A 288,358-nucleotide genomic window follows, 5' to 3' on the forward strand; every position below is an offset into this window, starting at 1 on the left:
TACCGCTCTTGCCATTTATACCATTCTGTCTTACACTACAGCCACATGTCTATAATACATACAGAATATTTCTTCTACTAATATGTCAACGTATTGAATTCTTACCTCTGTGCTGAATGATGCAGGAGCTGTAGAGATAACTGAGCTACAAGTCCTGCCCTTAAAGAATTTTAAATTAATAGGAGAAATAGGATAGAGCCATGATGACATAAGATGGAAACAGAAGATCATAAAAGGGGCTGGGAGGCATTAAAACAGAGGAGGAATCCTACACAATAAGGAAGGCAATCTAAAGAGTAACCCAAGAGGAATCGTATTATATTAACCTTTATAATATTCACCGGAGATGCCGACATCTAAAAACACCAAAACTGTAGCATCAAGTCTTCTAGGAAAACTTGCTCCATTAATCAAACCCTCCACCAAATCTCCCAGAATGTAAGACTTTCGAAACTCATCCCAAAGGCTGGGCTAGTTACTTAAATGCTATTATCCTGAGCTTCCTATTTTCCACATTCTTGGCAAACCAGAAAAAAAATTCATTTTTCAATAAAAAAACAGTTATATTCATGTCAATGTATGGCAAAACCAATACAGTATTGTAAAGTAAAATAAAGTAAAAATAAAAATTAAAAAAAAACAGTTATACATGCTATTTTGTTTTGGAAGTATTTTCCCCATTGTTTGTAGGTTTAGGGTATCTCTTCTACATTCTAAAAGTCTTCAGTAACATCCCCTGTGAGTGGAAGTTAGCAGTACCATGTAGAGATATTTTGCCCTGTTATAACTGTTTCTAATAAAAATGACTAGGGACTTTGCTGGTGGTCCAGCAGTTAAGACTTCACCTTCCAGTGCAGGGGGTGTGGGTTCCATCCTTGGTCAAGGAACTAAGACCCCTCATGCTTCATGCCAAAAAGCCGAAACATAAGAACAGAAGCAATCTTGTAACAAATTCAATAGAGACTTTGAAAATGGTCCATATCAAAAAAACATTTTTTAAAAGTTTCTTTAAAAAGAAAAATTAATTTAAATGACTAGTCTCCTAACAGCCCACGTGCAGCTAACTGGGGAACTGTCATGCTTGTCCTCACATCTAACTCACCAGAGAATCAGAAACAGGTTGGGAAGAACCTGATCATTTGTGGGCACCCCTTCTTCCAGCCAGATTTTGGTCAAGCAATCCTGGAAAATGGTGCCTGAAGCAGGTGCAGCTGACATGCCTTTCTGCGCCTTCCTCATGGGTCTCAGCGGAATCTGTGACGCAGGGGACTGCTGCTGCTGCTGAGTCACATCAGTCATGTCTGACTCTGTGTGACCCCATAGACAGCAGCCCACCAGGCTCCCCCGTCCCTGGGATTTTCCAGGCAAGAGTACTGGAGTGGGTTGCCATTTCCTTCTCCGATTCATGAAAGTAAAAAGTGAAAGTGAAGTCGCTCAGTCGTGTCTGACTCTGTGCTACCCCATGGACTGCAGCCCATCAGGGTCCTCCATCCATGGGATTTTCCAGGCAAGAGTACTGGAGTGGGGTGCCATTGCCTTCTCTGACCCAGGGGACTAATACTTGAAAATGTGACCAGTTCTTCCACAGCTCTCGGGCTGCAAGCAACTGTGGAATGGGAATCTGTTCCACAACTTGATTGAGAAAAGGCCAAACAACAGTAGATGGATTGACATGCTTTTGAGGGTCTGGCATCCCTCACCCAAAGGGCAGCAAGCAGCACCTGCTCACCTTCTAGTCAGACAGTATCTTCTACTCCCAGATGGTCATGACAGTCTCCCCTAGTAAGGTCCCCTCCAGAAATTTCTGTCTGTGATATATTCCAGGCAAGAATATTGGAATGAGTTGCCGTCTCCTCCAGATCTTCCTGACCCAGGGATGGAGCCAGCATCTCCGGTTCAATCTGAGCCACTGAGCCGCTGGACAGGTCCCCTCCAGAGACAAAAGGGCAGTAAACAGAGTCTCCCAAAAGTCAAGGGTCTGCTAGGCTGTGTCTCCACAGAGAAGTCTGGATATCCAAGAGCTTCGCGGGAAATCATTCATCAACTGAAAAAAAAAAGGCACAACTTAAAAAGTGAGAATTTTGTTTTATTCAGCAGACTTACAGAAGACTTAAGCTCCAGAGACAGCATCTCAGGTAGCTCTGAGGGATTCTTCCAAAGAGATAGGGAGCAGTCAGGAATATAGGTGTTTTTTTTTGCAAAACAAACAACAAACAAACAAAAAAACCCAGGTAGTCAGAACATCAAAAGATTACTGCTAATTAAAGAAAACCAGACATCTCAAGTTAATGAATTTAGTGGTAAGAGTCTAGGGCTGGTATTCTGTTTTTCCCTCTGCTGAAGCCCCTCAGGGTACACCATGAGGGTGGCTGCAGAGGCTGGTAGCTTGGTGGCAAGCCACCTGTCCCCCCACCCCCTGCATCTCGAATTCCCCTCAAGGTGCACCATTAGGGACCACGATAGTGGCTGATGATTTGATGGCTTCCATATCCTTTTACTTGTTGAAATGGCAGGTGACATTCTTTGTCAGTGCATTCATTCACAAATACTCCTCACCGCCCACTAGGTCAGACTTGTACTGCTAAGCCTGCAGGGACTGAGGTAAATAAGGTTTGGTCCCTGACATCAGGGGTCTCTTCCGACCCACAGGGTAGACAGATAAAGGAAGTCAGCACGAGGGCTAAGAGCTACAGTAGCTCCAGGCTCAGTCCCAGGGTGGTGCTGCAGAAGGAACAGCTTTTGAGCTGTTTTCTTAAACTTAGGTAGAATTGCAACGAGGAAGGGGGCCTTCTTGGTAGAGTAAAGAACATGAAGGGGATGGCATGGCATGGCGCTTTTGAAGAAAGAAGTTTAGCATGATAGGAACATGATGGGGGAAAGAGGAACAGATTTGCTCCTGCCTTCTACAAAGACCTATTAAAAACTTGGGGGACTTCCCCAGAGGTCCAATGATTGAGTCCGTGCTTCCAATGCTGGGAACTTGGGTTCGACCCCCTAGTTGGGGAAGTAAGATCCCACATGCCGAGCGGCAGGGCCAAAAAGTAATGATAATAAACAGTTTTTAAAATAAAAAAGGGAATTGTAGTTTAAAAAAAAAAAAGAATTTTCAACTTGGCCTTGGGGATACAACAGAGAAGAAGACAAGTTTAGGCTCATGATCTCACCTTCTCACGCAGGAAGAGAGGAAACAAGCCAACAAATGAAAACTGTAAAAGAATTTCAGATAAGGGCTAGCAAGAGAACAAAACAGGATGAAGTGATGGGGAGGGAAATGGACTTTGTTTAGAGAGGTGGTCAGACAGCCCTAAAGTGGGGAGAGGACGTTAGGAACCGAATGTGATGGAGACAGGCCCAAGGAGAGAGGTTCCAAGAGAGGATGCAAAAGCAAATTTGGAGATGGTGAGGGGACCACTTAACCTCACCCACCAAGATGATGGCTAAGACATCAAGTTTTTATTCACCACTGATTTTGAAGTTCTGTTCAGGGGGTGATATTGCAACATACCTAAAACGTAAGTACATAATCCCTGACAGAGTTAAAGATCAACTCTTTACACCAATGTTCTAAGGTGTTTATATTAAGATTTTCTGAAGAAAGTTGATTTACACCACCACCTGTCTAGGTCCCCATGAAAGGGTGTTACCGTGTCCAAGCTCGCTCTACTCACCGAACAAAAGGCCAATGAATCTGAGAGATGTGGGGTTGAGGCAAGGGAGACTTTAATCAGGCTGACCCAGAAGACGACAGGCTAGCGCCTCAAAATAACCGTCCAGTCAGGGCCTGGTTGCCAGTTTCTTTTATAGATCAGAGATGGGTGGGGGGGAGGTGAGGAAACAAAGTAAAAATACTATTCAGTCCTTGCCAATCCTTGCAAATGTGCCCTAGAATGGCCAGCCTCCGGCAGGGGGGAAAGTGTTCATTTCACTTCCTTATAGCCCTTTGCAGGTGGGCAGCTTGGGTGATCTCCTAAAGTCACAGGGTTAAAAGGGTTAAAGTGATCAGTGCAAAGAAATAGATAAAAATAATAGAATGGGAAAGACTAGAGACGTCTTCAAGAAAATTAGAGATACCAAGGAAACATTTCATGCAAAGATAGGCTCAATAAAGGACAGAAATGGTATGGACCTAACAGAAGCAGAAGATATTAAGAAGAGGTGCCAAGAATACACAGGAGAACTGTACAAAAAAGATCTTACAACCCAGATAATAACAGTGGTATGATCACTCACTAGAGCCAGACATCCTGGAATGTGAAGTCAAGTGGGCCTTAAGAAGCTTCACTATAAACAAAGCTAGTGGAGGTGATGGAATTCCAGTTGAGCTGTTTCAAATCCTGAAAGATGATGCTGTGAAAGTGCTGCACTCAATATGCCAGCAAATTTGAAAAACTCAGCAGTGGCCACAGGACTGGAAAAGGTCAGTTTTCATTCCAATCCCAAAGAAAGGCAATGCCAAAGAATATTCAACCTACTGCACAATTGCACTCATCTCACACGCTAGCAAAGTAACGCTCAAAATTCTCCAAGCCAGGCTTCAGCAATACATGAACCGTGAACTTCCTGATGTTCAAGCTGGTTTTAGAAAAGGCAGAGGAACCAGAGATCAAATTGCCAACATCCGCTGGATCATGGAAAAAGCAAGAGAGTTCCAGACAAACATCTATTTCTGCTTTATTGACTATGCCAAAGCTTTTGACTGTGTGGATCACAATAAACTGTGGAAATTTCTGAAAGAGATGGGAATACCAGACCACCTGACCTGCCTCTTGAGAAATCTGTATGCAGGTCAGGAAGCAGCAGTTAGAACTGGACGTGGAACAACAGACTGGTTTCAAATAGGAAAAGGAGTACGTCAAGGCTGTCTATTGTCACCCTGCTTATTTAACTTCTATGCAGAGTACATCATGTGAAATGCTGGGCTGGATGAGGCACAAGCTGGAATCAAGATTGGCGGGAGAAATATCAATAACCTCAGATATGCAGATGACACCACGCTTATGGCAGAAAGTGAAGAACTAAAGAGCTTCCTGATGAAAGTGAAACAGGAGAGTGAAAAGTTGGCTTAAAGCTCAACATTCAGAAAATGAAGATCATGGCATCCGGTCCCATCACTTCATGGCAAATAGATGGAGAAACAGTGGAAACAGTGGCAGAATTTATTTTGGGGGGCTCCAAAATCACTGCAGATGGTGATTGCAGCCATGAAATTAAAAGATGCTTACTCCTTGGAAGGAAAGTTATGACCAACCTAGACAGCATATTGAAAAGCAGAGACATTACTTTGCCAACAAAGGTCCATCTAGTCAAGGCTATGATTTTTCCAGTGGTCATGTATGGATGTGAGAGTTGGACTATAAAGAAAGCTGAGAGCCAAAGAATTGATGTTTTGAACTGTGGTGTTGGAGAAGACTCTTGAGAGTCCTTTGGACAGCAGGGAGATCCAACCAGTCCATCCTAAAGGAGATCAGTCCTGAATATTCATTGGAAGGACTGATGTTGAAGCTGAAACTCCAATAATTTGGCCACCTGACATGAAGAACTGACTCATTGGAAAATACCCTAATGCTGGGAACGATTGAAGGCAGGAGGAGAAAGGGACGACAGAGGATGAGATGGCTGGATGGCATCACCAACTTAATGGACATGAGTTTGGGTAAACTCTGGGAGTTGGTGATGGACAGGGAGGTCTGGCATGCTATAGTCCATGGGGTTGCAAAGAGTCAGAAACAACTGGGCAACTGAACTGATCTGAACTGAAAGCCGCAGAAACAGATCCAGTGTAAATTTAAAATTAACCCTTCCCAGTTACAAGGAGGTCAGGATTGATCATTTATAATCCAAAGAGGACTAAAGGAGAAAAAGATAGCTTCATATCCAGAGTGGAAAGGATCTTAAAAGTGGTCTATTCTAACCCTCCTCCTTCATCCCATTTCACAGAAGGAGAAGACAAGAATCATATCGGGTCATAAACTAAATCAATGGCAAAGCTGGAGCCAGAGAGAAGCCAGGCCTTCTGACTTCCAGGTTTAACGCTTTTGCTAATTTTGGGGTTTTGTTTCTAAAAGGAAAGCTCAGGCTTTTAGCCAATATTAGTCTACACAACTGGACTAAAAAAGGGTATTCACCATTCTCTTCTATTTCACCTTAAACAGAATCACACACAAGAGAGGGACAGTTATACAAGTGAGCAGTGAAGAGTCTTGGTGTCTATTAAACACACTTGTAACTGTCTTTTCTCGGCCCCAATTCCACCTATCGGCTCAGAAATAGCCCTTGCTGTCGAGGCCGTTTCCTGTATACACAACTTCAGACTTGGAAAAATCAAACCTAAGGTAAATAATTATTGTGCAATGGAACCGGAGGCCTTACTGTGGAAGTACCTCTTACTCTTGGCCAAGGAGTCTGCCCATTTTTCTTCATCAGAGCACAGTAGCCATTAGAATGTATTATATTTGCCTTGAAGGAGTTGAAAAACCTTTCCCACCCCCTTTCCATATGGACAATGAACAAAACATTTTGCCTTGAGAAGCTTCTGGCATTTTCCTATTCCCGGTTGTGGTCCACAGAGCCTGAGAAAAGCTAGTGTCAGGGAGACTATTTTGGTACCTCTAATCCCAGAGCTGAAAAAGGCACAGTTACATCAAGTCAAAGGAGAGAGACCGAACCACAAATTGTATTCCAAGTGGGTTCCATTGAATTTTGTGGTGGAAAGTGAGTCCCGCCTCTTACACAGGCTTTGTGGGTTAATTCATAAACGCTACCCTTCCAAGCCCTGGAGCTTTCTCCGTGTGATTAAAGTCACCAAGAAGTTTCATGATTGAAAACTCCACTTTGCCCAGGATTTATTTAGATATTCCTCTGACACAGTCTCGCTGACTCTGCAGCTCCGGTGGGAATTGTACGAGGAAATTTACCCATAAGTCACAAAGCCAAGCTGATATGCCAAGCGGAGGAGAGCCATCTGGCAAATTGTTTGTAAGACACTTTCCTTGTGTGTGTTAAATCCTGTTTCCTTTTAAGTCACTTACCAGGAGACCTAACACACATGGTCTAACCAATTCTGAAAGTCCCCCAAAGCTTTCTGAGTGGGTATAAAATGTAGACTTAGGAAGGAAAACCTAGATTCTTTCAAATGTTAGGATTCTTGATTGTGATGTTATGCAAAAGACCCAGGCATTATGAAATGGACTCAGAAGTTTCCATTACTTTGTACACACACAAAAACAAACAGCTTTTTTTTTTTTTTTTTTGAGCCAAACTGCTTTCCTTAAAGCTTACAAGAGGTTGAGAAGAAGGGGAAAGAGAAAGATACACACACATACAAACACACACACACACACACACACACAGCTTTATGAGGGCAGAACCAGACTTCTAAGATGGTCATCCTACAGTACATCAGTTCACCTGGGATGATTTTTGTTTGTGAAAATTGAAAGGCCTCAGGCTTCCATTCCAGCTGATAGGGGGTAGGGAGCAAAAACTATTAGGCAAAAATCTAACCAAGTTCAGAAGCATCTTTAATTAGTACTCCATTTCATTTCATAGCACAGTTTACATCACTCTGGTTGTTCTCTTTGGGCCCTGGCACTATAAAATGCTAAAGGACTTTATCTAACTAGGTCATCTGAGATTTCCCAATCCTTCTATCTGACTTGGGTAGGTCTCACGATGACTTCATTAGCGAAGGTCGGTCGTGTTGACTCTTTGGGTTTGGAAGAGCATAACTGAGCTTCACACCCCACTCTACAGCCAGCTCGCCACCCCCCAGGGCCTGCCCCTTTCTTTCCCTGTGGCTGGTCCCCTCCCCACACCAGGACTGCAGCTGGGGCCCCTCCCAGGCTTAGCTGCTACTACTGACTGCTCAGCTGCTGGTGGGGAGCTGGGGTGTTGACAGCTGTGGTTGCCCAGAGTTCCTACAGAGAGATAGAGATGCCAGGAGTAGAGACCTACAAAGCAGATGAAATGTGTTTTAGCAAACTGAGGTGGTGTCAGATGAAGAATTTACAAAACAGGAGTCCCCGGCCCGAGGTGAATGAAGGGTTTTAGTAGCGTCTCCAGCATCCATCTGTCCCCCGTGTGCAGGAGGCTCCACTACCTCGCTGCTCACTCTGACTCTTCATAAATCTCCCCCACTCCAGGCTGATCCTCATGAGTCCTTTAGCATTGGGAAAACAATAAGAAAAGATGCTGGTTATATCTTCAAATACCTACTGGCCAGGATCTCAGGGGGGAAGTCTGGTCTCAAATCAGGGACTGTACATTTTCTTGGACTTCCCTTGTAGCTTAGTCGGTAAACAATCTGCCTGCAGTGCAGGAGACCAGAGTTCGATCCCTGGGTCAGGAAGATCCCCTGGAGAAAGAAATGGCAACCCACTCCAGTATTCTTGTCTGAAGAATCCCATGGACAGAGGAGTCTAGGGGGCTACAGGCCATGAGTCCAAAAGTCTCGGACACGACTGAGTGACTAAATCACCAGCACCACATTTTCTTACTTCACTTGCTCTATCTTTTCAATGAGAGTAGAGCCCGCCCACATCTCCTGCCTGCATTTTTACTACATCTGCAACCTTAACTTTAGAGAAAAAGAATTTACTTTTAAAGAAAGATATCAATAAATATGATAAATTAGATGAATTGGGGCTTTTAAAAATAGAATCAGTTTTGTTTCAAATAAAATAACCAAGACCTAGATTTTTTTTAATGTTAGTGTTTGTTTTTCTGTTATTTTATTTTATTTTTTTTTAATTTATTTATTTAGACCACTCTAGGCAGCTTGTTGGAGAAGGCAATAGCAACCCACTCCAGTACTCTTGCCTGGAAAATCCCATGGACAGAGGAGCCTGGTAGGCTGCAGTCCATGGGGTCGCACAGAGTCGGACACAACTGAAGCGACTTAGCAGCAGCAGCAGCAGCAGGCAGCTTGTGGGATTGAACCCACATCTCCTGCATTGGAAGTGCAGAGTCTTAACCACTGGACCACCAAGGAAATTCTAAGACCTAGACGTTTTTATGCAGGCCCCTCAAGACAGCTTGGGTTTCCCTGGTGGCTTATATGGTAAAGAATCTGCCTGCAAGGCTGGAGACCTGGGTTCGATCTCTAGTTTAGGAAGATTCCCTGGAGAAGGAACTGGCAACCCACTCCATTATGCTTTGCCTGGAAAATTTCAGGGACAGAGGAGCCTTGCTGGCTACAGTCAATGGGGTCCCAAAGAGTTGGATGTGACTGAGCAACTAACACTTTCACTTTCAAGATAACTTGGTGCCTACAATGCATGGTGAAAAGTTATTTTTCTAGCAGCTGTGTGCCCTTGTATAGTTAATTTTTTAGTAATCTATGTTGGTAAGGGCTAGAAATAGTCTGATGACCTAAATCCTGAATTTATTGTATTCGACTGGTGCTCTCACTTATTTTCAAAGCAAATAAATGTCATCCCATTTGCTCCTCTCATCAGTACTCTGAGATCAAAAGACTAAACTGAAACCCAGGTGTGGTCTGTCTCACAGGAGTGGTGTGGACTCCAGTTTTCTGTTTATTTAATGTTTACAGTTTCATTGGCCTCCCACGGAGATGCTCCAGGCCACTTTCCCAGCCACAAAATCAAATCCCAACTACATCCATTCACAGGAGATGCAGAGTGACCTCAAGGTCGGAAGTTTTTTCTCCCTTGTGCTCCCTCTCAACCCCCTGGTCAGGTCGAAAGAGTGAGTCAGTAGAAGAGAGAAACAGGAAAAAGAAGAAACCAGCGTCTCTCTGCTGGATTTTCCCCTGGTTCCGATTATGCCTGTCCCTCCCAGCCCTCCCCTGCTCCACCGTGTCCAACCCAAAATGATCAGTTCTCAACAGATCAGGTTTTAAGAGGTAGAACAGAACGCTGACTCCCAGAGTAGTGGGGCGACGAGACCAGACAGTTTACCAACGTGGTGGTCACAGTTGAGAAATCACAAGAGCACCAATACACGGTGCTTCTTTATTCTTGGAATTCAGAGAAAAAAAATTTACATCACAGAGAGTTCCACACACAAAGCCGTGATGTTACATGTCCTGGTAAGTGATATGCACGTTGAGAGAGGAGGGTTAACACGGGAAAAGGAAGCAGAGCTTGCATCCCTCGCATCCGAGGGCTGGTCCCATCTGCCGGCAGTCCCCCTGCCCCCACCTCACACACTGGGACCTAGCTGCTTGGTGACCTTGAAGGGGTCTTTAGGAAGACAAGTATTTAAACTTGGACGGTGGGATAAAGAAACATCGCTGTTTATCCAAGGCATTTGTTTCTTTTTCCTTTACCTTACACACAATTTAACAGGCCCCTGAATTAGTTGGGAAATTTATACAAAGTGTCCAAAAACAGGTGAAATTCATGATAAGTGTTGGGATGGAAGGGTAACTTGGAGAATGATGGTACGCCCAGCAATCACACGTCTAGAGATTCATCCTAAGACATAACTGGACAAAGATGTATCTGTACCTTTGTGTGATTTATTTATAACAGCAAAACTAACAAACAACAAAACTATGAATAAGACAGAAGTTAAATAAATTGTGGTATATCCACAGAACAGATTACTGTGGAGCCATTTAAAAACATCAGTGTTATCGTTATTTTTTTTAATAAGAGACTTCCCTGGTGGTCCAGTGGTTAAGACTTAGCCTTCCAAGGCATGGGATGTGGGTTCAATCCCTGGTCAAGCAGCTAAGATCCCACATGCTTCACAGCCAAAAAACCAAAATGTAAAATAGAAGCAATATTGTAAAAGAAAAGTTTTAATAAAAATAAAAACAATAGTATGAAAATGACATTGCAAATTTACCTAGTGACAAGGTTAGATTCTACAACATGTGCTTTTTAAAAGTAATAGCATTTATAGTATGACACCATGGCCAGAAAAATAGGCACGTATGTGTGATGCTTTTGAACTGTGGTGTTGGAGAAGACTCTTGAGAGTCCCTTGGACTGCAAGGAGATCCAACCAGTCCATTCTGAAGGACATCAGCCCTGGGATTTCTTTGGAAGGAATGATGCTAAAGCTAAAACTCCAGTACTGTGGCCACCTCATGCGAAGAGTTGACTCATTGGAAAAGACTCTGAGGCTGGGAGGGACTGGGGGCAGGAGGAGAAGGGGACGACAGAAGATGAGATGGCTGGATGGCATCACTGACTCGATGGACGTGAGTCTGAGTGAACTCCAGGAGTTGGTGATGGACAGGGAGGCCTGGCGTGCTGCAGTTCATGGAGTCTTAAAGAGTCGGACATGACTGAGCAACTGAACTGAACTGAACTGTGTGTGGTTTAATTTTTTCCTCCCCCAAATGTACCCATTATATTTATATTGAAAAGATTAGAAGAACACACACTGAAATGGTAATGCCAATTACGGGTGAGGGTGGGATTCTTCTTTATATGCCGAATGTCTTTATTGTCAACTTTTTGTAATGAAGCGTATGCACGGGCACACACAAAACCGATTTTCACTGGTAAGAGAGTGAGACCTGGGCAGTCTGAGCAGTCAGTGGCATCTGTGCTCCAGGGCACATGTGCTGTGCAAACCTGCTCACGGGGTGACACGTGCTGGTCCTCTCTGAGCAGCATGCGCTGACTCCTTGATGCCTGGGAAGAAGGAGGTGCCCAGCATTTGCTACTGTCCCCAGCTGCTTTATGGGACAGATGTCAAGATTTGTGATTCTGGTCACTCCTCAGAGGAAAATAAAAAACAGCAAATGGGTCAGAGACACTGCTACCCACCAGGACAAAGGAAATAAGTCCCCAACCTCAAATACACTCCTCTGAACTTGGATGCTGTATCATTTTTCCCTGGGGTCAAGTTCAAAGTGATGAAAGAGATTCTGAAGACTACCCCTGGTTTCCGAGGTACAAAGATCAGATAAGCATGGCAGTATGTGAATAAGAACAACAGAAAAAGAGAAAATGTTGTCTTGTGACACTTTAAGAGGACACGGCCTTCCTTTTCCTTCTGTCTGGACGCCCCCACCTCCACCAAGTAGTTTAAATTAAGACCATCCTGTTTCTGTTATTTCTTCAGGCAAGGACCAGACAGGCAAATAAAACCTCTCCAAGGGGGTAAAGGACGTTGAGGGTGGCTAGGTGAGGGAGACACAGAAAAGAAAGAGAAACAGGAACAAGAGGAAAGGCAGACCCTAGTATCCAAGCTAGGTTGGGAGCGTTTATTGTATTCAGCTGAAAAGTGAAGACACAGTGCTAGGCTTCGGTTCTGAAAGCCTGGGGCATACAAGGGCTTCCCCGGTGGCTCAGTGGTAAAGAACCTGCCTGCCAATGCAGGAGACGCAGGAGACGTGGGTTCCATCCCTGGTTCGGGAAGATCTCCTGAAGAAGGGAATGGCAACCCACTCCAATATTCTTCCCTGGGGAATCCCAAGGACAGAGGAGCCTTGCAGGCTACCATCCATAGGAGTCAGACACGACTGAAACCACTGTCCACGCATGCGCTATGCCTGGTGCATCTAGAACCCACAGCTTAATAAGCAAGAGGGGAACTTCCCTGGAGGTCCAACAATTAGGACTCTGCGCTTCCACCGCAAGGGGCGCAGGTTTGGTCCACGGTTGGGGAATTCAGATCCCACATGTCACGCGGCACAGCCAAATAAATCCATAAAGCTTTTTAAAAATAAGGAAGAGGGAAGGAGAGAGGGGACAGAAAATCAGTGTGTGTCTCTGGGGGAGTGTAAAGCAATGAACTCCATCGGTTTAATGGGATGTGAAAGAGACTTGAAGAATCGTCCAGACTCCACGGGGGAGGGAGTGAAAGATGGAAACAGAACTGCCCCCCAGACCCTCTGCAACAGAGGAGATGCTCTTTCTGGAAGCCAGGCAAGGGATGAGGATGCTGCAGGTGAGGCCAGGTCAGGCTCTGGGGAGGGCGTGGTCTACCTGGCTGGCTGGTGGCGGGAAGGGGGGCAGGAAATGGATATTCCGACATCAAAGGCTGTAATGTGCTCAGGGAGAGGACTGCATAAAGGCCTTTACCTCTCAAAAGTCAGAGAGAGGGGATGGAGGGGGAGGAAGGTTGGGGTGGGGTGGAGGGGGATTTGGGGGCGGTAGTGGAGATAGTTCAGGAAAGGAAGGAGGCTAGTAGTCACTCATCACTCTCAGTTTCCTTTCCTGCTCCCATGCGCATACACCACTCTAAGAAACAACTTCCTCTCTAAATGACTCTTTTGACCAGGGGCCTTATCCAGCTCACTGACATGATTTTATCAACATTTAAAAAATCAGTTTCTTTGAAAAAAAAAAAAAAAAAGAGTGCTTGGACAAACTCCAACTAGAAGTTTATGAAGTCACACATTTTCCCCCACCACGTGCTACCATCCTGCAAAGTATGTTTTATTCGCCCTAATTTTGACCGGAAGACTTTAAGGCTCAGAGAAGTTAAGGAGCTTAAGCAGGTCACAGAGCATAATAAGGGGTAGAGCTGAGTTGTGAATCCAGGTAGTCACATGCTCTGACATCCTTGGTGAAGTCATAGGGTCTTAAGGTTAAAATCCGAAAGGTGTGAAGAAGTGGAGATCACCAGTATACAGGTCATAATGGTCGGAAAGTCTTTTGAAACCACCTCAGTGTAACCTAGCCATAGTCACTTGGGTGGCCAATATGGAAAAGTGGAGTCTGTTCTGTTAGGTCCTTCCCTACAAACAAGTTTTGCCATATGAATGCACAGAAGGTCTTCTATTTTTCTGATTGTGAAATGAACATATGACACATTATTTCAATTGAGAAAGCAGAATCTTTTTAAAATGTAAAGTAATAATTTAAAAAAGCATTTTAAAGCAGCACTTTGTTTCATTTATGAAATGCTTCTAATAAAGTGTCTGCTTCTTAGTTGAATTAACATTATTATATACTCAACCCCGCAAGGTTTTGTTGCAGGAAGGCTGACCCCTTCCAGGGCCTGAAACTGGGCTCTTGTCTAACACTCGGAAATGAATTGCCCGAGGAGACACATGTGCTGACACAGCAAGAGATTTTATTGGGAAAGGGCACCCGGGTGGAGAGCAGGAGGGTAAGGGAACCTAGGAGAACTGCTCTGCCTCGTGGCTCGAAGTCTCAGGTTTTATGGTGATGGGATTAGGTTCCGGGTGGTCCTGGCCAATCATTCTAATTCAGTGTCTTTCCTGGTGGCGTAGGCATCACTCAGCCAAGATGGATGCTAGTGAGAGGGATTCTGGGTAGTGGACGGACACGCGGTGTCTCCTTTAGACCTTTCCCGAACTCTTCCGGTTGGTGGTGGCTTATTAGTTCCGTATTCCTTATCAGGATCTCCTGTCATAAAACAACTCATGCAAATGGTTACTATGGTGCCTGGCCAGGGTGGGCGGTTTCAATCAGTGTGCTTCCCCTAACAGTTTGATGATCACAAATTTGTTGCTGAGGAAACTGACCAGTCTGGAGAGGCCACTGGGCACCTTTCAGGAAGAGGGCCCTAGAGATGATATCCCCTGTGTTCTTTCAGGTCCCCGCTGACCTCTGAGAAGGCACACCCCACACCTCTGAGCAAACTTTCCAGGCAAGGTCGTACCAGAGCCCTGCGAAACAGGCTGGCTGGAGAGGTTCTATTAATACAACTGAGTTGTGCCAATGTGCTAATAATCCTTTGGCTGCTTGGCAGGATTTAGCCTAAGACTGGCTTTCCTTGTCACTGGGACACCACCACTGTGAGGGCCCAATCCACTTATCTCTGCTCCCCAGATTCTCAGCATCCTTCGAGGTCATCCTGCCATTTGCCCCAGTGGTCAGCCTGGCTTCAGTGTGTCACCAATAGTCCCCTGACATGGGGGTGGGGGGCAAAGTCTGAATCTGGGGCCAGATCCGTCTTCTCCAAGCCCTCAACCTCTAGAAAGAAAGGATGAAGGCCAAAGTGAACGAACAGACCAACAGTTCTGTCAGTCAACAAGTAGGGAAAAAGCCCTTTTTATCGACTGAACTATCTTTAATCTTCAGGATCTTCCATAAAGTGAATCCTTAGAAATCCTCCTCTTGCCGTGAGTTCTTTAAAGGTCAGGCTGAATATGTATGCCACTGTAAGTCCGAACAGGAAATAAAGGATGTTCAGTTTAGAGTATGTACTTATGTAAAACTCAGTGCTTGGCCCACAGAATGGGGGTGGGGAACGGATGGAAACCACAGACACAAGTTTCTCAGTGTTCCTCTTCAAAAGGTCAACTTTATTTTAACTCTGTGTCCCTGGGTCCAGCCAGGGAAAGGCACCCTCCTCTTTCACATGGTGTAGGACTCCAGGCTGCTGCCATTTCAAGCAGTCAGATTGTCCCGATCATCTTTGTTGATTTTTGGCCCTTTGCTTATTTTTAGCCCTGAAAGGATGAGAATTTCCTATGCCTCCACCATCCTCTCAAGGCGGTGGGGCCTTGTTTGGATTATCAACAAAGATAGAAAGCAGAAAATCTTTCAGAGTTTTTTTTTTTTTTTTCCCCCATCTACACTGACAGTTGACTAAAAGCATTTCCGAATTGGACCCTAAAAAAGAAACCTCACAAGCAGGAAAATCGCCTTGATAGGAACGTTGCTGTCTTTAAAACATGCGTATGAGCCTTCGAAACACGTGAACTTGATGCTAGAGATGGCTGTGACTATTTCCCCTCCATGCATTTATAGGGATGAGACTGGTGGGTAAAATGGATAGCTAGTGGGAAGCTGCTGTTTAGCACAGGGAGCTGAGCTCGGTGCTCTGTGATGACCTAGATGGGCAGAAAGGCACAGAAGGCAGGGTAGTGAGGGAGATGGGGCGAAAATTCAGGAGGGAGAGAACATATGTGTACTTATAGCTGATTCAAGTTGTTGTACATCGGAAACTAACACAGTATTGTAAAGCAATGTTATGCCAACAAAAATAAATAAATAAATATCGCGATGAGAACCAGTGGGATCAAGGTTTTGAATCTGTGATGCTAGAAGCATAGGTTTTGGAGCTGGAAAGGTGGTGCTTAGAGATTGTCTAATCCAGCATTCTCATTGCACAGGTGAGGAAACAGGCTCATCAGAGGCCCTATAAATAGCTAGGTGCAGAACCAGAAGGATTCAAGAGTTTGGAATCCTACATCATTTTTCCACTATGACTTCCTGGAAACTAAAGTGCCTGTGGGATCCAGGACAAGTGAAAGAGTTGGGTCATCACAGGCCCAACTCTAGATCTTTAGATACTAATCCTCCTGTGAGTCACAGTAGAGTCAGAGGATCCAGGAAACATCTTCTTCCCCAGCCTTCCCTTGAAACCTTTTGTCCCTGCCTGAAAGAACTTGAAGTTATGAAGACTTGTCATTTAAGGGAACATATTTATCCCTGCCTTGGGACAGACCCACTGAACTGAGAACGCAGTTTCTATCCCTTGTAAAATCAACTTTCCATCAACGGGCACGTGTTTGGTTTCCTGAAGAGCTGAACTGTTGGAACCCATGCTGGGGGAGAGGAAAAGTTCTCCTCTTGGCTTTGCTGGATACCTTGAAGGACGTGTGAGCCTGAAGCAGCCATGAAAAGGGAGGGGGCAGGGCATTCTAGAGGCGGTGGGTCCCTGGGGATCTCCAGGCAAATTTCTCAATTGTAAATGGGTGGATTCCTGTGCTTGGGTCTACCAGGGATGAATATGAAAGAGCTAATGTATAGGGCCTGGGGGCAAGAGCTAGGAACCAGCTTATTTTAACTTTCTTCTGGAAACTCTTAACCTCCTCATCCTTATCTCCAGGCCTTCCCAGTGGACCTTTCTCTGCGTTTTACACTGACTCTTTGTCCCCGTACCCTGGTGTGTCTTCCAGGAAGCAAGTTTACTGTGGAAGCCAGGATGGTCCAAAAGGAAGAGAACCTAGTGATTGTCACTCCACAGTGTGTTTACTTCATTTATTCGACATATATATTCTGAACACTTACCCTGTACTAGGAGCTGAGCTTAGCACTGAGGCTCTCGGATGAACAACCTCCATGTTTTCCCTGCTCACATTCTGTCTTTTGCCCGGTGGAGCCGATCAGGGGTGAGCATTACCCCTCATCTCTTAAACTAGGCTCAGAGACTAGGTTGCACATTTCTCCACCTTCCACCCACTCAACAAAGACTTCCCGATTCTCTCCTATGTTCAAACCACTGCAGTGGTCCCTGGAAGAATCAGGGGGGCATCCTGTCCTCACTGTCTTTGAGGAAAGATGATCGCATCAAAATAGAACACTCATCTGGGTTGTTTCCAGTTTGAGCCTATTATGAGAAAAGCTGCTATGAATATACTTGTGGGATTCTTTTTATGGACATACATCTTCATTTATCTTGGACAAATATGTAATGGGAAGGTCCTTTATTGAGTGAACAGATACATTGTGGTATCTGCATCTCATGGAATATTACTCAGAAATAAAAAGGGATGAACTACTTACAGTGTCATGGAAGAATCCAAAAAATACATAATGATGAGCAAAAGAGGCCAGCCACAAAAGAGTTCATTCTGTATGATTCTATTTATAGAAAGTTCTAGATCAGGCACAATGAATCTATGGTGAGAGAAATCAGGACAGTGGTTGCCTCTGGCAGGGGAGGATGGACCGGAAAAGATACATAGGAGAAAATTCTCTAATTTGTCTGGGGTGGTAGTTCCACCTATGTATACAGTTGTCAAAGCTTAGCACACTGTACACTCAAAATCTGTGTACTCTGTATATGTAAATTATACCTCAATAAATATTTAATTTAAAGAAAGACCCCACAAATCTGCAGAGGGAATTCATTTGTATCCAGAATAAACAGGGCAAGAGGCTAAATTTGACAGTTGGTGCTGGTTACATATATGTTTGTCAGTTACTATATTACTTGTGTACTTTTCTGCATGCTTGAAAAATTCTCAGTAAAAATATTTTTTTAATTAAAAAACAAAAAAATAGCTATAGAATAATCAAACCCACAAGTGAGAAGGAATCCCACAGGTCATTTAACCCAACTTCCCACCTTGAACTTGGAAGTGAAAAAAAAAAATTGAAGTCGTTCAGTCGTGTCCAACTCTTTGTGACCCGTAGACTGTAGCCCACCAAGCTCCTCCATCCATGGGATTCTCCAGGCAAGAATACTGGAGTGGGTTGCCATTTCCTTCTCCAGGGGATCTTCCCGACCCAGGGATCGAACCCAGGCCTCCCACATTGCAGGCAGATGCTTCAACCTATCCCTGTTGGATGGTCTCCCAGACTCAGCTGGACCACACCGATGGAGGGAGCGTGCGTACTGCCTCCTGGGGCAGCTTGTTCCAAAACTGCAATGATGGGTGCAGCAGCCAAGGAGGCAGAGAGACGAGGTGTCTTGGACATTGAGAGGGGAGAGGGAGGGCCCCCAGGAGAGCCCACCCTCCCTAGGAGCCGGGCCATTCAAGAATGGCCATCCATTGAGCCCTTCCTCGGAGCCTCTGTTGCAGATGCAACAGTGAGCAAAACTGGCCATACCCTTGCAGGTTGCAGAGCTGCAGCCTACAGCTCGGTCAGACTCGAGTTCTTTCCTCTCTGCCATACACTCTCCTTGTCTGCTAGTACTGACCCAGCTCCAGGGCTTCTTGGGTGAGGTGATTTGGAAGAAAGGGGCAGGGCAAGGAAGGAGACAGAAGACTTGGAGCCTGGCCTGGAGTCAGAGCTGAGAGGCCAGGCTGGATGCTGGCCACCTAATGAGAGAACCTCCCTCCACTCCACCCAGGACACAGGAAAGGTGGAAAGAATCTTCTGGAAACCGCTGTTCAAAATACGAAGCTGTTTTCTTCATGCCACCTAGAGCATGCGGCAGAGGGGCGGGAGCTGTTGTGGACGGAGCTCGCAGTGCAGCTGAGCGCCTCTGCTAGCAGCACCCTCCTCTCCCGGCTATCACTGGGGAAGGCAGTGTTCTAGGGACCCTACGAGCCTGACCGGTTCTGTGTCAACCTCTCCCTGCCCAGAATCAGGTCAAGGGACAGCCGCCGGCTACCTTTGCCATCACTTAGAGTTCTAAGGTTGCCAGCAATGGAAGACAACTCCAGATAATCTAGGCAAGAAAACCAATGTATTGGAGAATACAGAGTGGTTCCCAGCATAGGAGAAAGAACTGATCGTACATTCCCCCAAACCCACCAGCCAAATGATGCTCACAAATGTGAGTTTCCCAGGCCCCCCACCAGCCAAATGATGCTCACAAATGTGAGTTTCCCAGGCCCCCCAGTTTGGATGAACCTAAATTCAAGTTGATGAGGGGTTGTCCTTGAGGAACAGGAACAGGAAAAGGACAGGAACCAGGGCCACTTGGGATGTGAGTAGCAGAATCCTATTCACAGGCCCACTGGGACAAATCCACACGGCTGATCTCACGTGTACTCAAGAGAAAGGCACTCTTAGAAGCCACCTTGATGTGTCCATCACAGGCAGGCAGCTGGATTGACAACCCCACCACGACTGAGGGAAATCTCATTTCTCCAGGTGAAAATCATGGTACTGTGGCTGAAAGAAGAAACACGGGGCTGATGAGATGCCTGGCCTTGTTCCACCATCATCTGCCGCAGGGCAACTTCCAAGTGACTGCACATTACGGAGCATCATCGTCCGCTGTGCCCGAAGGCAGCTGCCAGCCCTCAGCTTCCCCCATGTCCCCTCCCCTGCAGTCTCCCAGCTTGGGCCTCAGATAGTAAGCACAGGTATTAGACAGTGTGGATTCCAGAGCGTACCTTTCCCCAAACCCACCAGCTAAATGATGCTCACAAATGTGAGTTTCCCAGGCCCCCCAGTTTGGATGAACCTAGATTCAAGTTGACGAGGGGTTGTCCCTGAGGAATCACCGGAATGAGCTTCCTAAGTCACCTCTGTCTGGCATGGCTGGGCCCCCAACAGGCCTTAGGGAGGTCTTCTGCACCTCCAGGAGGCCGTGATGGGGGCTTAGAGGGTCGAAGAGGCCCACGTTCTGCATCCAGGCTGACTCCCAAGATGAGTGGGATCAGAAGAGACGAGCAGGTCGGGGGACGAGGCAGCAGAAGGGACTGCAGGACACGGATGACGGGGGGTCTGGTGGGGCCAGATCAGCTTAGGGCTGGAGTTCTCCAGCAGCTGGTTAAGCCCATTCATTCACCTGCTAAAATGTGAACCCCTGAAGGGCAGCATCTCTAGCTGGCTTTGTTAACTGCTCGGCTTTCACCACCTAGAGCAGCACCCAGCCCATCTGGGAGACAGAAGTGCTTATGCTTCAAGGGGTAACACTGTGTCACCTCCTTTGCTTGGGATCCTCTCCCTCCAAGGCCTGTGAAGAGCGGCTGGAAAGGCCATCAGAGGCGGCCCAGGGACGGGCCCAGGCAGCCGGCCAGCTGCTCCGCAGGCTCAGGGCTGGATGAGTCAGGCGCTCGGCCTTCAGCACTGAGCCCAAGAGGCTGTGACGTGGCCCGCCGGCCCCTCTGGGCATCAGCTCGCAGTAGAAACACGCACACAGACGCACATGGGAGCCCGGGGCTGAAGCCTGCAGGCCGGAAGGAGAGCAGGAGACTTATGTAAGAGGTGAGGGAGGGGGTTTGAGGCCGGCTGTCCCTGGCCACCACGCCTGGGCTGCCTTTCTTCCTGCCACTCCAGAGGGTGAGATGAAAAGGAGGGGGAAAAAAACGCTGTGGCTGAAAAAGCTTCACGCACTGAGCTTGAGAGACAAATGTTCATTTAACTCAAGCCCCCCTCCACCAGGGCTTCCCAGGTGGCATCAGTGCTAAAGAACCCACGTGACAGACAATACAGGAGAGGTAAGAGATGTGGCTTCGATCCCTGGGAAGATCTCTTGGAGGAGGAAATAGCAACTCACTCCAGTATGCTTGCCTGGAGAATCCCATGGACAGAGGAGCCTGGTGGGCTGCAGTCCACAGGGTCACAAAAAGTCGGACTGAAGAGACTTGCCAGGCACACCCCTCCCCTAGACACTAAAAGGGACCTCCCACTGCACCCAGCCGGGCTGATGGGCCTTAAAGCCACCGAGTCTCCTTGGAGACGCCCTTTGCAGGGGCTGATTCCATCCTGGTGTCCTGTGCAGCCCTGTTTGCCAGCCCACCCCCACAGGTGTTTGGGGTCTGGCGATGCGGTCCCTAATGCAGCCCCCTCTTGGCTTTCTTCCTGTTGTTTCTCTTCTCCCACTCCCCTCCCCAACTTCTGTGCTCAGAAAGTGCCTCCCCTTGGCAATCAACTGTCCAGAGCCAGGAGAGCGGCCATCAAGACTATACTCAACAGCCTGGAAAACTCCCCTACTTGGCCCAGCATGGTTCCTCTGAGCCAGGCAAGGGGGCTCACTGAACCCCAGACTCCCTCCTGAGCCCCACTCAGCTGCTCATTTGTCCCCCTCCACCTGTGTGCACCAGGGTCAGGAAGGAGGAGGGGCTAGCGTAGGACTCTGGGGCCAGCCACAGGGGTCACAATCGTGGCTCTGTGAGATCCCCCTGCCCCAGGGAACCTCCAGAAGCGCTCCAAGTTCTGCGGGCCTCAATGTCCTCATCTGTAAATTGGGCATAGTCACAGTACCCACCACGAAGGCCCCAAACAGCTCCTGGCAGGACAGCTCCTGGCACCAGCTGCAGCTTGATAAATATTTAAATTATTATCACCCCTGTCCTAATCCCACCTACCTAACCCTCTGGGCCAACTGGACATCTCGGGGTGGGGTGGGGGTTCTTTTTCTTCTCCAAACTACCACAGAACATCTCACCTGAATCACACGATATAAAGCTTATTTCACAATATATTGTCAATAGGTTTTACTTGGGTTACTCATCCACATGGTTCTCTCTGCCTCTTGGGGAAATGGTGAGCACCCAGCTCAGTGAAAGGCCTCTCGTGGGTGTCAGTTACATCTAAAACGTATCCATGGTCTTTAGGAACTTCTATGTGTGGGTTGCGGGAGTGTGTCCTGATTTCCTACAAATTGATTTTAAAACTCTCCTTTAGGTTTTTCGTATTTAAGTTCAATAACCAAGACGGATTTTTCAGGCATCTACGATAAAAGAGCTTCATCAACCACCGTTTGAGGCACTGTTTGTGCCCCCGTTTGAGGCACAAACTTGGAGTGATGCCTCCCTCCCCCAAGTCTCCATCGCAGGCCATCACTCCTTCAGTGATGTTCACTGCAGAGATCCCCTCCTGCACCTCCTCACAGCATCGCCCTAATCTGCTCTTTCTTGCCTTTGTTATTGTTGATTAGGCCCTCAGTCATGTCCAACTCTTGTGAACTCTAGCTCACCAGGCTCCTTGGTCCATGGAATTTGGTCCAGGCAAGAGTACTGGAGTAGGTTGCCATTTCCTTCCCTTGTTTTTTTCTTAATCTCAAATTTTTTTAAAAAAACTGAAGAATACTCTTGATGGGAATGCAAATTGATAAAACCACTGGAGAACAGTATGGAGATTCCTTTAGAAACTAGACATAAAACTACCATGCTACCCAGCAATCTCACTCCTGGGCATATAACCCTGAGGAAACCATAACTGAAAAAGACACATGTACCCAAACGCTCACTGCAGCACTATTTACAACAGCAGGGACATGGCAGTAACCTAGATATCCAGCAACAGCTGAATGGAGAAGGAAGTGGTGGTATATAAACACAATGGAATATCACTCAGCTATAAAAAGGAATGCATTTGAGTCAGTTCTAAGGAGGCTATTATACAGAGTAAAGTAGGTCAGAAAGAGAAAGATAAATATCATATTATTTAACCATACATATGGAATCTAAAAAGATGGTACCAATGATCCTACAGGCAGAGCAGCAGAGGAGCTGCAGACATAAAGAACAGACTTCTGGACACAGTGGCGGAAGGAGAGAGTGGGATGATGTGAGAAAATAGCATTGAAACATACACCCTGCATAGCCAAGAATAATTAATTTTAAAATAATTTTAAATATTCATATTTATTTGGTCATGCTGGGTCTTTGTTGCGGCAAGAGGAATCTTTAGTTGCGGCAAGAGGAATCTTTAGTTGCAGCATGCAAACTCTTAGCTGTGGCATGTGGGAAATAGTTATCTGACCAGGAATGGAACCTGGGCTCCCTGCATTGGGAGCTTGGAATTTTAGCCACTGGACCACCAGGAAAGATTCTAAAAAAAATTAAAAAAAAAAAAAAAAAAGAATCCACAGTCCAGGAATACTCAGCTGGCATTCTCCCAGAAAAGGCCTCACTCCCAGGATATTATTTCAAGAATTTATGTTACCCCCGTCTCAAATCTCCTGCCCACAATGTAGAAGGCCTGGGTTCGATCCCCGGGTCAGGAAGATCCCCTCAAGAAGGAAATGGCAACCCACTCCCGTATTCTGGCCTGGAGAATCCCATGGATGGAGGAGCCTGGTGGGCTACAGTACGCAGGGTCACAAACAGTCCGATAGGCTTGAGCAACTAACACTTCCACTTTTCTCAAGTCACAACCAACACTTTGCTGATGAGTTCATTAAATTCAAAAGGTAAGTTTTTGTTGGTGAAGCTAGCCACGTATGAAGAAGCAAAGCAATAGTGCTTCTATTGGTAAAATTAAAATTTTATTTAGGGGGATTGGTTTGATAATTGGCTGCAATCATTTAGGGACTTGGGCTTCCCAGGTGGCTCAGATGGTAAAGAATCCACCTGCAATGTGGGAGACCTGGGTTTGATCCCTGGCTTGGGAAAAGCCCCTGGAGGAGGGCATGGCAACCCACTCCAGTACTCTTGCCTGGAGAATCTCTATGGACAGAGGAGCCTGGTGTGCTACAGTGCATGGGGTCACAAAGAGTTGGAGTTCCTGCTCTGAGCCATTCCCAGAGGTTGGTTTAGAGGGATTTGTGGACCAAGATCCTGACAGGAAGGCACAGACCTGGGAAATAACGAAAAGTCGATGGGAATTCAGTATAGGTTGTATGAACAATTTCAGATCTGCTTTGTGAACAAAGTATTTGATTAATAATCGTCATAAGCAGAGTCTAGTATGAGCTGTACTTTGATTATTTCCTGACAGTGACATTACAGGGGAACAGCTAACCTCCACCTACCTCATATTTCTCAGCAGCTGCCGCCATCTACCAAAAAACCCCCTAAGAACTGAGCATATCCAAAATGGGTTAGGTTAAGTTCATAAAATGTCTTATTTAAAATTTTTAGCATCCTCCAACGTTCTGTATCTCTATCCTTGCTTTATTTTTCTCCATGACCTATCAATATGTAACACATTATACAAATTACTTCTGTGTTTTTATTGTCTTTCTCTGTACATGATGTAAGTTCCATGAGATCAGGTTTTTTAATCCTTGTCTGTTTTGTTCACTACCATAGCTCAGGGCAAACAACAGTGTCTGATATAATAATAATGCCTGGGTATCTGGTAAATGAATGAATAAAAGAAAATAGGGGCCTGCTTTACAGAACAGACAAAATATTAAAGGAGCTAGAGAGACAAGAAGATTACTTTTGGCTGAAAAATTAAGAAAACACTGAGTAGGTCTTGTCATGGAACAAAGACAAAGTGGCCTAAATGTACAGAATGTATTGTTTGCCAGGCAAAGAGCCACATCCTTGAAGGAAGCTCAGTGAGCCTCCCCGAACTGAAAGTGAAAGGGACAGACATCATGCTGTCCAAATTTCCAAGTGATTAATAAGTAAAGTTCAAAGTCTCTCTTGAGGGGGTTATGACTCTGGTTTTGCATCATTTAGGCATGGGGCAATTCTCAGACAGACCGGAGGTAGCTTGCATAAGTCTCTGGTGAGAGTGGGCTGGGGATCACATGGATGGCAGATTCGGATGTGTGTGCTTAAAGCTCAGAGGCAGGATCTTTCTTAAACTGTCTTAAGAGTCCCAGGAGGAGGGCGTTCGGGGCACAGAGAACAGGGCGAGCCCAGTCACTCGGGAAAGAAAATACAGAGCACATCCAGGAATGACTTGGGGCAAAGGGAGTTTCCAGACAAAGGGTGGACATTGGGAAAGGAGGTGGAGGGTCCACTGCAGACTCCATGAAGGTGGCCGGAAACATAAACATTTGTAATGAGGATATATGATCAGAGCAGCCTCGTGCGTAGGGTTCATAGAAGCAGGAAGAGACAGGGCAGAGGCCTGGGATGGGGCAGGTGGATGGACAAGTAAGGAGGCCGGGGCAGTAACCCAGGTGGGAGGTCATCCAAGTCAAAAGATTCAGAGACAGTGAGCCAGATGAGCCAGCTGCCAGGGAAGTGCTCAGAGAAGAGAGTGAGAGAGAGATGGCTCTGGGAGGGCCCGCAGGGTGTCCACAGCCCACTGCCACATGTACCTCCCACGTGGACACTCCCACAGATCCCGGGGCTTGCGGGCTCAGCCAGGAGGCACGCTTGACCCCACAGTGGCAGCCAGCGGCCAAGAGAGATTAACCCTGGTTGGTTTCGCTGCTCACTGGGTGTGGGAGGAGGGGAGGACAGGAAATGTAAATCCCCGTGGTCAGCGGGGCAGCTCCAGCTCGCCGCAGCTGGCGCCAACATGCCAAGGGGGTCACTCACGGGGTGCAGGGCCTTTCAGTCCAACCAGATAGAGCACACCCTGCTCCCATCTAGGGAGTGGGGCTTCAACAGACAGCATCTAGCCCCAGGTGGGAAAGGCCTGACTGTCAGACCCAGGCAGCAACAGCCCAGGCCCAGGACAGATGTGGAGCCAAGACCAGGGGATCGTGCGGAAAGGCCAGGCCTGGGCTACACAGCCAGCCCCCGGGGCTGCCAGCCGGTGGGGAATGGGCTCCCAATACCCAGCTAGACTTGGGGGAGGGACTTCAGGGCTGAGAGGCGTCTGTGTCTTTGTGGATAAGCTGGGGAGCCCGGGAAGCCCTGTGCCCATCTGATCTCTCCTCCCCTACCCTCAGCAGAGCTGCAGGAAGACACTGGGACTAGGGTGCTGACTTAAACTCTTGTCTGTTTTCTGTTGCTCTGGGAAGAAAGGGGGTGCCTCCAAGCACACAATACCCACGAACCCTAACTCAGCTCCCCTCCACGCCAAGCACAACAGACCTGCTTCTCTGTGACCTCTCCCCGCCTCTGCACCATCTGGAGAGATGCGAGCCAGCCACGGAGGGCAGGAGAAGGCAACAGGCAGAGAACGGGGCCACCAGCGGGCCAGCCTGTCCCTGTGCAAAGCCTTAGCGGGGCTGGCCTCCCAGCCTCTCGTCATTTCTTTGCCAGAGGCTGCCATGCCCCTGGCCCAGAGCCCCCTGCCTCAGCAGAGCCCGCTGGTCAGGGTGGGAGGGGTGGATATGGGGGTGGCACTTGGATGGGGCTGATGCCAGCTGCCCTGTGACACTCTTGATTGAGAAACTTCTTCCCTGAATTCAGGGCCATCCTCCACGCACTGCTTTCTCTCCCAGGGAGTCTGGTCCTCTCCCTGCCTCCTCTCTCTCCCCTAGTGCCCTGAGCCATTGCTTCCCACCCTCCTGGACAAGCGACAGGTCCCCTTCCCCAGTCTGGAAAACTGCTAATCACTGGAATCTGACAACTGGTATGAGTGGCTTTTGCGTGGGCCCTGATCCAAGCCTGGAGCCTTCTGATTTCAGTCTGCGTCCCCTCTGGAGTCTAAACCCCGCCCCCTGCCTGTTTAGGAACAGGTGGCCTTGGAGGTGAGACTCCCTAGTCTGCCCCTACCCCCAAGCCAGACCAGGGGCCCCGAGCAGGTTCAGCTGAGCCTGGGGGACCCAGGAAGAGACAAGGCCCCAGGAGATGGACCTCCTTCCGTGGAGGTTCCGAGGTCATAGTGATGGGCCCAGCTGGTACCTGCTGACATATCACAAATAAATGCATCTGTCATCCCTGTGGATGGGATGTCCTTGGGGACCTCAAGAAGGGAGAGGGTCTGGGTACGGAGACCAGTACCAAGTCAGGCCTGTATGTATTTTGCCCCCGTTTCCCAGCAGAGGAAACCTGAGCTCAGAGATATCAAGTAACCAACCTAAGGTGACACAGCTAGAAAGGCTCCAACTGGAGTCCGAGTCTGACTCCAGAACCTACAGGAAGCTACCTCCTGGGGAGACACGGTCAGGAAGAATACATTGAGGGGATCAGATCTGCTCCTGGGAAAAGTTCACAGCAGTTCCATTGCTGCTGCTGCTGCTGCTAAGTCGCTTCAGTCGTGTCCGACTCTGTGCGACCCCATGGATGGCAGCCCACTAGGCTCCGCCGTCCCTGGGATTCTCCAGGCAAGAACACTGGAGTGGGTTGCCATTTCCTTCTCCAATGCATGAAAGTGAAAAGTGAAAGTGAAGCCGCTCAGTCATGCCCGACTCTTAGCGACCCCACGGACTGCAGCCGACCAGGCTCCTCCATCCATGGGATTTTCCAGGCAAGAGTACTGGAGTGTGGTGCCATTGCCTTCTCCGCAGATGTAATCACCAGAATTAGTAAGTTAACGTCCTAACTCCCAGGACCTCAGAATGAGATATAGTTGGAGGCGAGGACTTTAATGAGGTACTTAAGTTAAAATGAGGACCTTAGAGTGGGTCCTAATCCAATACGACTGGTGCCTTATAAGAAGAGGCCACGGGGACACAGACTCACAGAGGAAAGGCCATGTGAGGGCACGGTGAGGAGACCACCATCCATCCATCCATCCCCAAGGAGAGAGGCCTCGGAAGAAGCCACCCCTGCTCTCGACTTCTGGCCTCCAAAACTGTGTAGAAACAAATATCTGCTATGTAAGCCACTCAGTCTGCAGTCCTTCATCACGGCAGCCCTAGGGCACAGGCCCCCGGTTCCCAGTATTGGTTTCCTGGCCCCTAAGCAGGGTATTTTATACTGCGTTATCTTCAGGGTGGAGTCCCACCCATCCAGGGGGTAGGCAGGAGATGGGAGAATCACAGGTGTCCACAGGCTCCCTGAGCTAATGGGGTACCTTGGCTACAAACTGGTGCCTCTTGTCAACCACCTTTCCATTTTAATTATCCTGGCAGCGACTACCTCTGCCTCCTCTCAGAACAGGACTTGAAGGGGCTCAGGAGGGAGGCAGGTACACAGACACAAGGGGACCCCGAGGTGCTGACTGGGGGTGTGAGCAACTACTCTCCTGCTCTGCCAAGATGCTGACTCCAGAGGAGCGGGTGGGTGGGGAGGGGGGCGACCCCTCCCCCAACCCTCGCCTGTCAATCACCACCCAGTGAGGGCTGCTGACCTTCTAAAGTGAAAACTAACTACAAGTCGAGTCAGAAAACGCACACTGGGGGTGGAAGAAAAACCGGTCTCTGAATTTTGTGAGCACTGAATTTGAATACATCCTGTCACGAGTGCATATGAGTTAATAGCAACACAGAGTGGGAAGGAGAAAACCCCCTTTGCGTTGCAAGGGGTGGGGAAGGGATAAGGGGATTTTACGAAAATGAGGGGGAAGTTGGAAATGGGTGTTTCAAGAAGAAAAAAAATAAATGTTATATACACCTATGTGTATATGTACACACGCCTATGCATACATACATATATGTATGTGTATACACACACACACACACACACACACACACACACTCTTCACCTCTGCCATGCAAGGTCATGGGGAATTTAATACAGGAAAAGACCTTTGCCAGGGTTGCCCTTCAGAGAAAGTTCAAGCAAAGCATTTTCCTTAATTCTTCAGTCAACTGGAGAGCAGGCACAGAGACAGGAGTCCTCATAAGATTCAAAAAAGAATCTATATTTACAGCACTCTTCAATTTGATATACTTCAGACTTGATAACTTCCAAGTGGAAAACTTAATCATGTTTAGATAACTATTTAAATATTATATAATATTTAGATATTTCCGTGTTTTTCCCAACCCATAGATGGAAGCTACTGCAAGAGGCTCACACAGTCTAATCCCTTGCCTTTCCCTTTAAATCACCACTCTAGAACCGCCTCTCTGACACGTGTGTACAGGATTCAATGACAGGCTTTGCTGACTTCCGTTTTCATTCACAGGAATAAAGAAGACGGAAAAACCTCTGACTGACCTAATATGCTAGAAGAGAATATGTTCTGACCACACTTCATTACAAGCATGAGAAGCATGCCTTCTGAAAGGAAAGAATACATACGTGGTGTTTATGCCTGGGGCCAGGAAGTGCGTATGTACCCTCCAGCGCGGGTTCAGCTCTGAACAGCCATCCACACACATAAGCGCATTTCAGTGTGACTGGGTTTGTGAGCCCCTGGTGAGCGGAAGCAGTCTGTCTGCTCAGAAGTTGCTGCAGAGAACTCGAGAGGATTAAATCTGCCTTTTCTAGGGAAGACTGGAAAGGCCCTCGGGCTGTTGGTGGCGCTGAGGGGGGCCAGGGCCAGTTGGTTGGGTGGACTAGCCAAGAAGTGGAGGCTCCCTCTCCAGGGGAGCGAGCTGTGGCCCTGGGCACCCACCCACTCCCACCTCCACCCCCTACCCCCACTTTCACCCCCTTCCCCCCAGGCAGCAAACATCTGAACTACATAAAAGGAGCAGGAAGTGGAGGTTAGAGAAGGCAGCCACAGGGGACGGTGTGGAGAGCAGGTGAATGAATCCTACAGCGTTTGAAAGAATGTAAATAGCACGGATGGTGCAGAGAGGCTGGTGGCAGTGCAGGACAGAGGCATGGAGGACTCAGGGCTTTTTTCTGAGCACAGCCCTAGCAATTAATAAATTAATACATCTCGGATCCAGGCATTCTGTGCTTAGGTCTGGCCTGAGGACTGTAGCAGTTTTGTCAAGGTCCATGATCAGATCTGAACCATGTTGCTTGGCAGGGGTTGTAATGAGAATCGGCTGCAATACCTAAGATGACTCAGTTCTGCTACAGAAAATGAGGAAAACTAAGTGGAGAAGTGTGCTGCAGACTGAAGGTTTGTGTCCTCTCAAAACTCATGTGTTGGAGCCCTACCCCCCAAGGTGATGGTATTAGATGTGGGGTCTTCAGGAGGTGATTAGCTCATGAAGGCAAAGCCCTCAGGAATGGGGTTCATGCTCTTATAAAAGGGACCCCAGGGAACTTCCTTGTCCTTTCTGCCATGTGAAGTCACAATGAGAAGTTAAAACCAGACGGCAGATCTGCTGAAATCTTGGTCTTAGACTTCCTGGCCTCCAGAACTGCGAGGAACAAATGTTTGTTGTTTAACTTGCGAGGCATGTGAGCTATAGAAAAGTAAATAAAGCATATGAGTATAAAACAGATGAAAAAAGATGAACCTCAAAGAGTTAAACAGAGAATTACTAGGTGAGCTAGCAATTCCACTTGTAGGTGGAAACCTGAGAGATCTGAAAGGTGGGACTTAGCAGATATTGTACACCAATGTGCACAGCATTATTCACAATAGCTAAAAATAACCCATATGTTCATCAAGAGATGAATGGATAAAGAAAACGTGGTCTATACATACAATGGAATACTATTCAGTCTTTAAAAAGAAATGAAATCCTGATACATGGTACAATATAGACCAGTCTTGAAAGCACAATGCTGAGATAGATAATTCAGATATAAAAGGATAAATATTAGGACTTCCCTGGTGGTCCAATGGCTGAGACTCAGAGCTCCCATTGCAGGGGGCCCAGGTTTGATCCCTGGTCTAGAAAGTAGATCCCACATGCCACAGCTAAGAGTTTGGATCCCACAACTAAGAACAGGCACAGCCAAATAAATAAATATTAAAAAACAAAACTATGCTGCCTCATAGACATCTCTTAGCTTCTTTCTAAAAAGTTTTTTAAGAAAAGGGAATAAGATTTGTTGAATAACATTCCCAATAATTAGTTTACATGTTAGTAACATTCCCATTGAAAACATGAGGAAAAGGGAATCAGGACTTACCTAAAGTTCCCCAGCCGCTAATATGGCTGAGCCAACAACCCACATTTGCCTGGCTCCAAAGCCTGGGTCTGTTCTCATTGCATCAGATGAGATCTAGGGCTAGAGAGGATACAGCTCAGGCAGGGGCAGCAGGGTGGGCCTTGCTAAAGGGGCCTGGGTCACCTAGAAGAGAGGACAGGCTTACCTGGTTTAGGACTACGTGACCCAGACCACTCAGGACACTGGGAGTCTGTGGGGGGGAGGGGGAAGAGGAACATGCTAGATTAAAAATGGAGTTGGCTGGGTGCTAATTAGTTAACCTCTAATAAATGGGATAAATAGCAGGATGTAATTAACCACTGCTTAAAGAGGGCCTTGGGTGTTTCCCTCAGTGAGTAAACCTCTGTGGATGGTTATGCTAATTCCAACAGAAAAGGTAGACAGAGACTACAGCTCTTACCTGGCCAAGAATGGAGCACATTTAGCTGTATTCCTTTGGCATGTTGACTCTGGGTGGCCCAAATAATATTTTTTTTTTTTTTAAGAGACAGAAACTGGATATCCTGGACAATTAGATCACACAGAGGAAATGTACACAGTCTGAGGACGGCTTCACGGTGCAGGATGATGGAAGCAAAGGTGGGTCTAGGGCCCCTGAGCAGGTGGGCTGTCCTGCCGGAGTCCTGGCAGCTCACTGAGAAGCCTGAGGTGGCCAGTGGAGCCCCTTTGCCCCGCCTCCCTCTGCTTCTTTTGTTCCTTCCCAGGGTTGTTGATCTGAGTATCCATCCAGCTAGGAGAGGCTGGTCCGATTTCAGATGATTTCAACCAAGGTGAGCTGAACCAATGATTTGTGAACTGATCATGGAGTATCCATGGCATTTTGCTTTTTGTTAAAATAGTTCATCGAATGTGGATATTTTTCCTTTAGGAATTGTTGCTTCTTGGCCCCTTCCTTCCATCTGCCTGAAAACTCAGAAGTAAGGACTTGAGCTTCTAAAGGGTTTCTAAAACCATTAATGGGCTGAATCATTCAATGATTCACTGATGGGCGATGTACTCACCATTCAAGCAAGCCTCAAGCTGAGACTCTGGCATCTCTCTTTGCCCTGCCCAGCCCAGCATTTGGTCAAGCTTCAAGATGGTTCTGAAGGGGATCACAATGTGCCATCCCCTGGAGAAGGGACAGGCTACCCACTCCAGTATTTTGGGGCTTCACTGGTGACTCAGCTGGTAAAGAGTCCGCCTGCAATGAGGGAGACCTGGGTTGGATCCCTGGGTTGGGAAGATCCCCTGGAGAAGGGATAGGCTACCCACTCCAGTATTCTGGCCTGGAGAATTCCATGGACTGGAATTCCATGGGGTCACAAAGAGTCGGACACAACTGAGCAACTGTTGCTTTCGTAACTTATTGCTCTTTGTTAAAATGGCATATAAGCCTTCAAGTCTAACCACTTCTTTGAGTTCCTTTTCTAGGAATCCCCTGTACATGTTAAATAAAAAATATATATGTACATATTAACATCAACATATAAAGCATACAAATTGTATGCTTTTTCTCCTGTTAGTCTGTGTTTGGGGTGGGAGGGGGGAGGGGGGGCGGGGCTGGTTCCCAGGTGGCGCTAGTGTCAAAGAACCCACCTGCCAAGGCAGAAGACATAAGAGACTCAGGTTTGATCCCTGGGTCGGGAAGATTCCCCTGGATGAGGGCATGGGAACCTGCTCCAGTATTCTTGTCTAGAGAATCCCATGGACAGAGGAGCCTAAAGGGGTACAGTCCATAGAGTCACGAAGAGTCAGATATGACTGAAGCGACTGAGCGCGCACACATGCACAACCTGTCTTTGTCAGTTTCATTTGCTCCAGGTACAAAGCTAAGAGAGTTGAAGGAAGATATTTGGTCTCTCCTATACAGTTAAGAAGAGAATTAACCAACCGTTAGGCAAAAAGACTTCACTTAGGCCAAAATGTGGAAGCAAAGTATAGCTAAACCATCTGAAAGGCAGGACACACACTCCCTTTGTTACATTATTGGGCAGGAAGGATTGCGTCCGGAACCCTGTGCAGAACGATTATGGAGACTTCAGTGGATAAGGATGACAAGGGGCTGTGATAGCAAACAGGTGGCATGACAGGGGTCTTCTATAAACTTTGTTTCCTCTACTGTTTCACCAATGGGGCTTTCTAGGTGGCTTGATGGTGAAGAACCTGCCTGCCAGTACAGGAGCCTTCAGAAGATGCAGGTTCGATCCCTGGATTGGGAAGATCTCCTGCTGGAGGAATGGCAACCTGCTCCAGCATTCTTGCTTGGAAAATCCCATGGACAGATGAGTCTGGTAGACTACAGTCCATGGGGCAGCAAAGAGTCAGACATGACTGAAGTGACTGAGCACATACTGTTTCACCAGTGAGGAAAAAATGCCACAAAGTCTCAGGTTTCCTGTGATAGTCTTAACTTAGGGTTGTTTTATTGCTTTCAAAAAAAATTTAGAAAATACATAAATGTGATTTAATGCTTAATTCTTGGTAAGAATTTATATATATATATAATATATATATATAATATATATATAAAATATATATATAATATATATATATATATAAATATATATATATATATATAAAATCTCACAATTCCAAAAATCTTTTCTGACCACTTATGCCAATATTTTGGAGAAGGCAATGGCAACCCACTCCAGTACTCTTGCCTGGAGAATCCCATGAACGGAGGAGCCTGGTAGCCTATAGCCCATGGGGTTGCTAAGAATCAGACACGACTGAGCGACTTCTCTTTCACTTTTCACTTTCATGCATTGGAGAAGGAAATGGCAACCCACTCCAGTATTCTTGCCTGGAGAATCCCAGGGACAGAGGAGCCTGGTGGGCTGCCGTCTATGGGGTCGCACAGAGTCGGACACAACTGACGTGACTTAGCAGCAGCAGTAGCAGCATGCCAGTATCTGGTTTGGGAAAGAAGTTCACAGCAGGATTCCTGGGAAAGTGATTTAGATACTTTGCTGTCCTAAGAAAAGTAAATAAGTGCATTATTTTCCCTACTTCTACAGGTGGTGAAATTAAGATGCAGAAAATTGATTTGCTGAAGATGACAGTGCAACCTAGAGTCGGGCCCACACCTGGATCACCTTACATCTGGGTCAGCTCACTGTCCATGGAAGAGATTTTCTACAGAACCTTTGCATCATCTTGGCTCCCTTGCAGCTTCAGACCAAGAGCTCATCTATTTTCAGCAGGCAAACCCACTGGGGAAGAGAGAAGTTAACAGATGAAAGGAAAAGACACAAGTCACAAGGACAGAATAGATGTCAGAGGTGGAATGAAAGCTTAAAAAAAAAAAAAGAATAGGCACCAACCAAGAGAAATCAAGGATAACATCTAAATAGATGAAATTCATTTTATTCACGATGACCTTTTTCTTCCATTTCCCTATGGATCTCACAAAACTTTTCAAAGCCTTTCTTGTCTGAATCCCGTTGGCACTGTGTTTGTCCCTCCCTAAAGATATTTGATTCTCCCCTGCAGGAACAAACAGTAACAATCACACCCTGACTAAACCAAATAGATCATAAACTTTTTGAAGGGACAGTGTTTGAGACGTTTGTTTCCCCCACTGAATGTAACATGGGTGTCAAATAAATGAATATGAAAATATTCACAGCTGGAGTGAACCCCCCCAAAAATCTGAGCCCACTTTTTATCTCCTATGCGGAGTACTTGCTTTCAAAATTTGATTTTCTAAACTTGAAGTTTTAATAAGAAGCTTGGGACATTAGCACTTAACATATAAATTAAAATTACCAACGTTAAGCAAATGAGGGACAGGAGGAAGGCAGAGACTGTGCTGTGACTTGTGGATTTCAGAGTGCCTGGCTTTGAGAGAAAGAAGGTGGTTATTTCAGGCTGGCAGAGAACTCTCCAACTCAGAATCACACAGGGTTGGAAATGAACTGGCTCTGACAAATCAATCATGCCCAAACTCTTCATTTTGCAGATGAAGAAACTGAGCTCCAGGGAGATTATCTTGCCCAAGATCACTAAGCTAGATGCTGGCATAGCCTAGATCAAATTGTTTTTAAAATAAAGTATGGGGGGAAGCGATATATTAAAACCTTTCTGCAGAGACCCTGGATTAGAAACCTAGCTCTTTAAATCATCAGCAAGTGTTACAGTACTGTGGCTAGAAAAATAAATGGAGGTTACTGAACAAATCTATGACAAAGTCAGGACTAAAAAAAAGCCTTCAGGCTGTTTTTGAGGTTGTTTGGTGATGTTCATTCTCAACACTGAAGACTTTCCATTGCTTTTGAGTCCTGACTTGATGAGCAGAGGTGGGCAGGAAAGGACAAGACATTCTTCAATTCATCTATACCTGTTACCTAAGAACACACAGTATATATAGACTTCTTCCCTTGAGGAGCATGAGACAGCCTCTCAGTTCTTTTGAGCACTCTCATTACTAGGGTAGAAGCTCCCCAATCAGCTGATCTAAGAAACCTAGCCAACAGCTCAATGCCAAAAGGACCACTCCTGTTCCACTTGAGAGTAATAAGCAAGGTGAGAGGGATCCACTTAGGAAAGAGGAATCCACAGAACTCTTCTTTTCATCACTTAAATTCATTAGTGATTTTTCAGGCAAGTTTTATTCAGGCACTTGGACACAGCACAGTGAGTCAGAGGTTGCCATCAAAACCAGAATAGAAGCCATAGATAGTCCTCTCAGGGGATCCTGCTCTGGGCTTTAAATTCCCAGATCACACAACTTCCTATTTCCAATTGGAAAGAAATGTTTTTAAACAAGAACAAGGGTTTTGCCAGGCCTAACAGTGACTAATAAGGTCGGTCTGAGGACTATCTGATGAAAGAGAAGTTGGATTTACATGTCACAGTGAATGTTTAAAGTATTTTCACCCCGAGGTTTCCTGCTGAGTAAAAACAAAATCTCTCTCTGTGGGCAATCCCATTCCAGCTCCCGCAGAAATGCCTTCCTTAATCAAATTAACTTTGAAATGACATTCATTGTCTTCCTTCCAAATGCCTTTGTTTGCTCCAAGATCTTGGAGACAAGCTGTTTCACGCGGTTCTCGTGTAAACTGATTAAGGTTACCCTCCACCCAACCCCTCCGCCCCCGCCTGCATACTCACTGGAGACAAATTTTATCACCTCTATAGCCAGGATCGAGGACCCCTTACATTGTATTTATTTGTGTAGCAAATGGCCCACACACTTATAATACCAAAAATTTAAAAAATTATCTAGGGTGCTTACAGAGAACCCGGATAAAAACAAAATTTAAATCTTGCTTGCTGAAATTCACATAACCGAGAGCTAATTCCTGACTTGAAGGGAGAGGATTTTTTTTTTCCCCAGTCTTTTTTCAAATATCAGGCATTCGCGTTGGTAATGCAAAAGGATCTTGGCTTAAATACTTGAATTGGATGCTGCGGCTCGCCTCCAGGTTGCGGGCGCGCAGGCGCGGGCGGGCACACGTGGACACAGACACACTCACACGCGCCCGCCCACGCCCCCTTCCGTGTGAATTGCCTGCGGGATTTACGGGCTTTGCTACCGCGGATTACCGTCAGGTGCAGAAAGCAAGTCTTTGTTCGGTGGGCATTTTCCTCCCTCCGGACCTGTTATTTACTGGCCACGTGAAGGCCGGGCAGGGGGTCAGGCGGACGCGGAGGCGCCCCCGGCTTATGCCAGACAAAGGCTAGCGGAGCCCGGCCGTGCCGCCGAGGGACGTCCTCCAGCTCCTGCGACACGTGTGCAATTCGCCTGGACCTGTCTCCGACTGAGAGGCTCTTCCAAGAGATGTCCAGCTGAAGTCCTTGCAAAGGCATCGGCGTTTTTCTGGAAGCGGATTCCAGTTCTGCCCAAGAGCGTCCCGGGAAAGCCGGGGAAGGTGGGCGGGCTGGGGGCTCCTTGGAAAGGGCGCGCTCCTGGTGTGCCAGGGAGAGCGAGTCTTTACACAGAGCCTCACGACCACCTCAGCACGCGAAAAACCGGACAAAAAAGCCTTGGAAGGGACTACAGTCTCCTTCCCAGCGGAGAAGCCAAGCAGCAAACGTTTGACCGGTGACCTCCCCTCCAGAGCGCCCCGCGGCCTCACTGGGTCCTCAGTGGTGGCCGCTCCTCGTGAGCCAAATGTCAAGGGGAACCCGAAACTGAGTAGTCAAAGTAGTGGCTTAAACAATTAAAATCAGTGCCGCCTCCCCCCAAGTCCACGATGAATAAAATAGTAAATTCTAAATAGACACAGGATCAGTACATCGCAGAGCTATTTTGGCGCACTCGGCTTAGGCCTGGGGTCCGGGAGCCCTGACGCAGCGGGAGGGTATCGAGGCTGTAGATTTCGGAGGTGGAGGCCGCCGCTGAAGCCGGGCTGGGGAGAGAAGGGGTGGCCCTGGGGGCCGGAGTCGACTGCCCTGGAGAGCCGCTCCGCGGGGAACAAAGGCGGAGAGGAAGGCCGAGTCGGGGGAGGGAGCGGGTTCACCGACCCTTGTCGCCTCCGCCAGCCGGGAGCAGAAGACTCGACCCCACAGCCACCGGGGGCCTCGAGCGAGACTCGTAATTCCCTGCTCGGTGGTTAATTCCTCACTAACAAGACTTGGCAAGATGTCGGACGCATCATTTTTGGCTTCTGTCGTGTCCCCCACCGCTGCGCGCACGCACCTCCTGCCAAAAGTGGCCTCTGGGAAATTAAATGCATAAGTAAAAGCGGGGTCGGGGAAAATGAGACCGGACCGGGAAAGACGGACGCAAAGAAACTCGAATCGGCCCTGGGATGTATTAAATTCTTTACGCGTCAATTTCTCGGGGTCTAGTTTCGCACCAAATGTGGACCCTAATTGTCATTTCCTGAGAGACAATTTACACGAGTACCAGAGGCGTGAGGACTTTTCCAAAAGCCGAAAATGTCTGTCCCCCACCCCCTATCAGGGTTAAATAAACATCTTTAGGAAGCGTGGAAGGGAGTGGCACTCCGCCTTCCTCCTTGGGAACAACATTCCGGATCCAATTAATGTCTCCCTCTGGGTCATAAAGCAACAAACTCAACACTTCACTCCTATTACCGGGCTTCGGGGCGCGAGGGCTTTCTCTTTCATCTTCTGGATTCGGGTTTGCCCACGTTCCTCGGGAAGCTATAAAACTGATTTAATACCTTAAGATGAAAATCGATCACGCTTAGGCAGAAGCTAAAGTCTGAGGAACTGCAATTGAAAAAAAAAAAAAAAAAGCCAAAATCGCCTGGCGGGCTGAATGCGCTCCGAAAGGCTGGGGCGAGGAGGGCCTGGCTGGGCCGGCTGCGAAGCGGCATTTCCTAGTCCCCTTGGGTACTAGGGGGCCACCTGCGAGGCGGGCAAGCGGGAAGCGCGGAGGTAAACCGGAATGAAAGCTCAAAACCGAGTCCGGCCCTCCGCTAGGCCAGCTTCTCGGCTGGCGATTTTTTCCCGCGGATCATCGCCGCCACCACCGAGGCGGGGGTGCAGTGGCTGCAAGGCAACTCGGGTCGGGCTGGACGCGCGCGGAGGCAGGGGAGAGGCGCCGCCACGCTCCATTCACAAAGTCCCGGCGCAGCCGCTCGCCAGCGGGTCGGAGGCCTCCTCCCTCTTCCTCTAGGTCTCGGTTTTATGAATGGGCCTGGCGGCGACCGCCGCGCGCCCTGTTTACTCCGCTCTTTGTGACGTCGCGTCCCCGTGACCAGGAGCGAGCGGCCGGCACTCCATTCACTCGCTGGGGCGCGCGGAGGAGGTGGGGCCGGAGGGGCGGGGGGAGCCGCCAGGGGGCGGGGCGCGGGCGCGGGGGGCGGGGCAGGGCTCGCGGCCGAGAATGGAAAGAGGCGGAGCCTCGCGAGGTAGTAATGCATCTGCCCCCTCCCGCGCGAGAGCCGAGGAACATTAATAAATCTATACGCGGAGGAGAGGAAACTCTGGCTGGGGCAGAGCGCGGAGCTCCGGCAGTTCTTGGGGAACCGCGGCCGGAACGGCAGCGCAACGGGCAAAATACAATAGAGGCGACAACAGGAGGGAGCCCTCGTACCTCTCCCGTAAACACACTACTCCACTGCCACCTCCCCCTTGGCATCGTGCTGCCCGGCGCCCGAGGCCGCCCGGACTGCTATGTAACTGAGAAGCTGCGGGAGAAAGGGGAAGCCGGGAGAAGAGGTTCGCCAGTGAGAGCCCCTAGGGGCCAAGTTTGAGGCCGCTTCTGCCCGCGCGCGCCCTTTCGCAGCCCCCCGCTCACCCCTTCCTGGAGCCCAACTCTCCCGGGCGTCCTTCGCCTCCTCGCGTGTCCAACAGACGCGGTTCCCGGCGACCATGGTGACCGTGGACGAGCTGCGGGAGATGGACTGCAGCGTGCTCAAAAGGCTGATGAACCGGGACGAGAACGGCGGCGGCGCGGGCGGCAGCGGCAGCCACGGCGCCCTGGGGCTGCTGAGCGGCGGCAAGTGCCTGCTGCTGGACTGCAGACCGTTCCTGGCGCACAGCGCGGGCTACATCCGAGGCTCGGTCAACGTGCGCTGCAACACCATTGTGCGGCGGCGGGCTAAGGGCTCCGTGAGCCTGGAGCAGATCCTGCCCGCCGAGGAAGAGGTGCGCGCCCGCCTGCGCTCCGGCCTCTACTCCGCCGTCATCGTCTACGACGAGCGCAGCCCGCGCGCCGAGAGCCTCCGCGAGGACAGCACCGTGTCGCTGGTGGTGCAGGCGCTGCGTCGCAACGCCGAGCGCACCGACATCTGCCTACTGAAAGGTAAACGCGGGCGCTGGGCGCGAGCTGGAGGGTCGGTGCGGCGGGGCTGGGCGGCCTGCGCGTTAGGGGGCAGGAGAAGAGGTGCCTGGCGGGGGGACTCGTGGCTGCGGGATGCCCCCCAAACGCTTTGTGCGTGTTGGTGTGCGCGCTGGTGTGCAAGGGTTCTGTGCGTTTGTGTGCAAGCGCGAGCTCCTGAAGTCCTCAGAGACGGTGAGGGCTCAGTCACCTGCAATTCCGGACCCTTCCCGGCGATTCTGCATTTGTTTACATCCACTAACGGTCTGGCCTTGCGGGAGAAGCGACTCAGCAGCTTTTCCACCTTCGAGTCCAGGGAAGTGCTCTCAAGTGCCACTACGCGGGAGGTGGGGGATAGGTTAGGCCTGTTGGTTTGGCATGGCCGGGTCCCGCACCGAATCCGATTACGAGATTCCGAGACGTGGGGAAGAGAGGGAAGGCGGGGGGGAGGGGGTGAGCGCTGGGGTGTGATCGGTTCTGCGGCTCCTGCTGGAAACCAACCGTTCATAAATGCAAAATCGAGGATCAGCTTGCGGGCTTGGTGTGGAGCAAATCCATATCTCCTCTCCTGCCGCCCAATTCCGAGCTCCACCAGGAAGGGTGTCCAAACCCTCCCGCCTCGGGCTAGACCTAGGCTCCGGAGACGGAGGCGGGAGGTCCGAGTATTTGCGGGTGTCGCCAGGCGGGATGGGGCCTCTTAAATGAAGGTAGCTGAGAAGTAACGACCTTTTGTTCAGACTCAAGACTGTCAGATGGCGGCGCGTGCTTAAGTGCGAAACTCTAGGGAAGGGGAGATCTTATCAAATCTGCAAGTCGAAAACTCCAAAAGGGCCGAAGGCTACCCAAGCACCTGGAAGGACCCGGGCGCAGGCCGCACCTGCCCGGCCAGGCCGGGAGCGGGCGAGTCGCTGGGGCCCTGCGGCGCTGCGCCCCTTCCACCCGCGCCGCATTCCGTGCATTCCTTAGCCCGCTGCGGGTCCTGGCCGCCCCAGGACCCGAGGGAGGCGTTTCGTACCCCCGCCATCAAAGGGCCGCCCCTTTCCCTGCTGGCGTCCCCAGCCCCCTCCCTCCTGCCCTTCCTCTCCGGACCCGCTCACCGGAGAGGAAGGGAGATGGGGCGGGAGGTGCGGCGGCGGAAACCTCTCCCCACCGCTCCTTCCAAAAGGCACGACCACACCGCTCGGTGCCGGCGGGTCGGGCTGGCCCCTGTGAACAGCGGGGGGCTTTGTTCTCGGCAGTTGTTTCCTGGCCATTTGACCTGTCAGCTGCTGGGGAAATGCTGCTGTTGACCTTTGGTTGAACCACTAAGGCGATTTTGCTGATTTTTCTTTCTTCGCGAGGGCGGCCTCTGGCACCTCTGATTGGGCCCAGCGCTTTAAGGGAAAGTGCCAGGAAGGGCCTTGCACCGGAAGGACCAGGCGCTAAGCGAGGCGACCTGGGCGCAGGGGCCTAGGGGCCCCGGGCGCCGAGGTGTGCCGGGAGCCCGGCGGCCCTGGACCGAGTGGAGCGCGGGGATGGGGTCCCCGCGGTTGAGCACGCCGCTCGTCCTCCTCTGCGTGGTGCTGGCGCACGTAAGGACAGTGAGAGAAATTTCTCTAGGACGAAAGCCCCTTTGAGTGGCAAGGGCTGGCCGCGGTGTTCTCCGAGCTGTGCTCACCTCGATCACTCTGGATTTGGACCCCGATCGCACGCCTGCCTACTCGGCCTCGGAACCTGGGACCCTTCTCTAGGCAGAGCGGACGCACGTGGCGTCTGGGTTCGTTTTGTTTTCTTTTTTTCCTGGAAGAAATCCAGAGAGGACCGCCCTAGGGTTTCCGGGCGCGCACTGAGGCCCGGCTCCCGGCGAGAGAAGCAGATTTTTAAGGTTCCCTCCTCGGGCTCACGGCACCTGCCTGGTTCCCCCGAATCCCGCCGGGAGAGCCCGTAGCCAGATCTGTACCGAGAGCCGCCCCGCGGGCCGACCGCCGGGCGCGAGGCAAATGCTGGTCTATAGGGTCGGCAGTCCCCTGGCGGTTGGCGAGGTGCCTGGCCGAAGGAAAAGGAGTGCTTTAAGGGCTCTTTCCTCCCGAGGCCTGCACTGCCTCCTGTTGTCTGACCCGGCGTGCGCAGGGGCGGACCGCTCGCTGCCTCTCCAAGACCGCATCCTCTGAGCTGGGGAGGGCATGGCCTGGGCTTGGGGTGGAACTTTTCTTTACAGGCCCTCCCGGGAGGGGCCAGGAGAGGTTCAGCTGGGTCTTTCTAAGCAAAGGGAGCCTGGCTTTGGACGCAACCGCCGCCTAAAGAGGGAGGGTATCTCCTTCCAGCTTGTTCTGCAGTGGTGATAGAACATCTTTGAGGTTAACTGGTTCAAATACTATTCAGCTCAGGTTATTTTCATTTAGGTGCTAAACAGAGGCGGTCTTCACACAGTTCCTCTTCCTTCTCCTAGCCTTCCCCTAGCCTTCCCCTGCAAAGGAATCCCCCAGTGAGGGCAGAAGGAAATGGGCTCCCTTGGCGCTGCGGGGAGATGCGCCTGGGGGCGGACAGTGCAGAGAACAGCAGGAAACGTGGGTTCCTCGCAGGAGGCCCTGGGGGCAGGAAACTAAAGGGAAACGGGAGGAGACAAGCCCCTTAGATTTATCTTTAGTAAATACCTGAATTGATTAGGTGCTGGGTAATTTGGATGATTCTCCTCCCTCCCCAATTTGTTCCTTTCATTTTGCAGCCAGTGGGGCCTTCTGTGCAACCATTCATGTGTGGTGGTGGATGTGCAGTTAAAGTGGTCAGACATTAAGCTGTGGAAAACTGTTGATATCTGCCATCCTGGGGGGACAGGAAATACAGCCGGATATTTTCAGAGGTTCTATTACTCTTCCTGGTCACAAGCTATGACTTTTACCAATTAATTGGGTTTAAACAGCAGATTTTTCTATTTCTGCCACTTTGAAGGGCAGTTGGTTATATATTACAGGTAGTTAATAACTAATACCACAGGCAAGAATTCATAGCTTTACTTAAGATTAAGGCAATGCTAGCTGGCCTTTACAATTCCTAATAATACTCAAGGTTTGCTAAAAGCAGTAACCCAAATCACTACATTTTCTGGTCCTTTGGCTAGTTAATCTTCCCACTGGGGTAAAACTCGTTTTATTGAAAACCCTGTAAGGCATTTTGGGACAGTTTAGAGATTTCAGCTTTTCAGATTTAATTATAGTACACATCTCTTTTGAAATCTCTTTCTCTTTCCTTCATAGATCCTTAGATTAGGGTTTTAGACCCCTTCCCCCCAGTAGAGAAAGACAAAAAAAGCATTTTCGTACCTTAATAGAAGTCATTCTTTACTTCCCACATCCCCCCAATAAGAGATCAGTCTGTTACACAGAAGATTTCAGGTATAAAAACATTATCTTACTTTTTCTTCTGTCCTAAAGTTCTTCTCAGCCTGTGACCTTTGTCAGTTCTTACTCAAGTTCTGATTTAAAAGCCGTCCTGGAGCTGTTTTGAGAAATTGGGAAGATCAGTATACTGCAGCTTCTCCTTCCAGGTTGGCAGTCACATACCCGACAGTCCCCAAGCCTGATCGTAGAGACCTGACATGATAGCTTCCGTGTGATCAGCGACTGAGGCCCATCCTGAGAGCTATGGGCAGAGGTCAGGTGGCTGTGTTCCATCTTTTCTCTGTGTCCATCTGCCCTGCCCATCCTCCTTTCCAGGTCAGTGGCACCAAATGGCAGAGTCCTGGGGGATCCTAAGGGCAGCTTTTTCACCCAAAGGCAAAAAGACTGGCTTTTCTCCTTGCATACAGGACACAATACTCATGACAGCGGAGAACTGTTAGAATTAGAAATATAAAAATAAAGGTAGGTCTTAAGGGAAATTCCTAACCCATGGTGTGAGACTTTAAAGAATTATAAAGAATGAGGCAAAGTCACTACTCTTTGCATCATCTGCACTGGATGGTTCCAGTCCACAAAAGCAACTAAAGACAGGGGCTAGGTGTCAACTGAGAGTGACAGCCTTATTGTCAGGAAGTCCATCTCAGCTCCTTTGGGCTTGTCTTGGTAGGCTGCCCTTTCCCAAGGTGGGCTGCACAGAGAACTCAGAGAGGAGAAAGGGTGGCTTTTTTAAAGAGCCAAGGAATTCCTTTAAAAAAATCAGAACATCTGAAACCAGATAGCTGGTTTCCTCCCTGGAAGGCAGTTTCCCTTTAACAAAGAGGAAGTTGGGGAGGAAGAAATGGAGACTAGATGGAAGCCAGATTGCTGAAGGGAGCAGATGGCAGAGAAGGACCGGGAGGGGCTGCAAACGAGATCCAGCCGCGAGTGTGACCTCGGGTGTCCAGCCAGCTGCCTGGGACACCAGAGGTGTCAGACCCAGGACCCGGAGGTCTCAGCCGGTAACCCCGAGGTGAGGAGCCTGTATATGTAAACCAGAAGTCTTGGAAGTTCTCAAAGCCAAAGGACCTTCAGATGTCCCCAGACTTTGCCTGCTGTTTGCTTGATATGGATAAGACGTCCCAGGACAGCAAGGCCATGAGCCCTGTTTGTGAACAGGTTGATATTGTGAGTGTAGAGAGGGTAACAGGGAAAAAGTGGCAGCCACGTTAAGAGCCGCAATCATCGTCACCACCTAAAGGCTGTCCTTCCCATCACAGACCCCTTTAAGAGTCCTGCAGTGCTGACGGGCACTGCAGCAGCCTGCCCTTTCAAAGGACTTTCTCTCACATCTCCCCCGCCCCGCCTGCATGAGCAGCGGGCCAGCCAGTTTCACAGTTTCTGTCAACTTTGAAAACTGCCTCGCTGTCCCTGTGAGAAGACGAAAAGAACACAAAGTTGAACCGTAGGCGTAGCTATTCCTCAAGGAAGTTGGGTAGAAAATTATAGTCCTTTCTGCCCCGCCCCCCCCAGACACTCCGGTTTTTAAATTAAGATGGGAAAACGAGAGCTTTAAGGCTAGAAGGTATATTATTAAATAAGAACATGGGGAAAAACAGGTCAAAATTAGTCAGCATATCTGTTACCAAATTACATGCGACAGGACGTAAGGAAAAAAAACGGTGGGAATTCACTGACGAATGTGTTGTGAGATTGTGTTCAGAAGGTGGAAATACACAGGTCTGATGGAAATATACCTGCTCTCAGTTGGTAGTCGGCAAGTCAGTTCATGACCAGTTAGGAGCACAGAATGTTGGAACTTCGAGATAATAGCGTCTGGAATCCTTGCATTCTGAGGGTGGAAAACAGGGCTTAGGAGGGGATGTGTCTCTTCCAGCTCCCCCAGTCAGAGCTGGGGCTCCTCTACACCCGTCTGCTTCCGCCCCCCACCCCGCATAGCTCCAAGGCCACAGGATGGAAGCTCCCCCCATCCCACCCCGCCGTGTCTACAGTGGCAATAAACTTTTCCTCGCATGAGTTCTAGATAAAGCTTGGAGGTTGAAATCTAGCTCTTGGGACTTCCCTGGTGGTCCAGTGGCTAAGACTGTGCACTCCCAGTACAGGCAGCACAGGTTCTATCCCTGGTCGGGGAACTAAGATCCCACATGCTGCAGGATGTGGTCAGAGATGAAAAAATACAAGTAAATCTCGCTCTTGCTGAAAGGGTCGTGGCTATGGTACCTGCACAGATGTGAGCTGGGGAGGCAGGCACTGAGGAGAGAGGCTGGAAACAGTCATCTTCACTGCCGCCCTCCGTAAGAAACTGAGTTTCGTTTCCATCAGGACCTAGTATAGGGCTTCTCTATATACTTCTAGAGGAGCTGACCTTTTTTTAAAAAGTGAAATGATCCATGTGTTTATTACATAATTTGAGCTCTTAAAACACACTTTCCCCCAAGAGATGTAAGACTTGAGTGGTGTTCTGCAGCAGCTCACGGCCTGGCCAGGTGTCTGTCGCCCTGGACTGGGCTCCTGCCTCACTGCAGCACGTGCTGCGTACAGTCTGGGAGAAGAGCCAGCAAGTGCCTTTAAGTGCCAGGGGAGTCCCTGTGATGGGGACCATCACTGTGAAACGAGAGTGCCATGAAACCATACCCTGTATAAATGCAGGTTGGTTTTATTCTGTTTCATTAAATTAAAAAAAAAGATGCTGGTCAGGACTCCTCCATAACTACCTGGAGTTCGAAAAGCATTGGAGAGAAGCAGAGTCCAGTGAAATGTCAGCAGTGCCCTGTTCACCTTCTTCTTATTTCTGCATCAAAATTCTTTGCTAGAGTGATGAACCACTGAGGGGGGCCAGCCCTTAGAGAAGGGTCACTGGAGGAGCAGCGGTGGGCAAGCACCAGGACAGGCTCCTGATGACCAGGTTCCAAGTGACTTTGAGGCCCCTTCTGGAGAAGGCAGTGGCACCCCACTCCAGTCCTCTTGCCTGGAAAATCCCATGGACGGAGGAGCTTGGTGGGCTGCAGTCTGTGGGGTCGCTAAGAGTCAGACACGACTGAGCGACTTCACTTTCTCCTTTTACCTTCATGCATTGGAGAAGGAAATGGCAACCCACTCCAATGTTCTTGCCTGGAGAATCCCAGGGGCGGGGAGCCTGGTGGGCTGCCGTCTATGGGGTCGCACAGAGTTGGACACAACTTAAGTGACATAGTAGCAGCAGCAGCCGCTGCGGGCTGAATGCCCTTACTTGGGGGCTGCCGTGCAATTCAGTTTTCTCTTCTGTTAAATTGGGGCTCGACACGCCTTCCTCCAGGGCTGCTGGTTGGATACCAGGGTGGGAAGAGCCTGACACATAATGAACATCTCCTTTTAAGAGGGCCTGTCATTTTTATTAACCTGGATCGGAGTGTGACCTGGTGGGGCGTGGACTGAATGGCCCCTGACCTGCACTCCTGTTTCTGCAGTGCATCACCCAGGAGCTCCCGACCCCACGAGGGTGTGTTCTGCTCATCCGAGGTCCTGGTCTGACTGCAGCTCCTGGGCCCCAGGAGGTCCTTTGCTGATGCTCCTTGTAACTGCCAGTCACAGATCCCCCCAAAGCTAATGATGGCTCCGGAGGGAAATCCTTTCCATTGCTCCCATGTCAGGGACACCACCCTCCCTTTGCTTCTGTCTCCAGAGCGAAAGAACTTTGCAGTAATCATTTTGCCGCTTCGTTGTAATGGTGCCTTTCCCTGACCACTACTATCTCTCTGTCCTGTTACGTGCAGCCTTGGGGAGATGACAGAGAGCCCCCTGCTTCAAGCCTGGTCTGGTCTCTGGGCCCGCCTGCACCCTCTCCCATTCCCCACACCGGCCACACCCCCAGGGTCAGCTGCAGGCTGGGGACCCCTCCAGGGTTCTGCTGCTCCCTGGGGATTGATTGACGGTCAGCCCTGGAGGTAGCAGATGTCCTTGATTGGGCAGGGGACGTGGGACGCAGGAAGTGCCTGGTACCTGTTCTTCTGCTGCCTAACTACCAGCTCTCCAGATGCCCACTGGAAAAAAGAAGGAAAGCCCAGGAGGAGAAAGTGTGAGAAGTTGCCAGTGAAGCTGGAGTCCCCTTAGGTACCAAAGAAGGAAATGTTCATTGCGTGTCTCCCTGGGGCCAGGCACAGCACACTGGCTGTTTCAGTCAGTCCCCACCGGAGACTCCCAGACTCCCGGCCTGGAAGTTTCATTACATTTTATAAATGAGGAGGAGGCTCAGAGAGGTTCAGTGATGTCTCCAGGCTGCACAGCCTATGATTCATTCACAGGGCTGGCATTTCAACTCAGATCTGACTGCAAAGACGAGTCTCTTTCCCTTCCGTCTGGTGCCCTGGTCCGTGCCTTCTCAGCAACGGGAAGTACGTTCTTTCTACCACTGAGGTTCCTTGGCTCCTTCAGCCCTAAGGGCTACCGCTTCTCTATGACCTTGGAGCTTTGCCCTGACCTGCCTGTGACTCTGCTGGCCTGCCCATCCAGGTGATGAGCTTTTTGGAGGGCACCCCTCAACGTCATGCATCTCTTTGAGATGTATTTTAATGTTCAAGTTATGTAATAAACACACAGATCCTTTCACTCAATTTTTCAGATCCTCTAGAATTACAAAGCATCAAGTGATGGTATTTCATATAGACGATCAACATCGGTTTGTGGATGGACCCACTTCTCCTTTTATTTTCTCCAAAGGGCAGCATTTCCTGAAGTTTCCATCTCTGAGGCCTATCACAGGGGCTTCAGCTAAAGGCACTTGCCGGCTCTCATTGCTTATAGCCTCTGTTTGGGGTGGAAGCGTTGGCAGGTTTATAGGCGAAAGGGAGGGCTGCTCCTGACAAGAGGTCCACTCAGGCCCGTAGCACCTCTGAAGAGGGCAGGACTGGGCCTCCAGCAGGTTTTCCCTCCAGGGAGGCTGGTCATTATGACTCAGCAGAGCGAGGGCCTGTGACCAGAGAAATGGCCATTTATAGCCTGGGGGAGGGAAACCAGGAGCCTCCCGCTCAGAGAGGAAAAAATGTCTGCCCTGTTCCTGGAAGCCTTATGATGTGGCAAACGATCATTTTCTTTCCCCTCCGAAGTGGTGGTGTCAAGGAATTGACTAACCGTCACATGTTGGAAAACTGCTTTGAATGGTAGGGATAGAGAGCAATGGCACCCACCCTGTCGCTTAGTCATAAAGGTGTAAAGGGCCAGCTGCCTACATGTCCATCCGTTGAGCGGTTGTTCCACAGCCTGCAGACCCTACTGAGTTAATTTATAATCTCTTTTTGGTCGAATAGAAACTGCAAAATAAAAATACAAGCAGGGGGACTTCTCTCTTGGTCCAGGGGTTGAGACGTCACCTTCCAGTGCAGGGGGCGCAGGTGTGATTCCCCTGATTGGGGAGCTGAGATCCCACGTGCCTCAGGGCCGAGAAACCAACACACAGAACAGAGGCAGTGCACGCATGCTCAGTTGTGTTCAACTCTTTGTGACGCCGTGGACTGTAGCTGGCCAGGCTCCTCCATCCGTGGGACTCTCCAGGCAAGAATACTGGAGTGAGTTGCCATGCCCTCCTGCAGGGGATCTTCCTGACCCAGGGATTGAACCTGCGTGCGTCTCCTGCACTGCAGACAGGTTCTTTACCACTGTGCCACCTGGGAAGCCCCCCAAACACATCCAGTCAAGACTCCAGAAATGGTCCACATCAAAACAAAAACCTACAACAACAACAAAAAATTTAAAAAAACAAAAAAACAAGCAGGGCCAAACCTTCACAATAATAGATGGTAGGTTTCCCGAAAAGCAAAGTCCCAGAGTGCACAAGAAAATCAGAGACACAGGCCGACTGTCTCTTCTTGGTGTGTTTCCCTGCCCGCCTCCACCTGCGTCTCTGCCCACCCCTGCGCAGCCGCCCTTGACTGAGTGCCACTAACGCTACTCCACAGAAGTTGGCCATTGGTCTCCTTTTACTTAAACGACCTCCCTTCCCCGGAAGATGATTCCGCAGAGAACCATTCCAGGGCTTAGCAACTCTCAGGTCAGGAAATCCTCCCGTGCCCCAAACCTGGATGAGGCAAGAGGGATTTGTTTAGATCTAAGCCCGTTTCCTCTCGTTTTGGCCCCTTGTTGATGGAACAGCTGTTCATGAGGCTGTGTGGTTGGCATCTGTTCTGTTGCTGAGGTCCAGAAGGGCTGGTGCCAGGATAATAGTTTCTTTTATTCTCTCCCACACTGGAGAACCTCTCTAAAAGAAGAGCTGGAGGTGGGGGATGGCAGACATCTTTGTGGGTCCCAGGACTCAATTGTGGCCTCATGGAAACCCCTAGTGGCTCTTCCCTCTTTCTTTGTCATCACTGTAAAGAAAGCATTCCTTCTTCGTCTCCCCCTGCACATCCTCCTTTGTGTATCTGCATTCTAAACCGAAGTCTTGTCCCTAAAGCTTTTCTTCCAGCTTTAGGATGCGTTCTTCCCCAAGGCAGTCTCCCCATCTCTGGAAGAAGGGCTCCTTAGCCATTATCTCTGGGCCCACAGCGCCACCCAGTGGCCAATATAGGTGCAACCAGCCCTAGCTTCCCAACAGCTCTCCTCTGTGAAGCGTAGGGTTCAAGTTCTCCCCTGGTTTGGTTTCCTGCTTGTTCAGTGACCCCATTAACCTGAGCATCTTTCTCCTTTACAGGTGGCTATGAGAGGTTCTCCTCCGAGTACCCAGAATTCTGTTCCAAGACCAAGGCTCTGGCAGCCATCCCACCTGCTGTGCCCCCAAGCACGGCGGAGTCTTTGGACCTGAGCTGCAGCTCCTGTGGAACCCCACTGCACGACCAGGTGCGGGCTGAGATCAGACTTCTGCTTGTCAGAGGCTCAGGACTCAGGGCCTCAATGCTGGGTGAATTGATGAACCCTGAGTGTTGGGATGTGACCTTAGGTGGAATCCATTATTCCTTTGAAATTCTTCCCCTTCCTTCTCTCATTACCCTTACTTAAAAAAAGAATGTAAAGACATAAGTCCCTGACTTCGCTCCCAGAGTTATGTGCAGACAAGCAAGGAGCCCAGAAGTGTGTGGGGTGCTCTGTGGGAAGCTGAGACCCCAGCCCTGGCTTACAACAGGCAGAGCTGTCCACCCCCCATACAAGCTAATCATAAATGCTAAGTGAACATCAGTGGACAACCAACCCTTCTAAGAAAACCAGCTCATGCCACTATGATTCTTACGAGCACGCCCCTTCCAGCCCTCTCCTTTAGACAGAGATGGAGTAAAATGATGGGGTCCCGCAACTCTGCTCCACAAACCCCACATCACTTGTGTTGATCCGCCTCAAAATCGTGTCATTAGCAAAGCCAACATAACCTCCTTTTGCCAGGATCCCTCCTCTTGTCTTTGAGGTTGCTGTGGCGTCTGTTTTTGATCTGCAGCAAGTAGCTTAGTGGTAGCAGGTGTAAGCTCCTCACATCACAAACGATGAACAAGGCCCGCCATTGTGTCTTCTTCCTCACTGGTCACAGGGGGCGGGGGGAGGTGGGCTGCTTGAACCAGAGAGGGGAGCCCAGCATCAAGGCAGAGCACAGCATCAAGGCCAGAGAGGTCCCACTGAGCGCATCACTCCCTCCTGGAGCCCCAGCAGGACATGGGGAGACCTGGAGGGGCTGTGTCCACAGGCCATCTTCCCACGGCCCTTGACAGCAGCACCCCCACCCCAGACTGGCTCCCTCTGCCTGTCCCGTCCCACCGTCCCAGCCCTCTGCCCCGCTGTTTTATACTTACGATGTTTGGGGGGGCCCCTTTGTTCTCCCCTTCTGCAGGGGGGTCCGGTGGAGATCCTGCCCTTCCTCTACCTCGGCAGTGCCTATCATGCGGCCCGCAGGGACATGCTGGATGCCCTGGGCATCACAGCCTTGCTGAACGTCTCCTCTGACTGCCCAAACCACTTCGAAGGACACTATCAGTACAAGTGTATCCCAGTGGAGGACAATCACAAGGCTGACATCAGCTCCTGGTTCATGGAGGCCATCGAGTACATCGGTAGGCTGGCCCTGGCTGGGGCGCTGGGTTCAGGGATGGGGCGCTGGGTGCAAGGCTGGCAGAGACAGGAAGCGAGGGAAGAAGGAACCACTTGGAGCTAGAGTGTTGAAGGAGGGACTTAGAAAGGGCCCTGCCCAGAGGGTGCCTGTTTTCCCTCTTTCTCAGTAGGAAGGCTGGCCGTTGGGGTGTTGAGTTGCCCAGGGGTAGGAAGATGGACTTATAGAAACCGCAGGCACTGGTAGCTGATAGAGCCAAGAACTTTCGCCTTGGATGTCCCACCTGCCAAGCAGATAAGACTTACGGGTGGAGAGGAAGACACAGAGAGAACTGGGTCATTGTTTTTGCTCCTGCAAATGAAAACCCCTCCGTGTGTGCTGGCACCGGGCTTTAGCATGTGTATTTCCTAAGCTCGGCACATTTGTCTGGTTAAGTCTCCAAAATAGCCTAGAACCGATGGCACTCCCTGGCCCGGTGGGTTTCCTCTCTCCTGGCCTCAGCCTCGGAAGGCTGTCCCTTCCGTGGTTCAGAGGGAGGGCCCCGACCAATGCTTCTCAGATCCTCCCCACAGCGCCCTCATCCCGCCCAGGGAAGGACAGGGACTTGGGGACACTAATGGGCGCGTGGCTCTCTGCCCCAGATGCGGTGAAGGACTGCCGTGGGCGCGTGCTGGTGCACTGCCAGGCTGGCATCTCCCGCTCGGCCACCATCTGCCTGGCCTACCTGATGATGAAGAAGCGTGTGCGGCTGGAGGAGGCCTTCGAGTTCGTCAAGCAGCGGCGGAGCATCATCTCGCCCAACTTCAGCTTCATGGGCCAGCTGCTGCAGTTCGAGTCGCAGGTGCTGGCCACGTCCTGCGCTGTGGAGGCCGCCAGCCCGTCGGGGCCCCTGCGCGAGCGGGGCAAGGCCACCCCCACGCCCACGTCACAGTTTGTCTTCAGCTTCCCGGTCTCCGTGGGGGTGCACCCGGCCCCCAGCAGCCTGCCCTACCTGCACAGCCCCATCACCACCTCCCCCAGCTGTTAGAACCCTCAGAACGCCCCCACACCCCCACACCAGCCCATGTCGGGTGGGGCCCGGTGGCCGGGTACCAGGTCCAGACTGACCCGCAGGGGGCCTGGTGACCGAGCTCCTTCCATCCATCTCTCTTTGGCTGGGGCCAGCTAGAATGGCAATAAGGACCTCAAATACATATTTAAACGCAGACAAACAAAACACTCAAACTTAGAGCAATAACGGCTTCCTCAGCAGGCAGGGAAGACCTGGGTCTTGGTTTGTGTCAGTTTTACTTTTCAGATAGGAATTTCTTACCTCATTTTTTTTTTTTTTTAAAGCAGTAAGGCTTGAAGTTAGGAAACCCACAGATCCTGGCAAATGTGCCCTCCTGGTTTTATTAACGGGGGCTGGCGGTGGAGGGGAGGCAAAGGGCCAAAAACAAGTTGACCAGAAGTGCCTGCTTCTGTGTGCTTGGTCCTTTTCTTGTTGTAGTTACAGGAATTATTATTATTTTTTTTTGAAGAAATCTTTTAGGATATGGTTTTCCTTTTTAAGTCACCATCAACAGGTGAATACTTATGCTTAATAATAAATAAAAGTATTTATTGAGAATTTCCTCAGAGTATGTAAGTACACAAAGTCTAGGGACCGTGACTTTAGAATATATTGATGTTGGTGTGGACCGGCGGAGCACAGGCAGCATGCAGACATCAATGCAGTGAGGTGGTGTGTTCGAGACGGCGTGACGATCAGCTTGCATTTGCTGCTGCTGGGAAGGGGGCAGGGTGGGAGGAGGAGAAAGGGAAGCGAGGACGTTGTTAGCGTTGACCCTGGGTATCCGTGGGAGATTGGTTCCAGCACCCCCTCCTTCCATCGCGGATACCAGAACCTGTGGGTGTGTACATCCGCAGATAGCGCATTCTTGAATATGGACTGGAGACTATTTTTGAAGTTGGTTCTTGGGCACATGGACCACCGAAGCGATTTGAAACCGCAACCATACAACCGTTTTGGATGATCAGTATCTCAGTTTGGCGGTGGAAGCGTTTTTCTCCTAGACCTGCCCAAGGACTTGATAAATACCATATCGTGCAAGGTGCTCCTAAAAAAAACTGGGCGCAGATCGGATTTTCCTGCAGCGAAGCATTTGCCAAGGCCCTTGGGGAACCTAGCTAAGAAGAGATAGACCCGAAAGGGAAAGTGGAAGCGCCAATTTTTTTTTTCCCTCTTTTGCCTAAATCAGAGATTTTAATTTTAGGGGGTTTGCTTGGAATGAAGTATGCCAACAAATTCTTGTGATCTTAAAAGATTCCTGGTGTAGGTGGATATCTGTAAAGTGAATACGTGAATAAAAGGAAGGGTGTGGTGGACACCCCACTGGAGGTCCCGTGGAAGATTAGGACAGCAAGAGAGCGTGAGTGAGGAGTCAGGCAGACTCTTTGCAGGGAAGCTAGTTTCTGGATGGGCATTAGAGTGCCATAGCAGAATCCTTTCTTGAGATAATGCCATTTTCAGGGGCCTTTCCAAATAGAGGAGTGGCTTTTGGAACAAGGAGCAGGTGGGTTGGGCTTGGGGGGAGGGAGGAGGGAACTAACCATGGGTTACTTAACTTATAGTATTGTGGAACAGTGTTGTTACCCAGTGCCAGGTTAGCAGTAATTCCAAACTTGTCTAGAAATGAGAGCATGCTTTAGGTTTTGCTTTTGGGGGTTGTTTTGCCCTCTGAGGATCGAAGTGCTGCTCACCCATTGATAACTTCAAGCCTCGATGTCAGCATAGTGTCGGAATGCTCCTTCTTGTCCCCACGTCCCAGACAGGACTAGGTTCCTTGCTTCCTTCCATTAACGTGAACCTGGCATCATTTGTCCTACCTTTGTCAAGCCCTGTCTTGGGTGTGGCCAGAGTTCCCACTTCTTGTTTTCAGAAAAGCCCAAGACCCCCTCCTTTGCTGGGAGCTGCTTTGCTGAACCCCTCCTGGAGACGTGGAGGGGTCAGGTTCATGACACTGGGCCTATTGAGACAGCTCAGCTAGATGTTGTTCCCTTGTCTTCCTTGATTCCTGGAAGTTGCTTCATGTTTTGTGATGAATTGCGGTCGAATGGGCTCTACCGCTGTAAAAGTGTGGGTTCCCACAGACAGACAGGTCCGCAGGAGGGACTGCTTGAAGGGGGAGGGAAAGTAGCTTAGAACAGATTGACTTTTTACAGAATGAGTGTACATTTGCCAAAATCTGTGTGTCGTGCTTTCCCAGACTGGATTCCAGCTGCCCAGACAGTCGGAGCCCAGGACCCGCCCCGACCGGGTCTCTTCCCTGCTTTCCAACTCAAGTCACGTATCACAGTGTCAAACCTCTATTTATAAAGCCATTTTCTTTGTACCTGATAAGAGTGTGAGTCCCCAAACCCTTAGAAGTTCAATAGGAAATGGGCTTGATTGGAATTGGGGATTTGGGGTCACTGTCTACTTTTACCATCAGAAGCCTCTTTGATGACTTGGAAGAAAGAGCTCTAATGAAGACGGCACCACGCGGTCCCTCCAAACGGCCACTGGGTTTCAACAGGTGTCTCTCCCATGAAGTGATTTCTGGTGACAAGCAATTTCCGTCGCAGTCAGAAAGCTTCGCCACTTTGATCCGTGGTGACCTGTGCTGTTGACCCACTGGGTCGTGTATAGAGACTGGAGGATGCTGCTGTTCCCTCCGGTGTCTTTGTGACCCCAGGGTGTGGGTGAGCCCTTCCCCCCCCACCCCCCCGCAAGCAGTATTATACTGAAGCCACCTGTGAGCTGGTGGCAGGGAGCTCCCGGCCTTAGTCGTGGTCTCTGAGGCCATTTTCCTCAGATGTCCATCCTAGCCTGGTTCTAGAGAGTTGATTCTGATTCTATATGAGAAAAAAATCCAAAATTCTTGGGAAGATGGGCAGAGGGAGGTGGGATGGGTGATTTCAATGTGAGGGGAGGGGCCTGTGAGATCAGAGTTTGGCCACCAGCCTTTGTTGGTAAAGTAAGGGTTTGCCTTGGCTGCCCGTTAGCCCACACGAGGTACACCAGGAATTCTGGAGGAGGGACCTGGGCATCAGTAGGTTTCAAAGCTCCCCAAGTGCTCTCCCTGCATAACTGAGTTTGGGACACTTAGGCAAGGTGCTGTTGGAGGTCAGGGCTTGATAACACAGAGCTGGCTTGTGTGGCAGAAACCACAGCAGAGAGTTGCCCCTGGCCCTGTGTGGCCCCAGCTCTGCTGAGGGGCAATATGGGTTCTGTCAGGAGCTCACGGGGCCTAAGACCTGGACGAGGTCCCTTTTCACGCCCCTCGAAAGCTGATCTGTGGTTGTTAAGGAACTGAGGAACGTGTCTGGCTGTCTAGCTCTTCTTTGCAAGTTTGTTTATCAAGAAGTATGGAGAGGGACTTCACTAGCAGTCCAGCCCCACGCCTCTAATGCAGGGGTGTGGGTTCGATCCCTAGTCAGGGAACTAAGATCCCACATGTCGCATGGTGCAGCCGGGGGAAAAAAAGGAAGGCTGGAGAGTGCCACTTCTTTGAAGAGGACCCTGCTCTCCCTTAGAGCTTATGAGTCATGCCAGAAAGAGGCTTCTTCAAGACAGCAATGCAATACTTGTAATTTCTGTAAATAGCCCCATCTTTCAGCGTGATGTCATTTCTACATTTGATATGCTTGTATTTCTGTAGGATGTATATAGTTTAGGGGAATATTTTTGTTGTTGTTTGGTTTTTTTTTTTTAGAAAAGTCAACATGTCTGTTTTTATTTATTGCTTGAAACAAAGATCATTTGAAGAAAAATAAATACATTTTCAACCACCTCTGGCTTGGTTTATCCTTTCCCGAAAAACTGCCAATATGATGACTTGGAAGATCCGAATCATTTGATGGTAATCTTGTGGAGACGGGCCACTCAAATCTGTGAGCTCCCTAAACACCACAGAAGGTGACAGGTGAAGGCAGAGAGGAAATCTCTGAGAACTGGATTTTTTAGACAGGAAGAGGTGAAGGGTAAGGCACAGATGTCCTCATCTGAGAGTCTGCTTTCTTTTTTTAAAATTTATTTATGTTTAATTGGAGGATAATTGTTTTATAATATTGTGCTGGTTTCTGCGCTGAAAAGTGAAAGTGAAGTCGCTTAGTCGTGTCCGACTCTTTGCGACCCCGTGGACTGTAGCCTACCAGGCTCCTCCGTCCATGGGATTTTCCAAGCAATAGTACTGGAGTGGATTGCCATTTCCTTCTCCAAGGGGCCTTCCCAACCCAGGGATTGAACCTGGGTCTCCCGCGTTGTAGACAGACGCTTTACTGTCTGAGCCACCAGGGAAGTATACCGTACGGTTTCTGCTGTACATCAATGTAAATCAGCTACAGGTATATATGTCCCCTTCCTCTTGAACCTCCCTCCCACCTCCCACCCCTCTAGCTTGTCACAGCACCAGTTTGAGCTCCCTGAGTCACAGCAAATTCCCACTGGCTATCTGTTTTACACACGGTAGTGGATACGTTTCGATACTACCCTCAGTTCGTCCCACCACCTTCTTTCCCCACTGTGTCTGCAAGTCTCTATGTGTGCATCTCCATTGCTACCCTAAGAATAGATTCATCAGTACCATCTTTCTAGATTGCATTTATATGTGTTAATATACGACATTTGCTTTTGAGAGTCTGCTTTCTGCCAGGCACAGGATGGAGTGATAAGGATGGCTCTCCGGCAGGCGAGGTCTGTCTTAAACACCTCACAGTACAAGTGGTTAGGGCCACAGCCAAAGATTGTACAAGGAGTTGCCACACCCTTCCCCAACAATAGCAAGGGGGCCTGGCTCCCAAAATCTTAGAAAATTTTAGAGACCTCGTGTTCCCTCCTGTTCTGTTGGGAGTTTGGAAATGGCAATATGCCTCGAGGCCAGGTTGAAGAAATAACCGGACGAAGGTGATGTATGGCAGTGGTTCCTCAGTGCTGATTTGGGGATTGGGTCTATCAGATTCAGTTGGTACAAATGTCCCAAAGTGTAAACCAAAAGTATGTTAGTAAACACGTATTTCCACTGTGTCATTTTTATCTACCATTATTTTGGAAGCACTCAGTTCAGTTATAATCGTGTCTGATTCTTTGTGACCCCATGGACTGCAACACGCCAGGCTTCCCCCACACCGTCCATCAACAACTCCCAGAGCTTGCTCAAACTCATGTCCCTCGAGTTGGTGACGCCATCCAACCATCTCATCCTCTGTCGTCCCCTTCTCCTCCTGCCTTCAATCTTTCCCAGTGTCAGGGTCTTTTGTAATGAGTCGCTCTTCGCATCAGGTGGCCAAAGTACTGGAGCTTCAGCTTTAGCATCAGTCCTTCCAGTGAATTTTCAGGACTGATTGCCCTTAGGATCTACTGGTTTGATCTCCTTACAGTCCAAGGGGACTCTCAATAGAAACAAGCAATGCCATTAGGAATGCAATTTGGAAGCACTAGTCAATGTAATTAGCAAGTGAAAGAAAAGAGGTGTACGGTTTGAAAAATGGGAGGCCAAATTATTTGCAGATGATATGTATCTGAAAAATAGGAGTCAACTGAAAAGCTATTAGAAATGAGAGCATTCAGCTAGTGGTTGATTGCTTGAAAAAATTGTATGAAATTTTTGATTGTATGATTGTATGAAAAAAATCAATAGCTTCCCCATATGAAAATATCAATTTAAAATAGATGTAGTAGATCCTGTTTACAGTATCAGCTTAAAGATAAACTGCCTACGGTAAACTTGACCAGAGGTAGGCAAGACCTAGCTGATGGACCTGGTAAAGCACTACTGGGCTTCCCCGGCAGTCCAGTGGTTAAGACTACATGCTTCCAATGCAAGCGGTACAGGTTCAATCCCTGGTCAGGAACTAAGATGGTGTGGTGTGGCCAAAAACTAAAAAAATTCTTCAATGGAAAAAAAAAAATCCTACTAAGGGACATAGGGGAAAAAAAAAAGTCCTACCAAAAGACATATAAGAACACTTGAAAAAAAGCTGAAGGACATACTATATTCTTGGATAAAAAGATGCAGTATTGAAAAGATATTATTTCTCCATGAATTAACCTATCCATTTAATATGATCTCAATCAAAACACCAGCAGCATTTGGGAGGAACAGGGCAAAATATTCCTGATTTCATCTGAAGAGGCAAATATGTAGAAGTGTGTAGGAAAATGGAAAAAAGAAAGGAAGTCGTAAGGTTGGAGGGGGACCACTTGTACTGTCCATCTATCACCATTGTGATAAAAATAGTTTAAAATTTTTTATAGATTATTTTAAAAATAGAGATCCTTGAGGCCATCTAAGACATTGACTCAAGACTCCACAAACTCCCACAAGTGATTATGACCAAGCCACCAGGGAAGCCCAGGGAATCTATTTTTAACTAGAACAGTAGCTGAGGGAACTGACTCCCTACTAGTTGCCATAGAAAAGTTGAGTGGAAAAGCTCCTGCTCTTGACTTTGGGGTTCCTGGCATCTCTACCAAAGTGCTGCCAAGCTGACTCTGTGTGACCCCTTGAGGTGGTTGTACAACTCTTAAATTTAGTAAATTTATGAAAAAAATCTTGTACACTTAAAATGGTAAATTTCATGGTATGTAAATTACATCCCAATAAAGTTGTTCAATGATTAATACACGAAAATAAATACATATGTTCACTGCCACAAAATTCAAAGGATGAAAATACATATAAGGAACAGTGAAAGTTCCTTCTGCATATCCTTGCCTTACACCCCACTTTAAGAAATTTTCAGTAACCAAAATGAGCCATTGGGTGTAATTACTTCAAGACTCTGACTTATGCATTTTATAAATTCAAGTGTTTGACAGTGCAGGGGAGTGAAACTGGCCACCCCTAAATGTCTTTTTGGCATGCAAATTATTTCAAGCTGAAAGTAAGGAAGGAACAAAAGGCTCAGGAAGAAACTTTGACCTTCCTCCTGAAGAATGCAGACAGAGGCTCTGCTTCAGGAAGAGAACATCACCTTAGATAACCTAGTCTGGACCAGGTGTGTAGATGGGGAGGAATCCAGCAAAGTCTGTTAAAATTCCTCCGTCCCATTGTCTCCGCAGGGCCCAGCAAATATTTATTTACCAAACATTTGCTTTTCATCTCCATATAAATCGCTTTCCTTTGAAGTGCCAAATCACTACTCCCAACATCCTCTTTTATCTTTAGCCGAAAATGGTCTTTAACTGGAGAGTTTCAGCCGTTTTGAGTTACTCTGGGTCTCTTCCACGGATACATGTCATTCAGCTTTTGTGGGCTTTTCTCCCTTTTATCTATACATATCTCATGCCAATTTAATTCTTAGACCAGTCAAAATAATGTAGAAGGGAAGAGGGAAAACTTCTTCCTCCCAGACAACAGGATAACATTTGAGTTGTAGCCAAGCCAGTTATTTTATTTTTTTAAACTTAAAAAAGGTTTTATTGAGATATAATTGACATCATACAATACACCCATTTAAAGTATATGATTCAATGGTTTTTAGACATATTCACAGATATATGCAACCATCACCATTTAGAACATTTTCATCTCAAAAAGAAACCCCATATCTTTAAGCTGTCACCTCCCTAGCCATCCATTCCCAGCCCCCCAGTTTTATGCTGCGGCTGCTGCTACGTTGCATCAGTCGTGTCCGACTTTGTGCGACCCCGTAGATGGAAGCCCACCAGCCTCCACTGTCCCTGGGATTCTCCAGGCAAGAATACTGGAGTGGGTTGCCATTTCCTTCTCCACAAGCCAGTTATTTTAAATAGACATTCAGAGTGTACAGTCTCTGCTTTTGTTCTATTTGTTAAAAATCAAGTTAGTTAAATATGATATTCAACACCCTGATAGTTTCATTTTTATTTTGTCAGTTTCTTAGAGGAATGTATTACAAATATGAGGAGGATTTGATAAACTCAGAATCACAGTGGAAGACTTTAACAGTTTGTGTTTTCTATTTCAATGATGCCTTGCCCGCATGAAGTTGTACTTTGTACAGCTTCTTGTGGTCAGCAGCTGGGCTTCCCAGGTGGCGCTAGAGGTAAAGAACCCGCCTGCTAATGCAGGAGACATGAGACAAGGGTTCAGTCTATGGGTTGGGAAGATTTCCCAGAGGAGGGCACGGTGGCCCACTCCAGTATTCTTGCCTGGAGAATCCCCATGGACACAGGAGCCTGGCGGGCTACAATTCATGGGGTTGCAAGGAGTTGGACGTGACTGAAGCAACTTAGCACGCATGTAGCACGTGGTTGATAGGTAGGTGATGTTTCTCATTTTCCATGTATGTAGTCGGACATGACTGAGCGACTGAACTGAACTGAATTGAATTGAACTGAGTGCCATTCTATTGATACTTGGGAATCAACAATACCATGTCTACATTTGCTTGGTCACCTCTTGTCTGGTACGTCTTTATTCATTTCCTTTTCATTTTAAGTAACAGTGGGAATTTATTTATTATTTTTTGGGGGGATTTATTTTTAATCCTAGAGAACACATGACAATAGATAGAAATATGACTAGATTTATAGGTTGAATTCTGTAATTAAGGTGAATGCTGATTCTGGATATTTGCTTCCAACAATGTTACTCCTTTTAAAATATAACCCATGGCTTTGAAGGGATCCAGCAAGAAAACCAAAGAGATGTTTCCACGCCCTTTTCACTTTCATCTCCCAGTGGAAACGATTTTCTTCCAACATTCTGAGCAAATGGGCAAAAACAGCAGAGATGCTAGCAGAATTGCACACTTATTGTTCTGTCGTCATCGTCACAACTTTCTTCATTTCTAAGACAATTGCTCCTGCTTTTAAGTTTTCAAACAGAATGAAGCACTTCACCTGGAAATAAGACTTTACATTTAGAGACAGGCATTGAATTACTAAGCTGCATGGTTTAGAAAGCATGTATTATTCTTGTTTCAATTTCTTCCCTTCCCACAGTAACATAGTTTTATTGAAAAAGTCAAACACATCCGAATATTAGAAAGCAAAAAAATCTCCTGAAATCCTGTATCTCTGAAACACTCACCCTCAACATTCCATGACCATCTTTCTACATATATGTGTGTGTGCATATATACACATATACATATATACACATGTGTGTTTTCATGTTCTAGCTCATGGACAAAGTCATGATAGTTATGTTTTCTTGTGGCTTGCAGACGATGTTTCCATCTTTGTTCTATTTTCCAGACAGATAGACATAAATATATATGTACACATTTTTTTCTTTCAAAAATGTCAGCCATATCGTTAAAAAATATTTTCTTTTCACATGTCTCCCTCCACCAGATTTTGCAAACAACCACTGTTAACCATCACATGTCCTTCCTTTTCTCTCTATCCCCACAGAGTCATACACGATATGATGTGTTGTATTATATGGTATAACGGTATAAAGTGCATACACCATGTATCTATATGTTTAACTACATATAGGGATTTTATTGCTATTTGCTTTATAAAAATAACATCATACAATACACAGTTTCTGCATCTTGCTTCCCTTGATGTATTGTGAAAATCGCTTCAACTCAAAGATAAATGAGATGATTTACTCCTAATTTCTTTCTTTTTAACATTTTTTGGCTGTACCGCATGGCATGAGGGATCATAGTTCTCCCTGACTGGGGACTGAATCCAAGCCCCTTGCAGTGGAAGTGTGAAGTCTTAACTACTGGACCACCAAAGAAGCCCCCACTCCCAGTTCTTTCATGTAGATAAATTATTCACATAGATCAATAATTTTAAAAATATAGACACCTATATAATAAAATGCCTCCTTCTCAACTAAGTCACCTCACCACTGATTTACTAATGTTATTCGATTAAAAAAAAATTGTTACCAGATTTTAACATATTCACCAAGAAGGTATTCCAATCATTTGAGTAAGCACATGCAGGTATAGTATGTTCATATTTATGTAATTTCTCCCCCCATCCACTGCTTTTATACCCACTCACTAACACTTGTTACACAACTTCCTGAGTTTTGTCAGTCTGAGAGGTAACTTGTGTTAACTAATTTTAATTTGCATTTCTCTATGAGATAGAGCAATTTGTACACATTCAAGAACCATCTGTATTTTTCTATGAACTGTGTGTTTATAACTTTGATCTGAATTTTTTTTTTTTTTTTTTTTTAGGAACACACTGGCACTTTTATATATACACAGTGCAAGGTACAAGGTCTCACAAAGAAAATACCCTCTGTTCAGGTACACCCTGTTCAGGTGCACCCCACCCCCACCCCCTGAGAACACCTGGGACTGAGGACAAGAAGGAAGGGGAGAATCATAAATAGAGAATAGAAGGGAAGGTCGATGCTCTGAAAGGCAAACGCGGGTGGGGAACACACCGCTGGAAGGAGCCTTGAGCTCTTTTTCCCTGGGAGAGAGCAATGTAACAGAACAGGAGAAGAGCAGCCACAACTAAGCCTGTGACGCCTGGCACGGGGCACCTAACGGGTAAGAGAACAGGGGTGGCTTCGGGAAGGAAGAGAGCCGGGACAGCTTCCTTCCCTCTGGCGGGGCCGGGGCCCCTCAGTTTACATTCATGAACCCCGACTTGGGTGGCGCACCGCAGGCAGAGGATGCCGGGGGCTTCGATGAGCCAGCCTGGGGTTGCAGACGGCGTGCCACGTCCTGGCGCTGGTAGAAGAGGACATAGGCTGCCTTGGACTCAATCTGATTCTCCGTCACAGGCAAGACGCTGTTGTCATCGAAGTAGTGCCACTGGCCGCTGTCCTTGTTGCAGGCAAATGTTGTGTAGTGTCCATCCCGCAGGCCCCCATAATGGTTGGAAACCGCGATGAGGTCGTATTTGTAGAGTTCCGGAGCTGAGTCGTCCTGCGGCTTGATGACAAACTCAGAGAAGTCCAGGTCCCGGATAGGAAACTCCACAAGGGTGTCCAGCTTTTTGCGGGAGAACGTGGTGTAGGAAAAGCGCTTCAGGTGGATAATGAGTGTCTCTGGCAGCATCCACAGGTCCAGCTTCTTGGTGGCCGGCTGGTGCTGCTTGCAAGTGGGGCAGTACCAGGGGTTTTCCTTCTCCAGGGTCTCAACGGTGGTGAACAGCTCGATGCATTCCTGCAGCTGCACTGGGGCCTTCTTCAGCACGTACTCGACACAGTCGTGCTTCCCGTAGCCCTCAGCCTCCACCTGATCATAGTAACGCTTCTTCATCTCTGGCTCCCAGTCGATGGCAATATATGGCTGAGCCTGAGTATCCTCCTTGAAGGTCGAGCAGTTGCTGGTCCCATTGGAATTAACCCTTTGCAGGGTGAAGAGGTGCTTGTGCCGCACCCTCTGGGGCCAGTGAGATGGCCCAGGAGAGGTGTCCACAGGGCCCCAACTACTGCTCGCGACTCCAGAGCTGGACCCAGCCTGCTCCGGCCCAGGGTCTTGGGAGCTGCCCCCAGGCCCATGTCCAGGCTGAAGGAGGCTGTCCTTACCCTCCAGGTCTTTCTCATCTCCATCCTCCTCATCATCCCAGCTGGGTCTGGTCACGTAGCGTGAGAGGCGGTACAGCAGGATGTGATACAGGGCATCCCACGAGAGCCGGTCCCGGGGCACCGACACCAGAAGTGGGTGCCCAAAGAGCATCAGGCTGTAATAGGAACGGCTGTAGTCCCGGGCCGGGGTGCGCTCCCGCAGGTACACAGGACGCACAACGTCCTCTCTGGAGTTCTCCCCAGCGGCCACCCTGCCTGACACCTCGTATATGAAGATATCGTCTCGGTCCAAGATGCTGCTCAGAGACTCCTCCAGCTGGTAGGTCTTATAGAAGCGGTGACTGAAGACATCGGCCACCATCATCTTTTCTGGAGAGACGCTGGTGTGTTTGGCCAGAGCCACACACAGATCCGAGGTCTTGCCTTTCTTGGGGACCAGGAGCTGGTGCTGCTCGGGCTTGCGGCGGGGGTCCATGGAGACAAAGAAGACCTCCGTGACCCTCTTGTGGCTCACAGGCAGTGGGACACTGAGGTAGCAGAAGGGGTCGAAGGTCACAGACACATTACCACAGTCAGGGCATACTAAGGTGGACTTGAAGAGGCCGTGGAAAGTGTCCACGATCACAGAATCGTTCCACCGTTTGTGGTTCTGCCAGGCCTCCTGAGCCACCTCCTGGTCTGGCCTCCCAGCAGCGTCGCACAGCTCCACGTATTCCTTCTTCTTGACGCGATTGAGGTCCTCGTGCAGTCCATCCAGGAGGAACGACAGCACCTCCTGTGAGTCATGCAGCTGGTAGCCTAGGAACTGGGACGCAAAGTGGCCGACCTTGGTCTTGAACACGTAGGGCACGATGGAGCGGTGGTGGCCGGACCACGCCTGCTTCACCAGGTCGGCATAGGCCTCTGCAATCTCCCCCTTCATGCCCAGCGGGTTGCCGAGGTTGAGCTCCTCCAGGTAGCGGTTTTGGAGGAAGTACTCGGTGAGCTGCGGCACGTTGCTGAGGCACTGCAGGGCCGAGTTCATGAAGCACGTGTTGCCCAGGTTGGTGAGACCGCAGATGCCCGGCTGGCCTTGGAAATCCTCACCCTCCTCCGACGCTCTGCTCGTGGCCTGTGGCTGCGCACTGGGCCAGGTGCCATCCTTGTTTCGGGTCTCCATGACGACCACCTGCTCAGTATTGAGAGAGGGAGTCAAGCACTGTGACGCGGGCGTTGCACAACCTCTCAAAAGGGCCCTCCGCGTTCTTGAGCCACAGACGGGTCTCTTCCTGGGGTGCCCCGGAAACTGCTCTCAAGCGGTGCGCAAAACGAGGTCACTAGAATCTGCGGGGCTGAGCTGAGCTGTGGGAGGTGTGTCCGTATCACTGAGCCGGACGAGCACCAGTTCTACTGGGTGCATTTCAACCTTGTGGATGCTGGGCAGTTCCACGACCTTGCGTTCCATGCGAGGCTGGTCATGCTCTAGAACATACCGGTTGACCAGGTAATGCCGAGCAGCCACTGGGAGCAGCACATAGTCCTTACCTTCCGCCAGTCCCTTCTTGAGGCGTCCGTTTACCTGGTCTTCAAAGACCTCAGCCTTGTTGATGCAGCCAGGGAAGATGCTGGAGTCTTGATCGCCTCCTTGTACGTACACCTCCCACTGCTCGTACCCGTGCTGCCCAGTGAGGAACCTGCACTTTCTTCCGTCCTGGGAAGAAGAGCTCGGCCAGAGACAAAAAGCTTGCTGCGTCACAAACTTTGCTCATTTGCAGGCGCCATTTTTTGCTTCCCCTGATTTTTTTTTTTTTTTTAATAATCTTCCAGGCTTTTAGGAACTCTCTGTATGAAAGAGATTAGCCCCCTTCTACAGTAAGTAATGTTAGTCGCTCAGTCGTGCATGACTCTTTGCGACCCCATGGACTGCAGCCCACCAGGCTCCTGTCCATGAGATTTTCCAGGCAAGGATGCTGGAGTGGGTTGCCATTGCCTTCTCCAGGGGCTCTTCCCAGCCCAGGGATGGAACCCGGGTCTCCTGCACTGCAGGCAGAGTCTTTACAGACTGAGCTACAAGGGAAGCCCTTCTACAGCATGAATTGCAGACATTTCTCCCAGTTTGTCATTTGTCTTTTGACTTTGTTTATAATAGTTTTTAAAAAAATGTATCTTTTTGAGTCTTTCCTTTTCATTCTTTTTGTATACATTCTCCTGTTATATTTTATTATTTTTTTAATGTTTATTTTAATTGGAGGTTAATGACTTTATTGTATTGGTTTTGCCGTACATCAACATGAATCCACCACAGGTATACGCGCGTTCCCCATCCTGAACCCCCCTCCCTCCTCGTACCGTCCCTCTGGGTTGTCTCAGTGCACCAGCCCCAAGCATCCAGTATCATGCATCGAACCTGGACTGGCGATTTGTTTCATATATGATATTATACATGTTTCAGTGCCATTCTCCCAAATCATCCCACCCTCTCCCTCTCCCACAGAGTCCAAAAGACTGTTCTATACATCTGTGTCTCTTTTGCTGTCTCACATACAGGGTTACCGTTACCATCTTTCTAAATTCCATATATATTAGTTAGTATACTGTTGGTGTTTTTCTTTCTGGCTTACTTGACTCTGTATAATAGTCTCCAGTTTCCTGTTGTATTTTAAAGAATATTGAGACCGAGAACTTACCTTGTAGGTTGGTCCCAGTGATGAGCAAGGAAACATCAGTTTTATTTCAACATCATACATTGAGTGAGTGCCTGAGAGAGGGGCTTGCTTGGGTAACTGTTCTCTCTTCCCAGTACTTCCCCTGGGTCTGAACTTTAGAGGACGGGTCTACGAAATCAGTTCCTAAGTTCGAAGTGGCAGAAACATAAAGAATATTTAAATTTACCCTCTGTCTTCCCCAGTTTTAAACGAATTTAAAACATCAGCCTTTTAAAAAATACATGTTCACACCTCCTTGAAGTCAAAGGAGGATTAGATTTAATTATTTTTACTTATTATTTCTTCACGTGCATCTCTATGTCTCCTCTCTAAAAGAGGAAGTATTGATGTATACATTATGCTTGTACATGTGTTTTTAGCCTTCTCTCTCTTTATAAAACATGTAATTTTTTAAGAGCAGTTTTGGGTTCAGCAAAATTGAGAGAAGTTACAGAGATTTTGTATAAACCCCTGGTCTTGGTTGATAAAAGCCTCCTCCATTATCAACATCCTCTACCAGAGTGGTACATTTGTTACAATTGATGAACCTATGTTGACACATCACAGTCACCCAAAGTCTACAGTTTGCATTAGGGTTCACTCTGGTGGTTGTACATTCTATGGGTTTTGGTAAGTGTGCAGGGACATTCATCCACCTTTACAGTATCTTTGAAGGTATTCTCACTGCTCTGAACATCCTCTGTGCTCCACTTAGCCGTCTTTCCCTTCCTGACTGCTGGGAACCACTTCTGTATTTGTCTCCATAGTTTTGCCTTTTTCAGAATGTCATATAGTTGGAATCATACACCCTGTAGCCTTTTCAGATCAGCTTCTTTTGCTTAGCATTCATGTTTCTTCCATGTCTTTTCATGGCTTGAAAGTTCATTTCTTTTTGGCGCTCAACAAATATCCCACTGTCTGGAGGTGCCAGAGTTTGTTTATCCATTTAGCTACTGAAGGGCATTTGATTGCTTTCAAGTTTTGGCAACTGTGAATAAAGCTGTTAGAAACACCTGCACGCGGGTATCAGTATGGACCTAAGTTTTCAACACCTTTGCATAAATATCAAAGTGCACTCTTGCTGGAACATATGTTATGTTTAGTTTTGTAAGAAATGGCCAAACTGTCTTCTGAGGTATGCCACCAACAATGAGAGTTCCTGTCACTCCATATCCTCACTAGCATTTGGTATGTGTTCCAAATTTTGGCCATTCTAATAGGTGTGTAATGGCATGTCGTTTTTCAAATTTGCATTTTAATGTCATATGACGTTAAGCATTTTTTCTTATGCTTATTCCTCATCTGTTTGGTGAGGTGTCTGTTCAAGTGTTCTGTTTTTTACTCAGGTTGTTGATGTTCTTAACATCCAGTTTTGAGGGTTCTTTGTATATTTTGGATAGTTGTGCTTTATCAGATATGCCTTTTGCAAATATTTCTCCCAGTCTGTGGCTTATCTTCTCATTCTCTACCCAGCATCTTTTGCAGAAGTTGTAAATAAAAATTTAGCTTTATCAGTTTCTTTCTTTTATAGATGATGCCTTTAGTGCTATATATTAAACAGTCATTGTGGTCTGGGGGTTCTAGTTCTACATGTAAGGAACTTGGAAGTTGCTCGTTCTAACACGTCAAAAGCCAAACAGAGTGAAAAATCAACTCTTCTAGGATATGTAAGAGAGGTAAGGACTTTGAGACTGGAGAAGTTGACAGGCAAATACAGAGAATAACAATTTACTGGAGCTGAGATTCATGAGCTGAAGTTGCTCGGGGAACCAGTACTGGTCAGGAAAACAAGAACTGCAATGAATTGCTAGAGGCTGAATGTGGATAACCCTGAGAGCTCAAAACTCCAGTGGGACCCAGTCATCGGGGACCGTGACAATTCTGTAAGATTTATTTCCAGGAGCTCAAATAGGTTCTCATAGTAAACACTGGAGAAAAATATCCTTGTTCTTCAGGCAGTAGGAGAGAGAAAGGAACCATTTTGAAATAAACCACAACCTCTGTTCTTAACAACCTTCCCTTATGAGAACTAGCTGACCAGGGCCTAAATCAGCAGGTGCTCACTGTGTGTCCAGGTCTACCCTGTAGGATCTCAGTTCCCATACAGAACTCAGCAGAAAATGCTAGTTTGAATTCTTAGAGCAACTCTATGAACTGCTAGTAGCGGGAGACTCATTTTATAGTCTTATTTTTGGCTGAACTGTGGGGCATGAAAACTGAAAGTAACTCAGCTGTGTCCAACTCTTTGTGACCCCATGGACCTCATGAACTGTGGGGCATATGGGATCTTAATTCCTCGACCAGGGATTGAACCTGTGCCCCCCGCATTGAGAGCACAGACTCTTAACCACTGGACCATGAGGGACGTCCCACTGGAGCCTATTATACAGAATGAAGTAAGTTAGAAAGAAAACCATCAATATAGTATACTAAGGCATATATATGGAATTTAGAAAGATAGTAACGATGACCCTATGCGAGACAGCAAGAGAGACACAGATGTATAGAACAGTCTTTTGGACTCTGTGGGAGAGGGCGAGGGTGGGATGATTTGGGAGAATGGCATTGAAACATGTATATTATCATAGGTGAAGTGAATCGCCAGTCCAGGTTCAATGGATGAGACAGGGTGCTCAGGGCTGGTGCACTGAGATGACCCAGAGGGATGGGATGGGAACGGAGGTGGGAGGGGGGTTCAGGATGGGGAACACATGTACACCCATGGTGGATTCATGGCAATGTATGGAAAAACCACTACAATATTGTAAAGTAATTAGCATCCAATTAAAATAAATACATTTATTAAAAAAAGAAAACGGACTGAGGTACTGGGAGGGTAAGTTTCCCAAAGTCACATGGCTATTAATAGTGGCAGAGCTGGGCCCTGAACTCAGGCAGTTTGAGGTGTCTTCATCCTATACGGTCTTTCAGCAAACTTGCTGCACTTACAGACTATGTAGCCAGCCAGATTTCTTGTTACACTTCTGCTTTCTCCCTAGGACCCCAAGAGCACTTGAATATCTTCCAAATATTCCTACTAAATAACTTTGGCAGAAATTATTCCTACTTGGCAGATAGAAGAGACCCAGAGCCTCCATAGAATTTCCCGGGGGTTGTGAAGCAATCTGGTGGTCCACAGCAGCCATGGTTTCCTAAAAACTCCAGCGTCTTCATACCACCATGGATTCAATCCATGGTTTTCTTCTTTCTAAACTTTTTAAAACAAAATTAAGTATAGGTATTTTACAATGTTCTGTTTCATGTATACAGCAAAGTGATTCAGCTTTATATATAGATTCTTTTGCATTTAGGATATTACAAGATATTACAGTTCCCTTTTCTATATTTTTTGTTGTTCACTCAGTCATGTCTGACTCTTTGTGAGCCCACGGACTGTAGCACCAGACTTCCCTGGCCTTCACCATCTCCAGGAGTTTGCTCAAACTCATGTCCATTGAGTCAGTGATGCCATCCAAAAGTAAGTCCTTGTTATTTATTTTATATATGGTAGTTTGGATCTGTAATTCCTAAACACCTAATTTATCTTATGCTTTGTGTAACATTCTCTGGACTTGTAAACCAAATTATGAAAGTAGAGATGAATAGAATTACTTTTCAAATCAGCCTTTGACCAAGTAAAGTATGCCAAGAATCCTATTAACAAAATGAACATGTCACCGGCATACTGTCAGACGTTTTATTCATTATTAGCTCTATAGGACAGGTGGGGATTGGCCAACTGAAGTCCTGCACCATCCCCTTCCCCTTGTTCTAGACGCAGGTCTTCAGAGCAGATGCTAAGCTGCAAATCTGGCAGCCAGGTCTCAGCTGAATGGGAACTGATGACCTTTTATATTATTTGTTTGCGTTGGATCTTAGTTATGGCCATGTGGGCTTAGTTGCCGCGTGGTATGTGGGATCTTAATTCTCTGACCAGGGATCGAACCTGCGTCTGCATTAGAGGGCAGGTTCTTAACCACTGGGCCACCAGTATAGTCTTTAGATGACCTTTGTAATGCCAGGTGCTCCTTCAGCTTAGACGCCCACTGTGCTGTCTTATGATTATAAAGTAACAAGGAAAAGTGAACCATGCCCAATGACAAAGGGTCATAAGCGCTATTCATAGGGTGTACTTTCTCTAGCCTGAGTCACAGCCACCAAAGCAGTGCCATCACAAGAGGCAGGCAGTCCACTGGCTCCTGTGCCCCACACCCCCACAGGGTACAAGGAGGGAGTGAGGTCCCGAGCGATAGCAGTTTGCCGGCCTCCCAGCTGCCTTGGGAGCCAGGGTGAAGTCTGTCTCCAGAGCGCATGCCCTGTTGCTGTGAAGATATTTCTAAAAGGCAGCTTGCTTCTGCTATTGCTGTACCTCAGTGACTCCCACGTGGGCTGCGAGGTGAGGATACGGCCCTTCGTGCAGGTCCCACTAGAGACTTGTCCGAAGATGAGAGGGAGCTGCTGTTTGTCTTTTCCGGCAGTTTTAGGGCAGCCGCGTTAAGGTTGGTCAGGTTGAAAGGAACAAACAGGGAAATGAAAACACTTCAGAGCTAACTGCTACCCACATACCATATACTTTAAAAATGTTTTTATTGAATATTAAACAATTACAAGTACTGTAAGTTAGACATTTAGCCAAAGCACAATTACAGGTTAAATATAATCATAAAGATGTCTTAAATAGAAACCCACCATGCAGGCAGGTTGAGTTCCTTGACGCTCTCTTTTGGAAAGAAGAGGGTGAGGGGGAGAAAAAGGTCCTCCAATCCATGTGAAAGAGAGTGAAGTCTAGAAGAATTTACATGCTGTAAGCAATTTCCTACGACCAAATCAACAGGCTTGCCAGATTTAGTAAAACGAAACAAAACAAAGCCAAAAAGCCCAGGATGTTAAGTTTGAATTTCAGATAAACAATTTTTTACAGTAAATATAAGCCAAATAACGCAAACCATACTTAAGCAAAACAATTATTTATCTGAAATTCAAATTTAACTGGGTGCCTTTTATCTGGCAATTCTACAAATAGACAAATGCAAAACAGGACAGCAGAGTGAACTGGAACTCCCTGCCACTGGTGGGTCACAGAGACTACAAATAAAAACATTACCAATAATGAACCGAAGAGTCACTATATTGGTTATGTACACAGAACAACATCACAGTGAGAAAGTACACTTACTACTTCAAATGCTGTCGCCAGGAAACACTCTTGATTTCCTCAAAGCTGGTTTTGTAAATGTTTTTGAGAAACCATGATATAAGTACCTTTTAGTCTGTAGGTATCAAAGACAATAGACAGGGTGAGCTTGAAATAATGGAAGCAGAAGCAGGTATTCTATGCACATGAAGAGTCTAACTATTCTGTCATGAATAGAATGGTTATATAGTCAAGGTCGGCTTCTAGGTCTAGACTATTAGCCTCAAAGATTTTGGTTCCTTTCCAATTTTTAGTGTGTTTTCTAGCTTTTCCTCCTGAGCCTTGGGAGGGGCTGGAAGCATGTAAGGGACCTCCCCCCACTCCACCAGGGTTTAACTGTACTTCTCTGCAAAAACTAAGAGACAACAAGGGGCTTCAAGAGCTGCCTGCAGAAAAGGGCAGGTTTACGATGAATAACCAAACACTCTAGATCCTAGGGCATGAGAAATCTGTTTGAAAAAGATGGGTGGTGGGGTGTGTATGGAGATGTGAAAGTGCAAAGCATAAAAGAAAATGTGAAAAAATGAGGAGTCAGAATGCAGTCACCTCTACTGTGTGAATATTATCTCAAAAGGAGTTAAAAACCTCTGCAGATGTTTAAAACTGGTCACTTCGTGAGCATATTTAGTCTTGGGGAGTATGTAAAACCTTAGCTTCCTACTGCTTGTCACATCACTGTGGTTTATATTTTTAAATGATTCAAAATTAGCTTGTGCAACACTCAAATTCTACATGGTATCCATCACTTCATGAGTTGCTGGTAATCCCTACATGCACAAAACTTCACGGGTTTTGAAATCATTTCTCTCAACCAGAAGGTTTGATAGCTGAGGAAGTTCAGATGCAGAGGAATGGGAGATGGTTTGATTCTCTCAGCTCCTCTGCAGATAAAGGAGGATTCCTTAGAAAATAGATTTTTGTCAACTACGTTTACCAGGTGTGAGATACATGGAGATACACCCAACATGCTGACATCTTTCACAAGCTGAGAAATGGAATTACAGCTCTGTGTTTATTAGGATATAAAAGCTTAAAAGTTCTCTGCCATAGTTATTTAATTGTCTATTAATTTCAGAATGCACAAGGTATCTGAAGTAGTCTTACTTTTTAAGTTTCTTTTATTAATGCATTTCCTTTTCATATGCTAGACGTGTCCAGCCAAAGCACAAATATCATCTTCACAATTACCTTCTTTTAATTTCTGTCACTGATTTGACATCAAAGTTTAGTCTTTAAATTTCTGACACATGAAACCCTATCTTAATGTCAGTTTTCAGCGCTGCCTGAATGATTAAAATCTATAGTTCTATGTCAGATAACTGCCCAAAAGAAAAATACAGAAAAAAGGCTGTTTATCACAGATTATCATACAAATGGGATATGGATATCCTAGGGGAAAGGTGCTTAAAAATATACACCATCTCTGTTTGAAAGTGTTGGAAATCCAGAAGGTACAGGTGTTTAAGAACGAGGGTGAGCAGTGGCCAAGAACCGTTGTGCAGCTGTGAGACAGAGAAAAACATAGACAACTTATTGCATTCTAATGCTGTTTTCTAGCGTACACCAAAATTTTATTTTTTGAATAGAAGCTATGATATTACTCTATATTACTTTATTTGCCACATTCAGGCATTTCTCTGCACATATCAATGCACTTCGCTATTTTGAGAGCAAAGGGAAATTAGTGTAGTCACTAACATCAAGCTCAAAGGAGCACAAGGATGTCATTTCACACAAACATCCTAGTATTGTTTACTCTACTTATGTTACTGAAAAGCTAGGAATTCCAAATTCCAAGAAGGAAAAGATAAAGGAAGGATTCTGGTTGTACTGCTATTATTCTGCATAGAATTAGAACTCTGGGTTCCACGCTGTCATCTGTCACCAAAGTGGCCGAATCTTCTAAGCAGAGAACATGAGGCCTACTACCTGACTCTGGTTGTGAACTGGAAACTGAGGTTCAGTCACTGTATGTATGCAAGACTCAAGACAGAGAAAGGAGGCAAATGAGTGAGGTCAAAGGTAACTGCTGGAGCTAATCATATATCCAGATTAGCAATCTGGGGAAAAGGGAAGGAGGCCAAGAACAGGGAGAAAAGTGCCCAGTCCAGACCACTTAACTGATGCCAACAGCTAGCAAACCGGGCCATCAGGGCTAGAAGCTCTTTGATGTCAGACCTGCAGTGGGCTGGTGGAGGGTCTGGATTCTTTCTTCTGCGTGGTTTGGGAAACAGAGGGGCCACTCAGGGGCAGGCATACTGGAAGCCCTCACTTGCTAGTGTTTCTGTAGAGCGTGTACAAGAAATTAACTGCATTTCAGCCTAACTGAATGCCATGCTTTTAAGCCCTAAAGGGTTTTTCACACTACTATGGGTGGAAATTCCAAATGCAATGTCTGCTAACTTGAAACACGCTCAGGGTAACCTTTGGTTTTCAAGTTTTGAAAAAATGTATTTGGCTCCTATGAGATATTGATTACCTCATTCTCTTCAGCAGATGAGTAATATGTACACGTTCCTTCAAGAACTACTACATACTCAAATCATTACAAGACAAGAAGCACAGCAAATGTCTTCCTTACACAGTACCTTTACTCGGCACACAGAATGTCAGATATAACATTGGCAGTTTAAATACCGAACCACGGCTTAGCTTCTCAAATATAAGGCTGAAGTTTCAAACTGGCACATCCATTAACCTAGTTAGTGTGACGGAAATGACATATAACCACAGTTGAGTAGGTAGTGGCTTATGTTTTTAATGAAGCTATAAAGCTTTTGAGATCCATACCATATTCATCCTTTTACTTAACTAAAAATCACAGCTGTGTTTACCATTTTAAACTATATCTAATTGGAGGCAAGTATTATACACTTTCACAGCTACTGAAAACGACACAAATGCCAATTCCTTCAACCCACTGTTACAAACACAGCAAAAAAGAAGGAAAGGAGGAAGAAAGCCCTCTTCATGAATATCAAACTTGGGAGCTCTGTGTGGAATTCTAGTGCTATCAAACAAGTAGCCAAGACACAAACACCCAGCTTGGGTCACTAAAACTTCAATAGAAGCAACAACTGAGGCTAATTCTTGACTTAATTTTGAGGACCCATGCAAGATTCAGCTATAAAACTCAAAACTAATTCCCGATGCCTAGTTCTAGCATTGGACTCAAGCCAAAAGGAAAGCAAAATGTGTATTTTTAAGACCCTATCCTAGAATCTTTGCATGTAACCATTTTATTTTTCTTTAGGAGATTAAATGAAGTCACAGCTTAATCAACCTGCATTAAAAAAACAAACAAGCAAATTAGTTTTCAGGACTGTAAATTGAAATGGCAAGTTTGCATCACACTGTTTTTCCTTTTTCTCCACCACATGTATATTACTTTGCTTCGAAGCTGAGTAGACACATAGCATGTCCAGTATGTTAATGCACTCAATTCAATATTCAGTTAAGATGAAAAGGACAAGTGTGAGAACTGTCACGGATAATTCTTTTTAAGTGTCAACGTGCACTTGACAAATGTTGAGGGAAAAAAAGCAAAGCAAAGCAGTGATTTCAAGAAGGAACAGTATGACTATTTCTCTCCTTTCATTTAAAAAACAACCGAAAGAGCTTTGGTTTCCATTTCTGTTCTCCTCATCTATTAAGCAGTTTGAGACAATGGTTCAAAAATTTAGTGCAGGGACCTATGTAAACTATCTGAAGCACCTCACTCAAAATAAACCCCAAATCTGGAGCAAACAAAAGAGTTCTCCCATTTGTGCCTATCTAGTGACTAAACAGGATTTGAACCCCAGCTTTCTAAACTAGAGAAACAATCAAGCATATTTCTGTGATTCTACTGGAGCATGGTAATTCCACCGAATTGGGAAGTAAGGCAGCTGATTCTGGGGCGACAGTTCTGGTGGTGCGGGTTAAGTGAAGGGAAGTAGCGTTATCTTGGAGAAGTCCTCGTGGTCCTTTTCTGTTGCCGTATTTTCGCACCTCAGGCCCCTCACGCGTCTTAATGATGCTTCTGGATTCACAGGCCTCCCCGGCGGTCTCCCCTCTGAATGTCACCACAGCCTCTCACTGGCTGGGCTCTTCCTGGCCCTCCAGCACCGTCCCGAATGCCTCGGAGGCAGGCCTGCGTTGGGAAGTGCGAGTGGCTCTCATGGGCTTCGACTTGCTCTGAACCTGGGAGTTCCTAAATCAGGTGGATGCTGGGTGCCTTTCCCTTGTAAGACTGGCCAATCATAAAAGGAAACTGAAATGTGGCGTTTTTCCTTTCCATCTCCGTTTATGCTGATAAGAGGTACAGATAAAAAATAAATCAGTGGGGGAAAAAAAGTGGACACTAAAAGCCGTGCTCAGCCGGAAGCTCGGGTTACGTCACTAGTGATTTTAGTCAGTGTGACTGTGCAAAATCTCCTCAGGAAGGCTCGGGCTCATTTTCAAAGTAAGCAACAACAATGATAGCAACAAAAAGCGGATGACAAATGCTCAGAAAAAACTAAAAATGAGCCTGTCATATGTGTATATTTATTATATACATGGGCCGTATGTAGAAAAGCAAATGTAGTGTGTGAATTGTGAACATTTGGGAAAGTATTGGTTATATTGTCTTTTTTCCCATTTCCAAGTCTAGATCAAAGTAGTCCTGTCTTAGCGATGGATAACTGCAATGAAAATGAGCCTGAGATATATTAAAAGGCCGCCCCTGTAAACATTTCCTCAAAGGGAACAGTAGCAGTTGAGTATGTATCAGTTACTCATACTATATTCATCACTATCGCAATGCTTTATAAAAGACAAACAGCTTATTTCTAGGCTGTCGGGGATTTATAGAATATTGATTTTGTTGAAAACAATCCACTGTCATCCAGGCCCGGGCTGAAATCTGATCCGGCCTTTACCGATGGGCGTTCACTAGGTCTTCTGCTCTGCGGCTGTCGCGGTCTGTGAAGGAGCTTCTGGCTTCATGATCTGGTATGTGATCAGATACTCTGGGTATGCCTGGAAAGGACAGGAAGAAAGCATTATCACCCTTTGGGCAGGTAAGATACTGAAGCCCAGCTTCATGTGGACGCTTCAGAGGCTGCTGGTCATAACCCACACTCTACATACACCTGAGAGCCTGCAAAGGCCAACTAATTCATAGGTGCCTGGACAGTGAGGAGGTCCACTTTCATCTCTGTACGTAAACCTGTGTAAACTCTGTAATCCTAGAATTGCTCTCATGTTATTTTACCTCTGAATACTGTAAATTCGTCATACCACATTTATGCCTCCCTAGAGTCACATGCCATAAACCAGAAAACTAAGGCAAAGAAAAATCTTTCTCATGTCACCTCGCGGGTTGCTGTCACATGGCATTTTCAAGAAAAGTCAATGACAGAATAATTCACTGAACTGATTTCAAGTTAATCATAGATGATGAGGTAGCCCACTGAGCGAGGAGGGGGAAGGGCGAGGTGTGCGGGGTCACCAGTGACCTAGAGGCAAGAGTTTGGAGGTCATTTTGACAAGCTGACTAGTGAAAGGCAACTTTGACAGGAAAGAGAATGGCTCTGAAGATGAGCCTCTACCCCCGTCTTCTATGATCCTTTGTGTGATATATCCTTTTGCTTGTAGAAAAGTTGCTTAAGCAAAGGAATCGGTAATGCAAGCATCTGAATTTGGTAGTATGGTATTTTAGATTTCCAACACATGTAAAATTTAGGCAGATTCTAATGGCATGAATGACTTAAAGATCCTTTTCTGAGTGCTTCTGGTTCCTACTTATTAGGCTACTGAATTGCTTCTGTGCATAATGGCAACCCACTGCAGTGTTCTTGCTGGCAGAATCCCATGGACAGAGGGGCCTGGAGGGCTACAGTTCATGGGGTCGCAAAGAGTTGGACACAACTGAGTGACTGAACACATAGTTTGAGATAGGAATTAATCATATCAAAGTCCAGAAGTACGCTTTAAGGCAAGGGAATTACTAAACTTCAGGACCAGAAGGGCCCAGGATAGACCAACAAACATTATTTCCTCTCAAGTCTTACTCTAAACCCAAGCTGGTTCTAACAGCGTAGAGCATATTTTTTTAAGTACTTGAAAGAAAAGATTCAACAATCACTTTTAGTAGCCAAATTCCTTGATAGCTCAGTTGGTAAAGAATCCTCCTACAATGCAGGAGACCCCGGTTTGATTCTTGGATCCAGAAGATCTGTTGGAGAAGGGATAGGCTACCCACTCAAGTATTCTTGGGCTTCCCATGTGGCTCAGCTGGTAAAGAATCCGCCTGCAATGTGGGAGACACTGGGTTCAACCCCTGGGTTGGGAAGGTCCCCTGGAGAAGGGAAAGGCTACCCACTCCAGTATTCTGGCCTGGAGAATTCCATGGACTTTATAGTTCATGGTGTCACAAAGAGTTGGACATGACTGAGTGAACTCAAATCCTCAATGCTATAAACTCAAGTGTTTATAGTTTATTCTCCACTGAGATGAGGAATCATCATGCTCCCTTGAATGATTCTGTGTGTTTGAAAATCATTCTACAAATTGTTCTGTCCCGTTCTCCAGGTTAAGTTGCTCTGCATTGCTCATATCACTTCAGTAAAACAGGCCACATCTCTGTGGCTGCCAATGACCAAGAATACCTCCTCAATGTCTGATTAATGTGAAGCTTAAAGTATAACATACAAAAGCATTCCGATATTTTAAGTCCAGTCATATACTAAAATCGGAACTATTTTTCTTTCAAGTACAGTGCAGTTAATTTTCAATAAATCTTTTCAATTCTAAAGAAAGAAACAATCCCACCAATAATATATAATGCTCCTCAGATCAACCCTCTGAATAAAACATGTACATGTTCTTAAAAAATTTGATACTAAAGGTGAAATATGATATAAGGTGTAACTAAGGGGAATGAAAGAAAAGTTGGCAAAGGAAAACTACCATAAGTCAGGAGAAATTGCTCATGGGCAAAGACTCAATTAGTAGACATTATAATTAACACTGTCCATGTGTTACCTGCATATGGAAGCACAGGTGTGCTCCCCTGAAACAAAAGAGCTTATCTATTTTCAAGGTACCTTTTTTTTCTTTCAAATATGATGTGGACCACATCATTCTTTAAATTTTTCTAGCAAGAGAATTTCAACAAGTTATCAAGTCAAAGTACTTGGGAAATGGTTAAAAGATCAGCAAATACTAGACATGTTATTTCTTTCCACCCAAATGTGAATGAAATTCTATTTCCCATAGCTAACTTACAAGATCTGGAAAAGTGTTCGGTAGAGAAAACTGTAATCATCTATAATCTTAATACCCAGAGATAATTGCTCTTATGTTTTGGATGATTCTGTGTTTAGCAAATACCATGTAGACATATTTTTAAATCACAGGCACACAAATATACTAACATTCATTTAATCATTCCCTTTTTGCTAAATATTTAGTTTGTTTAAAATTTTCATTATGATAATCGAGACAGCAATGAACATCCTTCTAGGTACTTTTTGGGGGATGTGACTGTCACTGATTTTATCTGAAACAAATTTCTTAAGGTAGAATTACTGAGTCAAAGTGAAAATATTTTTTCTAGAAGCTGGGCATTTCTGATTTAAAACGAAAAATCTAACAAAAGTATTCTTTGGTAGTTGAAAAACTCTTTATTTGTAAACAACGGCAAACTGGCACATTAAGTTGCAAAAATTAAACTAGTACCTAACATATCTGTATACCTAAGTCCAGTCTCTCAGTCGTGTCCGACCCTTTACCTACACCCAAATATTGCTAAGGTTTTATTTATCCTATTTGCTCTATCATGTAGACTTTCCCCCTACTTGTCTATATACTAGACAGACACACAGAGAGATTCAGATATGTTTCTCCCTGAGTCATTTCAGAGTAAGTAATATACCTCGTCATGGTTTTTTATCCCTAAATATGCCAGTATTTATTTCCTAAGAATAGGGATATTCTCATATATAAGTTTAATACTGACATAAAACATTTTTTTAACATACCATTTATATTTCAATTTTAACTGTGGATCTAATAACGTCTTTCTCTTCTAGTACCAGATCTACTTTGGGGGGAGAATCTGCAGTTAGCTGTCCTGTCTCTCGGGTTTCATTTAACCTGAAAGCTTCCTCCCTCCCTCTCTTCCTTCCTTTCTTTGTTATCCGTATGGAATCATAAATTCCTATTCTTTCCAATGGTGTAAAATTTATTACTATACTTATTCTGATGTTCAAATTATTTCAGATTTGGCCACTGGGAGCCACTCTGAGCTGACTTTGTGTCCCTGTGACATGCTCCCATCATTGTTTTTGAGGACTTCATTCCTTTCTGGTGTAACCAGTTCCTAATCTGCTCCAGCCCTGGAATTAGCTGTTTCTTCAAAGATCCTTTTATGGGGCATGGTATTACAGGCCAAGATCTGGGCTTGAGGAGTCCTCATTACTACTGGGTTTTGGTTTTCTTTTTTTGCTTTCAGCAGACAGTGCTAAGAAATTCATGCACATAGGTACTCATATATATACATGTGCCTAACACATATCTCTTGTTCATAAACCTATACATACATATACTTACATGTGTACAAACATATACACATTTACTAGGAACCATTTATTCCTATCAATACCTCCAATCTCTGTCTGTCCCTAGAGTCATTCTTACCTTCCCTCATTCCATATTTACGTCTCTTCGTCCACAGTGAGAACCCAGTTCCCCAAATCAATACATCAACATATTTACTCAAGTGCTTAATCCCAGAATACACCTGAAAGAGTTTGAAATCTCTGCCCACAATCAACAGATCTAAATGAAATCCAGTATTTGTTTGCAATTCTTCGCACTACTCCACACCTCACCTGGCCCAAGACTGCTGGCATATAATAAGACATTGTTTCCGTGTATATAATCTATTTTTTCTCCTTTTCAATCCATTTGAAAATTCAACTAAATTCATATTTACATTATTACATTAAATGGTTTTAATTCTTATGTGGTCTTCGCATTTTGAATCAACTGTTTACAGTAGCCTGTCTCGCTTATTTCACGAGCACCATACCTGCTCTCCTCTGTAGATGACGTATTCGGCGTAGGCCAGCCCATTCACACTTGGCCTCCCAATGACAGAGTGATGGCCTGGAGGGGCGTGGGCCATTTTCATGGTGCTGAACTGCAGAAAGGACTTGCCAAGGGTCACTCTACAGAAAAGCATTTGCCTGAAGAAAAAAGCAAAGCAATACTTTGGGGGAAGCTTTAAATCTTAGAATGGTATAACTGGTAGATTTATTGATTTTTTTAAAAAGATAGTTAATGTAAGGCAAGCTAATTTAAATGTCATTTTTAATGTTATGAGTAGGAATAGGATACGATTTGAAATACTGATTTACTATAAGCAGTTAGCAGGTTCAATAGTTCCACTTAAAGTTTAAAGTGGTTTTGGTATAGTTTAGAAATCAATCACAGATAACACCTGGCAAGTTTTGACTAGTGGAAAAAGACAAATACTGGTGAAACTGCATTCTGGAAGAATGAGTATGGATGGATAGGAGGAAAGGGAAGAAAATAAGCAGATGGCAACAGCGTCTGAAGTTAAAATTAGGTTTACTCATTATGAAGATGTAAAGTCTGAGATGAGATAAAGAATAATAATAAAAGTGGATTATATATACAAATATTTAGCTTCAATATATGGCCAGAAAGTTCACTACCTGAGTGAAACATGAATTGAGGCAGTTGTTAAATATTTGGAGGAAAAGAAAGATTGATTGGGAAGAGAGTGTATTAAATAAACTAGGCGTTGGCAAACTATGGGCCAAATCTAGGCTGCCATCTGTTTTTGTAAATAAAACTTTATTGGAACACAGACACATTCATTACAGGCTGTCTGTAGCTGCTTTTGTATAAGCACAGAGCTGAGTCATTGGGACAGGGATCCTACAGCCTAGAAAGCCTAAAATATTTACCACTGTGGCCTTTTGAAATAAAAGTCTGTAAAACCTTAATAAATACTTGAACATATGAATAGACATCTTAACTAAGCTATAAGATTTGGTCCTACTGTTAACTGTAAATAGTTATTGTTCAATCAAGTAGTTTTTAAATAATGAAGTATGATCTGTGCATTATGACTAAACAAATATTACTGTGAATCAAAACTGTGCTAGACCCAGTTTAACTGAATCCTGCCTAGGCTGGCTTTTTTAGTGTGATGCTACTGGTGATGTTGGCTTGGCATCAACTGTGTCCTCTTGTAGGTCCCAGAGGAAAAGGTTTGGACGTGCATTAGAAGGAAGCTTTTTGAGCTCTATTTCCACACTGTGGTGGCACTATAGTGCCATAGGACTCTGCCTGCTCAGCCTGCTGGGCCCACTGCCATGGCTATACCCAGTGTCCATATGTCACACAAAGTGTGACCTGACAGCCCTCGCTCCTGCCTTCTGCCTCCTGCCCCAGGGCATCCGTGTTGCTATGGAGACAGGAGAAGATGCAGGCCCTGCCTAGCTGGCTCATGTCTGCTCGCCAGCTTGCCCTGTGCCTGTGTGTGGCCTGCAGATGCAGTGGCCCCAGTGTGGGATACCAATACCCTGTGGGGCAAACGCTGGTGGCCCAGGAACAAACGAAAGATTCTACTTGTTTAGAGAAGTTATGTGCTCTAGTTCAAATGTGACCAGTGCTAGAGGTTCCTTGTTCTCCAGAAATAATTCTCAGTCTTGTCCTGAATCTGAAATAAGGAGAGTAGAGCCCAGGGAGAAAGTCAAGATGGAGAGAGCTTCGCTGTAACCCATGACTGGCTTTTCCCAGACAAATACCTGGCTTTTACCACAGCTGCTGTCGGCTCTGCTGTCACTGCTCTGATTAGGGCAGGGGCAGATCAGCTATTCCTATCTAACCCCCAAGATGGTCTGATTTGTTAGGAGTAAGAGTGAGAATGACCTGTGACTTCTGCAGAGCCTGAGAAACTAGTCTGGTCCATGACCTGAGAATAGCAACCCTTACACAGAAGGCACGATGCTCACCTGTGACATATATAACATGACCGGTCTTTGTGCGTGGGACAGCCTGTTCCTCCTCCGATTCCATAAACATATTGGTTGCTTTTAGAAGAGTTTTCAGCAAAATAAATCCCAGCACCAAACATTCCTCCTATATATGCATGTCGCTCATCAAACCCTTTATGAATAATGGCATTAATGAAAGGAGAACCTAAAAATATAAAGACAGATCAGTTTTGAGCACTTTCTAGAACCTCCATTAGCTACATACTATTTGCACTTGGCAGGGTAACACTAATAATGCTTATATGGGAAGTTTACTCTGTAGGATGGTCTGCGATACATAAATTACTCTCATGTACTAGAATTTTACCAGGGATTCATAGTGAGATTTTAGATAGCAAAGTACAACGTAACTTTGAAAATACAGATTATTTTACACCCGGTATTGCTTTAAGCAAAAACAGATAATCCAATAAACTAAAACAATTCTGCTGAACCACTACAAAAATAGTGTTTCACCATCTAGATGGCTCAGCATGCAATTTAAATTATGAGACAATTTCAGATAAATTATTTTCATTGTACATGCCTTGGAAAGCCCATATGTGTAATGCTTTAGAAAGCTGGTACCAACATGTAATGAAAAAGATAAATAAATAAAAACCATTTTTAACATGACACGAATACAGTCAGTATCACAGGCTTTTCACCTTCCTGGAGTTTGCAAACAGAGCTGATGACCAGTGGGTGCTCACCGTGAAACAGCATGCGCTCATTGTGGTGATTGTGATTCTCCTCGGACACTTCCTTCTGTCTGTGGCAGAACCGCTCTCTTAACTTCTTGTTCACAACTTTCTGAATCTTTAAAGATGAGGAGGAAAGAAGCGAATCAATGAAATGCATGTTAACCGGCAGTTTATAATTTAAAATAAAAAGTATGTTTTTCTTTAGGGAGGTTCAATTTTTGTTTCGTTTGCTTAAAACATTATTTAAAAACGATACAGTTTCCAGGTCACTATAATTCAGTTAATACTCTGTTTTTCAGTGACAATTTTCAACTACACTTTTTGTTCGTTATCTACACCTGACCTGGCTATGCTTCAAAATCACCTGAGGACTTCAGGTTGTAGGGGCCTGTAAATCTGGACTTTCAGAAAGCTCCCCAGGTAATTCTGATGTGCACTGGTGTAATATCAATAGGTCCATTAATCCAAAGGGTTAAACCATTTATCAACAGATTTTATTCATCTTTATGACACCCCTTTGAAAAAAGCATATGGCAGTCATTTATTTCATGTTATGAATTAAAATACTGAGATTAAGAGAGATATGCATTCTGATATAATCACTGACTCAATCAGATTAAAAATCGAGGCCTTTAATACTAGTTTGAAATCGTGAAAACAGAAATTACAGTTCAAATTTGTGGGTGAGCTGGGAGTCTTATCACCATACTGGTCTCATGAATGTCAACAGATCTAGCTTATATCTGATAGTCAGGCAAGCTGTGCAATCCAATTTTCACCCTGAAATGCTCAAAACTTACTCGAATGACATTGTATCTGTTGAAGATGCCTCCAGCATTACCACCATCTCGGTGTTCTCGAATTGTACTTTGCATCTACAGAACAAAACAAAACAACTTTCTGAAAATATGCTGGTGTGGAATTCTGAAGACATTCCTCCTGTTTTCAATCAACATTTTAATTCTACTGTATTGTTTCATGAATGAGTCTAAGACTCAGCACTAGTAAGTAAATAGGAGTTCACTATAAATGAGTCAATAAGTTTAGTGAATAAGTATTTCTGGTGAGAAAATAGACATAAATATCAAACTTTTACACTTTCTATTTATTTTTTAATAAAAGCTTTGAAAGGTCTTTCTGCAAACACCATGGGGTAAAATACCATAGTAAGTCATCCACAGTACTGTTTTTTGTTATTGAGGAGAACCAACATTGTGATTAAGTCAAACTAAAACTCCTACTGATGTTGAACTAATACCCCATTGCACTAGTGCTAAAAATAAACAGAAAAAATTGATAAAAATCAATACATTTTTGTCCCTTAGGTGAAAAAGTCCACGTCATCTCTTTGCTCTGGGATCTCAAAGTATATTTGCACAGACGGGGGAAGCTGGGTATAACTTGTAAGTAAGTGGAATAACTATCTTCTGAACACTACTTACCCTTCTACTCTTCAAATTAAGAATTATGATAGTTTGAAAATTAAGATGTTTTAAATTCCTGAGTTTCTCAGAGAACTGACTCAAAGTGTTGATTCTCTATCTCACTGCTCCCTTTGTGAAGTTAGTCACTACATTTTTGACCTTATAATCAGAATTTATTTACTATAAGGAGAATGACTACTCAGTAAGACAGGAGAAAACAGGATGCTTTCCTGCTAAACTAAGAACGAGCTTCAATGCTACCCTGGGGTAAGGGTCCCGAGACCCTGGGATGGGAATCATGTCAGCACTAATTAAGAGGTGGAAAACAAACAAAAACATAGGCATGCCTTTCTCTGCTAAACGCTGGAATTAGTTAGGAAGCTTATTTATTATGATAATGCCATTAGGCACTTTGTGATGTATAAGCTAAGTGAGGCATAAGCCATCAGGAGAGGGGGCATCTCTGTGGCATCACGTCTACCAGGAGGTTCATACAAAGTCTTACTCTGGTGCTTTAAAATAACTGACTGTAGAAATGAAAGGTGACTGGAGTTATGAGGCAGGTTTCCTAAGCACACATTACTTTATAACCACATTTTAGAACTTTGATGAAAATGAGAAGATGTTTATTATTTATGAGACAAGATTCTCACTCCATGTTATTTTTAGGTAGCATTTTAACAGTATAAAAAAATAGTTCTATAGGGTCTCTTTACTTCTACGAGTTTCAGGAAAGTGTCCAGAGTAAAAAGGCACCTGTGGCCCACACACTGGAAACCCTCGGGGTTCTGATGCGAAAGCAACATAGAGCAGTGCTGCCTCTACAGCCCTGCTTTAATGCTGGCAACATGCCACCACAATGGCTAAGGGAGACAAGACAATAAACAGGCAACAGGCCGTCAGTCAATACAAGACAAGTTTACCTCTCCTGGAAACACAGATGTAAGCAGGGATTTCAGGGAAAGATAATGACAAATTCTGATGTACATTACCTCCTCTTCTACTGACTGATACTCTTTATCTTCTGGAGCAAGATCCAGCAAAATGGTTCCCTGATTAACACAGTGAAAAGTCAAATAAGGATTGGTGCCTGCAGGGGAGAAAAATTAACATATTAAACAAAGGGCTACACTATCCATGCTCCTGCTAAACTAAGAACGAGCTTCAATGCTACCCTGGGGTAAGGATCCCCAGGTTGGGAAGATTCCCTGGAGAAAGGAACAGCTAGCTACCCACTCCAGTATTCTGGCCTGAAGAATTCCATGGACTGCATAGTCCACGGGGTTGCAAAGAGTTGGACATGAAATGAGTGACTTTCACTTCGCAGGACACTTTATCACTAATTTCTGAAACCTCTTTATTTTTCAATAGCTTACCTTGTTGTCCACCTAGGAGTCTTTCTACTCCCTTGATTAATTTATGGCGGTGTCCATATGCATTGATGCCTATTTCTTTCAACTCTTCATGACCCATATCAGCCAACACATCTAGGGTAATCTGAAAAATGAAACAAAATTGCTAAATCTTTAACAGTTCATCAGATGATGAAAACTTTTCCATTTGTCTTCAGTGTTCCAGTATCCAGTCAAATTAAGAAAATTCTTGTCTCCTTTATCAGCATGAACTTAAATCTTCTTAAAGTTGCCTTCATAATCTTACCAGGGTTTTGCTCACTTGAAATACTCCTTGATTTGCTTTCAGTCCATGGAGAAGGAAAATGGGAGAAACAATGCTATAGAAATGATCACTGCCATTTTTCCTTTTGATTATTTCATTCTACCACATTTTGCTTGCCTCAAGATATAAGAGGAGACAACCAGCAGCTTGAAAATGGGGGAAATACCAGATCTCAATATCCAGAAGGAGGCAAAGATGAGAATGGCTCAGCACAATGAAACAGAAGAAGCTTCAGGGAAGTAGGATTTATATAAAAATAAGAAAGAACTTCCTAGTGCTAAGAAATATTCAAGCATGGAAGAGGCTGCCTGAGAAAGTAGCAAGATTTATATCACAAGTATTTAGTTAGATTACAAACCATCTTATATAGAAACTATATAAAGAATTCCATTTTGGAGAAAAGAGAGTAGGTAGAATTTGTAAGAGTTTAAAAGCCATCTAACAATCCCTGAAGTCTAACATACATTTTATTTTTGTTCAAAACAGTGGTTTAAAAGTTTTGGTCTTTTTTTTTTTAAGTTTTGGTGATTTATCCCTGTAAACGGAGGTAGTTCGCTTCTACAATTCGAGATCTAAGGTCTCTAGTCCTTTCTTTGTTGACTGAAAGTAGCTGCGCCTCTACTGCCACCCAGTGGTGGTGCTCTGAACGCATAGGGTGAAATCTCCAGTAGCGGCATCTCCTGAATTTTCACCTCAGAAGCTGGTCCTGTGACAAGCCAAGTACTACTTCACAAGATTAGCTTTTGATTTTCTTTTTCCTTGGGAAACAGAGAAATCCTTTGATAAACACTCTTTTCCAACTCAAGATATTTTTATCCATGGCCTTCTCTACCTTTATACTTGCATGTAACATTTTAAAAAACTAACAAATTAGGTCTGGAACTCTGATGATTTTTACTGTCAGAATAAAATATTATATAATGAGTCTGATCTTCTCAGAGCAAAAAGCATACATCATTCACTCTTTGGAAATAATTTGCTATATTGCTTCTAAGTGGCCATTTAAGAAATAATCTCTTCATTGCACAAAATGGGCAATTCACTTCCAATCACCCAAAGAAGTTTTCCGCAGAGCTTCTAAAAAAAAACACAGTTCTGAAATGTACATCTTTGAGACAGCAAAGTTTGCAACATAATAGGAGTCTTTACATTTTTAGCTAGATGTGATTTTAATATAATTTGGAAACCATGTACAAGGTTTACTACAGTATTGATATTCCACTTTTTTCTTCTAAACTTCAGATCAGGTTGACATAAAAACAGGATCTCATATCTTATGTGGCAGCTTCAATTTAAAGAGTCTTTTAGCTTTTCTGAATTGATACGTATAGTGTATGTCTGAAAGAAGCAGAAACCAGGCCAACAAAACATAGTATTAGGTTCCAGAGAAGAAATGGAGAACGTTTGATACATTTGTTCATTATGTGATTCCAATCGTGAAATGAATACCTCATTTCATCCTCATAATGACCCATGTTATACTATTACTGTCCTTATGAAGAAATTCAGGCTCAGTGAAATCATAAAAACAGTATACAGAAGAGCTGAAATGTATTGCCTTATTTGTCTTTCTCTTTGCTTATTTGTCTTAAAAGGGATGACTGGAGAGCTAAAATAATTAAACATTAAATTTAACTGCTTTGAGTTACATGGTACTCAATTTGTCCTTATATTTATTGGAATTGGGGACTAGAAAACCTTAAATAACTAGCTACTGAATTTACATTTATGTTCACTTGTTCATTCATTCATACATAATGTATTTAATGAGTACCTTCTATATGCTAGGTATTTCCCCAAAAGTGACTAATTAAACATTTCATTTAATTCTAAAATGACCCATTACAGCTCAGAAAGGTAAACAGCTGGCCCCAGGTGGTAGTGAAACAGTGGGGCCAGGGAACAAACAGAACACTAACACTACAGGTCATGACAGTTCCTCTACCAAGGAGATAAAAAGTCAACACAAATGTCTGGTAAAGGTCGGTCAATGTTTTGGAGGAATCCCATGGGAACTCTCAGGAAGGCTACTGTGTTGAGGTTATAAGTGGGACTGGGAACTAAGAAAGGAACAGGAAGGGGGTCAGGAAAGGTTCTTAAAAGAAGGTAATAATTCAGCTGAGGAGGAAGACTTAGAGGAAGAAGGGAAGAGTGTTTACGACAAAGGGAACACTATATACAAAAGGAAAACCAAGTGAATATAAAACATCTGAGAGACTCTAGTATTAATAATAAAGTTCAAAATGGTTAGTGTATAATGTATATACAGGAACAAAAAAAAGTGATGGACAGAGCAGTAGGCTAAGAGCGGGGCTTTATGGGTCTTACACATCAAGCGAAGATAGTGTCCAAAGTGCCCAAGGACACCTTCTCAGCAGAGCAATACAAACTGTATTTCAGGAGGACGGTGGTACAAAGGGCAGATCTGGACGGGAAAGTGACTGTGAACAAGATGACGATGGTGGGGTGGAGGAGACTGGAAGGGGTGAATTGGAGAGCAACTTCAAAGGGAGAGATGACAGGGCTTAGTAACAGACATGGTGAAGGAAAAGAAAGGCATGGGAGTAAAGGTTATTCCAAATTCTGATGATGAGTGAATATGATATTACTGTATTAATAATAAAAGAAGTGGAAATAGCTGGAAGGTGGATTTTAGACACGTTTCTCCAAGATTCAAAGCTTTTATACTGCTAAAAATGTTTTTCTGAAAATTTTTAACTCACTTAAAAAAAAAACAACGTAGTTACATCTAGGAAATTACAAGTTTGTTGGGCCAGTTATTTATATTCAACATGCATTAAAACCAAATTATAACCTTTAACACGAAGATCACCCATCTATCAGTTAAATCATCTTACATATAAAGCAAATTTCACTTCGAGAATGTTACTTTAAGAAGAGCTGCCTCCTGTTTCTAAGATTTATTTATTTTCTCTGGGGTGGAGGGAGAAACACCGGGGTTTTAATGAAAAAGGCCTTTCTTTTACGTTGCTAGGTTGCAGGCTATAGTAACAGATATTAGAATTAACTTTGCAATCATGTTCATAATTAATTTACTGAGTCCATGCTTTTGTCTTTAGATTCCGAAATAAAAATTGATTTGGTCACTTTTCATATATATACGTGGACCAGAAGTATGCTCACAAGGAGTCTTCTAAGTCATAGCATTTATGTTGCAGGAATTGCAATGTAAATCAAAGAGCCTTTCCCACAGAAAAAGTATCATAGTCAGGAAGCTAGGTTACAGAGAAAGGGCCCGAGTGACACTGGTACGACACTTAACTGTAAAGGACATAGGTATATATTACTTAATACAGAACTTGGCAAAATATATATGACAAGCTAGCTAAGAGACTTCTGAGAGAATAACTGTGAAGGTAAGAGGTAGGGGGGTGGTGCTCTGAGGAAGAGAAATAAATGATCTTCCTTCCCCACTCCACTGGGAGAAAAGTATCTATCGGAATGGAAGTAATACTCTGTTATGTGTCAAAGCATCTCAGGAAACAGAATGACTGGCTCAAGATCAGTAATAGACAAGAACTAAATGGGTACAATGCACACACACCATAACACTTCCCCTCACCTCATGAATACCTTGACCTCATCACATTCTACTGGACTGATGTAGAATGTTAACAGCAGAAAAGTCCTCTGGATAAGTTATGGAAAGGGTTACGGAACTTATTACTCTAGAACTAAAGGCTAGTCAAGAAACAATTGTAGTCAAAATAAAACTTTTGATTGCTTGAAGACTGGGCCAGAACATAGTCACACACAGTTCCATACAGAGAATGATAATATTATTTGTCTGCAGGGATGGAATTAGGCTAGGTAATACACGTTAAATGGAAGCGTCAACATATTGATTAAAAAAAAAGGATAGAGAAATTACTCTGGCAAAAGGAAAATCAATGGAACCATTTACTCAGAACAAAAGTGCAATGAAAAAGATAACAATGAAACGGATGAAACTATGATAAGCTGTCAAAAGGACCAACTGTAAGATTAAACTATTAAAAACAATAAAATAAGTATGCCATAGGGTACCATTACTATAAAAGAGAACATATAAAGTAAAAAAGAAAAAACTATGATGCAAGCTGACTAAAACAGTAGAGGCTGAACTCCTTTGAAAAATGGCTAACTGGAATGATTTGCTTGAATCTGGGTCTTTGTTTTTACTAAGCAAAGCTATGTGAAATTTCACAGTTATTGTGGATATGATTTGGGAAAAAGGGAAATGGCCAGAATATGGCTGTAGCAGAGGATACTGCTCTTAAGACAGCTTTAATACCTTCAGGGAAGGGATAAGGGAAGAAGAGTATTACAGTGTAGGATATTCCCAAGCCAGAGGGGGAATCAATGGCAGGTGAAGCTTAAAGGCAAAGGTAATTATTATAGCATTTATAAAACCTCTACCACCAGACAGAAAATACAACCATTGCCTCATAAAAGCATATTTTAAAAACTGGCACAGCAGTACAAGGCTGGGAATTTTAATTATCTGGACTTTTGAAAGTATTATTTTATTTTACAGGTAAGGCGAGTGATAGGTTAAATGCCTTAATCAGAATCAAGGTCTTTTTTCATTCCAGTGCTACTTCTACCCAACCGTTTTGATCATTAAAGATCAACTACAATATTTAGTATAAAGAAATTTAGCTAAAATGAAAGACATCAGAAAATAGTGACATAAAAAATCTTTCATCATTGATATGAAAAAGATCTGGAGTTTTAAATTAACTCTGAACTGACTATATGCCTACAAAGAAATCAGAATGGGCCAGAGAGGCCAGTGAAGAATCTGGACACTATATCCATAAAAAGAATAACTAAAAAAGAAGATGAATTTATTATGCTAAATTAGGAGAAACTTTGTAGGGGTGGGTAGTTGATTAGAAGGATAAATCCACAATAAGTTTACTAGGTCTTAGAAATGTAAGAAGGGCTATAGTTATGCTGCAGCGAGCTGACCCTCAAAAAGATATGTCCAAGTTCTAATCCCCAGAACTTGAGAAGAACCTTATTTGAAAAACTTTTTTTTTTTACATCTTTGCAGATGTAAATTCAGTTAAGGATCTTGAGATAAGGAGATCATCTTGGACTAGGTGGGGAGGGCTTAAACTCAGTGCAAGCATCCTTACAAATGATACCCAGAAGAGAAGACAGACACAGAGAAGGCAAGGTGAAGACAGAAGCAGAAATTGAAAGGATGTGGCCAGAAGCTGAAGGCGCCTAGCAGCTAGCAGAGGTGTGTGGCAGATTCTCCCCTAGACCCTCTGTAGGGACTGAAGCCCTGATGACACCCTGATTTTGAACTTCAGGCCTCCAGAACTGTGAAGGAATACCATTCTGTTGTTTAAGCCACAGGTCTGTGGAAATTTGGCAAGGCAGCCCTATGAAACTAATGCTAGTCTAATAGGCAGAAAGGGGTGAGATTTCTGTGCAAAACAGTGTAAAGATAAACAGACGATTAACAGATTAAACATGGGGCAGATGTGGGTGTATTTTAGATTAGAAGCATTTCATTATACCTGTCCGAATTGTAATAAGATATTGTTCCACATCGATATAAAAAGGGTAATTCCTGTATCTGGGAGAAAGACGTACTGATCTCTAAAAATTCTTCCCATTCTAAGATTCTATGTATATTGATAATACCCAAGTTACACTCAGGAATTTATTACTTGATGTTTAATGGTAATAAAATCACATAGTGATAAGTTAAAAACTCATTATTCCATATAAAAACAGACTGACAAACAGAAGGATCTCAATTCATAAACAACCTAATGATTTCACACTAAGATCTTTACAAGCATTTCAGATCTGTCTGAAAACAGTCTAAGTCTTTAAGCATATGGCCAAGTTCCGGTTCAACATATTTCACTCTCTAGCTAGACAGTGGAAACTTCATAAAGGAGCAATTTTTAAAGGTACACCTGCCTAGGAATTATTTTGCTTTCCAGTTTAATGGACAACTGCTTCATGAAGATTTTGCTAAATAGTTAACATAAAAATTTCTCACTAGTTTTAAGTGAATCCAGTCACATTAGTAATAAAATGAGGTAAATAAAGGCTAATAATTTTTTGGAAACAAGATGAGGGAAGATTTCGAAAGCATTCTTTTGAGGTGGTTTCATGGCCTAAATTTTGACATGTAATAAAACATATTGAGCCAGACTGCTTATGAAGATACAACAACATAACATTAAAGACTCTCACCATCTGTTAGACAATTTTGGAAAGAAGCATAATTAGTAGATGCCCCTAGCTTCTTCAGAAATCTGTTTTGAGTTTTAAAAGAGTGGTTAAGAAGCAAAAAAGAATAATTGGCAATTAATAACTCCTAGTATTTAACTGAAAAGACTGGACAATATATGAGAGCTTACCTGTTCTGTTTCAAAGATGTCCCGAAGATGTTCAAGACCAAGGCTTTTTAGGAACTGGCTAATATTCATGTCAAGACCCGCAACTAAAACAGACACACGTTAAAGTTTTTCAGAAGGAAGTACATCAAGCTAAAGGAAGCTTCAGTATTTACTTAAAGCCATGGCTCTCTGACACACCCCTCTACGCACCTGTGCAGCTGCTTCTACACAGCATAAAACGATCTAAATTACATAAATTTAATTCAGACACTTCAAGTTAGCTCTGAATTTTATGGGGAAGTAAAAGAAGAGTTTATCTTATCAGTAGTATTTATATTAATATTTTAAAGCACAATATAATGATTTTAGTGATATATTTAACAGTGGAATTTAAAAATCAAAATTTACCAGCTGTTGTTTCAGTTTTCATTTCTTACATAATCTCTCTTCATTTTTTTGATATAATTTCAGTAAGCCTCACTCAGTACTGCAGTAAGAAACTACAGTTGGAGTAGGATGTACTGGGATATACGTGAATAAGGACAATGCAGAGGTCAAGGCATTTAGTCTATGAACGCATTTTTTTAAAAATAAAATATCTTATTTTATATAAATGCTAAGATTTCCTCCCTTGGGGAAGCTGGAGGAAGGCATAAGCCCCGGCCGGCCCTTACTTCTTCAAATATATCATTCATGGCAGGGAAACTCATGGCAGACAGGCAGGAGGGCCATACAAAGAATGGAATACACTTGCTTGGACTTTTCTGCCTTGAGCTGAGCACAGGAGAAATCAAATGGAGGACACTTCTCAGTAGTCAACAGCTGATTAAATAAAATGTGTGTTTCAAAGTTTCAGGCACCCGGACAGCAGAGCATGAGGGAAAGAGGGTAAGACCGTGAGGGTTGGGGCCGTGGCTGTCTGATTCTGGTGCCCAGAACAGTGGGAGTTAATGAAGACATGTTTCTTATGAACTGCTGTGTACGTGAAAATTCATAGACAGGATGTCTTTAAGTGAGGTGTTCAATAACTACCAATAGAAAAAAGGGAATCTGTTAATTTAGAACACCAAAACCAAGCGGGCATTCAGCGGTGTACTTGCCTTCTCCTTCCTTCCTCTCTGCGCCCGCCGCGCCATCCCCGGTGTTGGATGCCCCTCCCACAGCCAGCTCTGCTAAGGGGCCGGTGAGGTTGTCTATGCTACTAGCAGCAGACAGGCAGGAGGGGGTGGATGCTGGTGAGATCAGAGAGGCGCTCACGACAGTAGCCTGAGGTTTGAAACACGTCGGTAAGGCCTCTGGGGGCATGGCATCTATCAGCAGAGCTCTGATGTCATCAGCCTAAGAAACAAACAGATGAAGCACACACACAAAATATTACATCTTAAAATAAGTTTCTCACTAAGGACCGAATACGTAGTGAATTTTTTTCTTTCATGGATGCTCCATTATTCCCTATTAGTTTTAGACAATTCCTTCTTCTTTCCTTCTCTGATCGACAGCTCCAAAGAGTCCCAGTAGTTTCAATACGTAGAACTGGAGAAACTATTCGATACTAAAAAAATAGTATCAAATTTTTTCAAACTATTTCAAAATATTTCATTTTTTGAGGATCTCATGTGCAGCCTGTGATGATAGTTAATAATATTGTACTCTATTCTTGAAATTTGCTGAGAGCAGATCTTGAGTGTTCTCACCACAACACACACAGAAAAAAAGTTAACTGTGAAAAGAATCCAAGAGTGTGGACTATATTGATTCCCAGAAACACACTCTTTAACACTAAATGAAAAGTACGCACACAGTTGTTCATACTGATTACCCATTTTATCAGAGGACATATAAACTAACAAAGATATGAAGAGTTAAAAATGAAAATATTTCATCTTTCTTCTAAAAAAGAGCACTTTTCAGAACACTGACTTTCAATCTCTTCTTTAGAAGGAGTTTCCATACTTACTATGTTTGTTTATGCTTAACAACTATGATGATTTTTGTTCATTTATTTAGTGCACATTTAATAATTTAATGTATAATAAAAACCTGGTAAAATTTTAAAGGGACCGCACTTTGGCCAGCTTATTCATGAACTCTTCAGTCTGTTAGGCACAAATGCTGTTAGAGTATGTGGGGGAATCCCTTCCTCCATGTACATCTTGTACCCCTCCTCCCATCAAGAGGTGGCACCTATATCCCTTCCTTTCAATTTCGGTTGCTTGTGAGTTGATGTGACAATTAGAATGCAAACGAAGTGGTGCTCTGAAGCTTTTGAGCCAGGCTTTAAAAGGACTGGTGGTTTCTACGTTTTTCTCTTAGAAATCATCCTCCCATGCTATAAAGAAGTTCGGACTAGATCACTGAGTCTGAGATATGACACACAGAGAGGTCCTGCAGGATTTAAAGCCACCCTGGATGCTGCAGCCTCAGCTGAGCTCCCAGCTAAAGGCACTGCGCAAATAGCTGGACTGCCCAGCTGAGCCCAGTCAATGTACACAGCTCTGAGAAACTATAAGTCATCATAGTGAGTCACTCACTTGGTTTCGGTTAAGCTACTATGCGTTTTGAAACTGTTTAATACTCAGTAATAGATGTATAAACCAGAATGTGGCTTAGAGAAGTATTTTTGGTTAAAAAATTCTAAATTACGTGACCATACAGTAACTCCCTAATTTCTAGAAAGTTCAGGAAAGATGTTTCTGTACTGTGTTTAATTCTGTAGTTAAATAACATTTAATCATGAAAATTTAATTTTGAAAATATTTCTATAATATATCAGTTTACTTTTCCATCTTCAGAAGAATGATATACTGCTTTTTTTTTTTTCCCTCAGTCGCTTAGTAGTGTCCGACTCTGTGACCCCATGAATCGCAGCACGCCAGGCCTCCCTGTCCATCACCAACTCCCGGAGTTCACTCAGATTCACGTTCATCAAGTCAGTGATGCCATCCAGCCATCTCATCCTCTGTCGTCCCCTTCTCCTCCTGCCCCCAATCCCTCCCAGCATCAGAGTCTTTTCTAATGAGTCAACTCTTCGCATGAGGTGGCCAAAGTACTGGAGTTTCAGCTTTAGCATCATTCTTTCCAAAGAAATCCCAGGGCTGATCTCCTTCAGAATGGACTGGCTGGATCTCCTTGCAGTCCAAGGGACTCTCAAGAGTCTTCTCCAACACCACAGTTCAAAAGCATCAATACTTCGGCGCTCAGCCTTCCTCACAGTCCAACTCTCAGATCCATACATGACCACAAGAAAAACCATAGCCTTGACTAGACGGATCTTAGTCGGCAAAGTAATGTCTCTGCTTTTGAATATGCTATCTAGGTTGGTCATAACTTTTCTTTCAAGGAGTAAGCGTCTTTTAATTTCATGGCTGCAGTCACCATCTGCAGTGATTTTGGAGCCCCCCAAAATAAAGTCTGACACTGTTCCCACTGTTTCCTCATCTATTTCCCATGAAGTGATGGGATTGGATGCCATGATCTTCATTTTCTGAATGTTGAGCTTTAAGATATACTGCTTAGAAGATAATTTTTCTTTGATTATCTCATCCCCTCAGGTGAAGTGACGTTGCTCAGTCGTGCCCGACTCTTTGCGACCCCGTGGACTGTAGTTTACAAGGTTCCTCTGTCCATGGAATTTTCCAGGCAAGGGTATTGGAGTGGGTTGCCATTTCCTTCTCCAGGGGATCTTCCCAACCCAGGGATCGAACCCAGGTCTCCCTCATTTCGGGCAGACGCTTTACCGTCTGAGCCACCAGGGAAGCCCAGGTAAATTACCATAAACACCAAATGCTCTAGCATACTATGTGAAATGTAGAAGGTGATAAGATAGCTTCAGTTCATTTCAGTTCAGTTCAGCTGCTCAGTCGTCTCCGACTCTTTGGGACCCCGTGAACTGCAGCATGCCAGACCTCCCTGTCCATCACCAACTCTTGGAGTTCAAACTCTTGTCCATTGAGTCGGTGATGCCATCCATCCATCTCATCCTCTGTCGTCCCCTTCTCCTCCTGCCCTCAATCCCTCCCAGCATCAGAGTCTTTTCCAATGAGTCAACTCTTTGCATGAGGCAGCCAAAGTATTGGAGTTTCAGCTTTATAAGATAGCTTACTAAATGTAATTCTTTGAGAATACAATCTACACACAAGTTTTCCTATGATTCATGTTTTCCCTCCGAGTATGGTCAAAAAATGTAACTTACTGCTTAGTTTGTTTTAATAGTTTTAAATTAAAGCAACAACAACAAGGAGAACTTAAAAAATTCTCAAGTTTCCAGAAGGAAGGAAACTTGTTCTTCTCCTAAGGGATAATATGCACCACTAAAGCAAACCTGCTAATAAACCCTGGAATTTACTGTCATCCCTGGAATTATAAAAAGCAATTCTAAATATTCTGAGGACTTACTGTCGCCAGATCTAAAGGGGTCTGGCCTTCCTGGTTCTTCATAGTCGGATCTGCACCGTGCGCTAGGAGTAGGGCACAAAGCTGCGTCCTGCCTTTTTGGGCTGCTTCGTGAAGAGGAGTAAATGCCCACTTGTCTGTTGCATTTACGCATGTGTTGTATTTTATCAATAATGCTGCAATGTCCACATGCTGAAGAAAAACAAAAGGTTACCAAGAGGTAACAATGAGATTATCTGGTAAAGCTCCTTCAGGTACACTTGTTTTTATTTAACATTTCATTGCCCCTACATCTCTATTCTCATCCTTAACAAGTTTCTTTGATTAAAAAAAGAATATTCATTGCACCCTTCCAGCTATATTTTGGACTTCATCTTTTCTTGCTTCCTCCAAAGTATCAATTTCGTAATTATTCTGCTACTCTGTAATTCTTCATGGGAGCTTAAAAATTTTTTTTATTCAGTCCTATAGCATATTCAGACCTATATTAAATTCTCTAATCCACTGGAATCTGATCTGTTTATTTAAACACTCATCTCAAAGATTCTCAATGTTCTTTGGCGAAGTAATGTAACGTAACAAAGCAACATTCTACAAAAATTAGTCTGTCATGCCTAAAGTGACTTAGGGGGTGGAGGAAATGTCAGCAGCAGCATATACATTAATAATCTGGACAGGAGGTGATAAGAGGCTGAACTGTGATGGTTGGAGAAGAACACAAAAGAAGAGCTAAATTTGAGAAATTCTGAAGGAAAAAAAATTGGGTTTTAGAAAAACAAATTAACTACAGAGGAAGAAAGAGTTGAGAAAGAATTCAAAGATGACTGTCTTTTTTTTTTTAATGTAGTCTAGAAGATTTACAAAAAAGGTAGAGGGAAGCATTAGCAGAAATTGAGTAGCACAAATTTAAGTAGGAGGGAATCTTCAAGGAAGGTTCACTCGAGGTATGTGGTTTCTAAAGTAAAATATCTAAGTAATGGTGTTCTGTAAATGGTTTGACACAGAAGGTCAGAGCACAGATAGGATGGTCATTTATTTATTCACTTATTCTCTCTAATGCACTTGCCCACCAATCAGACATTTGCTGAATACCTATCTGAGGCTGACTTTCATGAGAATGGGACGAGATAAGGAAAGTAAAGACAGGAGTATTGGGATGCAGGGCAGGCTTCTTCAAATTTTCCTTAAGTATTCCTTAAAATATTTTCTTTGTTCTCCTAAATACACTCACTTCAAAAGGAATAGGTACTTCTTCTGAGGAAGAAGAAATGTATATTAAATTTTTTTTCATACAATACAAATATTTTCTAATTTTAGGAAAAGTGATTTCAGAAAACAGAAGAAAATTTATTAGACAAATACAAATCAGAAGCGTCTAAGAAAGCTTCCATATTTGCTCTGACAATATAAAAACAACTGCAACAGAGCATAATCAGTCCAAGGCTTCTGAAAACAGACCATGTTTGGGCCTTCTAGGGATTATGAATGATATGGCACAATTATAAAATTGATTCTAACACAAAAGATAGAAAGAGGTAACATCTATAGTACTATCAAAACATGTATAGTACTATTTCCCTTATTCAAAGGACATATGTTGAAAAGAATAGCTATTTTAATTCAATTAATCCAAAAGCATGGAGTAATTTCAAGCTTCTCCCCAGTAAGGTTACAGGGTATTTAAACTATGTTCCTGATGATTAATTTTATTCTACTGGCTCAGACAGTAAAGAATCTGCCTGCAATGTGGGAGGACCTGGGTTTGATCCCTGAGTTGGGAAGACCCCCTGGAGGAGGGCATGGCAACCCACTCCAGTATTCTTGCCTGGAGAATCCCCATGGACAGAGGGGCTGGGTGGGCTACAGTCCATGGGTTGCAAAGAGTCAGACGTGACTGAGCAACTAACACACACATTTGTATTGATGGAACAATATAATCAGGTAGGCGAATTTGTATAGGTCTCCAAAATTAAGGCAGTCCAAGGAAAATTATGTGAGGATAAAATTAATTATATATATGGTATATATTATTAAACTTTCTTTATATAAAATCTGTAGTTCATGCTTGGAGAAACCAACTACATGTTTGTTAAATATGCTGAGAAACATCTAGAAATGCAAAAACAGGAAGCATATTACTATACATGTAACATAGTACTTGTATAGTACTATACACTAAAACACTAAAAAATATAGTGTTTTTTAGTCTTAGAAACACAACTGTTAAGTCTTAAATAGCCACATCACTGGGGCAAAAATTCTAACTGAAATTTAAGGCTGGTGAATGCAATAAATAGCTACAGTTCAGTCCTATACAACAGGACTGAGCGAAGTATTGAACTGGAAGGTCTAGAAAAGAAAGTGAACTCTGCTGGAATGTTTCCAGGAGTCAGTTTAATATGGTTTCAAAATTCAGCTGCAACACAAAATGCTTTAAATGACAAATGTGACATAAAAAAACTTCAAGGGCCCTAATTCAATTTTAGAAAGTTGGGAAGCAAAGAGAACAGAAATGTGCTTGGGCTCCAGTTAGAGCAATTTAATTTTACAATAATGGCATGCAATTCCCCTAACATATATTATACATTTTAGAGACAGCACTAAAAAATGAAAAAGTTGAGAAAGAAAACTCAGTAAATTGATTTACTCTTATGAAAAAATACAAAACTACATGCTGTGTGGTAAACAAATATCAATGCCTTATATCTACTGAAGAGCAAAAATATTAATGGTCATGTATAAATATATATTAAAACTAATATAAGGCATTATAATAGAAAAACACTAAGCAGGGTAATGCACATTACCATTAATATATATTCTCATTAAACCTTTAACTTTTATTCAAATTTCTTAAACTATGTGTTTGTTTCTCCATTTGGAAAAACTGAAGTGGTAAGTTCTTTCTATATAAAAAGGCCCAAAGATACACAGAGAGCTGACTGACCTCTCAGAGGAAAAGGTAAAATATGTATCAAAGAACAATGAACAATAAATAACAGCTAAGTAACTTTATGTCATTTCAGCTCTCTCACAAAATTATTTTATCCCCAGGATATCAGTTATCGTCCACTACTAAAGTCACTTAATCTGTGTCTATTTAATACTGATTTTGAGTTGGTCAGATACACACTCGGAAGTAATATTTTCTTTCCTATCTGTCCAACCTGAAACTGGTTTGCTGCTTTCCTGAAGAGTGTTTCAACTCAGGACATTGTCATCTCCCTGAAATACTGGTCACTGAGAGGGGGCATGAGGAGATGTGGATATGCTCATCATAAAGGGCAAGGAAGGAGACAGTAAAAGAATACGGAAGTCATATGATTACCTTTTACTTATAGTCTGTCAGGTTTCTTCAAATCTAGAAACTGTCCTCACCAATAATGACTCCATTTATGAGAGCCCCTGGTATGTACATTTTGGCATCTGGGCATTTTCACAGTCAAATAGGGATTAAGTGGCTCAGCAGAAAACACAGGAGCATTCCTATTCTTCCTGCGTGAGTCATCAGACCTAGAGTGGGCCCTGGTGACTTCCAGGCAGGTGGTCCAACAAATATCATCAAGGTTGGAATACATCCATTTTCTCTTTCAGCCGATGATTACAGTTACAGGGCTTTGAAAGAATAAATTTCGACTTTCACAGTGGGGTTTCAGCTAGTCAGTGGGGTTTCAACTAGTTATCTGAACTGTATGAAACCATATATAGCAATCACTCAACCATTTACTTGAATATTTCTAAGATGCTGATGATAAACATAAGCAAGCATAATTTCCATGCTTACAGAGTAGCCTGCTGGCTTTCAGAGTTTATAAAATCTACATAAGGTACAGTTAAGATTTATTATCTGTATCAATAAATATTAGCTGAGCAGCCATTAAATACCTATTATTGTACTACATAATGTGAAGAGTCCAAAAAGCTGAAAAAAATACGGTCTTTGGGCAAAAGACAGTTAAGCCTAACTGAGAAGGCTAGAAACACTTTAAATAGTAAGATTAAAATTGTACTAAATTATGCTGTTGGTTAGGTATCTTTTGGTTACTTCATGTATGGTATGTATTTAACCAAGTAGTAAGTATCAGTGAACGTTTCTGGACTTTAGCACACTCACCCCATAGGATGCCGCATTGTGAAGAGGTATTAAACCACCTTTGTCTTGGGCATTAACATCTGCTCCGTGCTCTAGAAGATACTCCGCTACTTCCAGGTTATTGTAGCCTGCTGTTAGAATGAAAAAAAAGCAAACATATCAGCTTAAAAGGAAAAAAAAAATGTATATAAATGATAATGATCAGAAAATATTGGGTTTTTAATACTTTGTTTTAAAAACTAGGTAAGAATGATTAAGAATAAAAATATAAGATCTATAATAAAAGTTATATAAAATTATGTCAGTGAAGCATTTTACTGAGTAGCAGCACTCTTCCTGATCAGATTTCTTTCCTCTTCTGATGAACTGTATCCAAGAAAGGACATGAGCCTTGGAAGTACTGGTGATGCTTACCTGCCAGGTGCAGAGGGGTGGAGTTTCTGCCCTGGGTGTCTCTGCAGTTGATATTCTCTGGGGTACAGAGCTTTTGCACTCTTGCCAGGCAGCCCTTCTTGGCAGCATCCAACAAAGCAGCATCTCCTCTCAGCAAGTCCTGAATATCTGTGTCTCCTTCTTTTACCAAATCTAAAGGTGTATTTCCGTCTCTGTTCTTTTTAGTGGGATCTGCTCCATGCTACAAAATAACCAAATGGTGTTTGTGCTTTCTGTAGCATCTTTATTACGTTTTGTTTCTTTATTTTTAACTTCACTTTCACTCCTCCAGAGAAAAATACCTATTCTATGTGCATTGTGAAAAACAGAGGCAACATTTGGTTTTTCTTGCAAATTTCCTACTTAGCAACAAACTGGGATCAGCTTTCTAACTACTTCCCAACCAAAGCCCCATGCCTCAGGATCACCTGTGATGGTGAGAGGGAAAGGTGTCAAATGTCTTTCACTTCTGTAGCATATACTGTCTCAGACTCTATGCTGTCTTTGGAAACCACTTTTCCTTTTAATGATGGCCTGGCTATTAATGTTAATCAAATCTTAATTATTAATATGTAAAGATATTCAGTGCTGATGAAATGAGAAGAGGAAGACACAGGTGGAAAAAGTATTAATACTCGATTCCAAATGGAATCAGTGAAAAGAAAGTTTGGTAATTTAAAAATATTTTTGTTTTAAGTCTGAGGACCTAAGGTGAAATTAGATAGAATGTTAACAATTAACTTGATTTTATAAGTTTAATCATTTACACTTATGAAATAAAGTAATTAAAAGTCAAGAATCTTTATTTACAGACCTGACACAGATGTTTTTGGCTCACTGGGGAAATTTGGAATAACCAACCCAGACAGTGAATTCACAGTGACCTAGAAGTTATTTCTTACTTAACCAGGGACAATAAAAATTAGTATCAACTACAGTGTTATTCTTAAAACTCATATGAACATATCTGATCCCATAAAAGTGGTAGGAGAAGAATTTTATATTTAACTAAGACAAGTTTCTCTCTAGTTTAAAAAAGAGAGAGAGAAAATGATATAAATACATGTCCAGTCATTTTTCACATCGTTTAATTTTCTATCTTTTAATGTTTAATTAATGCTTAATAGTTAGAGGTGAGTTTGTTAACAATAATAAAAATAGCTAGCAAGAAAAAAAAATCAAACTTGATGGAAAAACACATTTCTTCTTATATAAATATCTTCTGATATTCTGTCAGTTATAGATAAGTAATGCAAGCTAATTCAACTCTTTCCAAAACCTACCTTGTTGAATTGTGATGAACTCAACATAATCAAATCAGTTCAGAAAGGCACTTCAGCCACTACTCAAAGCTACGTAAGAATCATGATATCACACTTAAACATCCCCCTAGAACAGAAAACGGAAGCAGTCTCTACAGCACTTACTGCACTGTATTACAGAATAATTTACCTTGATGTCATTTTACATCCTAACCAAATAATAAATATAATTACCTTATATTTTATAATTTTTAAAAGTACATACTTTTAAAAGGAGCTTGCAGATTTCATATTTTCCTTTAGCTGCTGCTTCATGTAGAGGGGTAAATTTCCATAAGTCCGCCACATTGACGGAAGCCCCATGTCTTACCAAGAGCTCAGCTACTTCGTAGTGTCCATATGAACAAGCATTATGAAGGGGCACCAAGCCACTAAACCAAAGAAAATTATTTTAAAGACATACAATAAAGCTGTGTGTTAAAATGATACATATAATAAAATAATTCTCTATGGCATTTGACTATTATTGAACACTCCCTTAAGAAAAATAATTCTCTGATCTTGAAGATAATCAGTATTCAGTAATGAAAATAATGACATCAACCAAGAACTCTAGTCAGATGTACAAACTATTCTGTGATGACTCGTTTAAGTTCTGATTACAAGGCAGCTGGCCTTCTAAAAGGACAAAAAGTTCTGATTACAAGGCAGCTGGCCTTCTAAAAGGACAAAAAGTGTCCTCATAAAAAAGGAGGGTGTCTCAAAAGATAAATTTAAGTTGCACTTAGTACATAGCAGACACAAGGTATCAAGTTAGGACCTTTTTGCTTAGAGAGATCCGGTTTCTTTGTTTTTGTTTTTAATGTTTTGAGACCAAAAATACTAAATGCTAAAATGGGGCAATAGAAACAAATGTTGGCTCCTCTCTAACGAACCATAATACTTTGAAAGAGATAGTGATTAATATTAAATGTTCATGTCTGACGTGTTTCTTTTAAAAGAGAAATAAATGCAAAATGGTTAACTGAAATCTAATGAAAGTGAAAATGGTAGTTGCTCAGTCAGGTCCTACTCTTTGTGATCCCAAGGACTGCAGTCCTTTTCTCCGTGGAATTCTCCAGGCAAGAATACTAGAGTGAGTTGCCATTCCCTTCTCCAGTGGATCTTCTCGACCCAGGGGTCGAACCTTGTCTCTTGCACTGTAGGCAGATTCTTTACTGTCTGGGCAACCAAGGAAGCCCAACTGAAGTCTAAGTTGTGTGGTTTATTTGTTAGCAATGTAACTGCACAGGAAGGTGCTTATTTATATTTTGAGATGATATGAAATTAACTCAGGATATGGAAGCTCATTTCAGTTAAAACTTCCTTCGTGCTTTTCTAAATGCCTTTTGTGGCTGCTTTAAACCCTGTCTAGATAAACTGAAATAGTTTCATAAGCTAATACAAAAATAGAGAATATCTGAATTAGTAAAAATGAAATGTTTCTACTAATATGGATGACTCTTTTTGGAGGAGAAAAGATTTAATAGCAAAAGGAGGGATGAACAATAAACTATATAAACTTATTTACAAAATACAAAAAAATACTATATATAGGCATTAAAAGGATGAAATGAACTGCTTAGTACTGATACAGAAAGACATTCAAGACATACTATTATAAAAAAGGCAAACTGTAGAGCAGCCTGTGCGGGATGACATCTTCATTTATGTTAAAAACAAGCCCCATCACAACAGCACACACACTGGTACACATGTGCTTCAAAACTCCTGACAATTACAACAAAATTTTGATGTTGTAATCTCTAGGAGGTGGAATGAGAGGGACTTTTCACTTTCTATACATTTTCATAAAGTTTTAATTTGGGGGGATTCCCAGGTGGCTCAGTAGTAAAAATATATCTGCCTGATAATTTAGGAGATATGGGTTTGATGCATGGGCTGGAGAAGATGCGTTGGAGAAGGAAACTGCAACGTACTCCAGTATTTCTGCCTGGGAAATCGCATGGACAGAGAAGCCTACAGTCCATGGGGTTGTAAAGAGTTGGACATGACTTAGCTACTATACAACAACAAAGTTTTAAGCATTATGCTTTAAGCTTTTTAAAAAAATTACTTTTTTAACAAGGGGAAAAAAATCTATCATGAAAAAAAATTTTTTTTTTTAAAGTATCAAGAAAATGAATTCCACACAGTGACATTCTAACACATACCCTTTGTCTTTGGCATGGACATCGGCACCATGGTGGAGGAGGTACTCCACAACAGACACACGGTTGTAGCCTGCCGCGAAGTGTAAGGGCGTGGAATGCCGGCCCTCTAAATCTCTGCAATTCACATTCTGAGGGCTGCAAAGTTGCTTTATTGACACACACACACACACAAACACAAAAAGAACATTAGTATTTATTTAAGGATCTTGCACCAAAATACTGCAGGCATCTTGGATAAGTTGTAATTTTCTAATGACTATTTCTTTGATTAGATAATACGAGTGATGTTTTAAAATCACCAAAATGTTTTGCTTTACAGTGTCTACAAATATTCTTATGTTTGCACAGCAATTTCACCTTTTTCAATATTTCCTGGCCAAAATCCTAATCAAAAAGAAGAAAACATAATAAAGCAAGCATTGCCAAGGCAAATGGTGCCTTCCTTTCATTGTTAGAAGGCTTTCTTCCCCGTGAGAGCCTGTCTGCTTGTACCAGCACGCTCTTAACCACCCTTTGCTCAAGTAAGATTAAACCTGGCTGACTGTAGAACTACCCAAAATTTCTGCCTGCTTTGACGTGGCAACAAGAAGGCTCTGGAAAAATTACATTCATTCTGTCTGGGCCACCTCTTTGGCCCTTCGATCCATCAGAGTAGAGCCAAGCAATCAACAATATTTTACCTGATCTTCAAGGGGATATTTGTTTAGGTCTACAGGTCAAACTGATTCTGATCATACTAGTTGTTGGCCTTCTATTTCCTTCAGCTGTGTCCTCCAAATCGCCTCTTTGTCACCTGTTCATTTTCCTTTTGAATATTATCATCTCAGCACAAGCTCAACTCTGTCTGCTTACAAAGCAGTGGAAGCAAAGTCAGGCTGGAGAGGCTGCATCATTGGTGGTGACAGATGGATGACAATACAAATATCTGAGTAATAATTTATAAAGAATTTCATTTTTTTTCCAGTGAGAGAATTATTATCTACTTGAGAAGTTAATCATCATCTCCATTTTACAGATAAAAAAACCAAGGCTCAGAGAGGTTAAGTGACATCCTATGTCCTAGAGTGGTAAGGGGTAGAATAAAAACTCAAACTTCATTTTCCTGATTTTTAATCTTGCCATCTTTCTGCCATTGCTTACTTATTTAATTATTTAGTCACTGCTTACTTATTTGATTATCCTAAATTTAGGGAAGTGATGTGAAGAGAGAGAATGAAAAGAAGAAAGCTAAAAAAGGTAAAAAAAAAAAAAAGGCAGAGAAAAAGTGACATTTTCTAGGCTACATGGTCTGATGTCAAGGGCTTTCCAGGTATTTGACAAGTCTGGTTGCTGCTCCTGCCACTGTAGTGGGCTGTTATAACAAAAACTCAGAACCTGGAAGTCACCTATAGATATACTGAGAAGGGGCTGGTAGGGTGAACACAGGACTTTTCAGGTAGTACAGTTTTTTTACACAACAGAAGGAAGTCTGGGCATAAGGGAGAGACTCTATAACCTAAAGAGCCATCATCATTTGGTCAGATTGTATCTTTTCATGACAAGTGAGTCTGTAGCTACATTAATGCATAAATTGTAGAATCAAAAAATACTTCCCAACTGCAGGATCATAAGGATGATTTCCTAGTGCAAAGGTGAGAATCTCTTGGAAAAGGTCAAGAACACTGTTTCAAACTTTACTGTACTATTACCTGGGCTTGCACTAGCTTGCAAATTTATGAGTGTGGTCCAAAATAACACTTTAATTTTAAAAAGTGGAAAGAAATAAAAAGTGCATTCATATAACCAGAAGTAAAGTGACTAAAAAATGATTTAATGAAAGGCACATACTAGGAAATTCTTAATAAAGATCTCTCCTTATGAGTCTACTCTGCTCATCCCTCTTATTGTTTGGATTTGAGTTGTTTCACTTACAAGCTTAAAATGAATTGGGAAGCAAAGGTTTCAAAGAGCTACCCAAGACATTAAAGCATTGACATACCTTCACAGTTTCCAAGTCTCCGGCTTTAGATGCTTCTAAGAGTCGATAGTCAACATCAGAAGTGCGTATAGGTGTACTTTCTGCATAAAAGACAAGGGAAGATTACTGCTGGTTTTTAAGGAAACAGAGTAGCAAAGGAGGGAAAATTATTTGGTAAATGGAAAGAGAGATGTTAACATAAATGCTGTCAGAGTGTACCATTAAAACTTTACTATTGTATACTGTTGGTTAACTACAGGCTTGTGAGATGAAAGTGAGGGTCTCTAAAAGTGGAACTCAAACCTGGTATTAATAGGGGTTGTTAAACAAACCTTTAAAATATTGCCCAGAACAGAACCCCAATAATTTACTATACATTCTATATAACTGATGTCTTCTTTCAGGAGTCATTACAGACGTAACCTGGAATTGGATTAGTAAATACAGGTACAACTGAAAAGTTCAGCCTGTATATGGTCTATAGACATACAAATTTTTTGCAGAAATATTAGTTTAAAAAATTATATTGTCATCTAAATAAAAAGAAGAATTCTCATTTAAAAAAAAAACCTTATAAGGGCAAGACTTTACCACCAAATTCTATTATTTGTATTATCCTTCCTGATAATAAAAAGTATGAAGACTTACACTAAAAAGTTCTGGCACATACTAAAATAGGCATTTAATGACCCATATAATGTTTTATCTTACTAATCAATTTTTAAGAAGAATTATCAAAATAATAAAAAAATTTTCATTTGTGATTCACTATTTAATGTTATCTTTTACTAGCAGCCATATATTTTAATTGTATTCATTTAGAAGACATTTTAAAAGCATTGCTGGAGCAATCTGCTTAATTTATTCAATCCTTTCCTCCCCATTTTATCAATTACCTCTAAAAACTACATATAATATTATGAGAAATTCTGATGAAATAGCTATATGTTTCCCTGATTTATAGTTATAACTTGGAGTAACTAACCTAAAATTCCCTATTAAATGGTTCTTAGTACAAGAGAAAAATTTGGAATGTTTGAAGTTTAAGAATTACAAAAAGGAGAATGTTGATGGGCAGGGCCACAGGCTAAATTGTAAGCAAAGAAAGGCAGGAAAAATTTTCAGGCCAAGAAAACATTCCATAGAGCCCCTTAAAACAAGGGGCACAAAGTCTGCGTATCAGTGGACAGACCTGGAAAAGGAAGAACAGAAAGCAAGGTTGTCTGTGTGAACTTACCACTCAGAATCTGCTGCACGGCCTCGTTCCCCATCTGTGCTGCTGTAAAGCCTTGTAAGGAGATGATGGAGGGATCTGAGCCGTAACTCAGCAGTAGGCGGCATGTCTGCAGATGACCAGCAAGGGCAGCTCTATGCAAAGCGGTCTGACCAAGGGTGTCCAGTGCATTCATCTGAAATATCATTGAAGGGGGCACATGAGACTGAGCAGCCGTTTTGTTCCCCTTTACACCCTAGTAAATAAATTCTTGAGAAAAATCAATTGTCAACTTTTATGAAAAATATAATAGACTATTCATAAACTATTCACGAATTCTTATGTACTGATTCTAAAGAAATACCATCTTCTTAAAACTTATAATATACCCATCTCTTCCCTGAATGACTGCCTTCCTGTCCATCCTCCATTCCTTGCCACTCTCCTTGACAACTCGAGGTCTCTGTAAGGTCCCCAAGGTCTGGGACTCTTGTCTGAGTTCACTGCCTGTCACAGCAAAGATGCACATTAAATACTTTTGGATGAGTGGGTTCTACCAAACTTGTTCCCAGAATGTAAAGACAACAGAGTAAGCAAGCAAAGATAGAGTAGTTAACTGTGTTTCTTTCCTAATTTTAGTCAATAATTATAATAGAATGACCTAATTGCATTACAAACACATTTAACCAAAAACTTGATTTGAAAATTCAAAAGTTCCATTTTTAAAACTTTGAAAAATTATAATGAAAGAATGGTTACTTTTAAGACTGTTAAGACAATGTTAAACTTTGGGATCATGTTTATAATTTGATCAAAACTAACTAGTCCTAACCTGTTTTCTGGAATGCCCCAGTAAAGACTACTCTAGTCAGACCAAAGTCCTCATTCATTGTACATGATGCTTCTTTCAGAGAAGCCCTTCATTCTGCCTTTCTGGATTACGAGATCCACGGCAAGTTTCACCTTTTCTAAGAAGTCTTCCTTGATTACTTCAAACCTTGATGATTACTTCCTTTCTGAACACCTATGTCAATTCAGCACTGTTTTAGAAATTAGAACACTGGGATAGTGTTTGTTTACCAAGTAAAATTAAGGTTACGGAAATATGGACTGTATTGCATAGGTTTTCTGTGTCTAGAAAGCTCCTGTTAATGGTACGCAGTAAATTCTCAAATACATTCTGGCTGGTTATTCAAAACACTTGTGTATCCCCACCAAACATAAGAATAAGAGAGGGTTTAAGACAATTGGTCTTCCTGTCTCCAGTCTTTCATTGTTGTAAGTAAGGCCGTGACACTTCAGGCAAGGGTTCAAATAAATTCTTAACAGTGTTTCACAAAAATCACCATGAAATACCGACAAATTTAATTATATCATATTTGCCAGCAGAAAAATGACTATACATAAAAGCACAGTCATTATTAGCAAGTACTGATGGAAAACACAAGCGGTCAAACTAAACTTGAAGTTTTCTATGAATATTTCTATTACGTTCTCATCACAGGAGAAAAAACTTAAAACTGAGAACATTCTAATCATTAACATTTTCCTGGAATTTGCATAAAACACCAATTTAATTACAGTGATGGAAATCCTCAATCCAGTTCATCAAATCATGGGAACACAGTTTGAGAACTACTAGTCTAAAATACAGATCTTACCAAGTTACTCCTCAGCTCAAACACAGGGACTTTCATGCCTTCACATAAACTTGAATCCCTCCACATATCATTAAACACTATCTGTCATTTACTTTTACATCACCACCCCTTCTACGATATTTTTTCATCACAATCTGATAGGCTTGCTGTGCTCCAGAGTTATTAGGTTACACTGAAGCCCTATTTTCTGGAGGTGTTAGTTTCTAAAGTCATTGCAAAAGGTAAAATTTGCCTTTGGTCAAGATTATCCTTTAAGATACCTTAACAATGCAGTGGTAGAGACAGATACAGTTTCTCAGTAAATCCAACATCAGCCAGTTTCACTTCCAGTGTCTGAGCAAATCAACTAAACACCAGATGAAGTACAGAGAATATTTTTAAACATTAACAAAACACTGTGTGTCAGAAGTGGTTACCTCTATAAATATGCGTGGTGGAACTGGGTGCAGCACAGAAAACCGCAGACTCACTTCTCCCATTTCTTACTCACTCTGGGGCATGCACTCATGGGGTGCAATACTGAGCAAAAATCACCACTCCCTAGCATAAGGAAGGGACGCAACTACATTTACTAAGTACTTACCAATGTTAGACTCTGTGCCTGATACTACTTGTTTTAATACATTGTAAGCTGTTTAAAAGCAGAGACTATGCTTTTAAGATTTTCCTAAAGAGAATGATTGAGTACTGTAATGATATGTGGCCGGAAACGTATAGGACATAAAATTATGACTAAAAAATGCCCAAAACTGTTTTCGAAACCAGTAAGCAAAGGATAAGGAAATGATAAAGGGGACTTTCTCCAAATTCTAGTCGATGTGAACAGCCTAGTCTCAACAGCTAACTGTGAAGTTGAGTTCACCTCTTGTCTAAGCTTAAGCTATCTTTGTCCATATCACTCACGTGGTAATTCATCATGACTTATTCTGTGACATTTCTGTACTTAGCAATGTGAACTCACACAATTTTACATTAACTATGAACATGTGATGATGTTCCAATCTGATTTCAAGTAATCTGAGAGTTGAAAATGGTCTCTATATTATTTTAGCTATTTTTTTTTTTTCTGTTCAAATCAGGGCACTTTGAAATTAAAAGCAAGGAATAGTAAAAATAAAATCCACAATAGAGGGACAAGGACAGGAATCTCAAACAGGTCTATATCCTGGTAGACAGAAACTACAACCTAGGAACAGTTGGCAGGCATACTGTAAACTTTTTAGCTTGAAGTTAAGAAACACTGGGCTTCCCTCGTGGCTCTGATGGTAAAGAATCTACCTGCAATGCAGGAGGCTCGGGTTCAATCCCTGGGTGGGGAAGAGCCCCTGGTGAAGGGAATGGCAACCCGCTCCAGCACTCTTGCCTGGAGAAGTCTGTTGAAGAAGAGTCTGGCAGGCTACAGTTCATCGGGTCGCAAAGAGTTGGACATGACAGAGCAACTAACACTTTCATTTGTTTTTTTTAAAGAAACATTAACTCTGCATCATCCCCTCCTTTTAAAAAAAATAAAAGTCAAACTAATTTTGTTGAATACTGCTAAATGATTATGCCAACTATCTAAGTCTACATTTCTGTAATTGGTTTTCTAAGAGAAAGTAACTACTTTCAGGAAGTTTATCTTCCTGAAGCAGGATTTGCTCATGCCATCTGCCTATTCAAAAATTTCCAATGGCTCTCCAAGTATTATAAGAACAAACCCCAAACTCTCCAACTGAGACTACTAAGACCTTGCTCCAATATGTCTTTTCAGATTTTCCTTATTTCCCCATGAACTAAGTACTTATTCTATCTACTGAACTAACTAATCATTAACTTGTGACTGACAAACTCCTTTGCTTTCCTGATTGAGCCATTATTTAAAATGTATTCTGAGCACAAATCAACCACTCACTAGTATAAGAAAGGGATGCCAACTATATTTACTACTATTTCTATAGATCTAATTCCTGGACATTCCTAGTGAAAATTCTATTTTATTCATGAAATTTCTCCCATTCTCTCCCAAGCCTGCCACCACTAATAGAAGTAATTGGTCTCTCCTCTGAATAACAATCTACCTGTCCTTTCCAATCTGATAATAGATATTCAAGTAGACTGTATTAGTTGAGACCATTTTTTAGATTTTAAGTCCCTTACGAATCTTTATCAAATTCAAACTTCCTATATACCTCATAGTAATAAGTGCAACGCCTTGTATACTGGGTGTTTGAAAATGGTTGGTAAATGGATGGCTCAAAACAATGACAAATTAGTAAATTCTGATGATAAAGAATACAGTTTTCGATATACCATTCTGTATAATGAACAGACTACTGAAACATTCTCTAACCAAAAACCATGTATTCTTCTTTCCCAGAAGAATATATTCTTCTTTCCCTCCAGAAATCTGGAGGAAAAAAAAGCTAAATGCCTATGTTGACAAAATTGTTTAATACTGAAAATAACTGACTCACTTTATCTGCAGTAAAAGTATAATTAAAGTTTTTACAGATTATTACAGGCCACTGTTATCCATGGTAGGATGTACACAGGTCAAAGCATCTCCTATGAGGAATGAAATAAACAAAATGACTACCAATTTAATTCTTAGCTAGAGTTCTGCTACAGTGATCAATATTTTACTCAAAGGCTTTTAATCCTTTAATGTGTTATGAATCCATCACAGAGTATAGAATTTTTCTAGGAAGTTAAATTTTGATATAATCTGAGAAACAGGAAACTAGGTTAGTGTTTACTAGCCACACTTGAGTAGCAGTATTTGTAAACCTCAACATCCACATGGAATTTTAAAAGAAGCAATCAGGTTTTTTGAAAAGAGATATATTATATTCTAATGGTACATATTTCCTTTGCTTTCTTAAAGGGGTACTCACACTGCCGACATGCCCTAACTGTCAGAGAAGTAAGTTGTGGAGCATAGCTGATTACTCGAGGTGCCAATGCCGTGGCTGTGCTAAACAAACTGAAGTCTTATTTACTCTCCCTTTCTCGTTTCTGAGATGAGATGGCAGCTGCAGGTGGTATATTTCCAAGCCAAAGGTTTATAAAGTAAGGGCTGTGAAGATCGTATTCAGGCCACAGAGAAGTACAACAGAAAAATACAGTCTATAAAAAGAATGAAGCAGATGAACAAACACTGGCAGAGAAAAGAAACTCATGCAATCTCAGAAAGAGAGAGACATATACAGGGAGAATGTCAGCTAAGGAAACTAACAGTTATTCCCAAATTCATTGTTCCGTCTTTTGTGAATTTCAGCTATAACTCCTGCAAATCATTTCTTTGGGATTAGCTCTGTGGTTATCTCACAGAAGTAATAAGCCAGATTTCTACTTCTGCCTAATTTATATTCAGTCAATCTAACTGAATGGTAACTAAAATGTCTCTGAGACACTGGCCCCTTGGGACTTTATTCTGATATGATCAAACCTCAGATATTGTTTGAACTATAAAAGCTACTTGGGATCTACAGTTTTAAAAGCACTTTAACACTTTTGGGTTGACAGAATCTGCTTATCAACTCACCTCTGAAAGAGAATTAATAAAATCCTTATAATAAGCTAACACATTTCTCTAAAGACAGCAAAGATTCTTGATCACTCTCAATGTGAGAAATAAGCCCATTAAACACCAATTACTATTGACACAATTTCTTTTTACATACAGTATAAATAAATCTGTCAAATTAAGACATGAACATCAAAAAATTTCTTCATGTTCCACACATTTAACAGATGCTCACTAATGACAAAACAGTAGTGCTTTCAAATATGAAAAAAAGAACTTCTGAATTAAACCTTTTGTTTCTAGGTACTAACAATACCATATGCAACTGGGGCTTAGGTTCTACTTAATAATGACAGTAGACAAAGCAGTAGCAATAGAATGCAGAATGTCAGAGTAGACTGACAATAATAAAGAAAAAGATAAAATCTTTATGTCTCTCTTATTTACGGTTTACAGTAATCTTGTAAAGTAGGGGGTTGGTAGACATATTTTTTTTAAGATACAGACATTTACTCCTATAAAAGTGGACTTCTCAAATAAGTTGGTTAATAACTCCATTTTCTTATAACCATCATTTCCTTAATAGTCCTTTCGCTGAATACTGCCTGCTTGCCTCTCCAGACCCGTAATATCATCCTTGACCCTGCTTCGTGTCCTGGGAAAATCACTTGTATAGATGACAACGATGGCTTTTTTGTCTTTAACTTTCTGTGGTATTTGGCCAGTGGGTGGTGGGCAGGAGCAGAATGAGGAATGTGGATGAGGTCTACCCCTTATCAAAGGCTACAGATGCTGTCAGGTGGTCTTCTCTAGCTAGCCCCCCGCTTCTGCACCCCTTCAGGCCCAGGGATGACGATAGCTCCCATTTGCTGCTGGTACTACCTTATTCCTGTTGATTTCCTAAATCTTGCCCATACCTTTGTATATAATTTATTAAATATTCCTCAGATTACCCACGTTGAGTGTGTATTTATTGCCAAAACCCTAATTAATACAATTTTCTACCTGTATACTTTTGGAATATCTCCTTCAAAAGCTGTGTGTGTGTGCACACTCAGTCCTGTCCAACTCTTTGTGATCCCATGTACTGTAGCCCACCAGGCTCCTCTGTCCACGCAATTTTTTCAGATGAGAATACAAGAGTGGGTTGCCACTGCCTTCTTCAGGGATCTTCCCGAGCAGGGATCAAACCTGCATCTCTTTTGCCTCCTGCAGTGGCAGGCGGATTCTTTACCACTATGCCACCTGGGAAAACCCCTCTTCCCACTGCTGTTCCACAAAGATGAGCAACCTTCAAAGGTTCTTTCCTTGACTCTCAGTCCATCTCTCCACATTCTCTACCCGGAACCGTCCTCATTCCCACAGTGTGTGATCATTATGTCAAGGGCTTCCCAATATTTCTAATCCTAAACTATCATACTCCAGGGCTGTTTCCAACTACTAGTTTTATTTAATGTCCTTCTATTCCTCCTATCATATTAACTCCAAGTACAAAATCATTGCCAACACATAGCTTTCTTACTTCCTTAATTGTAGCACTATTTTCTAAGTCTATTCAAGCACCCAATTCACTTTCAAATAATACAGCTTAGTATTTCACAAATAGTCTTTCACAAATGGCTTTCATCATTTTCTTCCTTCTTCACTACTGATGCCACTAAACTGGTTCAGGATTAGCTTCAAGTTTGGCAACTGCATTAACTTTCAAACTGGTATTTCTCACAGTATCCAGAACATTATCATTTTACATCTCAATGGTGGACCAGTGGATCAAAACAAATTAGGAAGTGATTATACACATATGTCTTATATAAAATTTAGATAATGAGGTGAAATACATATTATATAAGTTTAGAAAGACAAATATGGAAAAAATTATAACACTCATACTTACTACTAATTAAAGAAAGTATGGTTTGTATGCAAGGTACTATACAACATATATATATATAAACTCATTTAATTTTTACCAAAACAAAACAACAACAGTCACCCTTGTAGGGGAGGTATTAATACCCATATATATAACTAATGAGTCAACTGAGGTTCAGGAAAATTAAGTCCAAGGTCATAAAACTAGAAAGTGGAAGATTCTAAATGGAAAAGTATACCTGCTTATGTTATGTACACAATATGCTTAATTTAACATGCACAATGAACCTAAACTTTGTATTGCCCAAGCTTTACTCAAAAAGAATGTTTTGGCTTGTGTTTCTAAGTTCTATTTAAGTAAGACAAATTAGTTAATGGCATTAGATCTCCCTACCAAATTCTCTGCCGTTTCTGGTTTACTAGTCTTAGCGTAAGAGAGCTGAATCGTAATTCAAGGGTAGGCTTGCTTGTTGGGAAGGTGCTTTTAGATCAAATGGAAACAATGAGTTGTTCAAAAATCAGATTGAAACCATAAGTTCCCCAGAAAGAACACCAGGCAGGCAAACATTAGGGCCCATCAGTAGCTCAACTGGGTTTTTACAGTGAGCTTTTACTAATGCTAGTCACCAGATAAACCAACCCTAAGGGACAGCAGTCTGCCTTGGGATCAGGGAATGAATGAACGGGAGGGTGGAAACAGGTATCTGTGGGTTCATAACCCTGCTTAATTTCTTTTTCCATTTAAGGTGCTTAGTAGCAGGAGTTCTCAATTTTGTTGAACTACAGTGGGAGGACTAGGGAAGATATACTAGTCTAAAAGTCATTCTACAGCACTGGCAGGGCGTTTAAAATTATACCCATGCCTGACTGATGAATTGCGACGTTATTGATGAGAATGTACTGTGAACATGAAGGGCAGAAAAAGATTTAGAGCCACAGACCTAGAGTAATGCTGACTAGGATAGGTTATATAAAATAATGTTATTTCTCACTGAATCTTTATGAAATAAAATGACTCACGGGAGACAACAAATAGATACTTTCCCAAAATGAAGGGCATTATTCATGGTTGTTCAAGAACATTATAAATGCCATAAGATATTTTAAAAAACAGGTCAATGATAAACATACAATGCTCTTAACAGTAGCAGAAAGCCCACTTAGCTTATTATTTTCTGCTTGATAGAGCAACAAGATATTATTTATGTAACAACACAGTAGCTGTACCCTCAAAATAAGTAATAAATTTGTAGAATGCTCCTTTCATTCTAGTTCATTCTGCTTTTTTAATTAAAAACATCAATGGTCCTTTTAAGGCAAGGATATACTGATTTTTGGATCATGCACTTCAGGAGTAAAATGTGTTTTGAGAACCCTCTCAATATTCATTTATGTTCATCTGTAAATTATAACCAAGCAGTACGAAACTAATATATAATGAGTATTATAAAACTTATATACAAAGATGAAACAATAAAATATTAAAAAAATTTAAATTATCAGTCATACAAAATGTCATTTGGCTCAATTAAAAGACTTTAAAAAATCTTATAAAAACTGTGATGTAGATTTGAGGGTGTGATTCTAGATTCATTTTCAACAACAGCTAGATTTCACATAGATATGTGGTGCAACTGGAAAAAGTACATTGTTAGCGAAGTCTTCTAAATCACAATGGTTATTTTTAATTTTTAATGTAATTTACTAATTATGCTAAGGCTTTAATTGAATTTTGCTAGTAAAATTGCATCTTTCTTGATTCTTGCAAACTTATCATAAGGTACTGCACTAAAATTCATTAATAGGTTCAAAAACTACCTAACAAATTAAAAAAAATTTTTTTAAACAGGTTAGAAAATTCTGTTGCCCAGTTTCAAATTATATAGATGACAGCTAGTTGATAAACATACATCATTTTTTGGCAAGAAACTCAAAAAACAGCAGATATTTTCTAAAAATTGATTTTCAAAATGGGCTCTTCATTTGTTAAAAGTTCCTTTTAAAAAGCAGCTACTTTCTCATTCATTTCTCTAAAATATGTAACTTTGATCTTTAATGTTCTGATTATGTTTCTTTTTTAAAATATGTACCTACATGCAAGTAATAATCATTTGTCACCATAGAATAAGCAAATTTTGAACTCACTTACTTTCATTAAAAAAAGGCAAAACAGCTAAGTATGCCAATTCCTGAAAATCCTCATTTATGAAATAGCCAGATAAACCTTTTTTTAAGATTGTCATGGTTGTTTCCTCTGACTTTCAACAGTGGTATTTGTCAAGATGCTACCGTTTAGAATAATACCCATGAATCTACTCATGTAAAGTGCAACGTGTCACATCGTGCTGGATGTGAGCAGATGAGTGAGTGTATCCCTGTCAATCCCCCCACCACACACACACGCACACACGCACACACACACACACACACACAGGTTGATGGCAGTATCAATCTGTTTATGAAATAGCAGCAGATCTTAATTTCTCTGTTCTTAATAAGTTAATAAATTACTTTCAATAAAAATTCTAGTATTTCCCCCCTCCACCCAGTGGCTCCTCTTGTATGTTCCATAGAGTGTCTATATCCTACTTTGGGGACTCCTGTTTTAAAATATACACTCTTGCTTTCTTTCCTCAGCTGTTGCTAAGGCGCTCGGGTCTTCCGAAGAAGCTAAGACCATTTTGGGGTGAGGCCCTCACTTCATCCCGCAACTAGCCCCGCGCCCGGCAGCTCCCACTGAGCACCCACCCACACCATGGCCTCCGCCTCAGAGCTCGCCTGCATCTACTCTGCCCTCATTCCGCACAACGGTGAGGTGACGGTCATGGAGGATAAGATCAATGCCCCCACTAAAGCAGCCGGTGTAAATGTTGAGCCTTTCTGGCCAGGTTTGTTTGCAAAGGCTTTGGCCAATGTCAACATCGGGAGCCTCATCTGCAATGTGGGGGCTGGTGGACCTGCTCCAGTAGCTGGCGCTGGACCAGCAGGAGGTCCTGCCCCATCCACCACTGCTGCCCCAGCTGAGGAGAAAGTAGAAGCAAAGAGAAGAATCTGAAGAGTATGATGATGACATGGGCTTTGGTCTTTTTCACTAAATCTCTTTAGTAACACATTCAAGAAAAAGCTGAGCTGTTAAAAAAAAATTGTTGAGGATTTAAAAATTTTCACATTCAAGTACCTCTGAAAAACAACTAACTTGCTTCCTTCAAGCAAAATTTCCTCAAGCAATTCATGGGAGTCATGGAGTTGCAGATAATGTCACTCAGACAGTGCCAATAAAAATGGTTATTAAAAATTTCTTTATATTGAGGTTATGTGAAAAAATGATTATCATTACTGGTTTGAAGGAACAAATGTTCTTTAAAATAAGTAGCAATGTTTTGCCCATCGTTTACATAAATTATTTTCTGACAAGCCATCACTGATGTTGACTACCAAAATGTATCAATTCCAGTATTAAGGTAAAACAATGTAAAGTTGAAATGCATTTCAAATGATAAGGCCCTAACCACACTTATTGCTTTATAGAAGAACGACAGTAGAGTACAACATAAAACACCAGGAATCCTCTCTATTAGCAACCAGATTTAAATCAGCTTTAAAGGAGAGTCAGTGAATTCAAATACATGTTCACAGTCCTTTATAAGATTAACTTCTTCAGGAGAATCAGAGAGGAGAGGAATAATCTTTAAGTGCAGCTAGCTACTCAATGCCAAGACTGGCACCTTATCTCAGGTGTGTGCCTTTTACCTTTGCTCCGTGTTTATGGAGAACTTCCATGACATCGTTGTGGGCTCTCTCTGCTGCAACGTGCAGGGGAGTCATGAAACTGTGGAGGAGAAAAGGAAAAGGTTACCTCTTAACTTGTATCGCATTCTCGCTTTAACTACAGAGCAACGCCTTCTGCGACTGCACTTACTCTTTATTTTTCTCATTAACATTTGCTCCTTTTCGAAGTAACAATTCTGTCACTTGTTTGCGTTTGGGATGCAGAGAGGCCACAGCACAGTGCTGTAAAATAAAGAAAAACCAGTGAATAAAATAAACTTCTGTGTGAAAGTAGATTTCTGAATTGAAAAGCACCTGCTGACTATTTAAAACACTGCTGTCAAAACCAATACAGTATTGTAAAGTAAAATAAAGTAAAAATAAAAATTCAATAAAAAAAATAAAATAAATTTTAAAAAATCCAATAAATAAATAAATAAATACATACATAAAAAACACTGCTGTCTCAAAACATACATTTTCACATTACGGAGATGACCGAAATTCCTCCAAAATACACTGGGAGTATGAAACGTAAGCCTTTAAATCAAGGTGAAATTATGCTCTTAGTTGAGTATTCAGAGACTTCATTCCTTTCCCTTTAGCCAATAAGCAATTATCCAGTATATATTTACTTGAGGTATCAGAATACTGCCTCTCTGAAGCTATAAAAATCCATAACTGAATTTCTCAGTCCTTCAGTAGGCTGTCAGCCACAAAAGTCAGTATTTCTCAAGCTCTTCCCCAGAGGTATTCCTAGCACTATTGGAGAGTAAGTCCCTACGCCCAGGGACAGGTAAGAAGGCAACAGACTTGAAGGCGCTTAGAGGGAGAAGTATTCTCAGAAATTTTATGTTTTATCCTCTATTCATACAACCTTTGTGTTTAACTTCACTTCATATTTGTATTAAAATTTAAAAAGTAAAAAACTATGTACTAATGAATAAAATGAACACTCTAAAAAAGAAGGTCAGGTTTATTCCATGGCTTTGAGTGTGTCCTGGCATAACACTCTGTAGCCTGAATGTATCTAAACCCCTGCATGGGAGCCATACATACAGTTGGCCTATTTTGGTTTGGTAACTCTTACAGTGTTGTTTTCAGCAGGTACTGCCTACAGTTTGACCCTTCTGTGCCAGATGTAAGTTAAGAATGTTAACTGGAGCATATTTAGAGGTTTGTGATAGAGGCATCCCTTATGCTTAAATTCTGAATTAAGGTGTAGTCCAACCAGTCCTATACCTGAAACTTAATGTGATCATTGACAAAGAAAACAGAATCATCATTCTGAAAGTACATCAACAGAAAGAAGATGAATAGTTTAAAAAAACAATTTGTTACAGTCTGGAACAAAAAATTTCCTAATCTTACTATATTTCATTAAGGAATATAATAATTCTTTGACTACAATTGCTCAAAAGGATGAGGCAAGTACCTTTGAAAATAATTTAATCTTCTGTAGAAAGCAAATATAATATTTACCTAGTAACTAGCAACCACAAGAAAAGGGAGATTCTATGAGAAAAATCACATTTTGTATTTCATGAGTACATTGGCCACAAAAGAAGGTTTGTTATAATATGGTTGGATAAATGCAAATGTAAAAATAATTTTCAAATTAAGGTTGAGCAAATGGCTCTTCTCTCACCCATGAAAGCAATCATCTGAACCAAATTTAAAAATCAATGCAACCAATATTAAAATGCAAATTCCTGGTACTTGAGATACTAAAGTTACCTTAAGGTTTCTGAAATGAAAATCATATTTTGAGTTTACACTACTGTTACAGACCCAAGGAACAGATTAACAATAAGATCTTACCAGCGCAGTTTCATGAGACTGTGGCTGTTTGAAATTAATGATTTCCAGAGCAAGTGTTTTTTTAACTTTGGCTAGATCTGCTTCTCTGGCTGCTTGTAGTAAAGAGTGACCTTTAAATTCATCTGTTAATGAAATGATGGTGACATATAAATATTTAAAATCTAAAAAATCATTATCGTGATTATAAAGTAGGAAAGTTATTAATTTTACATATTCCTCTATGTTAGCAACAGCCACAACATGACAAAACAATGATAAAAGTGCAGAGGAGGAGGGTGTAGGTTAATGAAAATTTCTGAAATAAGACTGCTTTCTACTCAGCATTCACATATAGATACACATATAAAGATACTCACTCCAGCAAAGTTTTAAATCAAGTGAGTTAAATGTACACCAAATAGAAATCAGTTAAGTAATTTGTGAACACTTATATATTGGAATAGGCTTCTCTGGTGGCTCGGAGGTTAAAGCGTCTGCCTGCAACGCGGGAGACCTGGGTTTGATCCCTGGGTCGGGAAGATCCCCTGGAGAAGGAAATGGCAACCCACTCCAGTATTCTTGCCTGGAAAATCCCATGGATGGAGGAGCCTGGTGGGCTACAGTCCATGGGGTCGCAAAGAGTCGGACACAACTGAGCAACTTCACTTTCACACACTGGAATACTTTCTAGCTCATAAACAAAAGCATAACTCTCTATATATTGGACATGAGAGTATATATTTTTAAATGAAAATTCAGGTAGCAAATGAGAAAGGGAAGGTTGACCCATTTTTTGGGTATGATTACTACTACCTTACTGTCAGCAACTAAATACAACTAATGATATAAAAAATACATTTAGAGAAATATTCACCAAAATATTAACAATGATTGTATCTTAACACACAGGAGGGGAGAACTGATTTATGGAGGAAGTGCCAGAGTCTGAAAATTTTTCAAAGAACAGTTAATGTTATATATTTATTATTTATATAAGCAAGTAAGACTTTTTAAAAGGGAGTTCTAAATTAACTACATGAATAAGAATCCACTACTCTCATTTATTAAAAGCAAATAGTCTTTTTATTTTAAAAGACTGGAGTGTATTTTGATAAGACTACTTGTTAACAAAAAGCTGAAAATTGTTCTGAAAAGATAAAAATGATATGTGACATAATATGTTACATAATTCCAGGCCTGCTCATGTTCAGGCCTTTGCATCTGCCTGGCACTGAACTCTTTCTCTTTGGCTTTCTCTCTTTCCTTTGAGGGCCGCCTGTCACTTTCTTTTCTCCCTTGTAAGACAGAGAGACAGAGACACACACATAGTAACTACTACTCATTCCTCAGGTTCTCAGTTCAGATCCTCCAGATAAGCCTTTCTGATGTTCCCTGTTAGGATTCGTTCTTCTAAAAGCCTCTGCACTTGCCTTTAGCCTTCTATCACAGGGCTTATCGTACTGTCTTATCTGCTACAGCGGTCCCATCACTGACCACAGTGCTTGGCATACAGCAGGTAGCAAATGAATAATTGTTGCACGAATGCTGATATGTATAAAATAAGTCATGGCAGGTTTGGGGTAAAACATTTTTGTATAACTGTATGTTTAGTGGTACTTTATCATTGCCAAATTCCTTGAAGTACAGGACTTTGAAACTTCAGAAATCCTAATTACCTTGAAAACTTAACATTTATAGAATGCTTTAGAAGTTTCTCTTTATAAATGCCTTTTGAAACAAGAATGAAAGCTACTTTTAGGATTTTCAACTCCAGTATGTGCAGAACCCACACTATTGAATTCATCTGGCTTCATGAAAACAACAAATAAAAAAGTCAACAAGAAAGAGTAGAAGAAGTATAGAGAAAATGCTGTAATGATGGGTATGATCAAAATATTGTTTTCTGTTTCCTGTATAATTTTTTTAAAATGAAGTCTGTTATTGTGATTGCCTAGCATAAAGTACATATGAAATGAAGTCTGTTACTGTGATTGCCTAGCATAAAGCAGTGAGCATGAGGATGAGAACTGGTTAGAAAAGTTCCAACTTTGTTAAATGCTTTCCCTCATTAGTAGAAGCTTATTTAAGGAGATACTGAGAAGGTTGCAAAATACTCTAATCAGGGAATTTTTCCTTTACAAAACTATAGAAATCTTGGTTAAATTTTAATGTTTACACTGGAATCAGAGAGACCAATGAAATACAATGTAAAAACCCATGACAATACTTGTATTTACAAAATGACTGGAAGGAAAAAAAGTCAATTGGTGACAGGGGATAAAGCCGAGTCTGGGGTATAAAACTAAAAGAAAGAAATTAGAAAAAGATATTAAAAAATAAATACACTTTGAGTTAAGTTAAATTCAATTCAATAAACCTGCTGGGCACACAGCATGCACAGTGTACTGTGCTAGGGTGGGGGCAGGTAGATACAAGCCCAAGCATGAACACCATCCACACATTTTTATTAGGTAATAAGGCACTGTGTAGGTGCTAAGAAGATAGAATAATGAAAGATCTTTCTAAGAATTTAAAACTAAAGTGAGGAGACAGAACATCACATAGAAAAATAAGCTATATAATGGAAGGTAACATATGACAAGAGTCATATGAGTGGGAGAGAGAAAAAAATGCACTTCCACAAGGATTCATTGCCAAGACATCTGCCCAGTGACAACCTGGTTTGTGCGGGCCTGTAATGTAGTGGATGTCATCTGTTCCGGCACCAAAATAAGTTTGAATTTCCATTTAAACGAGATCAAAATCGCAAGGAATTCTTCCTGTTTTAACATAAACAAATTTACAGTCTGTTTAAACTTCACTGATGTTTTCATTTTGACTATGCCTTTTTCTTAAATGATCGTTTAAAGGTTTTCTCAGGTGTTTAAATCCAGTTATTTGATTCTTAGCATCCTCGATGTAAGACAGTATCAACTGTGGGACAAATTTAAAATTAGGTATGTGATACCTACTGTAATTTAAACCTGAAATGCCTACAGGTAGAATTAAATATATCTTAGTATTTGAGTCAGATACACCGCAGCAGCAATTCTGAATGAGATCCTGGAGCAGAAAAAGAACTTTAGCTAAAAACTAAGGAAATCTGAATAGAGTTACAGCCTTTAGTTAATAATGTATTGGTATTGGTTCATTATTATGACAAATGTACCATATTAATATGTTTATGGGGGGAAACTGGGTATGAGAAATATAAGAACTTTCTGTATTAATTGGTAAGTTTTCTAAATCTAAAACTATTCTAAAACAAAAATTTATAAAAAACACGCATATGTAAATGTAAGTAAGATGTATCAGTATCTGAGAAAATTACTTCAATCAAGTCGTAAAAATTATCTTATTTAATTTGGACTAGTGATTGTGCTTGGGCCGTAACACAAATAAAAACATGACTGTGCAACTTGCAGGGTTTGGGAGGCAGTGAGCATTCCATGATGTTATATAGCATCTATTATTATGAACAGTATAAGAATATAAGCCCTGTGAGCTTAGAGATTTTTTTTTCCTAGATTGTACACATCTACATTTCCAGTTTCTGGCATACAGTAAATATTCAATAAATGGTTACTGATGAACTCATTCTCTCTAGTCTTTAAAAAAAAAAAAAAGAGCCTGAACACATAAATTAGAATTAAGCTTGAATAAACACAAAATAAATATAGTGTACATATATAAGATTCCTGCAGAATTCATAAAGGAAAGAACCAGAAAAGCCAATAACTAGTTAGTCTACATACAAGAAGACAAGGCCATTATCTAAGTTGGACAAAACATCAGCCCTAATAACAAAAAGAAGATATTCTAATTTACAACAAGCAGTGTTGATTTTAGGATATAAATACATACAAGTCAATCTTTCCCGGAGCTCAGGAGTTGGAGCCATGTCTACCGCACTTTTGCCGTGGCAGTTGACTAAAGTGGGATCAGCACCATGGCTAAGTAACAAAGAGCAGACCTCTACGCGATTCTTGGAAGCAGCCTCATGAAGTGGGGTAAACTGCCACAGATCCATAGCATTAACACAAGCTCCATGCTGAATTGAGAAAAGAAAAGTTAATGGTCAGGAATCATTTCACTGAATCAAATAAAACATTCATTTCACTGTAAATTTCAGTTATAACTTTGAAATGTCAACAACTGTTTTAATTTCAGCATTTAAAATACAGTTTAAAGAATACTTTAAACATTTCAAGGCAACAGTGAATATTAAAAAAAAAACAAAAAACAATTTTGTTCTCTTAAAAGCTTGGTAAAAAATCCCCATGTAAACTCATGACAAATTAAAGGCAAACAATATTCAATATCTTTAATTCTTCTTACCTTTAGTAGCAGTTCTGTGACTTCATAATGTCCATATGAACACGCATTATGAAGAGGCACAAGTCCACTAAATGGAAAAAAGCAAACTAAGACACTGTAATGTCCAACAACTTAGTCACTCATCGAAGAAATGCTAAGAAACAAAAATCTAGCAAATTCCAATACAATTATATTCAAAATATTTTAGAGTAATAAGAGAATACAAAGCATAACTAATGTCCAACCTTTCATATGTTATTTTATGTCAATCATTAAAGCAGTGAGTAGAAAAGCTTTTAAGTAAAGGTAGAAGTGCCTGTACTAACTACAAACTGCACGCTTTATATGTTAAGTATTTACAGAAAATAGTGAGCTGAAATATTCCTACCATATTATTTTACTTTCATGGTGATTTCCAACACAAGAATTCAATATCCAAATTATTATAGCTTGCATATCCAAATGTCACTCTGCACAAATCAAGGACCCTCTTGTTGGGGGTGTACTTCTCTTGAGGACTCACCTACGGTTCACCCATTTGCTTTCAGACGTGCTCAAAAATTACAGAGGTGTACAAGAGCATCAGGCATGTGTGCCCCTGTCCTGTGGGAATACCACGTACATATGGCGCAGAGAATGGGGCAGGCAAGAGAGAAACAGAGCACCAAAAAGAGCAGATTTGAAATGACAGACCCCCCCCCCCCCCCCCCCCCCCCCCGCTTCTGAGAACTGTCTCAAGTACTGAGCTCTTTTTTCTTGTCTCTGCTTCCTGATGTGGAGAGGGGCAAAGTGAAAGACAGCCTTCTCTGGGGCTTCTTTCCTTCACGCTACCCATCACGACTGCAATAGGAATCTACATCACATGGGCAGTCAGGTAATTATCTTTTGGATCTTAAAGTGGCATAAGGAGAAGTGTTAGCCCAATGTATGGGCTAACAGATCCAATTCCCACGTCCCTGGGGATTAGCTAGGAAACTGGTACAAAGTTTTCCGAAAGTCACCTGTTTATAAAATAAATGACATACTGCTTTTTTTGGTTCCCAGACACCTCTCTTTCACATCAATCTTCATAAGGATCTTTAAGGTTTTCTCAGTTTAGATGGTCAAGATTTCATTAGGAAAAAAATTAAAATACTGTATACTTAAGATTTTAGCTTATTAATAAAAGATGATCCTTTCATATCTGATAAATAGAACAGTCATATTGTTGGGTTATCAGAACTTTTGATTCATCTGTCTTTCTGAAGTACAACTTAAGAGTTGAAAAATAGTAATTGCAATTGAGAGAAACAAATTTTGGCTGCAAATAATAGAACACAGTCAAATTAAACTAATTTACGAAATTGTTATGAGACGAATCCTTAATTAGTAGGAATATAAAAATAAGTCAAATCACTGTGGACACTCTCAAAATGCTGTACAAGCCATAAAACAATGGGATGTAAGACTTTGCCCTGTGCTCAAAAGCTTTGGTGTATCAGATGTTGAACACCAAGTGTAATAAATGACCCGTGAGTGACGCCATTCAGGAAAATAAGCAGAAACGCGTACCCCTTGTCTTTTGCATGCACATCAGCACCATGCTGGAGAAGAAGCTGAACGATCCGAACGCGGTTGTAGCCTGCTGCTAGATGTAAAGGAGTTGACTGGAAAAGAAAAAGAAACAGAGGTAAAATAATCGGGTAAAATAAAGGTAAATAATTCTTATTTTGGCATTTAATCTGTATTTCTTTAAAGGCAGTGAGTGCTAACACACACAGAAAACACTGAGGTGAAGTGCCCCAATTCATCTTTCTTAATTGGATAAGAGACAATTCACTCATCTCAGAAGTAAATTCAAATTTCAGTTGTTGTTGCTGTTTATAGTCATTAAGTCATGTCTGATTTTTTTTGCAACCCTGACTTGTAGCCCGCCAGGTTCCTCTGTCCATGGGATTTCCCAGGCAAGAATACTGCAGTGTGTTGCCATTTCCTTCTCCAGGGTATCTTTCAGATTCGAGGACTGAATCCGCATCTCCTGCACTGGCAGGACTCTTTACCACTGAGCCACCAGGGAAGCCCTGTAACTTCATGTCATTCACCTACTTCTAGTGGTTTTTTTCAAGGCCTTCAGTTATCATGCCCTACTCTATCTACTCTACATTATTTCTTAGTTTCTTTACATCAAGGACCATTCCAACTGTTCTGGGAAGGCATGTCGGAGTTCATATTCCTCATAACTGGAAATATTCTTCTTTATCCTACTTATGCCCTGTCCACCATTCAAATTCTAACTTTTAAATCCCAATTCTATTATAAAGAGCTAGCTTTCAGAATTCCTCCTTAATAGGAAAAGCTGAAAAACATCTCTAAAGAATATCTGAAGAAATTCTAGTGGAAAAAAAGAAAAAAGATAATGGACTGTATTCTTCCCACCAGACTGCTGCTAGCAATAGGTCAAAACTAATTTCCTACCTTAGATACAATGAAATATGCCAAGATGGTATTTAATTTATATGCAGTATAAATACAAGAGGAAAATAAAGTTTCTCTTCAACAAATTTGTCACATTTTAATTTGACCTGTTATCAAAAGGTTCTTTGCTCACATATAATATGAAAATGAAAAATAATCAAACTTCTTACCTTTAAAAAAAAACATCAGAAATAACATTATTTTAATTAAAAGTTTCCTCACAATCATAGCAATTTCCCTACCTCTACTCATTCACTTCAAGTTTAAATACTGCAATGGTTTCTCATACGCCTTGGGATTTTAAAAGATTTTCATTTTATTTTCTTCACGTATTTTGTCAAGATACAAAAGAATTACTAAATACTGTATTACCTATTACTGCTTTCAAGGCACTCCATACATTTTATTTATTCTGGCAGTCTCTAACTTTAGGAATTATTCTTGAGCAAAACATAGCTAATAACGAGGTCAGGTAGATAGAAGAAGGTCCTGAATAGGAAGTCAGGAAAGCTGATCACAGTCTTGGATCTTATGGAACCGTAAATGTTATGTTAACTACCAGCTCAGCTTTCTCACCTGCAAAATGGAGATAAAACCGCTCCTCCTGGCTATTTCAAAACAGTGTGAAAAATTTTCTCCCATATTTAAACACCTTTAAAATGTAAAATGCCATATGAAAATAGATGATTAAAATTTCTGAATCATCAAACAACAAGCCCGTCCAAGTATCTGCCTTCAGACACATGTCAAATGTTATTGCAAATACCTCCAAGGACTATCAAGTTATTTTCAGGACTTATTTTCCCCTTCCTTTAACATTTTAAAGATGTTGTTTCACTATCTTCTGGCTTGCACTCTTTGAGACTAGAAGTCCGCCTACATTCTATTCCTGTGTACATGTGGTTTTTCCTCTGGATACATTAATAATTTCTCTTTATCATTAAGAGACATTAAGCAATTTGATTTGTGATGTACCCTGGTACAGCTTTTTTTCTTCTTTTTTTGGTATATGTGAATGCCTGGGGCTGGCTGAGTTTCTTGGATCTACTATGTATAGTACTCACCAAATCTGAAAAACTTTCAGCTATTATTTCTTCAAATATTTTTCTGTCTTCTCTCTCACCATTCTCTCCTTAAACAGATGTTAGCCTGCTTTTGAAGCTTGCTTTTAAGAAGGAAAGAAGGGAGGGAGGGATAGAGGGGAGATGGGAAGGGAACCCAAAGGGAAAGAATGTGAAGTTCGGGTTTATTGAGTTTGAAGTGCCTATATGATACCCTGGTGGTAATGGGGCTGAGAATGGAGTTTTGGAAAGATCACTCTAGTTACTCAGTGGAGAATAGACTGGACAGGGAGGGCAAATCTGATGGCAGCCAGACCTGAACAGAAGCCTGCAGGACTAATCTAGGAGAGAGAGAATGACAGTGTCAGTTAGCAAAATGATAGCAGCATCTAGGCAGAGACAGATGAGCTACAGGAGCAGATGAATTCATAGGCAGTGAGTGCTGAACACGCTGGATGAAACTTTCCCAGCAGTCATTCTACTGTGGATGCTATTTATGCAAACTAAATAGTATCACTGGAAGGCCCATAAAAGTCTGTGAAACGCATGCAGTAAATCTGAGGAAATGGTATACAGCAAAAAGAAGTACAAATTGAGAACAAAGGATGATTTGAACAAGCTTCTACCACTGAGCCCAGGGGTTTTTCCTCTAGAAAAAAATTTACAACTAAACATTATATACTAAATGCTATCTTCTGATGCAAAGCAATTAAAATCACATGGTGCAGGACTAAATTTAGTGAATGGTTACCACATAGTGTCAACTTCATACCTCAACTACCAAGTGGCAAAACAAATGGTAAGAGTAATTTTCTAAATGCTAGGATAATTAACAGAGTATAATTTTGGTTTTGAGAGAAAAAAAAGCAGACCCATTTACTCACACATGGTACTTGATAATTTTGTGGTGGCTGTAAACCAGCAAACACAAGAATCAAACATTTAAGGCATCATTGTGGACAGGACAGCACAGCAATCTGTCAGTCTGCATATCTCAGATTTACTTTTAAAACAGACTTTTTTGTTGTGAATACTTTAAAAGTCAAACATGTAGAGTGATAAAATATGGAACAACTGCAAACATATAGCTCTATCAAAAAACCTATCAATACTATTCTGCTGTAAGAGATTTGCTATTACTACTATTTTTATATTGTAAAATGTTTATACAAAAAAGAATCCTTAGTTAAATCCCATAATTCAAAGTTTTCTTCTTGGAATCAGGCCATAAGAGAAAAAAGAAACATATATGTATATTTATCTTTGCTTCTTATGATACAGATTTGAAGCACACAATAATGCATTAACTTATCCTAAACTTTATACATGCATAGCTAAAACAGGAACAACCGACAATTCTGTTATAAAATTGTGGACGATAATTATGATTGACTTGCATTGTTGTATGGCAGAAAACAACACGACACTGTAAAAATGTAAAAAATTTTAAATTAAAAGTATATAAAAAATTGTGGACACAACTTTATAACAGAAGTTCAGGCAGCACAGTACGAAGAAATGATGAGCAGAGACTTTTAAGTTTTGGGTTTGCATTTCTCTTTTGCAAAATTTACAAGCTATGTGGCTGTGGACTAGTTTCTTAATGTCTGAGCCTTGGCTTCTAATATCTATAAAATAAGAATTATAATTCCTACCATGTAAGACTATCTTATGGATTAAAGTTAACTATATAAATAAGCACCTAATACAGTATCACACAGAAAAAGCTCAACAAATGGTGGTTATTACTTATTATCACCTTATTGAGTATCTTGCACACTTAGAAGTTATTTCCTAATGGTCATTTCTCAGCTGTTATCTTACTTCACCTATTTGCATCATCTGACACAGATGATCATTTCTTCCTTCTTGAAATGTTTTTCTCCTTGGTATCTAGGACATCTAGGTACCCACACTTCTTTTCTGGCTGCAGAATTTCCTATCGCTGTTAATGGCAACAAAAAGTACTCAAAAGATTGCTAAAGACTGGTTCTAAAACTGTGTGCCACTATCTTTTACTTTAACACCTGTCACAAAATAACAGTTAAACATTGATATTTATGTGTCTGTCTCCTCTAATCCATTGTGAGCTTGTTGAGAATGAGGAGTGTATTTTAATTTTATGTTCAAAGGCTTAACACAGTGCTTCATGCTAGTAATGAAATGAAAGTTATAGTTTGCTTTTGATTTACATTAGTGAAAGAGAAGAGGGGATACATATAATCCAGCTTGGTGAATATGACTTTGAATTTGTGTGAAAGATTTACACCACATTTCAGCACAGGCCTGTGTGATGTATGAAGCATTCCCTAAGAAAGAACAAAACCACAACTGCGAAGCCATGATGGAAGTCAACTGAGTTGCCTAACTTCATGATGTGTAGTATATTTCGGTTTTCATTAAGATTTTCCTTTTGACCTAGATGAAATCCTCTGGGATTTTTCAGGCTAAGGTAATCAATTCATCTTGGTTTGCCTAGGCCATTCCTAGTCTCAGGAAACCCACTCACCCCAGGCAAACTGGGATGGTTGATAATCCAACTCTAGGCAGACTTCAAGCTGAATGACTCTTGGATTCTGGACCTGTCTCAAGTCAGAAAATAGCGTGTGTGTCTGAGTGTGCGTGCCAAGGGCACACATGCATTTGCAATGAGGTAAGACTTACTGCTGCTGCTGCTAAGTCACTTCAGTCGTGTCTGATTCTGTGTGACCCCATAGATGGCAGCCCACTAGGCTCCTCCATCCCTGGGATTCTCCAGGCAAGAATACTGGAGTGGGTTGCCATTCTTTACCCAACAAACTCCTTTCCTAAAGATCGGCACTGCTTATAGTTGTATCCTCTGATATATTTTCCTATGTTATATGAAGGTATGTTTGTTTTTCTCTGAGTTCTTTGTGCTGTTGCTTCTGTCACACAAGGCCAAAGTTGTATACAACTGAGGGACTAACACTTTCACTTGTCACACATAGATCACACAATATTCTTCTGAATTGGCTTTCTCTTAAAAATACCAGCACATATAGGTCCATCTTATTCTTTGTATAGTATTTCCACTGTGTAAAGTGAAAGTGACAATGCTCAGTCGTGTCTGACTCTTTGCAACTCCATGGACTGTAGCCTACCAGGCTCCTCTGTCCATGGGATTTTCCAAGCTATAGTACTGGAGTGGATTGCCATTTCCTTCTCCCGGGGATCTTCCCAACCCAGGGATTGAACCCGGGTCTCCTGCATTTTAGACAGGCACTTTACCGTCTGAGCCACCAGGGAAGTCCTGTGCTGTAATTATTTAATAACCATCACCTTGTCAGTTCAGTTCAGTTCAGCTGCTCAGTGGTGTCCGACTCTTTGCGACCCCATGAATCGCAGCACGTCAGGCCTCCCTGTCCACCACCATCTCTTGGAGTTCACTCAAACTCACGTCCATCGAGCTGGTGATACCATCCAGCCATCTCATCCTCTGTCATCCCCTTCTCCTCCTGCCCCCAATCCCTCCCAGCATCAGAGTCTTCTCCAATGAGTCAGCTCTTTGCATGAGGGGGCCAAAGTACTGGAGTTTCAGCTTTAGCATCATTGCTTCCAAAGAACACCCAGGGCTGATCTCCTTTAGAATGGACTGGTTGGATATTATAAACAGAAGGAAATAGCAACCCACTCCGGTACTCTTGCCTAGAGAATCCCATGGACAGAGGAGCCTGGCAGGTTACAGTCCATGGGGTCGCAAAGAGTAGGACATGACTGAGTGACTAACACCTTATAAATGGACATTTATAAATGCTCCATCTCTGCTCTGCTTATCTTAACAAAACACATCTCATTCAAACTTACCATTGGTTAAGACAGATCAGTGTGCCCCTTCTACAAATAAAATACTGTATCAGCCATTAATATAAAACTCTCAGGAAGATATAATAACTGCATAATCAGAGCTTATTAAATTTCCTTTAGGCATAGATGTGAGGTATAGCTAAGAAGTTCTTTGAGACAGTGAAACTTAAATCAGCATCAACCAAATTATAAGCCAGAGAATCAATATGGGCATGAGTCCATGGAAATAACTACATCTCATCACTGACACCTGTCTTTAGAATGGATATTTTAAGTAGTACCATAACAAGTTTCCTTGTAGCTTCTCAACTCTTGAGCTATTATACAAATAATTTAAAAGAGAAAAACTCTGCAGAATGAAAACTGATGAACCAAAGTAGAAATAAGACTTTAAAAAGATATCTTAATTCACTTCTTCCCCAAGTATCTCCTTTAACTTGTCTCTTTTCTACAGACCACACATTATTAGATCTTCTAATAATAATGTTTTCTTTCCCATTATGAGTCTTTTTCTCTGGTGCTGGGACACTTGGTCAGCAGTTCTCTGAAGCATAGCGCCTAGAGCTACTGCACCTAATAATAGCTACAGTCCCATCACAGTGGACTACATCAAGACTGCTGCTTTTCATTAGTAAGACATACTATTCCTACAACCTAGGAGCATTTAACATATTAATGTTTGCAAGACTCAATCTCTGAAATAAGAGAGTAATAACAGTACTGGCTTCTTTACTGTGTTATTTTCTGGTGAAAATGAAATAGAAGATACAAAAACACTTTGAAAATATAGAGTATTTTGTTAAAATAAGAGCTAAAACCTACTGGGTACTTTCTATGTACTAAAGTGCATTATATGTATTAACTTGCTTACTTTACATAACCACTACCAGAGCTAGAGACTATTGTTATCTCCACACAACAGATAAGGAATCTAAGAAACATGGGGATTAATACGGCAAGTTAACAGCAGAGTCAGATCAAATGCAGGGAAGCCTGACTTCAGAACTCTCACTCTGCCTTCCTTCCTTTCCTTTGGCTGGGTTCTGACACGCAGATTCTGGAGAGGATGTTCAGAAATGGATGAGTATGGCTTAGAGAGAGGGGAAATTGCTGTTCGTGGGCAGGGATCACTTTGGTAGTTCTGACTCAACTCAGCATTCAAATCAAACCCTATCAATATTGAGAGTGTGCCACACTATTGGATGAGTGCCCCAGAAATGTAGGACTTCTTTTTTTCCTTTTTTTAAAAAAACTGAAGTACTGTTGTGTTATTTTCAGGCATATGGCAAAGTGATTCATCTATACATACTTTTCCATTATAGGTTATTATAAGATATTGAATACAGTTCCCTGTGATATACAGTAGGTTCTTGCTGTTCATCTACTTTATATATAGTAGTGTGTATCTATTAATCCCAAATTCCTAATTTATATCTCCCCTTCCTTTTTCCCTTTGGTAACCAAGAGTTTGTTTTCTATATCTGTTAGACTATTTCTGTTTTGTAAATAAGTTCATTTTAGATATTATGATATTTGTCTTTGTCTTCCTGTACATGGTGTGATAATCCCTAGCTCCATGTGTGTTGCTGCAAATGGCAGGATTTCATTCTTTTTTATGGCTGAGTAATATTCCATTGTATATGTACATCATGTCTTCTTTATCCATTCATCTGTTGCTTTCATGTTTTGGCTGTAACAGTGCTGCTGTGAACACTGGAGTGTATATATCTTTTTGACTTAAGAGTTTTCATCTTTTTCTGGATACATGCCCAGGAGAGAGATTACTGGATCACTTGGTAACTTTATTTTTTTTAAGAAACCTCCATACTGTTCTCCATAGTGGCTGCACCTATTTATACTGCCACCAACAGTGTAGGAGGGTTCCCTAGAAATGTAGGACTTCTTAACAAAAGAAGTGATTTAGAATAAGAATCAGAGGACATGGAAGAATAACAGAATACGGAAATTAAAGAAGATAATTTATCTGCTTCTTTCCTAGTGCTGGATTTTTCTATGTATCTCTAATGGATGGTCATTTGGTCTCTTCCTGAACTAAATCCCTCCAGTGATTCAAGTGTTTCTTAAAGAATGATTTTTTAAAAAATTACCTTCCTGGTCACCTTCTGACTGGTCAATATCTCTCCTTAAAGTGTGAAATTCTACGTTTGGTGCTAAATCCAGAGATGATCTGTTGAGCCAGATTAAGTAGAGTGAGATGACAACCTATCAGAGTTATTAGAGGGAAGCTTCCAACACTGTACTGGGAAGCTGGACTAGTTACCATTTAAGTCCTCTTCCAAATAAAGTTCAACGAGGTAGAATAATGATTGATATTTTACAGCCTCAAAGAGAATGCCTTTCCTAAGTAACATATGTAGTTATCTTTAGGAAGGAATCTAAGGCACTTGAAAATTTGTAGAATTTATGAAACAACTAATAACATAAAACTTCTATATTTTAATTGCCTTACAGTTTATTTTTTAAAGTAAGACTATAAAGACTATGTATGGGGAAGAGAAGGACAGGGGAAGGAAATGAACAGACAAGAAAAAGCAGGTAATCCATGGGGTAATCTTTGTGAGGGTAAAGCGCTGAATGCCAAGTTAATTAAATTTTAACTTAACGTTATCACTGTGGAAACGCCAAGGGGATTCTTCAACAGCCAGAAATTTGTGTTTCTCTTTACCAGCCTCAGAACCAGCAGAAGAATTGAAATGTATGCATGAAAATGAGTTCTTAGCATCCTCTCATAGGGTTTGCATGGGAAAGAAAAAAGAATGCTTAGCAGTTTCAGGGGGTACAATGTTAATTTTGCATTGTTTAATGAGAAACAGCTGGCAGACTTTATGGAAATCAGGTTGTGTGGTCTGACAGTAGCCTGATGTTTTATACTTTTCAAAAGAAAAGTTTTTCGACTATTCGAATCTCACCTGAATTCCTTTTTATAATTAATATTTACAATCTCAGGTTTTCAAATCTAAACAGCAAAGATTCTAACTAAAGTTCAACAGACAGATGCCTTATTCTGGAAGTACAAGGAAACGAGTCCACCGAATTTCATTTAAAGATTATTTATGGGGAAATCATTTCACCTTAGACCGTTGGGGAGTCATTTTAACTATATTAACTGTGAGAATGCGAAATTCTTTTAGCTGGTTTTAGTGTCTCCAGAGCTCCAGGACTTGGGAGACATAGTGTCACCTCGAAGTCCCTTCAGTGATCAAGTCCTGTCATTTCTGAGTTTGCACATATGAATTCAGCAGCCAGCGGCAGCCAGGTGCCAAGATTTCCAGCTCTATTCCCTGCCCAAGCCACTGTTCTCCACAGTGGCTGCACCAATTCACACAGCCACCTACGGTGTAGGAGGGTTTCCTAAAAATGTGGGACTTCTTAACAAAAGAAGTGACTCCTTGCCCTTACTCAATTCTAAGGGTATTGACCCCTCTCAGTAACTAGGAGATAACTTTAATGGACATTTTTATGGTATTCAGAGAAGGGGATTATCATGTTAGTATTGAAAAATAAAAAAAATCTTTACAAAAGGAAAAAATCAACATATAAAGTATTTAATATTTAGTCGATTTCCAAATTTACTAATTTGATTACCCAAATATGTATTTCAAATAATCATGAATGGTATTTATAGTGTTTTTAAAGTTTTACTCTTGATGCCATTTTTATCAGAGAAGGACATTTTATTAGTCACTGAAAATAGTCTTCTCTTAAAAAAGAATATTATTTAGATTCTTAATACTTTTAGAAATTTCCTTTTATAATTCTAAATTAATTGAGAAAGTGAGGGAATGAATGAATAAGCTTTTGTGTGTGTGTGGAGATTTCATGAGCGAGTATTATACTTAAAAAAAAAAGGCAGCATACAAAAATAGCCAGGTGAATGTTTGGGTCCATCCTTCTGGATTATATGTTGAAGCCCCAGCCCTCACTGTGACGGGATATTCCAGGAGATAGGACTTCCAGGAGGTTATCAGGGTAGATGAGGTCATGAGGGTAAAAGCCCTCCAGATGGGATTGGTGCCCTTATAAACAGACAGCCAAGAATTCTTTTTCTCTCTTGGCAAGAAGGCAGCCCTCCACAAGTCAGGAAGAGATCCCCTCCTCAGAAACTGACCAAGCTGGCACTTTGATCTTGGATTTCCTAGCCTCCAGAACTGGGAGAAATAAACTTTTGCTATTTAAACCACCTAGTCTATGGTATGGCAGCCTGAGCTAACTGAGGCACCAGACAGTGGTACACAATGAATGAACTGTTTACATTGTTTTTATATGATGGCCAAACAACTCTTTCTCATAATACCAATCCAAAGCTACAGATAATATCAAGGCTCTTCAATCCATAATGAACTCTCCACTTTTTGCTGCTTCTCATTAGGCCAGACGAGTTTCTGAAACCAGACTTTCTTTGTAACTAAGGAAGCCTTTTCACAGACTAAGGTTCACCGTTCACTTAAAAGGATTTAAGAGCTGATGGGGAACACTCTATTTCACATGATATTAACTGAACAGTTTAGGCCAAAGAGATCATAACCAATCATAATCATCAGAGAACTATTTTAAAATATCTTTATCATGTAATAATTGATAAATAATTATATGTAAATAACGCCACTGACAATTCCACTACTGAGGAACCAGGAATAGCATTAGAGTGACCTTCTGTGTTTCTTCCTAATCTCCTATTCCCTTAACACTCTGCCAGCCAGATGGATGTTTCTCAAGCTATGGCTGCAGTTGTAATTTAACTGACCCTATAAAGTTTGGTTCATTTGGAGAGACAGAGGAATCACTTTAGATTCTTACAAGTCTATACTGAAGTGTCACGTTTGTAATTTCGCTTCTAAATTGAATTTTAATAATGAATCATACTCATAGCAAAATGATTTCATCTCACTTCTTTTTTTATCCCTCAACTCATCTATATGGAAAACTGCAGGAAACTTGGGTCTTTTGGATATGAGTATAGGAGAAATCAGGGGCTTCCCTGGTAGCTAACTGGTAGAGAACCTGCCTGCCAATGCAGGAGATGAGGGTTCGACCCCTGGAGATCCTCTGGAGAAGGAAATGGCAACCCACTCCGGTATTCTTGCCTGAGAAATGCCAAGGACAGAGGATCCTAGGGGGCTCCAGTCCACAGGGCTGCAGAGTCAAACACAACTTAGTGACTTAGTGTGAGCATATAGGAGAAACCAAAGTTCAGAAGAGCGTGGCTCAGCTGAGCTAAACTGAATTCCTAAGTTTTACCACCTGCCTTTTAACACATATCCCTTTCTACCAAAAATTTTTTTCTCAAAGAGAGAAACAAAACATGGTTGGCATGGGTACTAATTACCCTCACCAGTAGAGATGTCATGCTAGACAAAATAGAGACTGTTTTAGTAGAAGTGATTCCCTAATGAAAAATAAAGAAGGCATTTAAGCCTTTATTGTTATAAAATGAATATACACAAGCATAAAGATTTTATACAGTATATCCCAACATCAGCAGGCAAGAACACTTTGCTCTCAGTGATTTCTGCCTTACAGTAGGACACGCACTACTCAGTAAGATGTACTTAAAAGAAGTGATTTGATTAGATACATAATTTAAGTATTTGAAGAGTTCCCTCATGCAGACTTAACTGCACTTTGACCTTCCTATAATCCCAAGCAACATCTAAACTATGAGCCAGAAAAGCTGGAAATTAAAAAATGCTCTGGCCTTTTCTAAACCAAGATTTGGCAAGAACAGAGGAGGATGATAAAGGCCACTAAAAGCCACAGGGATCTACACATGTGTCTTCAGGTAACACTAAGACTTTCTTAAAGGTGAAAAATACTGTATGTAAACTTTATTCTAGATATCAGGTGTATTTTATCTCATGTAACACTACTGACTCTTATATAATCCAATTCTGTATTATTAACTCTGATGAAAAACAACAAAACACATAAAAATCTTAAGATGTTAGAGCTGAAAGGTAAATCTGAGTTCATGAGGCCCAAACCCATCATTTCTTAAGCTAAAAGATCGAGAATTCAAGAGATATAATAAAACTTGCCACGATCACACAGTTAGTAATAATTTTAACTTAAAACTTGGTCTTTTGGCTTCAATGTTCTGCTTTTTCCTGCAATGTCATGACCAAAAAGATGTGCATAAATTTTGTGTTTTTCTTTTTTGCATTCTGAGGGGAAAGTATCTTAAATTGTAAGATATAAAATAAGTAAGCATATCAAAAGAAATAAATGTTTGGTGATTTATTTAAAAATGTTCACTTGTTCTTCCAAGTAGCTAAGAAAGAACCATTTTCAGTAATCCACCTGAGAAAAGACACAAACTTTCTTGCCCAATAGATAATATGCACTGAGTTATATAATAGGCACTGAGCTATATTTTCGCATAGGATATTTCAGTTAGCTACTAGTACATAACACACTACTCCCAAAATGGTAGGTTACTTGGCTGGTTCTTCTGCTTTGTGTGGTATGAACTAGGTGTTAGGATGGTTAGTGTCACCTGGAGGCTAGACTGGACACTCAACTGAAGCTCAAAGTCTAGGACACGTGGAGAGTTAAAAGTCATTCAGAGGGTGGGATGATTTGAGAGAATAGCACTGAAACATGTATATTATCATATGTGCAACAGATTGCCAGTCCAGGTTCAATGCGTGAGACAGGGTGCTCAGGGCTGGTGCACTGGGATGACCCTGAGGGATGGGATGGGGAGGGAGGTGGGAGGGGGGTTCGGGATGGGGAACACATGTACACCCGTGGCGGATTCATGTGAATGTATGGCAAAAACAACTACAATACTGTAAAGTAATTAGCCTCCAATTTAAATAAATATTTTTTTTTTAAAAAGAAATATAAAGAGAAAGAAAAAAAAAAAGAGCCATTCAGATGGTTAATCAAGCTTGGTGGGGGTTTTTGGCTAGAGGCCTCAGTTCTTCGTTTTCCACGTGAACTTCTCCACACGGCTGCTTGTGCTTCCTCACGGTGTGGCATCTGGGTTCCAAGAAAGAGTATTCCAAGAGCAAGAAACTGCAGCTACCAGGCCCATTCCATGCGCTAGTCCCAAACCTGGCATAGCATCACTTCAACTTTATTCATCAAAGCAGTCCTAGTCGTTGTTCACAGGTTGTGTGGGAAAGGACCAGTCAAGATCATAAACAAAGAGAGGCCTGGTTCACTGAGGGATCTTCAAAGTAACAATGTGAGGATTGTTAATATCCATTCCAACATGATATTTAGAGAAGACTTACACTGAAGGAGAAAGCTGTTCACCAAGAATACTGTATGAGAATATGGCAAATCCATATAATCCTAAATTTAAGTATGAATACAAAAAACATTGCACTAATCCTATTTATCCTTTGTACCTCACTGGATGTGCTTAAAATGGAATTCAAATGAACATCATGGCATTATTTTTCAGCCAGATATTAATTTTTAATAAAGATAGTCTTAAAATGGGCATATGTGTCTTATGAACACATTTCTCAATTTATAATCTGCAAAAATAAATTTATTGACTACATGTGATGTGGGGTGGGCAGGGAACAGAGACCAAGTTTCAAGACAATTAATTCAACTGAATGTGTTACAGATTACCTGGTAACTTACACTTTATCCAAATGCCACCTGGGACTGAGCTTGGATAATATACAGTTTAAGTGGAGAACTAGGGACTGTTAAAGTACTCAGAGGTATGTATGTGCATGCTCAGACACTCAGTCATCTCTGACTCTTTGTGACCTCAGGGATGATAGCCCGCCAGGCTCCTCGGTCCATGGGATTTCTCAGGAAAAACTACTGGACTGGGTTGCCATTTCCTTCTCCAAGGGATCTTCCTAACCCAGGGATTGAACCTGCACCCCCTGCGTCTCCTGCAATGGCAGGTGAATTCTTTACCACTGTGTCACCTGGGAAGCTCCAAAACTATGTATATGTCTATTCTAAATATGTTCAAAAGCTTTAAAAAATGTATCAAAGGAGTGGGGATCTAATTTACTGAGGTTCTATTGTGGGTTATATTAATCACATAATTTCATTTAATCCTCTCAAATGTCTTGTGGAACGGGAATTAATATCCCTATTTGGTAAAGAATACACTGAAAACTGCAGTGCCATAGCCACACGCTTAGAAAGCAGACAAGCAGAGAACAGAATCCATCTGTTTGGCCTCAAAGCCTATTTGCTCTTTCAACTCTATCTCACAGTTTTTTATGGTATCTTCGAGGGATGGTACTAAACTCTACTTTTTTTCTGATTGATCTCCATTAAAAAATAGTTTTTAAACACTTTACTTTTCTCCATTTCCAGAGTCTTATTCATTATTAACTATTTTATGGAAGCAAACATTTACACAGTAGAAATTGGACATTTAAAGAAACCCTTCAGTAATCTTTCTGAATTTAAAACATGCTTCTCCAGTTGTCTTTCTAAATCTAAATTTGTGGTTTCTTACAGAAGAGCATACATGTCTAAATACTAATGCTGTCAAAATAAAAGAGCTAGGAAAAAAAAACCCAAACCTCACCTCAAATCTACATCGTATAACTGCATCATAGCAAAAGGAATCACATCTTTAGGCACTGGTTTCAATGTCTAGGATAGTATCTTAATCATTCTATCAATTTTGAACTCCAACTGAACCAATACTATTAAATACACAATTAGCTCCCATGACATTAGCATAGTGACCTATACACGGTATGTATTGAGTGCTGACTGAATGAACAAAAGGAGCAGAGAGAAACCACCAGAAATTACACTGAAAATAAAAATTCCAACCAAACTTTACTTACTTTCAATATTTAGTGATGTACAATTATAGCAATGGTGGGCATAGAAACTGAATGCAAAGATACATATTTCGGAATACATATAGTGATGTCAAACTTCAACTTATTCCTAGTTATAAGGAGGGGATAAATTTAGGACATTTATTTTGGAAGGGGATATAGGCAATCAGGAAAGGGACACAGAGAGACCTAAAAGAATTCTGGAAAGGGTTGAGTGTTGGAATAATTTGAGATGTATTCAAATATTATTTTCATGCATTGTAAAATCCTTATAAAAATTAATATTGAAAAACGAGATGACCAGCATCTTAAATTTACATATCAAACAAGACTAGAATATTTGGATAATTGCTAATAAAACATCTGATCTTGACAGAAAATGCTGTAAAGGAGATTAAAGGACAAGAAATATAAGTTCAAAAATACAAGAATTATAGAAGGGAAGCAATCTGTTTTAAGGACCTGGTCACTACAATTCAAAATAGGAAACTGGAATGCTATGTCTAACTATATCAATGCCCTACGTTTCTAAAATGGCCAGCATTAGAATACACGTATAATTAAATGAAAGTAGCATTTTAAAACAAAATATTACTAAAAACATTTTTGCCTTTGCTTCTTAGGGAAAACAACAACAACAACTGGAAATTTTTAGAGAAGTCAAGCTCTGCTTTGATTCACATGTAAATAAAACAAAATATAACAATACAAACTACTTAAAACCTTATTCACTATTTTCAGACTCTACAGGTTAGAAAACCAAATGTCTGTCGGAAATAAAAATTTTAACCACTCAGATTATTACCTAATTAGATAATCATCAAGTCACAGTATAGAATTAGGAGACTTTAAAATTTACACTGTCATTGTATAAGCCCACATACTACTTGAAAAAGGAATACTAAAGTCTAAAACCCCTACATATTACTTGGCAATTTCTCCACCTACTAGTTGTATATAAGGATCATTTCTTTTCTAAAAACATTTCAAAATTGACATTTCCATGGGCTTTTAAAATTTACAAACCAGGAATCATAGTAAAACCAGAGCCAACCAAAGATTCAGTTAAGCATTAAGACAGTCATTTAAAAACCTATTAAAAATGAATTTGATTCTGCATTGTGCTCTAAAATGCAAATCAAGAAATGAAACTTCATATACCTTACTATACACGTAAAGCATCTGTGTCCTCTTGTTAATATACAATCTGACTTCCTTAATTCTAGATAAATAAATGAATTAAATGGCCTGGAAAAATACTGAATATATCAGGTAGACTTGTAACTTAGCAGCTAGATTTGCTTACACATTCTCTTGACATCAACAGCAAGAAAACAAAGAGATTTTCATAACTAAAGGATCTTTTCCCAGCCTCCCTCAGCACCTAGATTATCTACCATTCTATGGCTTCAGTGAAAGTGGTACATCTAATAAGAATTGCTCTGTGCCATAAATAAGGGTAGTATCTAAATATGCACATTATTCAATTTTAATCATGAAATTTTATTTGCATTTTGCATATTGATGAACAATATCGAATGATTTTTTATGTTTTATGCATAGCACCAAAACCTAATAAATGCTTAAGTCTAATTTTCTTTTTCTAGCTAATGTGAGAAAATTGATAATCTGAAACAGTATAGAGGCACATTTTGGAAAATTATTGCATTGTTTATATGTTATGAGACCTTCAGTATAATCATAATATCTGAGACATTTAAAATGTTCTACCTATTAAGATATATAATTCTCCTCTGCGTTATAATTACTCAAAAATAAATTAATAAAATAATACTAGTAATAATATATAACAACAGAAAATACACAATTTCCCATTCATATACTTCTGAGTTAAATTCCTACATGGCAAAGAGTACAGATGATTTTTTTTCACTCGCAGGATAAAATTATGTTCATCGGGGAACATATTTGTAGCCTAAGCTTCTTACATGCAAAGTGCCAGGCATACTCCTGTACAAAAGAGAGCTAACAGATGAGTAGAAGAAAATGATATGTATGAATAACTACAATTCAAGAACTCTGTGGTAAATGCCACAGAGTAATACAGAAAAAGAACCATAGGAATTTGAATGAGGAATATATTAGTTTCAGCTACAGGAATAAGGAAAGGGTATCCTTCCTTGGGGAAAAGGAAAAATAAAGAAGTTCTACCTATTTGTGTAGGGTTGAGGCAGAGAGAAGAGGTAATTTGTTAGTTATCAGAGTTCATGCTCCTTACTTATCATGATTTACTGAGCCAGAAATGGGGTTGTCAAGGTATAAGGGTGAGGAAGGGAGAAATAAGGCTGGGATTGAAACTGACTCCTGTTACAGTAATCTCACATAAATTTTGTAATATTAAAATGGCTGTGAGAAACTGAAGCAGGCTGGGTTCTCAGAGAATTCTGTCTAAAGATATAGCTGCACTTACAGATAAGACAGCCTTTTTGTGCATAGTGATAAAAGTCACCTGTCTACTAGGAGGATACAAGCAAAATCTGGAACTCAAAGTAACTCAAGAAAGTTAAAATTTCCAAAGCAACTTCAAAACTGAAGGGAAAATGAGAAATTATCATTTGAAAACATCTCCCCAAAGTCATTCATAGTACTGAATAAATCTTTGCTAATTTATAGCTTAATTTATACATAGTTTAACTTTCCAAGAAAGCAGAAGTCTCTCTTTATTTATTCAGAGAAAAATGGAGACGTGTTAGATGGATAAATGTTTGGCCACGCGAAATAATATTCAAGCCATCTTCAACAACAACATATATTCAGAAGGATTCAATTCAATGCCACTATTATATGAATTACATTAGGATAGGGATAACAGTGTGGAGGCGTCAGGAAAGCTGTATAATTTTAATCTATAAAATTATCACTCAGAGAAAAATGATTTTTTAAAATGCAAAACAGCTCATTATTTCTAAGGGGGTATCATCCTTCTGATACCATCTATAGCATATTTTTGATATAAATAATTCCAAAGCAGTTAATTATTTAAATATTAGGTACAAGATAATTTTCTTCAGTGTCTACATTTACTTTAAAATTGTTTTAGGTTTTAAAAATATAAAAGCTATCATTTAACATTAAAAAATTAATCATCATTTAAAAAAAGACTTTATAGTACAAAGTACTTTTAGGTAAACCACTGCAAAACTTTGCAGTTAAATACCAAAGGATATAAAGGGTTACATTTTCAGTCTAAATTCAGCACGAATACTAAGCAGAGAATGAAGATACCAACTGCCCATTTCATATATTACCTTATGATAAGTGTGTATTAATATAGATATTTCTCACTGCTCTAATCTACTTTCTTTCAATATATAATGATGAAAACTTAGCCAATGGGGGGAAAAAAAAAGCAGGGCTGTTACAACAGACCTGAAAAATCATTAGCATTTTCTCAGCATGAAAAAGTATTGGTTATCAGCAAACAAATTTTCCTCCGCCAGAAAGAAACAAAAAATACATATATCCTAACAAAGATGGGTAATTAGGACATAAACAAAAAATTTTAATTTTCACAATCACATACAGAGAATAATATATGTTGTTATAATCGTAATCACTGCAAAAGCTGCAGTTCCATTTAACAAATAACTTTCAGTGTCTGACATTTAAGAGAAAGGGCTTAAAATCCTTGCTTCACCAGCTCTATGAATATGTCACAACTGCCAATAACAGATACGACAGCATTTCATTTACAGTGAAAAGATGCCAGTGAAATGTAGCCATATATATATGTATGTGTATATATATGTATACACATACACACATATATGCCAACTTCAAAAATTTTTACTGCAAAGCAAAAAGAATCATTGAAGGGGAATATTACATCTTAAATGACTTACCTTTCGCCCATCACTTGCATGGCAATTCACATTTAGAGGAGTCAGTAAAGCCATTAGTTTTTCTTCATTACCACTCCTACAAAAAGGTAGTAAGTCAATTCCTATAAAATTATAGTGCTTCTTATGAATATTTATGGATATTTTCCACAACAGAATGGAAAATCATATGACTTCTTTAATTTCTTTTTTATGGTTCTGAATGAATGTCTTTTGCTATATACTTAATTCAATCAATATATTCTTAATTAATTCCTGTTAATCATCATATAGTGGTATATCTTAGATAAGGGAGCTTTCTACATTATTATTTGCTTTATTTATCTGCATAAAGTCATGTTCTTAATTACAAACAAACTTTAGTCTGATAAGTGATCTAAAACACTGGAGTTAAATAAACATACAAAATGTTGTAAAAAGCTAAGCAATTAAATTATAAATGAACAAGAACAAAAGAAAATGGATGAGAATTTTAACATTTACTTTATGCCCCTCATTCAAGCTTGGCTAGAAAAATTTCTAGAGAAAATACAGATATAGTTATTTAAATACTCCGAGAATATGAACCGAAAAGCTGGGCAACTCGGGTTTGCAGGTACCGTAAGAAATGTTCCAAATAGAATTAACCTTACAATCATCACCATATTGAAAGACAGTCTCATTTAATACACTAACTGCAAAATAAAGTATACAAAGATTTAATATAAGGTCTTATCCACATTATCTCATAAAATCCAAGCAAGACAATAACATGCTTTAATTTTTATAGTCCTCTACCTGCCCTCCCCTTTTTCTCCCTTAAATGCCTGATACTCACTTAAAATGAATGGAATCACTTACCTAGCAGCTTCTAGGAGTTCGTCTTTCTTGTATTCACCTAGATGATTGCAAAATATCATGCTGTTAGCATTTGGCAGAAGACAGATTAAGAAATGCAGTAGGCAGCAAATAGAGAATTAAATAGAGAAGAACAGAAAAAGAGAGTCCACACCCCGCTGGGTGATGGAGCCGTGACGTTAGCCAGCTTGTGCAGGCAGCATCACCAGTGCCTTGGAGACGGGCAGCAAATTGACGCAGCTTCTTGTCCAATCCTCAGATGAAATAGCTTTCTTCAGACGACCAATGAATGCTAAATCTTGTGTCCAGAAACACATTCCCTCTGATAACAGCATGCCAGTTGAAGACAATGTCCCCTCCCCCCTTTTCTATTCAGACTGTCACAGTATACTTGTGAAGCATAATACATTCTGAGACAAAAGCAAAATAATGTGGCTGTTTAAAGGTACAAATTACTAGTCTTCAAAAATCCTCAATTTTATTTTAATGACATGGAAAGTTTTTTTCCAAAAAAAGAAAAAAATCCACACAACCATTAATTACCATTGCTGAGCTTTATAGCAGTAGAAAAAAAAAAAAATCAAGATCATGAAGCCTTTGCCTCGATAGGGTAAGTCTGTAGACTAGAAATACGTGAACTACGTACCAAATGCTATGAACCCCTTGGAGGCAGTGCTCTAAAAACCCATGAATATGTTCTTAAATGACAGTAATATTCTAGCATGCTGCAATCTACACTTTATGCAAATTCAATACCAAATTTTAAAAACAATAAATCTTAAAAATATTTTTTTAAAAGGAGACTAGGGTCTCTGAGAATGAGCAGACATTCATCTATTAAGATGTGGATAATATTTTTCCATTCTATTGCTTAACATACCAAAGACTGAAAATAGGTATATACTTTACAATTTTCAACACAAATGTCTTAGGGCATTCAAGAACTAAAAAGCAAGTCTTTGCCAGCACAATTGAAGGACAAGGAATTTTAATAATACAGAGTTTGCTCACTGAATGAATAAAAAGAACAGCTAGGACCATGATTCAGCTATAATATGCTGACTCAGTTTGCTATATCATTAAAGAAATAATTACATAAAATGTCTAAGCAAATAGTTATATGAAGGCAAATATTAAGTGTGTATACATATATATGTATAAGAAATAAAATTTTTGATTAAGATGTTATAATTCTATTAAGAAATAAGCTTTAATTACTTTTAAAAATCTTATCACTTATAAACATGATTTTTTTTGCATTTTGTTTGCTCTGCTACAGAATGTGGAATACTGATGCAAATATTTTAAGGACATCTCCGGACCATTAAGCACATGTTTAAATTCTATAACCCTTCATTAGCAAATATTTTTTTAGTTTAAACATTTCTCTTGATTCTTGGGTTAAGATTTTATTAAAATCTAGAAACTGTGAGCAGTAATTTTCAAACCAGCAAAAAGTTGTTAAATACCTATTCTCTCCTAAGAGAATTTTATATACCAATGAAGTCATGGGTTCAACAATATATGTGAATAAGCTAGAATGCTTGCTTCATGATAAGAGTTTGCCTTTCCAATTTCCATATATCATATCCCAGATTCTTCAACTGATTGACAGTTTGAAATCTATATTATAATCCCCTAGCAAATAAGGTTCTTTTCTTTCCAAAGACAAAAATCTACCCTTATTAAATATTTTAGGTGGCAATATGGAAGTGAGTCAATTTAAGATCCTTTTGAGAAAATGGTTTGACCCATACCCTCAAAATGCCTTAAGAATCAAGAGCAAAATAAGTTAAATTATGGAATTACCTATAAAAGTCACTCATTTAGTAAAAAAACATTTATTTGAAAGGCCTATAGGCCAGGTTCAAAACTGAAAAAGACATTATCATTTCTGAACTCAAGAAATAATAGTCTATTAAACAAGACAAACAAGTAAACCAATGACGAGAGTAGGAAATGAGTCTTACAGAGCGCTATAAAGAGTTTAAAGGCCAATCTAAATGGGATAAATAAGGAGCAGGCTAATTTAGTCCAAGGAATGTTTCCTGGAAGAGGGAAAACTTGTGCAGGGTTTTTAAAGTAAGACCAGGTGATACTCTGATGAAGCGTGGGGGAGAAGGAAGCAACCAAAGGAAAAGAAATGAGACAGGAAATGGCCACTTTACACCTGAAAAAAAGGACATTTTACAGGGGACTGAGTAAAAACTAGGCAGAGAAGAAACAGAAAGATCACATGAATAGCACTCTAAGAAGTTTGAACTTTATTTTGAAAACAATGAGAAAATACTGAAATAGTTCAACACGGAGAATGCAAGGTATATTTAAAGATTTGTAAAAGTTTTGTGATTAAAGTTGTTCCATATTTCACGCCAGTGAACTTTTTGTTGGAGAGCAAAGTGGCCCAAAGTGGGGGTAATGGGAGGTGAAAACAATAAATTCTAGCATAGCTTATATTTTGGAGTAAGTTATACATTTCCTGAGATACAGTAATCTGAAATTGAGAACTGAAAGCAGCTACTATTAAAATTAAAGTCACAGTGAAGCATGACTCCAATAACCTAAGAAAGAAAATCACACAGAATTTGGGATCTTCAAAGTTCAAATCAATCCTCTTACCTAAAATTCTCATCTACTATAGCTTACTGATGTTTTCTCCAAAAGGCACTTTTCTTGGTGGGGGGGAGGGAAGAGTTATTCCCTCATAGTTAAACCGATAATAAACCAAAGCTTTCAAAAGGAAACATATAAGTACAACCAAAGGCGTCAGACTCAGGTGTTACAAATGACTTCCTACTCTCACAGTTAGAGATCCTAGTACTTTAATCAGCTTTTCTGCAATACATTCCAACATCCACTATCTGGTGCCCGAGGACCACAATCCATAAACAGTGGAAGCGATTTTTCAAATGCTACACTGCAGGGACGACTAGCATAATGAATTCAGAGTCCCTCACACACTCTGACAACAAATCTGAGCTACTTAACAGCTAAACCCCTTGTTCTATTTCATTTTAGCTGCAAATCTGAAAATATTCTGGCTGAGATTCTGGTGCTTTATGGAGCATTTATATTCTTTAACCACATCCAGATAAAGGCTGGCAATGGATCAGCCAGAAAGGAAAGCAGGCAATTATAGTCAAGATAATAGCATTCAGGAAAGGATAAAATAGATGGCTTAAAAAATATTTTTTTTTATTAGAATAAAATAAGTGGGATTAAAAAAAAAAAGCAAGCCACAAAGTTTACTTTCCAAAGTCTGAACTGTTTTTATTAGTAAAAATGGTTTATTAGTATAAGTATTGACAGGATGCATAGAAAGACAAATACACACACACACAGACACAGGCATACACAGTGGGGGACAGGGATATGAGTCACTGTGTTAAAGAGTATGCTGTCAGAAAGAAGGTTAAAAATGAAAGTTAAAAAATAAAGGATAAAAGTAAAACTCCCCTTTGTATTTCTCTGAGGTAGTTAGAAACAACTTCTCTTTCACTTACTGTGAAGGTAAAATTACTTTGTGGATAAAAATGAAGAAAAACTGAATCAATAAACAGAAGTCATAATTACTGACATCTCAGTTTCAACATCTTAAAGTGTTTTTGTCCCTTTCTTCAGCAACTGACAGGATTCAAAGCAGACTAAATTTTCTAAAAATGAGTCATTTGCTTTTGTTGAGGTGGAACAATATGGAAAGATTATGAACACAGAATCATAAATTCTAGGAGCAATAAAGGACTAAAAATGAATTGTAACCTTTCTTTTCTCTACTTTGAAACCAAGCATAACACATGCCTATCAGTAACATCTTTTGTTATATGCAATGAGAGGGGATGTAATTTGAAAGTCACCTTTCTCTTGTCACCTCATCCCCAATTTCAGAATTGCTGTCCTAAGGGATCATCAACATATTCATTTACAGTTAATGAAACTGATGCCAAGGCAATTAAATGAACTGTCTAAGGTTTCACTGAGTATTATTCACTATCTGTCAAGCCCTGAAAAATGCTAACATGTGAGCAGAAACTAACCAAATCTGAGTTTTGGAAGAAGTGACGGAAACAAAAGAAAAGAGTAACAAAACAGTAATAGCAACAAAATAGTTTTAAAAACAATGACAACAGCTAGCTTTAAATAGGCCAAACATATTTATATAACACAAGCCAAATATTTCCATCAAAACTACTTTAAAGTAGTGAACTTTCACATGAGCTTGTAAACGTGGGGCCCCCCACCCAAAAATAGGTATGTAAATTTTACATTCTAGTTTAACATTTTGGACCAAAAGAATAGGAATGGAGAAAATGTATTCCAGGTCTATTAAAATGATCAATGCATTTTGCATTTCCCATAGCATGCATTAATTTCTCATGCTTTAGGTTTCTCAAGAGAAGAGCTATGTAAAGACTTCAATCAAGAATCTCAGTTAACAAGTTTAGGGACTCAGGTTGCTGAGTGCCAAGACCATGAATTGATCATTCTCATATAGGTATTTTCTCATTAAAGTGCCAACAAATACAAGAGGTGAACTGATTCTTGTAACTAAACTGACAATTTAGGAAGAAGTGACATAATCCATTGTGTTTTCACTAATAGAATTGAAAATTTAAAAACAGGTATGTAGTTGTGGAAGGAATTTCACTGACGCACCAGGAAATAATCTAATCTCAAGATGTTAAGCTAGGTCTTTGATATCTACCAAACAGGAACATGACCCTAGGAATGACCTGACTTCTCTCTCTGCAATTACTTTTTGAATTATTTATTTCAATTACTTGTTAACTGAATTTATTATTTTTCTCTTTGAAATCTTTCATGAACATTTTCAGGACAATTTTTTTGGGAAAAAAAGTACCAAAGTATTAAAAGTTCTCAATGCCTACTTCCTATTTCTGAACCCTATCAATCTTCCTGGCTCATTCTGATTCTGGTTTCAAAGTTCATGCATTGGCTAAGTCAAGAATCGTGATCAAATTAAACACTCCATATCAGTGCTAAACATGGGAAAATTGAGGGCTTTAAAATTTTAGGTGTCAACAGAGTATTTTCCTGGTGGAGATCCTTTCTATCTTTTGTCGTCTACAACTTTGATCTTTCTAATTAGCTAACATTCAACCTGTGCAACATAAACTTGAAGTTGTGCTGTCCAAACAGTATAGCTGGAACAGAATTTTCCAGTTTTTTAGGAAAATGGAGATGTCTCAATCCCTCCAGGGCAGCTGAAATCAATTTTCAAAGATAAAAGCTCCCCCTCCCAAATACAACTATCCTATCTTATAATATTTATGACAACAATTACATATGTTTACAAAAAAAAGTCCTAAAATATTTCAAAACCACAATATTACATCTGTAACAAAGATTCTACAAAAAAAGAAAATAATGCAGTCAATAGATGATTGTTAACAACCATTTTCTTTGTATGCAGTAGTATGTCTTCACTTAGACCCAGCAACATCTTAAATACATATCCCATTTATGGACATTTAGCAGGGTTTTTCAATGAAGAAGGAAATGGCAACCTACTCCAGCATTTTTGACAGGAGAATCCCATGGACAGAGGAGCCTTGTGGGCTAGTCTATGGGGTCGCAAAAGTGTAGAGCACGACTTAGCGAATAAACAACAAGAAGGGTTTCAAATAATTTATACCTGTTTCGGACATTCTGTCAATTTTATTTGCTTCCTTGGTGGCTCAGACAGTAAAGAGTCTGCCGGCAGTGCGGGAGACCCGGGTTTGATCCCTGGGTCGGGAAGATCCCCTGCAGAAGGTAATGGCAACCCATTCCAGTATTCTTGCCTGGAAAATCCCATGGACAGAGCAACCTGGCAGGCTACTGTCAATTGTATTTGGAATGTAACTCAAGAATTTTCACTAAATTTTTTTTTTCCTTAAAAATCTTAAGTATTAAAATTTGGGACATAACTACAAACACTCACTGGCCAAAACCAGGGCTTCCCCAGTGGCTCAGATGGTAAAGAACTCTCCTGCCAATGTAGGAGACACAGAGATGTGGGTCAGATCCCTGGGTCAGGATGGTCCCCTGGAGAAGCACATATCGGTATTTGACCATTTTGATTACGTAGCACTATATAATATGAATGCACCTGAATTTGCTTATCTATTCACTAGCTGATAGATATATGGGTTGTTGCCAGCTTTTGGCGATCATGAATAAAGCCTCTAAAAATTCAGGCAGGATTTTGTATGGACCTGTGTCATCATTTCCCGAGTAAATACTTAAAAGTGCGGGGATGCTAAAATGTACAGGAAATGTTAAACTCTATAAGAAGCTGCCAAATCACATCTTTTTTAAAATCTGAAAAATTCTTAATTCTGGAATATAAACATGCCTTCTATAGAAAGGAAAAAGAACAAAAGAGAAGAAGTTGACTAATGAGAAATATGACAGAACTGCTAGAAATCCCACCTCACAGCTAGAAATCACATTCTTGCCTGTTTGTGAGAAGAATTCACCTAAACTGAGCTAACTGCACAGCTTTTAGTTCTTCACAGCTCACTTGTTCTAGCTTTTGTATTTTTTTAAATAGGCAGAATATATATTAATAAAATTGACCTCTTCATTCAAGGACTGTTTTGTATGCAGTACCTGTGAGCTGAGAGCTATAAGAAGACATGAACAAAGCATATTTTGATTTATAGGCATCAGATTGTTATCTGTGAAAAGAAAATTGCCTTCCTGCAGTCCTTGCTCTTATCAGGATGGTTGGCCTCTCAATGCATCAGCCTACTGAGGGCCTGGAGTTTGGAGAGATACCTATTTGGGATTGTCAGACCGCTGCCCTCTTACATTAGATATAAAAAATTAAGGAAACTAAAGTTAACACAGAAGTACAAGTGACTACTGCATGAATGATATAAGAACTATCCTGTCTTCACTGTTATTGTGTAGGATTGTATTTTATCCTTTGTATATTTTGTCCTGTTAACAAAGTCTCTGAAAGACACAGTAACTTTGCAATTTTGGTCTTTTCAGGAAGCAGCAATTACAATTTACTTCTTTAAGCTGCTCATGCTTAACTTACTTTTCTTTCTTATATTTCCCTGAAGTATCACTAAATCTCTTATTCACAGTTAAGAGTTAATTAACCTTAGTGCAACCTGAGTAATGGTATTTTATCCTGGGCATAATCTTTCTCATGCAAACTCTCTTTTTAAAAATACCATTCATTTATTAGCTCTCCCTTGAATGAAGGAATTTATTCATTTAACAAATATTTACTATCTGTAACATGCCAAGTATACTACAGCTACTACTACTGAATCACGTACTGAACCTTGGAATAGTAGGACGTCAGCGATGGAATTGGAGCTGGTGTGCGAGGGATGGTGCCAAGCCTGCAGGACGTGGCGTCAGGTCCACAGCGTAAATGATGAAGAACTTACTCAGCACGTTGCAGTGCGCAACTGCTGCTGACGGAGGCGCACCACCTGTGCACACACCAACTGTCAGGCATAGTAAGGAAAAGGTGCTGAGGATCTCTAATAGAAGATAACCGACCTAGGCACTATGTTCTTAAAGCTTTTAGGTATTTACCATTGACAGTGAGAGAGGGACAGAGCCCTTGAGTGTGTCTGTGTTAATAAAAGATTTAGATTAGGGAAATGATAACCTTTTGGGCATCATGAACCATTTTAAGAAGCTAATGAAAGTAGCTTTAGACCCTCTCCCTAGGGAGAAAATTCTTCGCATATTGTAAGATAAACTCAAACTTTTGCCTCAAGTTTTATAGTTTTCACAGAATTGCTGAAGTCTGTGAAGTTACTACAGCTTAAGAACTACTGTTAAAAAAAAGGATCTTTGACTTACACTTGTTGATTCTAAATATAACCTGAAGGCAGGCTTGGCAAGATAAATTAGTTTGATATCCTTATTTTATACATGACTCAGTTAAGACCCAGAATAAACAAATAATTTGCCTAATATTCTAAAACTATGTATGTAGTGGCAAAGCTCAGACTAGAATCTCTGCTCTTTGACAGTATTTTTAATTGGAATAATATGGGGTGATTTCATGAAGACACACAGAACCTTGGCCACACAGTTTTGGGCAAAATTTTAACATGTGGAGATGGACTGGAGTTTAGATAATTATCAGTATGAGGGAAGAAGCGCAGGAAAATGGAATACATATTTGGAGAAGGGTGACCGATGTCAAATTTAGAGTGTATGTTGGGAAGATGAAGTGGAATGGGGAGCACTGAATAATAATTTTAAAAATAAATTTATTCTATATTTTAAAGGATCCTGAATGTTAGCTTGTAGAGTTGAATATGATTTTATAAGGAATAGGAACAGGGAGTCACTCTTTTAAAAAAAAAAAAGCAGGGGAGTAAACTAATGAAAACTGAACTTAACCTGGTAGCTCGATGAATTAGGACCGGGAGACACTGAAGACTAGTTACAGGACTATTGTAGGAGGATGGTGAGAGCAAACGTACATAAACGGCGACAGTAAGAATGGAAAGAGTCAAGTAGAGACAAGGTACTGAATGGATCACAATGCAGCTGAGTTTATATTTGATGTGCTAGTCTTATGTGTGACTAAGGGATATGATCTAACATAGCTATAAATCAGCAGTAAATTTTAAAACATTCACTTCTCAATCTTAGACTAATACTTCACCCAATAATCTTTCTGAACATGATCACAGTAGCAGCAGCATGTTAATTCAGCTTCTACTTAACGGCTATATAATCACAGACTCAGAAATGTCCATTAAATCAGAACAATCTAAATAATATAGCCATTAATAGTTTATTTAATTATTAATTTAATTGTCAAAACTTAATTTGTCTTTGATTCTTGCACAGTCTATTCCAAGACAGACACTGAGGGTTCATAGGTCAGTTAGGAGGTGTTTCAGGCATATTAAAGAAAATGTTCTCCATGAGAAATAGTTTTAGAAAAAAAAAGGACGACTATAAGAGAGCTATTGAGGTATAATATCTGGAAGACCAGTTTGCTCCTTTCCTGAGCATAATATTAGCTTTAAAAAAATTCAACACAGTTGCACATTCACTTAATTTACTTAATCATTTTCATTTCCTTATTCTAAGGTTAATGTAATGGGCTAGTGTACTATCATCATAACTACTGATTTTGTTCAAATACTTTTATCTATGTTTTAACTGAGCAGATATATAAGGATGCTTATTATTTCAGAAAAATATGGAGGAAAGATTTTAAAGTTGAGGAAACGAGAATATATTTGCAATTTTGGGGGAAAATTATTTCACGGCATTTTATTTTGGGAAATTGTTTCAAGTTTTTCAAAATGTAAATCAAAAAAAAATCTTTATTTGAAGTAGCAAACCCATGAAATAGAAGTAGATGTTCAATTTCAGATCATCTTGCAACTACCATCTTACTAGGATATATTCTGCTACGTAAGAGGGCAAGAAACCACATGACAACTGTACATTTTAGTTTTCTCATCTGGAATGTATTAACTCGACCCCTTAGTGTCAGTTTTATTGTCTACTGTCAGTTCTTTTTTATTGTAAACACCTAGCAAAACAGGGCAGCGACATTTCTATCGGAAACATATGTAAGACAATTTATTGGAAGGACTGATGTTGAAGCTGAAACTCCAATATTTTGGCCACTGATGCGAAGAGCTGACTCATTTGAAAAGACCCTGATGCTGGAAGAGATTGAAGGCGGGAGGAAAAGGGGACAACAGAGGATGAGATGGTGGGATGGCATCACCGACTCGATGGACATGGGTTTGGGTGGACTCTGGGAGGTGGTGATGGACAGGGAGGCCTGGTGTGGTGTGGTTCACGGGGTCGCAAAGAGTCGGACGTGACTGAGCGACTGAACTGAACTGACATCAATAATAATGAAATCTGTGTCAACATTTCATGTCTTCTGTGTGTGCTATTATGAATTTCTTAGCAGAAACTAGATTTCTGTAATTTTACTATCTTTTCAGTAGATGGTTATTCAGAGCTTCCTTGTTTAGAAAGCTGCTTAGATTAACCTGTGATATAATATCACTTCATGCATACGACCCTTCCATGATGCTCAAAACATTAATTGGTTTTTCCATGATTAGGTTTTAGTTTTGTATTATCCACAACTTTACTGTAGAATTTGCCTTTGAGAAACATTTGCTACCATTTCTAAATGTAGATGAACAAAGAGATTGCAGGTATTAAACACAAAAGCTTCTTGAATGAAGAGATCAAATTTGTGTACTAATTTTAAACAACAAAAATAAATTTTTTGAAATAATTTTAATATAAATATAACACTTCCTATCAAATATTAAGAAACATTTCTGAAGAAAAAGTGGTTTTGATATTTTGGTACTTTTATTATTTTAGGGGCTTATTCTGCTCCTGTAAATTAATCAACTACCCTCACATAAAAATTATCACTTAGCCTTATTAAAAAGCTGCAGCCATAAAAATTAATTCTCTTGGAAAACTCAAGGACTAAAACACTCTAGATAGCCAAGTTTTCAACATAACTGCTAATTTAGCATTTTAATTCCTCTGCTCTTGAGGGAATTTCTTTCTGAAACACATTAAACACTTCTATGCATTCAAAAATGGATTATTCCAAACATAATTTAACCTTTCTTGACAAATCAGGGTTGATTATGTTCAACCTCCACCAGACTGTGCAATAATGTAACAAAGTGCTCTGGGTATATTGACATGTGCCGATCCAAAATGGCTCCAGAATGCTATGCATTTTATTATTTCTTCATGTATAATTCATTTTCCTCTTTTTCTTTGTGCTAATGAATCTCTTTATGTATTTCCTTTTAATTTAGAGTGTCTAAAAATTGCTGTCTAGTAGGAATACAATTCAAAGCACATATGTAATTTCAAGTTTTCCAGTGGCCACACTGAAAAAAAGGTAACCAGAGGATACTAATTTTAATATTTTATTTCATCCAGTATATCTAGAATATTATCACTTCAACATGTGGCACTAGACCCATTTACGTGTCCAGTAGCCACAGTCCGGCCCAGTGTGCCTCTAAAACTACCCTGAGCTGGAAGGTTACACAACTGAGTGAACACTCGCTGTGGAGGAGCACCTTCTCTGAGTGATCTAAGAAGGGCTCTCCTGGGCATAAGCAGCTTCTGGCTCAGAGCACGACTTCTGGACATTTCTTTGGTAGGAGGGGAGTGCTGGGTGGGAGAGAGAATAGGGAAAGGGAAATGGAAGAAGGAGCCGTAAAAGAGAAAAGTAGTAAAAACAGAGTAAGGAATGAAGCTGGGAGAAGAGAATCCAATAATAAAGTTGAGAAGGCTAGAAACTCAAGAGGTGAGTAATACATAAGAAGCACTGAACATTAATGAGCAGCATAATGCAAAAACGAGGCTTATCTTAGTAGGTAATCTAAGGCTTTTAAAGATGTATGTGATAATTGATGACAATTCACAGGTATTAAGCACTGAAGAGTCCTTGTAATATGCTACAGCATTTAGAGAAAGGGACCAGTATGGTTAATGATGACTCACAGGGACAGCACAAGCTTTTTAGAAGGTTACCTCATTCAAATGTACATGCCAAGAAGTGACTGAGAGTGTGTTTAGAAAGTGTATCATACTCCACTAACCACTTTTACTGAATCTTGTAGAGATGAATAACTTTACCAAGAAATATAGACAATTTCCAGTGACTCTGAAAGTCCTGGGCAAAAGACCAAAGGACTTGGTAAAGAGAGAAATGGAAATTTGAAAAAAAAAACAAAAAAAGCTGGTTATCTAGATAACATGGAGGAACAATATCTGGTCTTGAAGAACCTGAACTTAGGATACAGAATAATGGCAACTGATGGCGAACATTACAAAAAGAACATAAAGAATGAGGAGGATAAATGTAGTGTCCTGATGTTAGAGTAAAGAAAACAAACACACGCAACTGTTCAAATATGTAAGTCAAGAAAGACTAAAAACTGGCGTAAGAGTAGCCTGGATTCACTACTCTGGAGCTGATTTGACAGGAAACTCAATGAATCAATGTGACGAATTTACAGAAAAGCACATGGAAACTCATGTTGTATCAGCAGAATTAAAAAAGAAAAAGGAGGGAAGGCAGCTATTGGGCTTACACGACCAAAAGACAAGGTGGTAGAGGTGATGGTTGCAGCTATACAAAGGGTCCTATCTACTCTTGTCGGTATTTCAGAGGAGGTGCTCAAAAAGAAAAGTGCTTAGCCATATACAATTTGGCTCCAAACAAGAAGTTATTGTATTTGGCTTAAAATATAGGAGAATATTCCTAACTATTTAAGGTATTCAACAATGGACTAATTATGGCAGTAAGTTCATAGGGAAATAGTGAATTAATGGCATAGGGAATTAAGGGCATGCTGGAATAAAAAAAAAAGACTGAACCAACTTATTACTGCTGCCTTTAAATTTTTTTCTTCCTCTAACTTTATGACTTTCATCACAAAGACAGGGTGGTTTGTGCATATATCCAGGGGGTACATGACCTGGGTCTGGCTTGGGAATCACCAGTAAGTCATATCAGAGGAACATTAACTTCTGTGCCAGATATTTTGAATAAACCCTGGGTCGACTACTGACTAGCCATGGGAGTTTGACCAAATCATTTAACCTTCCTCTCAGCTTCATGTTTCTCATTGTAAAATGACAAAGATAAAGCTTATCTTGTGGGTTCCTCTGAGGGTCAGGGATAATATAAATACAACACCCAACGACACTTCCCAATCTTCGACACAAGATAATGGTGATGACGATGATGGTGACAAAGCTTTTCAAATTTTAAAGCAATTGCTTTACTGACAATTGTTTATTATTTCTCCCTGTAAATCATCAGGGAGATAGGACCTCTTTTTAATTAACATCAGTGAAAGAATTCTTATTCAAAACAACTGACATTTAAGAGATCTGAGAGAATAGATTTCTCCATACTCCACTAACTTTCTCTATAATACAATAGCTTTTGTATAGTGAAAAAAGTGGAGGCATTTTATCTTTCTGTCCTAAACATTTTCTGGGTCCATAGAAAGTTGCAATCACAATATGAGCAGAAAGCTATAAAAACTGATGTACAACACTAATCAACTGGTGGAAAAAATAGGTTTTAAAAAATTAAATAATCCCAAGAAAAAGTGAAAGCTATTCAGGGGAAGATAATTAGAAAACCATGCAGATGAGCTCTCCCTTCTCCTCCATACTGTGAAGAGGTAGAACTTCACTGAGACTGATAGAACCTTACAGAGAGTAAATCTCACTTCCTTATGAGAGAGAAAATTTCATTCCAAAAGATATACGTGTGTGTGTGTTTAGTAAATTCCTGTTTTAGATATTTGATATTTCTTAATAAACTATTGTTTTCTAGTAGCCAGCTTCACCTATATCCATGAGTCAATAATGCTAAGTCATAATGCAAACTATGAATTTTACTATATATGATGTGTTTTGTTTTTTGTTAATTTTAAACTTTAGATTTACCTTATATTACAATGATTTCATGAAATGCTTATCAGTCTTGGCATATTTTTATCTACCACAGGAATGTTCCAACCCTGCAAAGTAGCAATCCTTATGACATGTGACTGAAGGTTAGTATGCAGGTAGCCAGTATTTTAAAGCATGGAGTTAGAGATAAATTAAAAATAAAATTAATCTAAAATTCAGTTCAGTTGCTCAGTCGTCTATAACTCTGCGAACCCATGGACTGCAGCACACCAGCCTTCCCTGTCCATCACCAACGCCCGGAGCTTGCTCAAACTTATGTCCATCGAATCTACCATTAGTACTGTTAAACACTGAGGATGTGCAAGTCAGCTCTGCTAATAATGACTGTTTCCAACAGGACATGGACAAGGCCACATAAAACAATGTTTCTCCGCGAGGCCATACCATAGCTATGAAAAAGTGGCAGACAAGCCTTTCTTCTCAGTTACTGCTGCTTTCTTAATAAGAACATTGTCAACCTGAGCTCAGGATCAGGGCTGCTAGTCACACACCCGTGTGTGTATGTGGGGGCGCGGCGGGTGGTGGGGGTGGCGGGTGCTGGTGTATGTGTGTAGGCATAGGTGTATATACCACCCAGTGTACCAGCTAAACACTAAATAAATTAGCACAGAAATCTACAATCTGTGGATTGGGGATATCTATTAATATTAATATTTCCTTTTCCTTTCTTCTTGCTTCTTTAGTGGCAAGGTATTAATAGCTTAGAAAATTAAAGAAAAGGCACATTTGAAACTCAAATAAGTACGAAAATCACCATCTTCTGGAAAAGGTTCCAAGGTTATACAAGTTCTAACCTAGTATAACTTTAAGAAACAACTACCAAACCAGTGTGCACACACAGGCAAACACACTTGTACCCTCATTCTAGACAGTAATTTTCTGTGTTCAAGTTCTGCATAATACTGATCACTTGATGCCTCTGATGGATTCAGAAGAAAGTATTGTCCACTTGGTAGAGTGATACTGTTGTTGCTGAGGACAAGCTACAGAAGAATTGTATTTTTTTTTCCATTTCCTTAGTTTGCTTATTGTTTTTATTTGGTGCCAAGCTTTTAGATGTCCCAGAAGTAACTGGGGAGAGAAACTGAGTAAGATTGTTTGGTTTTAGTCTAGGTCATATTCTTTTGACACTGCTGATCAAAAGTACAGAAAAACAACATATCCTAAATAGAAAAATACACAGAAACGTTAGACAGAAAATACTAAGTCACAAAAGTGGACAGAGAACAATCCAGGGGCAGTAAATGCCGAATTCCTGGCTTTAGTTATTTCTGCAAAGAACCACCTGCGCCTTCCTCTGTGCTCCATAACACTTTCTATGTTATATGAAAAATCACTTGTGGGTCTGTCTCCCTTGCCTAACTTGAGACCCTTGAAGTCAGGGACCATATTTTATACTCTTTCTTATATCTCCAGAAGTGCACAATGAACTTTATTTATAAAAAAGGCATACCTATTCCATGTTCCCATCGCTAGAGCTGCCTGTGTTTCCTAAAAGAAATGTCTTATTTGGAGGAAACTCCACTGCAACAATGAGAGAGTCTACTGTATCTAATTTTAGATATAAAAATGAAAGTATCACCAGGTTATTACATAGGAAATCCCTGCGGGCACGGGAAGGAGGGGAGTACCAATAGGACAGGATTCAGATGTAAGTGCATCGTAAATCAGAATAGAAACAAAATTTGATGTGGCAATTTGAAATTGTTGAATGAAACTGTTATGATTCTAATTCAGTCAAAAACAATTATTATAAGCACATACATATAACAGCTCTTCACAGTACAAAGTTTGGCTTGCTATTACTTTTTAGCCTTTTGCGAACATGTCTTATTCCTGAAAGCAAGGCAAATAGTTTTGGGGAGAGAGCTATTTGAATTAGTATAAGAAAAAATTAATAGCAATAGTAAACTAATCAAACATATTGTCCTTTATATTATGCAAAGAACTTAATTTTCTCTATGAGAATACTGGACTAATGAGTGATGGGCCTTTATAAAGCAGAGTAAAATTCCACTTTATGTACAGACCACATTTAGTTTATCCACTCATTTCTCGATGGACACTTAAGTGCCTCTACGTTTTGGCTCTAATAATGCTACTACAAACATGAGTGTACAAATATCTCTCTAAGTCTCTGTTTTCAATTCTTTTGAATCTGAGTTGCTACCTCACAGTAATCTTTTTTTTAATTTTGAGGCACCTCCATAGTGTTTCCCACACCCACTGCATCATTTTACATCCCCACAAACAGTGTACAAGGTTTCCATTGCTCTACATTCTCAGTAATATTTATTTTTTCTCTCTCTTTAAAAAAATAGTAGCCATCCCAATGGGTGTGAAGTGGTATTATCTTAAATTTCAAGACCATTCCTAATGGATAAATTTTTAATAAAAGCTGACTTTTCAAGATTCCATAAATGACTTCAAAATATGGGTGATCAAACCTATCTGAAAGATTTCTTATATTAACTTATGTTTACTAAAGCAGATTTTGGTTTTTACTTGATCTGTTTTCCTTTCACTGACTTAATTCAATAAAATATTCATCTTTTTCTCAGTATTATGGGAGTGTAGTATAATCAGCTACTTTATAACAGGGTTGGGAAGATCCCCTGGAGAAGGAAATGGCAACCCACTCTAGTATTCCTGCCTGGGAAATCCCATGGACACAGGAGCTTGGTTGGATACAATCCATGGGGTTGCCAAGAGTCAGACATGACTTAGCTACTAAACAACAACATAAAGAAGTATAGTAACTAAATACTTTCAGCAGGCTATTATTGATAGTAGTCTTCCAAAACAGGTAAAATAATAAATTTTCTGTATTTTGAGTTTATGTACATTTTTACGAGACACAAAAGTAGGTACATTTATTTAGTCATATTTTCTTTGCAGTGATAAACCAAGGTTTATACGCTAGAAAGAGATAACATGTTTTCACTAAAGGTACTATTACACATTTTAAACAGAAAGTATCTCCAGAAATGACCTGATGAGAAACCAGTGCTAAGAAAATCAAAGAAAAAATGGTATACAACATTCTAAACTAAAACTGAGTCTCACTTCAAGGACACCATTGAGAAATTTATTTTATACAAAAAACAAACAGTCTGACAAATGACAGCTATGATAGCTCATGGCCAGTTGTGTTCATGAAAGATGACATTACTCTGACCCACCTGTCACCATCTCAAGTTATTTGTCTCCAGCCCAGATAGCATACAGGCACACACACAAAATTAAATAATGTTTGTAGAAATCTTAGCGTGACAAAAGTAGATAATTATTTCAAATAATTTAATACTTGTAACTTGTGATTATATAATAATGACCATATCATTTGGAGAAAGTTATAGTTAAGGTTAACTAGCACTGTTTAAATACTGAAAATGTTTCTTTCCATACATAATTTCTCATTCTATGCTAGCAAAAAATACTATGCATTCACTTTGAGTAAATGTGGCTTAACTGATAAAACCATCCATTTGTATAACGGCTTCTGCACATAGTTACCCAGGAATCCTGAAAAGGACTACCTAAGAGTGAGTGAGTATAAAAGGAAGGTATTTTCAGATTCTTGACAGCCTGATGTTTTCTCATTTTGATAATCTTAAAAGATTTAAGGCAAACATTTCTAATCCAGTGTGGAAAGAAATATCTATAGCTGTTTGGGAGTGCAAAATTTTAAATCCCAGGGTACACTGATTTGCCTTGGAATATTAAGACTTGGCAAGGTTATTTGTTGAAGAGCGAAACTAAGAAACATTTTAAGATTCATTCTCTTTGTGTGAGATGAAGACCTACAGTTTTCATGACATAGATGAAACTGAGAAACTTTCACATTTTACTGAAAATGACTTGCGGAAATAGATATATCCTGGGGCAGACGCTGGAACTAACAGTAATTCCAGAAGTTCTCTTAGGAAAGGCACATACTATATCATCAAAACTGCCATCAGGTGGTTCTGTGTAAATCATTATGACTCCCTATCTCTTTTTCTCTGACACACACACGCATACAAATACGTTTTCAGTAAGAGTGTCCTTTATAAACTCTGTGATACTGGTAATCAGAATTCCATACCCTACACTACACAAAGCTAACAAATCTTCAAGCATTTTCTTTTGGCTTCAGATGAAACATGGTAAAAATGATTAAAATCTATGAAGGAAAGAGATTTATAAATTAACCAGGCTCACTGTTATTATCATATGAAAACATACTAATCATTCAGTTTGAAACTTCCTAGAGGTCAGAGATAGTGTCTTACTTATCCTTATATACTTAACAACTACCAAAATGAACATGTAAGTGCCAACAAACATGCTGAGCTGGATAAAGACACACACACACACACACACACACAAAGTTAACAAATCCTTCATTCACCTTTTAAGTGTTGGGGGAGTAATCTGAATCTAAGAAATGTCTTTAAGGAAAATGTTGATGCCTTCCAGCCAAAGTCCACCAGGAAGACAGCTACAGGTGAATAAATTGGGATTGTTACTTGTTACAGTGAGGGAAAAGACGGGCCACAGGGGACAGCAGGCGCCTCAGTCAGAGAGTGTTAAGACTCCACCACAGCTTTTGAGCTGAGTTGAGAGTACTGGGAGAGGGTTTAAGGAAACTAAGATTTCTTCTAAACTGTATGCTATTAGAAAATGGTGGGCAATTATTTTATGGCTGGGTGAAAAGACAGCTGTCATACATATTAACCAGATGAAGAAGATGTTTGCTATGCTGTGAGTGCACCATGACTTTGTTTTGATCGGTGGCCCGGATGTATTAAAACAGTTCCCGTTTATAAAGTTCTGTTTTCCTTCTCAAAAGGAACACTGAATTAATTGATAATGAAAAAATTATTCTAATATTTCTATTGTTTAGCTGAGCACAAATTTACAAGTTAAAAAAATGGTAAACTTCTCTTTGGAAACTTCCTGTGCCCAATCCACATAACCAACAGATTCTTGAATGTAGTGGAGGCAGACAGTGATCTATTTACTTTCCAATATTACAGTCTAACTAAAAATGTTCAAGGGGAAAACAATTCTCCAATAAATAATTCCAAAAGTATGTGCTTAGTTGCTCAGTCATGTCTGTCTCTTTGCGAACCCCTGGACTGTAGCCTGCCAGACTCCTCTGTCCATGGGGATTCTTTAGGCAAAACACTGGAATGGGTTGCAACGCTCTCCTCCAGGGGGATCTTTCCAACTAGTAGAGCCTTGTATGTACGGGTAAGTAAGGCTAACCTTGGGATGATCAAGATCAAAGAATATCAAAATTACCAGAGACATCTTTTGATATATTCCCTGGAAAAGTACTTTTCAGCTAAGGAGTTCAGATACAGTGGGAAAGATTTACAGAGGCCCACAGTGCTTTGTTGCAATCATCCTTTGGTGAGTAAACAAAAATCACATCTCCCACTGCTCTTGATCTTTCTTGTGTTGGACATCAAGCTTTATAGAGTTTACTAGAAGACATAATGTACACATGAGTGTCTTAAGGGAAAATGAATGAAAGATTCTAAGCATAGGGACTCATTGCAACTACTCAAAGAAATCTTGTTTCTGCACTGTCTTCCATGCACCCCCTTACTGTAGCAGACTCACAACACAAAGCAAAATTCCCTAATTATGACACTAAGAACTCACCATAGTTTCTGAGGAATAGACTCAGTGGTCAATTAAGCCCATTTAATTAAATCAGATAAATACAAAAGTTATTGAGCTTCATTAAAACACATAAAGCATAGTAAATATATATTACATTATCCTACATCATGAAAAGATACTAAGTCTTCCATTGAAAATTACTTAGGAAAACCCAGACAGTCAAACAAATAAGGAATTAGATTATACAGTATTATCCACAACATTTAAACATGGTACTTGGTGCAATCCCAAAGAAAGGCAATGCCTAAGAATGTTCAAACTACTTCACAACTGCACTCATCTCAGACACTAGTAAAGTAATGCTCAAAATTCTCCAAGCCAAGCTTCAACACTATGTGAACCAAGAACTTCCAGATGTTCAAGCTGGATTTAGAAAAAGTAGAACCAGAGATCAAATTGCCAACATCCGTTGTGTCATCGAAAAAGCGAGAGAGTTCCAGGAAAAAATCTACTTCTGCTTTATTGACTACACCAAAGCCTTTGACTGTGTGGATCACAACAAACCATGGAAAATTCTTAAAGAGATGGGAATACCAGACCACCTTATCTGCCTCTTGAGAAATCTGTATGCAGGTCAAGAAGCAACAGTTAGAACTAGACATGGAACGATGGACTGGCTGCATATTGGGAAAGGAGTATGTCAAGGCTGTATATTGTCACCCTGTTTATTTAACTTATATTCAGAGTACATCATGTGAAATGCTGGGCTGGATGAAGCACAAGCTGGAATCAAGATTGACGGGAGAAATATCAGTAACCTCAGATACACAGGGAGAAGGCAATGTCAACCCACTCCAGTACTCTTGCCTGGAAAAATCCCATGGACAGAGGAGCCTGGTAGGCTGCAGTTCATGGGGCCGCGAAGAGTTGGACATGACTGAGCGATTTCACTTACACTTTTCATTTTCATACATTGGAGAAGGAAATGGCAACCCACTCCAGTGTTCTTGCCTGGAGAATTCCAGAAACGGGGGAGCCCGGTGGCCTGCCATCTATGGAGTTGCACAGAGTTGGACATGACTGAAGCAACTTAGCAGCAGCAGCAGTAGATACACAGGTGACACCACTCCTACTGCAGAAAGTGAAGAAGAACTAAAGAGCCTCTTGATGAAAGTGAAGGGGGAGAGTAGAAAAGGTGGCTTAAAACTCAACATTCAAAACATGAAGATCATGGCATCTGGTCCCATCACTTCATGGCAAATAGATGGGGAAACAATGGAAACAGTAAGAGACTTTATTTTGGGGGGCTCCAAAATCACTGGAGATGGTGACAGCAGCCATGAGATTAAAAGATGCTTGCTCTTTGGAAGCAAAGCTATGATCAACCTAGACAGCATATTAAAAAGCAGAGACATTACTTTGCCAACAAAGGTCCATCTAGTCGAAGCTATGGTTTTTCCAATAGTCATGTATGGATGTGAGAGTTGAACTATAAAGGAAGCTGAGCGCCGAAGATTTGATGCTTTTGCACTGTGGTGTTCGAGAAGACTCTTGAAAGTCCCTGGGACTGCAAGGAGATCCAACCAGTCCATCCTAAAAGAAATCAGTCTGAATATTCATTGGAAGGACTGATGTTGAAGCGGAAACTCCAATACTTTGGCCACCTGATTCGAAGAACTGACTCACTAGAAAAGACCCTGATGCTGGGAAAGATGAAAGGCGGAGGAGAAGGGGACGACAGAGGATGAGATGGTTGGATGGCATCACTGACTCACTGGACGTGAGTCTGAGTAAGCTCCAGGAGTTGGTGATGGACAGGGAAGCCTGGCGTGCTGTGGTTCAAGGGGTCACAAAGTTGGACACGACTGAGCAACTGAACTGAACTAACTTGGCCCAAGGTGTACTTTAAATAAAAAAGAAAGTAACATTGACATTGAAAAGTCATAATTAAGATGAATGTAGGGAAATATAAAAGATCCAAGAATTTTCTATGAAGTTCTAGTCCTTTAAGGGTCAAGTTAAGAATTAAAATATGAAGAAGGCTAAGTATAAAAACATATCCTTAAGAAAAAGGAATGAGTAATATCATGAACTTCTGGTATAAAGATTACTTCTATTTTTAACTGAACTTCTTTTCCTTCTACTTTATGGCTAGCCTTTTCTTCTATAAATCATCATTAACATTACTACCTGGCATGTTTTTGTTTTACAAACAGTATAAGCAAGCAGTTATTTTATTTTCTCTTATTAGGTTTTAAAAGAAGAAGACTTATTTGCAAACAAGTTCACAAAATCAGCTGCTCTTCTGGAGGAAAGGATCCTCTTCCATGTCTATCTGTATTGCCACTGGCATTCTAATAACTTCTTAAAAACCAGGGTCATTTTTATGTCCTGTCATAAGCAAAATATCATTCATCTTCAGTACAATGGAGGATAATAGAATAATAGAAAAACAACATGTGGCAAGATTAGAACATCAATAAAGAAAGAAGGATTCTTCTTCACTCACCTGGGGCCCATTTCCAAACACTGAAGCCAAGTACATATAACTAGAATTATAAAGAGCAATGAATTTTTCCCTACAAAGAAAAACTGTGAGGGAAAAAAACATAAATAAAATTTGATACATAGAATGTTCCTTTGCTTCAGAAAGAAAAGAAACATGATACAAACTGGGGATGATGAAATTCTGATAATCCACAAATCAAAGGATAGTCAAGCACTCCTTATCTAGTACTGATTTCCTGTCTAATTTCCTAATAACTACTTCTTTTAAAAGAAATCCCCACATATAGAAAACAATACCTGTAGTTATTTCAGATTATATATCCACTTTCATTTAGAAAGACTTGAGTATATGATTCACTGTATTTCTCTCCATGCCCTGTCAGGCTATCAATTCAGATGACTTTCAATGTCCACAGCATAAAAAGTCTAGCAATTCTAAAACTGTCAGAGGCTGATGATCAAACACATACTTTTTTTTTTTTTTTGGCTGCACCAGGTCTTAGCTGCAGCATGCGGGATCTAGTTCCCTGACCAGGGATCGAACCCAGGCTGCCCGCGTTGGAACTGTGGGTGGACTCTTAGCCACTGGACCACCAGGGAAGTCCCAAATACACACTTTTCAGCAGATATTCTTAAGTCACTGACACTGTAACTAAACCTTATCCTTTCCCTAAGAAAAGAAAATACTGCTCCTTCCACAGAAGCAGGAGAAGGCTCATTTGATTAAAAAGCTTCTTAGGAAATAGTCAGTACCAACCTTGGGCCCACTATGGCCATGTATCCTCAAAGAACCAAAGGAAATATACTCCTGCCCAAGTAGGAACATTGAATTTATTGTGTTCTTGAGGAGACAAAAACAAAACAAAACAAAAGGGTACAAATAATATTTGTTTCAAAACAATCTCAACAAATCTAATGCCCAAGAGTTTTCTTCCGAACATGACAGAAAACAAGGAAAGTTAACAGTTGTCACAATGACCATAAGATGGTGTTCAATCTAAAACAAGGCAAAGAAACTTTTATTCATAGAAAAGAAACAAGTATTTAATTTTGAGGTAGTAACAACTAGAAAAGGACACCAAGGCAGTTAAAAGTAAAATGCAAAGAAAAAAAAAAAAAGCTTAAGCTTTTCCTAAACACTAGTAATGAAAAAAAATGAAACTATTTGAGGATGAAAAGCACAAAAAAATATTACAGGGTGACCATATAATTTATTAACCAAATTGTCACATTTTTTGTGTGTGTGCCCGGAGTACTAATTTTTTAAAATCTTTTCATTTGAAATAATTTCAAACACAGAGAAAAACTGCAAAACAGTTACAGAGAATTCCTTTGAAAGTGAAGTTGCTCAGTCGTGTTCGACTCTTTGTGATCTCATGGACTGTAGCCCACCAGGCTCCTCCATCCATGGGATTTTCCATGCAAGAATACTGGAGTGGGTTGCCATTTCCTTCTCCAGAGGATCTTCCTGACCCATGGATCGAAACTGGGTCTTCTGCATTGCAGGCAGACGCTTCACTATCTGAGCCACCAGGGAATTGTCTCTCAACAAGTTTTAATATTTTGTCCATGTTTTTTATATCCTTTCTTTCTCCTCTATATCTCTATGTAGGGTACACAGAAGCATTAAGTAATTTTTCTAAACTATTTCAGAAACTTGCAATACATCATGTCTCTTTGTCTTTTATTACTTCACTGTTTATTTCCTAAAAACATGGATATTTTCTGATGTAAGCACTGTATAGTAATTAAAGTCAGGAAATTTAACACTGGTACAATATTTTTATTTAATAGAGAGTACACATTCAAATTTTGTTACGTTCCAATAATAGTCTTTACAGCGCTTTCCCCCTCCAGTCCAGGATCATCTATTTTGCATTCAGTTGCCATGTCTCTTTAGTCTCTTTTAATTTGAAATAATTCCTCAGCCTTTGTCTTCCCTGACATTGACATTTTGGAAAACTACAGGCCAATTATTCTGTAGACTGCACCTAAGTTTGTATTCGTCTAATGTCTCCTGGAGAGATTCAGTTATGCATCCCTGGCTAGAATACAACATGAGAGATGCTGTGTCCCCCTCAGGTATTACATCTGCCAGACTCAGGCTTATCTGACTCGCACTGATTATAGTAACTTTGCTTCCTCAACAAGTGTACTGTCAGGTTTCTCTACTGCATAGTGTCAGTTTCCCCCCAAGCAATAATCAATCTATTGGCAGCCATGCTCAGAACCACCCAACATTCTGCTCCTCATCAAACCTGGTCCTTGAAATTCAGCATCCACTAAGGATTCCTGTTCCAGCCAGTCTGCTACCGTGCCTGCAAATGGGGATTTTCCAGTTCCAACAGTTCAATCCACATTTATCAATGAGCATTTGAGCAGTGAGAAGAACTCTCTCTACTCATTTACGATCACTGGATGAACACAGCTCTTCCTATGTTATCTAATGGGTTATAATTCTTTACTCTCATTTTGATGGTCAAATTGTCCTAGATTTGCTCAGTGGGAGCCCCTTCAAGCTGTCCTTTTGACATGCCCCTGTGTCCTTTAGACCTGCTTGCATTATTGTTTGAGCACTTCCTTACTTTCCAGCACATGAAGATATTCCAGGTTCACAATACCTTCCCCAATCTAGTCCTGAAATCATTTTTTTCCCCAAAGAACTCCTAACTCATTTACTCCTAACACACTGACTCAATCTTACAGTACACCTAAAATAGTTTCATAGTTACTATATCCCATTACTGCAAAACAGCTTAACGGAAGGAATTCAGGGTTTGTTTGAAACTGCTCTTTCTACCCCATTCTTGATTGAGGGCCTGGTGGAATGCTGCAGTCTTACAGCATGGCCATGAACCTACAGCTCGTGATGCCTTTTCCTTTGTAAAGAGGGGGAAGGGTTAAGAAAAGCCCTGTCTCCTAGGTCGTCAACACCCTCCCAGTCCAAAGCCTGGCTAAACTGCTCCCTAAGTAAAAGGGTATACACAACTCGTTTGCCTCTTCTTAGCAGCTAGCACATGTTCCTTCTTGACATCTGCTTATACAGCATGTTGGAAGGTGTGAAATTGTAGGTGTAAGGCAAACGCTGCTAGGAAATATCAGGCATAAAAGTGGGTATATGTTCAAAGGGGAGGTTTTTGTTTTAGGTCAACTTATATTTTTTGCATCATCATATCCTGCTCCAGTTTCGTGAGCCTTATGAATGAGTAACGTTAGGCAGGCACACTGACAAAGCTGGAGTACAGCAGGAAAAGATGGTTTTCTACAAAAATTCTACTAGGAAACTCTCCAACACTAACTTACTTTAATTATGGAGCCTCTTTGATGTGAAATAATTACCAATTACTCCCTTTATTCCACTCAGGGACACCTCATTTTTTAAATAATAAAACCTCATGCCATGTGTTCAATGACTGTTTAAAGTTTAGGAAAAATAATTCTCCTACATTAGACCAACTAGGAAAATACTGGCTGCTGGGCTATTCCAACCTTAGGGCTAAGTCAAAGAATAAATGGAAATAATGAATAGCACAGAAAGAAGGCCATGGAAGATGGGCTTATCTACCAGTTACCAACTGATAGATAAAGCAGCAAGCTGTTGATAACTTCTGGTCACAATTATTTCAATTGTAAACTCGTAATTTTCCTTTTGATTCAGCTAAAAAAGCAAACATACTACACAGTTACGTTCTCTGCAGTACTATGAGACTATAGCTGAGAGTCCAATCATACCCCTCATAACTCACAGTTGCTTAAATTTAGGTTTCTGATCAGCAGACAGCTTTAGAAAAATAAGCATGCCATCCAAACTGTCCCTTGTTCACGTGGTTACACTCAATGCTTAAATATTTAGAGTATATATATGAGAATAGACTGGTTCCAAATACTATAGGAACCAATCAAAAACAGTTTCAAGGCTTCTACTTCTAGGAAAATGGAGTATATGTACTTTTCCATACTTTTCCCACTAAGTACATCTTTAAAAACCTGGACATCATATAGAAAATATACATGAGAAGACTCTCAATGATGGACAGAAGAAGGCATACTGGTTAAAGACCTTGGAACCCAAGGAAAGACATGGTGGTGAGTTCCCAAGTCCTTTTTGTCCCATACATCCAGACTTTGCAAATATGCAAAAAGGCAAAATGGTTGTCTGAGGAGGCCTTACAAATAGCTGAGAAGAGACATGAAAGGCAAAGGAGAAAAGAAAAATATATCCATCTGAATGCAGAGTTTCAAAGAATAGCAAGGAGAGATAAGAAAGCTTTCCTCTGTGATCAGTGAAAAGAAAGAGAGGAAAACAACAGAATGGGAAAGACTAAAGATCTCTTCAAGAACATTAGAGACACCAAAGGAAAATTTCTTGCGAAAATGGGCACAATAAAGGATAGAAACAGTATGGACCTAACAGAAGCAGAAGATACTAAGAAAAGGTGGCAAGAATACACAGAAGAACTATACAAAAAAGATCTTAATGACCCAGATAACCATGATGGTGTGATCACTCACCTAGAGCCAGACATCCTGAAATGCGAAGTCAAGTGGGCCTCAAGAAGCAACACTACGAACAAAGCTAGTGGCGGTAATTGAATTCCAGCTATGCTATTTCAAATCCTAAAAGAGGATGCTGTGAAAATGTCTTTGGAAAACTCAACAGTGGAAAACAAGTTTGGAAAACTTGCCCAAAGAAAGGCAAGGCCAAAGAATGTTCAACCTACTGCACAATTGCACTCATCTCACAAGCTAGCAAAATAATGCTCAAAATTCTCCAAGCTAGGCTTCAACAGTACGTGAACTGAGAACTTCAAGATGTTCAAGCTGGATTTACAAAAGGCAGAAGAACCAGAGATCAAATTGCCAACATCTGTTGGATTACAGGAAAAGCAAGAGAGTTCCAGAAAAACATCTATTTTTGTTTTATTGACTAGGCCAAAGCCTTTGACTGTGTGGATCACAACAAACTGGAAAATTCTTAAAGAGATGTGAATACCAGACCACCTTACCTGCCTCCTGAGAAATATGTGTGTAGATTAAGAAGCAGTTAGAACCAGACATGGAACAACAAACTGGTTCAAAATTAGGAAAGTAGTACATCAAGGTTATATACTGACATCATGTGAAATGCCGGGTTGGAAGAAGCACAGCTGGAATTAAGATTGCTGGGAGAAATAGCAATAACCTGAGATATGCAAATGACATCACCTTTATGGCAGAAAAACATCTATTTCTGCTTTATTGACTATGCCAAAGCCTTTGACTGTGTGGATCACAATAAACTGTGGAAAATCCTGAAAGAGAAGGGAATACCAGACCACCTAACCTGCCTCTTGAGAAATCTGTATGCAGGTCAGGAAGCAACAGTTAGAACTGGACATGCAACAACAAACTGGTTCCAAATAGGAAAAGGAGTACGTCAAGGCTGTATATTGTCACCCTGCTTATTTAACTTCTATGCAGAGTACGTCATGAGAAACGCTGGATTGGAAGAAACACAAGCTGGAATCAAGATTGCAGGGAGAAATATCAATAACCTCAGATATGCAGATGACACCACCCTTATGGCAGAAAGTGAAGAGGAGCTAAAGAGCCTCTTGATGAAAGTGAAAGAGGAGAGTGAAAAAGTTGGCTTAAAGCTCAACAGTCAGAAGACGAAGATCATGGCATCCGGTCCCGTCACTTCATGGAAAATAGATGGGGAAACAGTGGGAACAGTGTCAGACTTTATTCTGTTGGGCTCCAAAATCACTGCAGATGGTGACTGCAGCCATGAAATTAAAAGATGCTTACTCCTTGGAAGAAAAGTTATGACCAACCTAGAAAGTATATTCAAAAGCAGAGACATTACTTTACAGACTAATGTCCGTCTAGTCAAGGCTATGGTTTTTCCTGTGGTCATGTATGGATGTGAGAGTTGGATTGTGAAGAAGGCTGAGCGCCGAAGAATTGATGCTTTTGAACTGTGGTGTTGGAGAAGACTCTTGAGAGTCCCTCGGACTGCAAGGAGATCCAACCAGTCCATTCTGAAGGACATCAGCCCTGGGATTTCCTTGGAAGGAATGATGCTAAAGCTGAAACTCCAGTACTTTGGCCACCTCATGCGAAGAGTTGACTCATTGGAAAAGACTCTGATGCTGGGAGGGATTGGGGGCAGGAGGAGAAGGGGGCGACAGAGGATGAGATGGCTAGATGGCATCACTGACTCGATGGACGTGAGTCTGAGTGAACTCTGGGAGATGGTGGTGGACAGGGAGGCCTGGCGTGCTGTGATTCATGGGGTCGCAAAGAGTTGGACACGACTGAGTGACTGAACTGAACTGAACTTACGGCAGAAAGGGAAGAAGAACTAAAGAGCCTCTTGATGAAAGTGAAAGAGGAGAAACAAAAAGCTGGCTTAAAACTCAACATTCAAAAAATGAAGATCATGGCATCCGGTCCCATCACTTCACGGCAAATAGATGCGGAAACAATGTAAATATTGAGAGACTTTATTTTCTTGGGCTCCAAAAACACTGCAGATGGAGACTGCACCCATTAAATTAAAAGACACTTGCTCCTTGGAAGAAAAACTATGATCAACCTAGATAGCATATTAAAAAGCAGACACATTACTTTACCAACAAAGGTCTGTCTAGTCAAAGCTATGTTTTCACCAGTAGTCATGTACAGATGTGAGAATTGGACATAAGCAAGCTGAGGGCTGAAGAATCAATGCTTTTGAAGTGTGGTGTTGGAGAAGAATCTTGAGAGTCTTTTAGACAGCAAGGAGATCAAACAAGTCAATCCTAAAGGAAATCAGTCCTGAATATTCATTGGAAGGACTGATGCTGAAGCTGAAGCTCCAATATTTTGGCCACCTGATGTGAAAAGTGACTCACCGGAAAAGACCCTGATGCTGGGAAAGACTGAAGGCAGGAGGAGAAGGGGACGACAGAGGATGAGATGGCTGGATGGCATCTCTGACTCAATGGACATGAATTTGAGCAAGCTCCAAGAGTTGGTGATGGACAGGGAGGCTTGGTGTGCTGCAGTCCATGGGGTCACAAAGAGTCAGACATGACTGAGTGACTGAACTGATACAGACTTTAAGAAGTGAAGAAGCTAGCAACTCAGAAAACACCAATAGGTCCAGACAAACAAAAGCCTGTTCTCTCAAGCCAAAGGACCAAGACAGGTACAGTCTAAGATGACAGTAAACCTTCAGACAGTAACTGCCTCTTCCAGTCAAATACTTAAAAAAAAAAAAAAATAAGCAATTAAAAATCACACCTCAAAACAAACAAACAAAAAACCTATAGCTCTACCCCTACTCATGAAGCAAAGCCCATGGGATGAGCCTAAATCTGCAAGCTTATTAGGAGCCAAGATTTCATCTTTTCCAGGTAATAATTAGCCCCTCCTCACCATAATGTTCGGAGAAGGCAATGGCACCCCACTCCAGTACTCTTGCCTGGAAAATCCCATGGATGGAGGAGCCTGGTAGGCTGTGGTCCATGGGGTCACTAAGGGTCAGACATGACTGAGTGACTTCCCTTTCACTTTTCACTTTCATGCATTGGAGAAGGAAATGGCAATCCACTCCAGAATTCTTGCCTGGAGAATCCCAGGGATGGGGGAGCCTGGTAGGCTGCCATCTATGGGGTTGCACAGAGTTAGACACGACTGAAGCGACTTAGCAGCAGTAGCAGCAGCACCACAATGTTGGTGGAGACAAAAGACTTCCACAGATTTTCACTACAGCCCAACAGTAATGAAGTCACTGCTCCTTTCTTCCTATGATGCCAATCAAGGCCATTTGGGGAAAAAAATCAGCAAGGATAGAGTAGAACTCAACAACACCATCAACCAACAGGATGGAAGAGACATTTATAGAATACTTCGTCTAACAACAACCAGAACACATTTTTTTTACATGCCCATTGAACATACACCAAAACAGACCACATTTTAGGCCATAAAACAAAAATTTTTTTAATGAGAAGAATTGAAAACATAACAAGTGTTGTCCAATCACAATGGAATCAAACTAGAAGGTATATTACAAAGATAATAAATAATCTCCAAACACTTAAGATTCTGAGCAACATACATCTACTAAATATCTGTGGGCTAAAGAGAAAGTCTTAGGGAATTGAAAACTAACACATTGAACTGAATGAAAATGAAAATACAAAATTTGTGCGACACAATCACAGTAGCAGTACTTAGAGGGACATTTATGGCACATTAGAAAAGATGAAAAATCTCAAATCAGTTTTCTAAACTCAAGAAAGTTTAGAAACTTCAAACTCTAAATCTATATAATGGAAAAGAGAAAGAAAATCAATGAAAAAATGACTAGCTTCTTTGAAAAAGGTCAAAAAACTTAACAAACTTCTAAGCAACATTTAAAACACAGAAAACACAGGGACTTCCCTGGTAGTCCAGTGGTTAAGACTCTGCCTTCCAATTTAGTGGCTGTAGGTTCAATCCCTGGTGGGGAAGGCTAAGAGCCCACATGCCTTGTCACCAAACCAACAAAAAACCCCATAAAACAGAAGCAATGTTGTAACAAATTCAATAGAGAATTAGAAAACAAAAAGAGAAAGCACAAATTACCTATTAACAGGAACGAAACAGAGGATAACACTATATATCTTAAAGATATTAAAAACTGTCTAACAAAGAAAAACTACAACTAACTCTATATACAGAAATCTGACAGCTTAGATGAAATTCCTTGAAAGGCAGAAGCTACCGAACTCACACCAGGAAAAAATGCATAACCTAGTTACCATTGTACCAATTAGAGATAAAGAATTAATAGTACTCTTCCAAAAGAGAAAGTACCAAGCCCAGATGGTTTCACTGGTGAATTCAACCAAACATTCACCAAAAAAAAAAAAAAAAAAATCTCTTTCAGAAAACAATCTCATCCAGAAAATAAACGCAGATAGTTGTTGTTGCTCAGTCATGTCGACTCTTGGCAACCCCATGGACTGCAGTACGCCAGACTTCCCTGCCCTTCACTATCTCCCGGAGTTTGCTCAAACTCATTTCCGTAGAGTCAATGATGCCATCCAACTATCTCATCCTCTGTCACCCCTTCTTCTCTTGCCCTCAATCTTTCCCAGCATCGGGGTCTTCTCCAATGAGTTGGCTCTTCACATCAGGTGGCCAAAGTATAGAACACTTCCTAATTCATTCTATGAAGCCAGCATTACCCTAATACCAAACCAGATAAAGGTGTTCAGTTCAGTCACTCAGTCGTGTCCGACTCTTTGCAACCCCATGAATTGGAGCATGCCAGGCCTCCCTGTCCATCTCAGACTCACGTCCATCGAGTCAGTGATGCCATCCAGCCATCTCATCCTCTGTCATCCCCTTCTCCTCCTGCCCCCAATCCCTCCCAGCATCAGAGTCTTTTCCAATGAGTCAACTCGTCGCATGAGGTGGCCAAAGTACTGGAGTTTCAGCTTTAGCATCATTCCTTCCAAGGAAATCCCAGGGCTGATGTCCTTCAGAATGGACTGGTTGGATCTCCTTGCAGTCCAAGGGACTCTCAAGAGTCTTCTCCAACACCACAGTTCAAAAGCATCAATTCTTCGGCGCTCAGCTTTCTTCACAGTCCAACTCTCACATCCATACATGACCACAGGAAAAACCACAGCCTTGACTAGACGGACCTTAGTCGGCAAAGAAATGTCTCTGCTTTTCAATATGCTATCTAGGTTGGTCATAACTTTTCTTCCAAGAAAAAAGTGTCTTTTAATTTCATGGCTGCAGTCACCATCTGCAGTGATTTTGGAGCCCAACAAATAAAGTCTGACACTGTTCCCACTGTTTCCCCATCTATTTTCCATGAAGTGATGGGACCAGATGCTATGATCTTTGTTTTCTGAATGTTGAGCTTTAAGCCAACTTTTTCACTCTCCTCTTTCACTTTCATCAAGAGGCCTTTTAGTTCTTCACTTTCTGCCATAAGGGTGGTGTCATCTGTATATCTGAGGTTATTGATATTTCTCCCGGCAGTCTTGATTCCAGCTTGTGTTTCTTCCAGCCCAGCGTTTCTCATGAAGTACTCTGCATATACGTTAAATAAGCAGGGTAACAATATACAGCCTTGATGTACTCCTTTTCCTATTTGGAACCAGTCTGTTAAGGCATTACAAGTAGTAAAAACTACAGAAGAATCTCTCTGGTGATGGAAATGTTTTGTATCTTGAGTGCAGCAATGTTGTGATACCATACCACAGTTTCATTAGACATTATTGTTTCACTAGGTGAAAGCAATGCAGACGGTACAGGGAACTTCCCTGTATAATTGCATATGAATTTACAATATTGTCAAAATAAAAGTTTAATAAAAATTGCAAAGAATAGTTATTAACCCTTATAATACTAAAGTATTAATGAATTCAATGTCCAATGTGCTATTTAAGAAAGCAAATGTTAACAGTAATTATTATAAGAATTTTTTAAAAGAACCATTCAAAACAGCAATTTGGTTGTAGTTGAGGTATTAATACAAAATGCAGTGAAAACACTATAAAGTTGCTACAGTTTACTGTGGAAAATGATAGTTGCTCTCAGAGTACACACTAACAGGTTATTATGCTTCACAAACAGGTGATTTTTGATGAGCTGAAAGATCATGCTGGTTTTAATGATGCAGGCCTGCTGGCTTTAATTACACAAAAGGCTAATAGGAAGAGATTGAGATACTAGAATTCTGGGTTATCCAAAAAGAAAGTTTCTATTCTCTTCCAATCCATGTATTTATGTCTGTTGTGTTTTTTAGTCACCAAGTCGTGTCTGACTCTTGCAACCCATGGACTGTAGCCTGCTAGGCTCCTCTGTCCATAGAGTTCCCAGGCAAGAATACTAGAGTGGGTTGTCATCTCCTTCTCCAAAGGATCTTCCAGACCCAAGGATTGAACCTGCATCTCCTACGTCTCCTGCATTGGCAGGCAGATTCTTTACTATTGAGCCACCTGGGAAATTCGTATTTATGTCTAACGGCCTATAACTCATATAAGGCTTACATACTTACATTATTTGAGTTGCCTCTTAACTATGAATAGCTCAAATATTTTGATTATTAGATCTTTCCTTATAGATTCTAAATATTGTTGTCTTAATATTTCAAATGAATGCTGAATTCAAGCCTACTGCCTAGAGAGCAAAGACTTGAGAAGAACATTTATAATGTTGGATAAATCAATTTATTATTAATTTATTAATTTAATTATTATTGAAATAATTAACTTTTATAATAATACAATGATAAATATTGCAGGCAATATTAATCAGGTAAACACTGTCTTCAATCATGAGAGACATAGTAAAAATGTACTACACATGAAAGGCAATAGGCTACACTGTAGTATGGGTGATGTGCAAAACAGTCAATTAACAGAACAACCAAAGAAGAGTAAAAATAAGGCCCTGGCTTGACATCTGGAATTCCAATGTGACAGCTGCAGGTTTGATCTTTCCAGAACTGAAATATTCTCAATCAAAGGAGCTATCCAAGAATTCTGTTGATAAAATGTTCAGTACGTATCTTACGCATCAGGTATATACTGATTAAAAGAACAGAAAAAACTTTAGTGCATTATGTTTTAAGAGGTGTACATGACTATTAGCAATTCAAAATAATTTTTAAGAAGCAGAAAACTTAATAATCAGAACCTAGATGTACTTGTTTATTCAATAGTTTCACGTACTCATCCAAGTCCTGGGCACAGTGGAGTGAGCAAAACAGACAAAAGCCCAAATTCTTGTGAAGCTTTCATTCTATTTGGGCAAAAAAAAAATAATGATAACAAACTAATGCAATTTTAGACACTGTAAAGAAAATACAATAATAAATCTATAAGGGAACTAAAGTAAGCTGACAGGATTGAGGACAAGAAGCATTCCCTGAGGAGTAAACATCTGAGTGGAGATTTGACTGATGACCCATGTGAAGCTCTGGGCCAGCGTTCCAGTTTTAGTAAAGAGCATGCGTTGGTCCAGACACCAAAATGGGCTTCATCTGTTTGAGCAACAGCAAGCATCCTGCTGTAGCTGAAGCAGAGAGCTCAAGGGAGAACATAGAAGACGACAAGATCAGAGATGTGCACGGCAGGGGTCAGACCATGGAAGGCTATGGTTAAGAGTCTAGATTTTATTCAGTGGTAATGAAACATATTGATGAGTTTTCTAATCACAGCACTGATTTATGCTTTAGAAAACTCACTCCAGCTACAGTGGAGGCAGAGACCCATTACGAAGCTACTGCTGTCAGGAAAGAAAGACAACAAAAAGCATATACTAAGGGTAGGGTAGTGGAGCTGGTAAGAAATGGTTGGCTTGGGGATTTGAAAGTATGGTAGACCTGAACAACTGATAGGTTGGTTTTGAAATGTGAGAAAAAGAAAGGAATCCTAAATTTTTGCTTAACTAAAACCTAGCAATCAGGATTCAGATCATTTTAAGTATTCACCGATCATGCTGAAGGTTTTCATTTTATCTGAAAAGCAGGAGGAAGCAGTGGAGTAGAATAACAACACAAAACAGAGATAGGATTGCAAATAAATTTTGTTGATTTAGCACACCAGGCTCAGCAAGCTAAACATTAAGACCCCTCAATGTTGCCTTCAGACTGAGCCACAGCTGATTCCTTCTAAAAAGGGAGCCAAAAGCCAGCCCATCAATCACAGATTAGAATTTCCTCAGAAGTGCAATGAATCCAGATTAAAGTTTATTCTTGAGACACCCTGGTGCAAATATATCCCTCTTCCTTATTCCCTTACCCCTAAATCTACTAGGAAACTTCTGGGACAGATGACCTTGGCAACCCTGTGATCACCTAAACTCACTGTTACATCCCTGTCATCCTTGCTTCAGCCAGCTATAACTCTCCTTTGGCCATCTAGTCTTTCCCAAACTCTCAGCCTCAATCTGCTGTCACTTCTTGTTATGACCCAACTTCCCACTCTGCCCCACAGAACCCCCTTTACATGATTAACCAACACTTCTACATCTTTATCCTCTTCAACGAATACTCCCTTTGTCACCCACCTTCAATTTACATGTAGCTCTCTCAAAATAATATCACATACAGTGCAGTCCTTTAAAAAGGAAGTCCCTCATTCACCAAATTCTCTGTTTCATTCAGAAGCAGAAACGTGTGTGGACGCTAAAACTGAATATGGTAACGAAGATAATGCCAATGGAATTGATAAAATAACTCTAAATTCATAAGAAAGAATAGAGGATGAAAACAACCTACCTAAATGGTAAACACCAGAAGATTAGCTCAAAAAACTAAAATGTATTCATAGAAGGATACCATTAAGTCTTTATAAATTCATGTTGCGGAATAATACTTTGCACCTTCTGGGGATATTCATTTAACTCAATTTTTAAAAAAGATTATTAAGCAATATATAATGTATAAGGCTGATTTGATTAAAGAGAGAGAAGAATGTGGGGTGTGTGTGCTCAGAAAAAAAGGTTATAAATAAAATATACAAAAATGTTCTCTCTAGGTGGCAGAATAATGAGCAATTTTTTTCTTTTTTGTACTTTTCCTATTTCCTCCAATTTCTAAATGAATATATTTATATACCTAGAACAAAGGTCAAAATAAATAAGTTTTTAAAAATTCACCATCTTAACACACTGAAACTGCTCCTCAATGAAATTTACACAGGCTTGTTTAAACTTTTCCTATCCTTGTTTCCTAAAAAACAAACCAACAAACAAAAAACAAAACCATATCCAAGTCCTTCAGTTGACTGCCCAGAAGTTCAGACTTATAAACCAAAATCACAAAACCCTCAAGATCTCTTCTAAGCACATCAGTCACTTAACATAATAATTCAACAAAGAGTTTAATGAGCTTTTCCAATTAATTATTCTCTTAAAAATGCCTAAATGACTATCCAAAGCAGATGGCTATAAGCTGGGGTCCCTTAGCTGTAAAACCAGAAGTATGCTGTTGTTTTATACAGCTCTGTAAAAACCCATGCATTCTTTATACAGAAGAGGGTATTAGTAATTTACATATTTAAAATATTTACATATTTAAAATATTCAGTAAAAGGGATTTTCACTTTGCTAATTTCTTTTAAAGATTATACATATACCTATATGCAATTTTGGCTAATGCACAAGAACAGTAACATAAAAAATACTGGACCCTCAAGGTAAGTAACGGTACTACAACTATATCTGGCATGAAAATAATGACACATCATCCAGAATAATCTCTAATAACTCTAAATTAAGGCTTTCCTTTCAAAAGATTATCTTTTTGTCAGTGCTCAATCTTTTAAATTTAACTTTGGAAATATTACTTCCACCATATTTCCATCAGAAAGAACTGCTTAGAAGAGAACCTGCATGGGCAGAAACACATTTTAGAATATATTTCATTGCATTATATAACACAAATGTGTAAATATCATTAGCTTATATTTTCTACAAACATTTTTCACTAGAATGTTTTTCTTATAAATCATACCTGAAAAGTTGTATATCATTTCCAAGAGAGCATATTCTTGAAAAAAACAATTAATGAGCTCAGTATTATGACCAAGAAGAATTTAATACTTTCCTACTAAGCAAAATACAAGCTAGATGCTTTTCAAGTGAAGTTTAACAGACATAGTATTGGCCCTCCAGGAAATCTTTGGGGTCTATGAGTTATTCTGCCAAATTTCTTTCCCAAACTAACAACAGGCAATATAATCTCCCATGAAATTCATTTCCGATTAGAAGATTGTTTCTTGTTGTTAATAACATATTCAAACTTTGTCTTTTAAAAAAAGTGAAAGTGGATCTAAGCAGTGCTGCAGTAAATGAACAAATCTAGACCATGGACAAGGCAGGTGCTGAGGGTTGGAGAGAAGCAAAGGTCAGAGGGAGGACACAGAGGCACAGACAGTCTTGGTCAGCTTTTATAACATCCCTCTCTTGCTGTGAACTGTATTTCTCCTTTGGTCAGAGACCAGTTCAAGGCTGCAACTGTTGCCCAGGGCTTTGTTAAATGGAAAAACTGAAAGGCTGTGGAACCTAAACAGCAGACCTGAGGCTAGGGACTTTCATTTCATTATTTAAAACTTCATAATTACATTTAAATTTTTCCTTATCTACTCTGGTTTAAAATGGCTTCATCCCTCTCGTGTATGTTATCTTGATTCAGCAACCGAATCACCTAATTAACCTTTTATTAATTTAGATAAATCAGATAACTCAGATTTAGCAGAGATTATATCAATTTTAACACTGAGGGAAGTTGTCTTTCTATGTAGAATAATTAAGCAAAAGTCCACATAATTTTAAACCTTTCTGTATATAGATATTTTTCATTCATGTCAGGGACTCTGTTAAAAATGGACTCTAAATTTAAAAGTAAATACAAGATTTATTTTTCTCAAGTTTGGACAGATTTAAAACGAAGCTAAAAGTCATTTACTTTCATGCAACCTGAAACAATACTGTTAGCACTGCAGTGACTAAGAGGCTCCAAATTACAAAGGTCAGTTAAGTAAAAGGCAAAGGCAGCAGAACTCTGATGCTAAGAATAAAAACAAAAATAGACCCAACGCAGCATTTTGCGAATGAAGATCAATGAAAATGGTTGCTCAATATCACATCACTCATAGCATTATTTCCTATGTTGTTATTGAGAGCCTTTCTATTCCAGCATTCCTTCTTTGCTCTTCTTGACATCGGCCTTAATAAAACCAATACTTAAGCCCAAATTTGTATTATCTGAAGTAAAAAGGCAATGCATGGCCTCAGTTAAAAAGTACTTACTTAGTTATCATGGGGAGAAGATAATGATAAAAAATATAAATAGAGTGGCAAGGGAGGAGCAGCACCATATTTTATTTAATTATTGACCTAAGCAATGAGGCAGCAGGTTGTCTTTCCGATCAAAACTACTTTTATAAAGTAACACAAATGCCCTTGCTTGCTCCATAGTGAAGGTCTCCACAAGATTTAACTGAGAAGATGAAGTACAGGAAATGAGGATCTAAACCATAAAAAAAGAAAGTGTAAAATGTGAATAATTATGTTTTCATTTCATGCTGTAATTCTCAGACATTCTAAGCAGAATAAGCAATCCTATTGCTTCTGCTGTGACAGTATAGCAATTATGGTTAACAGTTAACATAACAAATCAATAATAAAGTAGAGGTAATGGGATGTATTTCTTGAGCTTTTATGAGTAGGAAAAAATAAAAGAAAATTCAGAACATAAAGGTTTTATACAAGCAAGCTGATAGATCTAGTAGCTAGTAGATAGGATAACTGGGCAGCTCTGTCTCCTTACCTGTGAGGACGGCTTTGGCTGAAGGATCTGCCAGGTCCAGGGCTGACTTCCCATCGGTGTTCCGAATGTTTGGATCAGCTCCGTGCTGCAGCAGCACTGTGCAGGGAAAGCAGAAACAGTATCTTACCTCGGGGATACAAAGATTATTTACTGGTAAGTGTCGCCTCGGCATGGTGTAGGCATAAACATACATTGCACGATTTTCTCTTTCAAGAAAAAAAAGCAAAGGAAGAAAAAGCAAGAGAGGAGGAAAAAAAGCACTGCAGCAAAGGCTCCTCTCTAGAGTACAGCGAAGTTGGCAACTTGTGGTACAGGATTATCACGTGACTGAACATCATAAACATGAAACTAGAGAAATCTTGCCACAGACAGTTTGGGTTTGCCTCCTTCGGGAGGCAGGATGGGGAGCTGTGTGCTCGCTGCCTCGCGCTGGGAAATCCGCTCACGGTGAGCCTGCCCTGTCTTTCCTACCACTGTGGCTGCTTGTTGCTGCCGCTGCTTCGCTGCTGAACTTCCCACCGTTTCCTCGCCTCAGAACGGTTGTAATACTGGGTAAGCCTTTTAGTGCTCACCGCTTACATATGTGGCAACTCACTAGAACACACTGGCTGGCTTCCAGGAAGTTTACCAGACACAGCAATGCATGCAACTCGGGTTCCCTGCAGTTAAGCTGCAGAAAACAACTGCCTTCCACAATAATTCTGGCCATCAAAAATTTTTAGAATCAGTAATTTGATCACTATAATATATGCTGAGGAATGAATGTTACACATGCTATTATGGGTAAAAAGTAGCTACAGAGAATTTTGAGAAGTGTAGGCTTCCAAAAGAAAGAACACTGTTTAATTATTAATTCAAAAGATTTCAAATACATTTGGTATGTGTGTATAGGGATGTTCAATCACAAGTTATTCTAACAGTTCAAATTTAACACAAGATTTTGTGTACGCCTGGAGAGAACAGGAGTTGTTACCATTTACCAACATTCTATAGGATAAATTTAAAACAAAGCAGAAATATTCAATTCAAATAAATGGTTAAAGACATTATATAATGACTGTTATGTGTCCCAGATTTTCATTCATTAATAGTCTTATGCTAAAGTACATACAATCTTTCGGAATATTGGGAATGCAATCCTCATATATTACTAAGTAATAAATCCTGCTGTTTATAAGGCTTTTCCTCTCCCTTTAATGCACAAGCCACTTAGTCAATGGCTTTATTATAAGGTACAAAGGAACAGCCTTATCTAGATTTGGGAGGCATCTGCTAGGACAATGTACACCAGCATCTCTTGCACTAAACCTTGGGTACTTTGAGATTTGGGGTAATAACAACTAGCCATGGCTTGAAAAGATGCAGTGAGATTTTGTCAAGACTGTCTCTAATATTTCATTCTTGATTGTAAGCAATGAACATAATTCATTTCCATATGTTTATAAAGTGACAAGAGCTAAGTAGCACAAAATAGCAAGTACCATAATATCAAACATCATACTATCAAACTGCAGTTATTCTTTCCTCATATAATGAATAAGCTTTCACTGCAACTAGGTAATTTTTTATTCCAAGAAGAAATCCCAACATGAAGATTTGGCTTATAATGGGTCTATACCATGAAGTAGGCTCATGTATCAAATGTAAAGATGACAGTTATTGCTCTATCTTTACTTGTTGAGTGATCACATGCAAAGGGTAGGAAAACAAAGAAATAACAGCTACCATGAAAAGCTCAGTTTTTTAATTGCATACTTTGAGAACTTAAGAACCTGCTTTAAACAAGAAGTAAAGAAATATGTTAGTTTAAAAAGCCTTGACGGTAATATGATGGGAGCTTTGACTTTGCAGTTTAATGAGTGGCAGAGGCAAAACACTGAAAGCCTTATTGATCCTCCAAAAGTCACCTAAAGCCTCAACCTTAGCTGTTATATCTTTGCTATCTGCAACAGAAATCTGCCCTTACAGTTTAACTGCAGTTTTGTTTTTAATTAATTAATTAATATTAATTTTGTTTTTAATTAATCCTTTTAAAGGATTAATCTTTTCACTAGAAATATCTGTTTTCTTAACATTTTTGAGTCATACGCATTTCATTCACTGGACTTGAACACATAGAAATATCACTGCAGAGTTATGTAGCAACAGGGAAGAAGCTGGATTTTCCAAGCCACATGCTGATAACAAAATTCAAATATCAAACCATTTAAATTGACCAGATATGGGTAAAAAAAACTCACAATACCGAGCAGAGTTAAGAGCTTTAGGAGCAATAAAGGTATCTATAACTGGACCAGAAAAGATCTAAACTTACTAAATTTTTAGAAAACGACAGAAATGAGGAGATTAAATGAGAACAGAAATGGCAGCAAAAGTACTAAGCACAGAGACTGATAATACGTATTAGCTAATAATAATAATAATAATTGTGTTAAAACACAGTTTAAAATTTATTTGTACTCTCAACTCTAGCACTAACTACTAATTCTATGTTGTGTCCTAGAGCCAAACCTTCAGATTTTAACTTTTTCTGTAAAGGCCCAGAGAGAAAATATATTAGGCTTTATAGATAATATGGTCTCTGTCCCAACTACTCAGCCTTGCCTCAACTCCATCATTAAAGAGGAAAAGCAGTCACAGACAATACTTATAGGATGTGTGTGGCTCTGTTCCAATAAAACTTCATTATTATGGTGAATTTTAAGAAAGCACTTAAAATATAAAAACAATTCTTAGCTTAAAGGACATATCAAAAACAAGGGTTGAGCATGACCCATAGTCACAGTGTGCCAACCTTGACCTTGGGCAGTAACAGATAAAGTGTGGGCAGGGATAGACCAACTGTGGTCTATGGACTGTTCTAGTCCCAGAATTCTCCGAAATCGACATTGAGATAACCACAAAAAGTAAGAAGCATTTAAAACTGTGTATGTCATGTAAAAATTACTTTTTCCAAGTACTTTCTCTTTATTGTAGTTTACAAAATTATTGGCCTGCCATTCATTGAGGAAAGAAAAAAACTGGTCCCTAACCACAGCTTGAGAAGCACAACTTAGACAATTATCAGGTCTACAAAGTGAAGGAGTTGGACTGTGCTGTCCCTTAGTCACTCAGTCGTGTCTGACTTTTTGTGGCCCAATGGACTCCATGCGACCCCACCATGGCTCCTCTGTCCATGGGATTCTCCGGCCAAGAATACTGGAGTGGGTTGCCATGCCCTCCTCCAGGGGATCTTCCCAACCTAGGGATCGAACCCAGGTCTCCCGCGCTGCAGACGGATTCTTTACCGTCCGAGCCACCACAGAGGATTTCTAGGTATCGAGAATGGTCTCGGCTTCCCTGGTGGCTCAGACGGTAAAGAATCCACCTGCAATGCAGAAGAGTCAGGTTCGATCCCTAGGTTAGGGAAGATTCCCAAGAGAAGGGAATAGCTACCCACTCTAGTAAATGGCACCCCACTCCAGTACTCTTGCCTGGAAAATCCCATGGATGGAGGAGCCTGGTGGGCTGCAGTCCATGGGGTCGCAAAGAGTCGGACACGACTGACCAACTTCACTTTCACTTTTCACTTTCATGCATTGGAGAACGAAATGGCAACCCACTCCAGTGTTCTTGCCTGGAGAATCCCAGGGATGGGGGAGCCTGGTGGGCTGCCATCTATGGGGTCGCACAGAGTCGGACACGACTGAAGTGACTTAGCAGCAGCAGCAGCAGCAGCAAGTATTCTTGCCTGGAGAATTCCATGGGCAGAGGAGCCTGGGGGGTTACAGTCCAAGGGGTTGCAAAGAGTTGGACACTAACGAGGGACTAACTTTCTTTGTTCAGAATGGTATCAAATCCCTGATGAAGCTTTTAGATTTACAGTCTGAGCATTAATATCTAAAATCTTTTAAAAAATTGCCTCAAATAGACCTTTTTTCTCCCTTGCTTTAAGTCAAAGAAAAAAGAAAGATTTATTTATCCTAACACTTTCTAACTAAAACAAAACTAAAAGTTGAGACTATAGATCAATGAAAGTTGTAGGGTGCATACAAAAAAGTCGACTTTTCGAGCAGTTGCTCAAGTCAAATTTGTTTCACGTTATTCTCCATGAAGATTTGTGTGGCACTATTTTCTAATACCAGAAGAACAGCACATACATAGGGCAAAGATAACAACCATGCCTTTCAAGAATGTCAGTCTGTACTTGAAGTGGTGACAAGCAGGACTCTGCTAAAGGCTTCAAAATTTGCTTTCAAAGTTCCGTGCTACCAAAAGGAATAATAAAATATGACTACAGATAAATAATACAATAAGAAATTCATTTTGTAATAGATTCTTCTTCAAAAGTAGCACATATGTCTGAAGAAAGTCCCCCAAATACACAATCAATACACAAAATAAGGTTGGAAGGAAAAACAGAAAACTAAGATCTGAATGATATTCAGTATGTAAATCTGAGACTACTGGAGACATTCAAAATCTCTTTACAATATCTTTAACCAATTAGGGCATTATCAAACCTCAAATCCCAAATGACTAGGCTATACATCTCAAATTCATTTATCTCCTTTGGAAATTAGAAGAGTGGAGAAAATATAGCAGCTAGCATACACAATAACAGGGAGTTAAAACTAAGGTAAGATCCCAGTATTCAAAACGACATTCTCAAAAGAGCTATGGCACGAAGGACATGTGATTTTCCTATTTTGGGGACAAATGTTCAACTACAGTAAAATACCAGATTCAGAGAGCATGCCTTCAGCCGGTGACCAATGAAACAGAGATAGAAATGGACTCATTTAATTCCTCAAAACTATAAAATTTAAGTATTCACATGATTTTAATTCTTCTAAACAAACAAATATTTTTATATACATGTAAAAAAGTCTCATCAAATTTCAAAAAAAAAATGAAATGCTATAATGGTAAATTATATTTAAGTACATGCATTAATAACTGATTTAAGAAGATGGAAGAAATAGAAGCAATGTGAATTTTCCAAGCTAAAAATGCAGCAAGGCTTTTATGTAAATTATGAAAAACCATTTTGTATGGTTTTCACTTTTAATGGCAGAAATTCGCCTATTAAACTATGGCAAATTCCTTGTTATGTCACCTTTAGAGCTACATTAAGGATCTAAAACTATTCTTCACAATGAATAGATATTTAATTTTAAAAGAAGCTATGTTTATGTTGAAATGTTTTACAAGTATTTCAATATCATCTTACTTTCTTAAGAGTACAGAGATACTCATTTGACTGAGTTTCTAAAATTAAATCATACAAAGCATTAAGTTTATTAGATTTTTCAGCAAATAAAAATTTTTAAATTTTAAAGCAAAATACTATGGAACCAAATTTTAATTAGCTGTAATCTTCAATGCATAAGACAAAAAGATACACAAACTGCTAGTATGAGAAAAGATGCTCTACATCATCATTCAAAAGAAAAATGCAAATGTAAAAGATGGGCAGTAATCCATCTTTTATTCTTAACAGTATTAAGTATTAGTGAGAATATACTAAACTGGAACTCTTATACATTACTGGTGGGCATATAAAGTGGTCCGTAACTACTTGGAAATCAATTTGGCAATTACTTACAAAGGTAAATAGACACTATTGTTACATGCTAGCATCCTACTTTTAGATATTTATCCAAGAGGAAAAGAAATATGGCCACACAAAAGACTTGCACACGAATACTGCATGTTTATTTAGAACAGCAACAAAATGAAAAACATCTCAATATTCATCAACAGGTGAAAGGATAAGCAAATTTTAGCATATCCATACAAAAAACCTCTACTTAGCAATTAAAAGAAATAAACTATTGACTTGCACTTTGCCAACAAAGGTCTGTATAGTCAAAGCTATGGTTTTTCCAGTAGTCATGTACAGATGTGAGAGTTGGACCATAAAGAAGGCTAAGTGCCAAAGAATTGATGCTTTTGAACTGTGGTGCTAGAGGACTGTTGACAGTTCCTTGGACAGTAAGGAGATCAAACCAGGCAGTCCTAAAGGAAATTAACCCTGAATATTCATTGGAAGGACTGATGCTGAAGCGCCAAAACTTTGGCCACATGGGAAAAGCCAACTCACTGGAAAAGATTCTAACGGTGGGAAAGAATGAGGACAGGAGGAGAAGAGGGCAACAGAGGATGAGATGGTTGGATGGCATCACTGACTCACTGGATGTGAGTCTGAGCAAACTCTGGGAGATGGTGAAGGACAGGGAAGCCTGGAGTGCTACAGTCCATGGGGTCACAAAGAGTTAGATATGACTTCGGGACTAAGCAACAACAACAGACTGGAGGGATGAAATCTCTAAAACATACTCAGCAAAGAACCTATTTCTAGAATAGAAAGCTAATCTACTGTGACAGAAAACAGATCAATTGTTCTCTAGGAATGGTAGAGGGGGAAGAGAAAACTGACTGCAAATAGATACCAGAGAACTTTTTAGAGTGATAAAAATGTTCTACAAAATTATAGTAGTGATTACATGGGCCTATACATTTATCAAAACTCATCAATACACATACTTAAAATGGATGTATTTTATTTCATTAGATCAAACTAATTTTATGTTAGAATTCAAGTTGATTTTTTTAAAAGCTCAAAGAGGAGTCTAACCACAGATTAGAAACACCTGAAGAGAAATTTACTGACCTCGAAAATATATCAACAGATACTTCTAAGAATGCTACAAGCAGAAATTATCATGGGCAAAGGATGGAGTGAGAATGCCTAATAAGTTGTAACCAATCTTAAAAGAAAAAGAAACACATACATATTTGAAGAAATAATATCTAAGAGCTTCCCGTAACTAATAAGACATTAAAAAATAAGAGCAATTTACAGGTATTTACAGATTCAAAAAGCTCAAACAGGATAAAGTCAATGATACAGAAAAAAATATTAAACATATAAATTAGGAATAACTACTATAAAAAACAGCTGATAATTCAAGACAAGTGAATACGTTAATAGAGTAATAGTACAACACATCAGAGGTAAATATCAACAATTTGCAAAACTACCCTAACTATAGCATGTGCTCAGTGGCTCAGCTGTGTCCGACTCTTTGCGACCCCATGGACTGTAGTCCACCAGGCTCATCTGTCCATAATCTTTTCCAGGCAAGAATACTGGAATGGGTTGCCATTCCCTTCTCCAGGGGATCTTTCCAACCCAGGGATTGAACCTGTGTCCCTTGTGTTTCCTGTATTAGCAAGCAGATCCTTTACCACTGCACCACCTAGGAAACCCAACTATAGTGTATGTTATACTATATAGCAAATGTTAAGCGATGATTTAGTTATAAATCTGTTTCTACATATATATAAAAACACCATATTCCTATTCTCAGGACAAATTTAATGTAAGTAAATTATTTTAAAATAAATGTTAATAGCTTTAAATACATTCAAAGTTTTTCTACAAAACTACTCTGGAAGCAAGATATATAAGGTCTGATTAGCCAAATCCAAGAAAACTTTTCCTTTGATATGAATATTTATTTTCATTTGCAAAATTTTCATTTTAAAAAATTTCCTCTTTATATTTCTTTTTAGAATTCCCTTCAATTCTTAAGATCTATCTTTTCCCAGCAGAGTTCTTACCTTCAAAAAAACTCAACATTTAAATTCTTCAAATTTTAACATTCATTGGTGATAAATACTGGTTCTAAATAGCAAATTAAATTTGGGACTAGAAAGAGTGATCAATTCAATTCCCTGTCAACATACTCATGCTAATCAGTAAGTTTCAACATAAGCGAGACTCATGTTGATTTTTTTGTGTGTGTGATGCTCAGTGGCTATCTTCTCACTGAACGAGCAGTGACATTCAATGAGTGAAATATGCTTCTTTCATCTTAAATAATATCCTTTGGAGAAACTTCTGAGATATAATGAAACTTCTCAAATATAATGCCTGGCTTAAATTGACCTTACTAATAAAGCTCTTCTAAAATGAGATTTAAGAGCAGGTATTGCCAAAGCCTTTGACTGTGTGGATCACAATAAACTGTGGAAATTTCTGAAAGAGATGGGAATACCAGACCACCTGACCTGCCTCTTGAGAAATCTGTATGCAGGTCAGGAAGCAACAGTTAGAACTGGACATGCAACAACAAACTGGTTCCAAATAGGAAAAGGAGTAGGTCAAGGCTATTTATTGTTACCCTGCTTATTTAACTTCTATGCAGAGTACATCATGAGAAACGCTGGACTGGATGAAACACAAGCTGGAATCAAGACTGCCGGGAGAAATATCAATAACCTCAGATATGCAGATGACACCACCCTTATGGCAGAAAGTGAAGAGGAGCTAAAGAGCCTCTTGATGAAAGTGAAAGAGGAGAGTGAAAAAGTTGGCTTAAAGCTCAACAGTCAGAAAACGAAGATCATGGCATCTGGTCCCATCACTTCATGTCAAATAGATGGGGAAACAGTGGAAACAGTGTCAGACTTTATTATGTTGGGCTCCAAAATCACTGCAGATGGTGACTGCAGCCATGAAATTAAAAGATGCTTACTCCTTGGAAGAAAAGTTATGACCAACCAAGATAGCATATTGAAAAGCAGAGACATTTCTTTGCCGACTAAGGTCCGTCTAGTCAAGGCTATGGTTTTTCCTGTGGTCATGTATGGATGTGAGAGTTGGACTGTGAAGAAGGCTGAGCGCCGAAGAATTGATGCTTTTGAACTGTGGTGTTGGAGAAGACTCTTGAGAGTCCCTTGGACTGCAAGGAGATCCAACCAGTCCATTCTGAAGGACATCAGCCCTGGGATTTCCTTGGAAGGAATGATGCTAAAGCTGAAGCTCCAGTACTTTGGCCACCTCATGCGAAGAGTTGACTCATTGGAAAAGACTCTGATGCTGGGAGGGATTGGGGGCAGGAGGAGAAGGGGATGACAGAGGATTAGATGGCTGGATGGCATCACTGACTCGATAGACGCTGAGTCTGAGTGAACTCCGGGTGATGGTGATGGACAGGGAGGCCTGGCGAGCTGCGATTCATGGGGTCGCAAAGAGTCGGACACGACTGAGCGACTGAACTGAACTGAACTTATTCTAGTATACTGTAGAAGGAAATGGCAACTCACTCCAGTATTCTTGCCTGGACAATTCCATGGACAGAGGGACCTGGCAGAATACAGCCCATGGGGTCACAAAGAGTCAGACATCACTGAGCAACTGAGCACATTCTAGTATAATGAACCGAGAACCAAGTAAACTAGAGAAAAGTTTTGAAGTCATGGTCGCGTGGTCTTAGTTTGGTCTGCTGCTGCTAAGTCGCTTCAGTAGTGTCCAACTCTGTGCGACCCCACAGACGGTAGCCCGTGAGGCTGCCCAGTCCCTGGGATTCTCCAGGCAAGAATATTGGAGTGGGTTGCAATTTCTTTCTCCAATGGATTAAAGTGAAAAGTGAAAGGGAAGTCGCTCAGTTGTGTCTGACTCTTCGCAACTCCACAGACTGCAGCCCACCAGGCTCCTCCGTCCATGGGATTTTCCAGGCAAGAGTACTGGAGTGGGGTGCCATCGCCTTCTCTGAGTTTGGTCTGGTTAGCCATAAATTAAGATGATTAGTAATTTTTCAGTGTCCAGAGTTACACCATCCAGTATAGTATCCATTCACCAAATACAAGTATTGAGTCTTTGAAATGTGGCTAGTGAGACTGATGATCTGAATTATTGATTATATTTCATTTTAATTAAATATTAAAACTGAAGCATGATCCAACTATTGGAAAATGTTTAATCTGTTCTGAACACCTTAGATATGTGAATCTACCATTTCAACTGTAAACTGAAGTAACTGATGAGGTAGGGTAGGGGTGCTCTTCCTCTCCCCTTCAGCAATAGAGCATCCCACAGTGCCTGCTGCCATCATTCGGCCCTTTTCTCTCAGTGTTATCTTTTGCAGCGCATGGTACAAGGACCACAAGGAGCTGGCACACTTCGATTATTCTCCTTTTCACAACCTATGTATGCAACAAACTGTCTAAAAGTGGCTTGTGGCATCTTTTCTAATCAAATCAGTCAGGCTCTGGCTTTGGCCCTGGACTGTCATGCAACATGAACAACAGGGTGTAGCCCTGGGCACTGCAAGACGTTTAACAGCACCGCTGACCTCTACCCGCTAGATGTCAACAGCATTCCCCTGCTGTAACAACCAAAACCATCTCTAAACATTGCTAATATCTCCTCAATGGGCAAAACTATTCCTGGCTGAAACCACTGCTCCTGAGGGTCTTATGGGCCCACAGCCAATCCCCTTATACACATGCACTTGTGTGAGGTGGAGTACATGAAGGTCTTTGCTTCTCTCCTCTCCACACTTTTACATATTGGGTTACTGCATTAGATTTCATTTGAAGGAAGACTTTTGTGGTTTAATAACTTAATAAGAAAGAACCAAATAATAAATTAGTAAAATAGTAACTCATAAATAGCTTTTAAAAACGTAATAGTAAATAATAGTAAATGGTAAATATAAAAGTGATTTCTAAGGATTCTTCTCATTTTAAGATGCTGTGACCTATGAAGATATTTTTTGGGGTACTGACTTTATATTAATAAAGCAGTTCTATTTATTACAAGGGATAAAAACTACTTTAACTGGCTTAAACAACATGAAAATTTATTAAAGAAGAGAGGTATCTCATCCAAAGCAAAGGCAGAAACATGACCCCAAATTCATCCTGTTGCTGCCAATCCCTGTCTCTAAGCTCTTGTGGCCATCACCCTCAGATACAGACAATACATATGCTATCTGAATCTTAATTCCAAATTCTCATGGGAGAGAATTTGCTCCAGCTTGCCTCAAAATCCTGTTCTGGACTTCAAAAGTTTTTCCAAAGAAGAGGAAGAGGCAATAAAAACAATGATGATGGAGTAAGAGGCATAGTTCTAGAGTACTTGGGCAGATCTCAATAGGCATCTACAGCAAAAAGAAATCTTAATTTTAAAGTATTATATAGAATACATGGTAAATGAGTAGGCTTACAAAAATATGTTTTTATTTTACACATTTCTACAGTATTTTAATGTTTATTACAAATGCCATGCCATGCTAAGTCATTTCAGTCGTGTCCATCTCTTCGTGACGCTATGGACTGTAGCCTGCCAGGCTCCTATGTCCACGGGATTCTCCAGGCAAGAATACTGGAGTGGGTTGCTATTCCCTTCTCCAGGGGATCTTCCTGACCCAGGGATCAAACCTGTGTCTCTTACATCTCCTGCAGTGGCAGGAGGGTTCTTTACCACTATTACCACCTGGGAAGCCCCAGTTATTACAAATGTATATTATGTTTATAATGAGAGGGAAATGAGAGAGAGATTTCTCCTCAGACAAAAAAGATCTTTATGCACACTGTGCAAATATATTCACCAAAACAATACTTCTCTTAAAGTTGCTGTTTAAGTAATTAATTTGTAACTAATGGAGAAATAAAAATCAGGTAGTTCTTATCAACTGAATAACATTAAATATGGCAGTAGCATTAAATTAACAAGATCAATATAAAATAAATATATTAAATTAGAAACTGTGATAATGCTGAGACTGGAGAATAAGTCTTAAGTAAAACTGTCAAGAAGTAATTTTCTATTGTATAAAAGTCCAGATTTTTAACCATACCACCTCTGTCTTTGCCTTTGATATAAGTCACCAAAAATTCAGAATTCTGTCAACATATTTGTGATATATTACCTAATTTCACCTCAATGAACTATCTGCCTTTATGTGCCTTTGAACTTAGAAAAAAAGTGCATTCTTATTCTTTCCTGGTCAAGTACACAAGAATAAATGGATTAAAAATAGGTTCCTATTTAATGAGGCACATAAATGCAGATAGTTCACTGAGGTAAAATTAAGTTCAAAAAATCAACTTCTCTCCTAAGGCTGTTTCACTTACTAGTGGCAAATCATCACAGTTCAGAGTGGTCCTCTGGAATCAGACTGAACAGGAGAGAATCCCAGGTCCACCATCTCCTAGTTCTAGGACCCCTGGAAGCAACGTCACCTCTCTGCGCCTCCATTTCCTCATCTGTAAATCAGGAGAGAGTAACAGTATCTACTCATGGAGCTACCAGGAGGACAAAATAAATCTTTGAGGCACTCTTAGAACAGGGACTAACACAGAGTCCACATGTGCATATAAGAATTTTTAAAAGACATTAGGAAACTAATTTCAGAAAATAAAATTTTACCGAATTTACATAAGAGAGTAGTTCTTTAGGATAAAATTTTGGCATGGAATGTTTTAATAAAAGAATCATCCAATTAAATTTTGCTCCTATAACCCAGTCTTCCTATAAATAGAAAAAACTAAGAAGTTTTGAAGAAGCCTGTTACATCTGGAGTAACTGAGGTATTATTCTGTATGTGTATACAGCAGATTTTAATATCCAATTCAATTATATCCTTTTTGCAATAAGAAGTTAAGGCAGGCCCCAATACATGTGGGAAATCAGTCTTATCTTCTTACACAAACCACAATTTATTTTAAGATAAAGCAGGTAGTAGAATAAATATAAGAGTGATTATGACAAAGCATATCTCCTTTCTACCTGGAAACCTTAGGGAATCAAGTCTAAAAGAAAGTCCTGTCTAGGAGTCAGACCAATGTGTGTTTGAGGAGACTGCTCTCTACTTAGCAACTGTCTGGCCTGAAGCAAATGACTTCACCTCTGTCGAGTTCAATTTCCTCTTTCATAAAACACTACCTTTCACCAAGGATTGCCGTCATAATGGAGACTATATATAAACCTTATATATAGTCTCATTATAAACCTTATATATATAGGCTCAATTATGATATCAATACATACATATATATATAAATCTAGTTTGGTTCTTAGCACATAATAGGAACTCAATAAAAACCCTGTCCCTTCAATCAGCTTTTCATCTGCTTTCAAAAACAGAACCACAAACACAGAAGGTACTTAAAAAAAAAAAAAAAACAACAGTTGATTAAAATAAAGGCAAACTGGTAACAGCCCTAGGAACAATGAATCTGTGCCCAAGTACTGTTTCATGCTTGCTTGTACTTAGGAGAAGATTACTTTTTCTAATACTTGACTAGACTCAGCTAGATAAAATACTAATTAAGGGACAAAGCAGACATTTCAGTCTGACCAAATAAGTTTGTAACATGGATGCTCAGTTGTGTCCGACTCTTTGAGATCCCCTAAACCGCAGACTGCCAGGGACTGAACCTGTGTGTCCTGCCTGCATTGGCAGGTGGATTATTTACCACTGCGCCACCTGGGAAGCCCTCAAGTTTATAACAGGATGACAGAAGTCTTACAGTTCTAGGGACAGCGACCACATGCAAGAGCTGCTTTCCAATCTGTCTCTAAGTGAAGTTTCAGATACATGGTTTTCTGAATCCATCCCTAAATTGTCAAGGGCCGAGTAAGGCCTCAAGAACTTACTAGTATTTCCAGGTAAATTGCTCATTAGTATAAAATATTAAGACCAATTCAGTTTTAGTGCTACTAGACACAAGGTTTAAAGTCACACGTTTTAAAATATTTTCCACAAAGAACATAGGGTTGAGCCGATGTCGTAATATTCTGATTCTGCTTTGAATTTCAGTTTCTTCAATAATACCACAACTTTATTATTTTCCTATGTCTCTAAGAATTCAAATGACTAGAACTTCAATACACTGTTGTACTTTCAATCTGAAGGAGGAAAAGAACATAACTGTTAAGTTTTCATTCTTTGGGAAATAAATAATTTTTTAATGTTACTTATTTTGTATTAGATTCAATAAATTATCCTATGAGTGAAACTCTTAACGACAGTACTCAGTCACACTTCTCCCACCTTAGCTCCTTTAGCCCACGTTCAGGAAGAAAAGAATGCCTTTTTCTTTCATTCAAGTTTTTCCTTTGCTCTTTCCCTTCTCTCATTCCTAGGGGGTTGCAATTTTCAGAAACAGCCAATTATGATGCCCTCCAATAGCTTGAAGAACTACTTCCTCATAATTAATTTGCCTTTAAAAATTTATCATTTTCTAAATGATAATGCTCATTTAAAACACTTCTAATTCTGTTTTTTTAAATGGAGTGGGTGTGAGACTGTTTATAGATAAAAACAAGTGTGAACACTTGTTCAGACTTCTTTACAACTGTCAAGCTTTCACAGACTTTTTACTCAGTTACAGCAAATCACTAGAACTTCATACAACTGTTATTGAATTATTTGTGGGGAAAGGTTTAAGTTACAGTGATTTTCCATTATCCTATCTGCAGTATCTCTGCTACGTTAAAAGACCAAAATTGCAATTAAAAAAAAAAAATTTCATGTCTTATCAAATCATAATTCAAGTTTACACAATTACAATGAATCTGAAACAAAAGACATAAATGAATTCACAGTGATGGCAACAAAGAGCCACATATCTCTCATTAAGGTTTTACTGACGGTCAGAATACAAAAATGATCTCTGAGGACATCTTATGCTGCCACCCAAGGGAGAAAGAGCACGGAAGGGAACAAGCACTTGCTGAGGCTCTACCTGCTTTATTATTTCAGTTAACTTCCCATAACAACCCAGTGCAGCAGGTCTGATGCCCGCCTTATAAATGAGAAATTGAGGCTCAACGCAATTAAACTGTTTGTGGTAAAAGAGAATTCATATTTAATTCTAAAGCCAAGCATTTAATTTCTGCCGTATCATTCTACACAAGTACAAGTCAAGATCACACCAGAACTGTAACTCAAGCTTTCTTTCCTTTATGTGACTTCTAATGGGGGCATCTATGCAACTGTCCTAAATACCTTCCTCCAATGACAAATGACCTTGTCCTAATCCCATCAACATGCAACCACAACTCTGCAAGAACACCAAGACACCAGGGTTTCATTTCAGGAGACCCACTAAAATCCTTCTTGCTCTTGTTCCCTCCATCCTTACATTCAAGTAAATTATTTCAAAAGATCAACACTCAAAATGGTTCCCCCAAAGGCAAAATAAAATATACACCCTCTATCTCTAACCACAATTATTTATACCACAGCAAATATAGAAAAGGTCCGGCTTGACACAAAATAAACATATATTTTGGCACACTGTGGCATTTCTTAATGTCTTATTGGGACTGTCATACCTGAGGGTAGACTATCAAATAACTTACAATAAAGTGACATTCTTAATCCCAGATTCTGTTTATAGATGAAAAGTCTAACACCCACTCCATTAAAAAAAAAAAAACAGAATTAGCAGATTTAAATAACTGAACAACTAAACAATTTTTTAAAGCCCTAAAACTGCAATTATTACACTTAACAACTTCTAGTTTGGTCAGTGAGAAAGAGGAGTGAGAAGGACTCTATAAATCTTTATCTCCAATTTGGGCCTGCCTCTGAAATCTCAGTTACCAGGGAACTATACAAAGCAAGGACACAATTTCTTAAATAATATCACAACTACAACTATTACACGCATTTCAGATAACACGGTGATCATGTAAAGAGAGAGCCAAATGGTTACATGAGCCATTTGTCTCAAATACCACTTTTTAAACAACCCCAAGCTTAATCCATGCATCTCAATGAACTCCACAGATGATCTGAATGGCCATGTTTAATCTAAAAGTAAATGCAAGCATATAATTAATTTCCTTAACAGACAGTCTCGAGCATTAAGTAAAGCATTATCTCACTTTAAGAAATGTATGAGGTCTTCTTCGGTCATTCTTTTGTTCTGTTATTTGACCTTTTCCCCTCTAATTTAAGCATCTTTGATATATTTCTTAAATGAGAATGAAGGCATTCATTCTGGAAACTTTAACAGAATACAATGAACAAATAAACTCTCTATATAAATATATAAATTTAACACTATTAACCAGAATGCCTACTAAAGTAGTCCTAAATTTATCAGGTAAATGCAAAAATACTACCCTTCTTGAATGCAGCTGAAATCAGTGGGCAAGTCATCAACATAATGGTGCTCAGTGTCAGCAGGGATTATTTCAGAAGGGAAAAATTACTATCATTTTTGGCTCTTCTCCTTTTGAAAGATACAAGTACGGAATTTTGCCAATTTTTTACTTTTACAAAAATGCTACATTGAGACTTGTTTAAAAGATCCCAATTCAGTTTTTATATGAAAAATGGATGTTAAAAATGCCAAAGGGAGGTACTCTGGCAGGAAGAGGCAAGAGATGGAATAATGAAACAAAGGCAAACGAATCAAATTCTCAAGGCTTCACTGAATTTTCAATGAATTTTTGCAAGGAGTTAAGAAAGGTGTGGGAAATGACTTTTCTTAACCTAGCTCATTTATAGATGACATACGGATAGAGAAAGTGACAAGCTAAATCCAGAGCCCTAGTCAAGTTCTCCAGCAGCTATATTTCTTTGATTCTTATTAAGAAGCTCTAGCTTTCCAGTAGTTTCCTAAAAGTAACCAGGGTTTACATATGTGATTAATGAAAATGACATTCTCTATAGTACTGTTTATAAAATAGTGAAAAATCAGAAATCTTCTAAATGGCCTAATATGGGTGAAAGATTAAAAAAATGGTTATTTCTATATAATTCTTGACAGCCTTTAAAAGTGAGGTTAGATAACAAAAAATTCACTGATAATGAAATACGGTCATAACACAGTGAAAAAATAAGAAAACGGCATGTGTGGAATGATCTCATTAAAGGACTATGTACACAGGTACACTGGCTCCAACAGCACTATCTGACAGAACTTTGTACAATGATGGAGATTTCACTATTCACACACTCGGATACAGTAACCAATGGACAGATATGGTTATTAAGCACTTGAAATGTGGCTAGTGCAACTGAAGAATTAAATTTAAAATTTTTTACATTTTAACCAGGTTTCATTTATTGGCTACAATATCAGACAGCATAAATCTTGATGGACAGAAAATGAGGTGTGCCAGTTAATATCATTGTACTTGCTAATAAACCCAGACAGCTGTTCATCTTCAATATACTATATCTGAAATAACAAAAGACAAGAATGTATCAAGTGGTACCATTCTTCCCTCCTCTGCTCCCAATCCCATGCCACTCTCAAGTTCCAGGACTTTTTAATCAAAGGACCATGGAAGTGATCAGGTAATTTAGTAAAGGGGTATATGATCTGAAGAGAAACATATGAGTACATAGAACAGATAATTTAAACTAAAGTTTGAACAAGCGAAGTAAATATATCTTTCTAGATATAAGACACAGAAAATAGAAATCATTCCTGGAAATCATGAAAGCAAGATTACTTTAGGAGTGAGTTATAATAATAAGGATTTAGTTTAAGCTTTAGTAAATAGATTAAGTTTTTTTTAAAGTAAGGTAAAGATTGCCGCTTTAAATTTGTTAAGTATTTGATGATCTAAAAAAAACTAAACTAAGAATAAAGAAGAATGTTTGGCACATTTAAAGAATGAAATTAATTTTTTTAGGCTTACAATACACTCTTTTTATTTATTTATTTTTTACTTTACAATACTGTATTGGTTTTGCCATACATTGACATGAAATACACTCTTAAATAAATCTCACTAAGCAGAGAGAACTTTTCATTCGCAGTGGAGAAAACATTTCTTATTATAACAACTTTATATCAGCTCTAGAGACTGTGGCAAACAAACAGCCTTCTCTTTTCTTTACTAGTAAAATGGTAGGAAATTTGAATCATCCATTTCATGCATAGAATATAAACATTAGTGAAGAACTTTGGTTAAGTACTTTGAGCTGCCTTCAAGGGAAAACAGTGAATTATATATCATCTAACCACATCAATTTTTGGTAGATTTACCAGCATCACCTTTTTCTTTCTTTTCCCTCCCTATCTCAACTCTTCAATTCATGACAGAACTCATGGGTTTAATCTACAAGTACCAACAAAAAATGTTTGACAGTCCATTCATTATAGACAATCCATAAAGAGAAGTCAATGCATGCTCAGGACCAATATTCAACAACCCATCCTTAATGAAGAATAAAAATGATTTGACGAACAGTCGATTACCTAAACATAGTTTATATCTGACTATAAAGTGTTCTATATTTGTATATAAATATAGGAGTATCTGTATTACCCAGGAATCACACTCTAAAGCATTTATCTCAGAGAAAAGAAAACTCATCTCTATATAAAAATTTGTACACAAATGTTCACAGGAGCTTTATTTGTAATACCAAAGAAGTGGAATCAACCAAAACGTTCTTCAGTTGTGAATGCTAAACTACAGTACATCAAAACCATGGCATAATAATCAGCAATTTTTAAAAAGATCTGGAAGACAAATAAGAAAAAAAAAAAGCCAATCTCAAAAAAATTACATACTGTATGATTTCGCTTATAGCATTCTCAAAATGACAAAAGTATACAGATGAACATGTTATTGGTTGCTAAGGGTTAAGGATCAGGGATGGGGAGTAGATCATTATAAAAGTAGGCTATAAGTAGGCTTCCCTGGTGGCTCAGATGGTAAAGAATCTGCCTGTAATGTGGTTCAATCCCTGGTAGGGAAGATCCCCTGGAAAAGGGAACCGCAACCCATTCCAGTATTCTTGCCTGGAGAATCCCATGGACAGAGGAGCCTAGCAGGCTACAGTCCATGGGGTCGCAAAGAACTGGACATGACTAAGTGACTAATACTTCCACTTTCTTTCATAAATGAGGCGGAGCTTCCAATAATATGTTCTGTATCTTGACTACAGTTACATTAATCTGAACATGTGATTAAATGGCACAGAACTCTACACACTGTACCAACACTGGTTTCCTATTTTTGATACTGTATTATGACACCATAAGATTCACCATAACCAAAGGGTGAAACCAGGAGAAGGATACGTGGACCTTCTTGTACTATGTTTGGAGCTTTCTATGAATCTATAATTATTTCAAAACAAAAAGTTAAAAATACACAATAAATGCCTCTTATTATGTAAAGAGTTCTAAAGAGTCAAATATAATAAAGCAATATGATTTTTTAAGATCTGTGGTTTACTGGTAAGTACAACAATCTTGCAAAGACAACATAAAAGGAAATTTTCTTAAAAGCAGCGACAGAATGAAAAATTCAGGAGGTACAGGTAGGAAAATAGAACACTTCAGCCTAAAAGAGATAATACATTGGAAGGTGAAAATTGTGTAAAATCCTTTAACTAACAACAGAAAAATCCAATGGATGTGACAAAGTGAAGCAAGAAAGAATGAGAGCAGGGAAGCTGAAGGTCTAGGAAGATCTGATAAGAGCACACTTCAAATTCAGTAACAGTGAACACATAGTAACTTACCATAAATAACTTAAGAGATTTAGTAATCAGAGAATATGTGGTAAACTCAAGCTTTTCAGATTAGTTTTATGAATGACTTAGTCTAGGACACGGCTGTTTTAGTGGGAGACTTAGGAGGAAATGGGACAATCAAGTGAAAGTGTAAGATGTCAAAGGATAGGGTATTCAAGGGTCATGTTGAAATGATCTTGAATTTCATCTGATAAAACTGGCTGGTGAAGTGATAAAGGATAATGACAAAGAATAGGATAAAGAAGTTTGTCAGACAATGCAATAATTTGAGGAAAACGAAAAAATATATTTGAAGCTGGAATAGATGGCTATGAAGTGGGAGAAAATCTTATACTGGCACCACCTCTGTATCTTTAAACGTGACATATTTATTTGGGTTTTATCAGAAAAAATAGCCAGTTATACTGAAATGGGTGCCAGTCAAGAAGATAATTTATAAATCAACCTACCAAAGGCTAAACAAATATCCATCATCTTGAGTTTCAAGAAAGAGACGACACATTCAAGAGACACTATGCTTGTTCTCTAGAAGCCCATTTTAGATTTCAAACCGAAAGATTTTACACAATAAAGCAAAGTCTAAAATAGATGCCTATTTAGATATACATATAGAGGAGAAAGAAATGCTGATTGAATACAATTCCATATAATCGCAATACTTAAAATCGTTGAAAAGTTCAATTTTGTTTGAAATTGCTTTTTCTCTAGACACTGTTGAAAATATTAAGCCTTGAACTGTTGTATTCGAATCACTCAAAGCTTTTCCAGGGCTAATAAAATAGCTGGTGTTCAATTTTAGCAACATAAGGAAAAAGGTTTTGCCTTAGTACTAGATGACTTTCCTTGAATCAACCTGAACATCCAAATATGTGATCCAATTCAGTACGAACCTGTACTTTATAATGGTTCTCATTGATGCTAGGATGGAAAACTTTCAGACTTTTAAAGACTGTAAATTAACTAAATTTGATAACAGTAATCCATCAAAATCTAGTTCCACACCAGCTGGCATTTGCCTTACATTTGGAGAGTTAATATTGTGAATCTTGTTCCTAACCAACTTTAGATTTCCATGTCTCTACTTTCCCTTTGATGGAAAAGAATGGCTTATAAGAAGTAACAAAGTGTTCTTTATTCTGAGGAAACATTATTTCCACTACAATAAAAAACAAGCAAGGGTAAACCTTTATTTTAAATGTTATTTTATCTGTGGGGTTGACCTTACAATTTAGATATCACCAAATAATACTTACCAATACATACATCGATCTTTCCTTTTATAGCAGCTTCATGCAGAGGGGTATAGTTCCAGTTATCCCTGGCATTTGGATCAGCTCCTTGGCACAGTAACAGACTCACAACCTCAGCATGGCCAAAAGAACACGCATTATGAAGTGGAATGAGACCGCCATCGTCACGAGCATGGACGTTAGCACCCATCTGTAGTAAGTGTTCTACCACGTCCTTTCTTCCAAAACCTAAAAATAGGGAAAATATTTTATATTGTAAATCAGTTTTGTAAAAAGAACCATTAGCATTCCTTTAACAATAATATCAACAAATATGAACAACTGAAGCACTATGTTCTACAGCAAAAAGGTAAAAAAAAAAAAAAAATGCCATTCAAATAGATTCTCATCTCACAGAACTGAGAACTAAGGGGCTCTTCCTTTAGTTTGGGCAATTCCTTCCAGAAACATTTCTTCAACACCTATTACATGCTAGAAAGGCAGGATGCATGAGGCAAGATTCCTGTCCAAGGCATTCACTTTCCTCTCAAAATCAGATGCATAAAATCCATTTCTGTATTTTTAAATACCAATGAAAATCAAATCTAAGACAAAGTACAGCACTTAACATTATACTAAGGAAATTGGAGAAGAATATACAGATACCAGAAATACATGGTGACAGTTTGGTTACAAGATATCTGAAAAGGAAGAACTAAAGATAATGCCATAATATCTACTCTTGGGACTGGTACGCAAACTAAATGAATGTGTAGTTACAATTCAAATTTGGATTTACTGAGTTTGAGGGAATTTTAGGACAAACAAATGAGAACACAGGCTTTTGGAAATACAGAACCAGAACACTGGTGAAAAGCATCACAATTTTCAGACAGAAAAATGGTAGTACTGGAGGGTGTTATTAGAAGAGCCAGAAAAAAATCTAAAGCACTGTACAGACTAGGCAAACACTGAGAATGGTAAGAAATACCAAGAAAACACATTATGGATGTTAAAGGGCCACAACATTATGCCAAGTCCAGCATGATGAGGATTTAGTGAGATAATGAAAAATGGAAAAAATAGCCATTTTGACAATTTGAAGGTCATCATAGTATTGTGATGAAATTTTAAGCTACAATGCAATGGGTTTAAAAAAAAAAAAGATTACTGAAAATATTACCATTTTTATCTTTACCAGCTTAATACTTTTATTAGTGATCTTTCCTTTCCTACTTTAAATTTTATTAGGACTTGCCAGCTGGGTATCACTGCCTCCATGCTATTACTTACCATGTAATGTTGTTAGAAAATGACAGAAAATGACATTTTAACACTGGAAAGCAGTAATGGTCATATCTTCTTTCATTTTATGCATATATTAACTAAATAAATGAGAATTATGTGGAAAATAGAAACCAAAAAAGATTTATTTCAATATATGTTCTTTACACTATCTTTAGAAATTCACTCACTCCAGGAAAGTAGGCCAAGAAAAAGTCTCCTGCTTTATAGATTTGAGTAAAGCCTGCGTGCAAATTCACATTTCTCTAATTAGAGTACTAACAATGTTTAAGAACTAATTTCCTTTCTTCACTAATAAATGAAGTAAAAACAAAAATGCTTGGTATCAGCAAGAAAGTGGTGAAATGGAGTTGTGTTTACACACTGTTAATATGAATATAAACTGGTGCCACATTTTTTTTTAAGGTTTTTTGATGTGGATCATTTTTTAAAGGTCTTTATTGAATTTATTACAACATTGCTTCTGTTTTATGTTTTGTTTTCTTGGTCTGGAGGCATATGGGATCTTAATTCCCTGACCAGAGATTGAACCGGCACCTCCTGCGTTGGAAGGAAAGTATTAACCACTGGACTACCAGGGAAGTCTCATGGCACCACATTTCAGAAAAAAATGTAGCATTATCATGAATAGGCTTAAACAAATATACTCTCCGACTCAAAATACCACTCTTCAATTTTTATCATTTAAAAAATGATTTATCCATGGACAAAGATTTTGCATCAAGAATGTTTATCATAATGTTATTTACAGAAAATCATGGAGATTAGATATCCAATAATATTGTTACATAAATGATAAAATGACAGTATTTGAATAAAATAATCTGTATTGAAAGGATGCTAGAACACTGAATGGACTTAATATCACTGAGCCATATATTTTAAAATGGCAAAAATGGAATTTTATTTTTAAACTGCTTAAAATAAATAAAAATTTTAAATTTATATTTTACCATAGTAAAAAGAAAAAAACAAAGGTATAGACCAACCACCCACCCACCCTCACAGATACACATACAATATTATAAAAAATTCCAACACAGAAAGGTGTTGCTTATACATCAATCAGTTCTCCTTCCATTCTTTCTCCACCTTCCCTCCCTTCCTTTCTTTCTTGGCTGTGCCACGCTGCACGTGGGATCTTAATTCCCTGACAAGGGATCAAGCCTGCATTCCCTGCAGTAGAAGCGTGAGTCTTAACTGCTGGGCCTCCTGGGAAGTCCTTCAATTAGCCTTTTGGATTGCAAATATATAAAACAAAATACAGGAGAAAAATATGATATTTGAAATATAGATGGATAGAAAATGAGACTAAATCACTAGGTACTAGAAATATGGAATTTTTTCTTCTTTTTTATCTCTTTTCTTATTACATAAAACATAATTTTGCATAAAATATATGTATGTGTACACACACAAGTTTAAAAAGGTGGATGTGAACAGCCAAAATAGTAAAGATACATTTTATGTGTTGATATAAAATGCATTAAATCAGTGTTACCCACAAAAAAATTAATCCCCTATTTAAAATACTGTAATTTAGAAAACCATACATAAAAAGCTTATCAAAACATGTACTCTACCTGTACTATTAAGTACAATTCATAACTGGTCATTGGCCACTCTATCCATGTTTAATGGATATGCATTAATTACTTTTTACACATAAAGAGAATTCATTACCTATGATGGTCATACAAGGCCTTTGTTTCATAACCAAGGTTTGTAGCAATTATCTCTGTAATTGATTTTTTTGGGGGGTCTAAAGAACCAAAATAAAAATAATAATTAGGGCTGGTTCAAAGAACTACACAGAATTTAACCACACAGTAACTTACCTATAAATTAACTCATAGGAAATAGCCTCTAAGTGAAAGCATTACAGACCCACACAAGATTTTCAGTGTCCTATTCCACTAATCTAGCACATGTCAAAAAAAGCTACAATTTTTAAAAGGAATAATGTTGCTATTTATACATATCTTTATGGCTTAGTGTTACAAAGCACAAAAGAAAAACCAATGAACCATCTCTCTCTGAGCCAACAGAGGCTGTTAAAAATCAAGACAGTGTAATACTCTGATCTTTACCAACAAAACAGTATGTGCTATTAGAAGAGACTCCCAAATGAGAGTTGTACAAAAGGTATAATTTAACTTTTACAGAAAATTTCTTACAGAAAAATTCTTTTTGCTTAAGTACATGCCTTATTCCTGACAATAAAAATAGCAGTAATAATGGTAAGTAGTTAACATTTAGTAAGCTCTTTTTTCTGACAAGAAGAATGCCAAATGCTTGACAAGCATTAGCTCCAGTGATAATATCCTGTGACAAGCATTTTCCTCATTTTATTGTTGAAGAATTCTTTCCCTCAGTTCTGATAACTCGTGAACTACACTTCCAAACACACATCTCAAATCTGCCTACTCCCAGGGGTCACCAGCTTGGTTTCAAGCCCCACAATCTCTTGTCTAGACTTCAGCACAAAACCTTTTGTTGGTCTCTCTACTGTCACATCTGCTGCCTAACAATTGATCCTTTTCAGAGCAGACTGTGTGTCTCTCTTCAAGGCATGCATCAGATCAGGTCACTTCCCTGCTTGAAATCCTGCAATGGATTCCAATAACACACATAGTAAAACCTCCTTATGACCTAACAAGTGAGTTGGCCATTCTCACCTCTCCTATCTCATTGAGCTTTACCAACCCTGTCTTTCACTTTCTGTTCCCTGGATATGCCAAACTTATTTCAGCCTAGAGGACTTTGTACTTGCTGTGTTCTCTGCCTGAAGACACAGATCTTCACATGCCTAGCTCCTTCTGTCATCAGATTCTCAGCCCGAAGATAACAACTTGGAGAGACTCAATTACTCAGTGTCAATCTGCCCACCCACACACACACATTCTTTCAACATTGTTTTCAACTTGAGTTCTTTGTATATTTTGGACATTAACCTTTTACCAGAAACATCATTCACAAATACTTTCTTCCACTCAGTAGGTTGCTTTCTCATGCTTGTTGATGGTCTCCTTCACTATGCCGAGGCCTTTTAGTTCAATGGAGTCTCACTCATTTTTGCTTTTTGTTGCTTTGCTTTTGGTGTCAGAGTCAAAAAATCTTCACCAAGAGCTACGTCAAGGAGATTTCACCTATGTTTTCTTCTAGGAGATTTATGGTTTTAGGTCTTACACTAAGGTCTTCAATCCATTTTGAGTTAATTTCTATGTATGGTGTAAGATAGTGGTCCAGTTTCACTCTTTTGCATGTAGATGTCCATTCTCCCAACACCATTTATTAAAGAGATTGTTCTTTCCTCATTGTATATTCTTGGTTCCTTTGTCATAAATTAATTGACCATATATGAATGGGTTTATTTCTGGGCTCTCTATTCTGTCCATTGGGCTATATGTCTTTTTTTTATGCCAATATCATACTGTTTTTATTAAGCTGGCTTTGTAATATAGTTTGAAATCAGAGAATGTGGTATCTTCAGCTTTGTTCTTTCTCAAGATTGCTTTGGCTATTTGGAGTCTTTTGTGTGATACCATGCAAATTTGAGAACTGTTTTGTTCTATATCTGTGAAATATACCATTGGAATTTTTATAGGGGTGGCATGGAATCTTTATTGCTATATTGTAGTACAGACATTCTAACAATTTTAATTCTTTTAATCCACGAGCACAGAATATCTTTCCATTTATTTTTCTTCTTCAATTTCTTTCATTAGCATCTTATAGTTTTCAATATACAGGTCTTCATTTCCTTGAAAGAGAACTGCTGTGTAGTGTTGGTGGGAATGAAAGCTGGCCTAGTCACTACGGAAAACTGTATGGAGGTTCCTCAAAAGAAAAAAACCTACCAGACAATCCAGCAAGTCCACTTCTGGGTATTTTTCTGAACAAAATTAAAACACTAATTCAAAAAAATACCTTTTTTGCACCACTATGTTCACTGCATTATTCACGTGTCAACTGTATTTAAAAAGTAAACAAACTCAGAGAAAGAGATCAGATTTGTGGTTAGCAGAAATCGGGTGGGGGTGCAGGAGGGGGAACTGAATAAAGACTGTCAATACAGACAAGTCCAGCTATAAGTAAGTATGAAGGATGTAATGTGCAACAGAACAAACACAGTAACAACTGCTCTACATTACACATGAAAGATGTTGAGAGTAAACCCTAAGCATTCTCATCACAAGGAAAAAACATTTGTTTCTTTTTCATTTTATATTTATATGAGATGACAGATATTCAGTATACTTACTCTGGTAATCATTTCATGACATACATAAATCAATCATTATGCCATACATCTTAAAAACTATACAGTGTGATAAACTAAATTTTATCTCAATAAAACTAGAAGGAAAAAAGCCTGACTCACACCTGTATCTTGGCTGATGTGCAAGAGGCAGTCTCAAAATTAGGAGGACACTCAGCAGAGCAGATCCATTTCAACATGATGGGTAGTTCTTTTTTTTTTTTTTTAAGTTTTCAGTTTCACTACATTTTATGGAGGAAATTATGGGTTTCCTCAGTGGCTCAGTGGTAAAGAAACCTGCAATGCAGGAGCTGCAGAAGACACAGGTTCGATCCTAGGTCGGGAAGATCTCCTGGAGGAGGGCACTGGCAACCCACTCCAGTATTCTTGCCTAGAGAAACCCATGGACAGAGGAGCCTGGCAGGCTACAGCCCACAGAGTCGCAAAGAATTGGACATGATTGAAGCGACTTAGCACACGTGCATGCGTGGAGGAAATTACATGCCACAATATTATGCTCTAAATTGGGAGGTAGGGGAAGTCTTGTGATAATTCTTTAAAATGTCAAAGGTTTCCTATGCACAGGGTTAAATTTACACAGTCCAATATACACAGATCCCTAGATACCTATTAGATTTCTGCTTACTTTATAAGAAATGTTCTAAGACAAAGAAACATACATTTTCTACTTAACATTCAAAGTCATTATTACTTCCTTTTCTAATTTTAATTCTAACTAGATTAGCTTTTAAATAAAGAATTGTTTTACATTTCATTAGATCAGAAGTCATGGTTAAGCAAAAGGGAGTATATTCCCTATTAATTCTAAAATAACAGTTTAGAAAGCAAACTACAAAATGATTTCTATGAAGCAATAAAGTTGCATATATTTTTCATTTGTCAAAGGTGGACTCTGACCAATTAATTTCTCCATCTTACAGAATATGATTTAGAAAGGAAAACATTTATAATTAGATAGAAGAAGAGACATATGGCATTAGGAAGCACTAATAAAAGAAGTATTTCATTAGGAAGCAGTAGAAAAATGTATGTTTTCCCCCAAAACACTGGGAAAAAACACCAAAAGCAAAAGGATAAGACACAAATTCCAGATGCCAGTTTAAACAACAAAAATACAAAACAAACAAAAACATGGTAAGAAATCACAGCTCCTTGGGAAGGGGAAAAAAAAAAAAAAGGCTGAGTGCCACTGTGGGAAGAATCATCGGCTTAACTGCAGATGATCGGTCATCCTGGCTAGAACAGAGAAGAGAGGCAAGAGATCTGTGTCCTCCCCCTCACCTCTGCCACACTGTCCCCTGGGCTGCAGCAGAACATGAGTTCAGTATCTCCAGTGTGCCTCTAGCCGAAAGAGAAGGGACAATACGAGGCAGAACAGTGAAACCTGGCTGAGGTGGGAAGCAAAGGACATGCCTACATGCCTACAGGACAGAAGAGAGTCAGGGGAATCCTGAGCACCTAGGATGGCATCACATCCAGGGCCTCCCTACCCTGACGCATGCCCTTATTTGTCTAAAACCACGTGGAGAACCAAAACCTAGAACCCCAAACTCATCCTCTCAAATGCAATACTGGCCCAAGTAGCTGTCATTTCCAAGGGATTATAAGCTCATGGCAGAAAATAATAGAATGTCTGAGGAGTGCAAGCACCATGACAAAATAAATGAAAGCAGAATTAATAGACCAAAAAAAGATATTTAAAGTTGGCAAATTAAGTGTTGCCAGCGAAAAACTGGGGAATACTGAAAACATGAGAACAAAAGTCTATCAAGTAAAACCAACTGGAAATATCATCATGAAAAACAAAACAGGAGAAATGAAGGATACAATAAGTTGACTGGATAATAGTGGAAATAAAGGAAACAATTCCTGGGGAAAAACCAGTTGACAAACTCTCCCAAAAAAACATCAGAGGAGAAACTGAAGTAAAGGAGAGAAGAGAGAGGTGAGACAGAGGACTGGAAGAGAGGACAGATACTTGTAGAAATAATGACAGGATGTCTCCTAATTAAAGGAAAATGCAAAATTCCAGATTAGTAATAGTTCATGAAGTACTAAAGAGGATGGATGAAAAAATACAAATTCTCAGACTACTCCAGACCAACTGAATGAGAAGCAGTGGGGGTGTGGCCTAGCAACCTGCCTTAACAAAGCCTTCCCGGTGACTCTGATACAAAGTTTGAGAATCACCGAGCTAGTGCTTCTGGAAGTTTTAACCCTCTGAAAATTACACGTAAGTTTGATGTTTAAATATATATTTCAGAGGAAATGTCCATACCTATTATCAGATTCTAAAAAAAAAAAAAAAAAGCAAAATTAAGAACTATTTGTATTAGCTCAACAGTTTTCAAAGTGTGGTCTGTGGACCCCTTGGTGGCTCCAGGGACCTTTTCTGGGGGGATCTGAGAAGCCAAAACCATTTACAAAATAATATTAAGATGGTGCTCATGATAATGCAAAAGCCACAGTAGGTAAAACTGCTGACACCTTGACATGAACCGAAACACGGGCACCAGGCAGTCACTGTATTCTGTAGCATTGACATACCTGGATACACATTAGTCACTGCATTCTTCACCATCAGACCCTCACAATTTTTTTAAAAAACCCAGCAGCTTCACTTAAAAGTGTTCTTCATAAAACAAAAGTTGCTTCTTTTTTACAAAAAGTCTACCACAGAAGAAAAAAGTTGCAAGTCCACACAAACAAACCAATAAATCATCTGCCACCAACCATTAGTTTAGTTTGTGTTATACCAAAAAGGCAAAAGGGAAAGGAAAATTTACAATACTTTATTTCCTTTTTTTGTACAATTAAAAAATTCACAAACCTCAATTCAAAAGGGAACTGACACATTTCAAGAAAACACTTAAAAAAAAAAAAAAAGGTTTAAGCTCACACTGCTCTCATTTAATTTTAAACATGGATTCCTGAACCAACAGGCAAAGCAAGTTTCTACTTGACAAAGGTCCCAGCAACTCACTGTAGGGAAAAGCAATTCTGAATATCTGATGAAGCCTTTTAAGGAAAACCCAGTAGGCACACAAAAACAAAACACTCATAACTTTCCTCAATTATTCAAAATTAAATAACTTTTAGAATATGAACCTCAAAGTTATCTTGAGCACCTGGGCTTTAGTATAAATACCCCAGAAACCCATGCTACTCAATTCTTATCATGAACCCACATTGATGATACAGGTGTTAGGCTCCCCCCAAGATCAGGGCTACAACCCACCTTTCTGAGTGTTTCTGTCAGAAGAATAAACATAGACCAAGGTAACTTCAAGTACCCTGACATAGGGGAAAAATGAGAATTTAAGAGGCTCTTGTGTCTTCAATCGTATCTCTCACATATTTTACAATGAACTACTCAAAACATTTATTTGTCCAAGAAGCAAAAACAGGCTATTAAATACATTTATGAATAAGTTACTCTAGTGTCTTCACTTGCATTTCACTGCAAGACTCATGATGATGTTTATTCCTTTCTAAGACCTAACACTAAAATAAAATGCATTTGCTTAGCATTATTCACATTTCTCTATCACTTTTCTTCTCCTGGCATCTAAGTTGAAGATCCAACTTTTTTTTTTTTTAAACATATCTATGCTCACAACTTGGCCCTTGAAGATATATCCTCCAGATATATTTCTTTGGTCTTTAAACTGCCAAAGAATCATGTCTGGTTTGGAAGAAAGGCACACCTAGCCTGTGACCTAGTCAGTTCCTTGCGAAACAAAGGGATGCCTGGGGGGAGGAAAAAAAGGCAGGTGACTATACTAAGCCTCTTTTCATGAAAACTTCTATGTAAATAGACCATGAGGAAGACATCTTACCTATAAAATGCCCTTAGCATGATGTCTCTGGTTAAGGCTCCTAGAAAGCAGCAATGTAGGCTATATAAACTAAGATATTAATATAAAATTATGTTTCTTAATTTAAATGCTATGACTGTAAGAGATGATACTGCAAACCTTCCTGTGAGACTTACTCTATTTTAGGTCAGAGTTCCATGCCTAACATGAGGAGAAAGGACAAGGGGAGTTACCCTCAAGGTTCAGGCTTCTATTTTTATCCTTGATTATTTAGCAATTAATTTCTCTAAAAATGAGCAGTAAAAAAAATAAGGTCAAATTCCATGCAGAGTTTTCATAAGAATGTGAGCAGGGTAACACCTCTATCAGCAATATATACTGGAAGAAAATGCTCCCCCAGAAAAACCAAAATTAGGATCTACTATTTCAATATTAGCTAAAAGACAATATGAAAAAGATGTAAGATATGAAAGACCAGTATATGTGTGAGTTAGAATAAGATGACGGAACTCAGAAATAATTCAAAATAAAAAAGTATTTCAGAAGTAAAGACTAAACAAGAAGGAAAACAAAAGTGAAAAAAAAAATACACACAATGCCTTATGACAGGGATCAGCAAACTAAAACACATGTGCCAAATCTGGCCATCCCTTTTTTTTTATAAGTAAAGTTTTATTGGAACATAACTATACTATTCATTTATGCATTGTCTATGGATACTTTCATGGCACAGAAGCAGAGCTGACCCGTTGACACAGTTGAAACAGAGATCACACAGCGCATGAAGCCTAAAATCTTTACTGTCTGGCCATATATATGTAAGGGAGAAGGCAATGGCACCCCACTCCAGTCCTCTTGCCTGGAAAATCCCATGGACGGAGGAGCCTGGAAGGCTGCAGTCCATGGGGTCTCAAAGAGTCAGACACGACTGAGCGACTTCACTTTCACTTTTCACTTTCATGCACTGGAGAAGGAAATGGCAACCCACTCCAGTGTTCTTGCCTGGAGAATCCCAGGGACGACGGAGCCTGCTGGGCTGCCATCTATGGGGTCGCACAGAGTCAGACACGACTGAAGCGACTTAGCAGCAGCAGCAGTTGATTTACAATGTTTGTGAGTTTCAGGTATATAGCACACTGATTCGGTTAAATATAAGGGGCCTCCCTGGTGGCTCAGATGGTAAGGAATCTGCCTGCCTAGATTCCTGACCTACACCTGGAATCTCGAACCACAGAAAATAAAATATGCTTGTTATTTGAGGCTACTAAGTTTGGGGGTGAAAAGAAGTGTTAGTCACTCAGTCGAGTCCTACCCTTTGTGACCCCATGGACTATAGCCTGCCAGGCTCCTATGTTCATGGGGATTCTCCAGGCAAGAATACTGGAGTGGGTTGCCATTCCCTTCTCCAGGGTATCTTCCTGACCCAGGGATCAAACCTGGGTCTCCCACATTGCAGGCAGATCCTTTACCATCTGAGACACCAGGGGGAAATCAGGGAAGTGTTGGGGTAGTTTCATACACATTAGGAAATACAGTAACTAATATAGTAAGGCTTTAATAATTACTAATATAGTACTACTGATTTGTCCAATTTAAAAAAAGGGTAAGTGGGCTTTATGTAAAAATATAAATGGCAAATAAACACATGGAAAGGTCAGGGAAATGCAAAATAAAACCAGAATGAGAGAGCACACATTCTCATCAGAATGGTTAAAATGAAACCAACAGAAAACATTAAATGTTGGCAAAGATATGGAACAATGGGAACTCTTGTATGTTGTTAACGGGAATGTAAAATGGCACATCCACCTTGAAAAAAGGTTGGCAGTTTCTTATAAAACTTAAAATTTACCTAGCCTAAAGCCCAGCAATTTCAATACGAGGTACTGAGAAAGATATATGTTCTCAAAAAGAATTTTACAAGAATGAGCATAACAGCTCTATTCATAATAGTCAAAAATTGAAAACAGCCTAAGGGTCTAAAAAGTAGGGATAAACCAAACTGAAGGTATAAATCAAATGTTGCATGCTCATATAATGAAATACCTACTACTGACACAAGTTATATCAAAACCAAAAGAAGTCTTACCAAAAAAGCAAATACTGCATAATTTCATTTATATGAACTTCTAAAACAGGCAACTCAATGTATAGTGGAAAAAAGTCAGAACAATGTGTCTGCTGGAAGGGGAGGGATAGGGATAGAGGGAAATAACATGAAGGAACTTTCTGAAGTTAGAATTATCTGTAAGGATTTGGATTATACAGGCATTTGAATTTGTCAGAATTCTGTGAATATAACACGTAAGATTTGTACAGATTTTACATGAAAAGACAAATCTTTAAACAAACACTAAACTCTGGATAATGATATGTATACTGGTGTATTTACAGGCAGCTGCATGAATGTCTATAATTTACACATCATAAAAAAAAATACTGATGGATAAAGGAAAATATAAGCAGACAGGTATGTAACCGAAATCAGACAGTATTTTTAACTGATGCACATATTCTTCTATGGTTGCAGTTTGCTTGTTACCAACTTACTACTATTGAAAGACACTTCTACATAATACCTTCATATAACTAATTTGCTCTTTCAATCATTTGCTTCCAAAGAGTAGTACCATTAATCCAAAAAAAAAAAAAAGAGAGACACTTTGTACACCTTTCTAACTAAAAGCTCTATGGGAACTTTTTTTAAAGTGGTACCTTAACCAAAGTATAAGATGTTGAGAAAAGACTAAGTAAAAGATAATTCAGTTTGCAGCCAACAATTTTAAGTCTGAAAAGATATTTATGGAACTAGCTCCTTTCCTTCTATTATCAAATCGGACCTTTCCTAAACCCTGAGGCAAAAACATTTGGCTAAAAGTATAATTAAGGACTTTGCCAGACAATGTATAGAAAGATTCCCATTCCAGAACTGAAGAGTTCTGACTCATTTTTTTACCTACTGATGGGCAACAACAGTCTAGAGGACAGTGTTTTGTTTTGTTCTTTTTTGAACATAATTGAAACAGTGAAGGAGATGGATGTAGGGGGACAAGCATGGACACGATGACAAAAAATTAAGAGAAAGAGAAATGAGTAAGGCAATCTCTATACAGTTAATGTGTGTTGAGGTAGATATCTCTCAAATAAAAAGAAAGCACAAAAATCCCATACATATTTTGCTGGTTTTGATATTGAAGTACCCCACATCACAAGTCCTAGTCAGTCTTCTGTTAACTAATGCTCACCATTAAAGTAACCAGGAAGCCTACTTCAAATTTTCTTCAGTTTAAATACCATGAAATTTCAGAAATCAGTGCTTCATTAAACTCTTTTTTCGTTGTTGTTTTTTCACAAAGACCTTTCCAGACTTTTCTTTAAAAAGAAACTTATCAGAATATACTGGTCCTTTAACAAAAATATGTCATTACTAGGAATTGAATTCAGGAGATACATCACTCTAAATTGATCCTATTTCAACAGCTTTGATGGTCCTTTGAACAACCAAGGTCAAGCATCTTATCTGTAAAAGACTTATATAAACTCTCCTCAACAATAAAAGACTGGATCATTTTGACATAGTCATTTTAAGAAGGTATCAGAAGCAGTACTGTAAGAATCTATACCAATACTGGAAACTAAAGATTATGTTTCTAGTTGTGGACATTATTAATACTGTCTCTAAGTTAGGAAAAGAAGTACGTCAAGGCTGTATATTGTCACCCTGCTTATTTAACTTATCTGCAGAGTACATCATGAGAAATGCTGGGCTGGAAGAAGCACAAGCTGGAATCAAGATTACCGGAAGAAAGATCAATAACCTCAGATATGTAGATGACACCACTCTTATGGCAGAAAGTGAAGAGGAACTAAAAAGCCTCTTGATGAAAGTGACAGAGGAGAATGAAAAAGCTGGCTTAAAGCTCAACATTCAGAAAACGAAGATCATGGCATCTGGTCCCATCACTTCATGGGAAACAGATGAGGAAACAGTGGAAACAGTATCAGACTTTATTTTTTTAGGCTCCAAAATCACTGCAGATGGTGACTGCAGCCATGAAATTAAAAGACGCTTACTCCTTGGAAGGAAAGTTATGACCTAGATAGCATATTCAAAAGCAGAGACATCACTCTGCCAACAAAGGTCCATCTAGTCAAGGCTATGGTTTTTCCAGTGGTCATGAATGGATGTGAAAGCTGGACTGTGAAGAAAGCTGAGCGCTGAAGAATTGATGCTTTTGAACTGTGGTGTTGGAGAAGACTCTTGAGAGTCCCTTGGACTGCAAGGAGATCCAACCAGGCCATTCTAAAGGAGATCAGTCCTGGGTGTTCTTTAGAAAGACTGGTGCGAAAGCTGAAACTCCAGTACTTTGGCCACCTCATGCGAAGAGTTGACTCATTGGAAAAGACTCTGATGCTGGGAGGGACTGGGGGCAGGAGAAGGGGACGACAGAGGATGAGAGGGCTGGATGGCATCACTGACTCGATGGACATGAGTTTGGGTGAACTCTGGGAGTTGGTGATGGACAGGGAGGCCTGGCGTGCTGCGATTCATGGGGTCGCAAAGAATAGGACACCAACTGAGCTACTGAACTGAACTGAACTGAAAGGCATGTTTAACAATTATCACAGTCCAAAGTAGGATAGAAAGGATTCTTAACTCTGCTGCTAGAAAGAATTATGGTTTAAAAAAAGGCATAAGGATTTAAATATGAATATGACTTCACATCACTTCAAAGAGCCTTAAAAATGATTTCATTTCATTCTATAGAACTATACTTATTTTTAAATGGAAATAAAGGCATTAATTAACTTTCTTCCTTCCCATCTTTGCTTGGCTAGCTTGGACTCAACCTTTCAATCCTCACTTTAAAACATCTCTTTATCTAGAAAGACTTCTTTAAGTAATCTAAAATCAGGACAAATGCCCTTACTGCCTGCTCCAAAAGAGAGTAGTTTACTTTTACTATCACTTTAGGACACTTTGTGGGGTTTTTGTTATTGTTGCTTTTAGTTTTCCCCACTAGACTGTAAGCTCCGTAAGGGTAAGGACAACTGACTACTTCAAAACTGTGTCAATATTTAACACCAACCTACGATAAGCTATCACCCACTCCAGTGTTCTTGCCTGGAGAATCCTAGGGATGGGGGAGCCTGGTGGGCTGCCGTCTATGGGGTCACACAGAGTCGGACACGACTGAAGCGACTTAGCAGCAGCAGCAGCATGATAAGCTATCAGCTCACTTGGTAAAGAATCCGCCTACAATGCAGGAGATCCATTCTGATTTCTGTGTCAGGAAGATCAGCTGGAGAAGGGATAGGCTACCCACACCAGCATTCTTGGGCTTCCCTTGTGGCTCAGCTGGTAAAGAATCTACCTGCAATGTGGGAGACCTGGGTTCAATCCCTGGGTTGGGAAGATCCCCTGGAGAAGGGAAAGGCTACCCACTCCAGTATTCTGGCCTGGAGAATTCCATGGGGTTCTGTAAAGTCCATAGGGTCCCAAAGAGCTGGACACGACTGAGTGACTTTCACATCTTAAGTTAATGAAAGATTTGTGGAACAGTGGAACTACAATTTTTAAATCTTTCCATCCAAGGCATGGTACCAATTTCCTATCTTTAAAACAGTTCTTCCATGACATTCAGTGACTAGCATTCCAATCAAGCAATAGTCAACTGACAATCACTTTTAATTACCCAGCCTATGCATGAAGAAGACTAGATTAAACAAAGCTTTAATGCTATGAACACAAACATGAAACACAGTAAATTGACTAGAGTGTTATGCTTTTAAACCATAGAGAGTTTCACTGTTTTTGTTCCCTTTTCCACACGGAACTAAAACAGATTATTTTTTTCCCCTAAATAAGCCAGTTCAAGATTAGGGTCTCATAACTACAACATAATTAAAGGACTGTTTCACTGGTTGTCTTCTAGCTTAGCTGGGTACACAAAAAACTCTAAAACAGAACAAAAAACAACTACTGTGGCAAAAAGAAGATGTGACTTGGGAGATAAGCACTATTTTATGTGCGACTAATTCTAAATATTACCAAAATTAATGTAATATCTGCAAGTGATTACTTACAATGCAGTATGATGAAAAATGACAAGATTTGTGAAACAACATGTTATAATAGTCAAATTTGGAATAAAGTCTACAAAGGCAGTCTTGCTTCATTTATTACAGATCTTTCATCCTGCCTAAAAAAAAGAAATTATTTCATCTAAAATAAGCAACACTTGTGAGCATCTGTCTACTTAAATGGGAGCCTGATTTTGATTCAATTCACTACATTCCTAATAGTTGTTGTTGTTCAGCTGCTAAGCCATGTCTGACTCTTTATGACCCTACAGACTGCAGCATGCCAGGCTTCCTTGTCCTTCACTATTTCCTGGAGTCTGCTCAAACTCAAGTCTATTGTGTTGATGATGCCATCCAACCCTCTCACCCTCTGTCGCCCCATTCTCCTCCTGCTCTCAATCTTTCCTAATAGTAGCGTCCACATTCCCAGCGATCTAATAATGATTTCCTGTAAGTATTTCTCACATTGCTGACCATGACTCATTAATGGGATCACAAACAGCATTTGCAAGACAGGAAATGGATTAGGATATAAAATATCAGAGTACAACACATGTAGCAAGGCAAAGAACTGTTTCCTGAAACTTTTGATTCACTTTGCATGTTACAACATAAAATTTATTGCTAAGTATGGGCTGCAAAAAAAAGAAAAAATGTGTGAACACTACTCTTGGAGTATATATGCCCCCAATTACTTCTTCTCCCCAAACACTGCCGAAGTGAAAAGTCCATAAAAATTACCCACAAATTGAAAAGTGATTTTAAACCAAGTATAATTGTTTAACCTGGACTTCACACATTCCAAAATCAAACTAAGTTTAAATCCAGGTTCCACTACTTCTTATGTGAATTTAGGATTATCTAAGCTGTACATGCTTCACTTTTGTCATCTGTAAATGAGGATAAAAATATTTTCCGAGTTCTGATAAACAATACATTAAGTTCTTAACATATGCTTTACATTAACAGAACAAACTCAAAGAGTGGTATATATTAGAAATAAAGCATGAAACTTAACAGAAGTTATCTTCAGAGTATGATCTTTGATGTTTATGTGTGACGCTTTTTCATTTATTTCTGTACTATATGAATGTACATACAATATATACATTTCTAATGTAACATTTCTAAGGTATATAACTTATCATCTTTATTTTTTTAATGTCAATAGGAGGTATCTAGGCAATGAGATTATGATCCTTTTTGTTTTAAATTTCTGTATTTTATATAAAAACATACTATCTGTTTTTAAAAGATAGTAATTACTTGCTTAAAAAAAAAAAAGTGTGCAGTGGTTCAGGTTTTAAGAATAAGTATTTTCGGGGGAGAACTTAGGTCCCAGATACCTCTCAGGAAATCCTCACACAAACCCCATATACATTTTTGCCCATGAGGAGATGGAGGCTACTGAGATAAGATAAATTATCTGTTACACAAGCAACAGACAGCAGTTGCCAGAACTTCAAAGCCTTTTCTTCTGCCATCACATACTGCATCCAAATATTCTTCTCCAGTTGTTTCACATAGGAACATTTTGATCTACCCAATCGGACTGTACACTACCTCAAAAGGGGAGAAAGTTTCACTAACTTCATTTAAGTCTCTTATATTAATTATAAGGTTACGATAGCTACTTAACACGTTGAGTTTTATTAAACTTCTCTTGGTCTAGTTTGTCCTCATGCGACATTACTCCTGTAAAAAGGAAATGAGCCAACACACGACAAAACTACTCTAACACTACTCAGATCTAACTTTATTCCGACACACTCGGAACTGAAAAAGTTTAAGTCGTCCTGAGACGACCACTAAGGGAGGCTGGGGATGAGAACGAGGATCACTGTGCAAACTAAAAAGGGACTCACACGTTCCCCTACCACGCCCCCGTCACCCTGGCACCACCTAAAAAAAGGAACCTCAAGGCTTCCCGAGAAGTACTGAGGCATCATCACCACGCCCCCATCGTTCCCATCATCATAACTCGTTTTCTTTCCCTACCCGGCCCCCAGTGCCAAACACCAAAACCCTTAATAAACAATTCAAAAAGTCTCTGACCTGCAGCGAAGTGCAGGGGAGAAGACTTCCGGCCGGCCATGTCCTTAGCATTCACGTTTGCCGCGTCCACCAGTCTCTTTACCCGGGACACGTCCCCATTGCGACAGGCCTCCAGCAGTTCCCGCAGGGCCCCGCTCACTGCTGGGACCCCTGGCCCCGGGCCCGCAGCCCCAGGCCCGAGTGGTGCTGTGGTGCTAACTCCGGCCGCCTCGGGGCTCTCCGCCAAGCTCGATCCGGGGGAGGATGGAGAGGAAGAGGAGGAAGAAGTCGGGGAAGAAGAGGACGACGGTGAATTGTTACTGCCGCCGCCGGCTGGGTTGGGAGCGACCCCGACGGCAGATGAGGCAGAAACCGCCGGGACCACAGGAGCGGCGGCAACCGTACAGATTGTGCTCGTGGGACTGCAACAGCTGGCACTGTCAACCGGGTCCGGGGATCGGGGCCTGTCGGGCGGATCCCGACTGCCATCCCCCTCCGGCAGCGCTAGGCCGTGCCTCGGGGAGGCGAACGGAGCCAGGCCGCCCACCGTAGGGGAGGCCGGGGTGGTCCCAGGGGCCAGGCCCGGGCTGAGTGGGGGGGGAGGTGGCGGCGGCGGCGCCGAAGCCCCTGGGGCGGGCTGGAGCTGTTGTTGATGATGGTGGTGATGATGCTGAGAGCGACGCGACGCCGCCATCTTCGGACTCCCCCAGCTCTGTCACTGCGGCAACGGCCCCACCGCCCGCCCTCACTTCCGACTGCCGGACCAATTAGCGCCCAGCGCACAGGAAATGATGCTGGGAGGAGTGGGCGGGGTCAAAGGGTGGGAGGGAAGTATTGGGAGCTCCGAGCCCCTCCGCGGAAGGGGGCGTGGCCTCGCCGCCGAGGGGCGTGCCTTGTGACGCCTTCGCGGGCTGACCGGGGAGATTTGAAAACGAACTAGCCTAGACTTAAGTGAGAAACTTTTCCTGCATTTCTCATTTTGAACCTGCTTACCTTGCCCTGTTCCGTTCTGTTGCCAAGTCTCCTTCAGTCTTCCTTGTCTTGCTGCAGAACCTGCTATTGAGATGGAACTCTGAGCAAGGTATGTGTCGTTTATCAAATGTCAAGTGCCCCTGTCTGAAAACTGAGCTAGTATCTATCGAACAGAATTGTTAGCGGAATTAAATGAGCTAACATATACAAAGTGTTCTGTCTGCTTCCCTTGTGGCTCAGATGGTAAAGATCTGCCTGCAGTGCAGGAGACAGGTTCGATTCCTGGGTCAGAAAGATCCCTTAGAGAAGGGAATGGCAACCCACTCCAGTATTCTTGCCGGGAGAATCTCATGGACAGAGGAGCCTGATGGGCTACATACAGTCCATGGGGTCGCAAACAGTCGGACACGACTGAGCGACTAACATACAACACATATAATTAGCCCACTGGTTAAAAAAAATTTTATTTTAATGCGGCCTTCTCCCCCTCCCAGTTAATCCCTTGGTCTCTATATCCCCTCTCTATGAGAGTTCTCACTTTATGTGCTTCGTTAAGTACTTCATTTTAAAATAGAAGTTTGGATTGCAAGGATTGAAATTCAGGCTCTGCCATGAACGAGCTGTGTGGATTTGGGCAAGCTATTTAACCCCTCTGTGTCTTAGGTTCCCCTCTGCAAAATAGAATTAATAGTTCAATAAATGTTAACTACTAAAATTATGTTTTTTTTCTGTTCTGTTATCTCTGTGCTTTCATTTCTCACCTTAAACTTGACTGAAATAATTACAAACATGTTCCTTTCTTTTGAATTCTTTTTAGCTGACCTTCTCTTCTCTATTCCTCTCATCCTTCTTCCCTCTCGTTCCCCAACTAAGATAAAAAACCAGCTTGCTGCACCCATCACTCACCTTCAGAAGCCATTCTTCAGCAATTTCTTTCTCTTTCCTCTGCCTATACCTTCTTTCTTTTATTGTCTGCCATCAAAAGAAATGTATCGATGATTTGGATCATCTCATTAAAGTCTCCATTTCCTGCTTCTTGTTTAATAGTAAAGTAGAAACATTACTTTGCCAACAAAGGTCTGTCTAGGCAAGGCTATGGTTTTCCAGTGGTCATGTATGGATGCAAGAGTTGGACTGTGAAGAAAACTGAGTGCTGATGAATTGATGCATTTAAACTGTGGTGTTGGAGAAGACTCTTGAGAGTCCCTTGGACTGCAAGGAGATCCAACCAGTTCATTCTAAAGGAGATCAGCCCTGGGATTTCTTTGGAAGGAATGATGCTAAAGCTGAAACTCCAGTACTTTGGCCACCTCATGCGAAGAGTTGACTCATTGGAAAAGACTCTGATGCTGGGAGGGATTGGAGGCAGGAGGAAAAGGGGATGACAGAGGATGAGATGGCTGGATGGCATCACCGACTCAATGGATGTGAGTTTGAGTGAACTCCGGGAGATGGTGATGGACAGGGAGGCCTGGTGTGTTGCAATTCTTGGGGTTGCAAAGAGTTGGACATGACTGAGTCACTGAACTGAACTGAGGCATTATGGGAATTTAGAAAAATAGCATTATTCCAAGAGAGTGGACATAGACGGAGAGTCTGTGTCTTAAGAAATGCCTAAGATTTAGATGGGTCAGGTAGAAATTGCGCTTTGCAGAATATTAAACCACATGATAAACTGGTTTTTCGCATGTTCATTATTCAGTGTAATTAGTGTGATGCTAACGTTCCCATCCAAATAAGTAGGTAAGTTTATTTATGACTACCATTGAATACAATAAGGTCAAAAACATAATTAATGTTATGAGTGACATTTATTGCCATCTAGTCTGTGGTTACAGATTATAATACTAACATTATCCATTTGTTTTATAAATTTATGCCATTGTTCACATATTAACAAATGTGTGACTGGATAGAAAAACTTCCCTCAGTGTAACTAAAATCTGTTCACAGCACACATTCTCCTGGTTTTGAATCTTAATGGACAGCACGGGTTGGCATTGAGGAGTTGGTGAATCAACATGTTGTATTAGGTGTCCATAACTCCCCTTTGCCCTGTTTACTGTGACCCTGTCCCTAAATGGGAACACAGGAATTATGTCACCTGCTACCCTGAATGCCAGTTACTCATAGTAATGTTCACCCTAATTCAAAATACATCTGCTGCTGCTAGGAGAAGGAAATGGCAACCCACTCCAGTGTTCTTGCCTGGAGAATCCCAGGGACTAGGAAGCCTGGTGGGCTGCCGTCTCTGGGGTCGCACAGAGTCGGACACGACTGAAGTGACTTAGCAGCAACAGCAGCAAACATTACTCATAGTAATGTTCACCCTAATTCAAAATGCATCTAGTATGTCTGTTTATCTGTACAAAATAAATTTAAAAGTTTCTGCTGGATAGAGATTTTTTAAAAAGGTTGAATTGCCTGAAACTATTCTACTGGTAAACTGTGTCTGAAAATGCATTCAACCAATTGCAATTTTTTTTCCCCTTCACTGGAAAGTAGTAAAAGTGCTTAACATTAAGTATTTATAAGGTTTGGGTTTGTATGGACTAATGTTGAGTTCTAAACATGAAAGAGCAGATATCATTACCTGATATCTATAATTGTGGTTATAGCTAAACACAGTTCCATGAGGGATGCACTGTACCCTCATGAAAAAAAATCAAAGCTTATAGTAAAGCAACCCTGGGCTCGAATCACATCTATGGTGGTTACTAGCTGGCTAGTCTTGGTAGATAGGCTTCAGCTCTGTCATTCTAAAATTCTGATTTTATTGTAGTATTGTCGTGAGGATTAAAAGATCAGGGTGTTTGTAAGGATATTTTGGTTTTTAGTTTCTTGCTCTTGTGTGTCGTACATAATGTGTTAATAGCCACTATTGATAGCACTCACCCCACAATTTCCTTTATGGCAAAGATACTGACTGGGAATAAATATCACCATTTTACATGTAACAGGAATCTTAAACAGAGAAAATCAGGTTTAATTGTTTTTTCTGAAAATTGAAGATCCCGCCCAGCCCCTCACTATCTCCAGTAACTGTTGTTGAGTATCATAGTTGTATAGCATCTTATTTTCAAAAATGTTTTCAGAAAATTCATGTCCAAGTGATATAAAATTGTGAGCACATAGCACTCTCTCTTAACCATATTGCTGACACAGAAGAGCCACCAATTATAAGGTCACTCAATTTCAGGACAGTGTTTTGATGTTTATTTTTGTCCCCATAGGATAAGCTTTGTAAATTACATAGTCATGAACTTGTGCGATGTCTTTATTGCCATTAGACTTGGTGTGTTTATTCTGTCCATATCCTTCCCACTGATCTGCTCCAGATCCAAGTTCACTGGCGGCGTCTCCTATGTACTAAGTCCACTTATTCTTCAGTGCTCTCTGCATTGCTTCCTCTGCAACCACAACATAAACTAAAGTTATCTTTTGGCTGAGACAGTGCCATTTCCTCACCTGGGCCTTAGAAGAAGACAATGTTGTCCTTCTGTCATCAATGCCCATGATGCCAGAAGCCCAGATTTCTCTATGAAGGTATTACTACTAAGCTGAGAGAATTTTTAGCTGAAGTTTTATCCAGAAACCCGGAAGAATCTTTTCTTCTAAAGCTATAGGTGAACAATTTTGAGCATCACTTTGAGTGTAAGATGAGTGCAATTGTGCAGTAGTTTGAGCATTCTTTGGGATTGGAGTGAAAACTGACCTTTTCCAGTCCTGTGGCCACTGCTTGGTTTTCCAAATTTGCTGGCATATTGAGTGCAGCACTTGCACAGCATCATCTTTTAGGATTTGAAATAGCATGACTGAGCAACTGAACTGAACTGATAGGTGAACAATAATTCTAACAGCTGCAGTCATACTAACCACATTGTGCCAGAGAAAATTTTATTAGGTAAAGCAACTTACTACAAGGGAGGAAAATTATAATAATTTAAAGATTCCCTATATATTAATTTATTAGCATCCCCTCTGGCTCCCCCTCCACCATTAAAATTTTCAGTTGCTTTTTATCTTTTACATAGCAGGGTCCTCTGGATGTTGCTCACAAGACATCCATTGTCTGCCCTCTGATGAACTGGATTTTCTCCCGGTATGAACTGTACACTTGGGAGTAGTATTGAGTGGAACAAGGAACTGTTAGTTCCAGGCCGTGTTCACCTATAACTTTAGGAAAAAAGATTCTCCTGGGTTTCTGGATAAAACTTCAGCTAAAAATTCTCTCAGCTTAGTAGTAATACCTTCATAGAGAAATCTGGGCTTCTGGCATCATGGGCATTGATGACAGAAGGACAATATTAGACAGTAGTTAAACATGGGGATTCTGCATTTAGACTGCTTGAATGTGAATCCTAACTTTGTCACTAACTAGCTGTGTGTGATTAAAGGATAATCTACATTTTAACAAGGATAAATAAAAATCTATTTGCTGTACTTTAAAAATGGTAAACTAGCTTTCCCAAAGCATTTCTTCTAAACATTATTTCCAAAAGTGATTAAAATCGAACATATATTCCCCATGAAGGATTAGCACTTGGCTTTCTCACTCAAAAAAGATAAACACCTGGTCATAAACAAGTTTAGAAAAGTTCCCAAGGTCATAAATACGTTGAGAAAAACTTCTAAAGTCATAAACATGTTTAGGAAAGTTCTCCAAAGTTCCGGAATATATTGATGTGGAAATGATGTAACTATGACATAACTATATATAATAATAGGTATGTAATGATGAAATGGCCTATGTAACTTTGGGCTTCCCTAGTGGCTCAGACGGAGAAGGCAGTGGCACCCCACTCCAGTACTCTTGCCTGGAAAATCCCATGGGTGAAGGAGCCTGGTGGGCTGCAGTCCATGAGGTCACTAAGAGTCGGACACGACTGAGTGCCTTCACTTTCACTTTTCACTTTCATGCATTGGAGAAGGAAATGGCAACCCACTCCAGTGTTCTTGCCTGGAGAATCCCAGGGACAGGGGAGCCTGGTGGGCTGCCGTCTATGGGGTTGCACAGAGTTGGACACGACTGAAGTGACTTACCAGCAGCAGCAACAGCAGTTGCTCAGATGGTAAAGGATCTGCCTGCAGTGTGGGAGACCTGGGTTCAATCTCTGGGTTGGGAAGAGCCCCTGGAGGAGGGCATGGCCACTCACTCCAGTAATCTTGCCTGGAGAATCCCCATGGACAGAAGAGCCTGGCGGGCTACAGTCCATAGGGTCACACAGAGTCAGACAGGACTGAGCTACTAAGCACAGCACAGCAATCAGAATACAGCTGATGCTGCTGCAGACTGGTAGATTGTGAGGCAAAGCCTGAGGGCTCAGCCTCCCTAATCAGAACAGTGTGCTAGCCAGCCAAGTCTTGATGAATATTCATTCTGCGAGAATAAGTAGTAGCACCCGTGGGAGTCCCCCACATCCGTGGAGAGGTGGCTGTGCAGGTGCAGGAGGGCCAAGAGGAACCGCTCCACGTTCAAGGTCAGGAGGGGCGGCGGTGAGGAGATACCCCTCGTCCAAGGTACGGAGCAGCAGCTGCACTTTGCTGGAGCAGCCGTGAAGAGATACCATACATCCAAGGTAAGAGAAACCCAAGTAAGACGGTAAGTGTTGTGAGAGGGCATCAGAGGGCAGACACACTGAGACCATAAACACAGAAAACTAGTCAGTCTAATCACACGGAACACAGCTTTGTCTAACTCAGTGAAACTAAGCCATGCCCTGTAGGGCCACCCAAGACGGGCAGGTCATGGTGGAGAGGTCTGACAGAATGTGGTCCACTGGAGAAGGGAATGGCAAGCCACTTCAGTATTCTTGCCTTGAGAACCCCATGAACAGTATGAAAAGGCAAAATGATAGGATACTGAAAGGGGAACTCCCCAGGTCGGTAGGTACCCAATATGCTACTGGAGATCAGTGGAGAAATAACTCTAGAAAGAATGAAGGAATGGAGCCAAAGCAAAAACAATACCCAGTTGTGGATGTGACTGATGATAGAAGCAAGGTCCAATGCTGTAAAGAGCAATATTGCATAGGAACCTCGAAGGTTAGGTCCATGAATCAAGGCAAATTGGAAGTGGTCAAACAGGAGATGGCAAGAGTGAACATCAACATTCTAGGAATCAGCGAACTAAAATGGACTGGAATGGGTGAATTTAACTCAGATGACCATTATATCTACTACTGTGGGCAGGAATCCCTTAGAAGAAATGGAGTAGCCATCATGGTCAACAAAAGAGTCCGAAATGCCGTACTTGGATGCAATCTCAAAAACAACAGAATGATCTCTGTTCATTTCCAAGGCAAACCATTCAGTATCAGTTATCCAAGTCTATGCCCCAACCAGTAACACTGAAGACGCTGAAGCTGAACGGTTCTATGAAGACCTACAAGACCTTTTAGAACTAAAAAGCTGTCCTTTTGATTCTAGGGGACTGGAATGCAAAAGTAGGAAGTCAAGAAACACCTGGAGTAACAGGCAAATTTGGCCTTGGAATACGGAATGAAGCAGGGCAAAGGCTAATAGAGTTTTGCCAAGAGAATGCACTGGTCATAACAAACACCCTCTTCCAACAACAAAAGAGAAGACTCTACACATGGACATCACCAGCTGGTCAACACTGACATCATATTGATTATATTCTTTGCAGCCAAAGATGGAGAAGCTCTATACAGTCAGCAAAAACAAGACCAGGAGCTGACTGTGGCTCAGATCATGAACTCCTTATTGCTAAATTCAGACTTAAATTGAAGAAAGTTAGGAAAACCACTAGACCATTCAGATATGACCTAAATCAAATCCCTTATGATTATACAGTGGAAGTGAGAAATAGATTTAAGGGACTAGATCTGATAGAGTGCCTGATGAACTGTGGATGGAGGTTCATGACATTGTACAGAAAACAGGAATTAAGACCCACCCAAGAAAAACAAATGCAAAAAAGCAAAATGGCTGTCTGAGGAGGCCTTACAAAAGCTTTGAAAAGAAGGGAAGCAAAAAGCAAAGGAGAAAAGGAAAGATATGCCCATTTGAATGCAGAGTTCCAAAGAATAGCAAGGAGAGATAAGAAAGCTTTCCTCAGCGATCAATGCAAAGAAATAGAGGAAAACAACAGAATGGGAAAGACTAGAGATCTCTTCAAGAAAGTTAGAGATACCAAGGGAACATTTCATGCAAAGATGGGCTCAATAAAGGACAGAAATGGTAGGGACCTAACAGAAGCAGAAGATATTAAGAAGAGGTGGCAAGAATACACAGAACTGTACAAAAACGATCTTCATTACCCAGATAATCACGATGGTGTGAACACTCACCTAGAGCCAGACATCCTGGAATGTGAAGTCAAGTGGGCCTTAGAAAGCATCACGACGAACAAAGCTAGTGGAGGTGATGGAATTCCAGTTGAGCTATTTCAAATCCTGAAAGATGATGCTGTGAAAGTGCTGCACTCAATATGTCAGCAAATTTGGAAAACTCAGCAGTGGCCACAGGACTGGAAAAGGTCAGTTTTCATTCCAATCCCAAAGGCAATGCCAAAGAATGCTCAAACTACCACACAACTGCACTCATCTCACACACTAGTAAAGTAATACTCAAAATTCTCCAAGCCAGGCTTCAGCAATACATAGACGGTGAATTTCAGATGTTCAAGCTGGTTTTAGAAAAGGCAGAGGAACCAGAGATCAAATTGCCAACATCTGCTGGATCATGGAAAAAGCAAGAGAGTTCCAGAAAAACATCTATTTCTGCTTTATTGACTATGCCAAAGCCTTTGACTGTGTGGATCACAATGAACTGTGGAAAATTCTGAAAGAGATGGGAATACCAGACCACCTGACCAGCCTCTTGAGAAATCTATATGCAGATCAGGAAGCAACAATTAGAACTGGACATGGAACAACAAACTGGTTCCAAATAGGAAAAGGAGTATGTCAAGGCTGTATATTGTCACCCTGCTTATTTAACCTCTATGTAGAGTACGTCATGAGAAACGCTGGACTGGAAGAAGCACAAGCTGGAATCACGATTGCCGGGAGAAATATCAATAACCTCAGATATGCAGATGACACCACTCTTATGGCAGAAAGTGAAGAGGAACTAAAAAGCCTCCTGATGAAAGTGACAGAGGAGAGTGAAAAAGTTGGCTTAAAGCTCAACATTCAGAAAACTAAGATCATGGCATCCGGTCCCATCACTTCATGGGAAATAGCTGGGGAAACAGTGGAAACAGTGTCAGACTTTATTTTTGGGGGCTCCAAAATCACTGCAGATGGTGACTGCAGCCATGAAATTAAAAGAGGCTTACTCCTTGGAAGGAAAGTTATGACCAACCTAGATAGCATATTCAAAAGCAGAGCCATTACTTTGCCAACAAAGATCCGTCTAGTCAAGGCTATAGTTTTTCCAGTGGTCCAGCGAGAGTTGGACTGTGAAGAAAGCTGAGCACCAAAGAATTGATGCTTTTGAACTGTGGTGTTGGAGAAGACTCTTGAGAGTCCCTTGGACTGCAAGGAGATCCAACCAGTCCATTCTAAAAGATATCAGCCCTGGGTGTTCTTTGGAAGGAATGATGCTGAAGCTGAAACTCCAGTACTTTGGCCACCTCATGTGAAGAGTTGACTCATTGGAAAAGACTCTGATGCTGGGAGGGATTGGAGGCAGGAGGAAAAGGGGACGACCGAGGATGAGATGGCTTGATGGCATCACCAACTCAATGGACATGAGTTTGGGTGAACTCCGGGAGTTGGTGATGGACAGGGAGGCCTGGTGTGCTGCAGTTCATGGGGTCTCAGAGAGTCGAACGTGACTGAGTGACTGAACTGACTGAAGGGAGTAAGAGGCACTAGTCCATCCTGGAACAGGATTCCACCCACTTCTCCTCTTGCCTGCTTGCATTGTTTGGCTGGTTGAAGGAAATAAATGAGTAGAAGCTGTCTGAGCTAAATGGTGTTGTGCGTGCAGTTTCTCTGGCTGTTGCCCATTCCTTCATATCTTGTCTTTGTTTTGACATTGCTCAGAATAAAACATTGAATAATCCAGAAGTTATTCAATATCTGTAAACCCGTCTGCAAGGTGGGGATATTAAGAGTTGGGAGAAATAAATGAGTTAATGTGTGCCAAGTTGCTTAGAACAGCTTCTGGCACTTGCTAAATGCTACGTAAATGTCAGCCCTTATTATCACAAACTGGAGAAGGCCTCTGGTATGAGACATTAAAGGTTACCTGGGAGACAGGACTGGTTTTGCCTGCCCAATTACACGTAGGTTCCTTTTCACCTGCTAATGTTGATCTTTACTCTCTCATATGTCTTTTTTCATTGTGTCTTAAAGGAAAGTCTAATAAACTTGAAAACTGGAAGAGAAGATTGAAATCTTCCCTTCTGGATGTAGTCATGATGTAGACGAGGTGCAGATTCTGCAAAGGAAGGCTCCTCAGTGTGGAAGTTTGCATGTTTCTCCCTCCAAAGATTCTGCCCACAATACTGAGAAACCACAGAGCCTGTTGAGAAACCACAGAGCCTGAGAAACAGTAGCCTCAAGGGAAACCCACACAGCCATAGTTCCTAAAGTCAGTGAATGTTTGCTGCTATCTCCAAGAGAAGATGAGCTTACATACTATGTCACCAAATACATGAGAAGGACCTATAACCTGAGAGAGAAAAAGCCAACCCAACAAATAAAAGGCCCTATGTCAGAGAAAGCATAGAACAATCCAACATTTATTTTTCTGTCTATATTTGGGGCTTGTAGTAGGCCAAATAATAGCACCCCAAATATAGCCATGTCCTGACCCCTGGGACCTGTGAATATGTTACCTTACATGGCAAAGTGGATTCAAGACTGCAGATAGAATTAAGGTTGTTAATTTTTACAGCAGCAATAGAAAATGAACACAGGGCTTTGGAAAATCAGGTGATATGAAGCCCCCCGGCTTTTTTTTCCATGTGACAATAAACTGAATTTGCATGGTTCCTGCTGCTTGGTATTGTGAGAGGGCAATTTTTCTCTACCATTCCTTTTAGTGATTGATATCTAGATGACTTCACTCAGTAGACCTGGGCCCCTGTAGGCACAAAAGTGTTCTCTGGGTGCCAGGTGCCATGCCAGGCAGTGATTATGAAAATGAATTGGACCTGGCTCTCAACATTGAGGGTTTATGGTCCAGTGGGGGAGACAGATTCATCAGAAGATGTGAACACAATGTTGTGAGTGCTCCAAGGCCAGTGCAGCTAGGGTACTAAGCAGCACGTAACTGATAGCTTACAGTGAATAGTGTCTGATTCGTGATCTCTGAAGATTTACCTTCCAGACCAGGGACCAGGTTTGATCACTCAAGAGCTTTTGTATAGCAGAGTTTTATTAAAATAAAAGTGGCAGAGAAAGCTTCTGACACAGACATCAGAAGGGGGACAGGGAATGCCCCCCTCGCTAGTGTTAGCAAGGGAGTTATATACTTTTTAAATTAGTTATTACACTAAATCAAAAGTATGTCTCAAGGTTGTGAAGATCAAGACCCACTCCCATAATGTACATTTTAAGATAACAGGATTAGCCAGAGATTTTCAGGAAGGAGAAACTATCCTCAAGCAGGATACATTGTTAACTATCACACAATTGTACTCATCTCACACGCTAGTAAAGTAATGCTCAAAATTCTCCAAGCCAGGCTTCAGCAATATGTGAACCGTGAACTTCCTGATGTTCAAGCTGGTTCTAGAAAAGGCAGAGGAACCAGAGATCAAATTGCCAACATCCACTGGATCATCAAAAAAGCAAGAGAGTTCCAGAAAAACATCTATTTCTGCTTTATTGACTATGCCAAAGCCTTTGACTGTGTTGATCCCAATAAACTGTGGAAAATTCTGAAAGAGATGGGAATACCAGACCACCTGACCAGCCTCTTGAGAAATCTATATGCAAGTCAGGAAGCAATAATTAGAACTGGACATGGAACAACAGATTGGTTCCAAATAGGAAAAGGAGTACATCAAGGCTGTACATTGTCACCCTGCTTATTTAATTTCTATGCAGAGTACATCATGAGAAATGCTGGACTGGAAGAAACACAAGCTGGAATCAAGATTGCCAGGAGAAATAACCTCAGATAACCTCAGATATGCAGATGACACCACCCTTATGGCAGAAAATGAAGAGAAACTAAAAAGCCTCTTGATGAAAGTGAAAGAGGAGAGTGAAAAAGTTGGCTTAAAGCTCAACATTCAGAAAATGAAGATCATGGCATCTGATCCCATCACTGCATGGGAAATAGCTGGGGAAACAGTGGAAACAGTGTCAGACTTTATTTTTCTGGGCTCCAAAATCACTGCAGATGGTGACTGCAGCTATGAAATGCGCTTACTCCTTGGAAGAAAAGTTATGACCAACCTAGATAGCATATTCAAAAGCCAACTAAGGTCCGTCTAGTCAAGGCCATGGCTTTTCCAGTGGTCATGTATGGATGTGAGAGTTGGACTGTGAAGAAGGCTGAGCGCCGAAGAATTGATGCATTTGAACTGTGGTGTTGGAGAAGACTCTTGAGAGTCCCTTGGACTGCAAGGAGATCCAACCAGTCCATCCTAAAGGAGACCAGTCCTGGGTGTTCATTGGAAGGAATGATGCTAAAGCTGAAACTCCAGTACTTTGGCCACCTCATGCGAAGAGTTGACTCATTGGAAAAGACTGTGATGCTGGGCAGGATTGGGGGCAGGAGGAGAAGGGAACGACAGAGGATGAGATGGCTGGATGGCATCGCCGACTCGATGGACGTGAGTCTGAGTGAACTCTGGGAGTTGGTGATGGACAGGGAGGCCTGACGTGCTGCGATTCATGGGGTCGCAAAGGGTTGGACACAACTGAGTGAACTGAACTGAACTGAATCCTTAGTACAGAGTTTAAACTGAGTTGTTTGTTGTGTAATCATCAGTTCTGGGCTTAAAGAAAAAAAAATATTGTATGTTATTAAGACTAAGGAATGTAGAAGGGAAAAAAAGATGTTTGTCCTTTTCTCTTCCTTGAGAATTCCAGATCCCTGTTTCCTCCTTGAGGATTCTCTGGTGGCTCAGATAGTAAAAAATCTGCCTGCAATGCAGGAGACCCTGGTTCAATCCCTAGGTTGGGAAGATCCCCTGGAGATGGAAATGGCAACCCACTCCTGTATTCTTGCCTGGAGAATCCCATGGACAGAGAAGCCTGGCAGGCTGCATTCCATGGGTTTCAAAGAGTTGGACATGACTCAGCAACTAACACTATCTCCTCCTTGAGAGCCCCAGACCCTTCTCTCCTTGGGGGTCCCCGAACTTCTTATCAACCTGCCTAGGAATTGACTCTCTCATTCCCCCCTTTTCTTTTAGGAGAATTATTTTGCCATGGCAAAGGAACGTCATTTTTGTTGCATAGCTACTTCCTTCTGTTGAGGGGCATCATCCCTAAATTGTTGAGGCAACATATTCTTCTAACCCTCATATTGAGGGTCTTTGATCCAGGGGCCCCAAGTAATAGTTGGAGGAAGTTGTGGCACTTGTAGGAGCTTGAACAGCCATTTATAACTTAAAAGCTTTCAGATGGTTAGAAACAAACCCCATTATACAGTTACAGGTGTAAGGCAAAATAGTCATTAAACCAAGTTAAAACATAACCAAAATTAAAAGTCACATTATGTCCATAGTTACATCAGTCCATCTTAGGATTGTTAGATGTCATCACAGAGTTGAAGAAAGTCCTTTCCTTTAAGCAGAGAAACCCACCATGGGAAGTCTTCAATTGATGAGGAGGGGAGTGCTCCGCAGACCCAGCAATTAGACCGATTGTGGAATGCACCATAGGAATGAGTCCAGGACAGGAAGTTGCTGTCTTGAGGGTCAAACGGCAGACTCATAACTTTTGGAGTCAGCAAAAGCAAGCCCACCTAGATTCTCAGGCCCATCTTGGCTCCTGGCTCAAATAGTAGCTTGTTTGACTCAAAGGCTGGGTCAGGAGTTAACCTCCCAGTAATGTCTGTTGAAAAGCTAAAAGCTGAGTCACATAGTTAATTCTAAGGCTTCAGGATCTATGAAAATATCTGTGCACAAAAACAGTCTGTCACAGCGACAGTCCCTTCTTCTTAGGGGCAGTTCAAGCCCTCATTAAAGGTATGGGTAAAACTTTAAACCAACTGTCTTGTGTTTCCTGAGTTAGCTTACACAAATGCCTCTTAATAATGTCATTAGCCTTTTCAGCTTTCCTGAGGATTGGGGTCTCCAGGAACAGTGTAAGTGATATTCTATTCCTAGAGCTTTCAACACCACTTGAGTTACAGCAGCTTTAAAGGTGGAGCATTGTTGCTCTGAACTTTAGAGTTTAAGATCCCACTTACATCCTGAGAAGTCAGTACAGTAAGATTTTGCCCATTAGTAAACTTATGAGCTTTAGGCATTAGTAAAACAATAATAACAGTTACCCTTATTCGATGTGGCCATAGCCTTTTTTAAATAACAAACTAAACTCTGATCCTGTGGGACAGCTCAAAGTTGGAGCCTATAGAAGAGAAGTTTGAATAGCCTTAAAAGCCTTTTGAGTCTCTGGGGACCAAACCAGCTTGTTGGTTTGGGCCTGCTGAGTCTCAAGTTTATATAGAGGCTGGGCAAGTTCCCCATAACACGGAATCCAAATGTGGCAATAGCCTGTAATGTCCAAGAATCCTCTCAATTGTCTTAAAGTCATATTTGGCTTGTTTAGGAATTTCAGACAAAGTATAAGGATTAGGCACTTATTTGCATATCTTGAACAAGTCTCCATTTATCATTTGACTTTTTTCACACCCAAAATAGGAGTGTTGTATGGACTGTTACAGGGAATTAATAGCCCCCATTCCTTTAAATTTTCAATGATGGGTTTTAACTCTTTCTTAATCTCAGGCTTTAGTGGGCACTGGTGACCCACTCCAGTACTCTTGCCTGGAGAATCCCACGGACAGAGGAACCTGGTGGGCTACAGTCCACGGGGTCGCTAAGAGTCGGACAAGACTGAGCGACTTCACTTTCACTTTTCACTTTCATGCATTGGAGAAGGAAATGGCAACCCACTCCAGTGTTCTTGCCTGGAGAATCCCAGGGATGGGGGAGACTGGTGGGCTGCCATCTATGGGGTCACACGGAGTTGGACACGACTGATGTGACTTAGCGGCAGCAGCTTTTGAAATAAGTGAGGGTCTTTGAGTTTGATAATGACAGGAACAGTATTTTGTGCTCAACCCACAGTTTCTTCATCAGCCCCCACTCTAGGATTTACATTTTCTTTAGTTAAAAGAGCAGGTTCCATATTCATGAAAACAGAGGCCTGGACCTTGCTCAGTCTATCCCTCCCCAGAAGGAGTGGGGAGACTCTGGCACAATTAGAAACTCGAGAAAATAGCATAGAATCCTAGTTGCGGCTTGAAGGATGACTGAAATAATAGCATTTGGCTCGTCTTGACATTCCCATTACAGTAGTGGATCAGGAGGAAAATGGACCAGGGGCTTCAGTGAGCCCAGATAAAGTTGCCCCAGTGTCCAAAAGAAATCGACAGATTGGCACCTCACAGTTATTAATACCCGGTGTTCTGCAGGTGTAATTAGGATGGGAGTTTGTGCAGGGACCCCCAGGCACCCTCAGTCCTGCTTGCCTTGTGAGTCTGATCCCTGGTACCTATACCTCAGAGGGCAGTCTCTTCCAGTGTGGTCCTTGCAGACCGGACATGGAGCCAGGGGAGGCTTAAACACTTGAGGGCAATCCAGCTTGAGATGCCCCTTCTTCCCACAGTAATAACAAGTCCATCCCTTTTCACCTAGGTCCCTCTGGGCATTTTTTCAGGCTGTTTCAGAGCAGGTATAACAGCAATTTTTCCTCTGCCTTTTCTAAAACCAGCTTGAACATCTGGAAGTTCATGATTCACGTATTGCTGAAGCATGGCTTGGAGAATTTTGAGCATTACTTTACTAGCATGTGAGATGAGTGCAATTGTGCGGTAGTTTGAGCATTCTTTGGCATTGCCTTTCTTTGGGATTGGAATGAAAACTGACCTTTGCCAGTCCTGTGACCACTGCTGAGTTTTCCAAATTTGCTGGCATATTGAGTGCAGCACTTTCACAGCATCCTCTTTCAGGATTTGAAATAGCTCAACTGTAATTCCATCACCTCCACTAGCTTAGTTCATAGTGATGCTTTCTAAGGCCCACTTGACTTCACATTCCAGGATGTCTGGCTCTAGGTGAGTGTTCACACCATTGTGATTATCTGGGTCATGAAGATCTTTTTTGTACAGTTCTTCTGTGTATTCTTGCCACCTCTTCTTAATATCTTCTGCTTCTGTTAGGTCCATACCATTTCTGTCCTTTATCAAGCCCACCTTGCATGAAATGTTCCCTTGGTATCTCTAATTTTTTTGAAGAGATCTCTAGTCTTTCCCATTCTGTTGTTTTCCTCTATTTCTTTGCATTGATCACTGAAGAAGGCAGAGGAACCAGAGATCAAATTGCCAACATCTGCTGGGTCGTTGAAAAACAGTTCTGGAAAAACATCTATTTCTGCTTTATTGACTATGCCAAAGCCTTTGACTGTGTGGATCACAATAAACAGTGGAAAATTCTGACAGAGATGGGAATACCAGACCACCTAACCGGCCTCTTGAGAAATCTATATGCAGGTCAGGAAGCAACAGTTAGAACTGGACATGGAACAACAAACTGGTTCCAAATAGGAAAAGGAGTATGTCAAGGCTGTATATTGTCACACTGCTTATTTAACTTATATGCAGAGTACATCATGAGAAATGCTGGGCTGGAAGAAGCACAAGCTGGAATCAAGATTGCAGGGAGAAATATCAATAACCTCAGATATGCAGATGACACCACCCTTATGGCAGAAAGTGAAGAGGAACTAAAAAGCCTCTTGATGAAAGTGAAGGAAAAGACTGAAAAAGTTGGCTTAAAGCTCAACATTCAGAAAACTAAGATCATGGCATCTGGTCCCATCACTTCATGGGAAATAGCTGGGGAAACAGTGGAAACAGTGTCAGACTTTATTTTGGGGGGCTCCAAAATCACTGCAGATGGTGACTGCAGCCATGAAATTAAAAGAGGCTTACTCCTTGGAAGGAAAGTTATGACCAACCTAGATAGCATATTCAAAAGCCGACAAGGGTCCATCTAGTCAAGGCTATGGCTTTTCCAGTGGTCATGTATGGATGTGAGAGTTGGACTGTGAAGAAAGCTGAGCACCAAAGAATTGATGCTTTTGAACTGTGGTGTTGGAGAAGACTCTTGAGAGTCCCTTGGACTGCAAGGAGATCCAACCAGTCCATCCTAAAGGAGACCAGTCCTGGGTGTTCATTGGAAGGACTGATGCTAAAGCTGAAACTCCAATACTTTGGCCACCTCATGGGAAGAGTTGACTCATTGGAAGAGACTCTGATGCTGGGCGGGATTGGGGGCAGGAGGAGAAGGGGACGACAGAGGATGAGATGGCTTGATGGCATCACCTACTCTATCGACATGAGTTTGAGTAGACTCCAGGAGATGGTGATGGACAGGGAGGCCTGGCGTGCTGCGATTCATGGGGTCACAAAGAGTCATGCACGACTGAGCGACTGAACTGAACAGCCATTGTTGGGGTGGCAGTCTTTTGTCTTGTTCTTTTTTTTCCTATTTTTCTCCTTATATTCCCTACCATAATATACCATGTGAGCCAGCTGCAACAGTTTTTCTAAAGACTGATTTGGTCCAAACTCCTGTTTTTGTAACTTTCAACAGCTATCTGGAGCCAAATGAGTGAGAAATCTATCTTTTAAGATAATTTCTCCCTCTGTAATTTCAAGATCAATGTCCGTAAGCTTTCAGAGAGCCTCCCATAGTCTATCTAGGAATTTACCAGGAGTTTCCTTCTCTCCCTGTTCTATGTCAGCCAACTTAGCATAGTTTAAAGTCAGTGTGTGCTGGCTTGAGTCCTTCAAGAATACAGCCAGCAGAGTGGCTCTGTTATGGAATAATAAGTTCTGTTTGGGAACTTCTTGGTTCCCAGTAGGGAGGAGGGCTATTTCGTGTTCCTTCTTTCTGCTTACCTTTAAGCCATTAATCTCGCAAAGTAGTTCAGTTCAGTTCAGTTCAGTCTCTCAGTCGTGTCCGACTCTTTGAGACCCCATGAATCGCAGCACGCCAGGCCTCCCTGTCCATCACCAACTCCCAGAGTTCACTCAGACTCACGTCCATCGAGTCAGTGATGCCATCCTGCCATCTCATCCTCTGTCGTCCCCTTCTCCTCCTGTCCCCAATCCCTGCCAGCATCAGAGTCTTTTCCAATGAGTCAACTCTTCGCATGAGCTGGCCAAAGTACTGGAGTTTCAGCTTTCGCATCAGTCCTTCCAAAGAAATCCCAGGGCTGATCTCCTTTAGAATGGATTGGTTGGATCTCCTTGCAGTCCAAGGGATTCTCAAGAGTAGTAGCTTCCCCCAAAACTCAAGCTCTGGAGTCAGGAGTCAGCGTCTGTCCCAAGACATGTATTACATCTCTCCAAGTAATCTTATAAAGTAAAGTTAGTCCCGTAAAGGATTCTGTGTACTTTTTGGATCCTCTGAATAGTCTCAACCACAGTTGGGACTGTGAGTTTCTAACAAGACTGAGGAAACCCCTTCTGGAAGGGTGCCCTGATTCTCAACCTGTTCAGTCAGGAGCTCCATGTACAGGGGAAAAGTAAGAGAACAGGAGACAGCTGTAGGTTTCACACCCAAATCTGTACCCTTAGGACACAAGTCTGGCATGTCTCGCAGAGAGATAAAGAGCAATATATATGGCTGCTGCTGCTGCTGCTAAGTCGCCTCAGTTGTGTCCGACTCTGTGCTACCCCAGAGACAGCAGCCCACCAGGCTCTCCTGTCCCTGGGATTCTCCAGGCAAGAACACTGGAGTGGGTTGCCATTTCCTTGTCCAATGCATGAAAGTGAAAAGTAAAAGTGAAGTCTCTCAGTCGTGTCCGACTCCTAGCAACCCCATGGACTGCAGCCTACCAGGCTCCTCCGTCCATGGGATTTTCCAGGCAAGAGTACTGGAGTGGGGTGCCACTGCCTTCTCTAACATATATGGCACTTATACCCATTTCTCTTGTTTTCTACAAAACTGGTCTAGTTGTAAAACAGTACTGTAATTAACAGACCTTTCAACAGGCCAGCATTCCCCATCTTCTAAAGGATACTGTGGGCATTCAGTATCACAGAAGAAGATCAGGAGTGTCTTTTTTTTAAACTCTTGGGATCAAACTTGTCCCAGGTCTTTATATACATTTTAAAGAAGTGGTTCTGGAACTGTTAGCTCCCATCTGTAAGAAGGAAAAAAACAGTATCCACCACCATGGCTTCTTTCCACCAGAGGCATCCCTTCCTGCTCTAGATGGGGTTGTACACAGACTCTCCACCAAAGCTTTCCTTCCTTGGTTGGTCTTAGTCTGTCCTTACTGATGCAGGCATCTTACTCGTCCCTCCTGGTTCTACCACTGAGGTGGGGTAGAGATGCACCAGGGGTAGACCTGATAGCATCCCAGATTGATTTCCAGCTCCTTACCACCAAGACCTTTGTTCGATTTTCACGCCTTCTCTGACGTCACCCCGAGTGCAGCAGGATAGCTTTCCTGGAATGTTTCCTGGGACTCCTAGGGGAAGCATTGGTCTTTCCCGTGTCTATGCACATTCCTGAGTATTGCCCTGACTGCAGGTCGAAGTGGTGAGTCATTGCCACATCAGTATATGTGATAGCGAAAGGGTTGCCCTGTGAGGAAAAAGTGATTTTTGTCCTCAAGGTACTAGGGCCAGTCCTTCCAGTCCATTTCCACAGATACCACAGACAGAATATCTAAAGAGTTGAGACAGAAGCCATCAGAGAGCCTCCTCTGGCCTGCTAAGAGCTAGCACTGCCAAAGGAAGAAGCCCATTGCACTTACAATCTGACCAGACCCTGCAGTTCCCGATCTGTGTCTTCAGAAACCTCATGTTCACCAGCAGTGCTGCTGTCCACACAGATTGGAGGCACAGCCATGACAAAGACTCACTTTCAGGTGGCTGGCCCCTGGGGCAGCAGCCAAGAGAGTGACCTCTCGCCTGAGAGACGTTCCTGGAGCTAGAGTTCCTCCTCGCTCCCAAACGTGCTCCCAGCAAGTCTGGGTTCCCCATGACTACCAAGCTTGAGGTCTAAGTAAAAGTACACAGTAATGGCATGGATCACAAGTCCCCTGAAAGTCTTTGATCCGACAGATTAGGTTAGTAGTTCTAATTCCCCACGCAATTACGAAATGGTCAAAGAGACCAGGAAAGGATAACTGAGAAAAGAAAGTTAGGTCCACACGCTTTGCCCATCCCTGGCCATTCCCCTCGCAGGGAGGTTGGGTGTCTCTTGGCACTGGCAGGTTGGTATAAACCCCCGACAAGACTCCCCCCTTGGGGGCTGCCTTCAGTCATTACGAGGCACCTCGAAACCACAGAGCAGGGCTCATCCCTTGTCTCGAGCACGGTTTGTCATTCATTCACACAGCACACTGGAGAGTTAGCAAAGTAAAAAAGAGTAAAGCAGGAAACAGGTATATTTGGAAAGCAAAGCGGCTAGAGCTCTGAGTGTTCTTACCTTGTCCTGAAGATCCCAGACAATCCCCCAGAACGGTGTCAAATTCGTGATTTTTGAAGAAGAAGATTTACCTTCCGGACCAGGGACCAGGTTTGATCACTCAAGAGCTTTTGTATAGCAGAATTTTATTAAAGTGAAAAGGGACTGAGAAAGCTTCTGACATAGACATCAGAAGGGGGATGGAGAATGACCCCATCCCTAGTGTTAGCAAGGGAGTTATATACTTTTTAAATTAGTATTTAAATATTAGTATTTAATATTAGTATTTAATTATTAAATATGAGTAATTAACAGTATTTAAATATAAAAAAGTGTTTAAATTTAAATACTTTTAAAATTACACTAAATCAAAAGTATGTCTCAAGGTTGTGAAGATCTTACTAGACCCACTCCCATAATGTACATTTTAAGATAACAGGATTAGCCAGAAGGTTTTCAGGAAGGAGAAACTGTCCTCAAGAAGGATACATTGTTGCTATATAATCCTTAGTACAGAGTTTAAACTGAGTTGTTTGTTGTGTAATCATCAGTTCTGGGCTTAAGTTTTATGTGACTAAGACTAAGGAATATAGAGAAAAAAAGATGTTTGTCCTTTGCTCCTCCTTGAGAGCCCCAGACCCATCTCTCTTCAGGGACTCTTGGACTTCTTATCAACCTTCCTAGGAATTGACTCTCTCATAACCCAACCCTGCATGAGCATCCAAGGAGGGAAATGGTGCCATGTCTCAAATAATAAGATCCTAGCTTCAAGCAGCAGCCATGTCACTGTCACTATACAGTACTTGCTATGTATCATCTGTACATCTATAGTACTTTATGTCTCAAGTGCCTTCATTAATTCATGTAGTCTTCCCAATGTGTCTGTGTGTGTGTCAGTCGCTTAGTTGTGTCCAACTCTTTGCAACCCCATGGACTGTAGCCCACCAGGCTCCTCTGTCCATGGAAGTCTTCAGGCAGGAGTACTGGAGTAGGTTGTTGTTCCCTTCTCAAGGGGATTGTCCCAACCCAGGGATCGAACCCAGGTCTCCTGCATTGCAGGCAGATTCTTTACTGTCTGAGCCACCAGGGAATCCTGCAATCTTCTCAATAATTCTACTGTTATTAAAGGCATTGCACAGATGATGCAGGGAAGAACTGAAAATTTAGGTTGCTTGCTCAAGGTCACAGGACACTTAATAGTGTGGAGCTACCATTTGAAGCAACACATCTTGGCTCTGGCATCTGGGCTTTTAACCTCTACCCTCTACTACATTCTGTAACAACTCCAGGACTGTTGTTTGGATGCCAGAAGTTAAATTAATGCCTGTCCACGCTATGAGACCCAGGTCTCTTCTGGAACTTTATCTGACCCTGATTTGCAGAGATACCAGTTCTTTTCAAAGGTAAAATAACTCCCTGCAGCCCCAGTGTTTTTACTGGTAATAGCTTCTAAGAAATGGCTGTGGGGAATTCTCTAGTCATGCGGCAGTTGGTCTCCATGCACTCGCTGCCAAGGGCCTGGGTTCAACCCCTAGTCGGGGAGCTAGAATCCCACAAGCCATGCAGCATGACCAAAACAAAATTTTTTTTTAGTTAAAATAAAAAGTTTTTAAAGAAATGGTTGTGCTTCAAGGAGACATAGAAAGTAGCTAGACAGATAGGTGAAGAAAGAGCAAGGGAATCCTTGCCCTCTTTTCCCTGTTTATATGTAATTCCTGGGTAGTTCCATCATACCCATCATGCTATTAATAATAACACTCATTAGGCAGTCACTTTTTATTGAGACATTTAAGGTCTGTCAGGTTAGTTTTAGCAGTCATTAAGCTCAACCACAGTGAATCAAGCAGATTTTATTAATCTCAGGTTAACCAAAATTTTCAATGTAATCTATCCATCCATCCATCAGGTCATTCATCAAATACCATTATAGGGTGCATACCAAATGCCAGGCACAGTTTTACATCCTGAGAATATAGCCACGAACAAAACAAAAAGTCTTGTTCTCATGAAACCTACATATCCACCGAGGAGACATAGACAATAAGCAAATAGGTAAAACCTATGATTTGTCAGATGGTGATAAAAAATAAGAAACAAAAAACAGCTTGGGAAATGGGTGATAAAAATAAGGGTCATGATTTAAAGGAGCAAGCCTGGCTGTATCTGAAGGAGGAGAGTTGCAGGGAAAGGGAACAACAGATACAAAGGTCCTGGGACAGGAAGTAGTTGGCTTATTCAAGGAACACCAATGAAGTTCATGTTGTTGGAGCAGAGGGAATGAGGAGGTGAAAAGAAATAAGGTCAAAGAATAATAGAAGATTGGATTGTACTATAAAGTCATAGTGAAGAGAAAGTCACTCCGTCGTGTCCAACACTTTGCAACTCTATGAACTATATAGTCCATGGAATTCTCTAGACCAGAATACTGGAGTCGGTAGCCTTTCCTTTCTCTAGAGGATCTTCCCAACCCAGGGATCAAACCCAGGTCTCCCACATTGCAGATGGATTCTTTACCAGCTGAGCCACAAGTGAGATGGGGGGCATCGAAAGTTTTGAGCAGAAGAATGGCTTTATCTCAGCTACATTTCTAAAAGCTTACTCTAGTTCAGGGGTCCCCAACCTCCAGGATGTAATGCCTGATGATTTGAGGTGGAGCTGATATAATAATTGTAGAAATAAAGTGTACAATAAATATAATGTGCTTGAATCATCCTAAAACTTCCCCCACAACTTGATCCGCGGGAAAAATTGTCTTCCGCATATCTGGTCCATGGTGCCAAAAATACTGGGGACCACTGCTCTAGCTGCTGTATTGAAAACAGTTTCTAGGGTGGAAGAGACCATTAAAATGTAAGAGATGATGGTGACAAGAAGAAGTAAGAATGACGCCAAGAGTTTACCTGAGCATCTTGAGAAAAAAAGAGTTGCCATTTATTACCTGGGGGACTATTTAGGGAGAAGACTCAGGAGTTTGTTTTTGGATTTGTTAAGTTTAAACTTGCTGTTCGGCATACAAGTTTAGACAGTTGGGTATGTGAGTCTGGAGCTGAGAGAAGTCAGAGTGAAGATACAAACAATGGAGTCATCAACATATAGACAATTTCTAAAACCATAAAACTAGATGAGATCACCAGATGAGTCACTAAACTGGAGAAGTCCAAGGACTGAGCCTCAAGGCATCACAATTCTACTGCTAAAAAGCAGTCAATGGAGTAAGGGTAAAACTAATAGAATGGGGTATTCTGGAAATCAGTGAAGAAAGTGATTCAAGGAGAAATATGCATGCGAAGTCACTTCAGTCATGTCCGACTCTTTGTGACCCTGTGGACTGTAGCCCACCAGGCTCGCTCCATGGGATTCTCCAGGCAAGGATACTGGAGTGGGTTGCCATTGCCTTCTCCAGGTGATCTTCCTGGCCCAGGGATTAAATCTGCATCTTCTGTGTCTCCTGAATTGCAGATGGATTCTTTACCACTGAGCCATCGCGGAAGCCCTATACACTTGATCAAATGAGAGGCCTTAGTGTCCTTGTGTCCAAGCTTTTTGCCATATTACTTTGTAAATACTCCCCTTAAAGATAGAGCATATTCACCAGCTCTCTGATTTGGTGTTCAAAGGCATGATTCTCTTTGGCTGGCAGAATGATGGTGGAGTTGTCCCTGCCAGTTCTGAGGCAGGGAGGCAACCTGTGTTTGCACTTGCCTTCTTGTGGTGCATGATCAGCAAGAGAGAAACATGACCTAGTTAGGACACTGGTCGAAGAAAGATTAGAGACTTGTGGAACAGATCTGAACCTATCTTGCTGCTTGGAGCCCACCCAGCCCAGCTGAGCCAAGCCTAGATCAGAAAACTCATGTGATTCACAGATGAATAAGCAAAAATGTTTTAAACTACTGAGTTTGGGGGTGGTTTGTTATAAGTACTCTTGTAGCCATAATCGAGATAAAGGAAGACAAGGAAGGAGATGGTAAACTGGGTCAAATGCGACTGACAGGACAAGTAAGATCAGGACTGAGAACTGACAATGAAATTTAACTACATGAAAGTTACTGGCAACCCCGAAGAGCAGTTCTGTTGAAGTGTTGAGGTGATAGGTTCAATAGAGTGTGGGGGAAAGGAAGGATTGAGGAGAACAATTGTACAGACACCAAGAGGGAAAGGGGAGGTGGGATGAATTGGGAGATTGGAATTGACATATGTACACTGTTGATACTATGTATAAAATAGATGCCCAGTGAGAACCTACTGTATAGCACAGGGAATTCTACTCAGTGCTCTGTGCTGACTTAAATGGGAAGGAAATCAAAACATGAGGGGATATGTGTATATGTATAGCTGATTCACTTTACTGTACGGAAGAAACTAACACAACATTGCAAAGCAGCTGGACTCCAATAAGTATATATATTTTTAAAGCAAAGGCAATTTTAAAAGTAGTAAACTTTGGCGCAAAGAGAAGAAGAGGAATAAAATAGCAACTGGAGGGAGGAGTAGGGTCAAGAGAGGGCTTTTTTATGGATACACTTATTTTTTATATTTGTTTTCTTTTTAATCATGTTTTTTATTAATGAATAGATGCTATTTATATCATTTTATAGAATAAGTTTGCAAATGTTCTCAGATATTCCATTAAAGTAGTTAAAATATCATTGTGACCTACCCTACCCAACTTCAAACATTTAGAGTATCATATTTGCCAATATCCTCTTTTCAAAAAATAGCTCTTTTGAGAGACACTTCACATACATTCAGTTCACCCATCTGAAGTGCAAACACCCATGATTTTTAGTAGATTCAGTGTTGTGTAACCATTGCCATAATCCATTTTAGAACATTTCCAGTACCCGAAAAAGAAACTGCATACCCGCTATTAGTCACTAAAGAGAGGCATTTTTAGGATGGCAAAAATAAAAGCATATTTTTATGCTGATAGGGAGAATCTAGTGTAGAGGGGGGAATTCATATTTCAGTAGACAGAGGGGAGAATTTCTGGGGCCATATGTCCTTAAGTAGGTGAAGAACTCAAATCAAGAGGGCAGTAACTGGTAATTCATCCTTGGTATCACAGAGAAAGGCAGAGTGTATGGGCACAGATGCAATAAATGGCTATACATCATGGTGGGAGATTGAGAAAGACTCTTGATTGCTTCTCCTTTCTTTTTGTTTTTCTTTAACAAAAAGGGTTTATTATCTCATGTAAAGAGAAGCAGGTGGGAGCAGATGGGGTTAATTTCTTCTTCTTTCTTAGTAAAATAGAAAACAGAAGAGAAAGATGGGTCTTTGTTTCTCCCTGTATCTCATTGGCCCCAGTTGGATCACATGCCCACTTCTAAATGAATCCCTGTTGCCAGGACAACTCTGCACACTGATTGACTTGAGTTTGTGCTCCTGAATCAACCAGCTCTAAGGAAGTTGGGCTTGAACTAATCATGACCCCCTCCAGGGATCAGTTCACAAAATGGCATGGTTCTTGTTGAATGGAGACCATGGAATGGATTCTGCAGTCCCAAAAATGTCCTCCTCACTTTTCACAATCACAATTCACAGCATAGGCTGACCTCAGAGCCTTAAGCAGAGCATCTTGGTTTCCTACAGCTGCTGTAATAAGTTTCCACAAAGTAAATTTATTCTCTCATTTAAAGTTCTGGGGTGAGGTGTTTCTGCCACGTCACTGGGCTAAAATCAAGTAGTTGACCATGCTGGTCTCTGCTGGGAGCTCCCAGGGCACGATGTTTACTTGACTCTTTCAGCTTCTTGTAGCTGCCGATATTCTTTTACTTATAATGCCCTCATCTCCAAAGCCCATCACTCCAATTACAGCTTTCACCATCTATCACCTTCTGTCTGCCTACAACTCCTCTTGCTTCACTCTTATAAAGGACCATTGTGATTACTCAGGCCCACCCAGATAATCCAGGATAATCTCCCCATCTCAAAATCCCTAATTTAATCATATCTACAAAGTCAATGTGGTCATATAAAGTCAGTTTCATGGCTTCTGGATTTAGGATGTGGAAATATTTGGGAAGTCATTATTCAGCCTACTACAATGAGAATGCCAAAAGCTGCTCATCTGAAGAGGAGAGAGAGGCTGCTCTAAGGGCAGATTTGGGTTAATTTACAACATGAAAGTAGCAGGAGAAGACAAAGCATTATAATCAGTCAAAGAACCATGATGGGGTTTCAGTTCAGTTCAGTTCAGTTGCACAGTCGTGTCCGACTCTTTGTGACCCCATGAGTCGCAGTAAGCCAGGCCTCCGTGTCCATCACCAACTCCCGGAGTTCACTCAAACTCACATCCATCGAGTCGGCGATGCCATCCAGCCATCTCATCCTCTGTTGTCCCCTTCTCCTCCTGCCCCCAATCCCGCCCAGCATCAGAGTCTCTTCCAATGAGTCAACTCTTCGCATGAGGTGGCCAAAGTACTGGAGTTTCAGCTTTAGCATCATTCCTTCCAAAGATATCCCAGGGCTGATCTCCTTTAGAATGGACTGGTTGGATCTCCTTGCAGTCCAAGGGACTCTCAAGAGTCTTCCCCAACACCACAGTTCAAAAGCATCAATTCTTCAGTGCTCAGCTTTCTTCACAGTCCAACTCTCACATCCATACATGACTACTGGGAAAACCATAGCCTTGACTAGATGGGCCTTTGTTGGCAAAGTAATGTCTCTGCTTTTGAATATACTTTCTAGGTTGGTCATAACTTTTCTTCCAAGGAGTAAGCCTCTTTTAATTTCATGGCTGCAGTCACCATCTGCAGTGATTTTGGAGCCCCCAAAAATAAAGTCTGACACTGTTTCCACTGTTTCCCCATCTATTTCCCATGCAGTGATGGGACCGGATGCCATGATCTTCGTTTTCTGAATGTTGAGCTTTAAGCCAACTTTTTCACTCTCCTCTTTCACTTTCATCAAGAGGCTTTTTAGTTCCTCTTCACTTTCTGCCATAAGGGTGGTGTCATCTGCATATCTGAGGTTATTGATCTTTCTCCCGGCAATCTTGATTCCAGCTTGTGCTTCACATTGTCCTGAATCAGGAGCATGTCAGCTTCCTAGACTCCTGTGATTAGTCCACAGAAATATAGATTTCTTTTCCGTAAGATACACACTGGCCCATCACATTGAGGATATTATATTTTAAAATTTTTGGCTGTGCCATGCAGTTTGTGGGGTCTTAATTCCTTAACCAGGGATTGAACCTGGGCCCTCAGCAGTGAAACTGCAGAGTCCTAACCACTGGACCGCCAGTGAATTCCAGAGGATAGAATTCTGATTGGACCTAGTAAGCAAGAGTTTGTAATGACAGTAGACTTAATAGTAAAACATTTTCATGTCTTAGGATGGGGTCTTTGGCCTCAGTGAAATTTCTAGGGCATGTCAAGACATCCCTCCTAAGGTGAAGGATAAATTGTTGCATCTGGCCCTGCTACAGTCAAAAAAGAGGCATGAAGCCTAGCGGGTCTCTTTGGGTTTTAGAGGAGACATATCCCCTGGAGAAGGGATAGGCTATCCACTCCAGTATTCTTGGGCTTCCCTGGTGGCTCAGACAGTAAAGAATAAGCCTGCAATACAAGATACCTGGGTTCCATCCCTTGGTTGGGAAGATCCCCTAGAGAAGGGAACAGCTAGTCACTCCAGTATTCTGGCCTGGAGAATTCCATGGACAGAGGAACATGGCAGGCTACAGTCCATGGGGTAGCCAAGAGTCAGACATGACTGAGCAACTTTCCCTTTTTCCTCAGAGTGTATGACTCCAGCTTGTTTACTGGGTTACCCCACCCCCACCGCCCAAAGCTGCTGGTTTGGAATTGGGTCCAGAGCAAGAGGAGACTCTGCAGCAAGGCCAGGATGCTGTGCAAACTGCTCTGCCACTTGGCCCACACAAGTCAGCAGATGGAATGGGGCTTGAAGTGGCAGATGAGGACGCTGTTTGGAGCCTTTGGCAGCCCCTCTATGTGAATCACAGGACAAACCGTTAGGATTTTGGAGCAAATTTTGCCAGCCTTTAGGGGTGATTATTCCCCTTTTGAGAAACTTGCTTGCTACTGGGTCTTAGAGAGACTGGAATGCTTACGTATGGCTCACCAACTGACCATGAGACCTGAGCTGTGCTCATGAGCTAAATGTTGTCAGATCCACAGAGCCATAAAGTTAGGCATGCACAGCATGCTCCAACATCCAGAGGAGCCAGTGTAGAGGAGACCGAGGCTTCCTGGTGGCTCAGTGGTAAAGAATCTGCCTGACAACACACTCTCTGACATAAATCAGAGCAAGATCCTCTATGACCCACCTCCCAGGGTAATGGAAATAACAGCAAAAATAAACAAATGGGACCTAATTAAACATAAAAGCTTTTGCACAATGAAGGAAACTATTAGTAAGGTGAAAAGACAGCCTTCAGAATGGGAAAAAATAATGGCAAACAAAGCAACTGACGAAGAATTAATCTTAAAAACATACAAGCAGCTCAATACCAGAAAAATAAATGACCCAATCAAAAAATGGACCAAAGAACTAAACAGACATTTCTCCAAAGAAGAAATGCTAACAAACACTTGAAAAGATGCTTAACATCACTCATAGCAGAGAAAGGTCAAACAAAACCACAGTGAGGTACCATCTCACATCTGTCAGAATGGCTGCTATCAAAACATCTACAAACAATAAATGCTGGAAAGGATGTGGAGAAAAGGGAACTTTCTTACACTGTTGGTGGGAATGCAAACTAGTACAGCCCATATAGAGAACAGTATGGAGGTTCCTTAAAAAACTGGAAATAGAACTGCCATACGACCCATACAAATCCCACTGCATTCCTGGGCATTGACCCACTGAAGAAACCAGAATTGAAAGAGACATGTGTACCCCAATGTTCATCACAGCATTTTTTTCAATAGCTAGGACATGGAAACAACCTAGATGCCCCTCAGCAGATGAATAGATAAAAAAGCTGTGGTACATATACACAATGGAATATTACTCAGCTATTTAAAAAAACGCATTTGAGTCAGTTCTAACGAGGTGGATGAACCTGGAGCCTATTATACAGAGTGAAGTAAGTCAGAAAGAAAAACACCAAGACAGTATATTAACACATATATATGGATTTTGAAAGATGGTAATGATGACCCTATATGCGAGACAGCAAAAAAGAGACACCGACATGAAAAACAGACTCTTGGACTCTGTGGGGGAAGGCGAGGGTGGGATGATTTGGGAGAATAGTATTGAAACATGCATACTACCATATGCAAAAGAGATGACCAGTCCAAGTTCGATGCATGAAACAGGGAACTCAAAGCCAGTGAATTGGGACAACCCAGAGGGATGGGATGGGGAGGGAGGTGGGAGCGGGGTTCAGGATGGAGGACATATGTACAGCCATGGCTGATTCATGTCAATGTATGGCAAAAACCACCACAATACTGTAAAGTTATTAGCCTCCAATTAAAATAAATTAATTTTTTTAAAAAAGAAATCTGCCTGAAATGTAGGAGACACAGGTTTGATCCCTGGGTTGGAAAGATCCTCTGGAGGAGGGTATGACAACTCCAGTACTCTTGCCTGGAGAATTCTGTGGACAGTGGTGCCTGGGGGGCTCCAGTCCACAGAGTTGGACACGACTGAAGGGGCTAAGCAGCGGCAGCAGCATAGAGATCAGGCTTGAGCAGGCCCTGAGGAAACAAGTTAGTTACACGAGGAAATGGCCCAAGTGCCCTTGGCTCCCACTTCTACTCTTAACATTGTTTTCTCCAGCCTACATTTACGGCCTCCTGGGGAGTTCCCTAAAGCCAGTTGACTAATGAAGACAGAATGTGTGCCTGAGTCACAGACGGTTCTGTACAGGATTCAGGCACCACAATACACAGGAGCTCTGCAGCCCTTTTCTTAGTGGTAAAGGGAGATCCTCCCACGAAGGGAAACTTGGAGGGGTGCACCTTCTTGTTCCTTGTGCTTGCAAAGAGAAAGGGCCAGATGTGCAACTACATACCAATCAGTAACTGTGGCTGGCAGTTTAGCTGGATAGGTAGGGACTTAAAAGGAATGTGACTGAAAAATTAGTAACGAAGTCTTGAGAAGTAATATATAGATAAACCTCTGTAATTGGGTAAAAAAAAAAAAAAAAACCATGAAGATACTTTTATCCCATGTTAATACTCACTAACTAGTGGGGTTTTAATAATCAAGAGGATGAGATGACATGTCCTGTGGGTTCCAGTCAGCCTTTCCCCAGCCCTTCTTGCCATCATCCTATGGACCCAGGAACCAAGTGGTCCTGGTGGTCCGGATGGAGGTTTAGCCTGTGTTCAGCAACATAGACTTCCACTCACCAATGCTGATCTGGCTGCAGTCACTGCTGAGTGTCTAATCTGTCAAAGTGAAAAGTGAAAGTGAAGTTGCTCAGTCGTGTCCGACACTTTGCGACCCCATGGACTGTAGCCTACCAGGTTCCTCTGTCCATGGGATTTTCCAGGCAAGAGGACTGGAGTGGGTTGCCATTTCCTTCTCCAAGTTCAGTTCATTCGCTCAGTTGTGTCCGACTCTTTGTGACCCGATGAATCGCAGCACGCCAGGCCTCCCTGTCCATCACCAACTCCCGGAGTTCACTCAAACTCACGTCCATCAAGTCGTTGATATCATCCAGCCATCTCATCCTCTGTCATCCCCTTCTCCTCCTGCCTCCAATCCCTCCCAGTATCAGAGTCTCTTCCAATGAGTCAACTCTTCGCATGAGGTGGCCAAAGTACTGGAGTTTCAGCTTTAGCATCAGTCCTTCCAAAGAAATCCCAGGGCTGATCTCCTTTAGGATGGACTGGTTGGATCTCCTTGCAGTCCAAGGGACTCTCAAGAGTCTTCTCCAACACCACAGTTCAAAAGCATCGATTCTTTGGCACTCAGCTTTCTTCACAGTCCAACTCTCACATCTATACATGACCACAGGAAAAACCATAGCCTTGACTAGATGGACCTTTGTTGGCAAAGTAATGTCTCTGCTTTTCAATATGCTATCTAGGTTGGTCATAACTTTCTTTCCAAGAAGTAAGCCTCTTTTAATTTCATGGCTAAATCACCATCTGCAGTGATTTTGGAGCCCCCCAAAATTAAGTCTGACACTGTTTCCACTGTTTCCCCAGCTATTTCCCATGAAGTGATGAGACCAGATGCCATGATCTTCATTTTCTGAGTGTTGAGCTTCAAGCCAACCTTTTTACTCTCCTCTTTCACTTTCATCAAGAGGCTTTTTAGTTCCTCTTCACTTTCTGCCATAAGGGTGGTGTCATCTGCATATCTGAGGTTATTGATATTTCTCCCTGCAATCTTGATTCCAGCTTGTGCTTCTTCCAGTCCAGCATTTCTCATGATGTACTCTGCATAGAAGTTAAATAAGCAGGGTGACAATATACAGCCTTGACGTACTCCTTTTCCTATTTGGAACCAGTCTGTTGTTCCATGTCCAGTTCTAATTGTTGCTTCCTGACTTGCATATAGATTTCTCAAGAGCAGGTCAGGTGGTCTGGTATTCTCATCTCTTTCAGAATTTTCCACAGTTTATTGTGATCCACACAGTCAAAGGCTTTGACATAGTCAATAAAGCAGAAATAGATGGTTTTTCTGGTACTCTCTTGCTTTTTTGATGATCCAGCAGATGTTGGCAATTTGATCTCTGGTTCCTCTGCCTTTTCTAAAACCAGCTTGAACATCTGGAAGTTCACAGTTCACGTATTGCTGAAGCCTGGCTTGGAGAATTTTGAGCATTACTTTACTAGCGTGTGAGATGAGTGCAATTGTGCATTAGTTTGAGCATTCTTTGGCATTGCCTTTCTTTGGGATTGGAATGAAAACTGACCTTTTCCAGTCCTTCTCCAAAGCAAACTTTAAAACCAAGTTCCCAATATGGCAGCAGTGTGGGATGATTAGCCAGATATATGGTGGCAGGTTGATCACACTGTTCCACTTCCATCACAAAATGGGCAGTGTTTTGCTTCTACTGGAACAGATACTCTAGATATGAATTTGCCTTTCTGGCTTGCAACGCTTCTGCCAAAATTACCATCTGTGTCTTACAGAATGCCTCGCCCACTGTCATAGTATCAGCATTGTAATAGGCATTGCTTCTAATCAAGGAACTCGTTTCACACCAAATAAAGTATGGCAATAGGACCACGCTCATGGAATTCACAAGTCTTACCATGTTCCCCATTACTCTAAAGCAGGTAGCTTGTAAAACAGTCTTTTGAACAGGGTCAGATATACAGCACAAGTTAGGTGGCAGTACTTGCAGGGTTTGGGCAATATTCTCTGGGAGGATGTGTGTGTTAATCGTGACCCCGTGGACTGTAACTCACCAGGCTCCTCTGCCCATGGAATTTCCCAGGCAAGAATACTGGAATGGGTACTCATTTTCTTCTCCAGGGGATCTTCCCAACCCAGGAATCAAACCCGGGTCTCTTGCATTGCAGGTGGTTTCTTTACCGTCTGAACCACCAGTAAAGCCCCATGGTGCTGTTTCTCCCATAGTCAGGATTCATGAGTCCAGGAATCAAAGGCTGGAAATTGAGGTGTCATCATTCACTGTTACACTTAGTGACCCACCAGCAAAATGTTTACTTCCTGTCCCTGTGACCTTATGCTCTGCTAGTCTGAAGTAAAGTGAAGTTGCTCAGTCGTGTCCGACTCTTTGCAACCCTATGGGCTGTAGACTACCAGGCTCCTCTGACCATGGGATTTTCCAGGCAATAGTCCTGGAGTGGATTGCCATTTCCTTCTCCAGGGGATCTTCCCAACCCAGAGATCAAACCCTGGTCTCTCGCATTGTAGACAGACGCTTTACCATCTGAGCCTAGGAGTCCTAGTTCCAAAGCAAGGAATACTTCCACCAGGAAACACACTAATAATTTCATTGAACTGGAAGTTAAGGCTAGTACCTGAGTGCTTTGGGCTCCTTTTGCCCCTGAATTAATATACAAATAAGGGAGTTACTATACTGGCTGGGATGATTGATCCTGATTACCAAAGGGAAATTGGGCTGCTACTGTAAAATGGAGATGAGTACTATTTAGTATACCAAATCTGTTAGGAAATTTGGTACAATCATGCCCTATGGTTAAAGCCAGCAGCATTCTTTCTCTAGCGGTAGAATTTGATCTCTTCTTTCAAACTGTTCTGCTGAAATATGCACTAAGTATTTAAGATCAGAATTACTGTTGCTACAATGGGGCTTCTCTTTAAAGAGATTCTGTCCTTGCAAAAAATCAGAATTCCATAGGGACCTCAAAGATAAATGTTTACACTCCTTTCTTTTGTCCCTTATTTGACTGTTCTGCATCTATCTCCATGTATCCTCTCATGCTTAGGATCAAAGATCTCAAGAAGATCTGGTCTTCTCGTTTGGGTTCTGGAGTTGGTAACCAATCTATGGCAGATCTCTTACAATGTACCCAGATTCTAAAGACTCCAACATAAGCAGGACTGCTGTTCAGCTGAAAACAGTAGTAGGGCTACGCTGTTAGTGGGAAAGTAAATTAGTGCAGCCACTATGGGAGAACAATATGGAGGCTCCATAAAGAACTGAAAATAGAGCTACCATATGATCCAGCAATCCCACTCCTGGGCATATATCCAAAGAAAACATGGTTCTAAAGGATACGTGCACCCTAATGTTCATTGCAGTGCTTTTTACAACAGCCAGGACAGAGAAGCACCTAGTTGTCCATTGACAGAGGATTGCATAAAGAAGATGTTGTGAGCTGTTTTATATGTATACAATAGAATATTACTCAGCCATGAAAAAGAATGAAATAATGCCATTTGCAGCAACGTGGGTGGACCTAGAGAGTGTCCTATTGAGTGAAGTAAGTCAGACAGAGAGAAATATTGTATGACATCCCTTGTATGTGAAATCTAAATAGAAACAATACTAATGAACTTACTTAAAAAACAGAAACAGACTCACAGACTTAGAGAACAAACTTGTGGCTACCAGGGGGGAATGGTTGAAGGGAGAGATAGACTGGGAGTCTGGAATTGACATGTACACACTGCTGTATTTAAAATAGATAACCAACAAGGACATACTGCATGGGGCGCTCTGCTCAATATTCTATAATAACCTAAATAGGAAAAGAGTTTGGAAAAGAATAGATACATGTATACCTCAATTACTTTGCCATATACCTAAAACTAACACAATACACATCGTTAATCATCTGTACTCCAACATAAAATAATTAAAAAAAAAAAAAGCAGTAGTAGGACTGCAATGATTGTTGTTGACTGACATCTGTCAGGTTGACATCTGACAGGTTGGTGGCTAGACCATATAGATTATTACATACTTTGACTGTTGCTGAAAAATCTTAAAAAAAAAAAAGCCACAAGGTTGTAAAGCTATTATCGTCCAATTTAAAAATTTAAAAAGTTGCAGAGGTAAGTAAGCAGAAGATAAGACTTTACTAAATGAACTCCTCACATGCAGAGGGTTGCACATGTGTACGACTCTACTATGTTTAAAGCTTCATGGACTCACACCTTCAGTAATAGTAGTTGTGTTACTTGGTACACCACCAAAAATCTCACAGATCTCCAGCAAACAGCAATCAGCCGGTTAGGTGTGGTGTGTATTCATGAAGCACCATTATTGATTACCAAGATCTCGTTTTAAATGGTGAGTGGTATTAATGGCATTAAAATCGTGGAAGGAGCTGCCTCCTGGGCTCCCAGGCCTCCCGTGCTTCTAGAGGCAGATCGAATGCAGCATCGCTGTTTCCACTCTGTGAGCAGAGTGCCCAGATTCACACCACCATCTCCCTTGATGAGCTCCATGCCAACCCAAGGGCACCCGAGAAGTTCTTATGAACACCAGTGATCCGTATCTTTACGGAGTGTCATCTCAGCCCCTCACTTGGACAGAACATTTGAACAGGTGCTGGCAGTTACAGCACTGCCATTTTTTATTTACATCCCAAGAGCAGATTAATACCACGATCACCCCTGCATATGGGTCCTCACATGCAGAGGGCTGCAAATACGTACGACTCTACTGCGTTGAAAGCTTCATGGAATCACACCTTCATTAAACAGTAGTTCTGTTATTTTGTACGACCCTGAAAATCTCACAGATTTCAGTGTTTTTATTGGATCCCTTTTCTAGTTTTTTAGGGAAAAAAGCAGGAAAGAAAATTGATAGAATGTGACTAATGTGGGTAATCACCTTTATAATTCTTCCCTTTGCAGTACTCTCAAATTCTTTTCATCGTTTTTCTTTCAAACCCTCCGAGAAACAAATGTCTCCGGCAATGTGAACTTATTGAAAATCTTTAGACTTCAGCCAGCCCTTTCTGAGAAGCGAGAGCATCCTTACGGCTTTTCTCAAGCAAAATAAGAGGTGCTCAACTTGAATTATACAAAGCTTCTATTGATGGGGCTGACTTAACATCTTAAGCCTTGATTAAGATTGGAAATACATAATCATCACTATTCAGACTTGGAGAAGTAGAGGATACCCAAAGAGGTCTGCTACCAGGAGTGGTTATTATTAGTGGAGGAGGAGGTGCTCCAAAGTGACAGAGACAATGGATTAAAATAGAGAATCCAGTGGCTCTTGGTCCCTATTGAGAATACTCAGGGTGCTTATGGGGTCTTGTGAAATCAAAGCAGATGTAAGTTGGGACTACCCTGGCAGTCTACTGGTTAAGACTTTGACTTACAGTGCAGAGGTTGCAGGTTCGTCCCCATTTAGGATCTGGAAGCTAAGATCCCTATGCCTTGCAGCCAAAAAAAAAAAAAAAAAAAAAAAAAACCACAAAATATAAAGCAGAAACACCACTGTAACAAATGCAATGAAGGCTTTTAAAAAATGGTTCATATTTTAAAAATCTTAAAAAAAAAACAAACCCCACAACATTGTAAAGCAATTATCCTCCAATTAAAAAACTGAAAAACAAAAAAATGAAGCAGATGTAACTAAGCAGTAGCTAAGAGTTTACTAAACACACTTCTTTCACAGGTCTGCTGTTGCTCTTGTTCAGTTGCTTCAGTCATGTCTGGCTCTTTGCGACCCCATGGACTGCAGGCTTCTCTGTTCATGGGATTCTGCAGGCTTGAATACTGGAGTGGGTTGCCATTCCCTTCTTTTAGGGGATCTTCCCAATCCAGGGATCGAATCCGAATCTCCTGCATTGCAGGTGGATTCTTTACCAGTGAGCCACTAGGGAAGCCCCATTCACAGGTCTACTGCTATCGTATAACAGGAATGACAACATCATCCATGAATCCAGTACAGGCTACAATGCTTGTCAAAGTATGACTAAGAAATGGAGCCACCAGGGAACCCCTGGAGAACCTACCACCCTCCGTCTGACTTGAAAGTCTCTGTTCTTCCTGTTTTATTTCCTATTTTACTTTTCTTGAATGCCTAGCTTCTCCATTGCCAGGGATATTTAGATATTACTGAATAGGCTGCCGAAACTCTTTCCCGCTATGATTTATTGCAGACAAGTACCATGGGAAGGAGGTGTGTAAGAAGATAGTTGGAAAAAAACCTTGGTGAGAATCACATCTCATTATTATTTCCCTTTTGTAACACAAGAATCTGGGCCTTACTGATCTGCAACGATAAAATATGATCACATATTTAGACCCAGATTTATACCCTTTCACTTTCCAGGTGATCAAGAAGTCCAACTCTTCCTAGGTTTCTCCTCTCCAAATACTCTCTAGAACTCCCAGGGTTGCTTAAGACTGTTAATGAATCAGTTCTTCTTGCCTGCTGCTGCCTACTGAGAGGGTGAGAACTCAGAAATGTCGTTAAGATTAGACTTCACTGTCCTTTGAGGCTGAGAAGGCCTAGTCTGTTTGTCTTGGATGTCTCCAGCTGTGGCTTTGCACCTTATTATATAAGTGGAATTGGTCTTTGTCCTTTCATGTCTGGCTTAGCACAATAAGATCAAGGTTCATGCATGTTGTGTGAACATGCATGAATCAGCATTTAATCCCTTTTTTAAAGTTAAGTAATATTCTGTTTTCAGTATAAACTACATTTATTTATTCATTCATCTGTCAATGGACATTTAGGTCATTCCCACCTTTTGGCTACTGTGGATAATGCTGCTATGAAGATCAATGTACAAGTATCTGTTTGAGTTCCTGCTTTCAATTTCTTTGGATATATACCTAGAAGTAGAATTGCTAGGTCATTTGATAATTCTGTTTAGCTTTTCCATATAATTTTCCAGAGTGGCCCCACCATTTTATATTCCCAGCAGCAGTGCTCAAGGGTTGTAGTTTTACCATATCCTCACCAAATTTTGCTATTTCCTGTTTTTTAAAAAAATATTTTACATTTTCATCCTAATGGGTTGGAAGTGGTATTTTGCCGTGACTTTGATTTGCATTTCCCTGATGATTAATGTTCCATAGGTCCCAAGCCTTCTGGGGGTAGTGCTCTCCATTGGATTGCCTGCTGAACTCACTGGCACATGTTAATCCTAGCTACCTCCATAGACGTTTTCCCACTGGGAGTCCCTACTTACAACTGGACCAGTTCTTGTGGTTGTTATGATCACAGGACATACTTCAGCAAAAACCATCAGGGGACTTTGAGGAAGATGCTTTTAACTCACAAGTCCTGGAGGATATATTGCACAACCAAGGGCCACCGTGAGGTCATGGGAGAAAAAAGAGAGCTTAGAGCTTGGGCTCTGCCTTTATTAGGGTCTGAGAGTGAGGTGTCTATAGAGTTTCTTGGATTCACTATTTATTGGCTAATTGAAAGCATAAGAGCAGGAATCATAGCACAAGAAGGGGAGAGTAGGGTCATTCAAAGGGATAACTCAATCAATTATCTTGATTACCTTGGACTTTCCAAAAGGGGATCTCCATGGGTGGGACAGTCTGGCCCCTTATCTGGTTGGTTTGTTAGTATTATTAATAACCGTGTCATAGAGCTGGCAATGTGTTTATTCAGAATGGATATCTTTTGAAATTAATGCCTCAGGAATTGAAAGTCAAGCACTTACACTACAGCTAGTGATACTGAGCATCTTTTCATGTGCCTATTAACCGCTTGCACACATGTACTGTTTACCTCTATCTATCTATCCATCTATCAGAAATGCCAGGAGGGAGGTGGGAAGGGGGTTCAGGATGGGGAACACATGTACACTCATGGCGGATTCAAGTCAATGTATGGCAAAACCAATGCAACATTGTAAAGTAAAATAGATAAAATTAAAAAAAAAAAGAAATGCCTATTCAAGTCTTTTGCCCATTTTTCAATTGGTTTGTCTTTGCTGCTGAATAATTTTTATTCTTAACAAGTTCCCAGGTGATGATGATCTGAGAATAATACTTTGAAAATCACTGTTTTAGATTACATATGTTAAGTGATGGAATCCCAGTCTTATTTGTGGTATAAAAGATGGGAAAAATTTGCTTGGTGTATGGTTTACTTCGTAGATTTTAATATCTTCTTAGGCTTTTGATATGGAGAAGGCAATGGCAACCCACTCCAGTACTCTTGCCTGGAAAATCCCATGGACGAAGGAGCCTGGTAGGCTGCAGTCCATGGGGTCGCTAAGAGTCAGGCACGACTGAGCAGCTTCACTTTCACTTTTCACTTTAATGCATTGGAGAAGGAAGTGGCAACCCACTCCAGTGTTCTTGCCTGGAGAATCCCAGGGACAGAGGAGCCTGGTGGGCTGCTGTCTACGGGGTCGCACAGAGTCGGACACGACTGAAGCGACTTAGCAGCAACTTGGCAGCAGGCTTTTGATATTCATCATCTATGGTTTTCCTGGGATTTTGATATATTACCTTGTTCCCCATGAAGCAACAGTGGAAGTCGAGGCAGACCTGAAACTGAAAAATCCCAGTTCTGTGTCACTCAACACCTCAACCCCCGCCCTCCCCCCAGAGATCACATCTGGATGTGTTATGATGTCCTGTGAATACACATCTTACTAAAGCTGGACCTGAAAGGATGTTACTATTGACTTGAAGATTTTGGAAACTCTTGTTCATACATCATAACAAAGCCTCAAAACTCCTAATCAGTAGGAATCATTTTATACATGTGATTTTTTCTTTTTTTTTAAAGGAGTAATTATCCAAAAGAACTCTTGCTTATTAGACTGAATTAGAGGAATTATCATTGGCCATGTGAATATGTAATTACCATGATTTATTTGTCAAGAACTGAACATAAGAAAATTTCCTACACTTTTATTGAATTTGAGAAGTTAATTAGTGTGACTATTAAGCAAAACCCAGAGATCATTATACATGAAAGATTTCCTTATAGTTCTAATAAATTGATTTCAAAACTTATTAGGCTTGAAATTTCATTCACTTGTCCCTAAACATTTTTCTCTTTGGTTAATGGATCTCTGTACTTATCCTCACTAAAAATATTCTGGGTCTATTTAAAAGATTTACAGTAGTTCTTGCTGGACATACATAATTAAGTTTGTTTTCTGTGAAAATCAGTGGAAATGTCCTTTGGAATTAATGGAAAAGTATAATTTGTCTTATTATCATTACTTTGTATTTTTTCGTACTTTTTATTCCCCAAATACTATATAATCACTGGTTCCTCTTGAGCTGTTTTTATGTTACCCATTATAATGTTCTTTTAATACAACATGTGATTTACTCTCGTTACATGTTTCGGTGTAGTTCAAGGGGGACAAAGAATAAGATGGGTTGTTGTACTACCCAATAAGATGGGTTGGGGGTTCTCAAGATCGCCACCAGGTTTGATGATTCCCTAGGAAGACTCACAGAAGTCAATATCTAGTCGTGATCACAACTGTGATTTATTACAGAAAAAGATGCAGAGCACAATCAGCAAAGGGGAAAGAAATATGCGATAAAAGTCTGGGGGACCAGATGCAATCTTCCAAGGATCCTCTCCCAGTGGACTTGCATAGGAAGTGCTTATTTCCCCAACAACAAGTCGTGAGGACACTTGCAAAATGTTGCCCACCAGGGAGCTCGTTAGAGACTCCCCGCCCGAGGTTTTATTGGGAGCTGCTCACAGAGGCAGTCTCTGCCTGGATGGCACCGTATATCCAAACTCCCAGAAGGAAAGCAGGTGTTCAGATGTCTTGGTTATCTTCCTGGGTGTCTAACTCACCCTGCAGATTTTGGATATGCCAAACTCTCCATAATCATGAGAACAAATTCCTTAAGATCCCTGCCTCCCAGAAGGAAAGCAGGTGTTCAGATGTCTTGGTTATCTTCCTGGGTGTCTAACTCACCCTGCAGATTTTGGATATGCCAAACTCTCCATAATCATGAGAACAAATTCCTTAAGATCCCTGATCTACCTACCTACCTATCTATCATCCATCTATCGGGAAACAGGGAAAAAGGATAGGGAATGCTGTTATTTGTTTATGGTTTTATATATAACAAGAATTCTTCCAGCCCTGTGGACATCTGAAATCCCCCTTCCATTCATGAACAAGGTATTTATGCACAAAGATCCATCAAAGAGACCAGAAAACCTTTCCAGTCTACCTGAAACTTCAGACTGTATTACCCAAGTAAAGAAGTTAGTGTCAAAAAATGTCAGTCCACCTTTGTAGTCCTCAGATCTTTGCTTTTTGCAGTTTTTGTCCTGTGATTTTTCAACAGATTACATGACTTTCTCTTTTAACTTCCCAGGAAATGCCACGCTTGAATGTACCTTGAGATGTGAAGCATGACAAGAACTAGCACCCAAGAACTCATCAAAATAAAAACGGTCTGACAGCAGCTGCTCTGGGGGCCGGCCTCTCTCCTGCTAGCCATCAACATGAAGATGCTCCTGGGCTAAAGAGACGGCAACTTTCCAGGCATAACCAGTGTTTTCAGCATCTGTACTTGTTTACTGGGTAGATCCAGATCAAGGGCAGACATGGATGGGCAGGGTGAAAACATACACTTTGTACTTGTTTGCCATCTCAGGCTTTCATTTCTTTCCTCATTATTTTAACAGTTTCTTACCTAGTCCCTCTGGGTCTTTTCTCCCTTCTCCATTTTCAATTTATTTCGGATATTGGTATAAAATTTTTTTCTGTAAACATGAATCTGGTCACATTGACTCCCTGAGTCCCATCTCACCCTCTAGGGTTCATTGAATAAATTCTCAAATCCCTGACATTGCGCTGAGAGACCACCACAGTGTTGCCAGAGTTTATCCTTCCAGCCCCATTTCTTGCCACCTCCCTATCAAGGGTGAGTCAGTCATCCTCTCTTGACCCTTAAATCTAAGAATTCACCAGATTTTAAAGTCTAGTGGTATTGTAAGATCCACTATCAGTGAGATGCATTTTTCAAGGAGAATTGGTATTAAATTATACAAACAGATAAGTGCACAAACCTTTATGTTTGTGCAATAATAATCAATATATTGGAGAAGGAAATGGCAATCCACTCCAGTCCTCTTGCCTGGAAAATCCCATGGACAGAGAAGCCTGGTAGGCTACAGTCCATGGGGTCGCAAAGAGTCGGACACGCCTGGGCGACTTCACTTTCAACTTTCAATCAATAAATAGCGTGATTAATTTTCATAACATAACCTTCATTCAAATCAAGGACATATCATCGCCAGCTCCCCTATTAGTCTGTTCAGATTCTCTTCCTCTCACTCCTTGCCCCCTTCCTTCTATCACCTGTGATTCGTTTTTCCAGTCTTCAACTCTATATAATAAACTTCATGTAAAGTTTATTTATGTAGAGTATCTTCCCTTTTGTGTTGCTTTGGCCAAAAAGTTCGTTTGGACTTTTTTGTAACATCTTATGGAAAAATCCATATGAACATTTTGGCCAACTCAATATCTAGCTTCTTTTGTACAATATATGTTTATGAGGTTTGTCTGTATTAGTGTGTGTAACAATATTTGGTTTATTCTCAATGCTGTGTTGTGTTCCAGTTTATCCATTTTATTTTGATGGACATGAAGTTGTTTTATTTTGGGGACTATTAGGAATGGCACTACTCTCAAATATTCTTGCATATTTGTTTGGCAACTTCTGGTATATATTATAGTTTGACGTACACCTAGGAGTAAGAGCGCTAGGCCATAAAATATGTATAGGGCTTCCCTGGTGGCTCAGTGGTAAAGAATATGCCTGCAATGCAGGAGACCCAGGTTCGATCCCTGGGTTGGGAAGGTCCCCTGGAAGAAGTAAATGGCAACCCACTCCAGCATTTAGGGCTTCCCTGATAACTCAGTTGCGGAGAAGGCAATGGCATCCCACTCCAGTACTCTTGCCTGGAAAATCCCATGGACGGAGGAGCCTGGTAGGCTATAGTCCATGGAGTCGCTAAGAGTCAGACACGACTGAGCGACTTCACTTTCTCTTTTTACCTTCATGCATTGGAGAAGGAAATGGCAACCCACTCCAGTGTTCCTGCCTGGAGAATCCCAGGGACGGGGGAGTCTGGTGGGCTGCCATCTATGGGGTCACACAAAATCAGACACGACTGAAGCAACTTAACATCAGCAGATAACTCAGTTGGTAAAGAATCTGTCTGCAATGCAGGAGACCTTGGTTCGATTCCTGGGTTGGGAAGATCCTCTGGAGATGGGATAGGCTACCCACTCCAGTATTCTTGGGCATCCTTTGTAGCTCAGCTGGTAAAGAATCTGCCTGTAATGCAGGAGACCTGAGTTCGATCCCTGGGTTGGGAAGAGCCTCTGGAGATGGGAAAGGCTACCCACTCCAGTATTATGGCCTGGAGAATTCCATGGACTCTGTAGGGTCACAGAGAGTCAGACACAACTGAGCAACTTTCACTTTCAGGGTATGTATTTCCCTGATATACATATAGATAGCACCAAGCAGTTTACTCAGGTTGCTGTGCTAATTTATATTCCCAGCCCACAGTGGATAAACGTTTGTCAACATCCCCAACATCCTCACTTGGTAACATCACCCTTTTTCATCTTGCCCATTTCCGTGGATGAGTAGTGCTATCTCACTGTGGTTTTATTTTCCCTGCTGACTACTGACATTGAAAAACTCTTTATATGTTTATTGGCCATTTTGACTTTTGTCTTTTGTGAAGTGTATATTCAAGACCTTTGCTCATTTTTTCCTATTGATTTTAGGAATTGTTTATATATTTGGAGTTATGTATCCTTGGCATCCTAAATGTACACATGTGCATTTAACCTATTCGGTGTCTTGCCTTTTTGCTTTCAGCGTTATTTTTGGATGGATATTTATCTCATTCTGAGTCTTGCCTTTTCACTTTCAATGTTACTTTTTGATGGACACAATTCTTAATTTTACTGAAGTCCAGTATGTTTGTTTTTTTTTTTTTTTAATCTTTATGGTCAGTGTTTTTTTGTGTCCAGTTGAGAAATCCGCTTCCTCAGTTTATGAAGATTTTCTCTCATCTAGAAGCATTACTGTTTTGCCTTTCATATTTAAATCTGAAATAGTCTAGACTTGCTTTTTTTAATATGGCATGAGGCAGAAATCATAGTGTGGTTTTCCCATATGGATATCCAACTGACTCAGTTTATTGAAAAATCTGTAATTTCCTGCATTGTACTGCAGTGTGCCAGCTTTGTCATAAATCAAGTATTTATTTATCTATTTCTAGATTCTCTGTTTACTTCCTCTTTCTGACTGACTTCCCGTGTAATAGGCTTTAGGTTCAGCCACCTCATTAGAACTGAGTCAAACGTGTTCCTTTTTATGACTGAGTAGTAGGCCACTGTGCATACGTACCGCAGCTCCTTTACCCATTCATCTGTTGATAGACATCTAGGTTGCTTTCATGTACTGCTGCTGCTGCTAGGTCGCTTCGGTCGTATCCGACTCTGTGCGACCCCACAGACAGCAGCCCACCAGGCTCCGCCGTCCCTGGGATTCTCCAGGCAAGAACACTGGAGTGGGTTGCCATTTCCTTCTCCAATGCATGAAAGTGAAAAGTGAAAGGGAAGTCGCTCAGTTGCATCTGACTCTTTGCAACCCCATGGACTACACTAGCTATTATAAATAGTGCTGCAGTCAATGAATATTGGGGTACATGTGTCTTTCAATTACGGTTTCCTCAGGATACATGCCCAGTAGTGGGATTGCTGGGTCTTATGGTAGTTTTATCCCTAGTCTTTTAAGGAATCTAATTACTGTCTTCCACAGTGGCTGTATCAATTGTACATTCCCACCAATGGTGCAAGAGGGTCTCCTTTTCTCCATACCCTCTCCAGCATTTATTGTACAGTTTTTTGTTGATGACTGTTCTGACCAGTGTGAGGTGATACCTAATTATACTTTTGATTTGCATTTCTCTAATAATGAGTGATGTTCTTCCATCAGTCAAATTATTTATCCATCCTTGTGCCAATGGCACACTGTCTTAACTATTCCAGCTTTGTATTAAGTCTTGGCATTTAGGAGGGAAATCCTACAACTTTCTTCTTCAAGGTTGTCTTGGCTATTCCTTTATTCCTCTAAACTTTAGAGTCGATTTTCACAGAAGTAAACCTTCTGGGATTTTGATTGGTATTTCATTGAATCTGTATATCTATTTGTGTGAGAAATTCTTTTTCCTTTGTGGCCACACCGTGAAGCTTGTGGGTCTTAGTTTCTGGACCAGGAATCAGAATTGAACTCCTATTCTCAGCAGTGAAAGCAAGGAGTCCAAACCAGTGGCCCACCAGGGAAGGCCCTAGAATTTCTATTTTTATAATAGCAAGTTTTCTAATTGGTAAATAGTTTATCCATTTATTTAGGACCACTTTAATTTTTATAAAAGTGCTTTATGGTTTTCTGTAGAGGTCTTGGCTAGCATGTTGTTTAGGGTTTTAGCATTGATGCTCATGAGAAATATCGTCTTGTAGTTTTCCTTTCTTGTAATGTCATTGTTAGGTTATGCTGGCCTCATAAAACAAGTTGAAGATGACTTCTGCCCTTAAATTCTATGGACAGTTTTGTTAAGACTGGTGTTACTCCTGAATTTACTATCAAGACCATAGAGCCCTGGTGTTTTCCTTGCGAGAGAGTTTTAAACTGTAGATTCAATTTGCTTAATAGATAGATGTTTAAAATTTTAAATTTATCTCTCTGTCAATTTATTGAATTGTGTTTTTCTTTGAATGTATACATTTTGTCTAAATTGTCAATTTGTTGGCATAATGTTATCTATAATATCTTATCAGATTTTAGCATCTGTTTAATCTACAGTAATGTCCCTATTCTATTTCCAATATTCACAGTTTGTGTATTATCTCTCTTTTTCTCAATATCTGTCACATTTAAATGTGAACTAACTTTTGACATTGTTGATTTTTTTCTTTTATATTTTCTATTTCATTCATTTCCCCTTTTTGTTATTTCTTTTCTTCAACATTATTTGAATTTGATTTACTGTGCTTTAAAAAAATTGCTTGTGATGGATGGATACTGGGAAGAAATACATTAAAATACTTTCTCCATAGTGGTGATAGATTACATTATACCATTCACCTTTCTCCCTGTTGTCTTTTAAGGAACCAAAAGCATGTGTTTTCAAATGAGGATCCCTAAGAAACTAAGTACAAAAGCCTTACTTTTTTTAGATGGTAGTTGGGCTTCCCTGGTGGTTCAGTTGGTGAATAATCTGTCTGCATTGTGGGAGATCTGGGTTCAGTCCCTGGGTTGGAAAGATCCCCTGGAGGAGGGCATGGCAAAACACTCTGCATTCTTGCCTGGAGAATCCCCATGGAAGGAGAATCCCCATGGAAAGAGAAGCCTGGAAGGCTACAGTCCATGGGGCCCCAAAGAGTCAGACAGGACTGAGCGACTCAGCACAGCTTCTATGGTATAGAACTGTGGCCATAATTAAAACGTTGTTAACACAACAACTGGAAATGTTGCCCATTGGTCTGGAGGGTGGAGATCATCTCTTGCACACCCAATTTATTATATAGTAAGAAGTGACTTACCCAGAGAAGAATTGAATACAGACTTCCCTGGTGGTCCAGTGGCTAAGACTCCACACTCTCAATGCAGGGGGCTTGGGTTCTATCCCTGGTCAGGGAACTAGATCCTACCTGCCACAACTAAAGATCCTGCATGCCACGACCAAGACCCAATGCAGCCAAATAAATAACTTATTTATTTAAACAAATAAGAAGAGTTGGATACTGGGCAGTGCCTTGGACAGTATATCATTTTTCATCGTCTTTTGAAATTAATCTATCACTAGAACTGCATTAGTTCTCTAGACCTGCCATAACAAATTGCCACAAACTGGAGGACTTAGAAAAACAGAAATTTATTGTCTCAGAGTTCTGGGGACTAGAAGTCTGCAATCAAGGCCTCAGTAGGACTGCGCATCCTCTGAACCCTATGGGGTAGACTCCCCCCGTCTCTCTGTCGCCTCTGGTTTGCTGACAGTCCTTGGCGTTCCTCGGCTGGTAGAGGCATCACTCTAATCTTTGGCCTTCACCTGGCCTTCTTCCCTCTTCGCCTGTCTGTCTGTGTTCAACCTTCCCCTTTGTTGTAAGGACACCAGTCATATTGGATAAGGGCCCAACTTAACAACTTCATTTTAAATGATTATTTCTACAAGGACCCTGTATCCCAGTAAGGTCACAATCTGAGGGGCTGGGGGTTAGGACTCCCACATATCTTATTTGAGTGACACAATTCATCTCACAGCAAGAACAATTTCAGTGCTTGTTGAGAACTCTCTACAGGTGGACAAATGGAAACCAAACAATGGAAGGAAGGAAGGAAAAACCTCCCATAGACATGTAGGTAAAACTCTCTCCTTGAATCTGGAGACACAACGTTCCAATAGTTGAAGTGCTGCTCTCCAGATTCACCAGCATTTTCGGGCTATACTGTTTCCAGCCTTTGATCCTATGACTTTTAGTCCTTGGAGTGAACATCATTTGCTTCCATATGAGTAAAACAATTTGGTCCCCAGACTCAGCTCTATCATGGATAGGAAAGCTGCCTTAGCATTTTGAGGCCATATTGTGTTAACTGCTTTCAAACCTATACATGTTAAATGAAATCAGTATTTTCAAGGTGACAGTCACCTTAAAGAGAAAAGGAAGTTTTTAGAAAACGATGGGAAGCTAGTGCGTGCACTTCGAGACTACATCGAAGCTTCTCTCTGGCGCCTCTTACCTTTCAGAAATTTAGTACCTACTCTGCTCCTGCGATTCGCTGCGGCTGTCTGCAATGTTTCTTTCTAAATTGCACTTCAGCTGCATCACCCTCTAGGCAGCATCAATAGATTTGTAAGAACAGAAAGCAGAGGAGCAAATGAACCACTAAGAATAGCTACATCCCTGGGTCAATTAAATCCAACTTGACATCTTTAGTGCATCTGTAATGCGATAATAATGATGATCTACCTCATGGCAATGTTGTGAGAAATTACAAACTAATGACTGCAAAGCGCTCTGAAAATAGAAAGGGCCCAATAAAAGCTGGTAATTATTAACGGTAATCATTTGCAAGTGACCTAGAAATTACCGTTAAGTTATTGTGGACATCTTGTCATCCATTCTTTTCTTGTCAGTTTTGGACTTCCAGCCCTAGATTCTGTGTTGAGAGAGATTATATGTTGTTGCAGTACAACCCTCAGGAGCCTTCCAAGCAGAAGCTTAGAAGCAACACTATCTCTGCTTCACTTGTCTCTAAAAGTTTCTCTTGGGCTTCCCTGGTGGCTCAGTGGTAAAGAATCCACCCGCCAGTGCATGAGACACAGGTTCGATCCCTGATTCAGGAAGATCCCCCTTGCCTCAGAGCAACTAAGCTCGTGAGCCACAACTACTGAGCCTGTGCTCTAGAGCCTGGGAGCTGCAACTACTATGCCCTTGTGCTGTAACTACTGAAGCCCACCCACCCTAGAGCCTATGCTCAGAAAAAAGAGAAGCCCCCGCAATGAGAAGTCTGCACACCACAGCTAGAGTAGCCCCCTCTCACTCCACCTAGAGAAAAGCCTGTGTAGCAATGGAGACCTAGCATGGCCAAAAATAAACAAATAAATAAAAATTATTTTTAAAAAAGAATTAAACTAAAATTTTCTCTTCTCTGTAATTGAAACTGAAGATAAATTCTTGACCTTTATTCATTCAGTCATGTATTTTTTCATCCATCCAACCGTTATTTATTGAGTATCACAGGCGCAGAACTGGGTTCTGGGGATACAGAGATTTAAAAAAGTACACATGGTATCTATTCTCTTGGAGTTTATAGTGTTAGAGATAAAAATAAAATTGTAAAGAATGTAGAGTGTACTAAGATGGGAATAGTAAAGGATGCTAGGAAGGGGCAAATAGTCCCACATTGGGAGCTGAAATATCATATACAGCCATGGGCTGGATTGATGGGGTGTTGTTGAGCTGAAACACCATGCCTCTCCGTTAAGGGTTATTCTGTTTCCTTCCATCACACTTTCCTAAAAGAATTGTCCTGATAGATGAACCTCCCCACCACCTATTTCTCCAGGTAACAGCTCATTAACATCCTTTGTCCTTTATCTCTTCCAAAAAAAAAAAGAACAGGACAGGGAGATCTTTTCTACCAAACTGAGCAGGACCTACCCCACCTCCCCAGCTATCCAGAGGAATAGAATGCATTCCTCATAATCAGCCACCAGAAAGATGTGCAATAGCCTGTTAGGTTTCCATTTCTGCCCAACCTTGAACATTCTCTGTGAAGAGTATGGAGCCACTTGTGCGGGTTCAACTCTACCCCAGACTAACAGTGACCCTGGTTAGGGGAATATCCTGGTAAGGATTTACAGTTACTAGTCCTGCTGTTATCAATGCTTCCCAACCCTGACACCCTGGTCTCTCCTCCTTCCTGTGTCTTGGTGTTTGAGGTCATCCTCGATTTTCCAGTTCCTTGGAGGCAGGATGTATTCCTCGTTCTCACTACTGAATGGGTTTTGCATTCAGCCCTTCTCTGTTTGTTTGTTTTGTCTTGAAGATTTTTTTTTTTTTTTGATGTGGGCCATTTTTAAAGTCCTTATTGAGTTTGTTACAATACTGCTTCTGTTCTGTGTTTTGCTTTTTTGACCACAAGGCATTTGGGATCTGAAATCCCCAACCAGGGATTGAACCTCCACCCCCCTGCACTGGAAGGTGAAGTCTTAACCACCAGGGCAGTCCCCTCAGGCCTTCTTTGTGACTGGAGAGTTTCACTACCCACCTCCCCAGTGGCCGAGGTCCCAGTCTCTTTTCTGATGGTTGCCATCCCACAGCTTGGAGCTCAGCTATGTCTCTTTCTGTCCTTTCTGGACACAGCCTCGGACCCAGGACTTGTGAATAGTTTGCTAGTGGTACTTGAATCTGGCCCACTCACCCTTTCCTTACCTTCCCTCCTTCCACAAATATTTATTAAGTCCTTCTTATGATCTCCATAGCGTGCTCAACCTTTTGGACTCAAAGGTTCAAACTAATGATCAGAGTTCCCTGCATGGCTCTCTCTAGAGTCACCAAACACTGGGAGGACTCAGGCAGCTTCTCAGCCTACTAAGGTGAAAGGCGTGTGAAATGAAGGTCAAGTAAGGACAGAATATGACGCTCTAACTTCAAAAAGTGACTGCTCCCTGGGTGCCCACCAGAGCAGCAGGCAGCCAGCTCAGGCCAGCTCGGATCTCTCTGTTCTGACTTTGGGTTCATTCAGCGTCCTCTCCACTTTGCTCAGCAATCATCTTTCTCCAGTGAGTACAGTCTGACCCTGTAAATGGCTATTCTTTTTGCTCAACACAGCCTCTAATTCCTGTAATTGTTCCTGGACTCTGTAATGGGCTCTGATTGTAACCACAAAAAAAAACCCAGTTTTTCTGGGCTTGGTTTGGCCCCAGGAGAAGTACTTTACTGTGTGATTTCTTGGATTTGACCTGTTGTGTCAAACAAAGTTTTAGGGGCTCAGTCGAGTGTGTGGATCCCAGCACCCATGGATCCTGATCTTCCTGCCCGGACTCCTAGTCTGCTCTGCCAGCAGCAGCAGAGCAACCCACAGCATGGGTTTACTGGAGAGGGGAGAATACAGTGTTTGAGAGTTCTTCAAGTAGTGGGAAGGACATGCTTTGGAACCTGTCTTTACCACCTGTAAATACGTGTGATCTTGGGTAATTAATTTACTTTACATCTATGAATTTCAAATTCTACTCTGTAACAATTACAAGAAGGCGGAATTGAAGGAGGCAGAATTTATTTCATCAGGCTGTGGTGGATATTAGATAAGACAGTAAATGTACAGTGCCCTTATGACAGAAAGTGAAGAGGAACTAAAAAGCCTCTTGATGAAAGTGAAAGAGAAGAGTGAAATGTGACTTAAAGCTCAACATTCAGAAAACTAAGATCATAGCATCTGGTCCCATCACTTCATGGCAAATAGATGGGTAAACAATGGAAACAGTGAGAGACTTTATTTTGGGGGTCTCCAAAATCACTACAGATGATGATTGCAGCCATGAAATTAAAAGATGCTTACTCCTTGGAAGGAAAGTTATGACCAACCTAGACAGCATATTAAAAAGCAGGGACATTACTTTGCCAACAAAGGTCCATCTAGTCAAGGCTTTGGTTTTTTCAGCGGTCATGTATGGATGTAAGAGTTGGACTGTGAAGAAAGCTGAGTGCTGAAGAATTGATGCTTTTGAACTGTGGTGTTAAAGAGGACTCTTGAGAGTCCCTTGGACTGCAAGGAGATGCAACCAATCCATCCTAAAAGAAATCAGTCCTGAACATTCATTGGAAGGACTGATGTTGAAGCTGAAACTCCAATACTTTGACCACCTGATGTGAAGAGCTGACTCATTTGAAAAGACCCTCATGCTGGGAAAGATTGAAGGCAGGAGGAGAAGGGGATGACAGAGGATGATATAGTTGGATGGCATCACTGACTCAGTGAACATGAGTTTGAGTAAACTTCAGGGGTTGGTGATGGATAGGGAGGCCTGGTGTGCTGCAGTCCATGGCATCGCAAAGAGTCAGACGCGACTGAGCAACTGAACTGAACTGACTGAAATGTACACTATCAGCACATAAGTTGGCATAGAGTAACTGCTTAAAAATGTTGGTTCCTGGGACTTCCCTGGTAGTCTGGTGGTTAAGAATCCGCCTGCCAATACAGGGGACATGGGTTTGATCCCTGGTCCGGGAAGATTTCACATGCTACAGGGTAACTAAGCCCGTGTGCCACGACTACTGAGAACATGCTGTAGAGCCCACGCTCCAAAAGAAGAGACAGACATGGACAGCAACTAGAGAAAGCCCATGCACAGCAACTAAGACCCAGTGAGGCTAGAACTAAATTTCTTTTTAAAATGTTCATTGTTTCGTAACTTTTAGAGCTGCCACTTCAAATCTGTGGCATCGACTGGATCTCTCAAATCTCCATAAGGTTTGTTTTTTTTCTTTACTTAAGATTACACCTTATTATTGGGCTTCCCTGGTGGCTTCAATGGTAAGGAATCCACCTGCACTTGGGAGACCGGGGTTCGATCCCTGGGTTGGGAAGATCCCTTGGAGGAGGGCATGGCAACCCACTCTAGTGTTCTTGCCTGGAGAAGCCCATGGACAGTGGAGCCTGGCAGGGTACAGTCCATGGGGTCACAAAGAGCTGGACATGACTGACTAAACACAGCCCAGCACACTTTATTATTATCTTTGTTAAATACACTTTTGAAGTAGACACAAGCAAAAAGACACAATGGATTCAAATCCACCAAGATTAGCAAACTCTAGGGAAGTCTGTGGTTTTATTAATATTTTCTCTAATTAATTTTGTTTAATTCAGATCACTTATAATAATATAACCTAATTATACTTTGTAAGTATCTGTTAATTATACAGATAAATATGTATAATAAGTATATAATCTCTGTCTCCTGTCTTGTATAATTTAGGAATCAACCTCTAGGTCTAGGTTGGTTAGATGTCATCCCTCATTGCCTGTTTTCTAAACTCCAGGATTGGGAGAGAATCATAATTTTAAAAAGTGATTGTTAAAGGAGGCTTGTAAGGCTAACAATTATAATGTTAGATTCTAGGGCTGCTAACCTGGCAGTCCTGTGACCCCCAAGGATAAATTAATTTAAAGTGAATGAAGAAGAAGTACAATTATTTCCTTTTGTAGGGCCAAGGAGTGCTTGTTAAGAATAAAGGGTGTGATTGAATGCTAATGATGGTTCTGCAGGCTGAGCATTTCTGTGTGCGTTAGGTACACAAATTGCTCTTGGTGGCTATAACTCTGTTTCTTGTGAAATGTGCTCCTTGGGGAAGTATAAAAGTAAAGTATTCTTAGGTCTGTTATTCAGAGAAAAATGTCACTGCTTTCATATAGTGAGGAATAAGGTAGGAGATGAGGAAGGCTGTATTACAAGTGTTTATCTCCATTTTATGATTCTGTGTTAAGGATAGCATGGAGCAAGTACGCTGAATGTTATTAATATTATAGAAAGTGAAAGAAAGTGAAGTCGCTCGGTCGTGTCTGACTCTTTGTAACCCCATGGACTATAGCCTACCTGGCTCCTCCATCCATGGGCTTTTCCAGGCAGGAATACTGGAGTGGGTTGCCATTTCCTTCTCCAGGAGATCTTCCTGACCCAGGGATTGAACCTAGGTCTCCCGCATTGTAGGCAGACGCTTTACCGTCTAAGCCACCACAAGGGTAGTAATATTATAGAACATGGTTGCTATTAATTGGGGCCTCCCATGTGGTGCTAGTGGTAAAGAACTCACCTGCCAATGAAGGAGACTTAAGAGACATGAGTTTGATCCCTGGGTTGGAAAGATCCCCTGGAGGAAAGCTTGGCAACCCAGTCTCGTATTCTTGCCTGGAGAATCCCATGGACAGAGGAGCCTGGCGGGCTATAATCCATAGGGTCACAAAGAGTCAGACACAACTGAAGCCACTTAGCATGCATGAATGCTGTTAATCAAGTACAATACGATGGTTAATTTTGGAATGTAAATCTTCAGATGACATAGCAAGAATATGTCCTTCTCAAGAGTCCGCAAAGAAAGTCAGAGCCCCAGTTCCTCAAGTGTTCTAGACAGAGTGGGATTCTGCCTATTTCAAGTCTCCTGAGGTTAAGCAGGATGATGTTTCTTGGAAATGTGAGTGGTAATGAAATATTGTAATAAAACCATTATTATATTCTGGATTTATAAAATTAAAAAAACAGCTTTAGATGCTCTCTTTTTTTTTTCTTAAAAAAGACTTGGAAATATTTTCCAGTTATCCCTCTCTATGTTAGAATAAAAATTATATGATCCTATATTATGGGACTATTCACTCTAAAGTACTGCTCTACAGAGAAAAACAGCCCTTTTGAACATTTAATCATGGGCCTGGAATATGTAATTCGAAGGTTTTAATAAATTCTTGGCCATTGCCTTGTTTCAGCTGGATGTGAACAAGTACTTTGAACCTCCTTGGACTTAAGTCTCTCCAAGAAATAAGGGTTAATATAGAAAAAGTCATCCAAATGCTTGGCTAGAGCTATTCCCCGTGGATTGTGGCATTCAGTGCCCCAAGAATCCTACATGGGCCTTCACTCAGGTTGTGAGGGAGGTTGGTGGTGAAGGGATGCAAAAGATGCTGGTGGATACCACCACCAGGAATCTGCCTATCTTTGTTTTTTGTACCTGCACATCAGGTACCCCAGATTCCTTCACATACCTCTTGCCTGAGATAGACATCTGAGATTCTGGGTTACTTTGGTAGAAACAGCCTCCAAAGTACCCCCTTATAGACTCAGGCATGCATTAAATTCTTGTGCCTGGCCCAGGTGCCCAGGTCATTCACTGGAATGGCTGCTTTGCCCACACTGAGATCTCTGAGACTGTGTTGCAAAGTCAAGGTCATGTCCAGTCACTCATGAGATCTTAGTGGTTCTGTTTTTCCCAACCGTTTTCCCTCATTCTGTGGTCTCATTCTTTATTCCTTTGAAAGTAAGTAAGGCTTCAATAAAATGCTCATCTGAAAAAAACTCAATAAAAAGACATATAAATTCAGTTTCACACGTAAAAGTCTTCACAATTGTGCATGGTTTTGAAAGCTGGGCCTTTATATTTGTAGGTGCTGACAAAATGCTGTCTGATATACAGAATAGACTCTCCTGTATTTCTCATTCTTCCTCCACTCTTTCTACCTTTCAGATTAACAAACTAAAGGATTTTAGGAAGAAAATACTGCCAAGAACGGACAACACCAACTCACATCTTAAATACCATGGATTTTCTTCTCTACTGTGCTGAGTCGCTTCAGTCGTGTCCAACTCTTTGACACCCTACGGACCACCTGTCCATGGGGATTCTCCAGGCAAGAATATTGGAGTGGGTTGCCGTGCCCTCCTCCAGGAGATCTTCCTACTCTTCCTACTTTCTTCCCTACTCATATCTGTTCTTTGCTTCACACTCACAATATTTTAATCTCAGAATTTCATCATCTCATAGCACAGCTTTCCAGGTCTAATCCTTACCACTATATCAGAGCCCTGAACTGATTCAACATATGGCAGGACTCTGCATAGGTGAATTTACCACCAAATACTTTGCTTTGATCTCTCTAAGGATCTGAAGTGAGCACACTTGCCTTTGGGTGTGTGCCAGTCTTTCATTTGAAGAACCCAAACAAAGATCTCTCCCCTCGACAGTGTATATGTTAGGGAGACTTCGAACAGCATCCCCAAAGACAAAACAGCCAAGAGATAGTAAACAACGTTCGATAAATAGAACCTGTTTTGGTGAATGCCTTCTGGTGTTGTGTGTTTTGACACAGCACTTGGAAAATTTCCCAGATAGTTAATAATTTATGGGTTATTTGAATATATTGAGGCACAAATACAAAACTTTAATTGGGAAAAAACCTCTTATTTGTCCTTATTCTCCCCCTCCCCCCATTGTGGTATTCTAATGGTGTCCTTCAAAAGTAATTCCAGGATTTAAGAAGACATTTTTTCTAAAAGAAGGCATTAATGGAGAGTTTTTCATATCCTGTTGGATCCTGCATGCTCTCCAAGGAACTCTACAGAGTTGACAACATCAGGTATTATTCTACCAGAAGAGAGTAGACAGGAACATTTTTAGAAAAATATTTATAAAGCAGTGTCCCTAATTGGACAGACAAGTGAGTTGGCTTTTACGTTCTTGGTGGATAGGGGGCTGTTTTTCCAGTGTTCTGGAAAGTCCAGCCCAAGTCGCTCCTTATTCTGCGGTGGGACCAGCCACGGCTGTGGAAGCAACAGAGCCTCCCTTTGTTCCTGAGGCTGGACTGTAGCTGTTAGAGCTGACAAGCCTCCAGTGTTCCCATTGGGCGTGCAAAGAAAAGGCCTGGTGCAGAACTCTGGGGAGTTTTAATTAGTCAACAAAGTAATCAGATAGGGACAAGGTTGTTCTCAACAGTACCCAGCATACAATAATGCAGGAAATAAGCAAGGAAATCAAGAAGAGCAGTGGGTGAAAGAGAAAGGACATAAAGGGGAAGATTAAGATGCAACTAGGTGGGAAGTTGGTACCCAAAACACAGCTATGAAGCCCAGGGTACATAAAGAGTATAGGATGATCAGTTATACCTAAGACCAGAGCAGGCCCGGTCTCATGGGAGGCAAAGCTCTTCTCCAGCTTCTGACCTCAAAGAAATTCCTCCAGCAGCTTTTATCTGAAAGATCTGCACTCTCATTTCTACATCAAACACAGTGATCAAATGTTCTGTGGTTATTCGGTTTAATTCCATCAGTGTAGACAGAGGAGAGATCACATTCTCTGAAGTCAAATAGGTGGGACAAAGCCTTCTGTCTGAGACTCACAACTATCTATGTCTGTATTCTTCACTCCTGCCTCTTTCCGCCCCCCCTCCCCCTGGCAAGGCTTTATTGGGGCCCCTACTGCAGTAGGGGACTAAGAACACACAATTTCCCTTGCTCGCTCGGCTAGCCCCCAAGGCAGGGATGGAGGGTGGCGACCTTGTTCCGTATGTGGGGTGAGGGCATGGGTGTGTCCAGGGGTTGGGGTGCAGGGGTGGCTTAGGCGGCTTGCATGCCCCGCTGGTGGCGCTGAGTGCAGGGGCCACGTGCAGTACCCTGCTTTTGCTCCCAATGCCCACTTTCTGCTGCTGGCTCTTCAGAAGTCGCAATCAGGGTTTGGTTTTTTTTTTTTTTTTGGTCTTTTCATATCTTTCCCTCCATAATTTGCCCCAACTGCACATGCGCACAGTTACTTTTAGACCCATATAGTTTCTTTATATTTTGTTGCTCAAGGAAAGGTTTAACTTGCCTCTCTCTTTATCTCTCCACAGAGGTCGGAGGACAAAGGAAAGGAAATAAATATTCAGTTTTTCTTACTGTATATGTTAAGTGCAGGGCTCAGTTCGGTTCAGTTCAGTCGCTCAGTTGTGTCTGACCCTTTGCTACCCCATGAATCGCAGCACGCCAGGCCTCCCTGTCCATCACCAACTCCCGGAGTTCACTCAGACTCACGTCCATCAAGTCCGTGATGCCATCCAGCCATCTCATCCTCGGTCGTCCCCTTCTCCTCCTGCCCCCAATCCCTCCCAGTATCAGAGTCTTTTCCAATGAGTCAACTCTTCGCATGAGGTGGCCAAAGTACTGGAGTTTCAGCTTCAGCATCATTCCCTCCAAAGAAATCCCAGGGCTGATCTCCTTCAGAATGGACTGGTTGGATCTCCTTGCAGTCCAAGGGACTCTCAAGAATCTTCTCCAACACCACATTTCAAAAGCATCAATTCTTCGGCTCTCAGCCTTCTTCACAGTCCAACTCTCACATCCATACATGACCACAGGAAAAACCATAGCCTTGACTAGATGGACCTTTGTTGGCAAAGTAATGTCTCTGCTTTTCAATATGCTATCTAGGTTGGTCATAACTTTCCTTCCAAGGAGTAAGCGTCTTTTAATTTCATGGCTGCAATCCCCATCTGCAGTGATTCTGAGATTCATATACGTTGTTTCATTCAGTTCTCACAACAAATCTGTAGTGGAAGTACTATCTCTCCCATTTTATAGTTGAGGAAAGAGGTTAAAAAAGAGGTTAACCACCCTAGAGTTTATCAAATGTACCCGATGCTGGTATATGTTAGGGGTAGGAATTGGGCCCACAGCTGACTTTGATGATACATCAAATACAGCTCTAATTTCTGCTCTAATCAATCAGTCATCATGATCTTTCTAAGCTCTTCTCCGTGTCCAGCTCTGGAGATGTTCCATAACTCCTCAAAATTCCTTCATTTATTTGCTAACTCCCAGCCTGGGGAGAAACAGCAGGGGACAATATCTGTGGATTAAAGAAGAGTGAAAGGGATTTGATCTTTTTTATATTCCAGTGATGTTTCATTTTTCTACTTTAGTTTTTCTCCAATCATCTACCCTTAAGCAATCTATTGGTCAGGATATTAAAAATGAAAACCTGTTTTTTCTTTTCTTTTTTTTTTTCAGCTACCCTTTATCTAAGCAAGGCATAGCTCGCTAGAGGTAATTTCAATCCATTTTGGAGAGAAGACTGCCTGCCTTGGCATGTTTTCATCCCTAATACCGTCAGGCTGTAGATGAATCCAGGACAAAGAGTCTTCATTGTATTATAAGGCAGAGAAACAGAGTCAAAGTCATCTTAACTTTGTAATGAATAGCATTTGTCAGAGTGAATATTTGGCTCCCGGGAGGTTAAAGGAGAAACAGGACTAAAATGCTTTAATAGTCCACAGACTAGCACAGCAAAATGAATTTATTGCTTTTAGTGGAGTCCCCAGTGGACAGTGCATAATGAAACTCGCTATCTGATGAGGCCGCCTTGGTGTAGGAGACGCACTGGCAAGCAGAGCGGCATACTGAACACCGGCTGCCAGGAAACCCGAGGTGACCCTCACACCTGCCGCAGAGGTGGCAGATTCCGTCGCTGTCTGGGCAAACTGATATGCAGAATAAATGTTGAAAGCTCTTAGTGCGGGCGGTGGGGGGTGGTCAGGGGCCTATCACGGCTGCTGCCGAGATCACTTTTCAGGATTGGCTGTCCAGAGATTAGACAGATTGGACACCCATAGGACACTGAGAGCCTGACTGTACTTGGATTAGCTATAAAATGAATCACACCAATTTGTGTCCAGCCGGGAGTGTTTTTAACAAACCCAGAGGCCCAGCTAAGTTCTCTGGATGCTGAATAAAGAAGTAAGTGAATTTGGCACCTCTGACCTCCAAGCACAAAGCTGCTCGTTGGACAGAAGCTCATGGACAGAGAAGGAAGGAGAGACAACTATTGGAAGAGGTGGGTGGGGAGTACAGAATGCTTTTTGGTACAGAAAGAATTGTAGGGAGAGGCTTCCACTTTTGCCAAGGAATGAAAGGTTAAAACATAGCCACAGCCTCTAAGATGGAGAGGAACCCAAGAGACTCCCCTAGTACAAACAATTTCAAAACAGGAGTGGAAGGAGAGAAACGCAAACATCTATCTAGATGTAACTCCAATGAGTATCAGTTGAGAGGGGAGACAAATACCACTTATTTCCTGCTGCTAAAAGTCTTCTCCTGAAGCTTCTATTCCGTTATTCACCCCATTTATGTATGTGCAATATTAAATCATATCATTATATGTTCTTATATTCCACTGGATTAAATGTTGTTTAAGGACAGAAACCATATTTAAGGTAGGGGTGCTTGCATGCATGCTGAGTTGCTTCTATCATGTCCAACTCTTTGTGATCCTCCACGGACTATAGCCTGCCAGGCTCCTCTGTCCATGGGATTTTCCATGCAAGAATACTGAAGTGGGTTGCCATGCCCTCTTCCAGGGGATCTTCCTGACCCAGGCATTGAACCTGCCTGGATTGAACCTGGATAAATCTCTGCAAGTAATGTTAAGTGGGAAAAATTAAGACTGGTCAAAATGAATATACTACTTTTCCAAAGTTAAAAGCAATTTTTAAAATGTTATTAAAAGATTATGTGGATATAGAGAGATCACAGGCACATATGAAAACAGGAAGTGATGTCCATAGAATTGAGATGGTGTGGAATGGGTTGAGGAGACCATATATTTGGATGTGGGTTTTCAAGGTTCTGGCCATTATTTTGGGTGGTGGGTTTATAGTTGTTTAATACAAATGACTAAATAATGAATAAACAGAAATGGGTCAAGCATAGGCCAATAATGAGACTGTGACCAAGGATTAGGGTAAATCTAATTCTCGCCACCTGAGAGCTAAAGGGATGAAAGAGGAAAACAAGAATAATTTATGCTGATTCTAGAACACTTCATTTAGTACTTGTTGTTTAATAGAATTTCATAACCATGATGATGGAATAAAATGTTTGAATCTAATTAGGGTCCTTTGTAATAGGGTTACTCGTAATTAGTACTCCAAGCAGAGTAGTTCTCATATATTAGTCCAAGTTTTTGAGTCTTGACTCAAGCCTTGGCATAATTCATAGGAAGAAATTATTTTTTTCTAAATATTCCAACATTTATTCTTTTCAACATTTTGTTATGGAAATCTCAAGTTTACAGCAACATGGAAAGAATTTTACAATGACCGCCGTATACCTACAGCCTCAGCTCTACCATTAACATTCACTCTGCTTATATCACAGGCCCATCTATCCTTCTCTCCATCCGATCGACCTATCCCAGTTTTTTGTTGTATTTCAGAGTAAATTGCAAATATCAGCACATGCATGCATGCTAAGTTGCTTCAGTCATGTCTGACTCTTTGCTACCCCATGGACGGAACCCACCAGGCTTCTCTGTCCCTGGAATTTTCCAGGCAAGAATACTGGAGTGGGTTGCCATTTCCTCCTCCAAAGTATAAGCACACTTCTCCATAAATACTTCAGCATTCATATCTTTAGCTCCAATATTTCATTTCTTTTCTTACTTACAAGAAGCTATAGATTAAAAAAAAATCAAGGCATTCTGAATGAAAAAGAAAAGTAAGTGTCAAATAGATTTGAAACATAAAGCAGTAGAAAGAATGTGGTTTTAAAAAATGCTCTTCAGTAACTGAGCTCCGGCGTCTCAGGAGCAGCATGACCAGGGAAAAGAGGACTGTTTGGTCGATGGAGGAGGACAAGTCTATCTTGAATGAGGCCCAAGGGAAACGCATCCAGAGGTAGGTGGCACAAAGGTAAAGACACCTGCAGAACTGTTGGCAGGCAGAATCAAATCCCCACACTCTGATCAGCCCCCATGTCAGCTCCTGTGGTCTCTCCGGTAGGAGCAGTTACAGCCTCCCTGGAGCACGGGGGGCTCAGCTTTTGTTCCTAAACTGAACTGGATGTGATTCTTTAAGTAGGAGAAGCCCGGACACAAAGATTCATACAAGCAAACAGGGCAGATTTTGAAAGGGCAGTTTTCACCTCAACACAATATCATGATTATCTGGTAAAGAGGGTAAGATCACTACAGCTCTAGCTGGCCCAGATCAGGGCCCACGTGCTAGGTACTTCCAGGAGGGTGTGTGCGTGTGCATGTGCGTGTGTGTGTGCGCGTGCGCGCTCAGTCGTCTCTAACTCTTTGCGACCGCATGGACTGTAGCCTGCCAGGCCCCTCTGTAGAGAACTCCAAGTGGAGTGGGTTGCCATATCCTACTCCAGGGGCTCTTCCCTACCCAGGGATCAAACCCGCGTCTCTTAGGTCTCCTGCGTTGGCAGGTGGGTTCTCTACCACTAGCACCAGCTGGGAAGCCCTCCAGGAGGTTGGAGGGACTTCTGTTCCTTACTCTTTAAACTCCTGCTCACAGGAGACGACTGATGGTGTTACCATCGTCCCAGTTTAGCCCTTGGCGTAGACCTGCCACTTCCGCCGAATAATTCTCCCCTCAGTTCTGTTCTACCAAAGCCATCTAGGAAGTCCAATTCTTGGTATTTGAGGGTGTTATCAGAGATCTCCAATTAACACACATGTAACTTAATGAGCATAGATGTAACTTGGATGTAAGCAAACCATAAGCATACTTAGTTTTTAAAATTAGCAATCCATCATCTAGAAGGGGATGATGTTTTAAGACATGAGTCAGGAAACTATGGTTGGCGTGTCAAATCCAGTCTGCAGCCTGCTTTTGTAAATAAAATTTGATTGGCACTCAGCAATGCTCATTAATATACCTATTGTAAATTCTGGCTGTTTTCATAGTCAATAACACTGCTGGGTAGTTGCAACAGAGACCATATGACTTGCAAAGCTTAAAAATATTTATCACTGACTCTTTATAGAAAAAGTTTTCAGACACATAGGTTGAATGCAGTGACTTTCAGGGAAGGTACATTTTGATGGAGCAAGTAGATATCCATGAAGCCTATTAGACAGTCCTATGGGAGTCCCCTACAGATGTGTGTTCCTTTCCACGCTTATACTTCATCAACTAAAGAAGACTCTGCTTCAATTTGATTTACACTTTGGGTTTTGGTGTAAGTGTTCCCTTGAACTGAGTTCTACAGCTTTCAAAAGCTTAAAAACAAAACAAAACACTGTCTACAGAAATGATTCTCAACCCTGGCTCCACGGTAGCATTGTCTGGGGGCCTTTTAAAAACACCAGCAGTCTGCCCTGGAATTGAAATAAAAAACAAGCTTCCCAGATGATTCGACTGGACATCCAGGTTGAGCAATCACCGGTATAGGGAATAAGGTCAATTCCAGGCAAGGTGCTCCTGCAGAGGCCGTGGACAGTGAAGTGGGTGGATGAGAACACTAAAACTGTCGGGGGGCACCCAAAGGGGCAAGAGAGACACAAAATATGGGAGTTGAATCAGGACTTTCATAAGGTCAAAGTCTCTTAAAGTTGATCTATAGCTAACCATTGTATCTTAGTTGACAATGCAAATCGGCTTAATATGTTCCCTCCAGTCCACTTAAACCAGGATGGCTGCAGTTAAAAGGAGCAGTTCAGGAACACATTTAAAGTTGGCCTGGCTGGAAAAGAATAGCCTAACCATTATTTTTAAGTATGCAATGTATCTGGTACTGTTGTCAGAATCTTGTGGGAGGTCATTTCAGATATCACAGTAGACGATAAAACAGCAGTGAGGAAGAAAACTGGATAAAAGGTAACACCTTGGATTCCACTGGTAGGAACTTAGGCTACATTCTTATTCTTGGGTGAGATTTTGTGTAGGATGTTCTCTAGTGATGCTCCAGAATTTTTTCCAGGGTCTTTGGAACTCAGCCAGTCAGATACACACAAGGGAGGGTAGGAGTGTGGAGGGACTGTGTTAGGACATTCCTGCTGCTGCTGCTAAGTCACTTCAGTCGTGTCCAACTCTGTGCCACCCCATAGACGGCAGCCACGAGGCTCCCCCCTCCCTGGGATTCTCCAGGAAAGAATACTGGAGTGAGTTGCCGTTTCCTTCTCGAAGGCATGCATGCATGCTAAGTCACTTCAGTCATGTCCAATTCTGTACGACCCCATGGACAGCAGCCCACCAGGCTCCTCTGTCCATGGAATTCTCCAGGCAAGAATACTGGAGTGGGTTGCCATTTCCTTCTCCAAGGACATTCCTACTGGGGCAGAAATTATGGCTTCTAAAGGCTTCTCTGGTAAGAAGCATCTCCGATTCTACAAACAAGCAACCAGAAACAAGGAATCAGGGATCTCACTGATAGCTGAGAAGAGGGGTTTTTCTTTTCCTTCTGTGAGTCGTGACTTAAGTGATTGAGCCCCTACAGAATTCCTATCCCTGTCTACCAGGACCCAAATACAGGACAGGAAAGGCAAACAAGACTCTGAAATAGTTGTGTAGACATTTCTTTTTTTAACAATGTAATTGACATGTAACATGGTATTAGTTTCAGAAATACAACATAATGAATTGATATTTGTATATATTGAGAAAATATCACCACAGTAAGTCTAGTTAACATGCATCACCATGCAGAGGTATCAGGTTTTTTTCTTGTGATGAGAACTTTAAGATCTGGTCTCTTAGCAACTTTCAGATATGCAATAAGTCTCTTAACAGTCACCATGCTACACATTTTATCCTAAGGACTCATTTATATTTTATAACTAGAAGCTTGTACCTTTTGACCCCCTTCACATATTTCAGCCATACCCTACTGGAAGAGATTCATTTTTGAAAGCCCACAACACATGCTGGAGATGGGAGGTGGGGAGGGGAGGGAATTAGGTTGGTGTACACACAAGTAAGAAGGACAGAAAAAGCTGGCTTGAAACTCAACATTAAAAAACTAAGATCATGGCATTCAGTCCCATCACTTCACGGCAAATAGAAGGAGAAAAAGTGGGAGCCGTGACAGATTTTATTTTCTTGGACTCCAAAACCACTGCAGATGGTGACTGCAGCAATGAACTAAAAAGATGCTTGCTTCTTGGAAGGAAAGCTATGACAAACCCAGACAGTACACTAAAAAGCAGAGACATCACTTTGCTGACAAAGGTTTAAATAGTCAAAGCTGTGGTTTTTCCAGTAGTCATGTACGAATGTGAGAGCTGGACCGTAAAGAAGGCTGAGAAGAATGGATGCTTTTGAACTGTGGTGCTAGAGAAGACTCATGAGCATCCCTTGGACTCAAGGAGATCAAACCATTCAGTCCTAAAGGCAACAAACCCTGAATATTCATTGGAAGGACTGACACTGAAGTTGAAGCTCCAATACTTTGGCTACCTGATGTGAAGAGTTGAGTCATTGGAAAAAAAACCCTGATGCTGGATAAGACTGAAGGCATGAGGAGAAGGCAGCTACAGAGGGTAAGATGGTTGGATGGCATCGCTGACTCAATGGGCATGAATTTGAGCGAACTCTGGCGGGTAGTGAAGGACAGGGAAGCCTGGCACGCTGCAGTCTATGGGGTTGCAAAAAGTAGGATACAACATAGTGACTGAAAGACAACACAAAAGTAAGAAGGACAGCAACACAGTCCTTCATGGCCTTTTTAGACTTGAAATTTTTATTTTCAAATGTAGTTTCTTTCCTCTAGAATACCTTTCCTCTTCCTATACATGGAAAGTTTTACCCATATTTCAAGATCCCTTTAAAAGTCATCTTCACTGTGGAATCCTTTGGAGTTGGTCCTGATGGAACTGGTCACTTCCAGCATGCTTGTTTAGCACTGATTTCTTTCTGTTTCATTAAGGTAATGATGTGTCTTCAGTTGAGCTGTGAGCTCCTCAGGCTGTAGGCAATGTCCTCTTTGTACCCAGGTTGCCCAATCCAGAGAAGACATACAATATACACCTAGGAAGTAAATCTATCCATCTTTCCTTAAATTAGTATCCTAAATTCTGCTTCAATTGCAGGTCATGAAAGAACAGGTAAATTATCATTTAGAAGACATATTCAACTGCAAACATTCATTAAAAACCAACTGTGTACCAGGCATTGTGGTCAATATTGGGGGAGCAAAGTTAAATGTAATATGATATGGTTTCTGGTGTCTAGCAAGTTACAGTTTAGTGGGGATACAAGTAGGGGGATGTGAGCTGAGCTACTTTAGAAGCATGAGCAAGGCAGTGTAGGAGGAAAGAAGGATGTGTTTACCTCTCTTGGATATCCCAAGAAAAACTGCCTAGAGGGTGCAGGAATGTAGGCAAATTCCTAACAGTAAATCTGTGTAGGGGATGGGTGTGGATGTAGGAGGGTGGCGGAGATGGGAAAGATAGGTAGGCTGTGGCGAGGGGTACATTTTAGAGGGTTTAGGTCCAAAATCATGGTGGAAAAGATTTCAAAAATGTGCTCTGAGGGGAATCTCTTTTCTTTTCCTGGACCGTGACAGTTCAGGAGATGACCTTTCCTAAGAGAAAAAGAAAGAAAAGAACCGCTGCGTCTCTCACTAGCTTGCCCCGAAATTGCCAACCCTCGTTTTAAGGGATCATAAGGTAGGAAAAGCTTTCTCCCTGTAAAATTAGTTGGATTTTACACAACCCAGCAGGCAATAACAAGGCTCCCACATCATTTTGTCAGAGAGAGGCCAGTAATTTTGGGGTGGGAACCGATCCATTTACACAATGGGAGACTTTCCCTCACGTACAAAGTGCTCCCTTGCAATTTGCGGCCTCACAGAATGCCATTTATAGTTCCTGCAGTGGCAGGAAAATGAGGGGGCACAGTGATTATCGCTCTAATCGCAAAGCTGAAGGATGCCGTGGTTACACTGGTCTGTTTTACCTTTCCTGCCAGCAAGGGACTGCTCTACTTGGCTTTCAGCATGCAAGAAGCAGAGAGAAAAGGGCCGATACTTCCCCCCTTAGATATTAGCTTTCAGCTTGAAAGTCTCCTTGTCAGCTGCTAACTGTAGCCTAGGGTCTGAAGTCATTACCCAAAATAATGCCCCATCTTCATTTCGAAAATATCTTAAATACTTCTTTAGGGAGTCCCCCCCGGGGCTCAGGAAGCTGAAGTTCAATGAAAATGAGGTCCCCAAAGAAGCCCTGACTATCCACCGAAATCCGCCCCACCATCATCTCTAAACAGTTCGTTTAAATGTTGTACTTTATTCTCGCTAAAGACTTCGATGGCTCCCAATTTGCACTTTGCGAGGCAGAAGTAAACGCGGTCTCCCAGTCTGGATTGTGTGCAGAGGTATCCGTAGCAGGATCTCCCTTTGTAGTGCTCAGCTAATTGCTAATTATGTAATGATGGATGTAAATTGCACAGTCGGCACTTGAAGCTCACAGGCTCATCTGTTTCTGCTGCTTAAGGGAGAATGGCTGAAATAGTATGAGATTACCAACCATATCTCGATCCGTGAAGATACAGTCCAAAGGGCTGAAATAACCCTTTAGAAGAGCGGAAGAGGTTTGAGGGAAGAGGTAGAGGAAGTCCTGCCCAGACTCTGCCCTGCTTTCGTACATTTTAGGATTACGAAGCAAATATTCCATGCATCCCGTTTAACATGGAAAGAATAGATGGTTTTGTTTGCAGGTGAAGCAACACCAATTGTCTCCAAATATTTTTTTTTTTCAGAGAAGAATAAATAGCACCACTAATAGTTATACCAGGTCTTTCAAAGTTGTGTTGAAATGTTAAGCCTGTCTCACATACTGCACAAGATTATGGAGTAGGTCATATTGTTAATTCTATTTTATACATAATGAAATAAAAATCCCAATAAAAGCT

The 288,358-nt window shown here is 41.0% G+C and overlaps 2 protein-coding genes and 2 pseudogenes across 2 annotated transcripts; 2 read left to right on the forward strand and 2 right to left on the reverse strand.

Annotated features, from left to right (window-relative positions):
* Nucleotides 1-39,073: 39,073 nt before the first annotated feature.
* On the forward strand, nt 39,074-53,359 carry DUSP4 (dual specificity phosphatase 4). Its single transcript, XM_068971033.1, has 4 exons — nt 39,074-39,506; nt 49,557-49,702; nt 50,679-50,898; nt 51,536-53,359. The coding sequence occupies exons 1-4, from the start codon at nt 39,074-39,076 to the stop codon at nt 51,919-51,921; spliced, it is 1,185 nt and encodes a 394-aa protein (XP_068827134.1). The 3' UTR covers nt 51,922-53,359.
* A 9,088-nt stretch (nt 53,360-62,447) lies between these two features.
* LOC138078073 (ubiquitin carboxyl-terminal hydrolase 11 pseudogene) lies at nt 62,448-66,084 on the reverse strand (annotated as a pseudogene).
* Nucleotides 66,085-72,890: 6,806 nt separating this feature from the next.
* Nucleotides 72,891-222,448, reverse strand: TNKS (tankyrase). The gene is made up of 27 exons (XM_068969716.1): nt 221,776-222,448; nt 204,256-204,480; nt 183,708-183,803; nt 145,775-145,811; nt 144,938-145,013; nt 126,485-126,579; nt 124,955-125,021; nt 124,481-124,667; nt 120,638-120,759; nt 118,968-119,059; nt 118,799-118,877; nt 108,035-108,206; nt 106,819-106,898; nt 104,841-104,986; nt 102,893-103,058; nt 101,348-101,567; nt 100,955-101,064; nt 96,844-97,032; nt 93,549-93,786; nt 92,470-92,552; nt 85,777-85,897; nt 85,393-85,490; nt 83,777-83,851; nt 82,986-83,091; nt 82,252-82,438; nt 80,295-80,451; nt 72,891-76,237 (listed from the first exon to the last, which is right to left on the reverse strand). The coding sequence occupies exons 1-27, from the start codon at nt 222,446-222,448 to the stop codon at nt 76,151-76,153; spliced, it is 3,984 nt and encodes a 1,327-aa protein (XP_068825817.1). The 3' UTR covers nt 72,891-76,150.
* On the forward strand, nt 117,804-118,143 carry LOC138077955 (large ribosomal subunit protein P1-like; annotated as a pseudogene).
* Nucleotides 222,449-288,358: the final 65,910 nt, after the last annotated feature.

This window comes from Capricornis sumatraensis, chromosome 4 (genome assembly GCF_032405125.1).
Source record: "Capricornis sumatraensis isolate serow.1 chromosome 4, serow.2, whole genome shotgun sequence".
Lineage (NCBI taxonomy): Eukaryota > Metazoa > Chordata > Mammalia > Artiodactyla > Bovidae > Capricornis > Capricornis sumatraensis.

Coding starts and splice junctions, on each gene's coding strand:
- DUSP4 (XM_068971033.1), top strand. CDS start 39,074: ATGGTGACCGTGGACGAGCTGCGGGAGATGGACTGCAGCGTGCTCAAA. Junction 39,507..49,556: donor CGACATCTGCCTACTGAAAG/GTAAACGCGGGC, acceptor TCTCCTTTACAG/GTGGCTATGAGAGGTTCTCC. Junction 49,703..50,678: donor GAACCCCACTGCACGACCAG/GTGCGGGCTGAG, acceptor CCCCTTCTGCAG/GGGGGTCCGGTGGAGATCCT.
- TNKS (XM_068969716.1), bottom strand. CDS start 222,448: ATGGCGGCGTCGCGTCGCTCTCAGCATCATCACCACCATCATCAACAA. Junction 125,022..126,484: donor GTGCATGCAAAAGACAAGGG/GTACGCGTTTCT, acceptor TTTTCCATTTAG/TGGACTTGTGCCTCTTCATA. Junction 106,899..108,034: donor CGTGCAGCAGATTCTGAGTG/GTAAGTTCACAC, acceptor TCTTTTATGCAG/AAAGTACACCTATACGCACT.